This window comes from Scardinius erythrophthalmus, assembly GCF_964197995.2.
Source record: "Scardinius erythrophthalmus genome assembly, chromosome: 20".
In the NCBI taxonomy this organism is placed as follows: domain Eukaryota; kingdom Metazoa; phylum Chordata; class Actinopteri; order Cypriniformes; family Leuciscidae; genus Scardinius; species Scardinius erythrophthalmus.
In genome coordinates this window covers 31,519,984-31,759,796 of record NC_138240.1, presented here as the reverse complement: position 1 = coordinate 31,759,796, position 239,813 = coordinate 31,519,984, and the positions used below count along the sequence as shown (strand labels likewise).

General features: G+C 38.4%; 10 protein-coding genes across 18 annotated transcripts in view; 5 read left to right on the top strand and 5 right to left on the bottom strand.

Moving 5' to 3' along the window:
• Nucleotides 1-36,948: 36,948 nt before the first annotated feature.
• nfu1 (NFU1 iron-sulfur cluster scaffold homolog) lies at nt 36,949-49,215 on the bottom strand. The gene is made up of 8 exons (XM_081348276.1): nt 49,079-49,215; nt 48,253-48,350; nt 48,034-48,169; nt 40,963-41,029; nt 40,768-40,885; nt 40,605-40,668; nt 39,299-39,473; nt 36,949-38,070 (listed from the first exon to the last, which is right to left on the bottom strand). The coding sequence occupies exons 1-8, from the start codon at nt 49,135-49,137 to the stop codon at nt 38,029-38,031; spliced, it is 759 nt and encodes a 252-aa protein (XP_081204402.1). The 5' UTR covers nt 49,138-49,215; the 3' UTR covers nt 36,949-38,028.
• A 6,138-nt stretch (nt 49,216-55,353) lies between these two features.
• sypb (synaptophysin b) lies at nt 55,354-77,935 on the top strand. Its single transcript, XM_081348287.1, has 8 exons — nt 55,354-55,520; nt 58,624-58,689; nt 65,244-65,368; nt 67,986-68,184; nt 69,892-70,083; nt 71,366-71,504; nt 71,951-72,130; nt 76,800-77,935. The coding sequence occupies exons 1-7, from the start codon at nt 55,503-55,505 to the stop codon at nt 72,097-72,099; spliced, it is 888 nt and encodes a 295-aa protein (XP_081204413.1). The 5' UTR covers nt 55,354-55,502; the 3' UTR covers nt 72,100-72,130; nt 76,800-77,935.
• Nucleotides 77,936-82,536: 4,601 nt separating this feature from the next.
• plp2b (proteolipid protein 2b) lies at nt 82,537-101,524 on the top strand. Of its 2 annotated transcripts, none has more exons than XM_081349848.1 (5): nt 82,537-83,008; nt 95,461-95,616; nt 95,725-95,823; nt 95,932-96,028; nt 99,424-101,524. In XM_081349848.1, the coding sequence occupies exons 1-5, from the start codon at nt 82,913-82,915 to the stop codon at nt 99,435-99,437; spliced, it is 462 nt and encodes a 153-aa protein (XP_081205974.1). In that variant the 5' UTR covers nt 82,537-82,912; the 3' UTR covers nt 99,438-101,524. The 2 variants fall into 2 exon arrangements, with proteins under 2 accessions (XP_081205974.1, XP_081205975.1); XM_081349849.1 differs by having other exon boundaries at nt 82,552-83,008; nt 99,217-101,524.
• Nucleotides 101,525-102,563: 1,039 nt separating this feature from the next.
• prickle3 (prickle homolog 3) lies at nt 102,564-147,015 on the top strand. Of its 3 annotated transcripts, XM_081348435.1 has the most exons (11): nt 102,564-102,818; nt 109,101-109,183; nt 129,779-129,962; nt 131,529-131,642; nt 131,742-131,879; nt 133,487-133,690; nt 133,948-134,134; nt 136,869-137,222; nt 138,316-138,627; nt 138,717-139,094; nt 144,910-147,015. In XM_081348435.1, exons 1-11 carry the CDS (start codon nt 102,777-102,779, stop codon nt 145,305-145,307), a joined length of 2,394 nt encoding a protein of 797 aa, XP_081204561.1. In that variant the 5' UTR covers nt 102,564-102,776; the 3' UTR covers nt 145,308-147,015. The 3 variants fall into 3 exon arrangements, with proteins under 3 accessions (XP_081204561.1, XP_081204563.1, XP_081204562.1); XM_081348437.1 differs by lacking the exons at nt 102,564-102,818; nt 109,101-109,183 and adding an exon at nt 120,216-120,390; XM_081348436.1 differs by lacking the exons at nt 102,564-102,818; nt 109,101-109,183 and adding an exon at nt 124,876-125,159.
• Nucleotides 147,016-147,368: 353 nt separating this feature from the next.
• On the top strand, nt 147,369-154,196 carry fam110a (family with sequence similarity 110 member A). Of its 2 annotated transcripts, none has more exons than XM_081348773.1 (3): nt 147,369-147,549; nt 147,890-147,939; nt 151,185-154,196. In XM_081348773.1, the coding sequence occupies exon 3, from the start codon at nt 151,304-151,306 to the stop codon at nt 152,609-152,611; it is 1,308 nt and encodes a 435-aa protein (XP_081204899.1). In that variant the 5' UTR covers nt 147,369-147,549; nt 147,890-147,939; nt 151,185-151,303; the 3' UTR covers nt 152,612-154,196. The 2 variants fall into 2 exon arrangements, with proteins under 2 accessions (XP_081204899.1, XP_081204898.1); XM_081348772.1 differs by having other exon boundaries at nt 147,502-147,741.
• Nucleotides 154,197-173,083: 18,887 nt separating this feature from the next.
• On the top strand, nt 173,084-175,348 carry fkbp1aa (FKBP prolyl isomerase 1Aa). 2 transcript variants are annotated; one of them, XM_081349708.1, is made up of 5 exons: nt 173,084-173,293; nt 173,494-173,541; nt 174,209-174,321; nt 174,522-174,696; nt 175,006-175,348. In XM_081349708.1, exons 1-4 carry the CDS (start codon nt 173,257-173,259, stop codon nt 174,648-174,650), a joined length of 327 nt encoding a protein of 108 aa, XP_081205834.1. In that variant the 5' UTR covers nt 173,084-173,256; the 3' UTR covers nt 174,651-174,696; nt 175,006-175,348. The 2 variants fall into 2 exon arrangements, with proteins under 2 accessions (XP_081205834.1, XP_081205835.1); XM_081349709.1 differs by having other exon boundaries at nt 173,177-173,293; nt 174,522-174,671.
• Nucleotides 175,349-175,645: 297 nt separating this feature from the next.
• On the bottom strand, nt 175,646-187,900 carry snpha (syntaphilin a). Of its 3 annotated transcripts, XM_081349706.1 has the most exons (7): nt 187,774-187,900; nt 183,327-183,416; nt 182,262-182,313; nt 182,022-182,124; nt 181,669-181,797; nt 179,616-179,765; nt 175,646-178,612 (listed from the first exon to the last, which is right to left on the bottom strand). In XM_081349706.1, the coding sequence occupies exons 4-7, from the start codon at nt 182,063-182,065 to the stop codon at nt 177,325-177,327; spliced, it is 1,611 nt and encodes a 536-aa protein (XP_081205832.1). In that variant the 5' UTR covers nt 182,066-182,124; nt 182,262-182,313; nt 183,327-183,416; nt 187,774-187,900; the 3' UTR covers nt 175,646-177,324. The 3 variants fall into 3 exon arrangements, with proteins under 3 accessions (XP_081205832.1, XP_081205833.1, XP_081205831.1); XM_081349707.1 differs by lacking the exons at nt 183,327-183,416; nt 187,774-187,900 and having other exon boundaries at nt 181,669-181,794; nt 182,262-182,570; XM_081349705.1 differs by lacking the exons at nt 183,327-183,416; nt 187,774-187,900 and having other exon boundaries at nt 182,262-182,382.
• A 1,283-nt stretch (nt 187,901-189,183) lies between these two features.
• On the bottom strand, nt 189,184-205,862 carry rad21l1 (RAD21 cohesin complex component like 1). Of its 2 annotated transcripts, XM_081348618.1 has the most exons (14): nt 205,804-205,862; nt 205,094-205,254; nt 204,827-204,956; nt 204,639-204,738; nt 204,433-204,536; nt 204,252-204,350; nt 202,964-203,062; nt 199,307-199,429; nt 198,266-198,495; nt 198,044-198,140; nt 197,305-197,453; nt 197,002-197,106; nt 191,540-191,614; nt 189,184-189,978 (listed from the first exon to the last, which is right to left on the bottom strand). In XM_081348618.1, the coding sequence occupies exons 2-14, from the start codon at nt 205,235-205,237 to the stop codon at nt 189,790-189,792; spliced, it is 1,644 nt and encodes a 547-aa protein (XP_081204744.1). In that variant the 5' UTR covers nt 205,238-205,254; nt 205,804-205,862; the 3' UTR covers nt 189,184-189,789. The 2 variants fall into 2 exon arrangements, with proteins under 2 accessions (XP_081204744.1, XP_081204745.1); XM_081348619.1 differs by lacking the exons at nt 198,044-198,140; nt 198,266-198,495 and having other exon boundaries at nt 189,266-189,978.
• Nucleotides 205,863-215,553: 9,691 nt separating this feature from the next.
• On the bottom strand, nt 215,554-227,870 carry LOC308681030 (neurotensin receptor type 1-like; the record flags this gene model as incomplete). The annotated part of the gene is made up of 6 exons (XM_081349551.1): nt 215,554-215,836; nt 215,937-216,021; nt 220,920-221,119; nt 221,214-221,301; nt 221,934-222,108; nt 227,223-227,870. The coding sequence occupies 6 exons, from the start codon at nt 227,868-227,870 to the stop codon at nt 215,554-215,556; spliced, it is 1,479 nt and encodes a 492-aa protein (XP_081205677.1).
• Nucleotides 227,871-238,332: 10,462 nt separating this feature from the next.
• LOC308680748 (taste receptor type 1 member 1-like) overlaps nt 238,333-239,813 on the bottom strand; it is a gene marked incomplete at both ends in the record, with an annotated part of 8,207 nt that continues 6,726 nt past the window's right edge. Inside the window, one exon of the mRNA XM_081349044.1 lies at nt 238,333-239,267. Within this exon, the coding sequence (XP_081205170.1) occupies nt 238,333-239,267 (935 nt within the window). The remainder of the gene's footprint in view (nt 239,268-239,813) is intronic.

The following is a 239,813-nucleotide window of genomic DNA, read 5'->3' as shown; positions in this document are numbered from 1 at the left end:
TATTAATTATTCAGTCAGTGACAAACATCAGAAGGACCCAATAAAACTGTAAGTCCCACCCCAGCTCGGGAACAGAAGTAATCAGAGTTGAGGCAGCAGTGCCTGAAGTTAATGATGAAGACTGACTGACTGACTGACTGACTGACAAAATGTAGGGGGAAAGAAAACATAAATCAGGGTACCAGAAATGCCATGAAAAGAAGGAGATGGAGGCCAGGAGAGTTGTTGTATCCCAGTCGATCAAGACGTTCTTAAAGACAGGCTATATTGTTATTTCGCTGGGAATAAGAAAACACAAATACAACACACTGCATTTGGATGAATGAATTATAGCGTTATTTAATAATATTACCAGTTCCATATTATCTTTATTAAAAAAATAAGACAATCAATTATTTTATTTTTTAAATTTGATTGCATTCTTGTCAATTTCTAAATGTTTACTTTTTGATTTATGAAATATAACAGACTAATGGGAAAAACATTATTTTGCTGTTACTTTTTTTAAATTTGATTTATTATTATTTAAGTTCTTGCTTTTTGTTTGTTTTGATTAGTTGTAATTTTTATATAAACATTTAACTTTTAAAATAAAGATTTTACAACAACATTTTTATGTTATATGTGGGCCTCCATGCATCTATTGTACAGTATATGATATTGGTGGAGGGTGGTGGGGGCCCACATCAATATTTTTTTCAGTGGGCCCCGAATCCTCTATCTACGGCCCTGCCCGTTAGCTTTGACATCTGCACTGATCCTCAACAAACCCGTCTCCATCCCGGTGTGATGACTCTGATCTAAAACCAGATGGAACCGGATAATATTCTGATTGTTCCAAACCAATCTGACTTCTGACCTATAATGCTGACCTATCTGACCTATAAGGTTTTTTTCTCCATTCTGTCACTAATAGAGTTTTGGTTCCTTGCCACTGTCGTCTTTTTTCACCTTTGTTGCCATTGGCTTGGCTTGCTTAGTTGGGGACATTAAATTTAACATTTAATTTAATATTGAATTATTTTCGTTTTAGGTTAAAATGCCTTGTGAATGGAAGTGCATGGGGCACTACTATGATAGCATAGAAAATCGCTATTTTTAAAACACTAAGAAGGCTCGACACAACATGAAACTTGGCCTGAAGTATCACGAGGGGCTCTACACATGAACTCGAGCATTGTTTGTGTACACAGTTTACTAAAAAGAAAGATTTTGAATAACTCACTGTGTTTCCGTCCGCCGGCATTTGGTCAGTCAAAAATAGTCGATCTCCGTAACAGGGAGGAGAGTAGGGTTGCCACCTTTGATTTGTGAAAAACCGGGACATTTTTTTCTGTTGGTGGGGGTGGGGGTGGGGGGGGGTTGTTTTTGCATGATTTTCCAGCGCTGTTTTTCCTTTATATTTAACTGAAATTTTTAACTCTAAAAAAAATAATCATGCAAATAAGTGTATTGTGATTGTCAAAACATTTTAGTAACTAAACTGAATTGTATTAGGTTTAGTGACAACATGTTACAATGTTTATATGGTACAATTTCTGGTAAGATACGTTTTTTATTATTGCTTGAAACAAATTTCAGGATTTCAATTCAGTTCAATTCTTGTGATTTGATTTAATTGACTGATTTGGATAAATATTAGAAGATAGGCATTCATTTTTCTCAAGAAAAAAATCTAACCTAATGCTGTAAACATACAGAGAGCCTTATCAGCTGGTAAAATTATTTAAGGTTAAAAATAACTTTATTTAACAAATTAAATAGCTTATAATGCATTTTTTTATTATAATAACAATTTAATGATAAGTAAATATAATAAATATGTAATATAGTAGCCTATGTTTAGCAAAATACTCTCTTTTTTTCTAGCCAACTAACGTGCTATAGCCTTTTATGGTCATCAAATGGCTTTCCTGAGGTAATGTTATGTGACAATTGTTATCCAGCTGTTTTATTGACCCTTTCCGCGGTTGAAAAACACTGATTGATCGATATTATATATGATGAATATACATTTCGGTAAGTTGTACGTTTTATTTTAACATTGTTCATTCGTGTTTATTTACTATTAGCTAGAGGTGATCAGTTCACGTGCCGCTACGCTAGGGATCTTTCACGTCACATTTACAAACGCCAAAACGGTGTTTATTGTTTGAATTTCGTAATAAAATTGACAGAATCTGAGAGCTGAGATTTTTTTTTATATCATAAGTAACCTGCTCTGTCTAGTCTGTCGGTCTCCGTGTCCTCTTTGCTTCGCAATTTTTCTGTGCGTGAGAAGGGTTAATTGCGCGTGGCAGCTCTGTAACAGTAGAAGGAAACGGTTTGAAACCAGGAAATTCTACTTTAGAAGTACATTTTAACAAAAAACCGGGACAATTCGTGTCCCAGGAAAGAATATTAATTTTCCGGGACTGTCGCTCAAAAAAGAGAACAATCCCTGGAAAACCGGGACGGGTGGCAACCCTAGAGGAGAGTAAAGATGGAAAGCTCCTCAAGCTTAGATCCATATAAATTCACGGATAATTTGTTGTTTTGTCATTAGTGAAAATCAATATTGACCTTGTATTTGAAAAAAGATCCTCATATAAGAAGCAATACTAAAATTCAGAGTCAGTTCATTCACATTCGGAGATCGACTATTTTTGACTGTCAAAATGCCGGCGGACACAGCTACAGTGAGTTGTTCAAAATCTTTCTTTTTAGTAAACTCTGTGTACACAATGTTCTCAATGCTCAAGTGCAGAGCCCCTGGTGGTACTTCGAGCAAAGTTTCATGTTGTGTTGAGCCTTCTTAGTGTTTTAAAAATAGCGATTTTCTATGCTATGATAGAAGTGCCCCATGCACTTCCATTCACAAGGCATTTTAACCTAAAACGAAAATACGGTCAAACTTAAAAGTGGCCTTTCCATTCTAGTCATGCTTTTAAACGAAAGTTTGCCTCGGGTAGATTAACAAAAAGAGCCTAGGTTGCATTTTGGCGAGAGTTATGCTTTAAGGTATCTACCACGGTCCCACAGTGGCTAAACACCCTCTGGCTCCGCCTACTACAGTAGCCACGCCCCAAACTCTCGCTATAGCGGAAAGAAAATTATGAATCTGAGTAGCCTGGGAAAACCCAGACAACTTCCGGCAAATTTAGATTTGCTCTGCAAGTAGTCTGGCAAAGAGCTCATTCAAGCCCATTTCTAATCCGTCGAAATCGCGGCACCAATCAGAAACGTTGGGGCGGGCTTTACACAATGACGATCGCTCTGATTGGTTTTAGGTCTATCCAATTGCGTCCAGAGGCATTTGAGCGACGTCCACTCCGACGTCCGTTGGTGAAGCGCACCAACTTTTAAGTGCATTATTATATTCAAATTGCAAACACATGAGGACAGTCTCCATGAAAGACCCACTGGCAGATGAACGTGCTACTATATTTCTCTCCGAAACGGTAGGAAATTAAATTAGATTTAATAGAGGATTTTAACTGTGACAAGATGATTGACAGGGCAGTTTACGTGACAGGATGCACGCGACAGATCCGTCCGATAAAGATGACGAAGTAGTATGTACCAAAGCTTGGCTACTGGTTTGCTACACATTCAAAAGTAAATACCTTTTCTTCACAAAAAGAGTACATACTAGGCGAATTGGGACGCAGCATATGGCTTTACGAGATGACGATCGCTCTGATTGGTTTTAGGTCTATCCAATTGCGCCCAGAGGCATTTGAGCGACGTCCGTTGGTGACGCCCCTTTGGAAATGAGTTATTAATGAAGCTTTGCCAGACCATAACTCAGTTACTACTGAGAATGGTCTGGTTTTAACCAGGCTAGAATCTGAGCAGACCACTCTTGGTCTCACTCATTTTGATGGTGCATAGGAGACCAATTAATTTGGTGCCACGTGTGAGAAGCACTAACAGCATATATCGTTGACAAATTTTTTGCAAGCAACATTGTACGTTTAATAGAGTTATAGTAATTTTTTTTACCAGTGCCTGCTTTTTTTATTTTTCATTTTTTTCTTTTTTTTTTTAATAACTTCAAGTACTTAATAACTTGAAAGCAAGAGTAACATAAGGGGCGGAGCTTAGTGAAGGGTCAATTCAGGAGATTCTGAAGTTCATAAGAGTATTTCAAGGTTCATAGGTCCACTGGTGGTGGTTGAGGAGATTCCCCCCTTCCATATGTGAAAAGCGCTATATAAATGTAATGAATTATTATTATTATGATTATTTATTATTATTTTCAGAGAAGTAGCCCACGGGAACTGGAAAATCTGTGAAATCAACTACTCCATTTTACTATTCACTGAAAACCATCATAGATCGTAAAATGTTGTGTGAAAATCTCTCCTTAGCTCATTGTGGTGAACCATGGCTTTTCCACAATCACCAACCTAACAAGAAACAGTGAGTGACTTTGTTTAACTAGCAGAGCTGTTGCCTGATCAGATCTTGTGACATTAGAGGAAGGTGAATCATTCATCTTTCAATGAAGCAGTGACAAAGAAGAAGAGGAGATTCTTGTTTGCTATTACTTTATAACATTTTACAGAACACCAACTTCTCTATGGAGAAAGAAAGAGCGGATGAAAGCAAGACAAAGGTCAGCTAGAGGAGTAAAGCCCTGGGGAGGACATGGGTTTCAGCAACCCGTCTATATGCTGTACTGATGAAATGGTTTTTGCATTCTACAAAAGTATCTGTGAGTTCCCAAATTCACAATTTTTTATATATATATACTCTATGTATATTGTTGTTAAACACCGTTATGCAAAAAAAACATTATTTAAAACTTGCATGCAGTACTATTTTTTTATTTTTTTAAAGCAGCTGCAATTTAAAAACAAAACAAAAAATCATATGATCATTACATGAACTAAAAGACATTTCTGGATGTGGGAATATGATATCACATGACATTCTGTAACAATGCAGCATTTATCACTGTTTTCATCAGTAAACCACAGTGAACTTTGATAGACTACAGTGAGACAACTGACTGATTCTAATCTTCCATTAGTTTTGAAAAAAGAACAAGTAAAATTAATCGGAGATGATCAATAGAATGCTCTTATGAATTTCTATTTCATTTTGTTTTCTCTTTATTTTATAAAAAAAATTATATTAGATTACTACTCACTTCCCATAAAACACTGTGTCCTTAGAGCATTACTCAATATAGTTAACGTTATGCAGATTAATATACTGTGTGTATACTATATACATATATATATATATATATATATATATATATATATATATATATATATATATATATATATATATATATATATATATATATTCATCTGCATAACAAATAACATTATCTATGTTGAGGAATGCTCTAAGGATGCGCGGCACACACACACACACACACATATATATTAGATAACAACAAACATAGGTTAAATATATATCTTTAGAAAAAAAAAATGACATGTTCTGACAAACTGGAGAGGTTCATTTCCACAAATTGTAAAAAAAATTCTCTCATTTTGAGAATGTCCTATTAGTAATAAGCTACATCAAATAAATTGATTTTTTTAATGAAATGCAAAATATGTGATTCATTTGTCAACATTATCAGATTTTTTTCATTAGGTGGAGCTGACAGCGTTTGAAAAGCATTTCAAATTTTATTCTTAAAGTTGAATGCTTGGTTTGTTATTTATATCTGAGATTTGTAAATATTTGACATTATATATCTGATGGTGTTGTGAAAAACACATTTATTGAGAAAATGGAAGAAGCATGAGGTTGCACTAAAACCTAAGATAATCCAAGTCCCATTCTTTGCATATATACAGTTAATGCCCAGTATAGTATACATATTATACAGTAATCATGTATTCCTTCTTATTTACTGAAAGATTGTGTGACAATAAGACAATCATATGATAAAATGAATTTTGACATGAAGAAAATGAAGCTAAATTTAGGAGCCTGTGACATTAGTTTCATAACAGATTCTTCCCACTTTCTTCCCCTACCTTGTCATTACTTTAGAGTTTGCAATTGATTTTGCAATGGTGATTGCATGAATTTAGGTGATTAGATACTAAAATTATATATAAATCCTTTTTTTTTTTCTTGCAGTACAGGGTTTAAATTTATAGTTTTACTGTTCATTGTAAATGGCAATGGCAAACAAACAACTTTAATGATAAATTTAACATAAACTCGCTCCGTACCCACAGCTCTCGGCCCCGCCCTGCTTGTCACATTCATTTTTTTTCTTTTAAACAAAATATAATCGATTCATTATTTCACTTGATTTTTGGGTGAAACGTGACTTGGAAACGTGACCGATTTCATGAGATTTCATCCATGTGATTCCCTCAAGCTTGGAGGGTATCTGGGAAAATGAGAGTGACCTTGCCGTGTATCTGAAATGACTCCTTGTTTATTTCAGTATGGACTAATCCTTAGCCTGAGTTCCGGTTTAAAACAGCTACGGCCCGCGGGATCTGTGAATATCCTCCTTCAGCAGTTGCACTGAATTTTGCCCCTTGATTTTAAAACCTGTATATTTTCAGGCTGTGAGCTTTCATTTCTGACTAATGTCACACTGGCACTATGTGTGGAGTCATCTTTACTCAGAGGGCAGATTTACAAAAGACTAAGCCTGTCCCTGAACCTAGCCTTAACCCATCACTCATTCCATCTGGATGGCTAATCTGCTCCTAAAATCATTTATCTCTTACAGTATTGATCAACCGTTTCTGGGACAAGAGTGGTATATTTCTCACCTCTAAATGTCTCCACTGCTGTAATGATATCATGTTTAAACAAAAATGTTTCATGGTCAGGTTTAGCTTTTCTTGTTTCCTGTTAGGTCTTTCTGTTAAAGGGACAGTTCACCCAAATTTTAGAGTTCTGTCATCATTTACTCACGCTTATAGACATTATTCAATGAAAGTCTTCTCCTGTGCCGCAACAAGACATTGTGCCAATTTAATGTTGATGATTGTATACACAAGAAAAACTGAAAGACAGTCATACTTTTTGGAACGACGTGAAAGGGAGTAAATGTTGACTATTTTCATTTTGGGGTGAACTATCTCTTTAATTTCTGTGATGCATTGTGTGTATTCTGTAAATATGATTGCAAAAAAGATCATAATACTGGCTATTATCATGATTAAGCTTTGGAATGCACTGTGCAAAGAAATGTTTACACATTATGCAATAGTCAATTTGTAAATAAAAGTTCATTATACCTAAGTATAGCTGTATCTTGCATTTCCTGAAACATCTAGAAACCATTTTTTTTATAAAATTTTATTTATAGATTTAGTTTTAGTTATTTTAGTACATCGAGTTAAATTGAATGAAAATAAGAATTTTTTTTTTTTTTACTAAAATCCTGGTACACAATACAAACAATGTCAATGTCCTTCATGCATCAAATCAAACTGTTAATGACAAATTTCAAACTGACCCACTAAAAAATACTGCACATGCAAGACTTGAACTTGATAGCATTTATACATAATCTAAAGAATTATGAACTATTCTCTTTCCAGGGTTCATTCAAGTTGTTTCCACTTGAGTTTTCTGAGAAACGCACTTGCTTGGACTCCAGCAGCATCTGCTCGTGAAAATAAATTGGAATTGAATGGACTTTCTGTAAAGCTCTTATAAAGAGGTATTTCTCTACATGCAATACATTCAATTATCAGCAGGCTATTTATTTATAAATCCATATCTTTGTAAGAATTGATAAATTAGGAAATTCCAGACGGTCTGTTTTGGGGGTGACCAGGCCCTGAGAGAACAAAAGGACCTCTCTGGAGATTAGCATTTGAACTGGCTCTCATGCACCATCGAGACGAAAGTCTCACCCCCGAGTCATCTAATCTACATCTCTTTCCCTCTCCCTTCACCCCCTCTCTCTCATGCTCAGGTGACTACCTGATTTCACCCAAGAAAATGTACAGTTTAATGTGAATGATTATCACAGAGTATATTCATGTTTGGTATCGTTTAAAATGTCACAGTGCGACTGGTACAATTCTCTCATCTCAGAATAAGTAAAACACAAGGTAATAAGGTTTTTGAAGGTTTATGGATAACTAGCATACAAGGAGGGGTTGATCTCTCAAGCAAATGGTCACACCCCCCCAAGAGGTGCTACAGTGTACCTCAGAATGCAAATTTACTATTGTTAGCACATGTTTACATGTGAAAGAGGTCTGGCTATTTAATGGAGTACAGCAGGGAAATCGGGGCCTTTTCTGTATTTCAGATGGGTCCGTTAGGCTGAGAGATATAGATCTCTCAGCCTAATGTATTTCTTAAATGTTGGGTATGCATCTCTTTTCTTTATTCCAGAGAATTTGATGTTTTGTATCGATTATCTTTGAATTGATTATGAAATTGGCATGATACATTTACCTGACATAATAAATTGTTACATTTGATTATTCTAACTGACTTTGATATTATTTCCATTGAAGAGATAAACGGAATAGTCAAATGTTCACTCACTTTTAGTGAGGCACAGATATTATTAAAACCCTTTCATTTATGGAGTCAGATGAATTAACGAGAGAATACATAACTAAATGTATTGTAAATTTAACCAACCAATATTTTGCACGAGTAAGGACAGAACACGTGATACCTTCCCCGTGTATTGGCGAACCGGCAGATTGGACCAATATATCGGGCCTTACATCTTAATGCTTCTTGTATAAGGTAATAAATCTAATCCAAAAGTTCATAATAACAAAGTACCCTTTGAAGTGTAAGATATGAACTCTATTTAGAGAAAGATGAGAAACAGAACCTATGACTAGAGAAAATATGCTCTTCTAAAAGCAATGCAGTGAGAAACTCATAACTCACCTGTTAGTTAAGGCTGGTCGGAATTGCCTTTTTTACAGTATAATTACAGGTTTAACATTATTTACAAGTTTTTTGTTCAGCGAAGGGCACTAAGGTCTCACACTTTTAAAACATACACACTTTAACTTTTTTAACATGGACATGCATCACTGGTGGATTGTCATTTTTATTATTTAATTGCCGTTTTTAATTGTTTTCGTGGATAACGTTGTCATTTGTATGTGAAAAACGCAAAGGAAAATGTTTCCATTTTGTGTGCATCATTGTCAGGTAAACGTACATTAAAAGTAATGAAAATTACAATCCTAGTGTTATTTCCACAATATCAAATGATGTATTGTGTTTAATAGGATTTGTTTTGGAATACATATGTTCGCTATCGTTCAGTTTTGAGGTGATTACGCTTTGTTTGTTTTACAAAATGGATACTTTTATTTCAGCAGGGATGCATTTAATTAATCAAAAGTGTCATTAAAGACATTTATAATGTTGCAAAATATTTATATTTCAAATAAATTCAGTTCCCTGTTGAAGGAACTTGCTCTGCGTTGATGACGCTTTGGGAACGCCCCTGCGTGATTGCGACTGAAGCACGTATGTCAACCAGTCCAATGGCGAGAGTGAGCGTCACGGGCGGGTGATGTCATGACCAGAAAAAGGATAAAAGCACATCCGGTCTGCCCAGCGTCAGCTTCTGTGCCTCTATGTCAAAACTGTCTGTCTATTTATTTTGTCTTGTCACAAGCATTTCTATCTATATCATGGCAAAAGAATTATACAAGTTGTGTGCTTCTCCCTGCCCGCGCTATTTAACGGTATGCGGATACACATGATCTATGTTTAATGTGTTTGGGAGCGGAGCATGCTCTGTCAGCCTTCGAGGGGGTTAGGGTTAGGATTTGGATAAGAGCGAGGGGATAGGACCTGACCAAGTTCGGGAACTGCGTCGGGCCACAGATCTGTCTCTCAGGGCCACCAAGGAGACCGCCAGAGCAATAGGGCAGTCTATGGCAGGCCTGGGGGTCACTGAGAGCCACCTTTGGCTAAACATGGCCAAAATAAAGGACAAAGACAGATCATTTTTATTCTGCGTTTTTTTTATTCTTTTATTTTATTTATTTTTATTATAATTTTTTATTCTGTGAATACAGTCGTTGAGAGGATTCAGGAGGCCAAAAGACAATCTGAGGCATTTAAAAAATATCTCCCCCAAAGAATACCAATATCGGGTTCTTCCATTCAGTCTATAGCTCTATCACCCCGCACGTTCACGAAGTGCGTATGCAGCTCTCCCGCTCAGGCTGCATGGCATTCGGATTCTGAACTATATCGAGGACTGGCTGATTCTAGCGGAGTCTGAGCAGTTGGCGGTTCGGCATCGAGATGTCGTCCTCGCACACATGCAAAAGTTGGGCAACCCTAATTCCCTGAGAAGGGAACGAGACGCTGCGTCGGCCTGCCATACTTCCTGCATTCCTGTGATCGACTTGCTTCGGGTAAATCGAAGCTAACGCCAGTCAGACCTTTTATCCTTTCCTGGTCGTGACGTCACCCGCTTCAGACGCAATCACGCAGGGGCGTTCCCAAAGCGCCATCGACGCAGTGTCTCGTTCCCTTCTCAGGGAACTAGGGTTAAAGTTGTAACCTGAGACGTTCTTTTGAGCTTTCTATACCAAAGAATCCAAAAAAAAATTTGTTTCCACAAAAATATGAAGCAGCACAATTGTTTTCAACATTGATAATAATCATAAATGTTTCTTAAAGGGTACATAACATGCACAGTTTCACCTAATCTCATGTTAATCTTGAGTACCTATAGAGTAGTAGTGCATCCTTAATATCTCCAAAAAGTGTTTAGTTTTATTATAATTTTAAAAGAAAAAAACAGCTTTCCGATTCTCTCCGGGAAAAGCGAGGTCCTGGAGGCGGAGCTATAGAGTCAAGCGGTAGTGCTTGATTTACAGCAAAAGACAGAAATCTGATCCAGTTGTACTTACATGACTGGGGTCTTTTATCACTGGGACCGCTCCACGTTTTAATAGCAAACGATTTGCAAATCCAGCGTCGAGGCCTTGTTAATAAAACATTCGTCACTGAAATGACCAGAACACACAACCGCACTTCCTACACTCCGTTGCTGCCCCGGAAAAACAAACTGCATCCACTGTTCCTGTAACACTGGGTTCTTTGAAAAGCTGAACACGGTAAGCTTTCCCTCACATCCAAATACACACTTTTTTGGAGACATTCTTGAACAAATCTTATGCAGCGCGGGCGCCGATGATTTCCTGTTGAAGCGCGTTGATGTGCGCGGTCTCGTTCTCCTTTGGGCGACGTGTGCGCGGGCGAGCTTTTCCGAGAGAAATGCTCATATAAGGAGTTCCACTCTGATCTACGTCATTAGATCCACGATCGAAAAAAAAACAGCCGAAACTTGCACCAACCCGGAAGTAAGATTTTCGGCACAGAAATTCTCCGTTATTCGTCCAAAATATTATTTTTAAACTTTGCCCATGTTTAGCATGAGAATCCATCTCTTTAACAGTGTAAACAACTCTGAATACATGAAACACCATTGTACCCCCCCCCCCCCTTTAAGCAGCAAATAATCATATTAGAATGATTTCTGAAGGATCATGTGACACTGAAGACTGGAGTAATAATTTGCTTGATCACAGGAAAAAATTACATTTTAAAATATATTTCAATAGAAAACAGGTATGCAGGTTTGAGGCGATTACGCTTTGTTTGTTTTACAAAATGGATACTTTTATTTCAGCAGGGATGCATTTAATTAATCAAAAGTGTCATTAAAGACATTTATAATGGTATAACAGGTATAACAGAACTGCCGTTTAAGCAGAAAGCTTTACTGTTTGACCTGAAATACAAGATAATTTAGCACTGAGAGGTTAATGCAGTACACAGATCTGCTAACAGAATAGAGCGGGAAACAAACACAGACACAAAAGCAAGAGAACAACAGAGAGACAGAAAGCAAGTGTTTGAGGGGGTTGTGTGAGTATGCCTTTTGCAGCCTTCAGTGATGCAGATGTCTTAAGGGCCACACACAATACACACACAATGACTTTATGTGGCTTGACAGGCTAGCTAAATAAGCGGGCAGCACTTTGTGCCTAGTCATCTAAATTAGGTTACATAACCAAACAGATGTAGCAATTTTGCATGCTTTGCTGCTCCGACATCGACTGACCCTGCCATCCTAAAAGCCGACAGAACACCTCGTCTGAGATTCTGATAATTACCTACAGATGAGGTCTTCCTCTCTCTTATTACATGCTTTATTGTGGTAAGGCGTTGCAAATGGTTGCTAAGCTGTTTTAGTGTGTTGCTATGTGGGTATTTTACTGGTTGCTAGGGCATTGTTAGGGTGTTCTAGCTTGTTTCTTATTGGGCCCAAATCAGGGTTATAGAAAGAAAGAAAGAAAGAAAGAAAGAAAGAAAGAAAGAAAGAAAGAAAGAAAGAAAGAAAGAAAGAAAGAAAGAAAGAAAGAAAGAAAGAAAGAAAGACAGAAAGAAAGAAAGAAAGAAAGAAAGAAAGAAAGAAAGAAAGAAAGAAAGAAAGAAAGAAAGAAAGAAAGAAAGAAAGAAAGAAAGAAAGAACCACTTATGTTACTTATAAAAATTGTAACAATTATTTCACATTTAAAAAAACAACAACTTAAACTTATTGTCTTTCAGCTAGATACCAAAGCAACATATCTCATTTTTATTTAGTTTAACTTGATGTACTAAACTACCGGACACTTAAAATAATACAAAATGGCAAAAACGTACAACAAAATGACTAAATTACTAAAACACAGGTGCATCATACAGTAGTCGTGTGTGTTGAACCACCTGATATACTTACACGACTTTTCAAACAATGATGCATCTACCTTATTATTTCTTATTTGTGTTTGATTTACTGTTACTGGCTGCAATAAAATACATTAATTTTGTTATGGAATTAAGTTGTGTTTGAATAAAGCATCCATTTTTCTATATTCTTAAAAAATGCATCTTGCTTTAGTAATGTTTATTAGACATTTCCTTATTAAAGTTCTAATATTTAACAGATTTCTTGAAGTGCAAGAGACATGTCATAATGTCATATTTATACATATAGCCCACGTATGCATGTAGGCTATATATTGCATGTTGCATGCATATATTGCAAATATTACTCAATGCTTGCAGAGCACCTTGCCTTCTTTCCTTTAGTGAAGGCAGATGAGGTTGGACAATAAAAAATGAGAAGCACCCTCCTGATATTGGTGACATTGATACATTGAGTTGTAGACAACAGCATAATAACCTGACCTGGGACTTGATGCTATCCTGTGCCTTATCTTCTGCTCCCTGATTACTATTCGTCAGGTAATCATTCATATTCCTGAATCACTATTAAATGTGATGAATGTAACTGATCTCCATTCAGTTCAGCATGTCCCTACTGAAACACAAATACTACATCTTGTGTTAAGAAAGTGACTGGCGTGGCTATTGTGACAATGAGATTAAGGTCGACATACGGTGAATTTGCCGCTTTAAAGAAATTATCATTGGAAAAACCAAAGCTCTTTTAATCTGATAAACTTGTCACTTGAATGCTGTATAATTTCATGGAACTACATATAGTTTATAGTAATGGCCATAGCTCAGAGGTGTTTATTCCTCTTCATGTTTAGCCCCAACAACCCTGCCTGGAAGTTTTCATTGATCCAAATGATCTTGATTAGCTGCTTCCGGTGTGTTTAATTAGGGCTGGAAAGATTGGACACCTGATGTACATCCAGATTTAAAATTCAAAGAGTCAAGATAGTCTACGTGACTTTCACGTTTCCATGGGAATCAGTCACTCGTGCATCACGACACGCCCATGCTCGCACCGCACCCGCTTTATCCAGGCGGCGATATTTTTTTCCCCAGGATGGTAGGGGAAGACTCATGAATATTCATTAGGGACTCATGAATATTCATTAGTTTACCATATATAATTCGGTAACACTGTGCAATTAGATAAAAAAAAGTTTGTAGACAAACTTTAAGTTGTCTTGAAAAAGCCTAACCAGAAAGTTTGATGTAGTTTTAAAAGCTTGAAGTTTGACGTAGCCTACACAAAAAAACAATTTGAAATATGTATTTGAAATATTCCTAACTGAGCATGCAACACAACTTCTCATCCAGGCCCTGGTCATCTCTAGGCTTGATTACTGCAATGCTCTTCTAGCTGGACTTCCATCATGTGCAACTAAACCTCTACAAATGATTCATAACGCTGCAGCTCGTCTTGTCTTCAACGAGCCCAAAAGGGCCCACGTCACTCCTCACCACTGGCTACCTCTCGCATCAAGTTCAAGGCATTGACGCTTGCTTACAGATCTATCACAGGCTCAGCTCCCTCCTACCTTCACTCACTCCTACGAGTCTACATCCCTACCAGAAGCCTACGATCGGTCAACTAGCGACGTCTCGTGGTTCCATCACAGAGAGCCACAAAATCACTTTCCAGAACATTCTCATTCACGGTTCCATGATCTCCCCACCCTCATCCGGACTGCAGAATCCCTGACAACATTCAAAAGACAGCTGAAAACCTATCTCTACCTCATAAAAATAATAATAATAATAATAATAATAATCTTTCCTTTTCCTTTAATCCTCCCTTATCGGGCTTATGCTACTCTGAACAATGCCTGAACTTCATATTTTGAGCACTTCTTGCATTGTTTCTGCCTCTTCACGATGACTCGCTTAATTTAGTCCTAAATTGTAAGTCGCTTTGGACAATAGCGTCTGCTAAATGACTAAATGTAAATGTAAAATGTAAACAATATAGTACAATATACAATACTATGTGCAATATAAAGTACAAAACATCTTTCTTTCTTTTTCTTTCTTTCTTTCTTTCTTTCTTTCTTTCTTTCTTTCTTTCTTTCTTTCTTTCTTTCTTTCTTTCTTTCTTTCTTTCTTTCTTTCTTTCTTTCTTTCTTTCTTTCTTTCTTTCTTTCTGTTTTATTGCTTTAAACATAAATAGAAGCCATTAAGCAAAAACCTGTCAACAAAGATCTGCAAAAAAATACAAAAAAACTTTTACATAACGCTTGACGTTCTGTCCCCCTCACTTTTGAAATGATGGCTACGGCCCCGGTTCCTATATATAGTTGAATTTGTTCAAATAATGCTAAGCAGCCGGAGTGTATTTGCGATATGATTTAAAGCTCATGATTTGAAACAGCATGGGCTAGTTGTTGTTCTAGTTGTTGTTGAAGCCCTGAGGGCCGCTGTAGTGAGTGAGTTTGGGGCGTCTGCAGAGATTTGTCACACCAGCTGTTGTGGAGCTTCCCAGTGACTTCCAGCGACACTTTTGCACGATTTGCAAATCCATGTTGGCGTGTGTATCGTGTGCTCAGCCGTCTTCGCTTCAGCACACACGCTTAGGCTCTTGAGCATGTATGTGTTTGTGAGCTTTGTGGGAATGTATGTCCTTAATTTGTGTGAGAATGCAAGATTTTCTCTTTGCACAAGGGGCGGGGAGAGAAAGAGAGGAGAACATATCATTTGTCCTCATCATCATCATCTCGTTACATCATAAATTTAAAAGGACAGTTGTTTCGCATGATGAAGCGTGCCTCATGAGAATGCATGGGCTCATTTTGCCAACTGCTAACAAATTACTGACAAGCTGTAACCTTGGTTTAACCTAGGGTTATATATACACAGTAAAATCCCATTGTTCATCATATTGTCAAATGATTGCAATTTTAAGAACATTTTCAATATAATCACAAAAAAGTAATGTGTGTTAATCTAATATCCTTAACAAAAAACTTAGCTTAAAGTTGCACGCATTATTTTGGTTACTTTGTTTCTATGGTCCACTTTAGACATTTGACTAAATATAACTGTCTTTGAAACTTGTAACTACATGTCAAATAATTCTCAGAGTATTAGTACTCTGTAATAGACTGTTAGTAGACTGTTAGGTTAGGGTTATGGTTAGTAAAGTCTCATATATTCAAACTCCCTGAGCAATAGTAAAACAGATGGTTGCCTTAGCAAGCATCACTAATTACCCACAGTACACTTAGGCTACTTGGAACACATTATTTCATGTTTAAAGCTTTAATTTGAAAATCCATCCTAAAAGTTAGTCATCCCTTTTCTGCGATAACCGTCAGCTAGCAGAATGCCTACACACTTCTTAAAGCAGCAGTTAAGGTGATTAAGTAGCTACTTACTCTGATCTACGTTCCACATTCCATCCACTCAAAGCGCATTAAGAATCATGTGAAGGCAATGTTGCATTAGATGAAGTATGACATGAGCTGAACATTTTGACGACGAAAGTATTCCCTGTTTAACGTCTGGTGAATTAAAGAGTGATGAAGCAGCCAGAACATGAAATAGGGATTTAAGATTGAATTTGCTGAATTATAGTGACATAGAACCATGAGTGTTTCATTGGCTATAGGTCAGACTGCTGTCATCTTCCCACATATCTAAAACTGAGGTGAATGAGTCAGACAGGCTTCATATTCCTCTCACGTTCACGTGTGAGGCATTGATTTATGGCCAGGGTATTGGTGTGTGTGTGTGTGTGTGTGTGTGTGTGTGAGAGAGAGAGAGACATATGATTGTGTGTGTGTGTGTGTGTGTGTGTGTGTGTGTGTGTGTGTGTGTGTGTGTGTGTGTGTGTGTGTGTATGTGTGTGTGTGTGTGTGTGTGTGTGTGCGCCCTGCTTGTTTGAGTGACAGTCTCTATTAGCTGGCTGTAGAGAGATATTGGACTCAGGAGATTTTCAGTGTGTAGTGAAGTCAGTCAGCTATGACCATCAGCACCCTGAAACTACATCTGAAGACATCACCCACAGGTCTGCTTATCTCTCCTTTTTGGCCTTCTTTCTCTGCCTCTATAATTCTCTCCTTCATTCATCCTTATTTTTCACTTTCTCATGTCTTTCAGTCTGTTGTACTCTCTTGTAATGTAATGTTTATAATGTTATACTAGACCCAAAAATAATATAATTATATATTATTGATATAATATATATATATATATCGTCTCAGGTTATGACTGTAACCATAGTTCCCTGAGTAGGGAATGAGACGATGCGTCAATGACACTTTGGGAACGTCTCTGCATGATTGCATCTGAAGCACATGTGTCAACTAGTCCAATGGCGAGAATGAACGTCACGGGCGGGTGATGTCATGACCAGGAAAAGATAAAAGCACATCCGGTTAGAACTAGGGCTGGGTATTGTTAGGAATTCCACAATTCGATTCGATTTCGATTCTTGAGGCTTCGATTCGATTTCGATTCGATTCGATATTGATTTATTAGCTTCGATATCGATTCAATAATAAGTAAATACACAAGTAATTAAGTACCTGAGTATATTTTTAAATAATGTGTGCAGTATTACCAATGTTTAAGAACAAATTGACCCCAGTATGTTTCCTGTCATGGTTTATTTAGCAGAACAAACTGTACAATATTGTACAGGTGTTGAATACAAAACACAACTGTAACAAACAGGTTATTAACATCTCTAAAGTGCATGTAACTGTAAGTAGTAGAAAGTATATTTCTTTCTTCCTATACATTCAAGTTATAAAATAAATGTAAACAGAAGCACAAAATGTGCATACTCATAAAAAGAGTCCAACCATATATTATAACATTACAAAGTGCTATTTTGTCAACACAATAAATAACACTGCCAATTAAAAGTTCCTATTTTTGCCCTTCGAAATATTATGATAATTAAAAGACATGGCTACAAGTGAGACTGTGTATCGTGATTCTGTAGGCTACTATTCTGCTAGTTGAAAATGTATTAACGTTATGCAGTAACTTAAAATTACTCTGAGAGAGAGTGTGTGTGGTGATTTATGTGCATACATGTCAGCGCGGCATCGCTCGTCAAGTTCGTAAAGAGCTTATTCAGTCCATTTTAAATTCTGATTTTGGCCGCCTCTCAAATGGGTTAAACCATAGATATATTGCCTATGAAGTTATGCGCTAGAAAATCCGCGCTCATTCGTGGAGGTGCATTTTTAGCATGAACGGAGAAAGCGCCGACGCCTGCATGTTCTCTTACGAGAGGTTCTCTCGTATTGCGTAAGTAGCTTACGCATCGGGGAAAGCCTTCTTTCTTCGAGATCTGAAGCCAAAAAATTATCCTTAATTTTGTATTCATTGTCAACGCAGTGCAGCAGCCGACAGACCTAGGCAGGCTGTATAAGCGTGCTCATTGGCTGCTCGGCTGCAACTGCTTAAGCCTATCGGTGAGCGCTCTGAACGCGGCAACCAATGAGGGCGCTTCGCGCCCTCCACACCCTTCTAACCGTCAGAATGGGCGTGGCCAGCGTGTATATATTCAGCGCTCACAGGCTAAAATTCCGATTTTCTTGTCTTCAGCGAAGCTCTTCGCATCGCTGGATCTGGAGAAGCCGCCGCCGTTGAAACCAGCGACCAGCAAGCCTAGGACAGCGCCTGAAGAAGCCGGCCGCCTTCGCCGCCTTCAGCCTTCCGTGCCTGCTACGCTATCCGGCGTCATATCCTTTTTCACTGCTGTGTGTTCGCCTACTGCAACACACCCTCTTCTCTAAAAGAGCACGGGGCGTTTTTCTAAAAATGCCCCGTTTTTCTTGCGGCTCGTGCCACGCCCCGCTCAGCGACGGAGACCGCCATCTCATCTGCGCTCTCTGCCTGGGCCGCGATCACGCCGCCACCGCACTCTCCACGGGCGGCTGCCCCGAGTGCGAGGAACTTTCAATGTCGACCCTGCGGGCTCGGCTTGAAGTTTTCGACCAACATGTCTCCCCGCCCGTCCCTGCTGGGCCGCGCAAGAAGAAGCGCCGCTCACAGCGACCGCCGGAGACCAACCAGGCGCACAGAAGCTCGCCGGAGTCTCTCCCTCGAGCTTCTCCTTCGCCTTCCCCGCCCCCCCTCACGGCCGCGCAGCCGCCGGCTCTCGCCCGCGCCTCCGCCGCTTCAGGGGATGAGGCGGATGAGTTTGGTGAACGCGCCGCGGACAGCTGTTCTCTCCTGGCCTCTGACAGCGAGGAATGGTCCACTGCCTCCTCGTCAGTCCAGGATTCAGGCCGATCTCGAGCGGGCGAGGACGCGGAACTTTTACGCCTCCTCACGCTAGCTGTCGAACAGCTGGGCCTTGACTGGTCTTCCCCGGAAGAGCCAGCCCCGAACAGACTCGACGGCTGCTTCCTTCACCAACGCCGCCGACAGCCGGCGTCCAGAAAAGCACCTTTCCTGCCTGAGCTTCACAGCGAGCTCTCGAAATCGTGGAATGCTCCATTCTCCGCGAGAGTGTCTTCACATGCCTCATCGACGCTCTCACAGGTTGACGGCGCCGCTGAGAAGGGGTATAATTCCATCCCCCCTGTGGAGGAGGCGGTCGCAGCGCACCTTTGCCCGCCCTCTCGTTGGCGCTCAAAGGCTGCCCTCCCGTCCAAAGCATGCAGGACCACTTCAGCCCTCGTCGGCCGCGCTTTCGCCGCCGCGGGGCAGGCCGCATCAGCACTCCACTCTATGGCAGTACTGCAGATCCTCCAGGCTAACCTCCTCCGTGATCTGGACGAGAAGCGCTCGGAGCCTGCTTCCCTTACGGATTTGAGGAGCGCGACGGACCTTTCCCTTCGCGCCACGAAATCCGCTGCCCAGGCCATTGGAAGGTGCATGGCCTCTCTGTCAGTTACAGAGAGGCATCTCTGGCTCACGCTCGCGGACATGAGGGAGTCTGAGCGCGCGGTGTTTCTCAACGCCCCCCTCTCCCCCACCGGCCTGTTCGGCCCAGCGGTTAGCGGGATCGTCGACCGTTTTTCGGAGGTGAAAAAGACTTCTGAGGCAATGAATTTGTTTCTGCCTCGACGCTCCAGACCCGCTGCACGCCGTCCTTCGGACCAGCCTGCACAAAGCTCTGCCCAGCGTCCAGCTCGACCTCCGTCCTCGCAGCGACGACAGGGCGGCCGCCCTCGCTCTCGCTTGACCAGCCGCGCTAGACCGCCGCCTCCCCGGGGACCCCGGCAGAGGATCGCGGTGAAGCCTGAGCCTCCAAAATCCTCCTAGCCCGAGGAGAGAAGCGACGATTGGGTCCCGCCGCGGCCGGACCGTCGTCAAAGCTTCAAGCTCTGTCAGTCCCCGTTGCCACGGTTACTGCAGACACTCATTTCGCAGCCAACGAGCCGGTGAACTCACCCTCTCGCCTGCACACAACCGCCGTTTTCACGGCGACCCAGAGAAATCTCAAAGAGAGTATTATGCCTGGTCGCGCGCCTCGCGCTGTAAGTGTTTCAAATGCAGTAAATGTGCCCACTTATCTGTGTTCACCCCTGCACACAAGCACTGTAAACCCCGTGTCTCTCACAGAGCCCACTCGCATAAAGCTGGCACAAGCCGCTCGAGTGTTAAAAGTAGGTCATGTGTCCACCCCGCTGTGCCCACACCTACCCACTGCCCGCTCTGTTACACAACCCCTCTGTACCGGTCAGGTTATAAACACGGATGCTGTGCCCGCTTCCACGCGCTCACACATCCGCTCTCTTACTTCGCCCCCGACGCCGCCTTCGAGCGTCGTGCTTCACACTGTATGTTCCCCGTCAAAAGCCACCGGGACGCTGTGTGTAAAACGGCCGGTCACCGCTGTGAGCGACCCGCCGTATCTAAGCACCAAGACCGCGCGCGTCACGCCCGCCCCTCCGTTTCGAGCTCTCGAGCCCGCGATCAGCGGCGATCTGAGCCCGGAGGCTATTCTGCCCCTGGCCGCACACGCGAAAGCGTGGGAAGCTATTCCAGGCGCGTCAGAATGGGTGCTGAGCACAGTAAAACGAGGCTATACTCTGCAGTTCGCTCGCCGCCCTCCGCGCTTTCAAGCGCGTGTCGAGACCAGAGTGAATGGGGAAGTAGCACATCTACTTCGAGCAGAAATAGCTACACTTCTGTGCAAAAGGGCAATAGAACCGGTTTCCCCTTCCATGAGCGAGTCGGGCTTTTACAGCCGTTATTTCCTCGTTCCCAAGAAGGACGGAGCTCTCAGACCAATTCTAGATCTGAGACGTTTGAACAAGGCTCTTATGAAAAGACCGTTCAAAATGCTCACAACCAGACAAATCCTCGCGCAAATTCGCCCGAGGGACTGGTTTATATCTCTCGATCTAAAAGACGCATACTTTCAGATCCAGATAATACCCCGTCACAGGCCATTCTTGAGATTCGCCTTCGACGGTCAGGTATATCAGTACACCGTCCTGCCGTTCGGCCTGTCTTTGGCACCCCGCACATTCACGAAGTGCATGGACACGGCTCTCGCTCCCCTGAGGGGTCGGGGAATGCGAATTTTGAACTACCTGGACGATTGGCTGATCCTAGCACAGTCAGAGGCCGAACTCATCGCCCACAGAACAGTGCTTTTAAGCCATCTGGACAGCCTGGGGCTTACGGTCAACTGGACCAAGAGCTCGCTCGTGCCCAGTCAATCAACCTCTTTTCTGGGTTTGGATCTGGACACTGTAGCGATGACGGCCCGCCTGTCGACACAGCGCGCGCGCTGCATTCGACGCCTGGCCGCGTCCCTCCGGCCGGGCAGCACCGTACCTCTCAAAACATTTCAGAGGCTACTGGGTTGTATGGCCTCAGCCGCAGCAGTGCTTCGGCTGGGTCTTTTACGAATGCGCCCGCTACAATGCTGGCTGAATGCCCGAGTGCCTCACAGAGCATGGGCTTCCGGCGGTATTCGCATCAGAGTGACTCAGAGCTGCGTTTCAGCTCTGAAGCCCTGGTTAGCGGCCGACTGGTACCAGCGGGGAGTGACAATGGGAGCCATCTCACACCGCAAAGTTATCTCGACGGACGCTTCCACCTCAGGCTGGGGCGCTCTGTTCGAGGGCAAACCGGCTTTTGGCCTATGGTCAGACCGGGAAAAATGCCTCCACATAAACTGTTTGGAGATGATAGCGGTCGAGAACGCGCTCAGGCGCTTCCTCCCATTCATACGGGATCACCATGTGCTAGTCTGCTCGGACAACATGTCCGTGGTATCCTATGTGAACCGACAGGGCGGTGTCAGATCCAGGAACCTGTGCAGGCTGACAGAACGCCTCCTCGTGTGGGCTTACCGCTCGCTGCGCTCGCTGAGAGCCGCGCACGTGCCGGGCCACCTGAATGTCGGTCCAGACAGACTGTCCAGGGACAACATTCCCCCGGGAGAATGGTCTCTGCACCCCCAGACAGTCCAGTTTCTCTGGCGCCTATTCGGCAGAGCGGAAATCGACCTCTTTGCGTCGAAAGACAATGCTCAATGCCCGAAGTTTTATTCGAAGAGCGAGGACGCGCTGTCCCAGACATGGCCCAGCCTCCCGCTGTATGCTTTTCCTCCGATCTCCCTGTTGCCACAGGTCATTTCGAGGATCAGAGAAACGCACCACTCAGTGCTGCTTATAGCCCCGCGATGGGAAAACCAAACTTGGTACCCAGAGCTAGTGAGGCTGTCGCACTCACCCCCATGGCCGATCCCGGTGAGAAAGGATCTCCTCTCCCAAGCCGCTGGATCGATCTGGCATCCCCATCCAGAGCGCTGGTCGCTGCATGCATGGGTGATCAACGGATACCCGTTGACCTGTCAGAAGGGGTCGTGAACACGATCACGCAGTCTAGAGCCCCCTCCACGAGACGGCTCTACGCGTCTAAATGGTCGGTGTTTTCTAAATGGTGCGCTACTCAAAACCTGGATCCGCGCGCATGCGGGGTCCCGCGGGTGCTCTCCTTCCTGCAAGAGCTGTTGGAAAAGGGCAGATCCCCTTCCACGCTCAAAGTATATGTGGCCGCTATTACAGCGTTCGCTGAGACGACGCTCGGCCGGGCAATGGGAAGGAATGAGCTCATTATCCGCTTCCTCAGAGGAGCTAGACGGATGAACCCCCCGCGGCCCCCCTCGGTTCCCTCGTGGGATCTGTCCTTGGTCCTGGCGGCCCTAAAGGCTTTTCCCTTCGAACCGCTTGAATCCGCGGATCTAAAGTATCTGTCGCTTAAAACCGTTTTTCTGATAGCTCTGTCTTCAGTCAAACGAGTGGGTGATTTGCACGCGCTATCTGTTAGCCCTGCATGTCTCGAGTTCGGGCCGAATGACTCGAAAGTCATTCTCAGACCGAGGCACGGTTACATCCCCAAAGCGATTGGAACCCCGTTTAGGGCACAAGTTATTTCCCTCTCGGCTCTGCCAGCATCCGATAGTGGGGACAGTGATAACCTCCTATGCCCTGTCCGGGCGCTGAGAGTTTACATCACGCGCTCCGCCGCTTTCAGGCGTTCAGAGCAGCTCTTTGTTTCCTTCGGCGGACGCACCAAAGGTCTTGCCGCCTCGAAGCAGAGCTTGTCCAGGTGGATAGTGGACGCGATAGCAGCAGCTTATGCCTCCAAACACCTGCAGTGCCCTCTGGGCATCAGAGCCCATTCCACTAGAGGCATGGCCTCGTCGTGGGCCTGGTCCAGCGGAATTTCTATCCACGACATTTGTATGGCGGCGGGCTGGGCCTCCCCATCAACATTCGTGAGGTTTTATAACCTGGAAGTTCCTGCCCTACAGGCAAAAATATTGTCGGTATAAGTGACATGTATGCTCTGCCCAGCTCCCGTGTGCAGACTACGTTCATATGCTGGCGCTATTCTGGTAACTACTCAGGGTGAAGTGTTTGACTCAGACCGGCTGTTCCGTTCTGTTTCCTATTTCCCGTTACGCGCTGTTATCGGTGCTGGCCCGCGCTGCTGGCCGCCCGCATTTATTTCTGCCGCACGGGAATTTTTCTCTTCATGTGAGACCGACTATGTCGTTTTCTCCTACCCTTATGAGTGCTTATGTACTGTATGGGCTCGCTCCGCCGGCCCTACTGTTTGTACTGCTATGTTTATAGACCGGCCGCGCCGCTCTATTTCATATGCTGCATGAAGTGCATGTACTACGCTAGCCCGTCTCTCCGACCGGCCACATTCCCCAGCACAGTGTTTTCCCCGGTTCCCCTGGGATTCATGGGCTGGATGCTCGGCGCATACGGCGTTGACAAAGGGTTCCCGATGCGTAAGCTACTTACGCAATACGAGAGAACCTCTCGTAAGAGAACGTACTCGGTTACTAACGTAACCTCGGTTCTCTCTAGAAGAGGGAACGAGTATTGCGTAAACCTGCCGTGTCGCGCCACAAGCTTTTGCGCTTCAGACTGCGAAAACCAGAATTTTAGCCTGTGAGCGCTGAATATATACACGCTGGCCACGCCCATTCTGACGGTTAGAAGGGTGTGGAGGGCGCGAAGCGCCCTCATTGGTTGCCGCGTTCAGAGCGCTCACCGATAGGCTTAAGCAGTTGCAGCCGAGCAGCCAATGAGCACGCTTATACAGCCTGCCTAGGTCTGTCGGCTGCTGCACTGCGTTGACAATGAATACAAAATTAAGGATAATTTTTTGGCTTCAGATCTCGAAGAAAGAAGACTTTCCCCGATGCGTAAGCTACTTACGCAATACTCGTTCCCTCTTCTAGAGAGAACCGAGGTTACGTTAGTAACCGAGTACGATTTCACCTGACGGTATAACTTAAACATATTATAATCCATCTGTTCCGTGAGAGCAGAACGAATGAGCCTTTAATGACGTTTTTTTAAATCTGAAAACTCCAAAAAGCAACGAAATTGTCAGACATCCATTAGTGCATGTTCACAGAGGAAAACAACTGAAATACAGCGCTGGTTGTTCTCTCGAACAATACTCGACAACAACGACGGAATCCTAAGCGAAGTAACTTAATGGGTGTATTAAATTGTATGAAATAATCCCGGAAAAAAAAGCACAAACACTGCAGAGATGGCAAGTTCGGCAGCAACATTTGCTGAGGTGAAGTGACGGCTAGTAACAGCAGACAAACGGCTAGCATTGACATCAGCGGGAATCCATCTGTCACTCAAGTGGCCACCCTTAATTATGCAGAACTTTAAATATTAATCAACTAACGTTAAACGGATGAGTTATAAAAAAATTCACCCTCTCACAGTTGTTATGAAGGGCAAAATTAGCTGTATAGACCAAAGCCACATAGAGATCCAGGCTGTAAACATGTTTTTTTCTGCTGTAAGAGACGGGGAGGTTGCCGCTTGCTTACAACCAGAGAATGTCGGGGAGAAGTGCCACTCAATAAACTTCCGGTTGCAGTTCCACTCTTGTTCCATATGAGGGCGCTCACAGGACGAGTGCAGAATGAATGGAGGTCTATGGAGCTATACCGCTCAAAATCCACTTTTCTTAGGATATAATTTTTTATCTAGTAATTTGAATGTTGTTTTCGAAAGGGGATGCAAAGAAATTACACATTGCTTGGTGTTAGATTTTTTAGAGTCACTTATTTGCTTTAAATAGTCTTTAAAATGTCAATGACGTCAGAATGCTGACGTCATTAGCAGAATGCTAGCGTGTTATGGGCAACAACAACTCAACCTGTAAGAAATCGAAAATCAATAAGTACTCGTTCATTCAACCCATGTTGAACTTGCAAAACCTACAATCAAATCTGAGATTTCTCAACGGCAATCGGGTGAAAGAGACACATTTAGCCGTCTAGCCCCATTGACTCCCATTCACTTTGCACTCATGGCGAGCGCCCCCAGTGGAACTCTGATTGGAACTACAACCAATAGGACTTAATAGGGCGTTGGAGTGAACAGGCTTTCCGTAGACGGGCTTTGGTACAACGCTAAACGCTCTCACTAGTGTGTTGCCCACAGCGCCGCCACTGGCCGGCGGGCTGAATCAATACATAGGATTTGATGAATCGATATTGAATTGAGAAACAAATAATTGCAATGCATTGATGAATCAATATTTTTACCCAGCCCTAGTTAGAACCACGCTAGCTTCGAAAAAGGCCGAAGCAAGTCGATCACAGGGATGTAGGAAGTATGGCAAAGTGACGCATCGTCTCATTGCTCAGGGAATTATGGTTACAGTCGTAACCTGAGACATTCCCTTTCGAGGGAACTTGTGATGCGTCAATGACGCTTTGGGAACGAGAATGCCCGAACGCCATACGGCCAAGAACCTGTTGTGAAAACTGCAATGGCATAAGAACTCTAGACCCAGGTGTATCCATGTCTAAGTCATAAAATCTGACAAACGTAAGCGGCGAAGACCAACCAGCTGCATTACCAACTTCTTGAAGGGACACCCCAGAAATTAGGGCCTTGGAGGCCGCCATACCCCTAGTAAAATGGGCTCTAGTGGCCAAAGGTGAAGGCTGGCCCATAATCTCATATGCAAGAGAGATAGCCTCGACTTTCCACTTGCTAAACATCTGCTTGGATGCCGAAAGGCCTTTTTTAGGAGGCCCAAAGCATACCAGTAACTGATCAGATTTCCTAAACTGGCCAGCTCTGTGGACGTAAGTGTCCAGTGCTCTGACTGGACAAATGAGGTTCAGTTTCTCCTGGTCTACATCATGAAATGGAGGAGGACAGAATGCCTGCAGTACAATAGGCCGTGGTACATTTGTTGGAACTTTAGGTATGTATCCTAGTTACGAATAAAGGAAAGCTTTGACCATCCTAGGTGCAAACTCAAGGCACGAAGGTGATACTGAAAGGGACTGAAGATCTCCAACTCTTTTTAGTAAGGAAATGGCTAGAAGGAACACAGTTTTGAGGGTCAGAAATTTTTCTGAAACAGTATCAAGAGGCTCAAAGGGAGCGATAGATAAACCTTCTAATACAAGAGCCAGATCTCAAGCTGGAACTCTGGTACGCACAGCAGGCCTCAGCCGCAGGGTTCCACGAAGAAAATGTAAAATAAGAGGATCTCTTCCAATAGACAAACCCCCAGAAGGGGCATGGTAGGCAGCAATAGCCACAACATAGACCTTCAGTGTGGAAGGAGATAACCCTGAAGCTAAAACGATCTTGCAGGAACTCAAGTATTGAACCGATATTGCAATTAACTGGATCCCATTGTCATGAATTACACCAAGTAGTAAAAACTTTCCATTTCAGGGCATATAGCTTCCTCATGGATGGAGCTCTGGAACTAAGTATGGTCTCTACAACCTCGGTTGAGAGACCAGAATCTATGAGTCAGGCCCCCTCAGAGGCCAGATCCAAAGGTTTAATGTATCTGGACGGGGATGGAGGATAGCTCCCCCCCGCCAAAGATAAAAGGTCCCTCCTGACCGGCAGCTCCAGAGGAGGGCCGTTGAGAAGGGGCATTAGGTTCGAAAACCACACTCGGCTTGGCCAGTACGGAGCTACTATAGACCGCCTCACTCCGTCCAGGCGGACCTTCTCCAGAACTCCTGGGAGCAGAGCAATCGGGGGAAAAGCGTACAGACGTAGCCTCAACCACGTCTGCACCATTGCGTCCAGACCCAATGGGGCTGGTTGCGTGAGAGAGAACCAAAGTGGACAGTGTGTCGTATCTTGAGAAGTGAACAGATCCACCTGTGCCTGGCCAAAAACTCTCCAAATGTGCTCCACCACCTCGGTGTTGAGCCTCCATTCCCCAGGCCTCAGCCCCTGTCTCACCAGGATGTCTGCTCCTATATTCTGATGTCCCGGAATATAAACTGCTCTCAGGGCGAGTAACTTCCCCAGGGACCACAAGAGAATCTGATGCGCCAGTTTGTATAGTGGACGTGAACGCAGACCCCCTTGATGATTTATATATGAGACCACCAACGTGCTGTCAGAACGAACAAGCACATGGTGGCCCCTCAGGTCTGGAAGGAAATGTCTCAACGCATTGAAGACCGCCATAATCTGCAGGCAGTTTATGTGCCACGAAAGATGATGACTCCCCCAAAGACCTTGAGCTGAGCGGCCTTCCCATTACCGCTCCCCAGCCTATGAGAGAAGCATCTGTCGAGAGCGAGACTTGACGGCAAAGAGCTCCTAACACTGGGCCCTGGGATAGAAACCAAGGAGGGAGAAGAACACTTGAATGATTGTTTGGACGCCATTTAAATATAATATTGAGCTGTATTTGTGTACACTGTACACTGGTTTTGTGACAGACAACAATAAACATGACAGACAGTTTTGACAGGAACGTCTCATATTTCATGAATACTGTTCATTTGTTTTTGCTCTATTGACCGGTGATGTCTTCCCTATACAGCACTCACATAAGTCCTGATGTCCCTTAAGCCTGGAACACACCAAGCCGACGCCGATGAACTAGGGGCGACGAAAGCAGACTGCAGGGTCGGCTCACGTCGGCAGCGTCTGGATCCAAAGTTGCCATGACACACCAAGCCGACGCCGACGCCGACACCGACAGCCAAGTAGCACGTCCGTTCTGTGCCTGCGTAAGAGGAAATGCCTTTCCATATCAGCAGGTGGCAGTAGTCTGTTTTAGTTACTCAAAGCGGGAAACCGGAAGAGCTACAGGGATACAAAACATACGCAGTCAACATTCAACATGTCGAAACGGCCTTTCAAAGTCGACGAGGACCAAATTCAGCTGACGGTGCGGAACACACTGAGAAAACTTAGTCGGCCAACGGCTTGGTGTGTTCCAGGCTTTACAGAGGACATAAACAAATCTGGGATCTCAAATTAATGTCCTCTGTAGAGGACAAAGGTGCATATGATCAGCGAAACAGTTCATTTCTAGTTTCCTTGCTCTTCATGGCCATTCCTTATTCCTCTTGAACCTAAAAATAGGTAAGCACATTGCATCCCTCCCCTACAAAGATCATATGCCAAAATTATATTAGATTAAAGATTATATTCTGATGCAATCAACCAGTGATGTAATGTATGTGATTTATGTGTTGTGCAATAGTCTGGCAATCCTGTTCTTTACTTTGAAGTCAGTATGCATTCCCTTATTCACCTAAAAGTGTTCCAGCTCCTTTTGGCAGTGGTGAATTAATCACATAAATTATTTACTTGAAATAACACGCATACGGTTAGTACTGCACTACATTATAATATATTAACAATATTGTTAAAAGCGCTATATAAATGAAGGTCACTAAAAGTTTATGTTTTGCAGTATTTACTCTTAAGCTCAATCAAAAATATGCCCAAAGAGATCAATTCGATTTGCATTTGCTCTATTGCTTTCATCCTCAATTAAAGTTTTAGCTTCCTATGTAATGCAGTTTACATCTATGTTCTTTAACCTGTTGAAGTGAGTAGTTAAAAGCTTAAAACTGGAGCATTGTTCTTGATTTTCCATTTCCTTCAAGTTTGTCATCAAATATAACAAGTGTGATAAATCTGTAAAATCTTCCCAATGTTCAGCTGTAGCCAATGCAGACATGCGAGTATGTGTGTGTTCACACACATTTTTATGTGAACCAGTCTGGCCACCAGCTCCACAGAACAACTATTACTAACTGGGAAAGCAAAGCACAATTTAGTACAAGTCTACATCACAGGTTCTCAACTGGCTTTGCTTCAGGATCCAAGCCAATACAGAAATTGATATAATAAAAAAGTAAACGAAAATGTTATTAAACTGCATGTACCCAACAATATGCAACCTAACTAATTTGACTGGGACTGAATGAGAAAATGAACAGAATTTTGGAAATGCAAATAACAGCATCAGCCACACTCTCACACCAGCCAATCACAGCGCACTCCCTCACCTGAGTTCTAATCACACACACCTGCACCTCTTCATCCCTATCATCACCAGCTCTAAAGACACACTCTTCACCTCTGTTCACTGTCTGGTCTTGTTTAATCGAAGAGGACAACTTACCTTGCTGTTACGAACCTTGATTCTCCAGTATCTTGTCTTTCCTGTGTGTCTCCATTCCTGTAAGAAGACTTATTCCAATCATCACTTGCATTCCACTCTCCAAAGTATAAGTCTCCGCTCAGTGTTATCAATAAACTCCTGTTATTTATTCCTCCATTAACCATCTCTTGAGTCTGCTTCCACAATAACAGTAGAAAGACAATTTTGCCAGCCTTTATGAAATATTGGTCATATTATCAAGTGACAGGTAAGGCCTTTGTTGTCAATAAAACTTCCTTTTTAAACATTAAGCCTTAGTTTTTTGCTATTATAACTATGAATGATTGTTTATTTATTTGCATTTTATTATTTGTATTTAGAATCGTTTTTTCTCTGCTGTGTGCAACCCTATCAGGACAGACCTGTAACCCACCTTTTGCCCTCCTTGAGGTAGATACAGCGCTCATCTTCCTGCTGTTTCTCCTCATCCTCCACTGGTTCCGTTCAGTTCATAGGACATTCCTGGCTCCATCCAGTCCCCTGGTCCTTCCTCCTCTACCAGCTCGGCCAGATTTCCCCCTGACTTCCCCAATCCTCCTCCTTCACTAAGGGAGGAGGGTTATTTTAGTCCAATTAAAATGAAGTGACCAATTTTAATTGGACCTCCTATTCCAAAATGAATAGGAGGTCATTATAACGGAGGTCTATCATATATATTTATCATCCTCTCCTCGGGTAATTTTGTTCATTGGAGTGGTATAAGATTTTGTGACTTTTGCCACACTTGAACTTGGTATATACAATGAAAACGAGCCAATCCAGCGCAGTAAACAACATTAAAAACTTGATTTTCTCCACAGGGGGTCTTTAAGTTGAAAGAATGTGAAGAATGTGATTAAATTATATTATTAAATTAAAATAGTAATATAATAAAATTTAAAGAAAATAAAAATAAATCGCAAAAAAATAGAAAAAACATTATCAAAATAGAATGATTTAAGTTTTCTGGACAAAATAAATAAATATATTTTTTGTGTGAGGGAAGGATTTGGGATGAGAGGATGAGGGTTAAATTTAATGTATAAATTAGGGTTATGTTAAAGTAGGGACCCAGGAATAGACTTTTGTCCACTGTTACATTTTAGTGAATTTCTCTGACATCATACATGTCACATGTCACAACCTGGGTTTCCTGTAAAGAGCACATTCGGGGCTTTCAGAGACACCAAATGTTTGGAGGTTTCACCATGAAAACAACTTCTCCTTGTTCTTTAAAAATGTCTGACATTAATTTAGTGATCAAATGTAGGAAATATGACAATATATTGTAATTATAATTTAACCCTTTCACGCATAGTGGTCACTACAGTGGACAGCTATTAAAAATGCATTTTCTTGAATTTGCACGGGTTTTATGGCAAAGTTGCACATCAATATCTTCATTGGACCCTTGTGCATTATCCTATAAATTGCAACCAAGTGGCAAGCCTTTGAATTTCGTTTTTTCCCCCTCCAAACTAACATGGCCAAGGGTCAGTCAGACATGCCAAGTTGCTCCAGAATATCCACCCATTCCTTCTATCCTAGGAGACTCTTGTAGTTAAAAAAGAATATTGCAGCATCAAGCAATATCTAATGAGTCATATCACAGTAAAATTTTCCAAGTTTTGATTTTAGATTGAGAGAAAACTCTGATTAATCACATGTCCACTGTAGTGGACGTCATGCATCAACTGCTATATTTTAGCTACAATTCATTATTATAATGTGAATATTGTTTTTGAAATTTAAAACTTAAAAACTTAATCTGCAGTGACTTTTTTTACTGTAAATAAATGTATTTGTATTATTAGAAAGTAATTTTCATTGACATCGAAAAAAGTCATGTGATTACATAATGTATGACACTTGTAATGCATTACTTTATTTGTTAGATCAAAAAGTAATCTGATTTTGTAATGCACGTTATTGTAATGCGTTTTTTTACTCATACCATCAAAACGTAATCTGATTACGTAATGCATGTTACTTGTAATGCGTTTCTTTACTCATAACATCAAAAAGTAATCTGATAATGTAATATGCGTTATTGTAATGCGTTTCTTTACTCATAACATCACAAAGTAATCTGATTACATAATGCATGTTACTTGTAATGCGTTTCTTTACTCGTTACATCAAAAAGTAATCTGATTAGGTAATGCACATTACTTGTAGTTAATTACTTGTTAGATCAAAAAGTAATCTGATTAGGTAATTCATGTTACTTGTAACACATTACTTTACTTGTAACATCAAAAAAGTAATCTGAATGGGTTATGCATGTTAGTTGTAATGCGTTACCCCCAACACTGATCATTTCAGATGAGATTGAAAAAACGTATCGCTAGGTTTTCTCAGAGGAGGGCTATGATAGAAATGTGCATGTCCATCTTGAACATAATCATAATTATCAGCTAATAAGGGTAAATCTCCATACTCTGGTGCACTGGAGGGAACATCTGAGTGGTTTCCACAGTTGTACATTGACAGGCTGTAGAAAATTCTGATGGAATCACGTCCTCATGTTCTGATATCAAAGATACGCGAAGTGCAACTTGTATGAAGTTGTATGAAGCCTTTGCAATATTTTGCATTTATATTTTTTGTATATATTTTATAGTTTTCACATGATTTGATATAATTGTATTGATTAGTTCGTTAAATTCACATACTTTATCTTTTTTATTATTGTCTTATTTAATACAGTATATCTTCAGTTTAAACCATAAACGCATGCTGTCCACTCAAGTGGACATCTGAAGATCTCTTTGAAAAATTTGTAAAAAAAATAAAATAAAAATCAATTCTTGTTTTTCATGCCCTAAGAGCAATAAAAACACATAGGAAAAAAATCCTGACTGAGGATATCATAATTCATGCATGAAAGGGTTAAATCGGACTACTTTTCAAATTGTATTTCATAAACCAACATCTCAGGAAAATGTTATGGGGTTTCAAATAAAAAAATCACTTTCTGTTACAAAACAGGGCATTGATTTCATACATGTAGAGGACATCAGGACTTAAATCATATCAGGCATTTGGGGAGACACAACAAGTGAATATGGAAAAATTATACATCAATATTCCTATGAAATATTAGATATTATTATTAAAATGTTGCCAATTATTACTCCAATTATTACACTTCTTTTTTCATTAAATGTTGCTCCAAGAACACATTAATGTGCAAATTAGATTACAGTGTATAGAGACATTGCATTGAATGGGAATATTAATTTATGACCATTTTACCCACATATTGCATAAAGTAAAATGGTGTATCAATTCATTCCATTATATCTTTCATAACATAGTTGAGAATCATCTTTATACAAATTTTGGTTAAAAAAATCCTGAAACCTCAACATTTATTGGTGATTGAAAAAAAAAATCCCATTGTTTTTGCATATATATATAATTTTATGTCATTTAATTTTTTAAACAACTTAGTGCTGGTGTCCACTACAGAGGACATATCATAACGTATTAATAAAATATTATTTTTCAAAAATGTTTTTTTTTTTTTACCATTTGTTTCTTATGCTCTCAAACTGGGTCCTGGAGGGCCACTGTCCTGCACAGTTTAGCTCCAACCCTGATCAAACACACCTGGCTGTGAGTTTAAGTACACTGTAAGCCAAGTACACGTGTAAGAAGGGGCACCTTTAACCATAAGTAGACAAAATAGACACTAATTGCAAACGAGATTTACAACAGATGTGTTCTGGTTCTTGCTGAGTGGTATTGCTAGTTCAGTCCAAAATTTTCAAAATCACTTATCTACATCTCCAGCTGACAAAACTCCTTACCAAGAAAGGCAATAAATCAGTAATGTTGAAAGAAAGCCCAGAAGCCTTCATCAGTTTCCAAATTTTCTTTCTAATGTGGAACAGAAAAAAAGAAATTTTGAAGAAAAACGATTTTTTCTTCAGGCAAAGAAGCTAGTGTGTTGAGGCAAGCTGGAGATAAACTCTGCAGGACAGTGGCCCTCCATGACCGAGTTTGGACAAGTGTTGTCAAAAAATAATGATATTTCAATCTTTATCAATAGCCTACTAAAATATCTGAAATGGTTCCAATACTCTTTTCTGCAGTATCGATACGCCAAAACCAGCTGCGCGTTCACTCTTTCTTCTCTCCAACGGCGAATTGACACACACCCGCCTCTAGTCACTTTACGGTGCTTGTTTAATGGCGCGGAGCGAGCGTTTTCAGTTCATTCCTAGACGAATCCGACGAGCGTTCTGTGTAGGCTGCCATCTTGTGGCGACGCCATTACTGAGCTGTTACTAGTATGTAAACAAACCTCCGTGATAACGCAAACGCACCCTCGATGACAGCTGCAGGCAGTATGACTTGTTAGGTTGATGATGTTAGACAGTGGCCTCCAGTCACAGATGAAGGTACAAACGATCTTACAGATTATTTATGAAAATAGCTTGGCAATAACTATGCTAGCTAGGCAAGCTAACGAGGAAACTATTAAAAGATCTGTCCATTTGGCAACAATAAATAAATTAATGATATCAAATAAACGAATTCATGTTTTTATTTTGTGACCATTATTTATCTCATTTTCACATTTCAAAAGGAAAGGGTAAGGTACAGCTAACTGCTAGCGTTGTTGGTTCTCAGAGTGAGAGTCACAGTCAAGCAAATACAGTATTCAAGAGTATTTTCTCCTTCGCCTGGCATCCGATGATCAACAAAATGCCAACTACAGGTCACTGATAGAGGGTCAAAAAATTATCTGAGCTCCGTATGGGTTGGTCAAATAATGCACACTCTACCAGATGATAAATACATAGTTCTTAAAGGACCTGTCCGATCTTCACAGACCATTAACAACACTTATACTGTTCAAATAACTCTGCAGAGGAAGAATAGTAAAGTTGTAGATGTAACGTTAGTGACAGTCGTAAATTGCGGGCTGTTTATTCCAGTGGACGCAACCAAACCAATAGGAGGCAATGGCGCAACGCTACCCAGCAACAGCTCAGTAATGGCGCCCGCTTACTTCCGGTAGTTTCGCCGGATTCGTCTATAAGTTGAGCTTCATGCTCACGCAACTTCCAGGGGAACGAATTGTAAACACTCGCTCTGCGCCAGTGGACACGCACCGTCACTTGTTTCATTGGCTCTGACTTGAATCATTCCCGCAGGTTTCGCGCGCGCCACACTGATCTATATAAGTGCCGTTCACATACAACGCCCCTCAAACAGCTCACAAGAGTAGGCCTAATGAAGTACTTTTTCTTGTCGACTGCTTAAACGGTCAAATGCATTCAAAATTGTCAAAATAACGTTTCGCTGAGTATTTAGGTAAATAGAGCTATTGTTTGTGAAAGAAAACGCATGTCGTGTGTAACATTATCTTGGAACCGTGCTTAAGCTCTTAAAGTGACAGCAGCCTTATAATCTTGCTGCTGTCTGTCCTGTTAATCAGAACAAAAGACAAAGAGAAAGTCTTTATTTTTTTACAGTGACAACCATCCAGTTATTTTACATTTGTAAAAGTTAATTCATCATTTCTGTAGTATTTCTTACATTAATATTCTGTTAGACCCACTTGAAAAACTTAAAGCTGTTTATTTATTTTGTCTCTTTATTCTATAGTATTTATTTGTGCCAACATTTTCAATTTATTAATTTGTTCCTATTTTATTAATGTTTGTTTTCTTGTCTTTTTTTCTATAGTTAGTTTGATGATTCAAATAAAGCCTTCCTGTGCTGTGTGTAAGCTATTGCAACAAAATAACCCAAATAATCTAAACATTATGATATATATATATATATATATATATATATATATATATATATATATATATATATATATATATATATATATATATATATATATGGCTGTTTCCCCTGTGGTATCGAAAATGATATAATATCGATATTTTTCAAGGTATTGTATCGAAGCTGGAAATTCCAGTATCGTGACAACACTAGTTTGGACACCCAACTTTGGGGAGATTTTGTATGTTTTAATACTTTTTTTTTTTTTAGAATAATAATAATAAATGTTTCTTGAACAGCAAATCATCATATTAGAATCATTTTTGAAGGATCATGTGACACTGAAGACTGGAGTAATGATGCTGAAAATTCAGCTTTGCATTACAGGAATAAAGTACCCTACAATTTATTATAAATTACAAGCTATTGAACATTTCCCCTGTTTTAGGGCATGCACAACCAGATAAAGTTAATTTAGCACATATTGGCATGTAGTGAGGCAAGTTGCCATTAAACTGCCATTAAACAGCCGTTTAAACATTAAAACAATCATCAAACTCAATTTATGAAACATCAAAAATGTAAAAAAATCGAACAATTTTGAATTAAGAAATTTGGATAATTTAATAGCATTAATTATTAAGCATGTATATATTGTATCCCTGTTGTATTGTACATGCGCAGAACAAGAAGTGTCATCTGGACAGTGAACGAGTCAGTAAAGCTGCCATGTGAAAATGCTCGTGTCAGTGAATCAGCACTCAAGCAGAGCACGATCATCATACGATGTAGCATACACAAATAATAAAATACTCTAAAATAAAAAAAAGAGAAGTTTTTCCTTTTCATTAAAATCTACTTTCATTAGATAGTTGTCTCTCTTGTCTGAATGTAGGCATGTGCCAGTGTTGTTTTATTGTGTTCACAGTACAGCCATACCAAAAATATGATAACGTTGTAATTTTATATTAGAGGACAGAATTGACAAAAATTGGGCTATTTGAATGTATGTGGGGTGAAAAAACATGAAATTAAATTCAAAACCTGATTATAGACCTTCCCCATGTGATTTGCTTATGGGTGCCATAGACATGATATCTATGATGGGTGCAGTACAAGGATACAAATGTCAATAACCCCGATGGTGATTGGACTCTCAGTCAATCCCTGAATGGGCAGAGGATTATTTCAGCAGTTTGTGTAGTTCTCTAGCGCCCCCTGCAGGTGAGGACTGCAAGAACAACATACCCGTCCTAATGTATTCATCTTCTGGTCATCTCGGTTCATAATCCAAATATATAATTGGACCTGTAGTATTATATAAAATTGGAAACTCTAGCAATTATTGCAGTGAACTTTTATAATAAATGTTTTTTATTAGTATTTTATATGGGTTTGGATTCGATGGCTTTTTTTTTCTTTTTTTTTAAATGTCAAATCTACTCTTTTTCAGGCAAAGGAAAACAAATAAGGAAATAAATAAAAATCGATTATTCTAGACTATCATGTTTCATAGTTATTGGCCTCCTCAAGAAGATTTGGGGTTTAAAAAAAAGATAAAACGCCTGTGTACTACAAGATAATGTCTATTTTCTTTTTTCTACATACATTATGCTACAAATACAATTAAGGCAAATGCTATGCTAAATAATACAAATATCAAGTACACACACATTTCTGTTCAAGCATTCTTTTAATAAGCAAATTCATTAAGTGTCCCCCAGGATATAGTCTCTTGACATATCAGAATGTTGCTATGCAACAGAAATAACAATCCCCTATGGGAGCAGCAGTCATGTGGGTTTCACATCATAGTGACTGGAACACTGTTTCGACCAATCAGAAGCCAAAACCAGAACTTGACTCAACATGTATTTATCATTCTTTATTTCTTTATTTTTTAATATTTACAAATTTGATCCTCTATAACAGGGTAGCCACAGACCAAATACTTTCTACATGTAACATTTTATCTATGAATATATTAAAATGTTTGAGGGCGGTTTTAATAGACCGTAATCAAAATGCCTTTGGAAATGTAGTTTTTTAATATGAACATAATTTACATTTATATTTATCAGATGCTTTTATCTGAATGACAAATAAGAAATACAAGCAATTAATCTTTAATCGTGGTTCGACACCACTGACAAAAGAGCACAAGAGCTAACGGTGAATGAAATGCATTTCTTATTTTTTTATTCATAGCGTATTATTCTATGAAACTGAATCTCTATTAAATAATGAAACCATGATAAAATCCATATAGAATCCATTTAGCATGAAACCAGTAGACTTCTTATAACAATATCTACACGTTTGTTATATTATATGCATGTAATTTGTTCAAATATACACAAAATTCTAATTTTTATTTTAACCAGTGCATTGAGAGACAATCTATAAAATATTATGGGCGCCCAATCCAAAACCTGTAACAACGCCGACCAAACACTGTCCAAACATGTAGGGTAAAAACCTTAATATGTCTGTAGCTAATATACTGAATGTGTTTGAAGGAGTGTGAGGACACACAGATTTGTCCTTACAGCGGTGTAACTGTCTCTAGTAAACTCAAAGCTCCTTCTACATGATTGGACACTGAAGGGAAAGGGTGCTGGGTAATTTATTATGGAGAAAGGAATGACATCAGAGGACACCCTTTTCAACATCCACATCTTCTTCTTTCACCTGAAGAGTAAAGGGACAGCAGATTAGCTGAGAAACACTGGAACATATTGCTGGGTGAATTTTCTCACTTGGTGTGAAGGAATTCATAGGGCGTGTCTTTTTGTTTTAAAGTGCCCCTATTATGCTTTTTCAGAAATAGCCTTTCATGCAGTGTAACATAGCTGTTTGAGAATGGAAAAGGTCTGCAAAGTGCACGATAAATGGAGTTATTGTCTCCCAAAAGAAAGAATCGATTCTGAACTGCCTGAAACGAGTCGTCAGTAATTCCAGTCTCACTTCCTGCATGAATGCACGTAGGTTTGTAACAAATTTGCATAACGCCAGCCTATGGTCTTCATTGGCTGCTCGTGAACAACGACACCATTGTTACGGTTTGTATATACCAGCGCTGAGGAAGATCTGGAGCTGAAATGGGTGTTACGTTTCCAACATGTGCTGTAAACGGTAGACCAATCACAACAGACTGGGCCGTCTGACCAATCAGAGCAGAGCAGCTCTCGGAAAGAAGGGGTTCAGAGAGACTGAACCCTTTATCAAACCATTTCAGACACTGTGAGAAAGGAGCTGATGCAGCAGTGTATATTATTAGCCTGGGTTTCCCCATACTGCCTTGCTCGCAGCGCGATTTTATTCACACTGCTAGGCAGTCTGGACACCATGGACAAGATTTTCCCCTGAAAAAGGGAACCAATCACAGAACGGGGAGGGAGCAGCAAGACGATGACGACACCGAAGCAGTTTGTTTATATCTATGGATCCAACATGGCATCAGACTCGACGTTACCTTCTACCCTCATGTTTATCTTTCACAAACGGTAATATTCGCTAAACGCCATCGTGTACAAATAAATCTTTGACCCATCGTCTTTTTCCTCGTCGAATTTCTGCCGCTTTACATACGTCATCTGGTATAATTGAAGCGATTGGCTATGAGCTACGTACAGGCGCATTTGATAGACATTCATAGCGCCCAATAAACGGCTCTGGGCATTCGTAAACCACGCCTCAAATACGAGAAAATGAACACGTGGTTCCCAGACCACGTCTCAAATGAGACTTGGTCTGACGTTAGCCAGGCTAGTATATTATGAGAAAATCAAGTGTTTTTTTGACCTTTGATGCATGTAAACCTATGGTAGGAGACCTCCAAAACAACATTAGAAACTTTAAAACAGCATAATAGGGGCACTTTAAGAAAACGTGTTGAGAATGGTCCGTAACTCCTCACCTGCTCAACTCCCTCCACCTCGGGGACATAGAACTGCAGCATGTTCTGGATGCCACTCTTCAGCGTGATGATGGAGCTGGGACAGCTAGTGCAGGAACCCTGCAGCTTCAGCTTCACTATACCGTCCTCAAAACCATGATACAACACGTCACCGCCGTCCTCCTGCACTGTGGGCCTGAGGAACGACATGCAGACAGAGGAAAGAAAGTTTCTGAATTAAGAACAACATTATTATTCTTACGACTTCTGTGATTAAACATAGGTGTTGATCACAGCAATACATTTAGTTTATTCCTGTAGAGTCTAAATGTACTATTAGGATTATTACACTGACATTCAAAAGTTTGGGGTTTGTATGATTTCTTGGTCACACTTTAAATTAAGGCTCAATTCTCACTAGTACTAATAAACTAAAAGTACCAATATCCTAGTAATATGCATGCTAATCAGCAACTAGCTAATATTATGATATTGGACCCTAAACTAAAGTGTTACTTTCTTAACAATGTTTTTGTTTTTGTCTGTTATGCTCACCAAAGCTGCATTTAGTTAAAAAAATACAGTACAAAAACTTGTGAAATATGAGTACAATTTAAAATGTTAAAAAAATATAGCATGTCAAAATTAAAAACTCCTGATGGAAATAAATGTTGTGATGTTATTTCCATCAAGAGACGCATCAGTTTTTGCTCAAGATCTTGTATTGTCAATGCAAGAGTCCAGCTCTCTGTAAAGTCTCCTCCAGCACATCCCAAACACTTTCAATGAGTTTAAGCTCTGGACTCAGAGGAGCCGATTCATGTGTGAAAATGATTCTTCATGATCCTCACAACCATTCTTTCACAATCTGAGCCTGATGAATCTGCACATTATCATCCTGGAATATGGCCATGATGTGTCTTCCTACATGAATGTTTAAGAAATGAAAAGCTACACACTCCATCAATTAGGATTAGAAGAACTGTTGAAAACATATAACATGGTAGAAACACAATAATCACTGCAATAATGATCCAATCATAGACTCTTAAGCATTTGCCTATTTAAACCCAAATAGTGTCTTTTTTTTTTTTTTTTGGTCTGGCAGTGTATTTTAGCTGTATAATGGTGCCATATGGACATAACTTTGACACACTCATCTCTGGCTGATGACTGAATACTTTCTAAACTCTAAAAAGCATTTTCTGTAAAGCTGCTTTGAAACAATATGTATTGAGAATTGCTCTATAAAAATAAACTTGACCTGAATTGAATTTGAAAGCTGCATTGAATCTAATATCAAAAGTACAGAAATGTACTGTAGTACCTTATGCGTGTGTCCAGTAGTTCTTTAATCATGGCCACCACCTCGTCATCATCCTCCGAAGGAGCTGCAGGAGTACGACGTGTACAACATGTGGAAAGATCTCGAATTCAGAGATGATGTCAAGATAAGCATGAGAAGAAAAGAAGAGAACGTAATGTTCAACCTGTGTCGGCATGTGGAGCATCGGCTTCATTGACAACAGGAAGTCCAGAGGTGAAGAAGTCCATGATGGTAGCGAAGACGTCTGGTTTGAGCACCTTCCACTGCGTTTCGCCATCAGCCTGAATGAAAAGAGAGATGTCATGCTCAATGCTTAAAAGTTCAATTAAAATAGTGTTTAACAGGGCTGGTGGTTTACCTTAGTAATGGTTATGAAGTCAGGGCCGAAGAAGACACTCTTGACTCCTTCAATTCTGAACAACTGTCTGAGGAATGAAAACAGCATCAGTACAGGCAGGATTCCTTCAGGTTCTGATAGAAATAGTTCAGCAAAATGCACAGGAACATTCTCACAAAAACATTTCTGGATTTGTAAGCATTTTTTGTGAATACCACACATAAAATAAAGCCAACAGATCACTCAAATAGGCGGTCATTAATGGTGTTTGCAAAGTCAAGCATCAATATTACTATTGTTCATGTGTCACTCAATATAATTATATCATGACCATTGATGATAATTATATTTATTATAACTTTTTTTCAGAAGCATCATATTTTCTCCATTAAAGGATAATTCCGGTATTTAGCACTTTGAGTCTTTTTTCTGGTTTGTTTTGGATGAGCTACAGTGGTGGACACAGAAATGATGTCGATGGGTCCTGTCTCGACTTTTTGACTCGTTTTGGATCGCCTTTGACCGCTTCAGAGTGGCTGTCTACGGGCATGCACGAACATGACCTTAAAACAACCCTTAACATTCGTTTTCAAAGCTGTGCAACTCACCGAGAGGTTAGTGGTGTTCGTTGATGATTAAAAACAAATATATCGGCGCAATATATGATTTCAATCCGTGTTATTTGCTATAGTGGAACTATTTTTTCAGATACCTCACAACCACGTATAAACTTCCGCTCGATATTTGAGTCTGAAGTGCAGTAATATCAACGAGCAATGAGTCCTCCAACAGAAATCAATGGGATTTTACAAAATGCCAAATAAAAACACGACAGAAACTGTATTTCGCTACGCTACTTGTTTTTAATCATCAACGAACACCACTAACCACTCGGTGAGTTGCACAGTTTTGAAAACGAACGTTAAGGGTTGTTTTAAGGTCATGTTCGTGCATGCCGGTAGCCAGCCACTCTGAAGCGGTCAAAGGCGATTCTAAACGAGTCAAAAAGTCGAGACAGGACCCATCGACAAAATTTCTGTGTCCACCACTCTAGTTCATCCAAAACAAACCAGAAAATAGACTCAAAGTGCTAAATTCCGGAATTATCCTTTAAGGAAAAGCACATTATAATCTCACACAAATATTTTATGCACCCTGTGTTTCTGGATCACTGTGATTTTGTCAAGTAAGACATGTTTTCTGGATCAACTTATTTTGTTGATCCTGAAACAACATTTCTGTCTGAATATTTAGTCCTAACCCTATCCCTAAACCTAACCTTACTCATATCTTACCCCTAAAATCAGAGGGAAATGATAGGTGAATAACACTGACGTAGAAGCACCTAACCCTAACTGTAAGCCTAAACTTGACATAAACCGTAAACATGTCCCTCAAATCTGATTGGTTGATTGGAATGTTGTTTCAGGATCAGAAAAGATGTTGATCCTGGAACATGTTGCACTTAGTGAAATCACGTTCACCTATGTTTCTGTTCACTTGACATTGCCTTGATGTCCCATGCATTACAGTTTTTGGAGTGTCTTTTCATCGATTTTAATTTAATTGAGTCTCGATTTCAAATTAATGAATTTATTTCACTTCAGAAAATGTATATTTTTTAAGGGGTTTAAAGTCAGCATGAAAGTTGCGTTCTTCTTTTCTGCCCTACTGTGACATAGATCGGAGTGAACTGGTTTCTTGAACAAGAACAAATGCAGGGCGGGACATTGTCTTGAGTTTTTGGGGATTTTGTTCACGGGGAATTGATTGGATGGTTGAGGTTTGCTATTGGTGGATCTCATGTGAGTGACAGGTTGCCCCGCCCTCACACCAGTAAACGCATCATCATGCGATGTTGCTGCAAGAGTGTGGGGGAAGTTATTTTGATAAGAGATTAATTTAATTTTTAAAAAGTACATATTAGTACATATTAAAGTACATATTAATATATGGGTACATTCTTATGGTTTGCAATATTTTTGTGATTTAAATTCAATTTTATTTTTAGATTTGAGGTTAACCTGATCAGGAAAAGAATATGTGTTTGGCCAGACAAGGCGTTTCAACAGTCAATTAATGGTCAATTTGTGAACTGTTACCTGCCAACTAAGTTACTCTGTAGAGCCAATAAGACCAGGGCTGCGTTTCCCGAAACCTTCTTAATGCTACGTCGTTCTTAAGTTACACCTTAAGCTGTACCTTATCGTTAATATGTGTTTCCCGAAACGTTCTTAGTTAGGTATACCTTCTGTAAGTCAAACGTTCGGAAGGTTGGTCTGGACCACTCTTAGCTTTACATAATCACTGTTGCAGGTCTATATGAATATAACTCTGAAGTTTTTATACACCCAGACAGTGTTCAATTAGGCTAATTCAAGTGTTTTCATGCAAAGAATAAAACTGTCATTACACTGATTGTTGTTAGATTTTTTTATTATATTATTATATATATTAAAGAGCGCTTTCAAAGGACAGTGAAAGCACAGGCTACTGTCAGTTAAGTCCTATTCGGACGCTAATTGTTTCTCATGGGCTCGTACAGTATTTTAAACATTTACAGGGGTAAGTCGGTGATTTTAGTGCCGTTTGAATCCATAATATCAGTGTTTTTCTCACCCAACCCGCGTAAAAATCCCCGGCCAAATTAGTACCAACTGTTTTTTGACAAACAGGTCGTGTGGTAATTTAATTGCGTCTGAATCCACATCTCTGATAGCCTAGAAATCTAGACGCACCCTAGCGGCAGCAACATTTATTTTGCTTCCAGGGCAGTCTAGCAACTCTCCGTTGACTTTCGGAGCTGTAAAAACCTAAATTAGGTCAGGCCAGAGCCATAGAGAGAAAGAGTTGCGACACTCCCATAGATCTCCGTTGTAAATAATAGCGGCGCTTTTAACCGCCCACTTCCGGGATTTGAAGAGCGGAATAGTTCCAAACACTGTCATTTGGGCGTAGGACCCCATTCACTTACATTGCTGCGCGTCGAGTTGTTCCAGAGTTAAGTTGTTGAAATATCGACCTCTTTTGAATTGTCAACTGTTTGTATCAGAGGCCCTTTGCGATGCTTATACTGGTCTTCATTTGTACATGCACAGCGTAATTATTAATATTTTATGTTAGTTGTTTCAACCAATTTTCAAGCACTGCCTGCTAACTTAGCTAGTTAGCTAGCGCGACTTCGTCAGTTAAGAGTTCGGTAATGAATCGCTACCACCTTTATAGCAACTTTTATTTAATTTAATTTTTTGGGATATACTAACTTTTCATTATGTTTTATTGTCTTGAGTGAAGCGGCTTGTGAGAACAATGCTGGACCTCTAGGATTGTTATGGCCATCATCAGTCCTGTCTGTTTCATGGATCACCTGCCCCTGATTTTTGCTTTTCTTGTTCACACAAGCACACATTTTTGTTGTCTGTCATTGTTTAATAAAAACAGTTTATTTGAAAACCTTCATTTGTATCAGCAATGCTTAAATTCGTTTTTAATCTGTTATAGTTTTGATAATGTGTGGCTTAATATTAAAATAATATTCTTAGTCTTAACATGATAATGTTTCACGTTGTGGTCCTGGTGGCCACTTTCATCAGAAGAAGTGAGCTAGCTTAAGCGAACTCTGAACGGACCGCCACGGCAGACCTCTTTGCGTGATCACGAAGGTAGGCTAATGGCTGAATCAAAATTTATAAGCAAAATCACGGGAATCAATAGCCCTAATACAGCCCAGTTGTGCTAAAATAAATATCATGAGACGTCCATCATCAGATGAATGATATGGAAAAGTTAAGTTAGAGCCGCTAAAGCCAGTGCTACTACCCATGCGAACATAAACACTAAGCTTTTCCCTCCAAAAATATAGCCTAAAACTTGTCTCCAAATGCAAAACTGACATTAACAAAATGCAATAACAGCTGAAAAAGTACTTGGGGTGTGTTTAATTTTATATTTACCGTTCAATAATGCAATCGCTGCTGTCTGTCCCATAGAAGAGCATGACAGCCAGCGTATGTTTAAGAACTATTGGGGCTTACATGAACCACGTGACAGCCATAGCGGCGACATCAAAGAGTGTCGCAACTCTTTCTCTCTATGGCTCTGGGTCAGGCCAATCACGTCGTTTATAGAGTAGGCGGGGCGGGCTTAACATAATGATGACAGAGTTGCGACGGTTGCTGCTACTTGAAAACAAAGAAGAGCTGCTGCTGCTGGAGAACAGTCTTTCGAATCGGCTTTGGCCGAGACTCTGGAGGACTTGGAGCATAGAACGGCACTTATTCTTATATACTATTCACTATTCTAAGAATAACGGCAAGTTATTCTTAAAAAAGGAAGATGTGTTCGTAGTTTTGCCGGCCAGATTCAAAAGTTGAATCTATCAACTAGCTCCGCTGTTGGGAAAACGCTCTGGTTGGTTGAAGCGCTGTCCTATTGCGTGCAGAGGGAATTTGAAAGACAGCCGTTTATCCCGCCCCTCGGACTGAGCAGTGTCTATGGTGAGTTGCCAAACCCAACATCTTGATGTAGGTCTGGCTTGCCAGGCTACATCTCTGAGTTTACAAGAGATTTAAAATCCACTGTTTAAATCCTTTTTGATCACTGCCGAGCACCGTTCGTAAGACGTACACTTTTATTACTGAAATGCTGGAAAGTATTTACAAGAACAATATTACATCGCAGCTCCACCTCAGCGAACAAAAATGGGAAAGAGAAGAAAGCACGTAAAAATTTGAAAAATATGTAGGCTAGGCTATTATAGTTTGGATTATTTTTTATAATATCCCAATAGTCCTAATAAATGCAATTTCAACTATTTCTAAAGTGCTTCTTTTATAAAGAACACCGCTTTCTCACATAAACAGCCCCTGCACGAGAGAATAATTGATTCTCGAGCCATCGATATCAACCAATTCAGCAGCATCGCCACGGACAGCACCGGATAACGTCGCACGTAAGAAGGTACATCTTAAGCAGCTTCCTAAGGTATGGTTTATCTTTAGTTAAGTTACACCTTAAGAGTCTTCATAGCGCCCTAAGAGACAACATTATCGGGAAAATAAATTATTTGGATTTGGTCCACTAAACCACAACATACACAGGGCTTGACATTAACTTTTTGAGGCACTTGTCCTTCGGACAAGTAAATTTATGTTTTACTTGTCCATGCACAAAAGTCACTTGTCCGGGTAAAGATTTATAATTTTATCATTTTTTTTTTTGTGTGTGTTTTGCTAATGCAGAATTCGAACAAACCATTGAAAGCATCCAAACACTATCAATATTAATAAAATTCAGTTGAAACAGTAGAAAGGAACGTGCCCCAAGAACAGAGTTCCCCTTCAACAAGAAATAAGGATCTCCAGACTCCAGACTCCATAATACAAAGTAATACTTTGCATGCTGGTGTGCAGTGTATCACCAGAGGAAGTGGTGACTCTTGTAGGTATCCTCAGAATTTGCAAGCTAGCTATACAAGCTGAAGCTAGCTAGACTTACTGTATACTATATCTAAAATAATTTTGTAGACATAGAGATGCACCGATTTAAATTTTCTAGGCCGATTCCGGTTTTTCATTGAGTTTGACCTGCCGATTCCGATTTTTTTCTTCTAACCACTTTACAGCACACACATATATTTATTTTTGATCATTTCTTTAACCCTTTCATGCGTAAGTTTAAAATATTCTAACTGACCCCCCCACCCCCAGAGGGAGTTTTTTCAAGGCGAACGTTCCCTTTAATGTTTCCATGGCGACGCGTCACGCGACACCGCAGCCACAATAATACTGTATGACAGATGTCGCTTTTATTTCGCTTTTCCTTTATTCAAAATATTCACAAACTTGCTTACCATGTCATCAATCAACCTATCTGATATTCCGATTCTCAAATAAGTGTAAGTGAGTGTGTTTGGTTGTTTAAAAACCTTTATAAATAATCTTGATCATGAGATGAGCGCCACAATGTTGTCCTGTCAGTCGGATTTACAGCACATGAATTCATCAGTTTCTCCCGAAATAAATGCAAGAAAGTGGCCGGTGAACTGAGAAGAATAGAGTAAACTTTATAGTTACTTCCACTATGTTTGTCTGATATGAATAACACACGTCGGCCAATTATATTTGAATAGATTGTTATTGCTGCTTCCACAGACATCAGTGTGTTTTACATACTCCAAATGTATTGTTTTACTCGTGCTTATGTGTATTTAAATATCTGAAACCTAAAATAAACATTATGAGGTTAAAACACTGCTTAGTTGTGATATATGACAGCGCTGAACGCGTCCGACTCTGGCTCAGCGCCAGGCAACGCGCGAGAGCAGTCTGAATCTGGCAGTTATGCGACGTCTCAAATCGGTAAAATTAAATCAGTAAAATTATAGACGTAATGAGTGGCACATAACGTTAAGTAACATGGCATTTTATTTTGTTTGAAATTTAACTTGTCCAGTGGGACAACTAATTTTCTCTTCCACTTGTCCTACAAAAAAATCCACTTGTCCCGGACAAGCGGACAAGCCTTAATGTCGAGCCCTGATACAATATCCTAGCATCATGGCACAAAATCGAACTAATGTCATAATAAAGGCCAATAAAATAGGCCCATATGATGGATAACTTTATTGCTATGGAAATTAATAATATTTGCATAATTAATTATTTATAATATAATATAATATAAACAGTGTTCATAACATAGTTCCCTATATTCTATACTCTTTACTCTTTGTCTACCAAACTGGAAAAGGAGACAAAATGTTGTACATTTTGATAGAAATTATTGCGGTTATCTCAAACAATGGCATTTAGAACGAATAACCACGACCAGGTGATTTTTCAATAATCATGACAGGCCTACCGCTGACATATTATTTAGAAAATTTATTTTAAAAAATGCAATTTTGCAATGCCATAACTGGTGAAATCACTTACATTGACTTTAGCTTGTTTACTATAAAACATAATAACTTCTCCTATAGATTACTATGAATCATGATTGATAGTGCATTTCATAAGCAATTAGCTTAGTCTCCAGAAAATAAAATACAGTGCAAAAAGTGTTTAGACTGGGTAAAAATACAAACTCCACCTTGCCAAGGGTGAACAATAAGCCTCTCTGGGTCCAGCGAAATCCATAGTCCCTGACTCCATCACCATGCGACCAGGGAGAAACTTCAGGCTGTTTGGGTTTGGAGTGTCTTGGGTCTGAATAAACATGTTTCTGACTGATGAGATGAAAGAAGCGTTAGATCCATTCCAAACAAACACTTTAATATAACATGCAAACCTGAATATTGGTAATACTTACTAAACATAGTGGTTGTTTGCGGTGGAATCTGCTTTCTGCCCACTTTGTGAAGAGAGGGTCTGTTGAGCCCTGCTCCATGGTGACTGCACACATGATGCCTTTGAGCAAAGCAAATCATCGGATTATTATACTTCAACAGCAACTCTACAGATTTCTACATCTCCCTTACTAACATCAACAATAACATATAAAGTGCCCTCTCAAAAATTATTATTGTAACGTTATATTAGCATAACATTATTATATAATATTAGTATTGTGCAATATTAGTATCGTGTGATACCATATTAATATAATAGAATATATTATTGTTGTTTTGTTTTTAATGGTAGACAGTTTCTGACAAATTACTGCAGTTATTGTTAGTAGAATAATGGTAACTTTGCATGAGAGCAAGGTTCTACGTTTGAATAAGATCTCGTTATTACTGTGTTTTTTTATGGTTTCAGCAATTGCTGTGGTAAATATATATTTTGATGACGGTTATAATTGTTATCATCGTGGTAATTTTTTGTAACGAGAGACTAGCTTTTGCACAAACTATGCCATAAAGTATAGAAAATGACATGTATATATAACCAAAAGTGAATAACAGTGGTGATAACAATATGTTAACTTATGAATAGTCATGCCATTATTACTCCAATAAGTACTCTGCATCTGCGTCACTCAAGACCTTGTCAGTGACACTGAAAAATATTATGAAACTCTTAAAAACTCAAACGCTTCGCCCGACTCTAAACAATCTGAAAGACATCACTTATAACTCCTCACTGACATAGAAACGCATAGTAAAAAGTGTAGTATGAGTGCATGAACGACTCACGATCTCGTCAAAAGAACAGCTAAACTCCTTCCAATCCCGAATCTCCTGTAAGCAGCCATGCTCGTGAGGCGCGGGCACGAAGACTCTGTTACGTCACTTCCTGGATTTAATGCGGGGCGGAAATCAGACGGGGTTTCTGTCCGCTTATAATAAAATATAAAAAATATATAAACTACTATTTAAATCGATATATATATATATATATATATATATATATATATATATATATATATATATATATATATATATATTGAGAATGAGGACATGCGTCACGGTAGCTTGCTGTCACGTGACGAATTGAGCCCACCCACCATTTTGGGAGGATACGCTATCGGTTGATAGGGGCAACAGTGTAAGAGCGATACAGAGACGGATACAAATTGTAACGGATATACGGATAGAAATTACGAGAAAATTAAGAAGGAATGGATAAGAATGTGGCAAAAGAAAAGGGTCCTTACAGGGAGAAACTTACTACCAATGTCAAACAGAGGTATTTAGATAAGCTGGCTGATATTAAAAACGTCGACTCATACGAGCTGCCTGCAGCTGAATGGAACAGAGACCTAGACTCTTTACCACTTTGCACTTATATGGAAATAGCTAATTACTTGGTTTTTGGCATCAGCTATAACGAAAAAACTGTAACAAATGGTTCCTACGGTTTCCACGACAATCGTGTGAGACACTGGAGTAGATTTTTTACACAGCAGTGTTTTCCAGGCATTCTAAAATAGTGCGACAACTCTACTACCAATACAAACAATGCACGGTGCTGCCGCGGGTATCCTCCCAAAATGTCGGAAAGGGGAGGAGACGCGGTCTCTGGGGGCGGGGCGCTGTGTCGTGACGACATCTCCTCATTATATATATATATATATATATATATATATACACTACCGTTCAAAAATTTGGGGTCAGTAAGATTTTTTTATGTTTTTTAAATAAAGTATCTTCTGCTCACCAAGGCTGCATTTATTTGATTAAAAACAAAAACAGTAATATTGTGAAATATTATTCCAATTTAAAACAACTGTTTCTGTCCGCTTATAATAACATATAAAACATATATAAAATACTATTTAAATCTATATACTGTATATATTACACATTAACATGTCCGTTAAATCTTGTAAAAAATGTAGTTAAAAACTCTGAAAATTCGTTGAGATATCCATGTTGGTTTTATATATTTTTGGCATTGAAAATAAATTGGCTACAATTTTCAACAACAAAAATATGCCTTAGGCCGTTAAGTTTTCTGTCTCAGCTGTCCCAAAGATTCTTGCCACAGGAACCTGTTATTTAATTTAAAAAACATTCATGTTTGGGTACTGGGTCAAATAAATACTTTTTAAGGGTGTTAAAATTGCTCTGGATCAATCAAGCCATCAAGGAGCCCGTGCAGAGAAAACTACTCAACTTTTTCATCAAATGTAGCCATTTAGAAATAAATAAATAAATAATTTGTAAAAAAAAAAAAAAATCATGTAATTGTGCATACGATTAAAATGCTGTACATTTTTAAATAAAAATAATATTTGCAAAAAGTTCAAATGGACACCTTTACAATAAATTAAATAAATTCTAGTTATTTTTTGTTTTATTCACTTAAATCCCTTATTATTATTATTATTATTTTATTTATATGTATTTATTATTTTTAAATGTATTTATATGGGTCAATGACATGGCGTGTCAATTCTGGTGTCCAAAGCATATTTATAATATTAAAAATGTAAACATTTTAAAATGCATTTCATTAAGTGACTCAACTTCCCCCTCTTTAATTACTCATGTGAGAATTCAATATAAATAATTAATCTTTAAGGAACTATTGAGCTCAAAAGTCCTTAAAATCCGAATACAAAAATCCGACAAAAATTAAAAAAATATAAATAAAAGTATTTAAAACCTATTTGGGCATAATTGTATTGATGTTTTCAAATATAGTGATAATACTAAGCTTATTTACATTTTTATGACGGAAAGATTTTTCAAATTCCTGGATAATCAATGACCATTTTGGACCATAATGCATTTTGGTATGTCATGTAATATTGTGTCAAAAAGAAGACCCTTGAAGGAGCACCAGAAACTTTTCGGTCACTGGTGCACTTTGTAGCAATGTGTCCTTTTGGGTAACACTAATAAAACATTTATAATGTTTTTATAAATACATTCATTCATCTTGATTTCATATGATTCATTGAGTCACATGGGTCATTACCATTGAATTGAATTTTATAATGTTAATGGTCAAATCTGTAATCATTTTTATTAATATATCAACATTTTATTAAAGCTTTAGTATAGCTTCGGGTGTTTTAAGGTCAATTCTGTCCTTCCAGATGCCTCTGTCTAATAAAGAGAGGCAGAGACGGCTCAGAGCCAGGATAAACGCTGATGCAGAAGCTAGGGCTGAGTATCTTGGACAAAAGAGAGCAAGGTATTATAGTGATGACTCAGTGGAGTGATAATGTATCAGTAACAAGCAACCTTAAAATATTAATCGAAATAGGTTCACACTCATTTGCAATAAGCCCAAGTGTTTTAGCTGTATGTGTTGGACTTTACCCTTGGCCATTGTTTTTGAAGCATTAGAATTTTACAGATTTACTGTAAATTTGATAGATATTTAAATAATTAAAAACTTGTCAGTGACTCTTACTTGGTTTCGAGTTTGAGTGTCAGAAAGAAAAATGATACTGAGGATGGTTTTTACGGTAATCCTGAAAAATACTGCAGAATGTCCTTCCGTCTAACAGTATCATTCCGGCTAACAATGACACCGGCGATTCATTTAACCCATATTTGTGTGTTAGATTACATAATTCAGTTTTTTTTGTTGAGTTAAGGATAAAACAAGTCTTATTTATTTTATTGGAAAACATTTTCCAGCCTTTTTTTTTTTTTTGGTTCTGAATTTTGAGTTATCAGCAGCCAAAAATGAGCCCATGTCAATATGAAATCCCAAATTGATTATATTAATTGTGATTAAAATGTAATGTAAAAAATTATGTAAAATTCTTCACCAACAAAACAACAACTATCAGCAGTCAGTTCTCAGCTCCACACACACACACACACACACACACACACACACACACAAGAACCCAGACCAACCTCTCCCAGGCCCAATAACCTTCTCTCCTCCTTCTCTCCGCTAACCGATGAAGAAGTATCTAAACTTCTCCTCTCCAGTCATCCTACCAGCTGTCCTCTAGACCCCATCCCCTCACACCTTCTACAAGCCATCTCTCCCACACTTCTACCAGCACTCACACACATCATCAACTCATCCCTCCATTCTGGCACTTTCCCTATTGCATTCAAGCAGGCTCGGGTTACTCCACTGCTTAAAAAACCAACGCTAAACACATAATTTGTAGAGAATTACAGACCTATCTTTCTCCTACCATTCATTGTGAAAACACCTGAAAGAGCTGTTTCCAACCAAGTAACATCCTTCTTGTCTCTGAACAACCAGCTGGATGTCAACCAATCTGGCTTCAAGAAAGGGCATTCAACTGAGACTGCATTACTGTCGGTCACAGAAGCCCTACGGTTCGCAAAAGCTGCTTCCAAATCTTCAGTCCTCATTCTCCTGGATCTGTCCGCTGCCTTCGACACTGTGAATCATCGGATCCTTATGTCCAGCCTCTCATCACTGGGCATCACAGGAACTTCCCTCCACTGGTTTGAGTCCTATCTCACAGGTCCTTCAGGGTCGCATGGAGAGGCGAGGTATCCAGAGCACATAAACTGACCACAGGGGTTTCTCAGGGCTCAGTTCTTGGACCCCTCCTCTTCTTTATTTACACCACATCACTGGGACACATCTTACAGACACATGGTTTCTCTTATGCTGATGACACACAGCTCTTCCTCTCATTTGAACCAGATGTGAACCAGATGATCCCACAGTAGCTGCATGGTTCTCAAGCTGTCTGGCGGATATCTCGGCATTGAAGAAGGAACATCACCTGCAGCTCAACCTGGCAAAGACTGAGCTTCTCGTCCTCCCTGCCAATCCGTCTCTACAGCACGACTTCACTATCCAGCTTGATTCAGCATCAATCACCCCATCGAGGTCGGTCAGAAATCTTGGAGTAACATTGGATGACCAGCTGACCTTCACAGACCACATTTCTAAGACAGCTCGATCATGCAGGTTTGCACTGCACAACATCAGGAAGATCAGGCCTTTCCTTACTGAGCATGCAACACAACTTCTCGTCCAGGCCCTGGTCATCTCTAGGCTTGATTACTGCAATGCTCTTCTGGCTGGACTTCCATCATGTGCAACTAAACCTCTACAAATGATTAATAACGCTGCAGCTCGTCTTGTCTTCAACGAGCCCAAGAGGGCACACGTCACTCCTCACCACTGGCTACCTCTCGCATCAAGTTCAAGGCATTGACGCTTGCTTACAGATCTATCACAGGCTCAGCTCCCTCCTACCTTCACTCACTCCTACGAGTCTACATCCCTACCAGAAGCCTACGATCGGTCGACAGGCCTATATCACGAAAAAATTGAAGACCGGAAGTACGTCTTTTAGTAGGGATGCGGATCTTCCGGTTAGCTCTTTACAGTGGCGGAGTCCGATAGATACCGCTGGAGCAAATCTCTCCGCAACCTGCCTGAAGTCACATATGACGATGTGGTTCGGATGGTAAATGAAAACTCTCAAGTGGAAAAGCGTGAAAGCTGAGTTATGGCTGTCTACGTCCTGACGCAGAGCAAACCGGTACACTACAACAACAGCGGCGGGCCGTTCGCCAGTTAGGTAAACGTTTCTATGGTAACAGCGAGTTGGACCAATCAGCAGACGTTGCTGCTATGCTTAGGATTGTGGGTAGTGTAGTTTTTTTCATAAGATCGCGAATAAAACATATTTTTCTTAAAACAAAGTTGATTTCATACGAACTTATAGCTTCTACAGGAGCAAAAACCTTCGTTTCACAACCTCATAGCTCCTGGTCAGTCTACCTCGGATGGTTTAGACATTATGGCTGATAATCTAAATCCTTATGGAGAAATGCTGTTGACCGGAAGTTCTGAATCCCTACTCCACGTTCCGGAAGCAGGAAGTGTGACATAGGCCTACTAGCGACGGCTCGTGGTTCCATCACAGAGAGCCACAAAATCACTTTCCATTTCCACTTTCACTTTACATTCTCATTCACGGTTCCATGATCTCCCCACCCTCATCCGGACTGCAGAATCCCTGACAACATTCAAAAGACAGCTGAAAACCTATCTCTACCTCATAAAAATAATAATAATAATCTTTCCTTTTCCTTTAATCCTCCCTTATCGGGCTTATGCTACTCTGAACAATGGCTGAACTTAGTATTTTAAGCACTTCTTGCCTCTTCACCATGACTCGTTAATTTAGTCCTAATTTGTAAGTCGCTTTGGACAAAAGCGTCTGCTAAATGACTAAATGTAAAAATGTAAATGTAGTTTTCCGAGCACTACCTGTAATTGTTTGTTGAGCTCCAATTATGGATATCAGTACATTTGTGTATGCCAACAATGGTAGAAATTTCATTAATTTAAAAATTCATTACGTTACCCAGGAATGACATTTTCATGGGGGGAAAGATCTGGTTCAACAAAAAAATGGTTAATTACATTCTTGAAATGTGAACAAAAGTGGGAAACAGTTCAAACAAACAGAAACATACAAATTAACTTATACTTCCTACCAAGTGGTTTGTTACAACGCAGTGCGTTTTCCTTTGCCTATCAGCGTGTAATACAAGAATACTACACACCCCTGCATCATCACAACAACGAAACTACATCAAACAAATCATTAAGGTTGTAAGCTGGCTGTTCGGCTCGAGTCTCGACTGGTGACACAGGTGTTGAGTGATGCTGATCCATCACTGCTCATTCATGGTGAACAGCGCCTTTTAATCTGCCGGCGCGCCAGCGGATTGGTCGCGCCGATCATGACGTCGAGCGTCCTGACGTCACAGGTATGATGGACAGCCAGATGATCCTAACAAAAGACTTTACAAATACAGGAGAGAAAGAACAAAACACACGTGGAACGTAACAAAAGAAATAACGTTTATTGATTTGCACAAGATCACTGTGTGTCTGAAAAACGATATATTTAATTTATTATAATAAATTATTAATAATTATTGTTGTTATTTATTTTGTTTGATTTATTTATTATTCATAATAATGAATTAATTAATTAGTTATTGCATTATAACCCATTATATGAAAGCAGTACAGTGTGATAAGGAGTGCAGCTGTGAAAGAAGCGCATTCCCTCAGACAGGCTGGACCGAGAGATGTATTATCCCGAGCGAGCGAGCGAGCGAGCGGGTGTCATCAGTGCTGTGACCCGGATGTCTCCACTCGTCTGATCCTCTTATCAGCGACAAGGGGACCGAGATGGATGTTGTCAACCAGGTAAGGCATTCAATCACAGCTATTCGCCTAATAATTACTCATGCACTGCAAAGTCCTCACGCTCATTCGCGTATAGGCCTAAAGGCAAAATGTTATTTGACTGACTAACATTGATTTTAACTGGACGGAATAAACGGAGTTTAAATTAATGACTTACCAGGACAAGAAAATACCTAGAGACGACGTCTCGTTGACTTTCAGGGAATCTCTGTTGGATGCAACCAAATAAAACACTACAGAAAAACCGTTAGCAATTCAAGACAATTCGCGTAAAACCGATTAATAACAATAGGGTACAATCAGTTCATTGCGATTGTGGTATTTTATACTATGGGTCGGGATATATATTACTTAGTATAAATGACTGAACTGCGCAACTATTTTCAAACAGGGAGCTATGATTCAAACTGCCTGATTAAATAATTAAAGTATTTATATTCATGGTCCCTCTTTGAGATTAGACATAAAAAGGACATGAGCTGTCCACTGGTTATTTATCTGTATTTACGTTGATGTCCAATTCGAACGAATCGTCTTTTAAACCTGTTCTTTTTAATTATTTGAACGAACCGATTCATATAACGGTCGTAAATTATTCGACTCTCTAAGGGACAACTCTGGTAGTAAAAATGTGAGTGGGTGACATCTTGGAACCGTAAACAATTTATATAACCCAAACTACGTTTTATAACCCAAATCTAACCCAAAACGTATTAAATAAAACAGTCCGAGAGAACCGATTCGCTCAAATGAATCGGACTTCAAAATACTGTTTATTCAGACAGTGTCTGTCACGTATTACATTATAACAAAACAGGGATATCACAATCTGGATTAACTGTTACTATAGATGGCAAATGGTTTGCATGGACACTAAAGAGTAAAGTGAGAGAGAAACGATTGTGCGATTGTCTGCAGTGTGCTGCATTCACTCGCGTGCTCTCTGGCCTTATGCCCGCTGCGCGAGTCAAATAAATCGGCCGGTAGCCTGTAAATGCTCGCCAGTTGCACTTTCATAAAGGAAACGTTGAGATAAGCAGCTTTGACTAATTCTAATGCTTGCAAAGTCTCCCTCTCCTCGCACGTGCGCTCTATTGGTCGCTGCTCTGTCGTCATCACTGACGTAGGTAGGGACAGTCAGGTTATTAGAGTGTATTGAGAGAGAGAAAAAATGTATTCAGAGAAAGTAGACACATGCAGCATACCTGTATGTGACTCTGTGCTCAGAAGTAATAAGCTGAAAATACTCTACATTCTACAGAAAGGCAGACAGACAGATATATACTGTAGTGTAGATACAAAGATAGATACTCTTGTGAAAAAGCAGTGTGCATAATTGTGCTGAATGTGCACTTGTAGTGTACTTCAAATCAGCTGTGAAATCAAGGAAATATACCTTATGAATTAAGTAATTGAGAATTGAGTAGTAGACCCAACAAGTTAACTCAAATATTTAAGTAAGCCAATTTAAAAAACAATATTTATGAGTTATGTGAACTTACTGTATTTCATTTTGTGTTCACTAATATAATGCTTTTAATATAAAGCAGCAAGCAGTTAGACAGTATTTAAGTCTTACTGGCTCTTGGCCCGTCCTCAACCTAACCATATTGTTAAAGAAATTAAACAAAAATAACGAGAATCTTAAAATAAAATTTGTTAATCAAATACTAATTTCTTTTTGTGAAGAAAACTTAAACAATAGATGTACCTTTTAGACCAAATATACTGTCCAACTCAAACCATCACATTTTTTTACTAAAGGGATAAGTTCACACAAAAATGAAATTTCTGTCATCATTTACTCACCCTCATGTTGTTCCAAACACGTAAGACATTCGTTCCTCTTCAGAACACTAATGCAGATCTTTTTAATGAAATCTAAGAGATTTCTGTCCCCCCATTGACAGTCTACGCAACTACTAGAATGTAGTTTTTATGACTAGATATTAACACACTTAAATACACTTAAGTACAAAGGCAGAGGAGAAGCAGGTGTGGTGGATATAATCTCAGCCATATTAACTTTATTATCCAAAACCAAATGAAAATCCAGGATAACAAGAACAAAAGCAACAGCTTTTTAAACAGTGGCTAAACTGGACAAGGATGGACAAAAACTAAAACCAAACTGAGAATTTAAATACAAAGGATATAATGAGGAGGGGCAGGTAAACATAATTGGTTACCATGGCAACACTTGAGTGGTAGGAAACATAGGAAACAAAGGAAAAAAGAACAAAAACAGAGGAAACTAGGAAAACTCCATGAAAACCAACATAAACCTAACAAAATGATTGCATTTAATATTACTTTAAACTATAATACATTTAGATTTAATTGCATTTAAATGTCCGAAAACATTACATACAGGTCCTGTTTACATCCGGTATTAAGATGGGTTTTGGCCAGTCGTATCACAAGTAGACGAGGGAGACACATTCTCGTTTACACCTGGTGTTTTAATCCGTCCACTTTCAACCAGAGGCTCTATGGGCGGGTAAATGAAAATGTATGGGTTTATTCAGATCTTTCGGTCTAATGGACAAAATAAGCTTGAGCAACATATGAACGCGTCTGGAGACGACGGAAAAACATGCGGAGAGCAGCAGTTATCGTTTCTGCAGGATCACACCGTGAGTGTGTGTTAGAAAACAGGAATGGTGAGAGAACATTGTGCTTGGTATGTTTTTCATCCTAAACTTAGGTCTTCAGCCGAGAAAGTTTAAATCCCGTCTGGCTAGAGCGCTTCCTGTAATGAATGCATTAGGTCAGTAGGAGGAGAGAAGACGGTCTTTTGTGTCTGTTCGAATGTTTACATTACAAAAGTAATCCTGTCGAATATGTTTTCGACTACTTCTGGAAGTGGTGGAAAGTGGACAAGCTCAAAACGTTTTAGAAACCGTTTACACCTGTATTTAGGTTCGTCCGCTCGTGATCCGATTGACCAAAACTCTGTGTAAACTGGGTCTCAGTTTGCTATTATATCCATAATAGGTTCTCTTAAAAGTATGCTAAGTTGTACTTCTTTTTCACATATAGATATATCAGGTTTGATGGTCTTTATAGCAGTATTGACATTATCTGTGTATTTGTTTTTCAGTTGGTCGCCACAGGGCAGTTCACAGTCATCAAGCAGCCATTAGGATTCATTAAAATCTTACAATGGGTGAGTTCATGCAGTGTGTTTTTATCTTGCTATTTTTAATCCATAACTCCTTTTCTTTTCTCTTTCCTTCATATTATTTCCTTCTAAAAACTGTAATCTCTTTAAATATGTGGGGTTGCAACTAAAACTGTAATTTTACCAAAAGCACTGGTATTAACTACAGTGAATCTAGTTTAGTTTCTCTTAATTATAGCTGGCAGTAAATACAACACACACACAAACACACACACACACACACACACACACACACACACACACAACACACACACACACACACACACACACACACACACACACACACACACACACACACACACACACACACACACACACACACACACACATGGCATTGTGCACAGCTTGTGTGGGAGGCTGTGAACAGTCACTGCTGTTGCTTACGTAATGAGAGGAGCCTGACGGTAGTTTACAAGACAAGTGATGGTAAAGACTGTTATTTACAAATCTTTAGATTCTAAGAGTTCAATTATCTTTAGAAAATGTATTTGCAAATATGTGTGTTTTTGTGCATGTTTAAAGTTGTAAAATAGGTTTGTTGGTAGATATGTGTAAGCAGGGCTTAACATTAACTTTTTTGCTCAGTGGTTTTCCAAAGTTACTAGCCACTCAGCATTTTCACTGGCCACAATTCTGACATCGATGCCATGGGGAAAAACTGGCATATAGATATTTTTAATATCATCTCATAATTTGGCAGCAGGTTTACTTTGGCTGCTGTCACTTTAAGACCTGCAGATCTTTTATACATGCGTTTTCTTTCTCAACTGTTTACATTCACTTAATACATAACTGACTGTGTTTACGTGAATACTCCCCAAGACCGGCATTTTGACATTATTTTGTGTGTATTTATCTGTTTATACCCAATAAGCAGCGAAAAAGAACTAAATTTAGTGCTGAGAGGCGGCTTTATGTGCGCGCACTTTGGGTGTGAGAACAAAATCTGTGGGAATGAGTAAAATTATGCGCAATCCCATGCTGAAATTCAAGCCCTGTTACATCAATGATATTCATCCGGTGCAAATGAAAGGAGTGAGTGAGGGGAGACGGGTTTGTGTGTCACTCGCTGTCGGAGAAATGAGAGAGCGAGAAAGCGCAGCTGGTATCGTGTTCTGCGGAAATGAGTATTGAAAGAGTTTCAGATATTTCAGTATTGATATGTATCGAAAAATCTGTATTTTTAACTACACCACATTGTGCTTAGTTTATTATTTCAGATGCCTTTTTAAAAGACTACAATTGAAAAATTTATATATTCTATATAAAATTCAACCCTCCAAAGTGGCTTGTAGTGTCCGCGTTACACGCCACTGCTGAAACACACCCACATTTCGAGGTTTGACGGTTGTTAATGTATTGAGATATTGTTTTCCTTAAAGATTTAATTCTGAGATTAAAATCTTAGATTTTACTGAGAGAAGATTTTTATAATATGTAGTATATGAAATTGTGATAGTATGTTCTAAGTTATTTAGCTTCAGTGCAACGGTAAATTTCTTCTGAAATGTTTCCATTTAGGATATAAAACTTTTGAAAAAGAAGAGACATTGATATCTAATCTGGCACATCTGTAAAGTTAACAGCCTGGGCTTTGGTTTAATGTGATATGTCATGAATTTGTGCCCATTTCTGTCTAATTTTCTCTTTAAAGCTTGCTCTAATTAATTGCTCAGAATTGGAGAGAAGTTTATAGTCACTGGACCGGAGCTGGCATGCATCCTCAGTTAACATATGGTCTCAGTTCTTCTCCAGCTAAAAAATGGCCCAATATTTAGTGGATGTTATGATGCCTTTATTGCATAAATACATTCACTTGCTATTAAACACTTAACTCCCATTTGTCAGGCGCTGTGTAGGCTGTAGTGCATGATCACAAAGGATAGCAAAAGGAGTCTTCCACTAGGAACACTAGGAACATTTTGTCCCATTGCCAAAGAGGAATCCAGGTTTGGAACAATAGAGAAAAATTATCTTGTTGTCACATAATTCCTTATTACTTTCTTTCACCATTTTTCATTCATTCCGTTATTGTTGAAAATCCTTAAAGGAACACGCCGACTTTTTGGGACTTATTCACCGTATCCCCCAGAGTTAGGTAAGTCAACACATACCCTTTTCATCACCGTGTGGGCCGTAACTCTGTCTGACGCACCCACCGCTAGTCTAGCTTAGCACAAAGACTGGAGGTAAATGGCTCCAGCTAGCATACTGCTCCCAATAAGTGACGAAATAACGCCAACATTTTCCTATTTACATGTTGTGATTTGTATAGTCACAGTGTGTACAAATAACAAGGTCACATGAGACACAGCCATCTTCTAACCGTATACATACTGGGAGCTGTATTCTCAGAAGACGAAGCACTGCTACTTCTGCGGAGTGATTTACTCCAACTCTGAGCGAACTCTCTGCTCCTCACCACGGGGCTTCTCAGGCGCTGCGAGCAAATCACTCCGCCCAAGTAGCAGTGCTTCGCCTTCTGAGTATATAGTTCCCAGTATGTATACGGTTAGAAGATGGCTGTCTCATGTGACCTTGTTATTTGACCTGCACTTATTGGGAGCATTATGCTAGCTGGAGCCGTTTACCTCCAGTCTTTGTGCTAAGCTAGGCTAGCGGTGGGTGCGTCAGACAGAGAAAAGACGAAGAAAAGGGAATGTGTGGACTTATCTAACTCTGGGGGATACGGTGGATAAGCTGAAGTCCCAAAAAGTCGGCGTGTTCCTTTAAGGAATGCTTACAAGACTCCTGCCATAATTTGAAACCCATCCTAAATGGCAATTATCTTACAGCAAATAATTCAATTCAATTCACATTTATTGTATAGCGCTTTTCACTATACACATCGTTTTAAAGCAGCTTTACAGAAAATGCACACGCCTACATTACAATTTAGAGTGATCTGTTATCAGAGGTGACTGTGTCCAAGTTATATATCTCAGAAATGTACATATACAAATCACACAGTTAGCTAACAATGTCTTAATTTAAGGCAGAAACAATGAGCTTGTTAAAGTAAAGAATACATGTTGTTAACAAATGATTAGGATATATATAACATTTTAAAACTACAGCATCACAAAGCAAAAGCCTAGATGGGAACACATAATTCCCAACTGGACCAGCAGGATAAAATGCTGCCGTTTCAAAAAGAATTGAAAGAAAATGTGTGGGGATTTTAAAAGTCTTAAAACTCCCTCTGGGATTTCCTTGAACAAATCTGCAAGACATTATTCCAATACAACTCGAGCAGCTTTCTGTTAAAGATTACACAATATCCAGTAGGATTCTAGGAATCAAATTATGATCTTAAATTCCTATCGGATGTTTTGATTCGTTTGATTTTTGGAATTTACTAATTATTTTCAACATCCGTCAAGCTAAAGTAGCCCCGACTTTATTAAAGCAAAAGTGTTTTTTACTTTCTGTTGTATTTATGTATTATGTATTTATATTATCTGCCCTTTTGCCTTCTCACAAATATAATCACTCAGTGTAAGTAATAACCCATTTCGTTTCCTGAGACACTCAGTCAGCCCAGAATAATGAAGTGTTGTGTTTATTTTATCTGGTGCTTGTCTCATAATACATAATCAGTTACTATTTTTTGTGCTGAGCTTCACAAGTTGCATAGAAGTTGTCCATTTGAGTCTGTCTGTGCACATGTGCTGTATGACTGTACTTAAATTCGAGTGAGCTGCCTAGAAAATTTAGGAGCATTATGGGAGCATTTATGCTGTGTTGCAATTAAAAATGCACAGGGTCAATACTAAAAAATATTGTTAAAATTTGTTCAATGTAACAAATACTGTTCAATGTAATAAAAAATTGAGCAAGTGACCAAATGTATGATTGTGATTGAAATAAAAACAGTTGTTGTTTCCACGAGGAATGGTTTAGGTTAAAAAATAAAAGGTTAACAAAATACTAATAAATCAATGGTAACATTTTAACTCTCCTATGTTGAAAGTAAAATGTTGAAACAGCATTGCGATATCAATGTTGATTTGAAATGTTTTTTTTTGTTGTTTTTGGTTTTTTTTGAAAAGTAAAAATGGCCATTCGATCTTTATCCATGTTGCTGATAAATTTTGTATATATTCAATGGATATTTCACCTAAGAATTCTGTCATTACTCGCCCTCATGTCGTTCCAAACTTGTATGAATTTCTTGATTCTGCAAAACACAGAAGAAGATATTAAAAAATTGTCTTTGTGTTTTTTTTGTCCATACAGTAGGCCTACAGGTCAATGGAGACCAATGTTGTGCTCTTTAATTCTTATGAGAGTGTCACGCCATTAGCTTAGCAACATGCTAATGCCAAACTCTACTGAAATAAACTGTGCGCTGAGGGCTATTTGTGGCACGCCTTTGGAGAGCGTTCCTAATCGTCACTTATTCAGTGGTGGCTAGGAGGCAGATACCAACGGAGGCCGCTCACTTTGTTTTGGAACAGAGCTTATTTGTGTGTGCGTGTGTAAATGTGCGTGTGTAGAGTGATGTGTAGTAGATCAGCACAGTGTGTGTAGTGACAGATGGTAAAGCACCTCAGTGAGATTAATAGCCGGATTTTCTATTCAATCGGATCTTGCTGCAGTGAAGGGAGGGTGTGGTAAAAATACTCCGACTAATCTGTGTGTGTTTGTGTGTGTGTTTGTCTGCATCATTGAGACACCAGTGCTAGTAGGTGTTATTGTGTTAATTGTGATAATTCGTTAACGCCTCTTGTTTGTCACCTCATCTCATTTATATCTCAGTTTCCATGACAACAGGTACAACAGTGACCTGGATGCAGTGGCTGTATATCTTTGAACCGTGCAGATTAGCAGATATTGTATTATATATTTTATATGTGGGGTGATATACAAAACAGATGGTGAATTAAGACAGAAACATGAACCATTCTCATTTCTGCATTTTCTCTTCATTTTATATTTGATATGAAACTCCCTTCTTTTTATTGACATTATTAAATTAGAGTTTTACAAGTGAAATGTCTGTTTTTTTGTTTAAATGTTTTTACCTTCATGTGATGGTTAACACTATTCAAAAATTGGGTTCTGTAAGAAATTAATACTTTTATTCAGCAAGGATGCATTAATTAATGCATTCATTCATGCATTCATTAATTTCTATTTCAAATAAATGCTGTTCATTTGAACTTTCTATTCATGAAAGAATCCTGAACAAAATGCATCACAGGCTTCCACAAAAATATTAAGCAGCACAACTGGTTTCAACACTGACAATAATCAGAAATGTTTCTTGAGCAGCAAATCAGCACATTAGAATGATTTCTGAAGGATCATGTGACACTTTTAAAATATATTCAAACAGTAAACAAGTCTTTTAATTTGTAGTAATATTTTGTGGTCTACATATTTGCATATTACTGTGATGTCTTGTTTAATATAATCAAAAAAGCTTTTCCTAACCAGTGCTATAGGCTAGTAACCAGTAACTATATTGCATGACACTAGCATAATAGTTAAAAGCTCGTATCCGGCCTGGAAGAGAGTTTGGTTTATGGTTAGGGTTAGGGTTTGGAGACACCATTTTGGAAATAAATGTAGTAGCCTTGATCTGCTAGTCGGGGGTCTTTCATGCAGAGACTCGCCTCATGTGTTTGCAATTTGCATAATGATGCATTTAAAAGTTAATGACCAAACGTATCTTTACAAAAGTTCACAATCCTGTTGCAGATTAAATATAATGTGGATAACACTGAATAAATATCTTTTTGTCAGGTTAGATTGTGATTATTAATCACTCAAATCACCTCTTTATCTAAACCTCTTAACCGTGGGACTCGCACATCCGCCATGTTTGTAGTTTTTAATACTTTTATGTGTTTGTAGTTCTAATTAAATCCTCGTCCAACACGCAATGGGTTTGTGGGCAATATTAGCTGTTAGAGTTTGCACGGATCTGCTATTCATTCGGATTGTAACCGGAAAAATTAGACCATCCGGGTATCTTTGGAATACCCAGTTCAACATTCTACGATTTGGGACACACTAATTCTATTTTTGAATACTATTTAGGATGGACAGTATGCAAATTGATTTATGAGAGAGTCATTAAATCATTCATTCAAACAAATTTTTATTTTATTTTTTATAATTCATTCAGATTCATTGAACAATTTAAATAGACTGCACCAATTACCAGTTTGACAAAACCTCTAGTAAATGACATGTTATTTTGTTTAGTTGTCTGCTCAGAATCATGGGAGAAATTATGATCTCTGTTTGAAACCAAAAAAATTGTTATTCTCAATTTATCCAGAATTGTGCACCTCTAGCTGACAGGAAAAAAAAAGGTATATTTATGCTGTTAATTTTTTTTTTTTTACGATTTATTTGTTGCTTGCAAAAACACAGTGAAAACAATAGGATATTTATTATATAGATTGTACGTTGTATATGGGCGTTTTCAGTACACACATTTCATGCTAATTGCCATTCTTTATTGCACACTTATTTACTAATAGTAAATACTATAACAACTGACTCTCTTTCTTTCTCCTTCTCAGTTCTTCGCCATCTTTGCGTTCTCCACCTGTGGCGGTTACTCTGGAGTGTTTCGTCTGAGTGTGGAGTGCAAGAACCGCACAGAAAGTGACCTGAACATTGAGGTTGAGTTTGAATACCCGTTCAGGTCAGTGTTCCACTGCCATTCCTGTCATATCAGGTCACAGGGCAGCAGACACAAGTCCTCAATAAATATCAACAGTCTTCCATTCTTTAATTGATGTGTTTGATTCACCTAGTTGTAAAGAAAGATTATATCATTTCATTTTTATAGATTTTCTTCTCTATTTTTTAATGCAATGTTTTTGGAGATATTTTTATTTATTTATTTATTTACCTGTAAATTACTAGATTTTATCATTAATTTAATTTAATAATATAATTTAAGCACATTCTTCACATTCTTTCACTTAAATACAAAATAACGCTTCATTACACGCTAAAACAGCTCAAAAAGTCTCATATTGGGTGTCTTTGCTGACCTCTTGTTCAAAGAAATATAATTATTGCCACTAGATGGCCTTATTGCTCTCTTTGGAGCAAATGAACTGTTCCCCTGGGTCCTAAAGTCAGTTTCTCTTATAATATTAAAATTATTACCATTTATTTTGCATTTGTGTGCGTGTTCTGCATTGTAAATGTGTTCAAATCTAACCACGAGACTGTGCCATAATTTTGTTTTTGATAAATAATAAAAAAAAAAATCCCCATTTCCCATTCATTCCTATAGGGGTCAAATTGACCCACGAGGGAAGGATTTGTTACTGTTTTTAATACAAGCACATAAACTCCTCGAATCCAGTGATTTTTTTGTGTGTTCCAAGTCCAAGTGCGACAAAAGTCCTAATGTCTTGGACCACTCCAATGAACGCTCAATTTTTATTACAACCTGCCATACTAGTCATTAGTTTTATTTTGTGTGAAACGTGTCGAGATCCACCAATAGCAAACCTCAACCATACAACTGATTCATGATGGACAAAATCAAGTCCCGCCCTACATTTTTTCTTCTTCAAGAAACCGTTTCACTCGGATATACAATAGGAAAGAAAAGACTATTCCAACCTTCGTTTTACACCGACTTTAAAGGGTAACTCGCGTCAAAATGCAACCTAGGGTCTTTTTGTTAATCTACCCGAGGCAAACTTTCGTTTAAAAGCATAATTAGAATGGACGCCACTTTTAAGTTTGACCGTATTTTCTTTTTCGCCAAATTGCCTTTTGAATGGGAGTGCTTGGGGCACTTCTATGATAGCATCAAAATCGCTATTTTTAAAACACTAAGAAGGCTCGACACAACATGAAACTTTGCTCGAAGTATCACCAGGGGCTCTACACATGAACTCGAGCATTGAGAACATTGTTTGTGTACACAGAGTTTACTAACAAGAAAGATTTTGTCCACCGGCATTTTGTCAGTCAAAAATAGTCGATCTCCCAATGCACCGTAACAGGGAGGAGAGTAAAGATGGAAAGCTCCTAAAGCTTAGTTCCATATAAATTCACGGATAATTTGTTGTTTTGTCGTTAGTGAAAATCAATTTTGACCTTGTATTTGAAAAAGGATCCTCATATAAGAAACAATACTAAAATTCAGAGTCAGTTCATTTGCATTCGGAAATCGACTATTTTTGACTGACAAAGTGCCGGTGGACAAAATCTTTCTTTTTAGTAAACTCTGTGTACACAAACAATGTTCTCAGTGCGCGAGTTCATGTGTAGAGCCCCTGGTGATACTTCGAGCAAAGTTTCATGTTGTGTCGAGCCTTCTTAGTGTTTTAAAATCATCAGTGCCCCATGCACTCCCATTCAAAAGGCAATTTGACCGAAAACAAAAATACAGTCAAACTCAAAAGTGGCGTTTCCATCCTAATTATGCTTTTAAACGAAAGTTTGCCTCGGGTAGATTAACAAAAAGACCCTAGGTTGTATTTTGGTGAGAGTTATGCTTTAAAGTGTCTATAGGGGCTTTCGCACCGGAGAAACCTTTTCATATTCGCGTTTTCGCACTGCAGGAACTGGGAATGATTTTAGTTCTAGGAACGCCTTTTGGGGGAACTAATTTAGCTCCTACTTCAGAGTAGGGACTAAACCAGCACTATAGGAACTACCAGTGACGTTAATTTACGCTGATTGGCCGAATGTGTGCGAAACACCAGCACCTGCCATTTTAAAAAAAGCTGTGTAAACACACAGATTATAGCCTATATATTTACTCCAGAAACTAACTCTACGAACATGGAAAACAGTGATGGACCTCTTAACCTTTCGCGCTAAGGAGAAAATTCAACGCAACTTTGAGGGGACCAAGCGAAACATGAATGTATTTCTCCTCAGATAGCGACATGGGGCATTAACCACACGGCAAACGCTAATACTTAGATAGGACTTTTAAACAGATCGTAAACTAATGAAGACGGAGAATGGGAACACTGTGTGCTCGGGCTCTGGCGTTCTCAGCGCCGTCAAAATAAAAGTCACAACAACAAGCGTGGCTTACGTCACTTCAGAGTTTCTACTGCCGATGTGAATGCAACCAGGAAAATGGCCCTAGGGGAACATTTATTTCTCAGGGAACCACCCTAGTTCCTACAACTAAGTTCCTAGAACTGCCCAGTGCGAAAGGGGCTCATGATTCCATAGGAGAACCTTTTAAATTGATTCACCTGAATGCGCACACTCTCACACATTGGTCAAGCGATTTAAACTTCTGACAGACATTTACCATGTGTCTTTCTCCACAGACTGCACCAGGTATGGTTTGATGCTCCTTCATGTAAAGGGCCGGAACCTGAACGTCTCTTTCTGGTGGGAGACAACTCTTCGTCTGCTGAGTTCTTTGTCACCATTGGTGTCTTTTCCTTCCTTTATACAATGGCAGCCATGTCCGTGTACATCTTCCTCCTGGAGAAGTACCATGAGGGAAACAAAGGAGCTCAGGCTGTGAGTCTTCTTGCAGTCTCTTTCCTGTGAGGCAGATAGCCTTATGTGCCATTTTGAAATCATGAGATTAAAATGTTAAATTCAGCTGATATACATTTTCCTTGAGCATAATCAGCATAAAACTGAATGACTTAAATGAGAGAAGAAAAAAAACCCTGCAAATCAGGTTTATTGGCAACATTTACAGACTTTCAGCTGTTTGCAATGAACAAATCGAACAAAAGTAATTGAAATAGCTCAGCACAACAAATCAGCATACATGGGTATGCTTGGGATCATTGTCCTGATGGAACTTCCTCACTGATGGCATGACGTTTTCTCTTAGGATTTCCTGATACTTCAATGAATCCATCTTGCCTTCCACACGCTGCAGGTTTCGAGTGCCAGAGGATGCAAAGCAGCTCCAGAGCATCACCGAGCCACAACATGCTTAACTGTAGACAGAGTGTATATTTCAGCATATGCTGCAATATATATTCTTCTTCCTGCAGACATACCACTGATCCATATAGGGCTGAAAAATTCTGTGGCTTTTTTAAATGATTTTGAGCACTTTTCTTGTTCTTTTGGGTCAGTTGTGGTGTACGTTCAGATATTTCATGTGTTCTAGCTCAAGCACACCTGGTGCAAGTAATGAAGCCCTTGATTAGTTGCTGAGTTGTTGAGACAACACCTGCTTTGCAGAGTTGTGCTGTTGTGAGGGATTCTATTCAGGGGGTTGAATAATTTTGAGACTGCAGAAGTCATTAAAAGTTGCATGTTAAGTTGAAAGTTCAATTACTTTTGTTTGATTTGTTCATTGCAAACAGCTGAAAGTCTGCACATTTTGTCAGTAAACCTGATTTGCAATGGGGGTTGAATAATTTTGATTACAACTGTATATTTTTCTTAATGTTAGTTTATAAAAATACAACTGTTCTTTGTTAATGTTAACAGAGACAACTTTTGATTTTAATAGTGTATCAGTAAATGTTGATTTTAACATTAACTAAGATTAGCTGACTAATGCTAACATTAGAATGAGATTAAGAATAAATTCATGCGTGTACGCATATGTTGGGAACTAGGCACAGATTTTTTCGTGAGAAGTTCCCCTGTGTTTATAATCCATGCAATTAATAGCAAATGAGACCCATTGTTTTGAAAATTGTTCTAAATGTAAAAATATCAGTATCAGCCACTCAGAATCTATCCTGCTTTAAAGAGCATGTGCATTTAAGGCGAAAGATGATAAAACTTCAGCACACTTATAATAAACAGAACGTTAACATGCGTGGGCGTGGGCGTGGACGCTAATCTAGTTATAGTAATAGTATTTGTAATTTTTTTTTGGTTCACGTAATTATAGTAAACTAATGTTAACAAATTTAACCTTATTGTAAAGTGTTACCAAAAATTTTAATAACCTATGATATTTTGTTAACCCATGTTACATGTTTTGTAACATTGTTGCATGTTACATTCAAAATATAATGTTGCAACACTGAAGATCAGTGGAAAATGTCTAACATGCCTTAACTAACAAATCTGTTTGAACCGTAAAGTCTATCCCTTTAAATATTATAGATTTTAAAGGGGGAAATGTCACTGCATTATAGTGTGGCAGTAAACACATATAATTTTTTTTAATATCATATAACCTATTAAAATGTAATGGTGATTAGTATTCCAATGAAAAAAAAATAATAATTTGGTTTTGTTCTACAGGATTTTGTGGTGACAGCTATTTTTACCTTCATGTGGTTGGTAAGTTCAGCAGCGTGGGCTAAAGGTCTCTCGGATGTTAAGAGGGCAACTGACCCCGATGAGGTCATCAATCTCATCACTGCATGTGATCATGAGGATAACCGCTGCAAAGAAATCCATGAGCCTGTGGTTTCCGGCCTGAACACATCTGTGGTGGGTACAGTCACTATAAATAATGCTATTATGCATATGTATTAAATGTATTTCTAGAATTTGATAATGACACGTGGGCAGTTGAGAAAGGTTGGACATTATGTTTATGAGCAATGACGAAATTATGTTACTCCTGTAAAATACTGTAGTCATGCATTGATAATCAATCATTATGCTCCATTATACTCTGTTATATACAAACTCAGCCAGCAAGTGACCAACCTTCAATGTTGAAATGTGGTTAAAATAATGTTATAAATGTTTCAACATTTAAATGAAGTTTTATGTAACAAAGTTCGGGAGGAGCATGTTCAGGTAATCATCCAATCAGCACAAGAAGAAGCCAGTATAAATAAAGCCTTCCCTTACCTCCTGTCTCATGACTAATTTCTCAGCATCCCGCCACCACCCCATCACCTCACATTCGGCTGGGTCTGCTCATAGATACCTATGATCTATACATTTATAGGGGGGAGTACTCTGGGGTCGGGCTGAATTCTGAGCTCGGAGCCCTCCCCCCGGACAGCAAGCCAAAAGAAAGAACTGATTTTGAACTGCCTCAAACTAGTCGTCAGTAATGCCAGTCTTACTTTCTGCAAGTGCAGAGGAAGCCTCCGAAGCTTAAATTAATATATGGTAATGGGTGTTTTGTTTCCGAAGTGCTAAAAGTGGTAGACCAATCACAACAGACTGGGCCATCTGACCAATCAGAGTAGAGCAGGCTCTCGGAAAGGAGGGGTTTAGAGAAACCGAATCCTTTATCGAACTGTGAGAAAAAAGGTAATTCTGCAATGTATATTTATAAATAAAAGTGTTTTTTGTTTTGTTTTTTACCGTAGATGCATGTAAATCTATTGGAGGATACCTCCAAAACAAAATTAGGAAACTTTAGGAAGCTCTTTAATGCTAAATAAAGGCAAAATATTTACCTGTATAAATCAACAATATTTTAATTCACCTATGTTAAAAAAATCAACGTTGATCCATGTTTTGAACAATCATCCATATTGTTTTCGTTAATTGAAGAAAAAAAAAACTGAAATAAAATATAAATACTGTAAAAAAAAAAAAAAACTTAATGCAGATTTCGCCTAGGCTACTAACTGAAAATAAACCAAGATTAGTTGCAGCGTCCAGTGATAAAATCAGTATGTATTCTTATTCTAATGAAACTGGCAGTATTTTCATCAGGTAAAACAAGGTGTAGATGTTTTTGGGCATACAAATGAATGCACACAGTATGTGCAAGTAACCATTTGGCTTGTTTCTCTTATACCTGCAGGCGTTTGGGTTCTGTAATGTTGTGCTATGGGCAGGGAACCTGTGGTTCGTCTTTAAGGAAACCGGTTGGCTTACAGCCTTTGCTGGCACTTACGCAGCCTCTGGAGAGAAGCAGCCAGCACCGGACTCCTTCGGCCAGGGTGGGCACAACTAAAAGACTGAAAATTAAAGCATGGAATTCACATAAATTATTATGCTCTCAGTGCATAAGTTCATATAAGCTTATGTATTATTACTACCAAGATTTTTGTTGCTGTTATTCATGTTAGTGTGAATCTCAAGAAGAAATGAAGTCAGTATTACAGTAATGAGGATAAAATAATATGATTTGAATAATATGCTTAATTGTCATTATAATAATGTCAGTGCAAAAATGACATTTGAATGATCCTACAAATAGGCTTATCTTCTGTATCCAAAGTATAATTTTAATTTTTAATTTCTGATACATAATCTTGACAAGGTTTATAAGATTCACCCTAATAGAACTTTCAGGATAATTGTCATTTGAAATTTTTGACATTTTAAGGCTTGAAAAGGTCATCATCCTATTTAATTATATTCTCTTTTAAATGTATTTTTCTAGGCTATGGACAAGAAGGTTATGGACAGGACCCTTACGCTGGCTCTCAGGGCGGTTACCAGCCCGAATACGGCCAACAGGGCGAAGGTGGCGGTTACAACCAAGGAGTGTATGGTCAGGGTGAGCCCACCTCCTTCTCCAATGAGATGTGAGCCCGGCTCCGCTGGCTGAAGCTCTGCACTGGTGAGTGAACAAGCTGTAAGTGTACAAGACGTTTCCTTTCAAAGTGGAACTTCGACGCTGCGTCATGGAGTTGACACTATAGGGAACATCTCGGTTAATATTGTAACGTACGTTCCCTGATGGAGGAAATGAGACGTGGTGTCGATGACTGACACTAGGGGTTGCACTAGGGGTAGACATGCATTTTGAGCATAAACTGCCTTGGCAGTTTAAATATGCTATTATGAGTCTGTAGCCAATGCTTAAGCGAGTTCAGCATTGTGAGACGTGAAGTCTAACTCCATCCCGAGAAAAGAGATGCTTTGCACTGGGGAGAGCTTGCTCTTTTCCCAGTTTACCTGAAACCCCAAACTGCTAAGGTGTATGAGCACCAACCCTAATCCTGTGTGCACACAACAAATCTTGAGAGTGAGCTAGGATCAGCCAGTCGTCGAAATAGCCAAGGGCCACTTCCCTTAACGGGGTAAGGGCAGCCTCTGCGATTTTGGTGAAGACTCGAGGTGACAGGGACAGCCCGAAAGGGAGGACCTTGTACTGGTATGCCCAACCCTCGAAAGCGAACCGAAGATGTTAGGATGTGCTTGTGTGATAACATCTTGAATGAGAGCTTGTGCAGCACCTGATTCAAAAGTCGGAGGTCTAAGATTGGTGGTAACCCACCGCCTTTCTTTGGTATGTTGAAGTAAGGGAAACTCTTCTTCATCTCGGATGGAGGGACAGGCTCTATTGCTTCCTTCGCCAATAGGACTGCAGTTTCTGCACGCAGGACAGGGCATATTTGCCTGCCACTGAGGTGAAGAGAACTCTAAACCTGGATGGGGGCCTGGCGAACTGAATCACATAGCCAATTCTGAGCCAGTACAACCAATTGGTAAGTGCTAACTAGGCCTCCGAACTCTGTGGCTGTGGGTGTACTGGAATACCTACCTTTCTCCGTAAGCTTCAACTAGAACCGGCATGTTCTCGCAATGATAATATGAGCCATCCATGAAAGCTGTCTCAGCGTGTTTTTGACCCAGACACGTGAGACAAAGATTGTTGCCGTCTGAGGACAAGAGATATTGGCCGCACTGAGAAACACTCAGGCGGAAAGGTGACTTTACAAAGATGCTCTTCATCTGTGCTTGCTCTTTTAGCGTAAAAACTCTTTTAGAGGAAACTGCTCATTCATGCTTGCTGAAGCGCCCAGGATAACTTTCTCTGCACTTATTCATGCCTTTTTCCACAAGAAAGTCTGCTGCAATGCGCCGTAACACCAGCAATTTGCTTCCTTTTCAGAGGATGAATGGATTGAGTTTGTGTATAGATGACACCCACTCGGCTCCAAAAAACAAATCTGAACGAGTGCTGTGAATATGCATAAAGGGCATAGCATAAACTGACTCCATGGATAACTTATCCGGAGTCAGAGTACATCAACCCCAAGGGATCATTCAAAATATAGACTGTATAGTGGCGGCATTCCCTAAGCCAATATCTTCCAATAGTAAGAGAAGATACCCAAGCTTCTATTCTCTATAGCAGGGGTGTCCAAACTCAGTCCTGGAGGGCCACTGTCCTGCAGAGTTTAGCTCCAACCCCAATTAAACACACCTGAACCAGATAATCAAGGTCTGATTATCTGGTTCAGGTGTGTTTAATTGGGGTTGGAGCTAAACTCTGCTGGACAGTGGCCCTCCAGGACTGAGTTTGGACACCCCTGCTCTATAGCAAGGTAGTCAAGTCAAGTCTAATAAAGGGAGTATGTCAACTTCAACCTTTGATATTACCACTACTTCCAAGGGGAGAATGCAAACTTCATGAGAAGGTATGCTGCGACAATGCTCAAGATCAGGGAAGAAGGAGGTGGTAACGAGTGAACATTCAACGTAAAACTTTAATCACAAAATAAACAAACAACAAAACAAAACGACTGTCGGCCTCATGGACAACTGTCGCATATAAACGCAATAAAACACAACATAAAGTCCAGGTCTGGTCCTCTCTCACCCTTCACTGTTGTTACTCCTCTGTTTTTCCTTCCGGAGCTCCTCCGTGGGACTCGAGACGTTCAACATAAAACTTACACATAATATAATTGCCAAAGACTCTTGCCACCAAATCCCAACCCTTACGGAAACTGCAGGGGAGCTTCAGCTCTACTTAATTACAGTAGAGGAATTAGGGGAGATCGCTCACGCCCTGCCTGAGCACAGATAATTTTTCAGGATCCAAAAAAGACTCCATTCAGTTATAGAGTGCTACAATAACAAGGAGGCTACCAGACAAACTACCTCTACTTGTCAGGGTCTTAGAACATTAATCATACTAGAGAGAATTTACTCTAAAGGGAAGCAAAAACACTACTTTAAGACCCAACAACGGTTGGGGAGGGAGGTAATACGTTAGTTTACCCAACTCAACCCTAAGGGGTATCCTAAAAAGCAGCTTATCAAAGGGAGCATGCAAGGCACTAAAACCTCAGGCTACAACTTTCAATGTTGTCGCTCCTCTAAGGGGAAGCTTACATCTCTACTTGTACTCATCAGGAAAGGGAGGGAAATGTAATAAAGAAAATGAAAATAACTCTCATCACTTAGACTCTAAACCCCAAGGAAGCCCAGGGGAGCTTAGGCTCTACTTAAAGACTTTACTTTTAGTGCTTCGTCTTTTTCTATTAGCACTAGCATTAGACCATAAGTATGCGAGATAACAAGGAGGGATGCCCCACAGGAAAACTTTTTCTACTTTGTCTACTATAAGCATTGTCAAACCAGGTCCATAGAAGATCACCCACCCAAAGTCGAGCTATATCCCTGCTTCAAGACCAAACAATAGTTGGAGAGGGAGGCAAACAAAAATAAAAGGAACTATACTACCCGCCTAATTTCGTTCACTTTGCATCAAGCTTTAGGGCCATCCAAAGAGGAGATATGATCCAACCACTATTCAGACAGGGAAGCAAACAAGAGAAAGGCAGGCTGGCCAATAACTCTCATCCACCATACTCCAAACCAAGGAGGCTGCAAGGGAGCTTATGCCCTTTTCAAAAACCCCAGTACACACGAGAGCAGCTCGGCCCTGACTTAAGTAAAGGCACTTCTCCAGGACCTGCTATAGCTAGCTCTTTACTCCAGCACTAACTATAGTATCCAATAGATAACCAGGAGAGATCTACCTCTACTTTTCAGGTTCTTGAACCTGGGTCTTACTAGAGAGGCCTATAAAGCACCCATCCAAAGAGGAGAATATATGCCTGCTTCATGACATAATAGTAGTTAGGGAGGGAGGTAAATGAAGTAGAGGGTATCTATACTGCCCTACATAACTCCATTCCCCCTGGCTCAAACCTTAGGGGGTATCTGCAATGCAACCATCCACAGAGACGTGTACAATTCTACTTTAGACCTTAACATAGGGGAGAATATAGCTCAAACCTGGAAAAGATACTTCAGGACATCAGAGTGGAGCAAGAGAGATGCCAGTGACAATCAACCTCTGCCTACAACCACTGACAAATGCCACTCTCACCTTGGGGGGTATGTGAAGCTGAAGTATCTTTGCCGAAAACATGCCGGCATACATAAGCAATCAAGCACTGCTCAGCAATATGAAATAAGTGACAGAAAGAGTGGATTCAGATTCCTGATTTTTCTAACCAAAAACGCAAACGAACAAGCGGCTCCTGAAGACAAAAAAGCTGATGGCGTGTATTACAGGTACCCTTTAATACTCACAGGCGCTGCGCTCCACATTATGACGTCATGGACGGCCGTATGCCAATGATTATTGGCTTTTGTTTACACATGCTTCAGACACGGGTAATACTAATGGTGTCAACCATAGTGTCAACTCCATGACGCAGCGCCGAACTTCCACTTCAAAAGGGAACAAAATATGAAACAAGTAACATTTTGGTATTTGATCTACTTTCAACATTTTTACTGCATACATACATCCATACCATACAGGGTGGTCCAAACATCTGTGTCCAATAGGCCTACAAAAGATGCATGCAACATTTTTTTAAATATAATTTAATAAAATGTATTACATTTATAAATTATATTATCAGCATGCATATTTGAGTAAAAAGTATAATTGAAAAATCAACATGTATTTGTTATTTTACCTTTTTTAATGATGGCGGCTCTTGAGCTGCCTGTTTTCTATTTGAATATATTTTAAAATGTAGTTAATTCCTGTAATGGCAAAGCAAAACTTTCAGCATCATTACTGCAGTCTTCAGTGTCACATGATCCCTTAGAAATCATTCTAATTGATGCTCAATAAACATTTCTTATCCTAATCAATGTTGAAATCATATTTTTGTAGACATCATAATTTTTTCAGGATTCTTTGATGATTAGAAAGGTCAAAAGAACAGCGTTTAATTGAAACTTAATTTAATTGAAAATTTTGTAACATTATAAATGCCTTTACTGTCACTTTTGATCAATTTTATGTGTCCTTGCTGAATAAAGGTTTTGTTTTGCCATTATAACTTTTAAGAAAATGCCCAGTATGCTGAACCTCCTGTATATTGTACACTACACTGTGCACAGTACACAAAAAATATAGATTATACATAGTCATATATTTTTAAATTGAATACAATAATGATGTTTTTATTTTGTTGTTTTAACATTTATACACATTTTCATTGATAAAAATGTTCAATTCTTTGCAGATCACAGCAAGAGGACGTCGTGTGATCAGCCAGCATGGAAACTACTAGCTATGTTTCCACTGTCTTCAGTTGGTTTAAAGGGAAGGGGGTGGGTGGTATTAAAGCACATATAAGAAATCTTTTCAGGGTTGATATTAACATCATAACCAAGAGGAAACAATTGGGAGCCAGGAGGAAGTGAGACCCTAATTTCAACATACTATCTATTACATGGAATCCAGCAGGAGATTATCCATCCGATTATAATGAGGAAAAACTTGAATATGCTACCAAAAAAATTACGGAAACCTATGATGTATATGTTATGTTCGGGGAGCCGTTTGAATGAATTATAGTAACTGAATGTGTTTTTCTGTGGTGTAAATATGAATGAATTAGATACACTGTATTGTGAATTTAACTTATTGTTGCTTTTTTTGTGATTCCATTTGTAGTCCCCACATTTGTTTTTATTTCCCCTATATCTTACCACTTCACCACCTCAATCATTCAACCCATGGTGAGAGATCTGACCTTCAACCTCCCACTGAATGTTTTTTTTCTTTCTTTTTTATTTGTGTGAAACATTTGAAAGGTTCGTAAGAACACAACGATTAAGTAGTATACAAGTTCTGTATTTGTCAAGTGTTAACAAAGGTCAGTAGTCTTAGATAAAACTGGTAGGGAGAGAAACCAAGTAACAGAAAAGTTTAAGAACAAAGTGAAACAGAAAAGTATGTGAACAAATTATGCACATGCACAAGATATATTTCCTTTTATGTTTTGGTTATATGTCCAAACTTTTATAATTCAAAGCACAAATATATTTTTGGTGCTATAAAAACGGCTTGTAGGAGAACACAGTGAACGCTTCACTTCAGTCATGGGTGCTTCAGTACTTGATTGTTTAGTTTTTCTAGTTCTGTGAAACGCCACTGATGCTCTTATTCAGACATGAGTGTGAATGACCCCTTTATATTCTTTCTGAAAAGATTTCCATGTGTTTTGGCTTTTCGTTCACACTGATATGTGTATGTTTTTATGCTGTCTCTGTCTCTCTGCCTTTACATGAAGGTCCATATTGCTTTCTTTCTCTCCCTCATTATAACATCTGATAATGCAAAATAAAATAATGTTAGAGAATGACGAGTGATGACATTAATGCTCCAGTGTGTTTATTTTAGTAGCGCTTTTATGAATTCCAATGTCTTACATATTTGTAGGACCAGTGCATATATAATAGTCCAGTCATTTTATGAAAAAGATTTGCAAGACAAATTGCAACAGAAGCAAACTCAACTGATTTTGTATCCTCAATATGTCCTGAGTAAGGGGGAAAAAAAGCCCCGAAGAATCCCATTAGGGGAAAGTTTCGAAAAAGACCCAAATATAGCCTACTCATTATTTTTCTCACGTGAATAGAGTAAAAATATTAACCTTTAGATATCACCATGAAAATTACTGAGTTGATTACTTACATCAAGACAAACAAAAAATGTATTACACGTTTTTTTAACTTGTTTGTTAACATGGACAAACGGTGCATAATCTAATTATGCGCTGATTTGCATAAATACCACAACAGATCTAAACATTGGGTATAGCCAGGTGAAAATGTACATAACAGTAAAATACTTAATGTTAAGGTCTGAATGGAACCCATTTAGGCTGCCCATGAGCATTAATACATAGAGGCAGGAAGAAGTACTTCAGAAAGCCTTTATTAATTATTATTGCAGAGATGGGGTTTGGGGCTGGGTCCGTGGGACTGTTTCTGGGGATTCACTTTTTATTTTGCTTACCTTTGGTCTTCTGCATTCTCCTTACCCTTGTCTCCTGCTCTTCCCTCAGACTCGTCCCCTAGAAACAGTCCCACGGACCCATCCCCAAACTTAATCTCTTAAAAATGAATAAAGGCTGGTTTAAAGTACTTCTTCCTGCCTCTATGTATTAATGCTCATGGGTAGCCGTAATGGGTTCCATTCAGACCTTAACATCAAGTATTTTACTGTTATGTGTCAACAAGATTCAACAAGACATTTTCACCCAGTGAGACCCAGTGTTTAGATCTGTTGTGGTATTTATGCAAATTAGCACATACGTAATTAGATTATGCACCGTTTGTCCATGTTAACAAACAAGTTAAAAAAACTTGTAATACATTTTTTGTTTGTCTTGATGTAATTAATCAACACAGTAATTTTCATGGTGATATCTAAAGGGTAAAATTTTTACCCTATTCAAGAAAAAGAATGAATAGGATATATTTTGGTCTTTTTCGAAACTTTCCCCTAATGGGATTCTTCGGGGCTTTTTTCCCCTTACATATTGAGGATACAAAATCAGTTGAGTTTGTTTCTGTTGCAATTTGTTCAAGGTTGACCCCCATTTTGGCTTAAAATGACTGGACTATAAAGCTATTCTCATTTCACTATGGAGTTAGAGAGAAGTGACAAGAATAAGGATAACTTTTGGTTAAAATTATTATCTTAAAGTTGAAACATTTTGAGTTCTTGAATGCAAGATATATCATTCTGTATTATATTCCTGATCTTACTACAGACATTGTTGATGCCTTTTATGACCAGAAGAGGGAGACGTTCAGTAAATGACATGACCTTGATGGAAATTTGGCTGTTGAAACTAACAAAATAAAATAAAACAAAATAAAAAGATTACATGTTAGAAATTAAATATAGAAAGTGAGTAAATAAGCCTACTTTATCAATGCTGTTATTGTGCTTTTCTTATAAAGTACACTGCATACAGTACGAATTTTTTATTAATTTTAATTAATACTTTTATTCAGCTTGAACTAATTAAATTGGCCAAAAATTGCAGTAAAGACATGTATAATGTTACAAGACTTTCTATTTATCAAAGAAAGTGTATTATGGCTCCAACAAAAAAATATAAAGCAGCACAACTTTTCCCATATTGATAATAAGAAATGTTTCTTGAGCAGCAAATCATCATATTAGAATGATTTCTGACGGATCATGTGACACTGAAGACTGGAGTAATGATGATGAAAAATCAGCTTTTATCACAGGAATAAATTATATTTTAAATATATTCAAATTGAAAACATTTCTGTTAAATTGTAATAATGTTTCACAATATTACGGTTTTCCTGTATTTTTTATCAAATAAATGCGGTAGTGTGTGTACCATCAGTTTTGCTATTATTTGACTGTTTATATTTTCACTGTAAACCTGAATGAGTGTTTCTTTTAGATTAGTGTATTTAATTGGCATCTTAAAGGGAAAGTTTATCTAAAAATAGCTTGCATGAATGTTACAATTGCTACAGTATAGTATTTTTTATCCATTCAGTGAGGGAACAATGATTAATGTCTTGATGGTTTCTTCTTATATTTGCAATGAAGGTGTAATAAATAATATATTTATTATTTTTGAAATAGGCCTTAAACCAGAAAAGTGTGGTTTCCTGCGGCCTCCCCTCCCTGCATGCGCAACACATTTGTTGTGATCACTCACTTGTGTTGCCAAAACAAGGCCCTCTGTGTATGTGTGCCTGTGTGTGTGTGTGTGTGTGTGTGTGTGTGTGTGTGTGTGTGTGTGTGTGTGTGTGTGTGTGTGTGTGTGTGTGCCCACATGGTGATCTGCTAGGGAGAGCCGTCAAAAGCGACCCAAAGTTCTTATGGAACAGAATATTTCCACAGTGTCACTTAAAATCAAATTGTTACCTATAAACTATAGTTTCCATGAGTTTCTGAGTCTCTCTCTCTCTCTCTCTCTCTCTCTCTCTCTCTCTCTCTCTCTCTCTCTCTCTCTCTCTCTCTCTCCACTCCCTGTAAATCATGAGACAGAAACACATTCCAGATGTGAAGCATTTACAATTTATTTCCCCATTCAAAGCCATTTGTCATAACTCTTCACTGCTCCTTCTCCTTCTGCTCTTAGACTGTAAACAAATTAGCAAAAACTGAAGTGTCAGTACTTGTGGCAGTACCGTGGTAAAATGATTTGTATAATCTCATGAAATCTGTCAAGAACATGTCTGGGTCATATTTAAAGAAAAATATTTTATTTTGCCTAAAGAATTTATTTTAGGTATTTCATTATTGTTTTTATTGATTTTTATTTTTGCATCACAATTTAAATGTTTCCCTAATTCTCAATTGTGTAATAGAAAAAAAAAAAAATCATATTTGCATTGAAAAAATATTCTAAAGATTTTATTTTCACTCTATATATATATATATATATATATATATATATATATATATATATATATATATATATATATATATTATTACATTATATTATGTTATGTACATGATATGCATACATGATACCATGACCAAATAACCATAGTATTGCCACTGTACAAATAGCCATGGTAATCAAACCATTTAGAAAAAGATAAACCAAACTTCACATAGTATATAATACATCATAATATAATATAATATAATATATTATTACATGGCTTGGCTGAATTCCAATGTAGAATGCGGTCTGTTATTTCTTTATAACAGACCGCTGCGAAGTATAACAGACCGTTGCCATGAAAAACAGCGCGTTGCTATGGACGCGGAACGGACTATTTTCTTTAGCGGAAGCAATACAATCGTTTTTAAATCAATAACCCCTTTTTAAATCAATAATTCGCGGCAAATTATTTATTTATTTTGTAGGTAGCCATGTAATAAGCGGGATAATGTATAGTGAGCCGGTTGTTATAGTGAATAACAACCCCTTCAGGCTGATTCAAGATCCCTCCGCTTCGCGTCGGGATCCCGTTCAGCCTGTCGGGGTTGTTATTCACTATAACAACCGGCTCACTATACATTATCCCTTACATATAATATAATATAATATAATATAATATAATATAATATAATATAATATAATATAATATAATATATATATATATATTTACAAAGGGGCAAATGTGGTTTCCTCTTTGAAAACATACTAGTTATTATTAATGTAAAACTGTCTTTCAAAGAAAGCTCAGCAGAAAGCTCTCTGAATGATATTGTCCACAGCTCACAGAATATTCCGGCTGTGTGTCAAAACCTAGCGCACTTTCTACTTAGGCAGCGTTTGTAGGCAGTTCTAAGCCGAAATAGAGCTGGTAAGTCCCGCCCATCCGTAAAACCCCAAGTGGACCTCTAGGTTGAAAAATCGTCAATGCAAGTGAATGTGAGAAAATAATTATTTTCTGGTCCCGTTTGAATTGTGCCATGAATGTGAACATATGTTGTCTGTGATTTTTTTATATATTTTTTCATGTTACGAGTTTGACAGTATATGGTATGATTCTTCAGCTAGCAGTTGTGGAAAAGACATAACGAGAAAGACTACATGTCGCCTTTGTGACGTCACCCCATAAAGTTGACTTACCCGTGGTTTTCACCAACCTCAACGATTTTGTCCTCTCCCTGAAAGAAGGCGGTGAAGTGCACCAAAGACACAGCCATGTTTAGCGGGATCCGTGAGCTAGTGTCCGTGTGCGAGTGGTGCTGACGTTTCAAACGCGTCGAAAGCAGCGAAGAGTTGTAGTCCACAGCTCTCACACTAACCGTATCAAACTTCTACCCGCTGAATTGTATCATTCTTTACACGAAAAATTCTATAAAAAATTCACAGACAACATATGTTCACATTCATGGCACAATTCAAACGGGACCAGAAAATAATTATTTTCTCCCATTCACTTGCATTGACGATTTTTCAACCTAGAGGTCCAGTGGGGTTAGTGGAAGGGGCGGGACTTACCAGCTCTGTCAAACTGCTGTTTAGGTAGGAAGCTGAGGCTCACTAGGTTTTAAAACAAGGTTATAAAAACTCTCCCTCTAGTGGTTTTATTTTCCTTCTCCGTGATTTACCCTCAAGAGAGTCCTAGTATACTAAAGCCTTAGCCAACGCCCCGCACACTCACTCTTTCCTCTCGCAGTGACAGACCGAGTCGCACACTCGCAGTCGAAGTTCATGAAGAAGCTGAAAGCTGCGTCAGAGTTCACGGACTGATCAATAACTAAGTTACGCTTTCACTTTCACGCTTTCAACGTTCACTGAATCTTCCTTGTGAACGTTTGCTGATACGGACACTAGGCTTCCTAAGAAGGCGTTATTTCATAGGAATAACTTACATCTGCAGAATGGCAGAAACTGAGGGGAATGCGTTCGGAGGCTGTTTGGAGAAACTGAAGAATTATGTGCGAACTCGGAAAGGAACGATACTGGCTGCTGAAATAGTAAGTTATTAGCATGGCTGTGGCTTTAATTGCTCTACAATTTCATTTTGTAAGACGCTAGCATAACATTGAGAGATATGACGTCTGTTATTCATTTGCTTCATCGAAAGTGTGATAAGCAAAATGCTGGGTATGAAATAAATGAACTGTTGCCATTGCCATGGAGACACTCCCACTGGTTAAATAAAAATAATTCACCTGTTGATTCACACACTTGAGTCAGAGAAAGTGAGAGAATTTTTTTTTTGGATAGACAACACTTATTGTATGAACATTTACTTCATTTGTTTTTATTTCGTACCTCCAGTCTCTGAGTCTGAGACCCACAAACAGGAGTAACGTTACGTTAGAATTGTTACGGAGCACTTTTGAAACATGCTAACTTATAGAAATAAACTCATGTTTATATTCAGTTCTCATAAGGTCATAAGTTACCAACGCGTTAGTCATATGCTAAGTATGTTTTTGAGCTATTAAAATGAGACCCCAGACAGAACATATATGGTGTAAACATTGTTTAATATTGTTTAAAATATCTAAAATGTTCACTTGAAAATGAAAAATGTGTCATCATTTACTCACTTTGTTCCAAACCTGTGTGAGTTTCTTTCTTCTGTTGAACACAAAATAAGATAATTTAAAGAATGTTTGTAACCAGACAGCTGACGGCACCCATTGACTTTCATAGTATTTTTTTCCTACTAAGTGCTATCTGCTGTTTAGTCACCAACATTCTTTAAAATATCTTATTTTGTGTTCAACAGAAGAAAGAAACTCATACAGGTTTGGAATAACATGAGGGTGAGTAGGCTAAATGATGACAATTTTCACTTTTAAGTGAACTGTCCCTTTAACTCTTTAACTCTTAACTTTTGACCATAAACCACATACTTTCCATGTTGAAAGCTAAAAACATATGTGAAGAAAGTGTCATATTTGTCATCGAAACACTCAAGCAGCTGTGTCCAGTATAACAAAAAGTGACTAAGATGAAGTATAGTTGTAAATACAGTTATACAACTGCAGCAATTCGGTACATCGACCTCAAAACATATTCAAGTATTTCTTATTGTGAGAATATATGGCTACAAGTAAGGGAAGTGGGTGAAAAGAGTATTAATAGTGCTGTTGAATGAAATACCTCCCACCACAGAGCCATTTGAAACTTCACACTGACACACAAGTGTGTGCTTTTGGGAGGAGGTGGCATGGAATGCAGACCATGTGCTTGATGGTGTGAGGTCAGAGGGCATGAGGTTTCACCCATCTGCTGGAAACATGACAGGCTGGTGTGTCATTTATCTTGCGTCAGTTCTCTGAAAGGAGAAGTTGCGGATGAAATGGCTAAAGATACAAAGATTTTGGAACTTGGCTGACAGAATTCTTAAGGGCTGTAACAGGCCTTTGATACCAAATAACTAAATTGAAAACAAGCTCTATCTATCTATCTATCTGTATATCTATCTATCTATCTATCTATCTATCTATCTATCTATCTATCTATCTATCTATCTATCTATCTATCTATCTATCTGTTCTTTTTGGAGCTTGACAGAACTTGGTCACTCTTTGCTTCCACTGAAATCTGCGAAACTTCCGTAGAATTATGAATGAAAGAACGCAAATCAAACAGGTTTGAAACGACAAAAAGATGAATAAATGTTGACACAATTTTAATTTTGGTTTGAACTAAACCTATAGCAGGACACTTGATGTGCTTTTTCATTGCCTCATTGCCCTCACATATCACATATTTTAGTAATAATCATAAATTAGCCTAGGTATCATTCGAAAGCTTAAACACTCAAAAATGAATTCTGTGAAAACCATTTTGTTAAACCAAAATTGGACAATAAGTTACCATGCATGTGAACAGTACTTTAAATTCTTTTAGCTGGCTAGACATATGGCTTTGATTTTTTTTGCCATTTTACAGTATTTTGTATGATATAAATATAATATAAATTGCTTAACAGTAAACTTAAACTTCTATTGCTAACTTTTTTACGCTTTTACATATTTGAAGTGCTTTCACTTCTGCAATAATCTGCTGACTTGTCTTCTTTAAAAAGCCAGACCAACCTTATGTCTGTATTTCAAAGCATTCATGAATTACAACCGTTGAAGTTCAGATCTGCTCAAATAGGGGGTGACATTTAACAGGTTAAACTAAAACATGCACTTCTGTAATAGGTCTCAGTATTGTAAAAACCCAAATTGTAAAATACAGCAACATGGCTATAAAAAATTCTTAATAGCAAATTTGTTCTGGGTGAATGATTCAAACAGGAGCTTTTAGAGACATAAACTCACCATGTCTTTGCATACAATACATAAACTATTACAGAAAACAGTAATAAAGGCCTGAATGATGAACCTATAATTTATTATTAGGCCTATACATAATGAATCTTTCCTAGTTCACCACATATCACATGCCCAACTTCCTGTCATCCTGTCGCCTTCCTTGAGAAGTCATTGACTGTTAACCAACACAGAATACTGTGGTACCAGGAGCAATAATAGCATGTTATATAACTAATTGCTGGTTAAGGTCGTGGACGTTGGACGCTCTGATACACTCATTTAGGAGAGTTCAGTTTTATCATGCAGACACACCCACAGCTAAACGTGTAGAGTCACGGTCAAGTGAAATCACACGCCTAGCGTCTTACAGTGAGAAAGCATGCATGCTGGGACTTTTACTGAGGCTTAGATGGAGTGATAGATGTACTGTATAGCTCTATTATATTTTGCTGTTTTGGACCGAAACAAACACATTGCTCTAGTGTGAACAAGCTGTAGGCGCCTTGCCATCACTAAGTGTGTCTTTGTGCGCCTTTGCCAAATGATCAGTGTTTGGGTGTTGAACATTCTTCATTGGAGAGTGGTTTGTATATTTCACTGGTGTTTACATGCTGTATTGTCAGAGTGCTAGTTAATGTTTTTCGTGTTCGTGCTTTTAGGTGTTTTGTATTTCTGGTGTTTCCTCATTATCTGTTCCCCCTCGTGACCCTGTTCAGCTCGGAGCCCTCAGTAGTGGGTGTTCTTTAAGGGGCAGCGCTGCATCCTTGAATAGAGCTTCATTGTGCGCTGGCTGGAGTTCAGTCTGCTTGTGTGAGGCTCATAGAGGCAGTTTGTGCCAGTCCCCACAACTCATAAAGCTCTGATACATATGTGCGTGAAGGAGGAGTGTCTGATGACATCATGCTGCCCGCTCCACTCCTCCTCGCCACCCACAGGCATGAGCCCGGCGTAAAGACTCGCCTCTAGTTCAGTCAAGGAGATTTAATGATTAGTACATTAGTGCTCTAGAAAAACGTTTCAGCATAAGATAATAAAAAAAAAACCAGCTATTCAAATGACACAATATAATGAAGTTTGTAAAGCTACAGTGAGCTTTTCTCTAGGCAGGTTTATGCATAATTTATATATAAAATAGTGTTTATAAAAATGGTGTTTGACTTATGTAAAATTCACTTTTACATGGTGTTTGAACATAAGTGTGTCTGCTGCGATGTGTACACAATCACCCTATAATTGTAAAAAAGTGTCTCAAAACGAGTCATTCAGGTTTTCTATACATTGTGACATCACAGTGTAACAGTGACCCCGCCCATGACTGATGACAGACTCTGGCCTATTTAGCTTAGCTCCTCCCCTGAGTTAGCTGTACACAGTCCGTCATGTTGTGGTGGAAACACAAGAATGTCTCTGCTACGTGATAAACAATATATGGGCCCTATCTTGCACCCAGCGCAATTGACTTTGTACACCGACGCATGTATCATTCCTATTTTGCACCCGCGCTCAGCGGACTTTTCCCTCCACAGACGCACGTCGGTAAACTAGGAAATGCATTTGCGCTCCCGGGGGCGGTGCAGCGCAAAGAGGAGGCGTGTTCCGGCGCAAACGTTCCCTGGTGCTATTTTGCAGGTTTAGAAAACAATTCCGCCACTGACCAAGAAAAACCTAGTCTAAAGTCAGTGGCGCGTTGCACATGTTATTCATATGCTATTTAAAAGGTATAGCGGAGGATCTTTCCGAATTTTAGATAAGACCCGCCCTCTCCACTTTTTGAAAAGTTTGATTGATTCACCAGAATAATTGACAATTAGGAGGACCAATAGTATAGGTGATCCACTCGGACGTAAAAAATCCTCCGCTATACCTTTAAGGGCGCATGCTTGGCCATAATCAATGTAGCGTGTGTACAACGCGCATACACTTTGCTTATCTCATCTACACACAGACGCAGCAGTTCTCATTTTTAAAAACCCATACATTATTATGTATGAAAAATATTAACACATGAGGGAAATCATTGCTGTGTCCATGAAGATGTGAAAAAATAGGCATAAATCTAGCTTACACATTTACGCAAATTTTTATTTGCGTATATTTTTTATTTAACGCCTGTTTAACCGAAGCTAATTTGGGTGGGTTTCTCCATCCCCAATGTCACTTCTCTGTGTTTTACGGCCCTGACGAGAATGTCGGTCTCCTCGGCTGTGAACCGCTCCTGGCGTGCGCCTGGCAATCCGCCGTTATAATAGCAATCCGCCATGGAACAAGCGCGCCTGCTCTAAAAGGGAATGTTAGATGTCGCTCTGATTGGTTTATTTCACGTTACGCCCAAACCACACCTGTGAATAATGAAGCTACTTCAGACCAATCCATTTTAGATTTGCGTCGGGCGCAAGAGCCATTTATCCCGCCGGTATAATAGCAACAGCGCCCAAGACCCGCCCACAAAGTTACTTGCGTTTCGCGCTTGATACTTGCGTTTCAGATCGTTAAAATAGGGCCCTAAGGGTGTGTTCACACTTGCCATCTTTTTTTGACAAGAAAAAGTTGACAAGTGCGCTTTTTTAGTAAAAAAAAAATTTTTTTGGTTCCAAATAGCAGCCAAGGCCGCCTTTTGTTGCTTTAACAACACATTAACATATAAATAACCAGCTGGTTACGGTATAGATAACTGTTGCTAACGTTAATAGGTAAGATAGTTTTGTTAACGATAAGTAGTAGATGATACACTTACCAAGGATCCGTCCAATCGGTGCCCACACAGCCTCTTTATGGTGTATATTATGGTAGAGTTTTGTGCTCATGTCATATACTGTAACTCCTTGTGCCCTGACACGAGTACAATAAGTCCATCTACCGGCACCTTCGCCATTTTTTCTTGTTGTTATGAAAACAACAGGTCTCGCTACTCACTTGTCATTGGTCAGCTGTCAAAATGGCGCTTGACGTATGGCGTTTTTTTCCAGAAAACTTTAACTTTATTCAACTTGAAAAGACACTCTAAGCTGCAGAAAAAGACGTCAACAGTGGCGTTTAAAAAAGCGCTCAGGACTGTAAAACGTAAGGAACCGTAAACACGGTTTACTCCATAGGATTATAATGTAAAACAAACGCTGGCAGCTTAAAAAAAGACGGCAAGTGTGAACACACCCTAAATGTTCTTTTGTTTGCTGTATTAACACAGAAAGTTATTTTTCCATTGCGCTAGATTGACGTGTTTGATCGTTGTGCTCACGTCAAGTATCGTTTACAGCGTCTCGCACAGGAAACGGCGTTCTAAAAACACAGCTCTCAAGTTAAAAGTAGTTTCTACTTCTAAAGTCCATTTCTATGCCTTGTGTTTTCCACTGCCCACGTCTCACATTTTTAGACACAAAGAAGCGTTGTGTGAGTGAATGTCCTTGAATTGGAGAAAGAAACACAAGGTCCGTATTGCACGTTTACATGCATAATGGAAAATCAGTGCAGTGGAATGCAAGAACACGTTCTGTGGAAACGGCCCCATACTGTTACTCCTGTTTTGTTATTGCTTGAGTATCCGAGGAACTAAAGGCTCCGCCTTCTTCTGGAAAGGGGCGGGGAGCAGCAACTTATTTGCATTTAAAGATATACACACAAAAACAACGTGTGTATTTGCTTCCACCCAAAAAGGGGCATTTTGGGCATAGGCCTATTTAATAAATGATCTGTGGGGTATTTTGAGCTGATACTTCACAGACACATTCTGGGGACACCTAAGGCCCCATATTACATCTTGTAAAAATGTTGAACATCTTGAACAAAGTTCATCTATAACTCATTTATAATGCTATATAAATGTATAGCATTTCATACTGCATGTACATAATGCATGAAATCGTGATTTAAATTGTGTGTGTGTGTGTGTGTGTGTGTGTGTGTGTGTGTGTGTGTGTGTGTGTGTGTGTGTGTGTGTGTGTGTAAATTAACTATAATTATCTGATATGAATTGCAATCTTGGATCGATTAATTAGCAGAAGTTATTACTCCACCAACTGCATGTGATGTTATAAAAAATATATTGTTGTAACACTGTGGTTTAAGTGAAGGAGGTTCGCCATGTTACTATGGTTTTGGGAAACTAGCTAGCCAATTTCTCCAACAATGCATTGCACTATGGTAGTAAAACAGTGATTTACGTTGTTGTACAGGAAACACACCCCAGATTAGTGATCAACTAATATGAATTTTCCATTGAATGATTCTTAAACTATCACTGGCAAATGTAAATATGTGGTTACTAATCCAACAATGAACCCTAAAAAGCTGCATTATTTCAAGGTCACCTAACGAAGGTATCATTTTAAATGGATAACTGGCCACTTAGTTTATGTGTGTCTTGTAATAAATAATTCATTTTAACTGGAAAAAATAAATAACCTATGTTTCAAACCTATGTTGTGTGCCATACCTCTTCAACCCTGTTACATTCAAAATGTTTTGAGGTCATTAAAATGGGATAGTAACATGCAAATTTGCTGATATTCTGAGGAAGCCCAAACATGTAAAAAATAAAATGAATGTACATAAATCTTTAAAACTTAAAGTTTGGGACGGTTAATACTGCAGAGCAGGTTGTAGTCATGTAGCATGGGCACATCTGTGTGAAGAACTGTGGATGTAGAGTTACACGCTTGTCAAACTAAGTCCAGTATGTTGAAGCCAAACAGCAGTCATTCTGCTGGGAGTAATATATTTATGTGCCCCATGCTGGCTTCTTTTCAAAGGCATGGAGAGATAAGATTGTGCATGTTTTCAACTGGCTTCCCTAATGGAAAAAATGCCTTTCTCTGCACTTTCTCTGGTATTTTGAGCTTATCTGAAAATGAAAAGTGTGTTAAAAATGGTTTAAATTTATGGTGTTCTGGGTAGCATTAGGCCAGAACTAAACTTTTGCTCTGTTGACTGGATCTGATATGCAATATGTAAACGCACTGGTAGTTGTTTTCTCTTTTGTATATAAAATAAGGCCAGTAAGGGACGGGTCACCTCAGCAACATCACCTCAGGGTTCATTTCATGCCCCAGAAAGTGGTTTCAAGGGGAAGTGGAGGATAGGGGATTTTTTTTTATTTTTTTTATGAATATGAACAGTTGAGCATATTCATTTTGAAAAAACACAATGAAGTGCATGGATGAATTATTTATAATAAGCACTGCAAAATAAAATTTAAAGCACAGTAGTGTCAAATTAGTCTGATCTGCCGGCGGTTTGATTTTGCCCTGCAGCTCAGGCTGGAAACCTGTCCATTTATCTCTGCTGCTTCCTTTACAAATTTGCGGGAACCAATCACAAACTGGCTTATCCACCTGGCATGCTATTGGTGGGTTTAATCCAATCCAATTCCAGAGCTGTTACGGCTCTTAACCTCTCGACGATGTCCGATGTCCAATTCCTTTTAACCTCTCGACGATGCTCAATGGCTTCTTTTTAGCAAACAAATCGCTCGAGTGGGTGTAAAAACCACTAACTTTCATGGTTTTTTTTTTTTTGCATAACCTGCAAAAATCGCTCGATGCCATTGTTGCTTCTGCAAACCACCGATCAACACGTTTGGTTACACATTTCCTGTCTGGAGTTTTCGCGTCGCTCTGCAAAGTACATCGCCTGGATCGTTGGTCTGATTGGTTGAAGGACTATCCAATTGCGTACAGAGTCATTTGAGCTATGCCCGTTGATCACGCCTCTTGTGCAGTAGAAAATACAGAGCAGAATCCCCAGCCTAATGTTCAATCTTAAAAGATTGAGCTTGGTCTGGTGATAGCCAGACTAGTGTCTAATGTGAGATGAGAGCCCAAGTAACCATCATCAGTGTAACACAATTGTGTCGTCTTAGCGGCCCCTAATTTAATAACAAATGATTGTTGCGACGGAAGCGAATCAATCATAACTAACCTTAGCTGGAAAATAACTTTACTAAAGAACCGCTATAAAGCCAAAACAATCTCTGTTACCATAAATTATACGTTTATCTCTGTAAAGCTGCTTTGAAACAATCTACATTGTTAAAAGCGCTATATAAATGAAGATGACTTGACTTGACTTGACTTAATGGTAAGACTAATTAAAAAGTAAATAAACAACTCACCCACTTGATATCACCGCTTTGTCACGTCACATTCAAACTCGAAACGTCTTGAAAACGTGATCTGTCAGGGGTTTTTAGTGAGCGATCAGTTGATATTGAAGGTACGTGTCTGTGACCATCATGACACCTGCTATTTTGATGACTGATTATTCCAAAATAGGCTAACTGTTAAAAGAACAGCTTAACAAATAAAATACAGCCTACATGAAATATTAAATGTGTTACGGCATTCTTGTAGTTATTATTGTGGAATAAATGTAAAAATTATGAGAATACTTCATGAGAAAAATAGTTCATCTTAATCAGAACAATAATTATAATGCAAAAATGCACAATACAAAAAAAAGTAATTTCTGGTGAAATGCCTAATTTCTTTATAGCAGCCATCAAAATCATGGAACTTGAAGTGCTAAAATGTTAATGATGATTTTGCCTTGACTTTAAAATCACAATGAAACGCAAGTAGTGACAGACCTTTTCTTCCATATTGTTACGTACATCTGAGTGAAACAAATTATCGTAAAAAAAAATCAAATGTTTATCAAATCAAACTTAGATTTATGCATCGGCTGGTGATTTGATGGATGCAAATCAGCTGAATACGAGTTTGCAAGGGGCGGGGCTTAAGCAGACCTAATGGTTGGATAAGCCCTGCATACACCACTAGATTAGCCCGGTTAAAACCAGACCATTCTCAGTAGTAACTGAGTTATGGTCTGGCAAAGCTTCATTAATAATTCATTTCCAAAGGGGCGTCACCAACGGACATCGCTCAAATGCCTCTGGGCTAGACCTAAAACCAATCAGAGCGATCGTCATCGTATAAAGCCATATGCTGCGTCCCAATTCGCCCAAGTTACACTATGCCATAAAAGTAAGTACTCTTTTTGTGAAGAAAAGATATTTACTTTTGAATGTGTAGCAAAAAAAGTATAGGCAAGCTTTGAGACACACTACTTCATCATCTTTATCGGACGGATCTGTCGCGATTTTTTTCTTTGCGCAAACAAATTTTTTTTGCGATTTGTTAATTTCTGTTCAAAATATAATGTAATGTGCTTGCAAAATATAGTTCTCTGTGCTCAAAACTTACAATTACTCGCTCAGGATTGAGGCACACATATAACGCCATATTAATGGAGACTGTCCTCATGTGTTTGCAATTTGAATAATGCATTTAAAAGTTGAACGGACGTTGCTCAAATGCCTCTGGGCGCAATTGGATAGACCCAGAGCCATAGAGAGAAAATTCTCTCTATGGCTCTGGATAGACCTAAAACCAATCAGAGCGATCGTCATCATGTAAAGCCCGCCTCAACGTTTCTGATTGGTGCCGCGATTTGGACGGATTAGAAATGGGCTTGAATGGGCTCTTTGCCAGACTACTTGCAGAGCAAATCTAAATTTGCCGGAAGTTTGTCTGGGTTTTCCCAGGCTACCACTTGATAGAAGTCTGTCGTTTCACCGGATGTTTGAGTTATGAGTAATTACATAGGGTGAATTTTTAATGTTTATGCTTGATATTGCCATGGTATCATAACTTTGTTTGCCCAAGTGATGATAAACAGGAAACTTGCCTCCTAACACATTGATAATCTTCCTGTTTGAGAAGATAGTTTTCACACTTGCGTGTATTTGAGCCGTTGTTACTGTGGAAGCAGCCGCACATTACAAACAGAAGGCACAGGTGTTTCACGGTGGCATGTGTACAAATCATTAGTACCACGACAAACCATGGCAACATAAATAACACTTGAAGAGGAACTGCATCCTGTAAGAACATTAAATAACACCTGTTCTGTCCTTGATACAAGTATTATGGAAATATAAGCATTAGTTGTGTTTGATGAGGCATACGTTTTTAGGCAATCAGACATTTAAATAAAATAGAAACATCTATTTAGAAGAAATGACGAGATCCATATCAAGCACACAGAAGTGCAGTTTTGGATTATTGTAAAAAATTATTTTTGTTAGCAACCGCCTCTTTTAAGACAAGTTAAAGCTTTTAAAAAAATCACAAGGGGGTATTACTGATGTATTTTATGTCATTAAAATAAAATGTGAAAATATCTTGAGCTTGTGTTAACCACAGACCTTATTTCAGACATTTAAAACCCATTCAAAAATACCCATTGACTTCAGGACGATGTTTTGTAGGTCTTTACCTGGAAATGAGTTGGCATTTGAGCACTTCCGAACTGGAAGTGCTAACATGCTAACTCATTTCCAGGGTAAGGCCTACAAAAATATGCCATCCCTTATGACGGTGTGCACATATGACAGCCAAGTAACTACCTAGCAACCACTCAGAACACCTTAACAACTGCATAAAAATGTCCTGTCAGCAGCCTAGACATTCCTATCATTGTGTCAGTGAGTATTGCACCACTCACATTTTCTAAATATCTTGCCATCAAAATGAAGTCTGGTTACTTTTTCTTTTCCTTCTTTTAAATTATTTGAATGTTTTGTTAGGCTTGTCAGTAGATTTAACATTTTGAGCATGTTGAAATCTTAAGGTCAGATTTTTTTGTCAAACTGCATACTTGCATACATGCTTTTCTTTTCATCGTTCTTTAAAAACAAAGCATAGTCAAATAGATTATCTACCACAGTTATTGAGGTCTGACTTGTGTCCACAGCAGGAACAAGCCTCTCCTAGTAGTAGTTGTGTTATTTGGATATTTTTGTTTCATGGCAGGTAGCAGGATCAGCATGTTTGACTTTAAAGGGCTGATTTGATATTTCTGTACTCCCAAAGGTATTCTTATAATAGTTCTGTTTATAACCATATAAGGACCTCGTCTACTGCTCTCTGCCTGAATTGTGCTGTGTTTACACCCATGCCCTATTCCTCTCTTTTAGTCCTCACCACATGTTTTAGTAATCAAAGTTCAAAAAGCTTCACAAACACTGGAGGGATGTGAGAACTTTAGAGCTCCACTGTTAACTGACACCTAGAGCAGATGGTATGTTCAGATGAATTGTGGGTAGTAGTGAACAGTAGTTGAAAGCTTTGGTGATTTGGCAGCAAACGTGGGTGACGTACTTGAGAGGGGAAATTGCCACACTAAAAAGCCAAGACATTTGGGAAAATAGGAAAGAAAACCATACACACTGACTCTAAAGTTATGAAGTTTTAAGTTATGGATAGTTTTCAGTCTATCATTGTTATATATTTTTTTCATAGTCTCACTTCATAAAGTTTTTATTGTAGTTTTAGAATTTTAGGGCTACCAAAGTTAACTGGTTTAATTCTTAGCACAGTCTGTTATTTCTCTCTAGTGGTATTTTCATGTTTAATGTAGGCCATTTGTAATGGATTCAAGTTTTATAATGTATCAAATTACCATGCATCAAAAAGTTGATTTAATTTGTGGCCATTTTTAATGAATTTATTATTAGTTTCAGTTTAAAATACATCTGGAAGATGCACTTTCATTTCAGTTTTTCAGTTTTTTTTTTTTTTAAGTAAATAAAACTTTACATGTAGTTTTATTTTAAATTCATCATCTATTTTTGTATCTGTTTTGTATATACATGTTATAAATCTAGTTATTGTGAACAATTCATCCATGTATGTTTTTCATGCTTGTAACGTTTTTTTTTTTTTTTTTTTTTTTTTTTACACCATAATGTTTAACTGTTCTTCCGGTGAAATTGTCACTTCTCTCTGGTGAATGCTGAACTTCTTCAATCAATCAAACCCTTAATCCACAGTTGACTGCAAAACTCTCAAAATTCAATCAATAACTGATTGATAGACCCAAGTCAACCCTAAATTTTTTTCTTCTCGATAATCTGATTCACTCGGATGCATGCCACAATATGGAAGAATAGATTTGTCACTAGTTCAGCTTCATCGCGACTTTAACAATAGCAACCCTGCAATAGAAAAACAGGCTTTTTGTCTGCAGAAGGGGCTAACTGCTAACTCTTGACTTCTGCTCAAAACCATGTTCACGTCCTTGCACTACACATTCTACTCTGATGCGATCAAGTTTTTGAAACTTTCTGTCTGTCTGTTTTCTTGTAGCTCATCAGTTTCATCATCCTTATCTGTTACGCCGCATCAATGTATGGAGGGTATTCGGCTATCGCCATCTGCGAGATGGTCTTTGCCATCATCTTCTTCATTATCTTCATGATGGAGCTGGACAAACAGTTCCTGGTGGTGAACTGGCTCTGGAGCGTAAGTATGAATTCACACACACTTGCATCACGGTCCACCCTATAGCACTGTGATGGTGAGGTTTCCACGATTAAGTGCCACTCATATTTTCTCTGTTTGCCCCGTCAGGATCTGTTCCGCGCGGCAATCGGTGCAGCTCTTTATCTCATCACCTCTCTCATCTGTGTGATCGGTGGAGCTGGGGATGGGGCTCGCATCGCTGGTGGGGTGAGACATCCAACGCTCAGCATCAAAACATGCCATTCTTTCTGAACAAATCTGATTTATTAGGGCTATATATCCATCACATAACAAAGCTCACCTTCTCTCTCATAGGTGTTCGGTCTGCTGGCTGGGATCTTGTTTGCGTATGATTCCTACACAATCTTCTTGGAAATCAAGAGCAGCAGACAGCATACAGCCGCTCCCACAGGTGCATGAACACACTCGTTCATTTATTTAACATGTTAGAAAGTACATTGGCTTCAAAAGGTATTTGGACACTTAAACCACATTTAAAGGGGTCATGACATGGATTTTTTAATTATTTAGTATGTTCCTTGAGGTTCACTTATACTTTTGCACACACACACACAAAAAAAAAAAAAAAAAAAAAAAAAATATATATATATATATATATATATACAGTACAGGTCAAAAGTTTGGAAACATTACTATTTTTAATGTTTTTGAAAGAAGTTTCTTCTGCTTATCAAGCCTGCATTTATTTGATAAAAAATACAGAAAAAAAATTAATATTGTGATATATTATTACAATTTAAAATAATTGGTTTTCAATTTATTATACTTTAAATTATCATTTATTTCTGTGATGCAAAGCTGAATTTTCAGGATCATTACTCCAGTCTATCACATGATCCTTTAGAAATCATTCTAATATGATGATTCATTATCAAAGTTGGAAACACTTCTGCTGCTTAATATTTTTTCATAACCTGTGATACTTTGATTAAAAAGTAAAAAAAAAAAAAAAAAAAAGCAAATGTTTTAAAAATAGAAATCTTTTGTAGCAACAATATACACTACTGGTCAGTAATTTGGGGTCAGTCATTTTTTCTTTCTTTTTTTGAAATAAATCAATACTTTTATTCAGCAAGAATGTGTTAAATTGATAAAAAGTGATAGTAAAGAAGATTTATATTATTAGAAAATATTTTTTTATTTTGAATAAATGCAGTTCTTTTTAACCTTTTATTCGTCAAATATATTAGGCAGCAGAACTGTTTCCAACACTCATAATAAATCAGAATATTATGATTTCTAAAGGATCATGTGATAGACTGGATGTCACATGTCACACTGAAGACTGGAGTAATGATGCTGAAAATTCAGCTTTGCATCACAGGAATAAATTATTTTTTAAAGTATATTCAAATAGAAAACTATTATTTTAAGTTGTAATAATATCTCAATATTACTGTTTTTTTTCTGTATTTTTGATCAAATAAACACAGCCTTGATAAGCATTAGAGACTTCTTTCAAAAATATAAAAAAAACGTAATGTTTCCAAACTTTTGACCTGTACTGTATATGCAAAAAAAGGGGCAGCTCCTTTAAGGCTTGTCAGTAAATGGCCATGATTGTTATGTTTGGCTAACGGCATTGCATAGGAAACAGTATCAACGCCCACTCGCTGTTGCATGTAAGTACTTTGAAAACAACCACTTAATACCGTCATTTACAGACAAAGCATCAATCATTTACATATGGTTTGTGATGCAGCTGCTGTCAGATCAGTCGGCTGCTTCGTCTGTCAACAAAAGACTCTCCATTACACTGTTCCTCGTATTACCTTTCGCTGGGATCCTTCTGAAGTCTGCACAGAGACACAAACCAGCTGTTTAAACTGGACGTGTCAAGGGAATGTTCTTTCACTCTTCCATTTGTCCTGTTGTTGACAGACTAAAGTGCGTTAAACATGTCAGAAACTGAACACGCATCTGTATACTGTAGTGTAGACAGCGTCAGTGATTATAATGGATTCTTTTGCTTTTGACGCGACGCTCACATCCAGTGTAGGAAAATGTTAAGCAACTGAATGCCAGTGGGCGGGGCCTATGCTGCGATGATGTGTAACTATTCGTCGAAGTCTTGCTCTGGAGGCAGTCATATGCAAATGTATTTGCCTGTGAGACATTACAGATCCCTCAATCTCAAAACGAGCTGTTTTTGACGCTTGATTAATAAATGCTTTGTTTATAATGAGTAGGATGTTTTAAGCTATGAAACTTGCTGGATGTTTTAATGGTACAAAGACCTCTTATGTGTCAAAAGATCAAGGCAAATTTGATTTCTCATGTCATGACCTCTTCAAAAGTCATTGAATTAGACAAAATATCAAACTAAGGCCCAATCCCAATTCTATTTTATAGCCCTTCGCCTACCCCTAGCCCTTCGCCTACCCCTTACCTTTGCCCCTTGAAACAGAGTGTCAAGGTGTAGGGGTGAAAATATTCCCCTAAGAAATGGGACACCACTACTACACGTTACATGTCATTATCGTCGCTAGCGCCTACGTCACAGGAGATGCGCCAATGTTTATCACAAACTTCCAAGATGCCGTCGTCAGCTGCGTGAGTCACGAATTCCCCTCATTCGCGCGTCCACTTCGCTTCAAACTTTTGCTTTTTACACGCGTCATATTGTTAATGAACTTTAACGATTTTTTTGCAACCGTTTCTTTAAAGAACATGACCGTAAATATGAGATTGAATGTGACAAAGAAAATGATTATTGGCAGTCATGTTGCCTCTGTAGCCGGTGTATGCAGGTACATTTCTCATACCCCTTCGTTTGAAGTGTGGTCCCGAAAAATCTTCGTTTCAAGGGCTATCTAGCCCTTCCCCTTACCCCTACCCCTACAACCAAAAGAGAATTGAGACAGCCCTACCCCTTCACGGGAACGCGCAAAACGGAGGGGTAGGGCCAAGGGGTGAATTGGGATTGAGCCTAAGTGTCACCAAATTTTGCTGTAGTTGCTCAGTGACTTTAGTGGATGCTCTAGGCCTATGTTTTTGAAAGAAGTCTCTTATGCTCACTAAGGCTGGATTTATTTAATCAAAAATACAGTAAAAACGTTAATATTGTGAAATGTTATTACAATTTAAAATAATTGTTTTCTATTGTAATAAATGTAAAGTCCCCCTGTAGTCAATAATTGTATCCCTTAAAACTCATCTTTGATCACCAAAATGACATATTTAAACGTTTTTTCCTTGAAAAAAATGTTCTTCGTGCCTTAAAATAGTTTGAATGTAACTCTACACCCTTGCCTCATTTAGTATACACGGTTCTATTAATGTGCAAATGAGCCCCGCCTCCACTCACTCACTCACTCAGACCAGCTTAGAGATCCACTCGTTGACGATCACACGTTGACCTGATTGGACCTAATTGGATTAAACTGCCCGATTCATATGGATTACTTTTACAGTGTCTTTATGAACTTTTTGAAGCATTTTCCTTTTTGTTTGAACTGTCCCTTTAAATCTGTTCACCCTGCAGCATTTATTCCAGTTGTTTGACGATGAAGGCCGAGGTTTGAGCCTCTCCCTAGATTTGAACTAAAGGTGACGCATGTTGTAACTCTCTTTGAACAGGTCGCTGAAGGCTTCTGTGGGAACTGACATTTGGCATTTGAGCCGAACAGTTATTCTGGTAGAGACGCCAGTGGCAACACTGGTTTCTAACCGAAAGCTATGCCCCTTTACATGTCCGCTCTTCCTTTCGTGTAACTATAACAACTTAACCTAACTAACTATTCCCCAGTTATTTATTTTGCGTCTCCCTTTTTGTTTTCTTAACAGATGACACAGTTTGAAAGCTACTTTCCTCACTACAACATTAACAGCAACCAAAACATGGAGACCGATTCTAAAAATGGCAAAAGGAGGGAATTCCTGAGAGTTATCGCAAAGTTACCATGACAGATGAAGACCAGAGGAATGCAAAAGGGTTGAAACCATTGCACAGAATAGAAGTGCAAGCACAAAAGGGATTGAAAAGTGAACTGTAAGATTAATGAACAGCTGTTAAAAAAGCAACAGAACGCTGTTGGCATCCAAAGATTCATTACCGTCATTTTGGTCAGGTGGCTTTTGTTACCACAAATGTTTTGTCAGATTGGTTGGTTACTATTACAAAAGCACTATCACAATATTTATTAGAAGATGGGGCTAATAAACATATCAGATAAAACTGACAGCTGCAAAACTAGTATCAAAAGAGTTGAGTTCCCATTCATTACTAGAGAAAGACCCAGTGATTTTAAATGAAGTCTATTACGTTGAGTTGGAAAACTGAATCTAATTCAGTCTGGTGCTGTTTTTTTATTATTTATCTGAAGAAACATAAAAGCTTAAGCTTTTTATGGTGTAAAACTTCACCATATCTTGTAACTGTAACTAAATTCTAATTACGATTGATTGTTCTTGTGTTTTGTGTCTAAAATAAGTTAATTGTACCAGTTTTTAGTGATTTCAAACAGGATTTGTGTCAGTCTAACCATATTCAACTCAGGTGCGTGCGGTCTAGAAAAAATAGTCACTTTTCAGTCAATTTAAAGGGCAACAATATTTATCGTGGATAGTGACAGTATGTATTGTGTGTAGTTCACCCAAAATAAAAGTAACTGCGTGAAAAAATTCAAGTTTACAGAATTTTAGTGTCAGTACTACATTAGACTACTATACATCATTTGGAATATAATGTATAGTAATGCAATGAGGGAATATTTGTGGGTCCTGATAATGCCAAAGGTCTTATGTTACCACATCTAGTCAGTGAAAGAGCTTCAGAATCATGAATATTGTTATTCTGGTGTCTCTATTGTCCTGTGCACTGGGTTATCAGTCCAAGCCTATTCATTTCCACCCACAATGTAATATCAAATTTAGCATTTTAATCAACAGTTCATTTTTTTGTTAACCTTTTACCATATGTCTTGGAGTATCGCAATAATATCATATTGTGAGTTCATTATTAATCTTTCTTACATTTTGCCATTTAACTGGTTACCTCAAAGGTTGTTCACTATCTCAATGCCATAATTGTGCTCTTTTTTTATTCTAATAATAGATTGATTCATATATTAGACGTGCCTTCATTTGCAGCGTCTATTCCATTCAACCCTACTGAGTAATGCAGAGTAAGAAATACTAAAACAGCTCTCACAGTTTGTCATCATTTTCAGGAAATATCATGCATTAAAACTGTTCACTCAACTGTGTAATAAGAAATGATTGTTTTGACGTGCCTTGAAAGAGATCATTGAAGAGTATTTGGACTGCCAGCTACTCCAGTTATTCTGATATGCAGTTGGTCGTCTTCACGCTTAAATAAGCAGAACTTCTCAGCAGCTTCTGGAACAGGAAACTGTCATTCTCACCTAACACTTGATTGTTGTAATGCCGTATGTACAACAGTTGTAATTTTACTGTAAGCCATGGGGAGCTTGTCTAAGTCAGAGATTCATAAATCTTCAATTTTTGTAAAACCATAATCTAGAGTAAACAAGTGTTTTTTTCTTTCTTTACCATTTATAGCATGTATCAATTGTTGTAACAATTTATAAATTAGAATTTTTTGTGAAGACTGTTTGCCTGTTTCCTGTCATGTCTATTTGTTTTTGCAGCCTCAGCTCTGACTACCTGACAGCATTTATTTGTGAGATGGTCAGAAATGCCATCAGTTCTGTAAAAAAATGATTAACTCAGGATGTTCTGCTCTTTTAAAACGGACGTATTTTCAGACAAACACTTTTTTTTTGCATGTTTCTTGTTCCCGGAAGTACAGCATGTGGAAATAATTCTGCAGGATTTAAGTCTCTGTCTAAATTGGTGTTGCTGTTATTTTTGGAGTTCTTTCGATAACATTCAATAAAAGGCTGTTATAACGTATTCAACTTTTAAAAATGTGTGTGTGTGGACCCTTTCATCTGTGTGAAGAATACTGTGTGCACAGCGCCACCTGCTGGAGTGTATTGATTTCGACTGCCAATAATATGACGTTTTAGAGCTACACAAATTTACTTTATATATAAAAATGAGAAAGAATGATTTAAGAGAAAAGAATAATTCACTATATTCAATGATAGACAGCTATTGGAGAAAATGTGACAAATATTTGTCACTAGATGGCAGCATTTACATTCATTGAAATACTGAGGAGTTTACTGTACAGGCTTTTCTGCAAGGGTACAATGTGAAAATGCTATTCATGTATTTTTTGGGGGAAAGGTAATTAAATGGCCTACCTTTACAACTTTTTAAAGAGATAGCTTAAAAAATATTGGCTATTCCAAATCCATTCAGAAGTTAAGAATCGTATTTATTTATTTGTTAGTTCGTGAAGCAATAGCCTACATTTGATTCCAGGATCATGTAACAATAGACTTAATTGCTGATAAAAAAAAGAGAGTATATATTTTAAATATACAAAATAGAATACAAATAGATATAATACAAATATAGAACATTCTTTTAAAGAATAATACAAATATACATAGTCTTTAAACTATTTTTGATAAATGCTACATTTAACTGAAGCATCAATTAAAAAACAGTCTTAGTAATTACTCAAGAGATAGATAGATAGATAGATGGATGGATGGATAGATAGATAGATAGATAGATAGATAGATAGATAGATAGATAGATAGATAGATAGATAGATAGATAGATAGATAGATAGATAGATAGATAGATAGATAGATAGATAGATAGATAGATAGATAGATAGATAGATAACAGCAGATGCAGTATGAATAAAACTGAATAACAAACCGTAATCACAATACACTTATGCTATAACCTATACGTATTTTTAATACCTAAATCTAATCAAAAACCAATGTGCAGCAGGCCTACGCTAGGGGGTTTCATAGAGAAACAGAGTGTTTTTGAGATGGGAGTATGAGGTACAGTAGGGGGTGGTCCTGACTCCTGATACACTACAGTTAAACACTTGTCCTGTAGGTGTAGCCCGTCTGGTTACACGCTCTTACGGGCAACTTCTGGTGGAGTTGTTGCCAGCACAGAGATCTACAGGCCAAAAACCAGACCCTCAGACCCTCGAGACGAGCGGGAAGAAGTCACTTTGGGTTCAAGGAAACTTCAGCGGACACATGAGAGTCTTCGCGTGAATCGTTGCGGCCGCCGACATGTTCACGCGCGGATCAAAGAAGCGACGCTCCAATCGCTCGGTAAGAGTTTCTCATGTCGTGGCATCCCGCTTTTAACATTATCTAAAGGTATTTGATAATTTTCTACAGTTTTTCTCAGGTATTTTGAACGAACCCAGTGTGGTTTGCTGTTTTAAAGGTCATTTTAAACCTATCGTGCTGCTTTGATGGTCGAAAGTTACTTTTGTGTCACGCACTTATTTTACCTGAGGAGACTGTTTTCATCGCAAGGCACGGAGAATAGGCTTCATATTATAACTTGCACTGCTCCTATATTTACTTTTAATTGTATCAGCTGTAAGTTTTGCATGTAGCCTATAGTTATCAGTCATCATTTTGCCCCTAACCATTAATGTGGCTTTTTTTTTTTTTTACTAATGCATTGTGGAGGCGTGGCTTGTTTGTGCCTACGTCACCGTTACCTGTGCAGGTTACGACATCGGTTGAGGATAGCCTAATAATGAATGTTTTAGTATGTCAATTTATTACACTGAATTTACACAAATAATGTGTTTAATTTATGTCTAAAATAACAAATAAGGTCTAATGCAAAATTATTCTTGAAATGTTATTTTTTAAAAGTCTACAAGAACAGAACAAATTATAGCACGGATTAATTTTACAATTTTGGATTTTTATGTGTCATATTCTACAGTTTTAAGAATACTACAAAAATGTTAGCTTTGAGATTCATAGATCTGCATTAGTTAGCATCCTAACGGAATGCTTCATCCTGTCTGAAGGAAGTGCTTTCCATTGAGGAAACGTCTGGAAAGGGAAAAAGTAAACACAACCTACAAACATCAGGACATGCTTAGGCCAATGTTCATTGAAGATGCTAATTGGATTAGAATATTGAATAGATTAGAACAGGAAACTCTTTGTTTCCTGAAGCTGCTCTCTGTAATGTTTTGAATCAGACCTGTGCCAGATGGTCTTAATGGTGAAATAAATCTTGTAGTTTTGTATCTTAAAATGAAATGAATGGAGATCAACTGATATTGTCCTTTTACATTTGACCAGGATTCACCAGCCAGTGTTTTCTTTTCTCAAACACCCCCTTGTAAGTGTCATGCTAGTTATTATTAAGAATGTCCTACTCAGGACAGAACACTGATCTGAGGAAACAGTGATGGTGGGCCTTTAAAAAAGTGTCTTTTAAAAGCTTTTGACCTCTTGCAACTGTTGTCATGGTCACAATCGAGAGGAAGTTTCCCTGAGGGTGTGGACAGGAAGACACCCGGAGAGCTTCCTGTCTCACCGTAAGAGACGGGACATAAAACCGTCCGGTCATCGTATGTTTCTCCGCACACTCTGTAACACGTCAGAGTTTGTTTTGATTTATGCTTTTTCATGTTATCTTTTCTCTGCAAATGTCTACCCAGTAATCTGCACAATAACCTTTGAGAGATAACTCTGCTAAACTGGCTATTGAGTCATTGTTTTGTCTTTATAAAAGTATTGGGTTTTTTTGTACGTTCGTTGCTCTCCTTGCATGCTTTACTGTTTTTACATTTGTTACATTCTGTACTTCCTTTACTTGCATTTTTATTTACATTGCGCGCTGCACTTTTGTTGCTTTTTGTTATTTACCTCACTTACGTCACCCGTCATTACCTGTTTCACTTCTATTCTTTCTCTGGTTACTTATGTTCATTTTTGTACTTTTGCTACTTTCGTTACTTTACATACTTGTGTTATTTCTTAGCACTTTTATTACTTAGATTACTTTCCTTTCATTACTTTACATACTTGCTTTAGGGGCTGTTCACACACAACGCATTTTTCCGCTGCTCTACTTTCTCACTGTTTTTCAATGTAAACATTCACTAGAACATCTTTTGCAGCATCTTGGCATTCTAAAAAGGCAAATTTTAAAGTTAAAATAAGTTTATTTTTATTAGCCCTTGTGTTACTAGCACTTTCAATACTTGCATTACTTTCATTTCATTGCATTCATCACTTTCCTTACTTAATTGCGTTACTTTTAGCACTTTTATTACTTGCATTACTTATACTTTCATTCATTACTTTCCTTACTTTACATACTTGCGCTACCTTTAGCACTTTTGTAAATTACATTACTTTGGTTACATTACTACTGTTACTTTCCTTACTTTCTTTTCTAATTCTGCATTTCTTTTGTTACTTTTTGTACTTGCATTACTTTTGTAACTTATGTTCTATGTGTTACTTTTTTGTACTTGTCCTTTGTTTGTTTTTGTGTTTGTCTGAGTACTATTCTTGCTAGGGTTGGGAACTGAAAATTGATTTCTATTCTGGAATCGAATACTTGAGGTCTGGAATCGGATACTTGTTATAAAATAAAAATTTCGATTCCTCTTATCGATTCCTTTGTGAGCATTCCAGTGTGATTTTAAACCATTTAAACAGAAGACTATCTTTTTATTACTGAGTGTTTACTTGTCTTTCATAATGATTGAAATTTATATTAGTTAGGCTAGTTGTTTTTCTATGGTATTTTTGAACCACAGGCAAACGTTCCTTGCATAAGTGTTCTTTAGCCTGTTGATTTTTGTTCATGATTTCAGCTACAATTAAATGTTTTGCAATAAGGCTAAATTTTAATGATATCGAAGGTTTTAAGTTTTTTTTTTTTTTTACCTTATTGGAATCGGAATTGTTCAAATTAAAACGATAGGCTACCCAACCCTAGTTCTTGCTTTAGGCATAATAGAACAAATTACCTTCTTTAATAACCATAGTTTTTTTCCTTCTGTTACTTTTAGTATGTTTGTTACTTTCCTTATTTGCATTACTTTGAGAATTTTGGTTATTTTCAGTTCTCGAGTTACTTTAGGGCTTTTCCTTGGGTCATTCCAAACCGCAGGTAAACTGAATCCTGGGTTATCTTGCTTTACGTTTCACACTGCTCATAAAATACCCGGGTTAACAATTAATCCTGGGTATTCATAAACTGAAATTTCACATTCTACATTCCTAAACCCCAGGTTAACGTTCTTATTTGCATATTTGCTAGGTCAGATTGGATGAACGCAGCACGCGACCTGTTTACATAACTCTAGCATTGCGCATCCTCTTATTGCCGACTGTACTATCGAGTTTATATTGAATGGATACTTACTTTGGACTATAAAGGTAAGATTAAATGAAACGGTCTCTTCTTTTATCAAATCGACGCATTTTCTGTCAGTATTTGACATTTTTCCTCTCAAACGCTGAATTTACTGTTTATATAAAATGCACAATGTTTCCATGACTGTACAAAGCATGCAGATATGTAGGCGATTGGTTATCTGTTGGTAAGCCTCTATCTTTAACGTTCTAACATCGCATCGTTTCACACTGTACAAGTTTGGCACCGCATTGCGGGGTTAACACTGCAAAAGTGGCACTAACTCTGCTCTTAAATATGCCCTTGTATCCGAGCTGCACCAATCACATCGGGCTATCTGATATAGGCGGGCCAGAGGCGAGCTAAACAGAAGACGACAGCGCTGTGGCGTCGAAGTCATTAGTAAACACTGCAAGATGGCTATGGATGAACACCAGTTGTTTGAAACGGCTTTGGCCTCAATGAACGAGTTAGACTTGGCTTTTTATCTAAAAGAGGAACAGAAGACGGCGCTCGAATCGTTCCTTTGCAAGAAGGGTGTTTTTGCTGTTTTGCCGACCGGATACGGCAAGAGTCTAATCTACCAGTTAGCTCCGCTGGTAGCTAAGCGTATGGGGCTTGTTGTGATTGGTCGTAGTGTTATCCAATTGTGTGCAGTGAGATTTTCAAACGCATGCTTGGTGCCGCCCCTCGAGCTGGGCGATTTCCATTAGTCGATGCCAGACCATTAATCTTTCAGATTTAGGTCTGGATTTCCAGGCTAGAACATTACCAGCTTTGGACCTGAATGGCAGGTTTTTCTTTTTATAACCCTACTAGTTTGATGCCAGATCCTAATTTGTGAACGTGGCAATTTTTTTTTTCTCAGAACTCTTGGACTATCTACAGTTTTGTCTGTACAAGGCGACAGAAAAAACGCTTGTTTTTTTTTTCTCATACCTCCCCCTTCCTACTCTCTTATTCATTCTTTTAAACAGGCTAATGCAATTAACTATTCAGAGAAGAAAAAACACTCAAAGATCCCTCTCTCTCTCTCTCTCTCTCTCTCTCTCTCTCTCTCTCTCTCTCTCTCTCTCTCTCTCTCTCTCTCAGCACTGAATAGCAATGCTCTGGTCTCGGTTCAGTGAAGTGTTAGAGTTCACTGATCTTACAGGCAGTGTTTGTTTTAGCACGCGTGTTTCCATAGATCTCTCGTTCCTGGCGACAAGAGGCCGCCGTCCGGCTGCAGTCCGGCTCTCCCTCACACTCGCTCGTCCTGACTGGGCTTTCAGCTCACACAGCTTATTAGTGTTCCTCGTCTGCATTAATCTTGACTAAGAACTTCAAATTATGTTTAACAAAAGTTTATTCTTGCCTTTCATTGTCATGACAAATGCTAAAACTTGTTTTGTCAAATTTAGTGCATAGTATATTTTTGTACTAACCCACATGTGTAACAGGTTTTCGTTTCTTGCTTATACTTTGTTCTCAACAAATTTTACCATGGTACAGTAAGGGTATACTATATACTATGGTATAACTTGTAATACATAACATCTTTAAAAGTCCTAATCTGAAGAAAAGAAAGCATCTAGCATGTTAAGACTCTGGGTTCGCCCTCAGTGTGTGTGAGAGAGCAAACCAGGTGTTTAAGTTTTTATGGCTGTTGTCTTGTCGTATATAGGCACGTCAAAGATTTCAAACAGCCTAATCATGTCACTTGGAGGTTTTGAAGAACAAGTTCTCAGTTTTATTGCTTTATTTGTTCCCACAAACAAGCAGAAGACCTTGAGGCTAAACACCGCCTGAAGTGGAGTTGTACAGTAGATAAATCTGCTTCTGCTGCATTTCACCTTTGGTACTGTGTGTTTTGTTGGAGAAATTAGTGTTGGATTTCAGGCCTGGAGTAAGAACACACAGTGGTCTATAGCAAACACAAGGGCCCTCTTCATAGTAGCCTATCTTGGTGCCACAACGCTTTCTACCACAGGAAAAAATAGTATTTAAAAACAAATCAAATCTCCAACATACAGAGATACATAGAGAATGCACACCAATTATTCTACTGTAGATTTAGTCAACTAAATCTTAAAACAATTCAGATGACTAAAATATTACTAAAACTAAATAGCATTTTAGTCCAAATTTGCTGTTAAAATGAACACTGCAGTTTACATGGCCGTAGCTATTCAATCTGGTTTCTGCTTAGTTTACCACATAGCCTTTAAGGTTCACATGAGTTCAAATGGGTCGAGTGACTGGCGCTGGTTATCACTTCAACAGAGAGGCAAAAGCACCGACACCAGTCCAGCTGTTCTCGCGCTGCATCTGCTGCATACGTGTGCGGTTTGATCAGGTAGCGCCGATTCATCACTTGGCTTTTGGTGTTTGTTTCTCATGCGCTCCAGTAAATAAAAGCACTTAATATCCAGTTCTGGTGCTCCTGATGGCGAGTTAGGCTTCAACCCCGCCTAGCGCTCATGCTAATCCGACTCGCAGACCTAGAAAAACAAATAATCTTATTTGGGATATTATATGAGTCACCAGCACTTGAAATTTGAAAAAATTGTACAAGCAACGTGTCTGCAACACCAATTAAAATAACCAAGTACTAAAAAATACTACTATAATACTAAAAAGTCATTGTCAGATAACATTTTTTAAAAAAGTAAGCCGCTAAACCTTGATCCATGCAACACTTTACAAATAAAGTCACCATAATTACCAAGAAAGTTCAATTGTGGTTACAATGTATTTGTTTTAAAGGGATAGTTCACCCAAAAATGAAAATGTATTTTGAATTACTTTATTTTAAGATATTCTTTATATGTGTTATGATACAATGGATGTCAATGGTCACCAAAGAAATATTCTTCAAAAGATCTTCTTTTGTGTTTCACAGAATGTTTGAAACAACATAAATGAGGAAATGATGACAAAGTTTTGACTTTTTGAGTGAACTCTCCCTTTGACGACATCTGAGTGAATTATGTACCTGGTTGCTTTAAGTATGTTTTAATCAATTTTATTTTTATATTATTTTAGTTTAATCTTTTAACAAGTTTTTGTTATGACATCATCAGCAGAGAGAGATTGACAAAAAGCATCCTCCACCATTTTCCATGGTGGGACATCATTGTTTGTTTCAGTTTCCTTGACTTAGCAAATCTGGCCCTATAAATCATGAAGTAAATAATATTGAAAATGCCTGTAATTCTCTCTCGCAGAGCGAGGATGAGGATCCGGACAGGGGGCAGCCGTGTATGCGCTGTGGAGAACAGTGTCCTGGCTTCCGCATGCACGGATGGAGGTAAGACTGGAGCGCTAAAACTGTTCCATACTAGACTGTCCCTTTTATTCACATGAAAATGAGCACATTTGGTATGAGCACCACAGCTCAATGTGTACTAGCCGCTAGGCCACGGATCCCACCCTTGACTTACTTTTGAAGGACATTCGTCCCAGGCCTGACAATCTGCAGACGGAAACACAACATCCTCAGACATAACATCTCGAATTATTGTTTTAGTTATGCGTTTGTTTTGAAATGAAGTTCCTAGAGGAACAGGAAAGCATGGGAGACAGTGCTGATTAACTGCAGTCAGTCAGGAAAAGATTCGTGTGCGCGTTGTGTGAGACCTGGGATTCTTGTGTGTAACGCAAGACGTCTAATCATATTTCCAGAGCAGGTAATGAGAGCCGCACAGTGTTTACGCTAACCTCTCTTCACTGTACGCCATTACACAGCCATCAGCTGAAGAATGAGGAGCTGGAGTGTGTGTTTGCGTTCTCCTCTCTCATGTGCTATTGTCATCTGCAGGATCTTTGAGTTTTACTTCTGCCAATAAGTTTATGAGGCAGCCAACGTTATCCACACTTAAAAATATCCAGATAAGTCACATAATATGGAGTCCCATTGACCAGTAAATACAATATTTCTGAAGTCATGGCCACTAGCACACTAAAATGTAGATTTGGAAATATTGATATATTTCAGAGCCAGTTCAGAGCTGTAGATTATGTTTCCATCAGATTAATTTTAGATGTCAGAAATAAGAATCCAAAGGGCGGTTTGTGACGTTAATACATGCCAGCTGTTGATCTTTTTTTCTGCGTTTTCTTAACAAAAAAACCCATCACAAATAGACCATGTGACTGCTGTAGTTTAGCTGTGTTTGATGTCTCTTTTTTCAGAAAGCAGATGAATTGATAGTTTGATTAGTCACATGGCAATTACTTCTTGTTGTGCACCGATTTACCACTGTAAAAATCCCTAAAGAATTGCCCAAATAGCACTTTATCTTGTCATGGAGTCTAGAAAAGCTGTTTTGTTCTCTTCTTATTGGTCACATGACCAACCGAATACCAGATGCTTTGTCTCAGTAACCCCCCTGTTATAAAACAGTTTTGAATGAGGCATAAATAAGTGGAAATTCACACGTGAATAGGGCTTCAGAAAATGCTTTTGCTTTTGTGTGATGCTACATTCACATCAGTATGCAGTCCCAAGACTGTATCGGCCCGCAAAACATAAAATATGTACAGTATAAAAAAAGTTATAAAGTACAGTAGTCAACATTTGAAGTGGATCAAAAAAGTTGATCAAAGTTGTCCTAAGACAAGAACGGGTATTATTCAAAATTGATCCACTTCAAATGTTGACTACTGTACAAACAATTGTCCTCACAGTCAGGTCAGATTTGGACCATGTTTTAAAACACACACACACACACACACACACACACACACACACACACACACACACACACACACACACACACACACACACACACACACACACACACACACACACACACACACACACACACACACATATACTCGTATGCCTCAGAAACACTTACCTTCAACTGCCAGCGGGTGTGTGAAGAAGCCAGACAATGACCTGGAACGAATGCAAAAGGACATGAGGCATTCCAGTGAGTTCAAAGGTGTGTGTGTGTGTGTGTGTGTGTGTGTGTGTGTGTGTGTGTGTGTGTGTGTGTGTGTGTGTGTGTGTGTGTGTGTGTGTGTGTGTGTGTGTGTGTGTGTGTGTGTGAGTGAGTCACATAGCTGTATGTTGGGGGGAAATTGTCTTTAGAAGTTAGATAAAATCTTCAAAGTTAAATGATTAATGAATTAAGTAAAACTATTTAAAATAGTTTTTGGCACTTGAAATAAATCTGGTGTATTAAAATAAACTTAAAAATGTTGCCTTGGCAACTTACTGAAATTAATATCTTTAAGTTGAAGTATAATAAATACTAAAACTAGAACTGAAATAAAAATTAAATTAAAGCGAAAGAAATATTTAAATAAAAAATGACAAAGGTAAATTAAAAAAGAATTAAACTATAATTAAAATGAAACCTAAAATATATAAAAATAAAAGATCATTAAAAACCCATGAAAGCTTGATATAACGTGCAAAAATACAGACAGATCTAGTAATAGCCTTGGAGATTGAATCTTTCAGATGCACAAAATAGATTTTTGCAGGATTGCCTAATGAATAAATAATTTCTGATGTAATTTGGTTGTGCATCACTGAACTACTAAAGTAATTTGGGGTTTGAAAATCAGATTGATTTTTTTAATCAAACTGTGAGGCATTGTCTTTAATATGGTAATGATCATTCTTTTTACTGAAGTCATACTGCAGTTTCATGTATCACACACACACACATTTTTTTGCTGTATTTATAATTGTAATATTTTTTCATATAGGCAAAAATATAAAATCAAATGAATACATCAGATAAAATGGTATTTATAGGGAGCAGCGTACCGCATGCAAAAGCCTCTTTTTAAGGGATGTATCATCTACTGTAAATGAATGTGTGCGCATGACTTCTGTTCTCATCTTAAATTAGTGGGACAGCACTAGCTTTTGGCATTGTTGGTCTATTTAACTCCCCAGTGTGTGTGTGTGTGTAAATGAACAGAGCAGAAAGTACCCATAAATCTTCTTACTGCGCTCTTCACTCTCATGCCTGCGCTTCTGTCCAGAGTCATACATCAACATCAGTCCAAATCTAATCTGTTGCCCATTCTTCAAGTGAATCACTATTCATATGCTACAATCTAATCCAGAGCACAGAAACAATCACATCTAGATCTTCACTACATCATTTTAATCTGACAATGTGTTGCTTTAATCCAGTGTTTCCCAACTTTTTTTTTTTTGGCCACAGCACAGTTTTGATATGTAAAAAATCCCACTGCACACCACTAACCACTAAAGTAAGAAAATTGCACAAACATGCATTGATACAAATGTCATATTAAAAGTATTACTCACATTTAATGTGAAACTTGATCTTAAATCAGATACGAACACAATAAGGTCATACAGGTAGTTGATAAAACAATAAATTTATAAATCGTCACTGTCGGGGTGGAAACCTCATGTTTTTTAAATAATTAAACACAGTGTCATCAAAGTTGGTATTGTGGCTTTATAATTGGTCAGACATGCATGTGTCATTATAATAATAACATTTGATGAGAATCAAGCTCGGATGGAGTTACGAGGTTTTTGACCAGTGAATTACAGAAGTTTGCGTTTTGTCCATCACTGGAACTGGTCAGTGCACATTAAGTTTTCATCAACTTACAGGTTATATATAAAGTTTATTCTAGCTATGTGTGCGCTTTTAAATCTCATGATATAAAAGATGAAGCGCTAGCCGATAAGGAAAGCGCTATATGCACAGGATATTTAAAACAGTATATTGGCTACAACTAGACTCTTCTCCTCTCTTCAAAAAAAAAAACATTAGCTTTTATAGATACAGGGCCCTATTTTAACGATCTAGGCGCATGGTCTAAAGCGCACAGCGCAAGTTCACTTAGTCTGAATCCACTTTTACTAGTTTAACGACGGGAAAAATGGTCTGCGCACCCATCACATGGTCTAAAAGGGTTGTCCCAATTCTCTTAATGATTAATGGGTGTGTTTTGGGCGTAACGTGCAATAAACCAATCAGAGTCTCATCTCCCATTCCCTTTAAAAGCCAGTGTTGCTCGCGCCATGGCGGATTCGCTATTTACATGACGGAATTTGCAAGCGGAAAAACTGAACGCTTCTCTAGCGAGAAAACGGATCTGCTCTTGTGCGGTGTGCAAGCAGACCATCTACGCGTTGTGGACCTGCCTATAGGCGCATATTACGTTAGTGCGTTAGTGCGTTAGCGCTCTAGCCTGACAAGCCAGACCCACATCAAGATAGTTGTCTTTCTAATTCCCTCTGCACGCAATAGAATAGCGCTACAACCAACCAGAGCGTTTTCCCACCAGCAGAGCTAGTTAATAGATGGCCGTATCCGGTCGGCAAATCTCCGAACACATCTTCCTTTTTTAAGAATAACTTCAGTGCCGTTCTTTGTTCTTTTCTCAAAGAAAAACTTAACTCCAAGTCCTCCAGAGTCGCGGCCAAAGCCGATTCGAAAGATCGCTGTTCGCCAGAAGCAGCCGGCATTCTTTGTTGTCAAGTAGCAGGGAATTCACGTGGAACCGTCACAACTCTGTCGTCATTATGTTAAGCCCGCCCACCGACTCTATACACGATGTGATTGGCCTGACTAGAGTTTGGTTTTTCCAGATCGCAAGCCGACGGAGAGTTGCTAGACGACACTGGCTGCAAAATAAAATTTGCTGCCGCTAGGGTGCGTCTAGATTTCTAGGCTAAACGCACTTTTTAAATAACAAAAAAAATATTTCAGTCTATTTCAGTTGCCTCAAAATAGCAACGTGCCAACAATATGCCAGAACACACCTCGTTTTCAGACCAGCAGCCCATGGGTGCACAAATGGGCACAAATGCATTTACTATTTAAACAACGTGGCACAGGACGTGAAAATGATAACTGCGTCAGGCTGAAACCAGCAACAAACACTCGGGTGTATACACTGGGTGTATGATAGGGCCCATAGTGTTTATTGAGTAAAGAAAAATCAGTACTTTGGTTCTTTATTTACATTTGCATTGCAAACAAGCAGAGATCTCTCTCCAAACTGCGTGCAGCACGAGGTTACGAATCATTTTCATTGGTTAAATATTTGTAAAACTCACATACAGGCGTAAAGGATGACCAATAGCATTGATTTTTAAAAATAAAAAATGTACGATATATAGAGATACGATACGAGATATAGGCCTAACAGCGATGGTATATTGTTAGTTGTAGCATTTATTTTATTTAAAAAAAAAATTGCCATTTGATCCTTTTCCACGGCACACCTGACAACACAGTGGTTGGGAAACACTGCTTTAATCCATGTAAAGTAGCCTATTCAGATTCTGCTCAACAAGTGTTGTGTAAAAAATTCAACGTTCGTTGCACTGACGTTATTGTCCATTGCGGTAACATTTCTTTTCTTCCGATTCGACCCATTCTGCTTCGGCTCTTTTCTTCACAGACTCTTTCCCCCATGTCCACCCGTCTGGCCCCCTATTTTGTGTCCTAATTCCTCCTGTCCGACTAATAAGATTAGTCCTTTCAGGTCCTTCTGCTGCCAAGACTGCAGGAATAGAGCCATCAGACTCCCACACTTACCCTCCTCTCTGCATTTCCCTCTTCTGTCTCAGTGCTTCTTAATTTAATCATTGTCTTGCTCTCTTTTACTCATTCTCATTCCCTTTCATTATGTCACACTCTTTTCATCTTTCTTTAGGTTCAGAATCAGATCAGTGTTGTTGGGGAGTAACTAAAAGTAGCAATGCTACTTACTGTATTAGCAACATTTACCAGTAGTGTGTTTCCAGTAACTACTTTATGAGCTTTATTTAAATTTGAATTCCAACGTGTTTTTATTTATATACACTACCGTTTAAAAGTCTGGGGGCAGTAAGGTTTGTTAATGTTTTTGTAATGTTAATGTTAACATCTCTTATGTTCACTGAATTTATTCAGTTAAAACAGTAATATTGTGAAATGTTCTTACAATTTAAAATAACTGTTTTCTTTTAAAATATATTTTAAAATTTAATTTATTTCTGTGATGGCGAAGCTGAATTTTCAGCATCATTACTCCAGTCTTCAGTGTCACATGATCCTTCAGAAATCATTCTAATATGCTGATCTGTTGCTCAAAATGCATTATTATGAATGATAGCTTTAAAAAAGTTTGTGCTGAATATTTTTTTGTGGAAACCATGATAATATATTTTTTTCAGTATTCTTTAATGAATAGAAAGTATAAAAGAACAGCATTACTTAACAGATAGAGAAATATGTTGAAATAAACTGCTGCTGTTCATTGTTTTTGATCTAGTTATAAAAATTAGGGTGTATTTTGTAATTTGTTAAATGTATGTATTTTGTTATATTATGTGTTTATGTGATAAGCACCTGAATGGAAACAGACTGTTGAATAATTTAAATAACTATTTTTATTAGGCCACTAACTAGCACTAGCACTAAAGGGTGTCTTGACTGTAGTTGAACTATTTTAAATGGTCAATTGTAACTCAGCAAAGTACAGTTTCACAGGTATTCATGTATAAAATCTGATGTTTTCTTTAAAAACATTAATTATATCTAACCAGGTTTCATATATAAGTTTCTTCTTATCGTAAATGCGAACGCCGCTAAGATCGGAAGAGTATGAGCGGAAATAAACATGCACACACTCGCATTGCCGAAGCTCACAGGTGCCATCTTGTGCACCTATTAAGCCATAACTCGCTGAGATCACTCAAATGCATGGCAGACTTTTCTTATTCATTTCATGTTTTAAAAATGTTAGTTAAATGTTATGTTACATTTTACATTGTTTATGATTGTAACATGTCAGCTACCTAAAGGTGCGGTCACATTTATGGTTGTTTTGGAAATTTTCACCAGCGAAATCTAGAAATTTCAATAGTAAATTGCACAATCGGGAATTTCACGTGAGGGCAAACGATTCCCTCATTCTTGGAAATGGTTCTGCAGTCGTGGCCTAATGGTTAGAGAGTCTGACCTGGTCAGACTGGTCAGACTGAGACTGGTAACCCAAGGTTGCGGGTTCGATTCTCAATACTGGTAGAAAATGATTGAGCGACTAGACCTCCAGTCGCTCCCGGACGCCATAGCAAAAATGGCTGCCCACTGCTCCGGGTGTGTGTTCACTGCTCACTACTCCTAATGTGTGCACTAACTTGGATGGCTTAAATGCAGAGGACAAATTCTGAGTATGATTACCATACTTGGCCTTCACATTTTACTCTCACGCACTCACTCATTCTAATTTCACAATTGGTTCAAGTTGGTCACTGGTACTCTGTTATCTGGTAAGTCTCAACGCTGTCAAAATAAAAGTCCCATTCCCACACACATCAGCCAAACATAAACATTTAACAGCTGATACTAATAATCAAAAAATAGCAAATATCGGCCAAAGTTGATAATATATCTGTCTTATACTAATACAAATAATATATTTCTGTATATTATGTATATAGTATATTTTAAATCAGGGGTGCCCAATCCTGCTCCTGCCGATCGACCGTCCTGCACAGTTCATCTGCAACCCTAATCAAACACACCTGCCTTTAATTTTCAAGTGATCCTGAAGACCTTAATTGGTTGCTTCAGGTGTGTTTGATTAGGGTTGGAGATGAACTGTGCAGGACGGTCGATCGGCAGGAGCAGGATTGGGCTTCCCTGTTTTAAATGTATTAGGCTATAGTCAGTAAGGCAGAGGGCAGCAACCTATGTCACGTGTGCCAACAGGTGTATGCATTTCATTCAGTATTTTGCTAAAGTATAAATTGTTTTATTAAGTTAAGAGTTATAAATGGCCTACTATTAAAGTTTGAGAATTAAACTGCGCAAGTCAATGAAAGCTTGTTTGAACATTAATGCTATACATTAATATGATATTCAACCAAGAATATAGAGTCATATTAAACATTCCACACACATAAAAATGACTGTAATGAAAGTGGAAACTCTGTTCATGTGCAGCTGGTCACTTTGTGTTTTCTCTGATCGGATAGCTGTCCAATTGTGGAAAGAAAACAAGGGGTAAATGCCCTCTGAAAGAGAGGGAATTTTTTCGCATTCCAGATGACACTGGTTGTTGAAGCCACTTTTGTAAATTTAACACTTCCTAAAATGGTGAAATATAAAGATGCAAGAGCGTGTAATAACGGCTCCCGTTTGCCAGATATGACAGCGCTACTGCAACACGCGGTGCAGAAAGGATAGAAACGCATGAATGACCAGGTGTAAACAGACCCATTGGAAATTCAATTCAATTTCAACTCAACAAAAATTTACTTCGGCCCTGACAGACAATTTTCCATAGTAAAGAAAAAATATACATGATAACCGAAAAAGGTCTAGGCTGAAGCCTTTGCTTATTATGCCTACCCTTTATACATATTTATCTAATGAGCATCACTTTTCTCATTGGATTTGATTCATACAAGATAAGCAAACAGTTACAAAATTGTTAAAAAATGTATATACATGATTACAAAGGTACACATTTCAGATATTGTTACAATAGTTTAAATATTACAAACTATTCAAATTGAGTTATATAATTATTACGTTGTTTTTAAAAAATTTCTTGAATTTACAGAGTGAAATACACAATTTTAATTTCTTATCACAACTATTACATAGATTTACCCCTTATGACAGATATACATCTATTTTTTGTATTAGTTCTTGCCCTTATTATTTTTGAACATAAAATCTTTTCTTCAAAGTGTAATTTAAACCTGAAAACAAACAAACTAAAGGAAAAATGTCACTTGTCACAAGGTTGCCGACCTCTGCAGTTTGGGACCATCAAAAAATGAAATGTAGGTGCCACAATCTGTGATTCATCAGCAACTGTGGATGGAGGACGAAACGTTCATTTCCATCCAGGATTTATTAGCATGAACTGAAATGACCTTAAAGTCTTAATTGCATTATTTACTGGGCCAAATTTCATTTTAAAACACACCAAAACCATTTTTGTGACTTAATTAGGTCTGATTTAGCTTGAAGGTGATTTTTGCATGCCAGGATGATGAAAAGCCTGTGAATGATAGATTGGTCCCAGAATCTGTGCCAGCTGAGCACAAGCACCGGAGAGAACGTCCATCTTGTCATGCGTGTCTGATGTTGTCCAAGGCAGTTGTCCTGGAGGTTGTCAAGCTCTTGTGAGAATTTGATTGAGTTACCAGAGAGCTCCTGGCCATGATAAGAGAGTCTGGCAGGATGGTAGTGGTTGAATTACCAGTGAAGAGCCAGCCAGGCAGTTATTACTCAAACGCTCATTGCTGCCACCATGAAACCCGCACCAGAACGTGTCCATCTGTTCTTTAAACCGGATCCCTTGATTACTCACTTTTACGTTTGCAACTCTTCAGCACAGCACTATGGAAGCTTGTTTCCGCCACGGAGTAAAACAAACAACTGCGACTTTTTAACTCACAATTCTGACTTTTTTTCTCGCAATTGCGAGTTTATATTTCACAATTGACCCTTTGCAGGGAATTTGATTGACAGGCGATCTGACCAATCATAATCCACCATCCGCCGAATCGCCATTTTTGTCCGACAAAGCAGTCAGGAGAGTTAGTAGATTAACGTTGGATGATTTGAACTTGAAAAACGAGTGTACTGACGTCTTTCCGCGGTTGAAACAACATTCCTTCTGATGTTCATTCATGTTTATTTGATGCTATAAATTAACTAGACGGAAGAGATGATCGGTTCACGAGCAGCTTTAACTGAGGCGCCACAGCGATCTGTCAGACACATTAAAGAGCCACAAAACGGTATTTGTTATTTAAATTTTAGGGCTGTCAAAAGATTAATCGCGATTAATCGCATCCAAAATAAAAGTTTGTGTTTAAATAATATATGTGTGTGTACTGTGTATAATTAAATTTGTATAAATACACACACATGCTTGTATATATTTAAGAAAAATGTGTAATTTATATATAAAAAAATTATATTTATATATAATATAAATTATATATAAATATATACAGTATATGTATGCAAATATTTCTTAAATATATACATGCATGTGTGTGTATTTATATATATACAAAATAATTATACACAGTACACACTCATATATTATGTAAACACAAACTTTTATTTTGGATGCGATTAATCGCGATTAATCTTTTGACAGCCCTATTAAATTTCTTTAAAAAATGACTATATTTGAAAGTTGAGACTTTGTTTCATATTAAAAGCAACCTGGTCTGTCCTGTCTGTCAGCACGTTGTCAGTGTCCTCTTTGCTCCGAGATGTATTTTTCTCTGCATGAGAACATGATGTGTGGCGTGAGAGCGGTGTGGCTTGTCGGACATAGCAACAGTAACTAAAGGGGGCGGGTCTTTGCGAACAGTCAATTCTGAGGAAAAAAGTTCGAATTGTGAGATAAAAAGTCGCAGTTATCTTTTTTATTTTTTATTCTGTGGCGGAAACAAGCTTCCATAAATATTCGAGCTCAAACCTGTTTAAATAATCATTAGGGATGCACAATATATCGGCCACCATTTCGGTATCGGCCGATATATGTTCATTTTTAATCATCATTATCGATAAGAAAATTTGGTCGATATATATTATAGCCGATAAATAATGGATTATTTCCTTCAGCTGAGACACTTCAGATGCGCATTGCTCGCCATGATGGTGTTGAATTGCTTGAAATATGATTGAAATCCCTTCAAAAAAGGTGCAACATATGCAGTGCAAGTCTGTCATATTATAGGCTACATAAAATTATAATGTGAACATTATAATTGTGTGCTTGGAATATGGATTTTAATGGTGAGACTTTAGTTTTTGTAATCAGGCTCTCAAAATGATATAAAAATTTGGATTTAGATTTATCAGCCAATATATCGGTTATCGGCTTTCAAAAATAAAGAATTATCGGTTATCGGTATCGGCCTAAATTTTTAATTTTTACCGTAATTTTAGGGTTTATAGCATTGTGTTGTCATGGCAATAGAGGTGTAAAATTGGATGTAACTTTACACAGAAAAGGTTAAGTGAATTATTCACATGAAAATTATATAGTTTGAAGTTTATGCATACAGTTTACATCTAGTGGCTCTACTCAACTAAGTGGAAATTAGTTTGTGTGGTAATCCCCGTTACACCATAAATGATGTCCAGTGAGTTTAACTTGTATTAAACCCAGAATATTCTTTTAAGATTAAAGCGTAAAAAGAGATGCAGCTTCTACATCCTTCCTATCCCATGAGCTGTTATAGAGAGCATGTTTGAAAAGGGAAATCTGAAACATGTTGTTGGTGAGGGAGGAGACCGAGGGGAGGGCTTGTGAAGGGAGAATCTATTGTTTGGGATCAGTGTTGGCTTCAGCGGCCTGAGGGGGAAGAATCAAGCAATAGAGACCACTGTCATCTGACTCGGCTCAAGCGGGATGACGTTTTGTTCACTACCAGGTCATTGAAGAATGGCTAACTTGCTTAAATCACCTTAGGTCTGAACAATTCAACATATTACAGCTCTTAAAAGGGATTTTGCAGTGTCAGGACTACAGGTAATATACTCAGTACTGAACGCTTAGTGTTCAGTTACCTATGATCTTGTGAAGTGTTTCAATTTAGTTTTGTGTTTGAACTAGTCTGACAGGAAGTTTGTTCAGAATGACAATCATAATGGCAATAGCAGTGATTGATGATGATGTGTTTTGGTGTTAGTTTGGCAAAAGTGTGTTTATGTTCTTGTAGGAACTTTCTTTGCAGTGTTTATTCAGTTTTAAAGAATGTCTTAAATTTTGGAAATATGCGCCCTCAGATTTTGCAGACAAGCTTTTTAATACAGCTTATATGAACAGAAATATGTAGCTTTTTTAATAAGTTACGTGACTATTGTACTGTGGTGATATAAGTGTCTGAAGTCATTCACATTAAAATGTTCTCTTTCCAATATCTTTCTTTGACAGTTAAGTTGCATGATTATTGTACTTTGGGGGAAAGTGTCTAAAAGTGGCAGATCATCATGATTCTGTCAAACTGAATGAGGTAAAAGATACAAATGTCAGCGTTTAATTATAGTCAGAAAGATGCCAGCGTTTCTGTACATGATTTGTAATCTTAATAAACAGCATTATTAGTGTGCAAGCATTGGTTCTGGTACAATACAATTGTTTTATTCCTTGACCTTGATTCCTTAATAGTCTTGTATAATACTCTTAAATCTAATTCTAAAAAGTTTTATGGTTAGGGTTTTAGGATTTTTTATTTATAACAGCTGTTGTACCCTATATTCAAATTGTTTAATGCACTCAATAAAATAATAATGTTTTTGAAAAATTAAGGTATGTTTTCACAGTTTGTCGCTAAATTAACACAGAGAGGAATTGTTTGTAATAATTTTTATTTAAATGCCACAATATAAACATTTTAAAGTCTGTAAAATGCTTCAAAAAATAGCAATGACTAACAACAATAGTTTTTTTTTTTTAATAATTAATTTAAAAAAGTTTGAAATAACTAATATGCGTAGATAAATACTGTAGCAATTTTGCTACAGACAGACATTAATGCAACTTATTTGTCGATGAGACACAGATGGGACATGAAAGCATACTTCCTACTGGAAAGATTAACTTGCCAAATAGAAATATGATTAAAATCATCAAAATATGTTGGATAATCCAGCATTGAATGTATTGCAAGTATTCAAATATTGATCTGTGCCAATGCGCTGATAAAGACATCATTCAGCCATTAGAGCATTGGAAAAATTGGACTTCATTGAGACATTGCATACCCATTGTCTTTGATTTATCATAGACTGTATAGCACAATATTACAAATGTTTTCTGTGTAAATATGTGTGCATAGGATAAATGAATGGCTTGGCAGATGTGTGTGACATCATCATGTGCAGTCATGCCATCTGCACATGCAGCGCGTCTTCAGGACACATCTGGAAACAGATTGCATGTTGATCTTGGGTCAGGATGGCTTTTACCAGCATGGGTGAACTTGTTGACCAGTGCTAATGCCTGAGCCGTAACGTTTCCACACTGTTTTTGTAGTGTGCTAATCTTTGTTTGTCCCTTCTGGGAACAATAGGACAAAATATGCCATTTATGTAAACTTTCCTGTTAGCTCTCATTCAGAGATTGTGTGGAGTTGTATGAATATTAATTATTATTTGTATATTATTATTATTATTCAAGATTTGTGTGACGTACTTAGTGGTTTTCAACATGAATGCACATTTTTTACAAACTTTTGACAAAAAAAAAAGTTAGAATTAGATTTAACATTCTTCAATTCAAAATTGCTTGATATTACAGTTTGACAAGGTTCTTGAGATTATTATTATTTTTTTAACTACTTTTACGTTTAGATTTTTTTGACACTTGATTGCATGTTAAAGCATGACACTCATGGGCATAAAAACAGTCTATTATGTCTATTGACAAACTTTATTGCTTAAAATGTGTTTGCAAAGTATCAATTTGTTATAAAAACAGAAGTGTATATACTATAACAAATTGACATTTAACTGTAAAATATTGTTAAAATGCTAGTAAAAAAAAACAGTAAGTTCCTGCACTATATACAAGGGGGAGAATTTTCTGCTCAAGGATTACATGTATTGTTTCGAATTAAAAAAGGCAAAACAAATTAGAATTTACAGTGAAAAACTGTAAACTGACATTCCCAGAATTCCCTGTGAGACTTCACATTTTGAAAGTATTTCATTTAAATAATAACGTTTCTTAATAGTTTTTGTTATCAGTTATGCACATTTGGTTGTTTAATGTATGTTTATTTGGATTATTTTAGTGTCGTGCGTGTTACCATGACAGTGTTTTGTGTTTGTGTGAATGTGCACCTTCTGTATACTAGTATAATTCAGCCTGTGGAAAGACTACTTTTGACAAACTTCTTCATGATTCTTCATGTGACTCTTTCTCTGTTACCACCGGCATTATTATGGTGGTAATCATCAGGGCTTGACATTCACTTTTTTGCTCACCAGCCACTGTGGCTTGTGGTTTTCCATGAGGGAAAAACTGACATATAGATATTTTTAATATTATCTCATCATTTGGCAGCAGGTACAGGATATGACGCTGCTGTCACTTTAAAGGAACACTCCATTTTTTCATATTAAACTATGTTATTCCCTTAACTAAGACGAGTTGATACATACCTCTCTCTTCTCAGTGCGTGCACTCAATCGCTCTGGCGCGCAGCGACACTTTGATAGCACTTAGCTTAGCCCAGTTCATTCATTAGGATCCAAACAGAGATGAAGCTAGAAGCGACCAAACACCTCCACGTTTTCCCTATTTAAATACAGTTACACGAGTAGTTACACTACCAAGTATGGTGACACAAAATAAAACGTGCGCCGAGTCAAAGTGCTCCCAAGTGCGATTCCGCCATACATTATAGTTATCCTTTTTACCCGCTTAAAAAAGGGCCACGTTTTATTTTGTGTCACCATACTTGGTCGTGTAACTACTCGTGTAACTGTATTTAAATAGGGAAAACGTGGAGGTGTTTGGTCGCTTCTAGCTTCATCTCTGTTTGGATCCTAATGAATGAACAGAGCTAAGCTAAGTGCTATCAAAGTGTCGCCGCGCGCCAGAGCGATTGAGTGCACGCACTGAGACGAGAGAGGTATATATCAATTCGTCTTAGTTAAGGGAATAACATAGTTTAATATGAAAAAACGGTGGAATGTTCCTTTAAGACCTGCCGCACAGATTGTTAAACTATTATACTGGTTTCTTTCTCAGTTCTTGCGCATGCGTCGTGGCGCTCTCGTGAACTCACTCAGAGGCCCACACTGTAAATGAATAGTGGAATAAAGTCGTTATTTTTGTTTTGTTTTTGCGCACAAAAAGTATTCTCGTCGCTTGATAAACTTAAGGTTGAGCCACTGTAGTCACTTGGACTATATTAACAATGTCTTTACTAACTTTTCTGGCCCGGCAGAATTTAATTACATAAGCCTATGAGGGAGTGAGCCAGCTCTCAGATTTCATCAAAAATATCTTAATTTGTGTTTCGAAGATGAATGAAAGTCTTACGGGGTCGGAACAACATGAGGGTGAGTAATTACTGACAGAATTTTCATTTTTGGGTGAACTATCAATAAAGTTGTTTTATGCGAAACCATAAACCTTTCTCTACAGATCAGGTATAATAATAGTAACTTTGAATCATCTTTGAGAGAGTTTTATCGTGTTGACTGTCATAACCGAACGCGACGGAGCTGACAGCCGCAGCGGAGGGAAGAGTTTACGTGAACTTGAATATAACGACTTAAATATTAATCTCTACCTCACTTTATACTATAGAACGGCTTTAGAACACTTATAATATAGTGCACTACAGAAATTTATGGTGCTTTATAATGTTTTTATGTCTTTTGTGGGGCTTAACAGTAACACATCAATAGTAAACACACAATATCGGATTTGGATCGGTCTGAAGACTGGAAGACTGGAGTAATGATGCTGAAAATTCAGCTTTGATCACAGGAATAAATTACATTTGAAAATATTTTTAAATATAAAACTGATATTTTAAATTGTAATAAGATTTCACCATATTATTGTTTTTACTGAATTTTTGATCAAATAAATGCAGCCCTGGTGAGCAGAAGAGACTTTATATACAAGCAAGTTGGGCTGGGGACATGGAGTGGCAGCTTATCCAGAGAAGAAGGGATTGGTAGAACGGAGTGGTGGATAGGTGGAGTGGAGGAAGAGAGTAAAATCAGTGAAAAGCAGCTTTTGTCTTCCATCTGTGCTTGTGCCCCGCCACCAAAACCCATCTGAGGTGTTATACAATAGACACACTGATACAGTCACGTTGTTTTGTTCAGTATGCACTCATCTGCTTTCTTCTTCTCTGTTTGACATTGTGGCTGTAGCTGTCCATTAAAATGAACTGATGTCTGACTTTAAGAGAACAGTAGCGCTTATCCCATAACTGTACCGAGAAGGATTAAACCCCCACCCCTTCCACACACACACACATGAACCGCCACAACATTCCCGTTTCACCTCCGTGTGGACTTGAAGACCGGGCTTTGACCTCATTTTCAGCATGAGATAGAGAGAAAACTGATCACACAAGTGGTGTGATATCATCAGTGCCGCCCAATGAGCGGGCCTTCAGACTGTGACACGCGCGTCCGCCGCTCATCAGTCTCTGGCAGCGCTCAGTCCCGAGGACGGGGTTTGTTGTGTTGTGTTGTGGGACAGGATTAGGATTAGAGAAAAGTGTGTCGCACCTGGACATTTTCTGGCTGATTCTTGAACTGTATTCAGTACGTATTTGTTCATTCTCTTTTAATCTGATGTTTTAGAGATTATTGTTAATTTATTCAAGCAGTAAGGTAGGAGAGACGTGCTATATTTTATACTGCTATGGCTTTATAAAACTCTTACTGCAAAGTTAAAATAATAAAATATTACAGAAAATAATTAGAACTTTATTAAACAAATTCATATTATTTCATCAAGCAAATTCAAGTTATATTAAAAATCTGTATAGGCAAGTCAACGTGAGAATAACTTGTGTCATTATAATAATTCAATATTACATTATATATTTTGTATTATGTTTATTATATTTTAATATAAACATTTACTGGACTGAAGCAACTTAGGTTTACTTGATTATCCGTACATCATTTATTTTTTAGAAAAATGTTAAAATGTGAACTAAATATGATGATCTCTCAATCATTATTGTATTGCATTGCATTATATGTTTTGCCCCTCAGAATGAAAACTACATAGCTTTGATCATAAAACTAAGCATTTACTCATATTATTGGGAATTTAATAATTTCTTCTTACTTTTTGACCATATAAATAGCAGCAACTCAGTTTGAGCATCTGAATTTTTTTATTTATGAGCTTCATTTTCTCGCTATATATCATACTACATGAGCCATAAAATCCTGATATATCAAATATGGTGCAAACTTTTTGTAGATTTAGTGTTCCATTTCAAAATATTATTTCATGTGTCATGCATTACAGGGATAAGGATTCGTTCACCCCAAAAAAAAAAATCATTGATCATTATTTACTCTTCCTTTTGTTCCAAATGTAAGAATTTTTTTATAAAAGATATTTTTGAAGAATGTGTTTCATGTTTGTCCTTACAATGAAAGTCAATGGGGTCCAAAAAACAATGGCCCATACTGACTTTCATTTTTCAAGGTTTCACAGGTTAGAGTAAATGATGACTGAATATACATCTTTTCTTCATATCTTGGTTCTATACAAAATAAAGTGAAGGTTGGTTATGATTTAAGTCATTTGGTGTATGTTTGTGGTTTAAAGGGCTTTTGTTGGCATGTGTTTGGCTGTGTTGTGAAGTGTAAGATCCGTGACTCTAGCGATTGTTCCAGTAGTTGCCATGAATGAACCTGCTGTGCTGGTCTTCATCAGGAACATTAGATCATTCGTCATTAATAGATGCCATTAATTAAAGTGCTGTGGCAACAGCAGGTTAAGTAATTCAGGGTGAGGTGTGAAACCAATGCAGTGGGACAGGCCTGTCTGCATGCACAACATTGTTTTTCTCTCTTTCAAATAGTATTAAACTTGTGTGCATATTTTTGCATATTTTTTTGTGAAATGTGTGAATAACTATAATTGTGATTTAATGTGTGATTAGATGTATTGTTATATGTGTGATTAGGTCTTATTCTTGTTTATTTTGTGGATGTTTAGGATACCAACATGTAGAAACCAACATGAAACGCCATTTGCAACCCAGATTTCTTCTGTAATGATGTACTTCTGAGTTAAACAAGGACATCGCTTGATTTTATCAATCAGGAATTGAATAGAATATTCTCTGTAACATCAGCCGGAAAAAAAGAGTCTTAGAAAACCGTAGTAAAAAATAAATATACTAAAATGTATTTGAAATACGTTTATTTCATATCTTGCATTTAAAGATTACTATTATTAAAAGTTCATACAATCTTTATTAATATTGACATTAAAACACATGTTAGGCTTAATATTAAGAAATGTGCATTGTGCATAAGTAGTACTCCAAATAAAAAGTTTCATTATAACTTTTATATCAGTAAGTCTCAAGCGATATGTCAGTAAATATGTTAATATATTTGAACTATACTTAGTATGAAATAATGAAGGCGGCCCAAGTTATAACATTTTGATTTGACTTTGATAAAGACTAACGTTTTCTTTGGCATGCTGTGCTGAATGATAGTTCACAAGACCAGTAACATGTAGAATGTAAAGATGGTAATTTTGATTGCAGGGTCGGTTTCTACATTTGATTGTAGCGTAAAGTCGGCATGAGTTGATGTAACATCTTTTAGGCATGAATCACCTGCCTGAAATTATTGTCTGTTTTGAGAAGTAATAATAGGTATCATGAACATCGGTTGTGTCAGCTAGTGCTCAGAAATGTTGGTGACAGGGTTTGACCAAAGTCAGAAATTAAGATTTGGATTATTTTTAATTCATGAGTAGTGTTCGACCGATATTATTTTTTTTTTTTTATTTCCAGTGCCGACATCTTAGAAAGCAGGGTGGCTGATATAAAGCAGATAAATCAATGTAAATTATATATATTGGATATATTGGAGCTTAGTCTACATTCACTATGGAAATGAGGAGTCTGGACATCTCCTTAGAAAAAAAGAATAGTTATTTTGCAGCATGACAGAAGTTTTATTTTTGAATGAACTGTCCTTTTAAGCAAATGCTTAAGGATTCAGCATATCTAAAAAAATTCTGCATTTTTGAGACTGAGCAGAACGCAGATATTCAATGTACACGTGGGCTTCGGATACACGCCTAAACGGTCAAATAGCCAACACGCAAAGTCAAAGTGCCGTTTTGGCAAGTATTCTCATCTTAAGTGAACATACCCGGTAAGAAAGAAAGCACTTGTGTAACAAACACGTGCATCCGTGCATTCGGTCTTAAAGTGACAGCAGCCTGATTTTGTTTGCCTCAACAATTTAAATAACCATTTTATGAAAATTTGTTGTATCCATTCTTGGGCTGCATGATATTTTGAAATAAAATCGATGTTGTGATATGGCTTAGTGTGATTGTCATATCATGCAGGATGCGATTTAGTAAAGTAAATATATGTGCTAGCGGTTTCAGAGTGAAGTGCGTTATTTACATATGTGTTGTTCACATAGGCGTAATTTGCGAGTGGGACGGCTGGGACATGTCCCCACCACTTTTTGCCAGGGTCGAAATTGTCCCCACCACTTTTGAAATAAATACAAATAACCAATACAAATAAATAAAACATCTCCAGTTAACTAGCAGAGCATTCATTTAGTTCGTTTGTTAAATAAGAGGTGATCTAGCGCTGAAATGAGTTGTTTTTGAAATCAAGTGATCAAAGTGCTCATTGCCACTGCGATCAGTGGTACGTACAGTACAGTGTTCGGTCTTCACTCGGACGCGCACTTCAATCCGTTGCGGAGACTCTTCATTCGTTCCGGTGAAATCACAAAACAAAATGCACACAAACGTGTCCCTGCTTGATATATAACCACTGATACACATAATTGGTTTTGATGAGAAAAACTATACGTGCGGATTAGAACCCAGAACCTCTGACACGCTTGGCAAAAGTTCTGCCTCTGGGCCATTAAAGTACATACGTAAAATAGTCGGATCTATGTATTTATTCACATAAAAATTCTCGGCACTAACAACATATATTAGCTCTCATTAAACGACAAATGAATCCAATGTACTATTTAAATCGATTGCTGGACATTGTAATGTTGCATTGATTTAGCATTGTATTAGCAACCCCCCCCCCCATACATACACACACACACACACACACCTGTCCCACCCACTTTTTAAAACAAAGTTACACCACTGGTGGTTCATGATAGTGTTTCAGAGACTCAGAACAGCTTGAATCATTTACTGTGAATCAAGCCGTTCTGAGACCCTGTGAGCTGCACACGTGTGAATGAACATACAGTGCCTTCACTCTGAAACTGGCAGCACGTCTATTTATTTGTCTGCAACTCGTCAACATAAAAGCTTGATGGTAAACCATTTGAAAATGAAGAAATATAGGGCCAGATTTACTAAACTGAGCAAATTAGCCTTAGAGCGCAATCCCATAAAAGTCCCATGGGAATGTAAAGTTCAGCTCGTGATTTACTGACGACGAGCAAATTAAAGAACACAGATGCAGCCGAATCATTTCCATAATCACCAACACAATCTACCAAGAGCAGTGCAAATTAGCATCTGGTTTAAGACATGCCTTTTGGGGCGGTAATTATTGACGGAAATACCAATAACTTGACTAGAGCAAACCTTAGTGAATCACCTTGGATGATTCATTTAAATACTCTCCGCCCATAAATTCTGCGTCTGAAAGGGAAACTCCTACAAATGCATATGCATTAAGGTCAGCCGCAAACATAACTGTTTCCATGCTTTTCAGCGCTATTTTCTCACTTTAGTAAATCCTGACAGTAGTTTTTTGACGCCAAAAGAGGGTTTGCGCAAGCTGTTAGTGAATCTGGCCATAAGACGTAAATATTAGTATTGTATTTTTAAAGTAAAATAAAATGTAAAATGTATTATTACATTATATTTCTTATTTTGTTCATATATTTAATAATAATCACAATAAAATCATAATTATTATTTTTATTATTTTATAAGTAGTCAAAAACGGTGTGAATGTGGCCTATATAAACCCAAATGGAATGAGTTTTTTTTTTAAATAAACTAAAAAAAGTATGAACACCCAATTTTTTTTATGTTTTTCAAATTCATTCCCTTATTTTCCCCCCAAATCCTAAACAGTTGTGTTGAAAGTGTCATTTTCAGTTGTGTTGGATTGGCAGTGTCCAGTCTGTCCACTCAACACCCCTCTGCTGACCTGTTTCCACAGGAAGATCTGTGTGCACTGTAAGTGTGTGCGGGAAGAGCATGTGGTGCGCTCGGTGCCCGGCCAGCTGGAGAGAATGATGATGAAGCTGGTGTCAGACTTCCAGAGGCACTCCATATCCGACGACGACTCGGGCTGCGCCTCGGAAGAATACGCCTGGGTGCCGCCCGGAATCAAGCCTGAACAGGTGAGGACACCGCTTTCAGGAGAATCTATAGATACAATGACGTCAAAGTAAAGTGTTAAGTGAGCGGTTGGTCTGAATCAGCCAATCACAGCCTCTCTTAAATCCACTAAAGCTGCTCTTTTCATACAATGACACAAGGCTGTCAAGCTTCAAGAAGGACAAAAAACATCACTTCAGTCCTGTGTATCTTCAGTGTTGATGTTCAGTTCTGCATTTCATTTTATCCTGGCCAATAGCTGCCCATTTAGACCATTAGAGACTGTACCAACATGTAAAAGCAACTAATCAGTTTTTTGGCAAATGATTCTTGTGATGAGGAAAATGCTGATGGAATTGCGAAATCCAGTCATAAAAATTGACAGTATAACATAGAACGTCATGAAATTTGGCAAATTTTGGATCGATAAGTCAAAACTAGGGCTGTATACTTAGTGCCTGTAAGTATTAAACCTCAAAAGACTGTTAATCAAATATAAAGTGTGTATGTTCTGCACATAGGCGGAGCGTGTGTAAGGCTGGGCTCTGGCCATTTGAGATTAGCCTGGAATATTCTCACTGAAACCACTGACTGCTGCTGCATCTGATTGCTTTTAAGGCCAGTTCACACCATACAGACAACACGGTGTGTTTGTCGGGTTTGTTTTCACCCTACTGAACATGTTCGGTTAGCATTTGTCGGTGTCTGTTGAACAGGACAGTTATTTTTTATAAAATTCTAACTCCAACTGCCAACTTGTTAGTTGGCGTTCGTCTGTACGGTGTGAATTGGCCTTTAGAGGTAAAAGCTGACCTTAACTGCTGGTTTAGGCTCAGTTTTCTCCTAATAACAGCATATTGGAGAAACAAATTGGGTGTTTGCGCTCTTGAGAGTTTCTATTTACAATTTGTTTTCGAAGCGTTGAGCAGTGTAGCCAATCACAAACATATCTGTTGATCTCTTGAACGCAATAGCCAATCAGAGGTGTTCAAGTTAGAATCCACTCACCACTCAAAACGTCAAGTTTTTGTCCACTTTCCAGTGCTGACTTCTGAACTCGCGCAAATCTTCTCGTCACAAGTTAACTTATAACAAACGAAGTGTAGACATTGTGTAGGCTAAATAAGAGATTCATTACGCAGTCAGCTTCATTGATTATAGTTTTGGAACTTTGTGAGATTGCGATAAATAGAGATGAGCGACAGCTTTTAAGTGATTTAGCTGATTTAGAATTTGAATAAAACATTTGTTTTGCTGCATTAGGTAAGGCAATGGTTATTTATTATGCAAATTAGCTGCCATGCCAAATCACGCATGCTTGCTTTTCTGTTCAAATTAAACTGGTTTGCGAACTGGTTTAACTTTAGGAAAAATATTACCATTGTACAGTAGAATGTATTTCTCAAAGTAATAATAATAAAACTATGAAAACATAAAAAAAGGAATTGATACATTTTAATTTGATGAAAAAAAAATTTATTTGGGGAAAAAAATACAGAATTTGGGGAAAAATGAAAAGGATTTCATAAGGCCCTAGACATAATCTGTCACACTATTAAATGTGTGTATTTGTGTTCTTGTATGTACAGGTTTATCAATACTTCAGCTGTATTCCAGAGGACAAGGTTCCGTACGTGAACAGTCCAGGAGAACGGTATCGTATTAAACAGCTCTTGCACCAGCTGCCCGCCCATGACAGCGAGGTAAAACCCCTCACATACTTAGCATGTTTTCATGAATTCATCATTCATATGTTGGTCTTGCGTGAGCTGTAACAGTATTGTAAATGTTTGTGTGCATAGCCTCAGTACTGTAACTCTCTGGATGAAGAAGAGAAGAAAGAATTGAAGTTATTCAGCCAGCAAAGGAAGAGAGAGAATCTGGGCCGGGGCATCGTACGACTTTTCCCAGTCACCATGACCGGAGCCATCTGTCAACAGGTAGAGAAAGAGAGAGACAAACATGGCACAGTCTGCTGATGACATCAGTCCGGATGCAACTTTTCAACTGTAAAATCACCTTGACATGTGAACTTACTGCTTCCTTCTCCCAGAAATAGTGCATACTTAGCGGAGTACCACTTCAGCTCATGTATAGAGTGTGCACAGAACTACTTGAGCTGAAGAGGCATTCGTGTGGCATGCGGCTTCTGGAAACTTTTTGATATGCTGTGATAAATTCAGACTCCGGTCTGACCAGTGCCAAGACAGATACCATATGTACTAGATAAAACCGCATACTTTCCATACACCCCCTGCAATATTTCATGTGTTTTGCCACATTTCAACACCTATAATGCACTCCAGATGATGAGTAGCTGCCAAGAGGGTGTGACTGTGTTGAGAAGAGGCAGATTATTACAAGTCTTGATTTGTGTGGAAACCCAGTTTTTTATGTCATCAAACACAGAATATAGTTAGTATGTAATCTTTCTTTCATATTTCTACTTGTGAGATTTATAATTTTGACTTTATTATAGCTTTTTATTATAGAGTTGTCACCCTGCTAAAGAACAGGGATGTGCTGTTAAAGCAACGTTAAAGGGTACTAGACATGTACTGAAGCAGAATTAACCCTTTTACTCTCGGTAAAATCACTGTAACAACCTTGAGTGGGTTTTTTTTTATGTTCACATTAATAATTTGAATCATTGATGATAAAAATCAGGATAAACTATTATTTAGTCTAGGAATGTCCACCTAGTTTAACTAAATTCTGTTTTATATAAACATTTGAAATGTACAGTCATTTTCATTTAAAGAAATTGACAAAAATATAGATTTTTTGGGGGGACAGGGGGCATAAAATAATAATAATTATTATTATTTGAATGCTTTTTATTTTATTAAATTATAAAAGTATTATTTAATCATTAAAGAAAACTCTATAGTAATAACACTATTGTACTATAAAATATATATTTAATATGTAATAATCAATTTGTTACAGTACAATTAATAATATTATTTAAATTAATTTTATTTATTAAATTAAGTACATAAAGAAATATTAATTTACTATAGTAATAATTTTATTGTATTGTAAAATAAGATATGTTATTATGTAAAATATTTTATAGTACAACTGTAAAATGACAATACTAATATGTATGATATTTATCTTAATTTCTTTGCTTTCAAACATTAAATCATAGAGCTTTATTTTGTTGTTATATTATTTTCACTGAAAGGTGATCATTTTTTATCTCTGAAGCAGAAAACCATGAATCGTCGTTATGATAAAAACTAAAGGCTAATGGCTAATAAAAAAGGGGAGTTTTTTCGATGTGTCCTGCACAGACTTCCTGTTTCAAGAGGAAATAAGTCAATACAGGGAAGAAAACTGCACTGATCAAGAGATTTCATGGGATCTTTAACTGTTACTGCTATCTTGGTTGTTATATGACATCACAGCGGTCATGTGGGAGCGGTCACGGCTTCCATAAAATGCTGAGTTTCCAACTTGTAATTATGACTTTCTAAACCTCTCTTCCCATCCCTCTCTTTTCTCTTTTTCCCCTTCCCTCTCCTCTACGGCTGTTGTTCAGTGTGGAAGGCAGATTTGTGGCGGTGACATAGCGGTGTTTGCGTCACGTGCGGGTCACGGCTCCTGCTGGCATCCTCAGTGTTTCCAGTGCGCTTCCTGTAACGAGCTGCTGGTGGATCTCATCTACTTCTACCAGGAAGGACACATCTACTGTGGGCGGCACCACGCTGAACACATCAAACCCCGATGCCAGGCCTGCGACGAGGTGAACACCTCAGCTCTTAGCCCTCTATTGTTCACCCAGTTTCTATTTTCATTCATTTGGTGACAGAATTTGTTGTGTAGTGCTTATCACACATGTGCCTTGGTGCTCAGCAGGAGACACAGGTTCAATCCTGGCCTACAACGATCCCATTTTATTATATTAACTCAAATTGAATTTGATCCCAGCCCTGCATCACTTACTTGAATGGAACAGAAGCAGAGGTGGTGCCACATGACCTTAGACTATATCTCCCTCAGATCATCTTTGCGGACGAGTGCACGGAGGCCGAGGGGCGGCACTGGCACATGAAGCACTTCTGCTGTTTCGAGTGTGAGGCGGCGCTGGGGGGTCAGAGGTACATCATGAGAGAGAGTCGGCCCTACTGCTGCCGCTGCTACGAGTCACTGTACGCCGAATACTGCGACACCTGCGGAGAACACATCGGTGAGGACTGACAAACAACCCTCTATATCTATACACTCTTAAATATAACTAAAGTCTAAACCATTTTGGCAGCATCAGTCATGCATCAGCTATCCAGGGGGTTTAAGAGCTGAATCTGTTTAAATGTATTTATCTCAACAACAACAAAATCACCTAAAAAAAAAAAAAAAGAAGAAGAAGTAGTATTTTGCATTTAAAATAAAGCTTTTTAATGACATTAAGGTTTTGTTGCATTGTGACATTATAGTCATTACAATTAGGCATATTTTATCTTCCACTTCTCATTAACATAATATCACATCACTATAAAGAATAAGAAATGTAAAGTAAAAAACAATGTAAATTAAAGGCAATGCAACAATACTACTATGATGTATAGAAGTGATTTAATTAATATACTGGTTTGCATTACATTATTGAGAATGGGGGATTATATTGTCATCATATTAAAGGGTTAGTTCACCCAAAAATGAAAATTCTGTCAGTAATTACTCACCCTCATGTTGTTCCAACCCCGTAAGACTTTCGTTCATTTTCGGAACACAAATTAAGATATTTTTGATGAAATCTGAGAGCTGGATCACTCCTCCACAGGCTTATGGACACTATAACTTGCTGGCCCAGAAAATGTATTAAAGACATTGTTAATATAGTCCAAGTAACTCCAGTGGCTCAATCTTAAGTTTATCAAGCGACAAGAATACTTTTTGTGCGCAAAAACAAACAAAAATAACGACTTTATTACACTTTTCATTTCCTTCTCTCTGGACCTCGAGTCTTTTTACGTAGTGTAATAGCGTAGCGCGTCTGTGTTGCACATCACCACGTATCACACATGACCAGAGTCGCCCAATAGTGAGCCTACGTGGTGACGTGAAACACAGACGCGCTACGCTTAAACACTACGTAAAAAGACTCGAGGTCCAGAGAGAAGGAAATGAAAAGTGGAATACAGTCGTTATTTTTGTTTGTTTTTGCGCACAAAAAGTATTCTCGTCGCTTTATAAACTTAAGATTGAGCCACTGGAGTCACTTGGACTATATTAACAATGTACAAATAGAGGCACATTTTGTCTAAATCTTACAAAAATAGGCTCAGATGATCTTTGGACTGAGCTGCACAGAAATGACTGAACAGATTTTTTTTTTTTTTTTTTTCATCTTTGTTCAAAAGTTATGATGTCGCGAACGAGGTCGACCCGAAATGGTTCAGATGCTGTATCTCGGCCAAACTGGGTTTCGTGGGTTCGAATCCTGTTTGGCACATTACCCAAAACGTGTTTTTCTGAAATTATTAAATATACCATGCGGTAAATATACAATGTGATACATTATAGAAATCTTCATTTTGAGTTGATTCTCAGCTGAATTATGGGACTTCGGCATCTATGTGAAAACATGTCTTCCCAGTGACGCAACGAGAGGAGCAACAGGCAACTGTCCCGCAGAATGTTGGTTCGAGTCCCATGTGGGGCAACGTTATAAAATTGTGTAATGTTGTGTCATTTAGAGCCGATAGCTGTGGTTCTGCCTTCAAAATGTCTCTGTAAAATAAAATAAAAACTGTTGTATGTGTGACAGACTGTTTAAAGCAACAGGCCATAGCTTTGAAGATTGTTTGATCAAATTCAGTATGTAGTAGGTGTTTAACCAATAAAATCCGATGTCCACACATGTGCATTTGGTTGCGCCTGTGCCCGTTTGCCTGTGTTTAATTAGTCTCCATGGTTGTTAACCCCTTAAACCCGAAGTGTACCGCTAAGCTTTTCAATGCATCTAACCATTTTGATCAAGTCTTAACGAGTGCTGAGTAGTCCCTCTAAAACAGTGTAAATGAGAAATGTTTCTTGAGCAGCAGATCATCATATCAGAATGATTTCTGAAGGATCATGTGACACTGAAGACTGGAGTAATGATGCTGAAAATTCAGCTTTGATCACATAGGAATAAATTACATTTTAAGATGTAAATCATTTATTTTAAATTATAATAATGTTTCCTATAATTACTGCTTTTACTGTATTTCGGATCAAATAAATGCAGACTTGGTGAACATAAAGAGACTTCTTCAAAAACATTTAAAAAGTCTGACAAAACAAAGCTAGTTTATGCCTTAAATGTTATATACTTAATAAAAAAGTAACAAAAGTATATAACAGGAGAACTGCCTGTTTTCGCCTTTGGCTTTTGACTTGCTTAGTTGGGGACATTTAATTTAATATTCAACAATCATACTGCTCTGCCTGCATTGACACTATTATACAAGAACTAAACTGAGCTGGACGATGACATCACAGTTTACTCCAGAGAGGCTATACTGTATATAAATGAACTAAAATAACTTTTTACAACAAAATTGAACCATCACTGAACTTACTTTAGCTGGACTGAGATGCTATTTTCCTGTAGAAACAAACTTTGTTGCATTATTTTCCTGTTATCACTGTAAAGCAGCTTTGTATTGTAAAAAGCGCTATATAAATAAATGTGACGTGACTTGACTTGACAAAAGAATGACCTAGATGCATTTATAAAACATTTATTCACTTAGCTGCTAGACCTTTGTAGGTGTGTTAACATGAACACATTTCTGAAGTCATTTGATTTAATTGCTAGAGATACAGTACATTCCTTGTTAATTATGGCAGTAAAAAGCTGAGCAATTACAGAAAAATGCCGTGGTTCCTGATTGAGACGTTACATGATTGAAGGACTTTCCTCTGTCTGTCTGCAGGTATAGATCAGGGCCAGATGACGTACGAGGGCCAGCACTGGCACGCCTCTGAAGCGTGTTTCAGCTGTGCCTGCTGTCGGCTCCCCCTGCTGGGCAGACCCTTCCTGCCCCGCGGCGGACTCATCTTCTGCTCGCGCTCCTGCTCGCTGGGGGAAGACCCAGACAACTCCGACTCCTGCGATTCTGCCCTACAGAGCAAATCAGTGTCGCATAAACTAATTCAGAATCCGCAGCATAGTTCCACACCACGGCCACAGGGGGGAACCAGTGTCCCTGCCGCCACCTCTAGCACAAAGAAGAATGCAGTCAAAGCAACTACAGATAATGGGGGTCATTTAGCACTGGAGAGCAAAGGTACAGATGTTATTGTTAAAAAAATGTTTTTACTTTTTTTTTTTTTTACTCTGCTTTTTTATGATGTTTCACACATATACGTTACTTTTTCATTTTAGCACAACATGGAAATACAAAATGTAGCTAAATCTTTTAAAAAATTGTAAGAAATGTCATATTTTACTACAAAATCAATAGAAAAATAAATAAATATTATTTTATGAGAATGGAGGCTATTTTTAGGTTTTTTTTTTTTTTTTTTTGCATTGTGGCTGTTTGACAAAAAAAGCACATTTTATTATTTTTTAACATTTTTATTTATTCTCAGTGGTGATTGAGACTTTTTCTCCCTGAATTCTTATACTTTAATTAAAAAAAACTATTTTAGTAATTCTCTTTTCATCTCAATGGTGATTTAAACACAATTAAGCACATTCGTATTATTGTAATCCATTTTTAAACTAATTTTCTAAATTGTAAAGTACATTTGTAAGTATACTTTATTTATTATCTTTAATATCTGCTAATTTAAAAAAAGTTTCCAGACAAGATGATTAGTGTTTGGTTCAACAGCAAAAAATGACATCTGCATGTTGACTTCAATATGCGACACTTGAAGACTGGAGTAACGGCTGCTGAAAATTCAGGTGTAAATTACATTTTAAAATATACAACAGTTATTTTAAATTGTAATCATATTTCATAAGTTTTTCATTGTTTCAAAGCAGCTTTACAGAAAATGCATGAGTCCACATTACAATTTATAGAGATCTGTTATCAGAGGTAACTGTCTTAGTTATGTATTTCAGAAATGTACATATGCAAATCACAGTTAGCTAAAAATGTACTAATTTAAACAATGTAATAATTTAAGGCAGAAACAATGAGCTCATTGAAGTAATGAATACTTTTTGTCAGTAAGACAATACTGATTGTCGCATTGGTGCATGTTGATTCAGAGTTTTTAAAGAGAAATTCAGAGAAATGTTCAAATTTTGTCTTTTGGTTTTGTGGTGAACTATAACTTGTACATTGGAAAAGCGCCCTCAGAACATATTATTGACAGGGTTTGTAGTCAGAAGCATCTCTAATTATGCCGTTGATCATTTTGCAGGTGTTCACACATCATTCCCTCCTATACCGAATGGTGAACCTCCACCTTATGGACAAACTCACACAAAACAGTCACATGTTTCCTCTCAGCTCTGTCTGGTAGCCAATGACAGGGCAGCATTACATTGCAAGGACCAATTGAGCATCAGCACACACCAAATGAATCGCCGGTCAGACAGTCCTTACAGCGCTCTGGAGTTTACAGTGGAGCTGAACGGATATGCAGAATTTGGTCCTTTCCCTCCAAACTGCACATCTAGGGGGACTTCCACTGCAAAGGATTGTGGGAACATCGCCGAGAGCGGTCGTACAGGTTTGCTTGATGTCACAGAGTCAAATTAATTAAAGCAATAAATCATTTATCATGTCTGAAGCTGTATTTCTTACTTTGCTTCCTCATAGGAATTTCCTCTCAACTTGAGTCTTCAGATGCGTGTGATGATCTAAACGACTCCGACTCCTTTCCGCCTCCTCCGCCCCCTGTTTTCTTCGATCCGTCTGATTCGCAGACGCCTTCGCATTCCCTTCCCGTCGTCACAGAAGATGAAGACCTCCCCACAACACCTGTCCGCAGCAGCACCGCCAGGGTCAGCTTCAGAGAGCCAATCAGCTGCAGTTATTCAGTGGAAGAGGAAGAGTGGGAGGAAGAGGAAGGGGTGGAGATGGAGAGAAGAGAGGGAGAGGATGAGGAGCAGGAGGAAGATGGAGAAGAAGCTGAGGGAAGTTTGGGACACAGGTTGCGCTTTTGCACTGAAGAACCGTCTCAAATGGACCTGCTGGGTGAGATCATAATGCTTTCAGCTTTTGTCCTAAGATCCTAATAGCAATAAAACAAAATACAGTCTAGTGCACGTTAGATGCTACACAAAAGAACATTTGTTGTAAAGCTACATGCAAAACCACTGCTAGAGAAAACAATCATTTGTTTAATTGGACTTTTAAAACAAAACCAAAATGTAGATTTGTTTTTAGCTTAATCATTTAACAAAGTTACTCAAGTTATTGTAAGAAATAAATATCTAAGAAATAGAGAAAATATAGAAATGCTGGTAATCTCAAACCAACATTTGGTTCCAAACTAGCCAGAGTGACAAATTAAGGACTTATGGGAAAATCAAAGGAAACACTAACTACAAACTGACATTTTGTCCCAGTCTGACATTTCTCAAGTTTAAGCATCTTTTCTAATTTGTTAGAAAATAACAAAAATGGGTTTTAAAGGTTATGTGGGAAATGCTTAAAAACCAGAGGTTCATGAGGGAACTGCAAGGCATATATAAAGCTAATTAATTAAATCCAATGTAATATTAAAATAAACCCATGGGGATGCACTGGTAATCAAAATAAAACTGAAGTAGCGATATACATTGCCTTGCGAAAGTATTCATACCCCTTCATTTTGTTTTGTTGCTGCCTGATGCTAAGCGGCTTTCGCTTTTACTTTAAGTACTTTTTTCCCCATCAATCTACACTCCTCATCCCATAATAGCAAGGCAAAAAACAGATGTGTGACAACTTTGCAAATTTATTAAAAAGGAAAAACTGAAATGATTACATTGCATAAGTATTCATGCCCTTAACGCAGTACTTCGTTAAAGCACCTTTAGAGCCTCAAGTTGTTTTGGGTGTGATGCCACAAGCTTTGCACATTAGGGGATTTTCTGCCATTCTTCTCCTCAGATCCTCTCAAGCTCTGTCAGGTTGGATGGGGCCTGCCGTTGGACAGATATTTTCAGGTTTCTCCAGAGATGTTTGATTGGGTTCAAGCACAGGCTCTGGCTGGGCCACTCAAGGACATTCACAGAGGTGTCCATAAGCCACTCTTGCATCGTCTTAGCTGTGTTGAGAGTCATTTTCCTGTTGGAAGGTGAACCTTCTGCCCAGTCCGAGGTTCTGAATGCTCTGGACTAGGTTTTCATTAAGGCTAACTCCATATTTTGCTGCGTTGAGCTTTCCTTCTACCCTGACGAGTCCCCCAGTCCCTGCCGCTGAATAACACCCCCATCATGATGCTGCTCCACCACACTTTCCTGTTGGGATGGTATTGTGCCGGTGATGAGCAGTGCCTGGTTTCCTCCAGACATGGATCTGAGGTTCATGAGACCAGAGTATATTGTTTCTCAAAGTCTGAGAGTCCGTTAGGTGCTTTTTTTGCAAATTCCAAGTGGGTTTTCATTAGCGCTGGGTAAAAAATATTGATTTATCGATTTTAATGGATTCTCATTTTTACGAACCGATATCGATTCTAAAATCCCAAGAATCGATTAGTCATCCTGCTTTCTGTTGATGAATGAATGGAACATTGTAACGCGCATCCCATCCAATAAATCGCAATAATCTTTGTGCTTTGTTACTATTGATATTGAAACAAAGTCTCAGATTTCAAATTACGTCCATTTTCTTACGAACTTCAAAAACATAAATACAGTTCTTGCGCTGTGGCGTGAGATCGCACATGATCTTCTCTTCCGCCTTAATAAATAAACATGAATGAGTGAAAACATCTGAAAGTGTGTTAAAAGATAGAGTACAACTTATCGAAATCCGTATCGTCACATGGAATCGCTTAATCAGTGTTTCAACCGTGGAAAGACGTCAGTAAAACAGCTTGTAAACAATGTCATGTAACGTCACATTTACCTCAGAAAAACCATATCCAGTGACCATAAACTCGTTAGTCAATTAGAAAAATTAACTCTAGAGAGGAGCATTTTGCTAAATATATGCACCATATTACTTCAATATTTATTACTGTTCTTCAATATTTAAAGCTTTATTATTATAAAAATAAATAAAAGTGTAAGAGTGTTTGTATACAAATCAGTTCATTTTTACCTTCAATATTATAGTAGGCTAATGAAGCCTATAGGCTACAACTGACTCCCATAGTTTACAGCATTAGTTATAGTCCAGGCAAAGTAACTCATTTTGGAGCCAAAAATAGAACTAATTGTAATAGAATTTTTTTCAACATAGATCATTTCTATAAGGTGTCCAGAATAAAATACTAAAAGTCCTAAGAAATCCTAGTTGAGGAAATATGTTAAATTCTCATCAATCCGAGATGTGTGCCAATAAGGCCAGGCAACAATACACCCCAATGGGGCTATTTTTTTCCTTTACTCCTATCAAAATGAAACTTTGCACAATGAAAGTATCCATGAAAAGTAAAAATCTTTGTATTACAAGTTTCTTTGAAAATGAATCTGAATATCCAAATGAGCTACACTAATCGAATATACCGGTAGGCTACCCAAAATACACCCGCATAGGCTTAATTTTTTCATTTACTCCTACCACAATAAAACTTTACACAATGAAAGTCTACAAGAAAAGTAAAACATTTTGTATTAGAAGTTTCTTTGAAAATGAATTTGAATATGCAAATGAGCAATATACTAATCAAATATGCCCAAAATACACCCTAATGGACTTATTTTTTCCTTTACTCCAATCACAATCAAACCTCGCACAGTGAAAGTATACATGAAAAGTAACATTTTTGTTTTACAAGATTCCTTGAAAAATCTATTTTAAATATGCAAATGAGCTCAACACTAGGCCTAATTAACTTATGGCCAAGAAACCATAAAGTCACAAGTAGAAAAAACAGGGGCCAAATAACTAACACATTCATGTCCATTCAGTAAGTTAACCTATGCATAAACACGATAAATTTGAAGTCACTTGCCACACTTTCCTGGGTCACTTGCCACAAAAAGACTTATATTGACCTTAAGAATTGATTGCACAATCTTGCCTCCAGTTGCTTTCTGAATACTTTTTTTTTTTTTTTACGAACAAGCCTTACCTAATGGCATTCCCCCACAGATAACATCAGAAGGAAGTCAGAATAGCCATTTTAGTCATTAGTAACGTGGTGAGATTAAAGTTTGAGCTGGTAGATTTACAAATGATTGGTATTGTTGGTAAGAGATTACAGGCAGAAGTCATTCTTTCCAACTAAACGATTCACTCTCACACAGAAGACAGATGAAAAACCAGATAGACACACTTTCCAGACATTCCAGCTCTTTAAAATAATTTTGCCAGACACCAAAACTGCTTCTCTTTTTGTAGTTAGCAAGTATTTCAGACCAGGCGGGCCACACATCAGACTTCCACCGTTTGTAAAGTAGCTTTGTAGTGTTATGAGAAGCTAGCAATAGCAATATCTAGGTTAGTTAAAGAAAAACAAAAAAAAAAACTAAAATAAAATAAAAAACACCAAAAAGAAACCTCCCCTGTTGTTGCTACATTGTCGCGGTGGTGAGGCTTGTGTGCCTCCGTGACCCTGAAGACTACACCGGCGGGGGTTATAGTGTACCCCTGGCAGGTACTACCAAGCCAGGCAGTTTTCAGGTTAGAGGCCAGTCTAAAAGCAGCATTGCCATCACCCATTGGCAGTAGGATGATTAGATGAAGATTGGGCCGATGTATTTGTCATACATATGAATGGTGTTTCTGCCTATGCAAATTAGGACAAGTGTGGCGCTCATGTGCATATTCAGATTCATTTCAAAAGAAACTTGTAATACAAAAAAAGTTACTTTTCATGTATACTTTTACTATGTAAAGTTTTATTGTGGTAGGAGTAAAGGAAAAAATTAAGCCTATTTGGGTGTATTTTGGGCATATTCGATTAGTGTATAGCTCATTTGCATATTCAAATTCATTTTCAAAGAAACTTGTAATACAAAACATTTTACTTTTCATGGGTACTTTCATTGTGTAAAGTTTCATTTTGATAGGAGTAAAGGGAAAAAATAGCCCCATTGGGGTGTATTGTTGCCTGGCCTTTTTGGCACACATCTCGGATTGATGAGAATTTAACATATTTCCTCAACTAGGATTTCTTAGGACTTTTTTTAGTATGTTATTCTGGACACCTCATAGAAATGATCTAAGCTGCAAAAAATTCTTTTACAATTAGTCTGTCGTAAAACGCTATTTTGCCTGGACTATTAAGAGATTTGTTTTCCTTGAGAAAATTTGCCATGTATTGTACCTGATATCCCAAATAATCAAATCGAATCGAAATCGAAATCAAATGGCAAGCTTGTGAATCGAAATCGAATCGAATTGTGAAATTTGTGTCAGTACCCAGCCCTAGTTTCCATGTGTCTTCACTGAGGAGAGGCTTGAGTCTGGCCACTCTGCCAGAGTGCCCAGATCGGTGGAGTGTTGCAGTGATGTTTGTCCCTCTGTAAGTTTCTCCCATCTCCATATATGATCATGGAGCTCAACCAGAGTGACCATCAGCCTCTTGATCACCACTCTTCTCTAACCAAGACTCTTCTCCATTGATTGCTCAGTTTGGATCTAGGAAGAGTCCTGATTGTTCCAATCTTCTGTCATTAAGGAAATGGAGGCTATGCTTCTGCGAACGTTCAGTACAGCAGAATATTTGTTATAATCTTCCCCAGATCTGTCTCGACTCAATCCCGTCTCTGAGCTTTACCTGCAGTTCTTTTGACCTCATGCTTGGCTTTTGCTCTGATATGCATTTTCAGCTGTTAGACCTTTTATTGAGAGGTGTGTGCCTTCCCAAATCATACCCATTCAATGGAATTTGCACAGGTTAACGCCACTCGAGGTGTAGTAACATCTACAAGCACAAGTGGAAAGCTCCTGAGCTACAATTCAAGTGTCCCAGAAAAGGGTACAAATACTTATGCATTGTTATTAATCCAGTTTTTTATTTTTTATAAAATAAAGTTATCACAAATCTGTTTTTGCTTTGTAATTATGGTGTATGGAGTTTTTTTTTTTTTTTTTTTTAAACAGTTTAGCATAAGACTACAACACAGCAAAATGTGAAAAAAATGAAGGGGTACCAAAACTTTCGCAAGACACTGTATCTTATCAAACTGTGATTATCAAATCAAAGAATGCAATTTAACACATTTAGTCAGTTAATTTAATAAGTATAGTCAGTTGTTGCGTGTTTCAGAGTGAAACATTGTCAGTAAGTAGTGATTCAGTAAAGACACTTTTGTCAAATATTATTACAAAGAAACTGTTGGCATTTCAAGTCTTTAGCCCTTTTCAAGAAACTGCTGAAAACACATCTTTTTCATCATCATCACTTGACCGATTAATTCTATAATCTAAAATAAATCAATAAAACCTTGCTGCATGTACTATGCTGGGCTAACTGGGACTGGTCACAGCACTTGCGTATTGTTGCCCTATTGTTGGTTTGATTTGCTTCTATTGTTCTCCTCAAGTCGCTTTGGATAAAAGCATCTGCTAAAAGATTAAATGTAAATGTAAAAGTCATTTTTAGTGTTTCCTGTTGTTTCATCCAATTTCTTTTAAGTCGTCATTCACTGACAATCTGATGAACCAGCAAACTACAGAACTGGATCAGCCTGTTTCATGATCACTCCTACTGGTTTTTCTGAACTGGATTAGCATATTCACTAAAACGATTTGACTCGAATGAATGATTTGCTCATGAATCAAACCTCTATTATGAAAGAAAAATGTGAGGAATGATGACAAACGTTCATTTTTGGGTGAGCTATTCACATTAAGTTACAGTGAAGTGTTGTTACGGCTGTACGATCTCACTCAAGCATCTTCCCTTCAGATGGGTCGTACCACCACAGTTTCCGTCGGGGAAGCGGTGGCCAGCCTCCCATGGAGAAGCACCTCAGACGATCCCGAGGTTCACGAAGCGACAGACCTCGCCTGGAAACCCTGGAATGGCGGGAAGGGGACCGCAGGCGAAGTCGAAACGGCAGCCTGACCCTGCACTCCACTCGCTCCAGACACGAAGACTCCTGCTCCACCTGCTCCTCTTCCTCAGACTCAGAGGAGGAAGGCTTCTTTCTGGGCCAGCGCATTCCTCTGCCGCCACAGCTGACGGGTGGAGCGAGAGCGGAGGGACAGAAAGAGGACGAGGACAAGAGCCGGAGAGGAAGTTTCAGGAGAAGGACACAGAGTCTCAGTAGAAAAGACAAGGACAAGAACTGCATACTGTCCTGAGACAGCCATGAAAAATCATATCACGTTACAACTCTCTCAACCAACAAAGCTGCTCAGTCAAGAACAAAGTTTATGAGTCACGTTTCGTATGATGTGTGATAAAAATAGAATATATATCTTCCAGTCTGTGCATCAGTGTACCAGTATTTCTAAATCTACATTTGTTCATTGTAGGTAAGGTAGGACTACAGTTTATAAATCTATGCAAAAGAAATAGATTTATCTAGAAATATCTAATTATAATTTCATTTTACATTTCTTTACAGCTAAATGTCTGTTCACACCAACACGATTTTTCGGCATGTGAATTGGGTCTGATTTTGGCATGCGATTTAAGATTAGGGCTGGGTATCGTTCAAAAATATTCGATATCGATAGCAATACCGGTACCTTGACTTCGATAACGGTTCCTAAACCCAAACTTTTTCGCAAACAATTTTAATAAATCCATTTTAACAAGATTACATTACATATTATCTAAAAATGATCATTTAGGCCACTGGCTGGTGGAATATATCCCACCAAGTCACAGTTTTACGTAACGGCAGCGGCTCTGGGCATTTGACTAAAAGTGCAAAAGTGTGAATCGTATTGGTTGGCCAGCTTAATTCGCAGTGTAATGGAAAAGAGATTCAAATATCTCTTTGTTAAACAATTCCATTGAACTGACCGGCCGAACAGACGCATTCACAGCCATCCATTTAAAATGAAATTGTTAATTGCACCACACAGCATATTTGCCTTGAATCAGAGCCAAAGTAACTATGTTCGGCATGGAATATGAGCGTACTGCGTGTCCTGCCTACTATATTTAAATAATAGGATGCAAAACAGTATTTGTTATGTTACAATAAACATTTGCAACAGTAATATGCCTCGCATTACCTCATAAATAAATCTAATTTTGTGGTCAAATATCATTTGCCGATCAAACCATGAAGAAACACAATCGCAGCAGATGTGACTTGCAGTTCATTTCTCACACTGAACATGTGAGGTCAAGCACACCGCACATTTTGACAAATGTAGTACATCATTCAGGTATGCCATGCATTTGGAAAATATTCATTTCTATGCACAGTATACAATGGTAGTGCGCTATTCCAAACACTGCCTGTGTGTGGGTGAAATATATTTTTTAAGTCATTCAGCAAAAGCATTATAAAATCACAGAAATAAATGATGTTTTAGTCCTAAAGCCCCACATCTGCTAAAGCCAAAGTACAAGTTAACATCTGAAGTGCTAAATCTAAAACCAACTGCTTGACCAGGTCAATGGTTGTTGCTTGTTTGACAGGTTTTGAAAGGGCTGTGTAGTTCGCACTTGCTTAAGGTTTAACCAAGTGAAACTTATTGAAATGCAAACACAAAGTTGTCGAGTTATTGCATTTGAGCATACTGTATAACAAAGAGAAGTCAAACAGAATGTGGGAAAATACCATTTTTGTCTCTTCATCAACTGTATTATATGTAAATATTGACATTTCAAACCTCTCCGTGTGTAAATGAGAGTTTAAATAAAGACACGTGACTTTCACTTTGTGTACTGCAAAATAGAGATCGAAGGATTGTATGCTAACATTTTATTTTTATAAACAACATGGTGATGGTTTTATATTCTTTTCAAGATGCTTTCTGGCTGAATAAGTTTTTGAAGCTTTTCAAAAGTTATGTTTTTGAATGAGAAAAAATAAAACACTTGAACCTGAACAATATGTTCTTTTTTAAAGTATGTTTTTAGGGTTAATGTTGAGCAAAAATGACTATACGTTCAAATCCTATTTTTTATCATGTAAATTTTGCTACAGTGTCCATAAATAGCACTCAGAAATATAGTAGCCTACCAGCATTGTTTTTCTCATTATCCTAGTTCTGCTTTTTATAATAAATAAATAGGAAAATAAATATGTATGGTAAAATATACTGTTTGTTTTAAATAGGAATCCCTAAATATACAAAAATAATGTTGTATATCAAAGAGGATTGACTAGCATGTAAATTTGCTGTCACACAGCCTCGAACTTTCTCTTCTTTATTAATAGAACAACGCTTGGAGATCACAGACAAAAGGTGGCATGAGGTTTTTTTCCAAGGAAAAGGTTGGTCCTTCCTTTAGTGATCAGGTGACCCTAAGGGCAATATGGCACATACTTCCTGGTGTGGGAATGAGTTTCTGATTGGATAGGACAAGAAAGAGGGCAGGAGGGACCGTAACGTCTGGGGAGAGAATCAAACCGGTCTGGCAAGTTTTACTTTCTCCTTAACTCAAACACATGCGTGCACTATCTGCCCTGTTTGCTTTCTGCTCTCTGACACACACACACACACACACACACACACTGAAGACACTGCTGACTGCATTCTCACTGTCCTGACTCAAACTTTACAATTAAAGAGGAAGCCATTGCTGTTGAGTTTAGTGAGGCAACCACAGGTATGTGTTTGGGTGTGTGCGTGTGTATTGTCTATGTATGCGCGCTATCTATATCTTTAAACAATGAGGCTAACATACACTTTACCGCCTCACTCTGTTCTACTTGTGTCTTTCTAATTTCCTGTAACTGTTGATTTGACTTGTTTAGACATAATCCTGGATCATGTAGAGACATGCCGTATCCTGTCCCTGGAATCCGTAAGTGAAATCCATTTATTCTTGTTGACCTTGTTTTTTCTTGCCTTAAGGGATTGTTTTCATATTTACTTTATCTTGAATTATTACCAGTTGTTGTGTGTAAAACTGGTAGAAATACAGGGAGAGTGGGGTCAGAAAGATTGATGGAGACTGTGGGAGAGCAGAGAGGATGGGAATAATATACAGATTGTAAAAGACGGGAAAGGATAGAGCAATGCAGTGCACTTTAACCTTAGGCGCAGCACGGGCTGTTACGTTGAAGGAATGATAAACGTTTAGTCAATGAGCTAGCGAAAGTGTCTTCAGCTCATTGATAAAAGCTGCTGTCTGTCACAAACTGCTGTCATTTATTAACATAATTTAGGGGAAAAACAAAACAAAAAGTCCCTTGAGTTAACCAGTGACTTCAGTGTCACATTTCTCCCTGAGGTCACATTCCTTATGTAGGTATCACAGTCTTGGATGTATGTTTTCATATCAGTCATGATGGTTTGCTAAATGGAGTCACACTGAAATAGGTCTTTAGCATGATTTACAGTTATTTAAGGAAGTATTCAATTAAAAAATCAATTAAGTGAATGTTAGTTTCATCAATATTCTAGAAGAAAGTGAAAGCCTTTTAGCTACTGCTAATGGAGTCTGTCTGAGAATGGCTTCATAATGGTTTCAACTCATACTGGAATATACATCAGCAACCTAAAGAGCTCATTAGTTTGATTGCTAAAGCTAGTATCACCATTACTATTGCTTCATATACTTTGGGTTAGGGATTTGATCAAACCCCAAGTATTTAATTTTAGAAGCATAACTCACCCTGCACTGTTTGTTCTTCGACCATGAATGACAACTGTAATAGTGCTAGGTATTTTACTAAGCAATTAAACTCATTATGCATGTGATAAAACTGGTGGGGGAAAAATCCCATAGACTTGTTTAAAGGAGAACTCCGGTCAATTTTAACATTGAGTTCATTTTTTTGTACATTTGGAGTGCTGTCAGTACAGAGAACAACGGCAAAAATCGGTGTTGCTTACACCGTGTTATCCTCTTTTTAAAATTTGCACCCTGTTGACTTCAATGGGGCAAGTTTTAAACCTGCTTTTAGCCTCTTAACATCCTTTATGAGTCATTACAAGTGCACAGGTCATGTGAGTGATTCCGTCAGAGTGAACACGGGTGAATCTGACTGCAGTAGATGTGAAAGATATGAATAAAAATTATGTTTATTCAGCCAGCGCACATACCTGTATTTTCTTCCTGTTTTTGGTCGAAGGCCACAGTAATCGATTGTCGAGTTCACGCGCGTGATCATAGGTACTAAACCTATGCGCGTGAACTCGACAATCGATTACTGTGGACTTCGACCGAAAACAGTATGTAAATACAGGTTTGTGCACTGGCTGAAATAACATCATTTTTATTAATATCTTTCACATCTACTGCGGTCAGATTCACCCGTGATCACTCTGAAGGAATCACTCAACATGGCTGTGCACTTGTAATGACACAACATGACACATGTTAAGAGGCTAAAAGCAGGTTTAAAACTTGCCCCATTGAAGTCAACAGGGTGCAAATTTTAAAAACAGGATAATACGGTGTAGGCAACACCGATTTTTGCCGTTGTTCTCTGTACTGACAGCACTCCAAATTTACAAAAAAATGAGCTCAATGTTAAAATTGACCGGAGTTCTCCTTTAAGGAAGGACTGGAGCCATATGTAGAGACCAGAATTTCATATATCACTTTTCCAACACATTGGGCAAACGGTTACTGCCACTGAGTCGTGGCGTCTATTCTGATCTGGGCTTGTTGACACTGTTAGGTTTTTTCGATTGTTGTGCTGCAAAATCAGGATTTGATCACAAGTTACTAATGCCTGGTACACATTGTATGATTTTGGGCTGTCACTCCCAGACGAAAGATGACGACCCGTGGCGATTTCAGTGGTCGCGGCTCCTAAACGGTCCTACGTCGTACGTTGAGAGAGGTTTAAAGACGGCCATTGTCACGGTCTTGCCAAAGTTAGCCTGTGATAATTTTCTGACAGTGTCAGAAATTCAGCATGATCATCTCACAGTGTGTTTGCTGCTATGACCCACGTCTACTGACTAGCCGATAAAAATGCAACATGAAATGGCGTATTGATCAACGCTAAAACTTGAAACTACTTACCTCAAGCTCCATTTGCAAAATTGACATGCCAAGTTGGCCTCTTTTCCCTAGCCATGACCGCATCCATATTCTTCTCTTTCGCTTCATCCTCTTTTTTTCAGCACACATAAAAACCACAATTGCCAAAGTACGATTCATCTTGCTCTATTTGTTTTCCACGAGCGCATGCCGATGACGTTTTATTCTTCTATACTAATTTGTGTCGTAGCCTACGATTCAATAGTTGTCATCATCGAACAGTCTACATACATGTTGTACAGTGTGATTTGTAATGATCTTATAGGACTGCCGAAATCGCACAGTCTGTATAGCAGGTATAAAACGGTTCAACTTGTTCTCTTATCCTAAGGTTAACAATCCATGCTTAGAAATCTGTGGGAGAGTTTATATCATACTATACTGAATCAAGTTCTAATGGAAATGCTACTGGTATCGTTACTCATCAGAACCGTTCGGCCTGATGGTGGAAAAGCACTTGCGTATTGTGAGGTATCGAATTAGGGCTGCTTGCTTCGGAGAAAATATATAATTTCTATTGTTTATAGAAAATGTTCGCTGTGCTTTGTTTGTAGGGGCTTCACAATTTGGCCAAAATTTTATGATCTGTATATGATACTGTATATGATTTATGATACTGTATACACTACCTTCTCTGGGCTTACAGCAAGTGAGTGTATATTACTGTGTGTGTATATTAGTAGTGTTAATTGTTTGCTATTGGGCTCTGAGGAAACAGTGCTGCATGATGTCAGACTTAACAACTGAATGGAGACTTGGGGGTGGGTTTGGGCCAGTAAGAAACCACCCAAAACGCTTAGCAACTATCTTGCCACTCTTTAGCAACCGCATAGCAATGCCCTGGTAACCAACCCACAATGCCCTAGAATTGTGGTTTGTTGACTTCTGCAGTCAAGCACCACTCCCATTATCCTCGGCAAATGTACTTCTACTTTATGAAACCATTACAATGTTGTTAAAAGTGTGTGTGCATAGAACTCTAGGCTGTCTAGTATGATTTCTAGCCAGACTTTGCAGTTGTCTGTTTGTCATAATCATTTCTGTTCCCCCAGGTTATCCAAAGTGTTAATGTGGAAGTATACTGGCAATAAGTCAATTCATCTACTTCAAAGCAAACCAGTGCAGAAAAAAAGAAACCATATAAAACAGCTGAAGTTTTTCATTTCAAAGGATGTCAACTGACGCCGTACAGCCCTCTCCACGGAGAATAATAAAGCTGGCTGTAACTTCTGGCACACCAAGTCGCAACCCAGAGCTCAGTTGTCCAGTCAAATCATCTCCAGGGATACGCAAACCAAGTGCGGTGGAACGTTTGGAAGCAGACAAGGCCAAGTACGTCAAGACTCAACAGGTGGCTTTAAAAAAGCAGCAGCCAGTCACTTGTTCCTCCAACAACAGCCAGAGTGGACAAGCTGCTCAACAGCCATCGAGGAAGATCCCTCTAAAACCCACCAAACCTGAAACGCCACCCCTTAACCTGGAACATCTTTGCAAACTGATCGATGGAGTCGGCGATACCCCCGTTCCAGTCCTTTCTACACAAACCAACAGCACTGGGAAAGATCAAGATGCTACAGACCCATGCAAGGCCATCTCTTCAACAAAAAGTCCGTTGGAAGAACCTTCTGTCGGGTCAACTTCAAGTCAAGGAAAAGCTGCAGTAGAAGCCTCAGGGGTTAACGGTTGTCCTACCATGACGGTGCGGAGAGTCGATGTCAGACCGCAGTTACCTCAAATGAGGATGGCCGGTAGACCACAGCTACAGAACCGCTCACAGGTCCAACTGTCCACGTCGCAGATCCCAATAAAACTTCTGCGCTTGCTTAGACCATACACACAGACAAATCAGCAACCAATTGATTTCAAAAGGCTCTACAATGTCACAAACGTCAACCGAGGACCTATTAAACCACCAAACGGTGCTGTACAAACCTCACCTTCTAAATCCCCATCTAGTCCTCTCCCCATAAAACCAAGCACAGAACCATTATCGTGTACCTCCCCGACCCAAAATACTCCGACCCAAAATACTCCGACCCAAAATACTCCAACCTCCGTTGCTTTGTTCCTAGCCAAAAATGACATCCAGTCCCCACCATCTCCAGCCATCACTCGGCAGTCCTCAACAAGCTCCAGGAAGCGTCCTTCACTGACGCGCTCAAAATCTGATGTCAGCGACTGCTTTTCACGCGCCGGGGTAGAGCTTGAGCGCTTCTTTAATTACTGTGGCCTTGACCCATTGGATTTAGAGGAGCTGGGAACACCAGGTTCTGACATTGTGTCCGTTTCACGTCTTCGTAGCGCCAGTGCCCCAGCATCCGAGCATACAGCTGAGGGTGAAGAAGAAGAGGAAGAAGAAGCAGCAAAAGATGAACGTCCTGTTTATGGCGTTTCCGTCATTGAGAGAAATGCTCGAGTGATCAAGTGGCTTTATGGAATGCGCCAGGCCAAAGAGAGTCCTAAAGTGGCCAATATGTAACAGACAACAAGGGACTAACAACCACAATTAAGACTGAAACCAATGATGTACAAAGTGCTTACTCTGCTTTTCCCATTCAGTATTTTGTCTGTTATCAATATACTTTTGAGTTGTCTATCTGAATCTACTGTGTTTGTGTGTCATTTATATTCAATTAAGCTTGGTGGTCATTAGCATGACTGTAGCCACCTGTGTTCTCAAACACTGACCATTCTTTCATAGGGTAAACAGCAATTAACCTTTAAGCACAATGTGTTTTTTGCGTTGTCGTCTATTTCAACAATGGTAGACTGTACTTGACAGGCTGAATCAAATGATGGCAGGGGTTTTGGCAGAGATATCCAAAACTGATGCATGCAAAAGGTATTCGTGTGATCCAAAAATATTTTCAAAGTGGACCAATTCTTTTTTTATATATTTTAATAACTTGTATTTTGTGTCATTTGATGATAAAAAAGTGATTTTTTTAATTGTTTGTCACTGTATTAAAACTCATTGGTTTACTCCGTCACCTCAGATCTTTATTATAAGATAGGAGGAAAACTTTGCTTTGATACACAACATTTTGTACACTAAGGGCCAGATTTACTAACAGCTTGCGCCAGCGCAAACTCTCTTTTGGTGTTAAAAAACTACTGTCAGGATTTACTAAAGACACATAGTGAGAAATTAGCGCTGAAAGGCATGAACAGGGTTATTTTTGCAGATGACCTTATTGCATATGCATTTGTAGGAGTTTCAGACGCAAAATTTATGGGTGGAGAGTATTTAAATGTGCAAGGTGATTCACTAAGGTCTGTGCTAGTCAATTTGCTGGTATTTTCGCCATTATTTAATGCCCAAAAAAGCAAGTCTTAACCCATCTTGCACCTGTGTTGTCAGTAGATCACCCACACCTTATAATCAGCGGCTCTGCTAATTTGCGACCCTATGCTAATTTGCGCTACTCTTAGGGTCTGTTTACACGACGCAGTTTTCAACTAAAAACGTAAAACTTTTTATGCGTTTTGGCCGTTCATTTACACGATAACAGTCCACGACAGTTTGGGTGCCCTTAAAACTTATGAAAATGGGTTTCAAAGAGCGAGTTTTTGAAAACGGTCTGTGTAAACAACAAAAACACGAATCTCTGAAAACGATGACATCATGCCCACGTATTACGTGTTGAATCTGTTTCATCGCCATCTAATGGCCGGCAGCAGAATACAGCGTTTTTAGTCGTTTTCACAGATCCAAATTTTTACAAAGGTGTTCAAAACGTTTTAAGCATATCGCTGTCATGTAAACATATCCTTAGGAGATTGCGGTGGTCGTTATGGTAATGATCCGGCTGAGTCTGTGTTCTTTAATTGCAAATTGCTCTCATGCTAATTTTCCCTGTTTAGTAAATCTGGCCCTAAATGCAATGGTACACAACATATTCCAAATATGGAATCCTGCACAAGTGAGCAGATTTGATCTGTTAAGGGGTTTGTCATCAAATGGCAGTCTAAAAACCAGTGTCGTATTGTATCAAATAGACTGTTTTAGCAAACTTATCTTAAAGATTGAGATCTGTATGACTAAAAAGAATAAAAATGAATTTACCCTGAGCAGTTCTGTATTGTCATTGTATCTTATGTAACAGTTTGGGCTGTAAAAAACAAATGCAGATGTTTAAACTTGGGTGGTGTCAAAACTGGTGTTTCCTCTGGTATACAAATAGCATTTAAAAGTATTTGAAGGTCACAACATTTTTCTATTATATTTTCACTTGATCATCACTTCCTGTTATTATAGCCAGGAAAACTAGGGGTGGGGTGTAGTTACTTTTTTAGACCATAGTTTTGACTTTACTATATTTCCATCAAAGTTCAAGAAAAACATTAACCTTTTCTTGTGCCCAATCTGTGTACCTCTTAATAGTTTGGCAAAAGCATCGTTGAGGACAGTCCACCTGTAACGACAACGTGATGAAAACGGATCTCTGTAACTCTCCAGTTCATGGGTCACTCTTTCTTACGAATGAAACTGGGAAGCTTTGGTTTGCAAGGCCAGATTCACAACCTGTGGACCTGACTGTAGCTGAATTACTTTATAGCTTGACAAACTACAGTTTCAAATTAACTTCTCCAACATTGAATAAAACTAATTCACAGTAGTCGGTCCAACCTAAATCTCTCCATGTGATGCATATAATAATGTGTGCCAGCCATTTTGCATTGTTGCTCAAATTCTAAACAATTTCATACCCTGTATAGTGCACTCTTTTATACCCGTAATAAATGGTGTACAACTGACATGAAATTATAATTTAGTTAAATTATATTTGGTTGTAGTCATAACTGTTCATTTTTATCGCCGGTTTTTATGATTAAACATTACAAACTATTAAACTGACAGTATGTAGTTACAACATATTTTCAAACTTTATTATTTGACAAAGAAATTTGAGTTGTTTCTGTTCGGTTTCTCCTATTTACATCATCATTTGAATTTGTTTGCAGGGTTATTATAGTTAATGGAAAATAAAACCATAAAACAAATGTGTTACTTGAAATAAAATTAACTTTACTGAAAAATTACTTTATGTACTACATGTTTAGTTTAAATAAAAATTAACTATATAGACATTAAATATATTTAAAATGATAAAAACAAATTTATTATTAATATAAGATTTAATAAATAGGATGAGATCCATTTTTATATATTTAAAAGTTCTTGCTTTAGACTGAAACAATTTATGATTTCATTTAATAAAATTTACCAATAATATCTAACACTAACCTTTTTTTTTTTACTCTCCACAGATAATGTTCCTAAGAAATGAAAGTTGATCATTAAAATTGGACTGAAAATATCTTTTTCACACACTTCGATGTTCAACAACTTTGTAAAAGTAGTCCTTATGTGCCTGACAGCGTCTCTTATTACAGTGTGCTGTTCCTGTGGGAGGATCGGTGAAGACCTTCCACTTCAGGATTCAGATGGACTAGTTTCACTTGTTTCACTCTTCTTAGGAATAGGCACTAGTGAAACTAGCTGAGTATAAAATTAGTTATGATTTAAGACTAAAAACAACTCACCACCAAAAATCAGGCTGAAAGCAGAGGAAGACAAAGAACACAACTTCCTTACTTGAGTGAAAGTACAGATACTACTGGTCAAATATTACACCGTTACAAATAAAAGTTGTAAAGACTGATTCTTACTTAAGTAAACCAGTACTTGTTTTTAAAAGTACTTAAATATCAAAAGTAAAAGTCAATTAACTGTTTTGTTATTGTTCCGTTGTAATACTTACAGTACCTTATACCTCTGAAGTAACCTAGTGAATACGCCTACCAGTTAGTAGTATCTGTGGAATTAAGAGCTTTTAGAATGTTATAAAACCTGTACAAATTAAACAACTGAACTGACAAAAAAAGACAGCCATAATCATCTTAATTTTTTTTTTTATTTAACACTCCTACCACCCCAACAGAAGAAGTAGGCTACACATCTATGTGCATCCCTTCATGCACATTTGAATCAAGTGGTCTGTAAAAATCCAACCTGTTTTAAACCCCAGCTACACAACCCCAGCTGTATAACTGCTCAACAGCAATACTGCTTTAAGTCAAGTCACATTTATTTATAAAGCGCTTTTTACAATACAGATTGTTTCAAAGCAGCTTTACAGAGATAACAGGAAAATAATGCAACAAAGTTTGTTTCCAGAAGAAAATAGCGTCACAGTCCATCTTAAGTAAGTTCAGTGATGTTTAATTTTTGTTGTAAAAAAGTTTTTAATTTAGTTAATTTATATAGGGAAGGGGGGGGGGCAGTTCTCCTCTGGCCAATGAACGAACAGTGTATGATTATGATTCGGGCAGCATTATAGGTCAGAAGTCAGATTGGTTTGGAACAATCAGAATATTATCCGGTTCCATCTGGTTGAAGATCGGAGTCACGCCGGCATGGGAAGAGTTTGTTGAGGATCAGTGTGGATGGCTTTCGTGTCGATGAGGCCTTCACAGGGGAGAGTCTAGTCTAGTCAATCTCAGCTGACACTTCAGGGATGCGTTGTGGTCGTGTCTAGGTGCAGGTCCTCCATCTGGTCTGGATACGGCCCGGATCCGGCTGATTACATCATGTGTTGTCGTGTCTAGGCGCAGGTCCTCCATCTGGTCTGTATACGGCCTGGATCCAGCTGATTACTGTAAACCTCGGAATAAGCAGAAAGACTAACATCAGTGTAGATGCCATTCTTCTTATGATGTAACGAGTACATTGGGTGTTATAGGAAGTGTTCCCGGTTCCGGCTGACCTAATTTATGCAGCCTAATAATCATTTAACTGATTTGAATAATAGGAATGTATAATTTTCTGTGTGTAAGCCAGGTCAAAGAGATGCGTTTTTAGTCTAAAGAAGGACTATATTACGTTAAGAGCTCGCTCAAGTACTGCGGAGCTAAACCATTTAGTGCTTTGTAAGTAATCAGCAATATTTTAAAATTTATGCGATGTGTAATAGGGAGCCAATGCAGTGTTGACAGAACAGGGCTAATATGGTCATACGTCCTGGTGTAAGAACTCGAGCTGCTGCGTTTTGAACCAGCTGTAGTTTGTTTATTAAGCGTGCAGGGCAACCACCCAGTAGAGCATTACAATAATCTAACCTTGAGGTCATGAACGCATGAACTAATTGTTCCGCATTTTTTATTGAAAGCATATGCTGTAATTTAGAAATAATTTTAAGATGGAAAAATGCGGTTTTACAGATACTAGACACGTGACTTTCAAATGAAAGATTGGTATCAAAGAGCACACCCAGGTTCCTAACCAAGGACGAAGACTTAACAGAGCAGCCATCAAGTGTTAGACAGTATTCTAGATTAGTATGTGTGGAGGGTTTTGGTCCATCATTAGAAACTCTGTTTTTTCAGAATTAAGTAGCAGGAAATTACTAGTCATCCAATTTTTAGCGCAATTTTCCGACAAATTGCGCTTGTTAACTCATGAATTCTGTTCTGTGCGTCTGTGCGCACCAATCTTGCACTTCTATCTACTCCTCAACCAGACCACCTAGAGACTTCGGGTTTTCGGCACTATGTTAAGGAAGGTCTAATCTCGGGAACGCACAAAAAAAATCCAGGAAAAGATTTACTATCTCTTAGTGTTGTGATCCCATGAGGTGAGAAAATTGCGCTAAAACACTCACCGAGTTTTTATTACTTGTTTATATCAGCTATGCATTCCATTAATTTCTTGAATTGGCAAGTTTCGTCAGGTGCATAGAGATATAGAGCTGAGTATCATCGGCATAACAGTGAAAATTATCAAAAATCCCATGCTTCCTAATGATATCTCCCAAGAGTAGCATGTACACAGAGTGAACAGCAACGGTCCTAGTGCTGAGCCTTGTGGTACGCCATACTGAACTTGTGATCGACAAGACATCTCTTCATTTACTGCTACAAACTGATAACGGTCAGATAACAGCAAAACAGAAATACATATAGTATTTGCCATGGATGCGCGCACTGCGATCTGTCTTCATCTATTTTGCCACCAGTTGATTAGTGTTCAAAGAAAGTGATGGAAAATCGACGAACATCACGACACGTGACCCTACAAGAGTGAGGAAAAAAGGCGACAGTGGCTAATTACTAATAGGCTAATTACTAATAGGCTGTCTGTCACCAATCATGTTTTTGAGATGAAAAAAAATCATCCCCAGACTGATATTACTACTTTCTACTCAAGGACCTTGACAGAAATGTAGTGGAATAAAAAGTACGATATTTGTCTTTCAAATGTAGTAAACTTAAAGTAAAAAGTTTCCAGAAAAAAATAATACTCAAGTAAAGTACAGATACTCAAAAAGTATACTTAAGTACAGTACTCAAGTAAATGTACTTTGTTACTGTCCACCTTGGGCCGAAAGAACAAGAAGAGTGTTTTAACGTGTATCACTGATGAACATGGTAACCGAAAAAGATAAGAGTTAAGAGACCCCTGCAAGTTCTTTTTAACAAGGTATTTTGTAACACATTCATATGTTGTGGATACAGAGAATACCTCTAAACATTTGTATGCTTTTTCATTTTTAAGAGGCCAATGTCTCTCTCTTCGTTGCTCTTTCTGTGCCTTCACAATAAGGTGAGGCGTCCCCTCTCCAGAAAGCAGTGTTATGCAGTAGGTGGTGTCCCATATCAGATGACCAACATTGCTATGGGTCTTTCTCTACATATCTTTCTGTTGGATGTAGTGCAAGTAAGAATGACATCTGCATTTTCTCACCTTTGGCTAAATTATAGTCCAAAGATTAATGATTTATATTGTCAAATTAATCTTTATTGCACTATCTCCTTCATTTTCATTTGCATTTACTTAATAACACTAAATCCTTCTGTTAAAGCCCTCCCATTGATTTCAGTTTAAAGTCACCATGAAACCAAAATTTACAGTCCTTGTTTTTATGGAATATTGCCGTATTTATTATAAATGATTTATCTGTTTACATGATTTTTTTTATTTATTTTTTTTTATTAATTTGTCCTTTTAATCTTTATCCAAAATAACTTCCCCACCCTCTTGCAGCGACATCTCTTCTCTGATGATGCGTTTAGTGGCGCCAGGGCGGGACAAGCTGTCACTCACATGAGATTCACCAATAGCAAACCACAAGCATCCGATCAATTCCTATTGGAAAAATCCAGTCTCGTCCTACATTTTTTTCCTGTTCGAGAAGTTTCAGTTGGATTTACTACACAATAGGACAGAAAAGACTATCTGAATTTCCGTTTCATGCCGACTGTAGAGTCAACATGAAACAGCATTCACAACCAATTTAATTTAATTTCTATTTGAAAAAGGATATTCAATGAAAAAAAAAAGTGTAGGGCATTACTTGTTTTATTAATCCGTAATTGATTGGATTGTGTAAGTGGCCAATACCAGAATGGCTAAAACAATACCTAAAAAGCTAGTTTGTTATTCGTTCCACTTATTGAAAAAAGCCAATGCAGCCAAAGCAGCAACATCAGCCGGAAAGAGAGATCATTTCAGAGTCAGTACATTCTGATGAAAGATTACAAAAACAAACTTTTTTTTTTCTTTGGAATAATAAAGGAGATTTATTATACATAAAGAAATTTATAAGAAAACGGAAAAGTATAGGTCCATTTCACACTTCTATGAACCTCCAAAAAAGAATATAATATCTGTTATAACATAATGAATTTGTTGCTTTCAAAAAACAAATAGTCAGACAACTATTGCTACTTTTGAATGCCAAAAATGGAGAAAAACACTTTCTGGGTCCAGAATGTATGGCACCTTATAGTCTTGACCTACAGTAAGCACAATAAGAGACCAGGAAAGAGCTCTATGCAAATAAATCCATTTTCATATCGGTTAACTTTAACTGCTTTGTCAACTAAAGTTATGTCTACGTTTTCTGAATAGAGTCATTTAATCTCAACAATCTTATCTCTGACATGGAAAATATGCAATCCCCATATTTACCCTCATTTCTCTCTGTTTTGCTCTTGTGTGGTGTTCAGATGGAGGTGTTTTCTGTATCTGAATCTGTTCATCATAGATCCCCTCGTCGACTATCTAGTGAGCACGAGTAGGTGGACCCAAATCGGCAAGCTCCTCCCATGGTGGGTGGTAAGACAAGAGGCGGAGTTTGTGACATGAGTGGTACTGTATATTTTCATTAAATATGACCTAGTTTTATATTAAGAAATATTATTTTTAGCGGATTCAGTAATGTACTTGCTAGGGCTGTCAACGAATATTCTAAATTCGAATATATATTCGAATAGTTTTAAAAAACAGAAATTCGAAAGTGAAAATTAATATTCGAATGTGAATTTCGAATATGGAAAAACACGCCCGCGGAAGCAGAGGCGCGGCTGTCTGCTTTGCGAGTGGGCGCGCGCGCTGTCTCGTCAGGGTCGCCCTGTCTAGCACAGCGTCACTGCTGAAAGTTGACTTGCATGGAAGATGGCAGAAAGTGCAGAGCCCAAGTTCAACTCGACCGCAGCAGAGAAAGTGATTTTAAGCCATGTCTGGAAGTAATTTGGATTTTGGTCGGTAGAACGTAAAATTGTGGAGCCACGACTCCCGCGAGATAAAGTAGTATGCAAGCTATCTATGTAAGATACAGATAGCATACCATTCGACCACTAGCAACATGAGGTCACATCTCGAAAATTGTGTGCCTCATTTTATTTAACGTTAAACAGAAAAGTTCCACGTTTACCACAGCACAGCTCGCTCGGAGCGTTCAATGTCGGTTCTATACTGTAAAACTTCAATTAATGTTAATAAATTTGTTTCAATCACTGAATGAAGCCTGCTATATTTGGGACAAGAGTCGCAACCTTAAATTGCTTGCACAAAACTCTTGATCAGCACTCAACATGTGCTTATTGTTGTTGTTCATTTTTAAACCGTTATGCGCAGAGAGCGCGAGGGCGAGGGAGGGAGAGAGTGCCTGCGAGTGAGCGAGAGTGAGGTCTGCGGTCTTGGCCATTAGTTTATTTACTTGATTTTGTGTTGGTAATACATTGTCAAATATGTTTAAACTTAAATTAACTACCTATACAAGTAGTTATGTCTCTTTGTATTAATTTGTCCTGTTATTGACGTAATGCGCGTCATTGACAAAATGCGCAACCAGATGTTCGAATAGTTCGAATATTCGTATGTGTTTTAGAGGGAATATTCGAACGTCATTTTTGAACAATTTTGACAGCCCTAGTACTTGCAGAGGAGAGTTGATTTAACACTCTGGTGCTGCTCGTGTGGCCGGTGACAAATTACAGATTTTCTTTTCTCCATTAAATGAATGTCAAATATTTTAGTTTGATAATTTTTTATTTAATATTTTGTATTTTTAGGGGATTTTACGGTACTAAATTATATTTATGGAATAGTTATGATCCATTTATTAGCTGTTAGGCACTTTTTGAGCATAGACCTGAAAATGAAATTTCCATCTTACACTGTTGTAAATCTTGAATGCTTTGGAGACATGAGACTTAAGTTTGGTCTCTTTTTAAAGAAGACACTAGGCAGATTATTGCTGAAGTGAAAAAAAAAAAAAACGGAAAAAAAAAGTTATAGAAGTTTAAGTTTGTCATTTTGAAAATGCATTAAAATACTATTTTAAATTTTTTATATGAAATATATATTTTAAAACATGTTTTAATCTAAATCTGTGAGAAAATCAAAGCCATACATCTAAATAAGTTGTGTTCCAAATTTAAGGTTGATATCTCAAAAAATAGCTTTCAGTAAGATTTTGTTTGGGCGAGTATTCCAAACGTTTCCACTTGATGAAATTCGCTTCCCATTAGTTTTCAGTAGTTTCCAATGTGGTCAAGTGTAACCATATCTTTTCAGGACTATTTAACCTTTTAGAATCATGTCCCTAATTTTTTTTTTTAGCACATAGCAAATGCCAAAACCTTTACCAAGTTTCGTATCATTCCGATGAAGTAAAAATTAATTTTTCTTTCTTTTAATTCATAATTTTTTAACAGTCGCAAAGTAAATTCAAATATAGTAGGCCTACCTACTCAGACAGTATGCGATTTCGGACGCCACTACAGTTTCAGCAGATCATTCATCATCAATAATTGCACGATTTAGTACAACAGCGTTCACTTCAGCATCGACCCGTTCCAGAGTTCACATGAACCATATGGACCACCCTTTTTATGTGGACTCGAGTACGGTTCACACCAGAGTACGGAAAACAGCGTTCACATCATCCAAACGAACCCGAAAAGTACTAGTGTGAAAGCAAACCTAGTCACCATATAGAGGTTTACCCTGCTATAGTTTACTTCTTTGTTCCAAATGTGAAAAAAGTCCTTTTAGAACTTTACAATAAATACATTACTGAATCATTCATGTAAATGCATTAGCAAAAATAGCTTGACATTTATGCTTTTAAACCCTCTGGCCTGCTTGACTGCTAAGCTTCCAGTGTAAGTGCACTACTGTATGCGCATTTCCTGTTTGTTTTTACACTGAAGTATGAGTCATAATTACGGTCTATGATAATGAACATTATACAGTACAGATGTTGTTCAGAGACTCATAGACAATTCGAGTGTTGAGAATGGAATGGTTGTAAAGTGCATAACATGTTGTAAGTTTCCTGCACATGCAAGAAATGAGAAAAATGGTTTATAAGGCTTCTCGATATGACTCATCTGTGTCTTCCTGTGTCAGAGATGTGCTGTCATTGCGTCTGGTCATTCTTCCTGTGGTTTATACCCCAGTAACCCCAGCGTTCAGAGTGCCCTGGTACCTAACCATCATCTTTCATGAGTGTATGACTTCCTTTCTTCGAACATATGCCTTGTCCTTTCCCCATGTGATGATTACTGGCTCAGCAAAAGCTTTTTATGTAATAGGCAAATTAGCCAACCTCCATTAGCACCACTCTTGTGCTCATTATTGAGGTCAAATGGCTGTTACATCACACAGCTACCCCCGCATGTCTTTCATGTGCTGTGTGCTTTCTTGACTCCTTCAAAGTGAACGTTAGCTTCCTGCAGTGCTGCAGTGTTCCATATACATCCCTCAACATGTTTCTGGGAGGAGATCAACAAGAGAACATTTCAAACACTCATACTGAACGTCAGCGTTACAAAATCGAATTGTGTCATCATTTACTCACCGTCATGTTGTTTCAAACTTGATGTTTTTTCCATGCAACACAAAAGGAGAAATTCTGAAGAAATATTATGGAAAGTGGGCATTCTTCACAAATTCATATTTTGCGTTCCATGGAAGAATCAAAGAAATTCATACGGGTTGAAACATGAGGGTGCACTTTCCTTTTTTTTTTCTGTTTTATCATGTTTGTTTGTGCTATGCACTTTTACACATCTTATAATATTGTGCTATTAGCTTAGCAACATTCTAATGTTAAACTAATGTTAAAAACAAAAACTAAAAACTAATTACTAAAACAAGTAGATATATTAAAATATTAAAATAAAAGCTAATTCAGAATATTAATAAATACTATATAATTGTATATATAAATACTATGAAAGCAACACTGCAACGTTTTTTTTAAAAAGAAAAAAAGTTTTTTATTTTATGTATAAAGGATGCATCAAAAGTAAAGACAGTAAAGACATTTACAATGTTTCAAAAGATTTCAAATAAATGCGATTCTTTTATACTTTCATTGATCAAATATTAAGGAGCACCACTGTTTTCAACATTGATAATAATCAGAAATGTTTCTTGAGCAGCAAATCCTCATATTAGAATGATTTCTGAAGGGTCATGTGACACTGAAGACTGGAGTAATGATGCTTTGATCACAGGAATAAATTACTTTTTAAATATGTATTTAAATAGAAAACAGTTGTTTTAAATTGTAAAAATATTTCACAATATTACAGTTTTAATGTATTTTAAATCAAATCAATGCAACCTAGTTGAGCATAAGACACTTCTTCCGAATGCAATAACTAACACTGTTGAGAACTGATGCCGTACATGCTACAATTACAAATAGCACCAGATTTGGGGCACAGAGTTGCGACCTACATAGATTATTCCAAATCAGCCACTTCCAATGTTCCATTTTGGCTAGAACCCTGCCTCATAAGGCAGCTGCCCATTTAGGCAGTAAATTTCACCATTATAATCTATTATTAAACTGCCAAGACTGAAAAAACAGACCTAATCTTATCGCAGGATCTGTGCGATAGAGTTTCACAGAGCAATAGTTTGTATTGTCGGTTGTTGTAATGTTGTGTGCACATCTGTGTCACCCTATTTCTGTCTCTCCATCAGGGCTGAGTGTGGAGGCGTTAGCTATGCTGATGCCGACCGTGATTCAGGGTCAGGTGCTGTGGGTGTTTAACAAAGACAGAGATGAAGCCTGTCTGAACGAGGACCAAGAACCGGACCTCCCACACAGCACAGCGCAGCGCTGCACAAAACCGTACCACAATAACACCTACACACCACACTGTGAAATACTGTGCAGGGCAACTGTTCAGACGTTACTCAGGTGTTTTACCATTTATAATTAGTGGCATTTGCTAAGGAAAGCTTAGCTTGTAATACTAAGGGATTTGAACAAAGCCATAAAGTATTTAACTTTGGGGTGTAATTTTTGGGTCGGTTTAGTGTGTGCAATTACACAATTACTTTCAATCTTTTTAACAGAATTTCTATAGGTATAGTTTGCAGCCTCAGGGACAGTTAGTCTATGAGACCATGTGAAAATACACACTCTGACTAACATGTAATCCAACTTTCAACTGTTGTAATCTTAGCTAAAACATTGTTTGAAAACACAGTTGAAAAGTTCCTTATATGAGTACAGTTTAGTGCCACACTTTCATTGGGGAGGTCTTATTAATGCCCCTGTAATTTGCACCCTGAGTCTGTTTGCACATACAGTACACTTACATATATATCTGTGTTTCCCAACAGAGAAATGCCTTCATGATATCAGCACTAGTCATGAGAGCACTCTTCTTTGTTTGTTGTATTCTGCTGTTCCTGGGGGTCAAAGAACAAAAAGGTGTGCAGTACATTTGTGTCGAAATTATTGAATTTTTTAAAGCTGTGATCACGCTAGACTTTGAGCACGCACAATTTCTACATACACTGAAATGGTCGCAAAATGACGTCAGATTCTGCAGCGAAATCTTTAAATAAATTATTCGCCATATATTGCCTATAGAAAGTAAAAATATGTAATCCACTCCACTTTACTGATTTCAAGTTTGCGTTCTTTAAAAGGCACAATATGTACAATTAAAATATCCAATAACCACTAAAACAATGTTGTATATGTTGTTGACTTGTGTACTTATATTATCCCAAATGTTTCCAAGAGAAATCAGCTATTTTAACCAGTCTAAAAGAGTAGCGTTATGTAAGGAATAATTGACAATGGGCTGTTGAATTATTAGAAAAATAATGCGGTATATAATGAGAAAGGTAATGCGGCCACGACACAAAGCGGAGTGTGCATTCATTTTCAATAATTCAACATCTCAGGGTCAGTTATTCTGTATATAAACTACAGTTACTACACCTCAAAACATTGTTCAGATGATGTATTTCAAGACATTATTCAGGTTTTTGTAACACTCTTGTGTGTAGGAGTTCATTTCATACACATCTAATCCCAAGCATTGCTAATTCCAAAAGGGAATTTTAGAGCTAGAAATGGAGGCTTGCGCCACTAATAGCAGACTAATGCAGTTATTAATGCAGTTATGAGAGAGAGAGAGAGAGAGAGAGAGAGAGAGAGAGAGAGAGTTATCAGGCGTGTGTGAATTACCTGAGTCTGTGCGTCTCACAACAGTGTTCAGCAGCAGTGTCTCTACTAATAGCAAAACTGTACGTTTATCTGCTCCAAGAACAGCGCCGTTATTACCTCGCTAATGAGAAATGTCATGTAGCTTTTAAGTTGTTAAACTATTTTACTGATAAAATCATCAGAGCAGCGCTGACAACACACATTTCTGTGCGAGTGGAAATCATTTGGCGTGGCGATATGGAACTGGAACTAGTAATTCAGCACTTACGGCTATTTCATTAGAATGAGATCAAATAATGTGAATGCAAGTGATCAAATGTAACTGTAACAAAGTTCAAGTTCAGGGAAGGAGGAGGTGGACATTAAGCGTAACTTTAATCGTAAAATAAACATAAGCAACAAAACGAAAGGAGCGGCAGTGGCCGACTGCGGCGTATAAGCATAATAAAAACACCAAGGTAAAATGTTCCAGGCTCTCGACCCTTCACCCCACAGTAATGTTAATAAAACTTTAATACTTTAGCTCATCCGTGAACACGACTCTCGTCGGATTGCTTTCCATCGGCTGTCGAGGTGAAGACGACAACTCCCATGATTCCACGCTCATTCACGGCACCGTCAAGATACGCCTTTGATATTGTTTTAAATAAGTGACCTCTAGTGGCGAAACTTACATACTGTGCCTTTAATTCATCTAAAGGTCACACCAATCTTTGGTCACACTTTAGATCAAGGTCCAATTCTCACTATTAACTAACTATTAACTACGACTTTTGCCTCAATAAACTCCTAATTACTGCTTATAATTATTTTGTGAGGTAGTTGTTAAGTTTAGGTATTGGATTAGGAATGTAGAATAAGGTCATGCAGATTAAGGCATTAATATGTGCTTTAGAAGTACTAATAAACAGCCAATATCCTAGTAATATGCATGATAAGCAACTAGTTAATAGTGAGAACTGGATTATGTGTTACCCAATCTTCTATTGGTTTTCAAATTCGCAGGTCAGAATTCAACACTCTTGAACTTTGGAACGCAGTGAAGAGTATAAAGAGCAGCTTGAGCTTGTGTTTCCTGTCTCTCACATTCGTATACATAATGCAAGTCAAAGTGTAGTGTGACCACACCTTAATTTCAAAGAATTTTTTGTTATGTTTCGCATGATTCCTTGATCATATATTTGAGCCTGAGGGTTCGATGAGCAACATTTAATAATTGTAACTTTATGGCAGACTACATTTTAAACATGTTTGTGAGCCAAACCATATGTGTTTGAACAGTAGGGAATTTATTGTTTACGAATAAAATCCCACCAAACTAGCTCTTAACTCTATACCAGTTCGGTGTTGAATTTCATTGCTGATGTAACGATGCATTGTTGTATCTCACTCTGGCTCCTGTAGGGCCTCACAGTGTTCACATGCACACTACACACCTGAATGCTTTGAAGAAGCTCACTGGCCATCTGTCATTCCAGTGTCTGGTCTGCTTCCTCTGCTCCACTTTAGCTTTTCAGGTTGGATCTCTAATTAACCTATAAAGTACATGGAAAATCAGAACTAGAACAAAAATATCATATCAAGAGTATTTGATTGAAATTGTATTGTATAAATCGATTCTTATGTATGGCCGCAACCATATCAGTGCCAATGTGGCAGATGAGCAAGAAAACTGCACTTTTTATAGGTCTACCTGTAAGTTCCCTCTGATAGTGATGGTGAGGAGACCATTCACAATGATTCTGGTGATGTTCTGGTGACATATAGTGATCTATCTATATGTTCTTTGCCTGTGTTTCTCCGTAGCTCCTCATACCAGCTCTGGTGGTCTTAGTTGCCATGCCAGAGAACTTTCCGGTGTACATGGTCATGTGTGTTTTGGTTGGAGCTAGTTTAGCTGCACAGTTCTTCTTACCATGGCGAGTAACAATAAGACCTTCATGCTGTTCATCTCTGCTAATCAGGCAGGCATCCTCCACCATGGAGAGTTTAGCACTTGCCGATTTATCAGCAAATCTTACTTTAAAGGGTTAATGTCAATGTCATTAATGTCAATGGGTGAGCTAATCCTTGAGGGTGACCAATTAATGTCACCCTCATGTCAATCCAAACCCGTAAGACCTTCGTTCATCTTCTGAACACAAATTAAAATATTTTTGATGAAATCAGAACCAGGATTTCATCAACCAGCCATAGGCAGCAACGTCATTGCAACTTTTCAAAGTAGTAAAGACAATGTTAAAATGGTCCATGAGACTACAGTGGTTCAACCTTCATGTTATGTTTTTTAAGGTTGAACCACTGTAGACACATGGACTATTTTAACGATGTCTTTACTACCTTTCTGGGCCTTGAAAGTGGTAATGATATCAGATTTTTTCAAAAATATTTTAATCTGTGTTCCGAAGATGAACAAAGGTCCCTACGGGTTTGGAACAACATGAGGGCGAGTAATTAATGACAGAAATAAAAAAAATTTGGGTGAACTAACCCTTTAATATTATTCTGGACATTGCCATCACTTTTGCTAATATCAATATTTTTAAGGGAAAAATGTGCACTTGTTTTGATATGTTTGTCAAATATCAGTTAAATGACTTTCAGTCAATCACTGAACCCAACTGAGAGGTCATATAATTGGTGGTGTTTGCTAAGGCAAGCATCTGTTACTATTGCTCACAGTTAAGGAGTAGTAACTATAAGGATAAGGGTCGATAAAACTATGCTAATTTTTGCCTGAATCTATACATTTATAAAAAATCTATTAGAATGCAATTAATACAAAGAAATTCTTGAATACACCTTTATGATGAGTATGTTTTAATGCAATATTTTTTGGGGGAAAGTCTGAACTGTCAAGGTGATACAACGTTCCTCCATAATGGAGCCTCAAAAAGTCTCATTAAAATTAGATAATTGAAAGTAAAATATTTTATTATTTTTAATCTCTTATAATTATAAAAAAAAAAAAAAAACTGCTCCAATGCTTATGTCACAAACTGCTCTAAAACATGAAGGTTGAGGATTCAAATGCAGTATTTATTGAACAGGGTAATCCAAAGACGTAATCCAAAGTACAGGCAAGGTCAAACACAGGCAGGCAGTCCATACAAGCAAACACAACAAGGCAGAGAACACGGTCAAAAGAGTAATCCACAGAAAAGGCAAGAAATCCAAAAACCAAGAGACATGAAACCAGGAAGAATACTCGGAATTGCAGTGTAACACTAAACAAGACTTTGCAGATAATGAATGAGAAAACCAGGCTTGTATGGGGTGAGCTAAACAAGATAATGAGACACAGGTGAACATGATAATGGATGAAGAGTCCGGGCAGTGAGTTATGGGAAATGTAGTTTGTGAGGGAATGACAATATTCTGATGTGGAGTGCTCTCTGGTGGCTCTCATGGGCACTCCAGCTGCTGACCGTTACAGCTTATACATTTTTTTATTTTTTATTATTATAACTATGTCCATCAAATAAAAGTATACAAACAGTCATGTGGTCTAACCAATTTTAATGGCATGCTTAGTTCAGGTTGTATCACATCATGCAGTGCAGCCTACCAACAACTTCGTATTTGTGAAATAATAATTAATGATTTGTGACCCTGGACCACAAAACCAGTCATAAGTTTCAAGGGTATTTGTGTATAGGGTATATCAACAAAACATTGTATGGGTCAAAATTATCGATTTTCCTTTTATGCCAAAAATCATTAGGATATTAAGTAAAGATCATGATCCATGAGGATATTTAGTCACAACATGACATTTTAGAGAATTTTGTAACATTTTAACAAAATTGTTTCACTGTCAAAAATTGCTGGCAAAAAGCAAACTAATGTGGTGTAACCAACAGTCATGTAAAACCAACATGAATTCAAATTTCTAAGAACTTGGCACACTTATTTTAAACTAGATTTTTAAGATTTTACCTTTTTCTTTATCTTGAACACTTTCATTTGTCATCGGTCCAGATCGGCACTGCTTGTGCTATAGGATAAATCAATGATAACTCAAATCTTGTTGTGGAGAGGTGTGCTATTACTTTTATAAGCAAACAGACATATAATCCTACCTGCCGAGTGATAAAATGGATGACAAAATCTCATATATTTACACACAAGTAGAGATCAGAATATTATATAGACTGGAAGGTCTGAACCTGGGCCAGTAAACAAAAGCAACACCCTAGAAACCACCAAAAACCACTACTAAAAATCAGGACACCCTAACAACCACATAGCCTAAACACTTTTGGTGGTTGTGAGTTTTGCACAGGGAAGCACCATCTAGTTTGGTCAGGTAATTGCTGCCAGATGTAGTGGATGAGATTGCTGTTCAGACCCCCTCCTGCAGGGGCCCGGGGCCTGAAGCCCCAGTTTGCAACAAGCTCGGAGGAGGTCTGTCTGCTGGCATCTCCACTGTGACACTGCAGTGAGTCAGCACACGCTCTCTCCGAGCTAATGTAAAGCCTGATTTAATGTGGCAGTCTGTCAGTTTTTAAAAACATTGTGGACTCTGGGTCTACATTCAAGTACAATTGTTCACGCTCTATGTCCTGCAAGTTTTTAAATACTGTCAGGCAAGAATGTTTGAGCAAAACAAAATCATGCTTCTGTTTGCAGTAGTTCAGCCCTATTTATGGAAGTCCAAAATGCTCATATTGAAATGTTTACTCAGAGCAATGTGTTTTGTTGAAGCTTTACAGGATATAAAACAGGTGCATGTAGTCATGCGGATGGATACCAATCATACCAATCACCTTTTGCTGGTGGGTTTAGTGTTTTTCTTTCTGAAGCACATCAGTAGAAGATTCAACAAGATCTCGGACACACAAGGTAAGATGGACCCAGAACGTTTTGCTAACGTTCCCATTAAGTTATGAAAACATTATTTCTTATTCTTATTTATGAATGTTCTCTGAACGTTTCAAACTTCCACGTGTCGGAAACGAAACGCGTTACGAATCTGAATTTCCGCTCCGAATCTTCCTCAGCACTTGATGCACTGTGATGCGAAGAGGAACAATGGCGTTGGTTTTTCCGTATCAATTCCAGCGGGAGTCCTCATCCTTTTGAAGTGCAGAAGAGTGGATTTGCAGTGCTGGAAATAGTGTCTTCTCAACATGTCGACAACACGAACAAAACTCTACCAGGCTTCAGCTGCAACTAAAGTGTTTGAGGGCGGGTCAAATATGCAAATTTGTTACATTGTTACATAGGTATGTAACAGGAAGTGAGACTGGAATTGCTGACGACTTGTTTCGGCAGTTCAGAATCGATTCTTTCTTTTAGGAGACAATAACTTTAATCGCCGTACCATACACTTTCATTTTTAAAACTTTGCCGAGCTTTTACATTTACAAACAGCTATAACACACTGCATGAAAATGTCATTTAAAATGTCAGACGAATGTCCAGCTAAAACATGCTCCATGAACGACGTATAAATAATGTTTTTGTGGGAACATTTGAAGAACATTATTAAAGACCAGGTAACTGGAAGAATGTTGGTTTATAACTTTCAGTGAACCTTACGTTCCTGCGTTACCTGTTAGCGGAGTAAATCTGATAAGATTTATTTACGTTTTATTTACTTTTTTAGGTCTAACAGTGCCACACTTCCACAAAGTGCCACAAGTCAACAAATCTATAGGTCCAGTGACAGTCAGTTTCACCTTCAAATCAAAGCCTAGAATAACATCACATCTTTATGCAAACAAATCTGTCTCTCAAGCAAAAAATTCTTTAGAATCATCTCCTCAAAAACACTACAACACAAGTGCTGAGTGATTTACATGTCAGGATGTCGAGTTTCAAGTCATCAAACCAATTTCATAAATCTAGAGCTTACCCAACATCATCACAACAACATAATTCAAGTGTGAATTGAAACGTCATTAATCAAGGTTGAGTGAAACTCAAGCCACACATAAACTTGCACTAAAGTTTCAAGACATTCCAGGTAATGATAGGTCAAAGTTACATGGGTGAATATGTTTAAAAATGGAGCGTTTGCATGCAATGCATAAATATACTTTAAAAGCAAACATGCCTGTATGATTCTCCCTATATAAACATATATGTCTGTTTGTCTCCCTCCTTTTTTGAATTTGTTGATGAATTTGTTCTGTCTTAAAATTTTGTTATTAAAAAATGAAAGTTCTAAAGTAATATCACACATACAAGAGTGCTGTTGTTCTGAATAGCAGCACTGTGATTCGCTTAGGCATGATGGCGTCGATAATCACAGCAGTTATGATTTTCAGTATAGCCAATAAGTAAACGAGTAGGCCTAATTTACATTGTAGACAAAAATATTGCCACTTATTTTGTCTGCTGCAAACAAAGGCAAAGCAGAACCAAGTTGCTTACCGAGAAACACAGTGGCGTTCCTGAATGAATCAGTGTTTTGAACGATTCGGTTGAGTAAATTGATTAATATGTACAGTCAACGTTAACCTGCAAAAAGAGTAACTGAAAATGCCTCACCACTAATGCAGGCTTGTCTGGAACACGCAAACTCATGGCATAGTTTCATAATTAAAACATATTTTAAAAGCTAAGGGGAAACTAAATTAATTCTGCCGTCTGTGATCTTCTTCTCACTAGGTAGTGATAAAGAAGCGACAAAAAGCGATGAAATTATGTTACCTGTTGTAACGGGTGTGGTTTGGTATACTGTGGGCGGAGTTGGATAAGCTATTAAAAATATATTATAAATATCAGCACTCGTCTAGTGTACACTGTTGTGTAATGAAAAAAATAGATGTATAAATTAAAATACACATACAGCTGTAAATATATTTGAATTTGGAACCTTTTCCAAATTAATTCTGAGGAGAACACACAACTACCAAATTAATATCAAAGTCCCTTTTAACTTATTCTATAGTCTTTGTTAATATTGTTATGCTCCTGATGTAGACTAAATCAAGGATGGTTTCGTATGATGCCATAGGGTAGTTAAATGGGTAGGCCTATAGGCTACTTATGATGTCAGGTAGGGTAATGATTTTAAAATATGACATTACATGTTTATATCAGTTACGTCGTGTCACTACTTTTGTTAAATAATCACTACGTTTTAAATACCTTATTTGTGTTGGCTAATACCAAGTAAGCATTTTTCATTTTAATGGTATTATTATGGTTGGAACACTGTGGTGAGCGCGGTGAGGTTGATGGACGTACAGATGTAGAGCGCTGTTCGCTGTCCGGCCGCTGGGGGCGCTAATGCTCGAGTGTGGCGCAGACCGGGGGTTTTCTGCCCTCAATCACAATTACTGAATTACTGAAGCGCATTTTGTGTGCAGAGCTTCAGGAGTCAAAACAAGCAGTCAGGATGGGAGTCGAGGTTGAAACCATTACTCCTGGAGACGGTAAAATGCATCACATACGGGGTCACATCGACCATTCAAAAACCACAATGCTTAAATATATCAAATGAATCAAATTTTAAATCGATATTCTGCCTGCTTTTGGCATCACGGGCGTTAGCCTGCTAGCTAACCACTAACCTCTTCCCACAGGATTTGACGGGCACATCTAATCGTTTTCTCTTCTTGTTTTGGATTTTTAGGAAGTACTTTCCCTAAAAAAGGACAGACCTGTGTCGTGCACTACGTGGGTAAGTTGACAAGTGATCGTGTTGATGAATCTCTGAAGGGTGTTAGCCAGCATTAGCTTTTAGCCGCATTGACAATAGATACTTTCGCATCCGCGATCCGCTCAAGGCTTTACATTTTTACTATTTTTATGGGCCCTAATATTTACCACGTCTTTGATCGGTCCTTATACTGAAAACTCTTAAATGCGACTTTTTAACAGTGCTGGATTTGGAAACCGTGGCCTGTTTTTTTGGATATACGGTGGCTTTATTGCCGTCATTTACGATGAGATGGGCTGTGTTAAAAATAGCGGGCAGTCCAGTCAAGAAACCCGTTTTAGGAGATTCCGTCTGAACATCACATTCGAGCGTTTTTAACGGTTTTCATTTTCTCCAGCGATGGTGCTAAAAAAATGCTGCAATTCGAATCGGTTCGATATGCTTTTCAAAACGCTTCGATTCGAACGCGCCCGTAAATGTCATAAATATTTAGATTCGAACGAACTGTGGGCGCTCATTGGGTTGTTTTGTTGAATGCTAATTGTTGCGAATAAATAACAGCCATAAAAAGCTTTTAATTCTAGACGTTTACATTCTAAATTAATCATGATTTGGGGTGTTGAACGTATGTTTTCTTTGCATGATTCATACGTTTAAAATATTCCATTTTTTTCTCTCTCTCTCTCAGGCTCCCTGACAGATGGACGCAAGTTCGACTCTTCCCGGGACCGGGGAAAGCCTTTCAAATTCAAAATCGGCAAACAGGAAGTGATCCGTGGTTGGGATGAGGGAGTAGCCCAGGTAAATGCTCCTCCTTCCTGAAATCAAAATGGATTTGATTTGCTATATAAATCTGCCAGACCTATATTAAGTGTGTTCATAAAGTAGGTCTCTGTCCCTTTTTCTTCATCAGACAAATACACACAAACCTTATTGAACCTCCATTCATTGTTTCGTACTGGACCTAATTTGGCCAAATGACCTTTTCCCCCTTGTAACAGATGAGTGTCGGGCAGCGTGCCAAGCTGACTTGCACTCCGGACTTTGCTTATGGGAGCAAGGGGCACCCGGGCATCATTCCTCCCAACGCCACCCTCGTATTCGATGTGGAGCTGATTGGCTTGGAATAAAGCCCCCACAATTGGACTCAGGTTATTCCCTATTCATTCTTTCAGGGTATGTGCAAAGTTTTCCACATTTTTTTCTTTTGAGTTAATTTGTTATTGTTGCTCAGTTTTAAAAAACACTTAATGAATGCATAGTAAATGAAAAACATCTTGTAGTCAGTTCATCCAGTTGCATCAGGCATGGATGACTTTAATAGCTAACAGATAATCTTTAAAGGAGATTATTCTAGTCTTGGTCTTAACTGTCCTGTAGAGTTTATTTAACGGGCTCTTCGATTAAACCCTTGTAATCGTATTTATGGCCTTTGAGGAACACGGTTCAGTTGTTTAATAAACCTCTCTCTTTGTTTTCTTCCAGGTCAACCTTTTTAAGGAACATTGCTCCATGCATGTGATCCTCAAAAGGGGTAGTGTTAATAGCGATACCACTTAGCTTAGCTCTGTTTTGCATTTGTATATTTTGTTGCCTTTTTATTTCTTTTTTTCTGCTTGACATAATCACTGGTATACTCTCAATCATTGGAAGTTCACTAAGACATCAGTTTTTTTTTTTCCTTCTCTCTTTTTATATTTGATTTCTGTGTTGTAAACGCGATCACAGCAACAGGGTTTTGGCTGAGCTGGTAATAAGTACTCTGGTGGGGAAATCTGGTTAAGTATAAAACAAACTACTTGAAAATAAATTGTTTATAAAACATTAAGCTGGTCTCTGATGTGTTGATTGGGAAACTGGAATGGTGTGTTTGCAGGTGCATCATGATCATGTCAAATATGACGATAATTGGCAGAACATTTTGTAAGTCATTTGGTTCCCATCTCTGATATTATGTATTTTGTGCTGGGTAGCCCCACTCACAGCAAAATCTCATTTGTCTAAATCCCAATCCACATAACTGATAAATGTTAATTATTTTGTCACAGCATTCTACTTTGTTTGAGGAAAGACTAGGACACTGAAAAGAAAAAAGTAATTAGCACAACAGAAGCCATGTCATTTTAATGAAACACTTTTATTGTCAAGGTGCAATTGAACCAAACAATCCAAATTTACAATTAGGCTCGAGTGTTGATGGGCTCTGTCTAAATACGCAATCACACTTTGCAACGTTGCTGTTCAAATCAGCACGAGTTGTTTATTCAAACGTCTACTTGAAATATAATCTATAAGTTTATTGATAGTTAACTATGAGGAATTCTTGTGCTAACATGCGTTCTAAGCCCTTACAATAATCTACTGGAATGCCATGATTACTCTGTTCTGTTCTTTTGTTTTACTTCAAATAAACCGAAGACTTTGTTTTACAAATGCATGAATTAGTTACATAATTGCATTACTGAAATCTGGATGCATGCAATAGTTAGACTCATTGGTTTTGAAGCGATGCGTTAATCAAAAAATCTAAAAACAAGACATTTTATGACAGTAAATGTACATGTTCTCAACTATTGTTATTTATAAACCTTTGTGTTTCTAATGAATGAATGTTTTGGCATGGGTTTTGACTAATTTTGCATCCTCTCTAGTACTGTTCACCTGAGTTCCACCTGAGACTGAGTTTAAAAGAACTGAAAATCTTCCACCCAACAACAGATTAATAAAGTCATCTTAGGTCATCACCGTCCATTGCTTTATCAATACAATTTGGCATTTTTAGCAAAAAAGCTGTGATACAATTCAAATAATTCCATAAATATTATGCAAATGCACTGACAAGCAGTTTCAAAATTCCTTTTGCTCATATATGAAGAAACTGATAAAACATATCTTGAGTAGAAAAGTCAAGAATGACATCAGAGTAGTGATCCACAAAACACCACATTAGTTTAGGCATTTTTATGTGAATGAGTGAAGCATGTTTTTTAGAGATCCAAACAGTTTCTGGATGCATCTTGCTTTATGTGTTCATATTTTATGAAATAAGATGGATTGGCACAATGGTTGCTTAGCAACAGGTGTGTAAAGGTTTCAAATTTGAAAGCCTAGCCCTGCTAATTTATTTGAGCTATAAGCTTGAAATGTTCTCTTCACGAAGAACAAATTGCATATGACCTACCTAAAGTTACAAGATTTCCTGTAAATGGGCCTCACTCATGAAACATGAGCAGAATGAATTCAGTTCACATAAGAATATTTCAAATTATTTACACTAATGTCAGTGAGTTAATATCATATCACTAAAATCCCATAGGAGGGATGTTACAAATTTTCTGAAACTGACAGTGATGATGGACCAAGGTCAATATTTCAGTAGTACAATTTTCATTGGATGAACAGAATAAAAATAACTCTTAAGGCATTTAATCATTATTATTATTTTTAAATCTGTGCTTAAAAGGCCTAAACTTCTGTACATTGTGTATCTTGGACTCTGGTCATTGCTGTTTGCAGCTACTTTTGACTGTGTACTGCCTGTTGAGTTTCAGCCAGGAAAGGGAGGAAATAAAGCAGATAAGAGAACCAGAAGGAAAAGGAAAACAAATGGTGGAAATGAGCCTTGAAACTTCTGAGTGTCCGTGCAAATTAGGGCCACATTCCCTCGATCTTTGTCTCAAAAACGCATTTGAACCAAGAACAGATTTACTTGGTTCAAAGATATTACCAACTGGGAGGTCAAGGACAAAGAGTTCACACAAGGTCCAGCTAAAAGTTTTTGATGGTACTGTGATGTTAAAGTTATCAGATAGGTGTCGCGTTTCCTGTTCCAGAGGGCCCGCGACCACAGCCACTGCCAACCCGTCTGAGAGAGTGTAGCGCGACGGCACAGCATCCGCGCAACAGGGAGCTCATGTTGTACATCGGCATGCCTTCACTCCGTGGCCCTCGGCAAAGCCACGCCAGTGTCGGAACTACGGGGACGGCCACCGCCAAGAGGTCGATCAGGAAATAGCGGCTCCAGTGGCTCCTCTGAGGGGGGGTTGATTCTTCATCCTCCCCCTCTCCATCTTCATCATTGACTTTTACCACCGTTGTTTCCAGTGGCGGCAGCTCGAGAGGTGGTAACGCTCTGGGACACGGTTGCTGAACCTGTGGCTTGGTCAGCACTGTTGGTGTCGCTGTTGATGATGTAAATTCAACTGTGCTGTCTAGCGGTAAAGTTTCTGTGATGTAAGACATCTGAGCAGGTGAAGTAGTGGCCGAGGATGGCGAAAACACCAGCGGCTCAGCTAAAGTGACGTCTGGTGCGCACGTTGCTGAAGTGATGACGCTCAACTCCTCTCCTCTGCCCTCTTCGGAGATCCAGGTTATGGTGGGGCTACAGGCCTGCGACCGGTACCCTGGCCTGTCACTCGCTTCGGATGCACTAGGGGGTGCTGTTGGAGGAGGAGGAGGAGGAGGTGCTTCCTCCTGTGGGAGGTGCAGAAACAGATGGTGGTGTGGGAGGTAGGCATGTGGACCACAGCTACAGTTGTTATTAACAGCATGACAGGACCGGCTAACAGGCAACACCGTCTCTCCGCTACACAATCTCTCGCAGGTTGATGATCGCGACAAAGTGGAGCATAGCGTTGCGTGAGGGACTTGTTCAGACAGTAAAGCTGCTTCCAGAAGTAGATGAGTACGTCCGTCACCTCTCGGTAACGTCATTGCTCCTCTGTTGGCGGGAATGTAGCGATCAGAACATACATTTCCATTGCGGTCTGTAGCGGCAGGTGACGCATCACTGCTCAGCCTGGTGAAGGTGGCGCTGCGACTCATGGTGTGGGACGGAGAGCAGCCACAAGACCTTGATGCCCCAAACCGTTGGCTTATCCTACCGACACCTAGACCTTCAGACTTGCAGTCCTGTTGATCTGCCTCTGTCCCCAGGTTGGACCTAACCGTGTCAACAGCCTCCTGAAGCTGCCGAATCTCCTTCCGGGCCTTTTTTAGGGCCAGCTGAGCCTCTACGCGATGACATTCCTCCTCGATCCAGTCCTCCTGCATCCTAGTCAGCTGAATCCGTAACTCCTCGACCTCAGAGTCTCTGCCGTGGTACAGAAAACAAGGGCATAGTAATAAATCTATTGCTGCATTCGAAATTGCAGGTGGTTTAGTAGGTACTACATTTGGTACTTTGAAACTTACTTCGTGTCCATTAAAAAAGTATGTTCTATATAGTATGAGTTTGGGTAGTATGAATACAATCAGGATGTACTACAGCTGTCATGTGACCACTGTCATGTTGCGCTGCTTCACTGTCATTCACAACTGCTCTTCTATGGCCTTGTGGGGTAATAAAGTCTTCATCAGGTTTAAACTTCAGAATCTCGCCAGAAGTATTTGGTTATTCAGGTACTTTTCGTCAACTGTTTTCTAAATACCATATAGTAGGGAAGTAGGCATATTCTGACAGTGGGTAGGTTCTTAGTCAAGTCAAGTCACCTTCATTTATATAGCGCCTTTAACAATATATATTGTTTCAAAGCAGCTTTACAGTGATAATAGGAAATTAAAGTAACAGAGATTGTTTAGGCTTTACAGCAGCTCTAGAATAGTTATCGTCCAGCTCAAGTTAGATTTGATTGATTCACTTCCGTCGCAAAGATCATTAGTTTATTAACTTAGGGTCCGCTAACATGACACCGTTCTAACAGAAAACCCTTAATGCGATCCGGCCGCTCATTTGAGCGTGTGTGTGTGTGTGTACTTATTTAACCTACAGTGTGAGGACCAAATTTCCCCACAAGAGAAATGGATTAGTAAACATACTAAATGAAGGTTATTTGAAAATGTAAAAATTAAGAACATTTTCTGTGATGGGTAGGTTTAGGGTTAGGGTTAGTTTATGGGGATTGAATATACGGTTTGTAAAGTATAAAAAAAACATTATGCCTATGGAGAGTCCCCACAAAGATAGCGAAAACGTTTGTGTGTGCGTGTGTGTTTGTGTGCGCATTAATGATTAACAGGACATGATCTTGTGCTGCTAGAATGGCAGGAAGCTGTAAAACTCCACTGACACGTTGACAGATAAAAGCCCTACTAACCGGTCCTGAAGCCTCTCCACATTTTCCTTCAGCCGAGCTCGTAAGTGACGAATACACACTTCCTTCTGCTGCAGTGGGGTGAGATACTGCTCAGGAGCTGGTGGACGGATCCCGTGATTCTCACTACAGGTCGCATACTTCGCCTGCCGTCTGGTTTAGAAAGCAAGGCATAAATAATATTTAATAGTGATTAATTAAATAATTTAAAAATATTTAACATGTTAACGGTACAAATAAAACAAAATAGCAGGTCCAAGTGTAATTATTAGGCTCTGTAAATGGTGTGACAGTGTACATTTAGGCAACAATTTTTTTTTTTTTTTTACCTGTCTCACTTGCCCAAAAAGCAACAGATTCTATATTTCTCTATTTCTGCTGAAGAGAAAATTAAGGAAGCTCTAAGAGGTCATGCATTGTACTTTTTTCTTTCTTGTGATCTCAAAATAAAATAGCTATTTTCTCAAAGTATCGACATAACAAAAGTTGTTTTCTTTTGATCACACCTTTTTACCATGTACTCAACATAATAGCATGCTGTTTTTTATTGCACTATGAGCAGCAAAAGCTTGGCGCAATCCTTAAGCATCATCTGTGAACAAATCATTTTTTTTCACTTTGATCAGGGATTCACTCGAGCTGAAATAGCTCTACATCTTCGAGTGACTGCCAACTTCCACATTCATGTTGTACATCTGAGAAGCTCTCTGGTCTACAGTTTTATTGTCGAAGACAATATAGTGACCCTAAATATGTGGTCAGTTTTATTGCCAGCAGCCAGTCCATCTGTACAACGTGCAATTTGTAATGGCAATGGGGAAGACATAATGTACATGGCAAAACCAGTCCCACTCACAAGGAAATTTAATTAAAGATAAAATTACATTGCGAGTCAATTGCAAATGAGACCTACAGAAGAAGAGATTTTCAGAGAATAACAGCTATGTCTTGACTTCAGAAGACTTGGAATATACACTGCCCGGCAAAAATAAAACTTGATTGGATCATTAATGCTTGACAAAAAAAATGATGCACCTCTTGATGGAAATAAATGTTGTGATGTTACTTCCAACAAGAGGCGCATCAGTTTATGGTCAAGATCTTGTATTGTCTCCTGAGACTCTGTAAGGTCTCCTCCAGCACATCCCAAAGACTTTCAATGAATTTAAGCTCTGGACTCGATTCATGTGTGAAAATGATTCTTCATGATCCTCACAACCATTCTTTCACAATCTGAGCCTGATGAATCTGCACATTGTCATCCTGGAATATGGCCATGATGTGTCTTCCTACATGGTTGTTTAAGAATTGAAAAGCTACACACTCCATCAATTAGGATTAGAAGAACTGACAAACAAACAGCAGCTTTCTTTTGGCCGGGCAGTGTAGCGTGCGAGAAGTATGAATTACCTTTCATGGGCAGTTGTGCCCTAATGGTTAGAGAGTCAGACTGGTAACCTGAAGGTTGCAGGTTTGATCCTCAGTACGGGCAGGAAATGACTGAGATGCCCTTGAGCAAGTCACCGAACCCCCAATCGCTCTCTGGGCGCCGCAGCAAAAATGGCTGCCCACTGCTGCCAGCTCTCGTGTGTGTGTCCACGGTTTGCAGAGTGTGTGTTCGCTGCTGAGTACTCCTAATGTGTGCACTTACTGCACTTACTGGGTTAAATGCAGAGGACAAATTCTGAGTATGGGTACCATACAGGTGCTTTTTTGTCCTTTTTTGTAGCATAAAAGCCCCAGTCCCCATTCACTTTCACATAGAAAAGAGCAGCTTGTACATTCTACAAAATATCTCCTTCTGTGTTCTACAGAGGAAATGTAGAAGTCATGAGGGAAAGTAAATTAAGAATTTCAATTTTTTGTGTGAACTATTCCAACATGCACAATCACATCAGTATTTCTGTATTTCAGAAGTAACCAGACTTGGATAAAGAGTCATGTCTGTTTCATTAATTCTATTTTTGTACTGTACATTTTGCCACCATACAAAATCTGGAACACGACCCTAATGGAAGACTAATCTAATCTGCCTTCGAGTGTGTGCGCCGCTCACCGTGGTGTGGCTGGGTTGGATCGTGGTACAGTATTGCTCTCTGTGCACTTGCAGGATGCTGCTGAGTAACTGCTGCGGACAGTCGAGTCCCCGAGCGAGTGTCGAGTGCTGCTTGGGGCAGCAGGCCTTCTATGACACACACACACACACACACACACACACACACACACACACACACACAGAGACAGTGACAGCTGAGCTCTGACGTCCATTTCAAATGCTGTCACAGTGAAACTGGATGTGTTTTTGAAGGAATTCACACTACTGGTGCTTAATGAATTTATCACATCATAATAATCCGAAAACTATCGATATGTTTGATTATGCATGATGAAGAAGGCGGATAGCATTACCTGCGGGAACCAGCAGATGGTCTTCGGTTCACGGGGACGGACATGGGTAAGGACGGGCACCTTGTAACGGCACAATTACAAGGATTCTTCAGGACAGATCTCTCTAAAACACACACACACCACAGAATATGAAATACAGTCAGTACCAAACAGATGAGACAGGACACTGGTCTCTTGGACAGGGATCTTTTTAGTGGAATACAAAATGTTCAGATTCTATTTTTTAAAAGAGTTACTGACCTTGACATACACGAGGGGCTCCTCATGCATTTCTTCTTATTATTTCAGGAATCTTTGACGAATAGAAAGTTCAATGAACAGCATTTATTAAAGCATTTAATAAATAGAACTCTTTTGTAATAATATAAACATCTTTACTGTCACTTTGGAACAAAAAGTCTTCAAAACAATTAAAGATTATGCTAAACTATATGAGTTAAGTTTTCGTATTTTTCGTATTAGCAAGAATTTTGTTGTTTTAATGAGGCTTTTTTCTGCATTATGATATTAGGACAGCTGTATCACCCAGACTATTTTGACTTTATTCCCCCATAACAATACTATAATTCATTTTAATTAATAGATACATAATCATTAATAAAAAATATGTACATCATAGAAAAGCCGTATTTAGGTCGCTGTATGTATGAATTACATTATGTATTTTTCATTGACCCAAAAGCTAAATGTTCATGCTGTTATTTTCCAAAAAACACGTGATATGACATTCTGAAGCCGCACCCTTTCTGTGCTCCACGGTAGAAAGCTAGTTTAGAATAACACAAAAGGTGAGTAAATGACATAATTTGGACATTTTTGGCTGAACTATAAGTTGCCGTGGCCATTTGATAGCCACAAACACAAGTGTTTATTAGGAGACTGTAACCTGGCATCGCACTACAATACCAAATCCACAAAGACACATGCCAGACAATATTAGATTCTCAAGATGCTGAACACAATCCAACAGAGAGCATTTCATTCTGGATGCCACATGACTCACAAGACAATCAATGCTTATGTAAACCAAACATTCAGAACAATACACAAAATGAACTAGACAAAGGCACTCACACATATATACAGCGGACAGATTCTTTCACACTTTGCACTGAGCTATTCACACACTGACAGAAATGTTGATTGTGGTTATATGGCATGATATGGTGACATGAGTGACAAGTGTGTGTGTGGGTGTGGACATAACACTGGATGTCATGATTGAAAAGCTAGTGTGAACAATGAGATTCATGTGCTTCTAGATTTTTGTATGCATATTTGATGAATGTTCTCAGAATACTCAACTGTCCAAGAATCTTCTCAGTCATCCATAAATGTGATGATAGTAGTGGACCCTTTGTAAGCAGTTTTGCAAGATGTTTGGATTCTGCATCTCTGAAAAAATGGGTTTTTTTTCAGTCCACAATGTGCAATGACAAATAAATTGATTCGCTGAGAAGTTTGCACTGTCATCAGCAAAGAAGGGGGGTTTTCTCTATGCTAACATTTCCGGACACTGTTTTTAAAAATAAAACCCTTCACAATAAATAAGTAGAATGTGTATGATATAGCAGTATATTTAGCCCTTGAGCATCTGTCAGACAACAGGGTTCAGTTCAGGACAGTGTGCAACATAAGGTCTGCACTATGATTAACATTGACACAGACACAATATCTGGAAACTATGAATACTAATGTTCCAAAACCAGCCTGAACCGTCAAATCCATCTTTACCATCCTAAACAAACCCCCTCAAACTACTTCCTGTTGCTCACTTTCATTTCTGCTCTAGTTTGTTTTGCAGCATTTCTTATGTTACTGTGTTTGTGTTGCATTCATCATTCTAAATCTAAATATACTGTATACTGGAGTCTGAGACTACATTGTAAATCAGGGACTTTCTTTATTTAAACAGAATTTTGAAAACATTACAAGAAATGATATAATGTATAATTAATATAAAATATTTCTGCACTATTAATAGATGACTAAACAAAGTAAATCTGTGGGTTTATTGAATGAGACATTTAACGTGATGCTAAAACCACCAGCATCGACACTGTTATTGAACTGAACTGAATCAACATTGAACTGAATTGAGCTGAATAATGACACTATTGTCTTTGGTAGAGCTGCTCTACAGCAGAATTTGAATTCTCTTATATTTGATCGTTTTCCATATTGACTGTTATATTCTTGTTAATACTGTAAAGCTTCTTTGAAACAATCTGTATTGTATAAAGCCCTATAGAAATAAAAGGGACTTGGCGTTGATTGTACACATTCAACGTCTTAAATCTAAATTCATGGCCAAATGTTTTGCTGACAATAAAAATACAAATGAGCATTTTCACTAGTGGTACTATTAGTGTGAGAAATTAACATTTTAACCCTTAATCGCTGTTTGGGGTCATTATGACCCCACTGGACTTTTCTTTCATTTTTTAAAAATGTTACCTTCATATTAGAGGCATGAAACTCTGGGACTTTTCCTAAATAACCTATCTAAACATGCACAAAAAAACTGGGCTTGATTTGGTTGTTCTAAAGGTGTGTAAAAAAAAATTTACCGTTTAAGCTGTTTGGGGTCAAAATGACCCCACATTGAAAATGAATGGGAAAATTAAAAAAATGACTTTTTTTTATTTTGTTTGTCAAAAAAATAAAATTAAATCCATTATAAATCTGAAAATTTATACATATAAACCAAGGTCTGGTCCTAGAGCATAAATAAAAAGTAGAACGAACTTTCTATCTCATACACACACACACACAGACACACACAAACACATAAACAAACACACAAATGTATGTGTTTGCAACAGAGAGCATTTTTACAGAAATTGGTAAATAAAATAAACAAAACTGGCATAAATCTAAAAAAATGTACATTTAAATCAAGGTCTGGTCCTAGAGCATAAACCCAAAGTGGAACAAACTTTCTATCTCATACACACACACACACACACAAACACACACAAACACACACAAACACACACATGTATGTCACTGCAACAGAGAGCATTTTTATAGAAATTGGCAAATAAAATAAATAAAACTGGCATAAATCTAAAAAAAAATTACATTTAAATCAAGGTCTGGTCCTAGAGCATAAACCCAAAGTGGAACAAACTTTCTATCTCATACACACACACACACAAACACACACAAACACACACGTGTATGTCCCTGCAACAGAGAGCATTTTTATAGAAATTGGCAAATAAAATAAACAAAACTGGCATAAATCTAAAAAAAAATTACATTTAAATCAAGGTCTGGTCCTAGAGCATAAACCCAAAGTGGAACGAACTTTCTATCTCATACACACACACACACAAACACACACATCTATGTCACTGCAACAGAGAGCATTTTTATAGAAATTGGCAAATAAAATCAACTAAACTGGCATAAATCTGAAAAATGTCACATATGCAACATGGAACAAGCTTGTTTACGCACACACACACACACACACACACACACACACACACACACACACACACACACACACACACACACACACACACACACACACACACACCACAGTCATGTCATAGTGGTGACTTGTAATGGTTCTGCAAATGTATGTATAATAATTTGCAAAAGCAGATAATTCAAAATATATCAGAAAACAACAACAAATTCTAACTCTGACAAAAATACAGATTTTTTATGTATTTCAAAATGTTTAAAGAAATATTCACAAAATATATATATCAAAGTTGTGAGGAGAAGTTGAAGCATCACAAACAATAAAGTGAAAATGAATGAGTCTCTATGGCCCTCTATTGGATATATGTGGTCATTGCACTTTCTTTCTTTAATTATAATTTCTAAAGTTTTTCCACAAACCAGCAGATGTCAGTATTCTATCTCTAACACATAGAGCAATGTCCAAAAACTATTTAGATTTAATTAAGATCATCATTTAAGTGATTTTTTCTTTAAAAAATCATTTTTCATGAGCCAATTTATGGCCTAGTTATGTAATTGTGCAGTAAATAGGTAAAAAACTTCAAAATTTCCACAAAAACACAGCATAAATGTATAGTTGAGAAGTAAATAAAAAAAATGATATATAGTTTTCCATATAAAAAATGTATATTTCCTTATGCAATTGCTCTTTAAAAGTTTGGGGTCAAAATGACCCCAAACAGCCTAAATGTTGTCCTTTTTTAACAGCGATTAAGGGTTAAGGGGAAATATTTGCTCATTTTAATTCATTTTCAGCATTTTTTCATATATATCTATATATCTATATATATATATGAAGAGTACAGATGCAAAAGCCTCTAAGTGCCATCTGAAATTTTCTTCTAGAATGATCATTTTTATCAAGCTCGTATATTTAAGTTAAGTAATTTCACTTAATTGGCAATGAAAATTATCTATTAATTGTCATTTAAGTGAAATTACTAAACTTAAATATACGAGCTTGATAAAAATGATCATTCTAGAAGAAAATTTCAGATGGCACTTAGAGGCTTTTGCATCTGAACTCTTCATATATACATATATATATATATATATATATATATATATATATATAATATATAATATAATGGAGATCTTTTAAATTCACACATATATATAAATACATATGTGTGAATTTAAAAGATCTCCATTATATTGGAGAGCCCAATCCCTAACAATAATCAAAAAATGACTCAAAAAAAAACTTCTATTCTTTCATTATTTCTCAATCCCTCCATGTTCCAGCTTGTACTATTCTGAATATCTGAAACTTTGTATTGCGAGCACTTGTGTTACTGCCTCAAGATGAATTGGCAAATCACTTTGGATAAAAGTGTCTGCTAAATGAATAAATGTAAAATGAAATGTCATATACTTCAATTGAATCAATCCATTGAAATAAATGTTCAATTCAAACAACTATGTCTGTTGCCAAATCAACATTAAATACAAAAGTCCCTGTAAATAATGCCCAAGATCAATGACACAGTAAACGCACAACTAAAATACAGCTTAAACAACTGTCTCGTCTTTCTGTTTGATCACAGTAATATTTTAATGCTGTCAGTCAAGTTTTGGAGCTCCATCCAATGTTTTTAGGGCTGATTTAACTTTCATCTGACATTACTACACATTCAACAACACAATATCTGACCGCCACAGGTCACCCTGGTGTCTGCAGAGTCTGACTCTAAGCCTATGGCCACATAGGACTACAATACAAATAATATCAATATAAATAAAAGTTCAAAAAAGGCACTACAGGGGCATTTTTTTCTACCACATTTTAAATATCTGAGACATATCCTGCATTGTACTGCAATATATAGTAACAAAAGCCAAGATTTAAACATAAAAAAAAAAAAAATTAGAAATTTTCATTGATGCACAACTTCCATGGTTTCAGGACCCGCGGTGGGGGCGGGGCATGATGACGTCACCAGCCTCCGTATGTTGCAGGTAAATCGTCCCTAAGTAAAGGGCACAAGCGGTCTTACGTAACAGTATGTGATATCAGCAGAATACTATCCGCCTGTCTGAGACTGAAACGCGGCGCTGCAACAGTGCGTCGTTGGTTTCGCAGGGCACAAAACTATATTAGGCTGGAGAACAAGCTTAGTCTAAACTGTTTTATGCTGAGAAACGCACTTACATATGATACACAAATCATTATGATGATGAACAAGCCTCCATCATAACACTACAGACGAGTTTATGAAAGTCGAGAGAATTAGTGACACAGAAGAGTAAGACCGGGCTGAACGTGACTTACATCCTCTGCTGTTCCGTCTCCCATTCCCAGTGAAGTTTGTTCATGGATGTTGTTGTCTGTCATTTCGCCCGGGTCGGTTGATGATGGACTGATGGATGCTGCTGATGAGAGCGCGCGCACGAGACCTGCGCAAGCAGAAACGACGCATTTGCGTGACGCTGCGACGGCGTTTCTTAAAGGGGCAGGAAACGAAAGTTAAAAAAGGATAAAAATGATCTGGTTGCAGAGAATTAGGGTATCTTCCGATCTGGACTTCAAGCTTTTTTGTACAGTTATTGTGCGCACATATCTATCTTTAGTCGTTTCGAACCTTTAAAACATTAGTTAACCCCAGTGGTGATTGCTTTAAGACAGCGGCTTAAAATGTAATTAAACTCTTCATGATTAAATGTAGCGTATTGCCGTTCGTCAGTGGGAGTCTATGGCAAAGGCTTGTACCACTGATTTTGTTGGATAAAGTTCAAAACACCAACACATCAAAACAGAAGATACACATGCCTGTGTGTTTTTGAGGATCCTCTTTGAAACACCAGGCGTTCACGGCTCGTATATAGAATTGGGGGAAGAAAAATATTCAGAGGCCCAAACTGAGCAAAATAATTGTATTGGTGCTGATATTTATAAGGCCAAAAAGTAAGATGAAATTCTTATAGCTTGTAATGTAAATCAATGAGATCTTTATAACAGTATAGCAGAGTGCTATACAATTATCAGTTATAAATGCATATCAAATTATTATATATAAAATTATTATAAGTGCATATAAATAGTTGTCACTACAGTATATCTTCCATTAAACTGTGTTAAGATTATATTTGTTTGTTTTTTTATTGTAGGGGTTAAAACGTGCAATGCGATACAATGATTATTGAGAGATGAACAAATAAACGTTCCTCATAAGACTAATGTATCATATATTTAATAATTTCTCTATAAAAAAATAACGTATGGATAATCGAGTAAACCAAAGTTTCTTCAGTCCAGGAAATGTTCATCTTCGAATATTACTAACAATCTAAAATATATTCCTACATTTGCTTTATAAAAATCAGTAAGATTCCACAGCAAAAAGACACATGAACCACGACCTCAAGTGGGACGTTGTTAGCATAATTGTAAAAGGCCTTTTACTTGAAGGCATGTAGTAGATTGCGTCCAACAGATTTTCAGCAAATTTTTGATCATGTTGATAATTTAGAGGCCTTAAATTAATTTATTAAATATGATACAGTAGGCTTTATAGGGTTAAGTGCGCATGCAGTGAACACTACTATCCAGTAATGCTAAGGGAGCTGCAGAGACAGATAAGATTAGAGTCGTATCTACTTTTATATGATGCTATTTTTCTCAGCACTCAATATAGCATCAGTCCCCATTCACTGCCATTTTAAAAGAGCAATCTGCTAAACTCCTCCTTAGTGTTTGTGAAAGCATGTCATAGTTTGTAACAACATGAGAAAGCGTAAAAGATTTTGTTTTTCCTTTTAGTTTTGCAATATTTATTTGATTTATACATTTAATGGTTTATAAGGATTCGGTGAAAAGAAAATAACCAACACAGAGCAGAACTGTTTTTAAAACATAACTATTACTACATTAAACTGTAGGAAGAAAAGCCTAATAACTATTCATGCTCGACTTTCAAGCCATTGCAACTCACTTTTCAGTAATGAACAAATATTGGTCAATTTACTCAGATCATTAAATTGGTTAAACTGAAACAATCAAATTAACGATCATTTGATGCAGACAATTCACTGTGCTGCTTTACGGTACGATTTAGCCAGCTCATATAGATCTGAGAACAATATATTACATATTACAAACAGTATAACACTATGCAGATGAATTTCATTGTTTTTAGCACAGGGATTCATAACACTGTTTACATTTTTTTTTAAAAACAGAAATTCATCAAGTTTGTTTCCATCCAAGAACATGAACGACACAAAAACAAAGCCCTTAAACGAGTCAAAGCCTCATGTTTTCCCCTCCATTGCTTCATGGCTATCTGTTCTAGGGGGAGTGAAAGAGAGGCCCAGGTGTGGCGATGATGTCACTGTAGGGGGCGCTCTGGTGCAGGTCGAGAAGTTGTTGTTTCTTTAACACCAGCAAGCAGAAAAACATGGCTGCCACGTATGAACGACTGCTGCTCTCACATAAAGCATGAAGACTGTACACGGCATTGGGAGAAGAGTCTTGTCTCTGAAGAGAAAGGAGAAGTTAGTGCAAGTTCAAACCTAAAACATGCATATATCCACTATATATACATTATCAAGTATGCAAATTATATAGTGACTTTCAGAAGGGTCAGCCATTTTGAAAGGAATCTTTATAAAAAAAATTTTTTGGAGAGCAATCAAATATGGGGTTAGAATTGTTGCATTATTCCAAATAAATAGATTAAGATCCACAAATAAATGTAAAGAGTTTCACAAAAAATTATATAATTCACAAATAAATAAAATGAGCATTAACGGCCACATTGGTTGTAGTGAGAACGTGTTATACGATTGGTCAGCTCAATGTGGCCGTTATCTGATTGGCTTGAGTAAACGCTGGGTGGAGTCCACTTATTTGTGGATTTGTCTGCACGTCGACGCTAGAAGTGTTTAAAGAGCCACAGATGCGTGAGGCAATTTACAAATGCACAGAAAGCGGTTCACAAAAAAAATGCCAGGCAGAGTTGTGTTTGTAACAAAACACATTTGTAAAAAAAAAAAAAAAAAAAAAAAAAAAAAATTAAATAATTATATATATATATATATATATATATATATATATATATATATATATATATATATATATATATATATATATATATATATATATATATATATATATATATATATATGCAAATCTCATTTTATTCATTTGTGAATTTTATAATTTTTTTGTGGATTTGTGGATCTTAATCTATTTATTTGTGAATCTCTTTACATTTGTTTGTGAATCTCAATCTATTTATTTGGAATAATGCAACAATTTTAACCCCATAATCAAATGATGTTTAACTTGCACAACCCAAGGGGTGCCCAGTTTTCCAAACATCAGCTACCTTAAACCTTTTTATACAGAGATTTAAACCTAATGGTATTCAATACACTAGAAATATTCAAGTCCAAAAAAATTATAAATTATGATTAAATAAATATTATTATTATATTTTCAATGTACAATCCAAAAAAACATAAAAAACCATCTACTTAAATATAAAAAAAACATAAATGTTTTTAGGGAACAAAACATAACATAATATACAATTCTACAAATCCAGTGATTGGTTGTTCTTTCACCACAGATGTCACTGTATCAACCAAGTATCTTGATCTAACGATTTTATAGGCTAGCTGGTTCACCCAGTACCCACAAGCTGCTGGAACTAGTGCTTTCAGACAAACCCTGCCATGTTTGTGTGTTACATACATCCGACAGTCAGTGAACAGTGACATACAGTCACATACTGTGAAATTAATCACTATGTCTCTTGGACCACACAAGATCTTTAAGTCATACAAACTACACAGTCCTACACAGATTATATTTCATATTATCCTATTCAGAACATATTTCATATATGACAGAAGTGCTTCAACGCGGCCTGGCGTTTCTACTGTGAACAGAGTGTCATATTAATGTCTGTGTGTGTGTGATTGAGTTTATGCCCTTAAGCCTACTGTTCTCATCAGCACCCATACATTTAATTTCTCATTCTCTTAATTCTTCACCCCAAAATCCTCATCTACAGCTTTTGATAGTTTCTTACTTTGAGGGCCTGGAGGAGGTCATGTGCCCGACTGGTCAGTCTCTTATCCTCCACATCCTGGCTGTTCAGAGCTGACTGAAGACAAAAAGTAAGAGGTCAAAAGTTCTACATGCATGCACACACACACACACGCACGCACGCACGCACGCACGCACGCACGCACGCACGCACGCACGCACGCACGCACGCACGCACGCACGCACACACACACACACACACACACACCTATGAACACAGCAACTCTCTACTGATAAAGTGTTATCCTTTCATGTGTTTTTTCAATAACATTACTGATGATATAAAATTGTTATATTACATTCATATACATCATTTCATGGGGGAAAAAAATCTCTAATGGCTGCTTTAATTTAATCAAAAATACAGTAAAAGACTAATATTTTAAAATATTGCATTAATCCAGTCTTCAGTGTCACGTGATTCTTCAGAAATCCCTCTAATATGATGATTTGGTGCTCAAGAAACATTTGAAATGTTATTATCAGTGCTGAAAACAGCTGCTTAAAGGGGTGGTTCGGGATTTTTGACATCGGACCTCATTTTTAAGTCAGCCTGGTTGTTATTCATCAGTGGAGACCTTTTTTTAAAAAAATTATCCAGTCCTTATATTTGGATAGTTAGCCGATGCTAGGCTAGCGCGAGTCAAGGGTAGATGTTAGCCAGCCATTAAAAAACGTTTTACCCACTCCCCAGTGCACCAAACACAAATCAATTATAACACTAGACTATCGATGCAAATGTCCGTTGAGAGAATAATGTTAGAAATCAAACATTACCTTTCATCACATTGCATTAGTTATAATTTGCTCCCTGTAATCATAAGCCTTGTCTACAGCAGCAGCGGAGTGATATTGATTACCTTGGCAACCGAGTGAGCCGGTACACACATGTACTGCACACACTGTAGTGCGCTTCTTTTCTGTGTTTACTTTTTGCCGCATTACTAACTGGAGCAAAGTAAAATTCCGCAGCTGCTGAGAAACTAGTTCCTTTGGGATCATTGAGATGAAAGGTAATGTTTGATTTCTAACATTATTCTCTCAACGGACATTTGCATCGATAGTCTAGTGTTATAATTGATTTGCGTTTGGTGCACTGTGGAGTGGGTAAAACGGTTTTTAATGGCTGGCTAACATCTACCCTTGACTCGCGCTAGCCTAGCATCGGCTAACTATCCAAATATAAGGACTGGATAATTTTTTTTAAAAAATGTCTCCACTGATGAATAACAACCAGGCTGACTTAAAAATGAGGTCCGATGTCAAAAATCCCGAACCACCCCTTTAATATTTCTGTGGAAACCACACTTTTTTCAGGATTCTTTGATAAATAGAAAGTTCAAAAGAACTTGGTTTTAGAAATAGAAATCTTTAGTAACATTATAAAAGTCTTTACTGTCATGTTTGATTTAATGCATCCTTGCTGAATAAAAGTATTATTTTCTTTAAAAATATATATTTTTTATTGGCATTCCTACATACGTTCTATGAAATATTTGAAGTTACAACATTTTAACAACAACCACAGTAAAAGTTTAATCGCTTGCCGGGAGGATAGACTTACAAAAATGGAAATGCTTGCATTTTATTGCTATAATATAATAGTGTCCTGGAATAAACCATCTCAGCTGCACTGAGTAACATAATAAGAGCCATAAAGGATCGCTCAGATCGTTTGACAGGTCATCTTTATGATCGATTTTAAAGTTTTTTTCGGTTTTAAAAGAACCTAATCGATCTAAAATTAAGTGCAAATTCAGATGTAACGAAAGCTCAGATTCTCATTGGTTAATTTTTCACAGGAAAGGCTGTAAGTAGAGGTCTGCATTCACAGGACCCTGCGCAACGGAGTACGGCACGGGACAAGTTTTGTTTGCTGTGTGTAGCAGGGAAGATGCCCATACTTTGTAGCTATTTAAATTCACCTGAAGCGTGCTTTGCCTTGTTTTATGTTTTGCTGTCCTTGTTTTAATGTACTTTATGTATTCTTATGAAATGTAGTCTACTGTATGTGTAAGTATTGTTGATTTGTTTTAATGTATTTTATCTGACATTACACCTGCCCAGGGACTACAGCTGAAAATTAGCCAAGTTGACTAAACTGGCACATTGACACATAGACTTTCTTTTCCTTTATTTATATAGCACAAGTAAACACAACAGAAGTTGACCACTGTGCTTCACATAACATAAATCCAAGAAGACTGAAGAATAAAAATATCATTCAGACTGCAAAAAAATAAATGCACGCTCCGAAAGATACACCTTTAATTTGAGTTTAAACTCATAAAGAGGATAGCGATCTCAAGGAGACAGGGAGGCTATTCCACAGCCTAGGACCGACAACAGCGAAAGCACGGTCCCCTCTTGACTTTAAGCGCGAGCGTGGCTGGGACAGATTATAGTTACTCGTGGACCTTAGACACCTCCCAGGTACATTAACATTTACAAGTTCGGACAAGTATGAAGGTGCAAGACCGTTTAAAGATTTAAAAACAAACATCAGTATTTTCATGTGAACCCTGTAATGCACCGGCAGCCAGTTAAGAGACAATAAAATCAGAGTGATATGTCCATGTTTGCAAGTCCCAGTCAGGAATCTGGCAGCTGCATTTTGGACCATTTGAAGCCTTGTAATTGAGAACTGGCTGGGGTAGTTCTATATATAAGGAATTCCAATAATCCAGACGGGATAGAACGAAAGCATGTATAACTTTTTCAAGCTCTATCGGTGATAGGAAATGCTTTACTCTAGATAATAGCTTCAAGTGAAAGAAACTTGATTTGACCACTGTGTTTATGTGTTTCTCTAGCTTTAAGGAGGAATCCAAAACCACTCCCAGACTCCTGACCGTAGGTTTAATATCACAGTACAGGTCTGCAGTATTAAAACTATTTTTTCCATCTCCTAAAGAGGGGCCAAACACAATAGCCTCTGTTTTACTTGCGTTTAAATGTAAAAAATTTAAGGACATCCAGGATTTTATGTCATTTAGGCACGCAGATAGGGTTTCAAGGCCCTTTGTGTCAGTGCGCTTAAAAGGCAGATAGATTTGAGTATCATCTGCATATAAGTGGAAAGACACTCCATGTTTCCTAAAAATTGATCCCAACGGCAGCATATACAATGAAAACAAAGTAGGAGCCAGAATGGAGCCTTGTGGTACGCCATAGGTAAGAGGAGCTACGGACGAAACAGAATCTCCAATACCGACTGAAAAGGTTCTGTTTGTAAGATAGGACTTAAACCAGCTAAGAGCATTTCCTCGGATGCCCACAGACTTTTCAAGGAGTGACATTAAAATTCCGTGGTCAACAGTGTCAAATGCTGCCCTCAGATCCAAGAGAATTAAAATGACGGAGTCCCCAAAATCAAGAGACAACAAAATATAATTTAAAACTCTCAATAAAGCAGATTCAGTACTGTGATTAGTCCTAAAACCAGACTGAAATTTCTCTATGATACTATTCTCATCAAGGAAGCTCTGTAGTTGCAATAACACAGTTTTCTCAAGGATCTTAGATAGAAAAGATAAATTTGAGATAGGTCTAAAATTTGACAAATCAGTAATGTCCGCGTTTGGCTTTTTTAATATGGGTTTCACCAAGGCATGTTTGCAAAGAGCAGGGACAAAACCTGAGAGAAGGCATCTGTTTATAATAGACAAAATTAGTGCTGTCAACGTTAACGCGTTAACGCATGCGATTAATTTTTGTCTGGTTTAACGTGTTAAAATATTTAACGCAATTAACGCAGCATCCGTCTTTTCTGCCATCCGTTGGCTAGCTTTACATTATATGATCACGCTCTTATTCATTTAAATGCTTTTAAACATTTCAAGCGCGGCAAGACAAAAGAGAATGCGCTGTCTGTGAATGTCCTTATGTGACACACACACACACACACAATGCATAGACAAGGCGCCAGAATCCAGTTCTCTTTCGCGCTTGAACTAACAATTACAATAACAATCCCAAAATGTCAGTTTTGTCGATTATCCTCATAAGAGCAGTCTTAAATGATTTATATAAAGTCTAAAATGAACAAAAAGAGTTGTGAGAGAACGAGGCGCGTGTGAGATAGACAGTATATAAACGGTGAGATCCGCGTGTCTGTCTGCTCTTAAAGGGACAGCAGCCAATAAAGCTTCCTGTCAGTAAAGTTAAAGAACAAAGGGAACAGAGAAAATGACTCACTGCTCTTGACTAAATAACTTTTGTAGCTTTAATAAGGATTAACTATTTAATTTATAGTTTATGCAGTGCAGACTGCATATAACTTTGATAACTTTATTAAATTTATGTATATTTCCTAACTGTTAAGACAGGAAGGGCACAAGTAAATATGACATTTATTATGGGTTTATGTTAGCATTGTTTTAAGTTCACTGAAATTAAAAACTGTTATATTTTTGAAGCCTAATAAATGTGAAAAAAAAAAAAAATCAGTAGCTGTATATCAGTAATACTGGCCTTCATTCATAAAAAGATGCCATTAAACAAGTATTTAAAATATTTTGTTGTCATGATGTTGTTTCTACATTAATTTGATTAACTGTGAAATTATTACATAATAAAATATATTAAAAACGTACAAAAACATTTCTTTTTTATTGTGATTAATTGCGATTAATCACAGAAAAAATGTGTGATTAATCTAGTTAAAGTTTTTAATCGATTGACAGCACTAGACAAAATCCAATGCCCCACATTATAAAAAATCTGTTTGAAGAACCATGTAGGAACAGTATCAAGAGATAAGACAGTAGGCTTCAACTTAGCGACTATATCTGTTAGACCAGCCATGGTAATTGGGTCAAAAGAGTTTAAAAACCTGATGGCCGAGGGAGTGTCTACAGGGTCAGTAGTCGAAGGCACTATGGACTGTCTAATTATTGCCAATTTCTCAACAAAAAAATTGCGAAAATTCTCACATGTAGAAGCAGATTCAGTGAGATGGTTGTTACTTACAGGATATATATGTTACATAACATATAAATGTTTATTAATGTGCACTGTCCCTGTAACACTAAACTGTATAAAAAAAAGCAGGAGGAAGATGGTGAGGTCAGAAGCGTCATTTGTGTAAGATAATTGGAAAAACATTTTTAAAAATATATTTACTTGGTTTTTAAAAGCAAATTTATTATATTTGGTCAAATTTCGAAAGAAAATTATGACGTGGCCTAATGACCATGGGACTGACCGGTCTGAATGGGCCAATAGAAAAAAATGCCCTAATATATTAGAGGGCACAGGTATATGTGACATGTATTATAATGGGTTTATGTGAAAATTGTTTTAAGTTAACCTAATTTAAAAGATGTTTTTTTTTTAAGCCTAATAAATGTTAAAATTGACAGCTTTCATTTATACTGTAATGCTGAATGATTATAATTAATGGCTAAAATTGTGTTTTGGGTGTGGTTGAGTGTTTAGCACTACCTGTGTCCGTGTCACCAGTGGGGTTTCCCTCGTCTCTACAGATGAATGACCAAACATGGAGATCTCAGAGACAGGCTCTGGATACGACACCTCCAACCTACTCTCCTGTGACCAAAAGGGTGAAAGAATGGTCAAACGTTGTTTTCAGAGGTGGAGCTCTATTCTGATGAAAGATTATGAACTTACATCAATGAATCATTCAAAATAAGACCAATAACTTGAATAAAAAAAAATAAACAGGGTCTATGACTTCGTGAATTTTGACTTCTTGAAGTCAGTGCTCATCAAGTGTGTAGTTCTTACACTGGTGGTGTTCCAGGAAGGACGAGGTTCTGGATGAATGACAGAAGTTTCTACAGTAATGTTTGCATTATCTGCTTGATCCTGTCCAACAGACTCTTGCAGCAAACTCCAGTCTTCCAGCACCGGCTCAGCAGTGTTGTCCCAGACCGCTACAGGTATACACACAGTAATAAGGGTTAGCTGAGATTTCACCTTCATGCCATTCTAAACGTACTTTCTTCCATGGAGCACAACAACATTTTGCACAGTGTGCAGACTTACAATACAAGTCATTATTCCCTGAATATCTTGCTCTCCTTGTGTGTTCGCAACACACAAGAAAGGCTTTGAGAAGGCAGTGCTAGGATGCAGTCATATGACTTCTGAAGACTTGGGATAAAATTAATTTCAATATTCAAGTCAATTTCACTGAGAGACTTTCTGCTACCATGACACAGCAATGGCATTAGCTGTTAAGGGATAGTTTGGCCAAAAATGAAAGTTTTGTGATCATTTACCCACATTCATGTCATTCCAAACCTGTAAGACTTTTTTTTCTTGACTAGTCAATCGAAGTCGATAGTCACAAAAACTGTGAACATTCTTCAAAATATCTTCTTTTATGTTTCACAGAAGAAAGAAAGTCATGTTTGGAACGACATGAGGGTGAGTAAATTATTGGCAAACTATTTATTATTCATTGGCAAACTAAGTCAAACTCATCAACTCTGTTTCTGTCTGAAGCATTGTGATTTCCTACCCTCTCTAGTTTGCTCTCTCATCTCCTCGGGGTCAGCCTGCTGTCTCGCTCCTCCCTTCAAGCCCTGTCTCCTAGGTGATGTGTCACAAGGGAACAGCTAGAGGAAACAGAGGGAGAGGAAGCTTTCCTATAATGCACTGCCTTCATGCTACACTGAGAGTATAATGACAGCTGTGCACTTCAGCTGAGCTTTGCTGCCATTTCTGAATGGGTGTGCAATACCTGCTTTAAGTCAGGGTGTAAGATTGGAAGGCAAAAACTCGAGAAGAGCTGCTTCACCCCTCCATTCGCCCTCCACTCCATGAGCTGCCGAGTGGGCGGGGCTATCTCCAACGGGGTTAAAAGGTCAGAGGAGTCAGCCAGTTGAACTCTGATGGCATCGTCAGTTAGTTCCTTTGACCGGTCAATGACCAGCTTCCTCTTCCTCGTCATTCTTTTCCTTGTTGGAGATGCTGAACACATGTTTGAACTTTCCATTAGTCTGATGTGAATTGCAATTATTAGCAAATTTGTGACCATGCCTAGATTCTGAATGAAATACTAGCGTTCTCATCATTGAGCAGTATGTAGTATATAATGCTAAAATTAGCCAGTGGAAACATTTAAAACTCACTAAGTTACATGCTTAATGCAGTGAGTGGTTTTTAGTTGCCATCACAAATTTTGTATTTTTTAATATTATGCAAAACTGTGGTTTATATTACTCTGGTTGCATACTACACCTTTTGGAAAACATAGCAGGTCATCATGATATTCCTTGAACACAGAAAATCTACATGTTGTGCACTGTGTACACACTGCAGCAGCTGATTCATTGCCATGATCTGGCCTACAAAACCTACGATGGATATTTTTATTCTTGGTTGTCAACAGCACCCTCAAGTGGCTTCATGAGACCAGTTAAAACCCCAACAATAAAGGGATTATTCACCCAAAGATGAAAATCATTTACTCACTCCTGTGCCATTTCACACCTGTGTGACTTTCAATCTTCTGCAGAACACAAAAAAATATATATTTCTAAATAATGTTGGTAACCAAATAGTTTTGGTGACCATTGACTTCCATTGTATGGACACAAAATATCTTCCTTTATGTTCCACAAAATAAAGCAAGTCATATAGTTTAGGAAGGACATGAGGTTGAGTAAATGATGACTGGTGAACTATCTCTTTAACAGTTCAAAAGTGAACAAGGTCAACCAATTTGAAGCGAAGAAAAATACTACTGCTCATAATATTCTCCAGAGGAGTTAACACTCACGTGTGACAGCAACAGGTGCAAGAGCGAAACCTTCCTCTGCGTTTACCAAGAAAGTGGTCTCAGTCAAGGCTGGACTGCTCCTACCCTTTAAACAGGAAAGTCCTGGTTTCACAGACTCCGGCTCTTTAAGAGAATGACACAGTGGTAAATGTTCATTAGGGTGGTCCTTATTTTTAAAGTCTCCAGTTGTCATGCTCTTAACCCTTCAAATTGTTCCTTTATATAAGAAAATACAGCATGCCATTTTTTATGGCAGTAACATAATAATTACTGGTAGCTCAATAGCTTTAAACTTTCTGAGATTTTGATGATTTTCGTAAAAACATTTGAATTGGTATTGTACCTGGGTAGTAAAATTCCCAAAAAATCTCCATAAAAGCATCTATTGCACCATATATTCCTAAATATGTATTTTAGATACATATCTCAGTTTTCTTATTGTAGAAACTAAATCCAAATTAATCCATCCATGACCCGGTTTAGCAGATTTACCTTTCCTGGTGGAATTAATACATATTTCTATTGATGATCACCTTGGTTATTGTTTGGGTTTAGAGCAAATTTTTTGGTTAAAAAAATTACATTACGTTCCTTGAAATTGACCTGGAACTTTGGCCGTATCAAGCAGATTATCAGGAGGCACAGGCAACCATACATGCAATGAAAGTAGTCAATGATCACGCCGAGAGAGGAGTGGCTCTGATTCAAGAATACAGTGGCTATCTCACACACTCTGAAGAACAATTGTAGTTTCTCCTTCACGTGGTGGAAGATCACCGACGGATCTATCCAGACTGCAAAAAGTCAACACTGGCTGCGGAGCATCAGAAATCAGGGATTGTTGAAAACTTTGTGCTTTTTTTGAGATTGTTGTCATTGTTGTCATGTCAGTGTTGCTCTGATTTCAATAAAATGTAGTTCATTTGCAGCATCTTTTAATATTACTTGCATATCACAATAACGCCGCACATCTTAACATAGGCAATCTTCCACATGATTGAGCTACCTCTAAATATAATTTTTTTGTCAACATTTTTGCATATTTCTAATTTTGAAGTTAAGAGGAACAATTTAAGAGGTTAAGACACTAACATTTTGCAAAAAAAAAAAAAAATTGTGGACTTGATAAGGACCACCCTAATGTTCATGTTGGAAAAGAAGGAAAATTGCTTGATTAATCAATGTTAAGATTGTTACTGTACACCCAAATAACCAATCAGATATTATATTATAATCAGGTCAGGTATTAAAGGGCCCCTATTATGGATTTTTGAAAATTACCTTTCATGTAGTGTGTAACATAGCTCTAAGTGAATGAAAACATCCTGCAAAGTTTTAAATCTGAAAGTGCTACGTACATAAAGTTATTTGGTTTTAAAAGTAAGAGTTGACTCTGAGTCAATGAAATTAATCGTTTTTCAAACGAGTCATAAGCCGTTTCGTTGTGACGTCTAGACGAAACATTAGCATATTGCCTGCCCACTTGTTGCACGTGCAGACACCAGGGAAAACTTGAACCCCCTCAAACCTGCAGCTGATTCCTGTGGATACTGGATAGCATCATGTCGAGAAGACGGCGCTGTGCTCTATAATGTGAAGGTTTTTTTCACTGCCCAAGGCCAAGCATGTGAAGAAAGCAAGAAGACGCTGTGAAGCATGTGAAGAATCAGTGGTTAAAGTTCATCTTTACCACAATACCACAGCAGTATAATCCTAAACTTATGCCGTGTTCCCTTTATTTTACTGATGATGATTTCTCAAATCTCAGAGTTCAATGCAGGATTCGCAAACCGCTTGCTCTTGAAAGATGGTGTTCAAAATACTTAGTTTTGAGTTTTATATTGTGTAGGTCTCCTGCTAACTGGTTAACTCACATTATTACTGTCTTACTGAAATACGTTACATCTGCTAATCAGCTGTGGGCCACTATTACCTAAAACTGTGTCTATTAAAGGAACACGCCGACTTTTTGGGACTTATTGGGGCTTATTCAGCGTATCCCCCAGAGTTAGATAAGTCAACACATACCCTTTTCATCACCGTGTGGGCCGTAACTCTGTCTGACGCACCCACCGCTAGTCTAGCTTAGCACAAAGACTGGAGGTAAATGGCTCCAGCTAGCATACTGCTCCCAATAAGTGACAAAATGACGCCAAAATTGTCCCATTTACATGTTGTGATTTGTATAGTCACAGCGTGCACAAATAACAAGGTCACATGAGACACAGCCATCTTCTAACCGTATACATACTGGGAACTATATTCCCAGAAGGCGAAGCACTGCTACTTCTGCGGAGTGATTTACTCCAACTCTGAGTGAAATCTCTGCTCCTCACCACACTCCGCCCAAGTGAATAAGCTAAAGTCCCAAAAAGTTGGCTTGTTCCTTTAATGCATATTGTCTGTCGTTCTCACTTCTTTGAGTAAAGATTAAGCATGGAGCAAGATTTGTTTTACCAACCTTTATGTTACATCAGTCATTCACGTTAGAGCTTATGTATGCTGACTGTTATTGATACAGTTTCCACGTGTTCACCGCAAAAAAATTGAAAAATACTCAGTAAATAAATAAGTACAAGTAAAATAATTGGTTTGTTGATGGACATGCACTTGTTAATGCTGATGGTGAGGAGTTACAGTTGCAACATCTCATAATGTACCTCAAAATGAGTTGCGTATCACTGAGAATCGTCCTGCTCGAGTCGTCCTTGCGATGGAGATTCGGGTTGAATAACTAGTTCTTCCAGTGTTTCATCATTAGACTCGTGTTCGGATTGATATCAACGCCATTGTTCTTTACTGTGTTTAGTTTACGGCGTAGGAAGCCTCAGGACAAGCAGAGCTGACGTTGTTATGGCAATGGCCGGTTTTGTTTTCGACACACAGTAGGCCAATCACAACAGACTGAGCTGTCTGCCAATCAGAGCAGAGCAGCTCACAGAAAGGAGGGATTTAGAGAGATTGATTCATCTGACGAGTCGTTTGAGAATCATTGAAAATGTGGTGATGTGCAAATGTATATTGTGAGAAAATTAAACAGTTTTTTTTTTTACCTTTGATGCATATAAACCTGTTGTAGGAGACTCCAAAACAACATTAGAAATAGCATAATAGGGGCCCTTTAAACGAGTAAAGCACATACTATACACCTAAATGTGTTAGTTATTAAATTTCGTTTTAAATATTTTTATTTAAATGCATGACAATTTAGCCTCATTTTGAAAAAAAAAAAAACAACTTTGATTTATATTCACTTCACATTGTAAACTGGCTATGTCAGATTTATTCTCCATGACAGCAATATGCATGAATGCAAATCAAACATGTCTAATTATTACAATCTTATTAGAGGATCTTATAAGGATGCCAGCAAGACATATAATACACTTAGATGACAAAACATTTTTTAAATTGTGTTTGAATGTGTATTTCTGTATTTTAAGTTTATTAATACTTCGGCAATGTAAAGACTTTTTACCAAGCCAATAAATATGATTTTTATTCATATTTGAGTAAAACATTTACTTATTCCTAACAGCTAATGAGAATGAAATATTAAAATAAGCCATGAACAACAACATGGCTGCTGGCTCATCTCTTTCAAAGGGTAACATATAATGTAATGCAAATACTTAAAACAAAAAGTAACATCATTACCTGCACTGACAGCAGTTGGAGGAGGTGTAGCTGGTAATTCAAAAGTGTCCTCACACAAATCCGGCATCAGAGCATCCTCAGTATTACTCGCTATAAAATCTTGACAGACCACAAACAAAGAGAAGGAAACAAATATTGAACTCAGAGAAGTGGGAAGGTGATGAGGTTATATTAAGGTTTTTAATAAAGACAAAAATTAGGCAAATGTGTTTGTACAAAATCAAATGTACCCAAATGCACAAAAACGCAAGGGACTCGAATCCATGCTCAACACATAATGCCCACACTGAGCCATATGAGATTAGCCTGGAAATCCAGACCTAAATCTGAAAGATTAATGGTCTGGTGTCGACTAATGAAAAACGCCCAGCTCGAGGGGCGGCACCAAGCATGCGTTTGAAAATCTCCCTGAACGCAATTGGATAACACTACGACCAATCACAACAAGCCCCATACGCTCAGCTACCAGCGGAGCTAACTGGTAGATTAGACTCTTGCCGTATCCGGTCGGCAAAACAGCAAAAACGCCCTTCTTGCAAAGGAACGTTTCGAGCGCCGTCTTCTGTTCCTCTTTTAGATAAAAAGCCAAGTCGAACTCGTTCATTGTAGCGGCCAAAGCCGTTTCAAACAACTGGTGTTCATCCATAGCCATCTTGCAATGTTTACTAATGACTTTGACGTCACAGTGCTGTCGTCATCGGTTTAGCTCGCCTCTGGCCCGCCTATATCAGATAACCTGATGTGATTGGTGCAGCTCAGATACAAGGGCAAATTTAATGAGCATCATTACTCGACGCCAGAGTAAACTCGCTGAGCAAATTCAACTTGTGCTCTCGCGAGAACTCTGGATTACCAGGGTAATATGAGATAGCCACGTTTCCCAAACATGTTTAAAAATTAAAATAGTCAGTAGTCAATAGTATAAAAATAGCCACATCTCAAAAGTAACTTCTGGTGGTGAAAAAATCATACAATTCACCTTTACTTGAAACCCCTTTTTTTGTAATGTAACAAAAAGGCATTTCAATATATCCCATTTAAAAAAAAAACATTTAATTATTTGCTATTATTGCAGTTGCTATTACATTAATACAAATTAATACATTAATGGTAACTCTTGTCATACAGTATACTGTGTACGAAAAATTTCATTTGAATAATTGCTGCATTACACACAAAAAAAAAAGATTAATTTCTGATTTCGTGTTACCTTTAAAAAAAAAAACTCTTTAATCTACTGACATTTCATTAGCATGTAAAGCATGAATATTAAGTGTGATGAACTCACCGATGAGGTCAACAGCCATTTCCTCGTCACCAAAGCAGTCGCCATGGACACTGAAACTCTGATCAAACAATCCTTGATAAGACTGGATTTCCTCCCCTTCTGAATAAATACAGAGACATGAATGGTTTTGCATAAACTATGTAAAAACTACTTTTTTTTATTGATAATTCAGAGTTGATACCTATTCCCTCAATGTTGAGAAAGTGGTTCCCAAAGTTCTCTTTGAGAGTAATATCTTCAGTGCGGCATTGATTCAAAGAGAAGTGATCTGCCACATCAATGGTCCTGGGTGAGACATAGAATGCCAAATAGGTCATAAAAACACTAGTACATCAGAATAAATGTGTCTGAAGAGCTGTGATCGAGTGCTGTAGATAAACACAATACTTGAGATCAGGCAGCTGAGTTTCAAAGTCAGTGAAGTCTTCCGGTAGAGTGATAGTTTTTAAGGTGGCCTCCATCGCATCATTGGGCAGGTCTGTCTGTCCTATGGACAAAAAAGAAATATCATTAGAGTTGCAGTGCTCATCCAGTGCAGTGTTTACTCATTCACAGATCCGAAAGGCTGCATTTACCTGGCCGGAAAGCCACTTTAATTTTGACCAACGCATCACTGCAGTCTGTCAGAAGGTATCTGGTCTTCTTCGAGTATATCCGGACGACTCCTAAAAGAAGGTGACCTGATGTTCGCAGACCAATTTTAATCTGGTAATGAATCACAGAGTTAGATCACACACACAAAATTCTTATTTTACTTTTTCTAGTTTAGCTTTACACTTAATTCTAGCTTCATTAGTTAGCTGGTTTTGTGTCAATATTTGGATTAACTAGGTGAATCTTGCCTGGGGGGATATGATTTCCTTGATGGTGGCCTCCAGGTCACATTCAAACACATGTGCTTTGGTTATTTTCTTCTCCCAGTGGGCTGCAAGCCAGATCTTGGCTAGTGTGCCTCGTTTAGAGACGAAGAGTTGGGAATAAAACATCGTGATGTGTGCCGTGTCTGAGAAAATACACGTCGTCATGGGAGACCGTGAGTTGAAACTTATTTGAGCTTATTTGCGTTTATGCCATACATAACGTTATAACGTTACATGATGTAGTCATTCGTCAAACAGTGACATAAGAAATTCCCACATGTTGTAACGTTACTTGAGTACAGGTTATCAAAGTACAAAGGCCTAATGCTAGATTTGCTTATTTATTAGGCTCTGAGTTTGTCTCAAAACATACAGTAAGCTGTCGACCTAGACAGCCTTAATAGGCACCGGTCAGATGTTTTTATTGTCTTCCAAAATGCTGACTAGATAGGCACCAAACAGTTTGTGCTTTCGGAACGCGCCAATGACACCCGGATATATTAGCACTACCTGGGTAACGAGAGAGATCGCTAGTTTTTGAGACACCATCTTGTGTACGACTAACCAATTCAATAAACCTGAATATTTGCCGTCTTTAGCAGCGGTTTCACCTCAGTATCCCGTAAAATTAGCTGTATTATTTTAAAAATAAATAATTGTAAAAGTTTAGACATCTGCTACTGTAGGCTTACCTTTTGCCGCTCAATGTTCATCAACACTGAATCTATTTTTTCCCGCCCACTTCACGTGCGCTTTATTTACGTTACTTGTGCTTTACATACACTACACACATGCCGGCTGACCATAACATTGGTGCCTTAATTAACGTGTGTATTTTATAGATTACGCTTACGCTTTTATATATTTTTTTAATTTAGTTTCGATTCTTACCTATTTATTTGATTTTAAATAGCCTAATATTAAACGTAATGAAAGAAAACATTCCAAAATAATGTCCCCACTATTTCTTAAGCGAAAGACACCTTACATTAATATCAATGCAAGGAGATGTGTAATTTTGAGGCAGTAATTGTGTCCGTTTTATATCAAAGGGACATGTTAGTCTGCTGAGAAAATGATTAACCCTGTATGGGACATTGTAATTTATAAATGACGCGAAGAAAATTGCATTTAAAATACAATAATAATGTTCAACACACACAAAAAAAAAATATATATATACTAATATCATATGACATACCCTTCAGCCAATACAATAAAAAATCTATTTGCCATGTGCTTGACATTTTTGGCAAGTAAAGGAGACATTATGGTTGCATCCAAAATCAATAATTACTCCATGACCACGAAGTAAATTCTACATAGTATGCGAGTGTAGTATGAATGTAATCTGGACGACGTACTACATTCGCCATCTTGTCATTATCACGTGACCTACTACCAGCAGCAGTTATGTCGCTTTACTGCCGAGAAGTGCAAAACAAATCACAATTCCGAAAACAAAATAACAAATCCAAAAACAAAACAACAAATTATAAATGCAATGGAAAGACTACAAATAAATAAACAAGTTAGACAACACAACAACAATTCCGAAAAACAAATCAGAAAACACAATAACAAATCTCAAAACAAAATATATTACCGTAAATGTAGTTGCAATAAACTCTGTAATAATTCATTCAACTGTATCAGGTTACTATTATTCTGTTGTGCGGAGCTGATGACCAATCAGCGGAAAGGGGCGTTTCATTCCCGCCCATGTAGGGATTGAATATTCAAGCTGTACATTTTGTTTCCATTTGGCGGATGTAGAAAATCCTGCTGTGATCTGATTGGCTGACTGAGTCTTGATAAAGAGCACCTGTGGCCCCTTACTAATTATGTTTCAGTCTCCTCTTGTTTGAACCAAAAAAGCTGTTGTTCAGACATGGCTTGTGTGGAATTGTTGCGTTGTTGACCATGTAAGTTTCCTTTTGATTGTTTGTTTAGTTTAAAGGATTATGTGTTTGATATATTGAGTTCTAGTTGTTTAGTAGTTCTTTAATGTTATACTCATTTGATTGTTAAAGCTGATTTGAGATGTATGATTTAAGATTTGCAATTGTGTTTGTATTAATTAATGGTTTTGTTTATGGGGTTTAGAAACCAACAATTACCATCACTGCCATCTGTGAAATGTCTACTCCTATGTCATCACAAATAAACTGGGAAAATTACTTGATGACTGAATGAGTTTTAATGGACCCACCATTCCAGTAGCAACAGCCAAATCAGCCTAGAACTTTCTGCTAAATTTCTACATGGTCCTTCGAGCCGGAGAGGCAACTGGAATGGAGACTGAGGATGACTGTGTGAAACCTAAACGTTCATCAAGGATTGTAAAACCTCCAAGATGGCACAAAGATTATATGATGACTCAGTTAAATCCTTCAATGCATCCAGCTGGACAATTGTCACACCAGCCAGAAGATTTGAGCCATTTGGTTGCATCACAAGGAGCTTCCATTACTGCTACTCAGAATGAGGTGAAGTCTTTGTCTGAGGAGATTAAACAAATGAAAGGAATGTTGTTGGATGTGGGACACATGATGAAGGATATGCAAAGGAAAAGAAGTTCTTCATTTTCTACTGGTTCTGAATGCAGTTCTATTCAAGAATCCCCTGTTCATATCCCCATACAAGCAAACCAGCAAGATGAGATGAATGCCAGAGATTCTATTGTGGATGAGTTGAGTGAATGTATGCGACGACATCAAACCAAGCAGGATAATGTGCTTTCTACACCACCAAAAGTTCAGAGACAAAATACTTTGCCCTCATCTCAGAATGTGCCACCTACCTCTTCAATGCCTACTTCCTCAGCAGCCACGACTAGAGGGCCATCAGAGAGACAACACCAGCAGCCTTCTGATCCATGTCCGCCTATTAGGCTCTCAGTTCCTCTCCCAGATAACCTCAGGTCACAACCTTTAATGCATCCCAATGTAATGGGTGAAGGCTTAACTCAGCAACAACATAATGGTCTTTCATCTTCAGTCAGTCATCATCAAATGAATCCCAGTTTTTATCCTAGTGATCTAGTAGGAAGGGATCAAAGCATATGGCCGCCTGATCAAATGCAGGGAAATGCATTTTGTATGCCTGGTCTTCCGTGGATGCCTCCAAGTTGGCCAGCCTTCCCTCCAAATGGAGGATTGTTGAGGCCTCCATATCTACCTGATTTTCCTTATCCAGTATTATATCCAGCTCATATCCAGAATGTTCCGCCAGTTCCTTCAAGGGTTGCAACATTGCCTCCTAGAGATTTATCAGCTGGATTGACTTATGCTTCTCTTGGTCATTCACATCAAACTTCTTTAGAATAGCAGACAACTAGAACTGTACCGCAGCAAGATAATCCTTCCATTATGTCTTGTCAGAATCCTTTGATACCCAGAGTTATAACCACTGTATCAGCACCTCAGGGGCAGCAAAGAGATGTGAATCAAATAACTGCACTTTCCCCAATTGGAATGCAAATGATGGTACCTAACCAGCATATGTCTATTCATTCACCAGTGAATGTGTCTCACACAAGTATGCCAGCTCTACATCCTTCTAGGTCAGCCCGTATTGAAAGACTTTCATTTCCATATTTGAAGAGTGATGACCCCCAAGAGTTTGCCATGCTGAATATGGCTTTAAAGAATTTGTTACCCTCAGAGGAAACTGAGCAATACAAGTATCATATTCTTCTTGATCATTTGAAGTTGGAGGCAGCTCGTCTTCTGGCCTTGGCCTATGCCCATCATTCCCAGCCTTATACTACTGCCTTAAAAGCTCTTCAGAAAAGATATGGGCAACCCCACCAGTTGGTGCTGCGAGAGATTGCTACAATTAAGAACTTACCTGCTGTACGTTCAGGAGATTCTGTTGGATTCGGTGACTTTGCTGTACGGGTACAAGCTCTTGTGGGAATGCTTCAATCCTGGGATCATGAAGAAGGAGCAAAGGAATTATCTTGTGCATCACATGTCCATCAGTTACTCAGTAAACTTCCACCACATCAGGTTGCTAGTTTTGCAAGATATGCCAAAACCACCAGACCAGACCAGTCCTATAACTTGGTGAATTTTTCAGTTTGGTTGGAAGAGGAAGCAGATTGTCAGAATCTAGCTACCCAAGTGTTTGAACAATCTAGAAGTATGAAGAAGTACCAAGTAAGAGAAGCAAGGCCTACCAAGTCCCAATATCACACAGCTACCTTTCTTCATGGCATAAGTCAGAAAGTTAATTCCACTCAAAGAAAGAACACTGAAACTGCAAACCACGAAATTCAGCGACACGGTAAGGAAGGCCTTAAACCGTCATGTGCAAGCTGTGGCAGTACTGATCATCATCTCAGTCATTGTCCTGAATTTCAGAGCTTCGATACGGCAGCCAAACGGAAGTGGATTGTTGACAATAATCGTTGTTGGAGATGTGGTTGGGCCCATAGATCATCTAAGTGTGACTTAAGAGGAAAATGTCCATTGTGTCAAGATCGTCACTTAGGAGTACTGCATGAAGTAAATGTTCGCAAACCAGATTCGAGGATATTTTATTTGAGCCGATCAAGTGGTCCGAACTCTGTTCTTCTGAAAATTGTGAAGGTAGTTCTGAGCCACAACGGAAAGACTCTGGAGACGTATGCCATCCTAGATGACGGTTCTGAGAGAACTATGCTCATGTCTTCTGCAGCAGAGAGTTTAGGTCTTCATGGGCCGGCAGAATCATTGGTTCTTCGAACCATTCAGCAAGACACAGAGAAAATTGAAGGTGCAACGGTTTCCTTCACTATATCTCCAGCTTCTCACAAGCAAAGTAAATACCAGATACAAGGTGCCTTTACTGCTCAAATGATTGACTTACCTGAACAGACTTATCCTGTGCAAGTCCTACAGAGACGCTACCAACATCTAAGAGGCCTCCCTCTGGAGGAGTTTCAGAGAGTTAAACCTTTGTTACTAGTGGGAGCTGATCATCCTCACCTTCTTTGCTCCAAAGAGCGAGTACGTTTTGGTCCTCCTGGAAGTCCAGCTGCTTTGCATACTCGACTGGGATGGGCATTACATGGACCTACTTTCTTGGGTGAGAAGACTAATTCCACGGCTCAGTGTTTCTTCCAGGCATCTCTCTCCATGGATCAGTTGCATAAAGATGTGGAGAAGTTATGGCAAGTTGACGTAGTTCCTTTCTCTCAGACTCCAAAGCATGCTCTGCGGTTTAAACAAGATAAGAAAGCTCTCAAGTGTCTAGACGAGAAAACAAAGCTTGAAGAAATGAACGGAATCAAAAGATATGCGACTCCTTTACTTCGAGTTGAGAATGCACCAGTCCTTAAAGCACCTCAAGAGGCAGTAATGCCGGCTTTGCGTCGAATGGAGAGACAGCTAGCTAAGGATCCTGAACAAGCAGCTATTTATGAGAAAGAAATTCAGAAACTCATTGAAGCTGGATGTGTTAAGAAACTGAAGTTAAATGAGATTAATCTCAGTGACGAATCTTGGTATATTCCCCACCATCTTGTGGAACATAATGGCAAGCATCGTGTGGTATTTAACTGTTCCTATCAGTATCACGGAGAGAGTTTGAATGCCTATTTGTTACCTGGACCGGTTCTAGGCCCTACCTTGATTGGAGTTTTACTTCGGTTTAGAGAACATCAAGTTGCGATAAGTGGAGACATTAGATCAATGTTCCATCAAGTTTGTCTCCTGGCTTCTGATTCTCCTTTGCTACGCTTCTTGTGGCGAAATATGAGAAGAAATGATCCAGTCGATGTCTATGAATGGCAGGTCTTGCCTTTTGGTGCTACATGTAGCCCTTGTTGTGCCATATATGCTCTCCAGAAATGTGTTCAAAACCTTCCTGTTGAATTTCAAGATGTGCAGTCTTCTGTCTTGCATTCCTTTTATGTGGATAATTGCCTACAAAGTTTTCCAACTACTAAAGAGGCCAAGGAGATGCTTATGAAATTGCGTTCTTCCTTGGCTGAAGGAGGTTTTGAGATTCGACAGTGGGCCAGTAACCATGTCTCTGTGACTGACCACTTACCAGCCGAAGCTCGTTCAGTAGATACTGACCTGTGGTTAAGTCATGACTGCACAGATCCATGCGAGGGAACTCTTGGATTAAGTTGGCATTGCTCGCAGGATACTTTGAGCTACAAGCACCGTCTAGTGGAGTATACTGTCCTAACTTTGCGAGTTGTATATCGTATACTTGCTCGTCAATATGACCCTCTGGGTTTTATCATTCCATTCACGACACGTGCTAAAGTTCTTCTGCAACAATTATGGATGAAACCTAACAGAGGATGGGATAATCCAGATATCCCGGAGGGGATCAAGGCAGCTTGGAAGGCATGGGAAGGAGAGTTGCCAGATTTGGTCAAGCTCCAAGTACCTCGATGGTATGGTCCAAGAACGAACTGGGAAGATCCAGTCATCAGAGAGCTTCACATATTCTGCGACACATCCGAAAAGGCCTATGGTTCAGTTGCCTATTTGCGTCTGGTAAACGGAAATGGTGAGATTTCTATATCTCTGGTTATGGCTCGTTCAAGGGTAGCACCGAAGAAGACCATTTCTATTCCTCGTTTGGAACTGTGTGCTGCTCTGACCGGGGCTCAACTGGCAAACCTGTTGCAAAAGGAACTTACCTTGGATGTTGAAAGGGTGACACTTTGGTCTGATTCCACAACTGTGTTGACCTGGATTCAATCCGAATCCTACCGGTACAAGATCTTCGTGGCAAACCGTATTACAGAGATTCTTGAGTATACTAGTCCGGATCAGTGGAGATATGTTGACACTGTAAGTAATCCAGCAGATGACATCACTCGGGGCAAGAGACTTGATCAATTGTCCGCAACCAGTTCCTGGTTTCAAGGACCTCCCTTTCTATATTTGCCCCATCAGCAATGGCCAAAATCTCCAGCCTTAAGAACAGAAGAGGATGGGACAGAGCTGAGAAAACCTTTGTTTTGTGGACTTAATCAAGCATCAGTAAACTCTCTAAAGTATGATGCATCTCAATTCAATACCTGGTCAGAGTTGATTGCAGCAACTGTTGAGCACCTCTCTATGGAATTAAGAGCTGAGACTAAACCTTCTCAAACACAAGCAGAATTATGTCTTTTGCGTCAAGCCCAGATGGAAGATTTCCCTGAGGAATATAAACTGCTTAAAGATGGTCATGGAGCTCCCTCACACAGCCGTTTAGTTGGTTTGGCACCAGAGTATGATCCCGTTACAGAGCTGATAAGAGTGGGTGGACGACTTCGTCAGAGTGAGGATTTGGATCTTGAAGCTATTAATCCAATTGTTTTAGATCCTGAGAATCATGTTACCAAACTTTTGGTTGCTGATTATGACTCCACTCTGTGCCATCCAGGACCACAAAGAGTGTTCGCTCAGCTTCGTCGGAAATACTGGGTTCTGAGAGGGCGACAGTTAATAAAGAAGATTCAGAGATCATGTCTTGAATGTAGGAAGTGGAAAGGTGTGCCTTCAGTTCCTAGAATGGCCGATCTACCAGTTTCCAGACTTCGCCTGTATAAGCCCCCCTTTTGGTCGACAGGTATGGATTGTTTTGGGCCTTTAACCATCAAAGTAGGTCGCCGACATGAGAAGAGGTGGGGCATTATATTCAAATGCCAGACGACACGGTGTCTTCATTTAGAACTCCTCTCTGGTATGGATACTGACAGTTTCCTCTTGGCCCTTCGAAGATTTGCAGCCCGTAGAGGTAGGCCCTATGAAATATTATCTGATCAAGGAACTAATTTCAAGGGAGGAGAAAGAGAACTCCGGGAGGCATTTTCGCAGCTTAGGCCCTCTTTCCAAGAGATACTTGCCCAACAGCAAATTAAATTCTCATTCAATCCGCCATATTCTCCCCATTTTGGAGGTACTTGGGAGAGAGAGATACGGTCTGTTAAGACGGCATTACGAGTAGTTTTGGGAATACAAGTAGTCTCAGAGGAAGTTTTGTATACAGTGCTCGTTGAAATTGAGGAGTTGTTAAACTCGAAGCCTCTCGGCTATGTATCTTCAAATCTTTCAGACCCTGATCCAATCACACCAAATATCCTACTGATGGGGCGGCGAGATGCATCTCTTCCTCAAGTGGTGTATGCAGATTCAGAAATACTTACCCGTAGAAAGTGGAGACACAGCCAAGTTCTTGCGGATCGTTTCTGGGTCAGTTTTGTTCGAGATTATCTTCCAAGTCTTCAGACTCGTCAAAAGTGGGAACTTGATGGTAATCCTATTGCTCCTTCTGCCATCGTCATGATTGTGGAACCTCAGCTTCCTCGGGGACACTGGCCTATAGGAACTGTCAGTAAGATTTTGCCAAGTTCTGATGGAAGAGTGAGAGTTGCTGAGATTTTCAGCAAAGGGAAATATTTAATTCGTCCAGTCAGCCGTCTGACTGTTCTTCCTGAATTGACTGATTCTGATAATTCAATCACATGAACTCTGTAAATGCAAATATGTTAACATATTTGGGGGCGGCTGTAGAAAATCCTGCTGTGATCTGATTGGCTGACTGAGTCTTGATAAAGAGCACCTGTGGCCCCTTACTAATTATGTTGCAGTCTCCTCTTGTTTGAACCAAAAAGCTGTTGTTCAGACATGGCTTGTGTGGAATTGTTGCGTTGTTGACCATGTAAGTTTCCTTTTTGATTGTTTAGTTTAAAGGATTATGTGTTTGATATATTGAGTTTTAGTTGTTTAGTAGTTCTTTAATGTTATACTCATTTGATTGTTAAAGCTGATTTCAGATGTATGATTTAAGATTTGCAATTGTGTTTGTATTAATTAATGGTTTTGTTTATGGGTTTTAGAAACCAACAATTACCATCACTGCCATCTGTGAAATGTCTACTCCTATATGTCACCACAAATAAACTGGGAAAAGTACTTGATGACTGAATGAGTTTTAATGGACCCACCATTCCAGTAGCAACAGCCAAATCAGCCTAGAACTTTCTGCTAAATTTCTACAGCGGATTAGATGAAAGTGTGATGAAAAAACAACAACAACAACAACAACAAAACGATGCATTTATTTATGTTCATGAAAAGGGTCGAATATGTGAGAAATGAACGGTTTCTTTGTTTTTCCGTTTAGAAAACAAAAGCGAGAAAACAAATTGGACATCCAAATGTGTTTTCATAGGTTTTGGTAATTATTAATGCACATTAAGTAAAAACAATCATTTAAAGACCAAAAACAAAATCTGTGCGTCATGCATAAATGACAAAGTCCATTTCGGTGATTCATATTTCCTGTGTAGCTGGTACAGTGTTCAGTACTGACAGGCAGTATATTAGCCTTTTTTTCCTGTGTTTTAGGTTGATGTTATTAAGTTTTACAGAAGACAGAGAGAAATTAGCTTCTTTAGAAAGTATTGATGATTGTAAGAAAGGATAAAGTTGAGGATCAAGGAGGATAGAAGCAGAGAGGGTGATGGTAGAGATGAAGAATATAAGTCATATATTGTTGTGGAAGTCAGGCATTTGCAGAATTTATTATAAAGTTCATACAGTACACGGTTGATAGCGCATCAGTACAGTGTGTCATTTAGGACAATGCCAACTTAAGACCATTTTCACTACTTTTCAGACTTCAAAATGCATTCATTGACAGACCAACAGTAAAATCCAGTCAAATCTCTTGCAATCAATATCCCATATAAAGAAACATGTGTAACTTTGTACTATTGAAATACGCCATATACTGTAGGAAAAGTGTAGCCTTGTGCATTTTCAATCATTGTCATCAAAACCAAAGCCACAGTTTACATCAGAAAAATACTGACAGAGTACACAGTTTGTGAACAATGACAGATATTCTTATGGCACTGATATATGGTCATTGACATAAATATTTACTTTTGAGAGATGAATGTTGTTTGTACAAATTGTTTTAAAAAAATGCACTCACTGGAAGTGTCACTGGGCCTTTAAATATCTTTGTGGCCATAGGGGGGCTTGGAGTCAAAAGGTTGAGAACCACTGCTCTGTGGTTTTGATTGGAAAACCGTAATCAACTCAGCAAAAACTGAAATACAATGAAATGATAAATTAGCGATTTACACACATAACTTTTTAAATACAATTGAAAAGGGAATATTATGTTTTTTTGTGTGTGTTGCAGTATAACAAAATAGTGTTGTCCTCTTGTGCCATGAAAACATGACATATTTCTGCAGTAAACTATGCAAACATGCACTTGAAACAGCACTTTTGCACCTTTTAGAGCACACTGACAGTATAGTGTACAATGTTCCATATTATTCAGAAAGACAAAACGTTTGTCAAAAACTTGACAATTCTGCACGCCCTTTGTTCTGAAATTATGCAAAATTGTCCCTCAACACTGATGGAACAAAACAGCAACACATACATTTGTATTCAACAAGTCTAAAAGTCCAGACAGAATTAACATCAGTAAATAGTCTCCATGACCACCATGGGATAAAGGGTCTGTTGGCTGTTACGGGTTGTGACCAGAGATGAACGAAGGTGCTGTGATAGTTGTAAGCTCCTTTTGCTCTTGTTAGTCCTCTGGCTTTTAGAGTACGTCTTGCAAAAGTAAGTGGCAGTGGAAAAAAAAATTTGCCGGTATTTGGACGAGACCAGATTGTAAAGGATGGGATTGATCACAGAACTCACATAGAAAAGTACATTTGTCACCATGTAAAAGTAGTGGTAGAAATCATAGAGTGCACTGTGGGGGGAAACAAAACCAAGGTTACAAAATCGGTAAATTATTTTAAAAGCAAATCTTTTTTTGCAATTATATAGTTACATGCAAATGCAAAACTCACTTTGTCCACTCCGTTACATAGCAGTACATCAGTCGGCGACTGTGATATGGAAACCAACATAAAACAAAAGCAAAAACAACCCCACCTGATAACAGAGAAAAAACATATGGCAATGAACTATTGAAACCAAGAAATTAAAGGTTTTACCCCTGATTAAAATGTGTACTCGCATGAAATGAAAATGACAATTGGGTACTAGTAAAACATATACTATAATGAATTATACACCAGTTCTGTCCCTGAAATCTAGATAGAGGCGCTCTAAAGAGTGTTGATATCCACTTTATTTTCCGACGTGGAGGTAAGCTATTTTTTTGTGAATAGGCCTATGTGAGATTTCCAATTCATTAGCCGCTATAGGTGACTAGAAGAATAACAAAGTGCACTAAATGGTAAAGCTATTTGCGCTACAAAACCAATATGTTTATAATTATCATTCAAATATATAAGAAATACCAGTTTGCAATATCAAGCTGTTTGTAAAGCTAAAATAACTGGGAGTAGATGACACCAGAACTCTCGCACGCTGAAGTTACAAATGGCCGCTCTTCGTGGACAGAGTGCAACAGTGTCTGCCTACTTTTTCAGCAGCCTTGGTTACAAAAGTATTTTTTCCCCATAAATGTTTCCCTTTGGGACTTTAGAATCACAACATTACAAACTCTGATGTGAAGAAAAAAGTATTTGAAAATCAGACATAAAGACAAAGGTAAAAGACAATCCCATGAAGCACTGCAAATTAAAAAGGACAGATCATTATATAAAATTATTGATTTAATGATTGTGTATATAGAAAAATGATGAACAGATTTAATTTAGGCTTTTATTCACATAATGATGTTTTATTAACAAAGTTCGAGAGGAGCATGTTCAAATAATTAACCTAATTAACATGAGAGGAGCTCACTCAGTTTATCAACTCAATTAGCATCTGTAGGTATATATACAGCAGACTCTGTTCTAAGACATCTTTCCAGCATTCCTCCACCACCCCATCTCCTCACTTCTAACTATTCCTATCCCAATCTGGGATGGGGGAGTACTCTGGGGTCGGGCCAGATTCCGAGCTCGGAACCCTCCCCTCGGATAGCACGCCAAATACACATAACCTTTATTTAATTATATGTAAGTGTGAACTCGTGAAACAGTAAACAGAAGCTCAAGCATGTTCGCTTGATGCAAGAATCAATGAGGTTCATTCTTGTGTGTTACACAGCACATTTGAATTTCTGCAAGAAGTTGTTCTTGCGAGTCAAGCAGGTTCGGTTGAGCTTATTTTTACGTTCGCTGATCATTTATATGTGTGGATTATATGTTAATAAATGCCTAAATTCAATCTGTTCATCATAAAAAGCGATCGGCAAAGTATTTTTTGATTAAATGCAATACATTTGAATATGTATTCTATTCTCTCGTTATGTCATCTGACTCCATAAATGAAAAGGTTTTAATGATATCTGTGCATCATTAAATGTGAGCGAATGTTTGACTATTCCTTTGACTATAACTCTTTAACAAAAATAATGCCATAGTCGGTTAGAATAATCAAATGTAACAATTTATTATGTCAGGTAAATGTATCATGCCAATTTCATAATCAATTCAAAGATAATCGATACAAAACATCAAATGCTCTGGAATAGAGAGAAGATGCAACCCAACATTAAGAAATACATGAAATACATCCCCTGCTGCATTTCATTATATAGTCAGGACCTCTTTCACTTGGAAACATCTTTTAACAATGTTAATTTGCATTCAGAAGTTACACCTTTTGGGGGGGGGGGGGGGGTAGGAGACCATTTGTCTAGAGATCACCTTTCTTCACACAGTGCTTTGAACCCGGGAAATTGCCGGCAAATTGCCAGAGCGCCTTCTGTGTGAACGCAAACACGACCCGGGATTGATGCCGGGATCGATGCCATGTTGGGGACAGTAACATTGCCGTGTTCAGTCCCGGAACGCGCGCTGTGTGAACAAAAGCCGTAATAATGCCGTGTCATAGTGATGATGCTGAAGCCGGGATCGTTCGCCAGCTGTGAAATGGTACGTAATGCGCAAGTTTATGATCAAATCAGAGAAAAAAATGCACAAGCGTGATTTCTCGAGAGAGAAATCGCAGCTCATAAGCAAACTTAAGACACTGCTGAGACATTAAAGTCACATCGATGTCACGTGTCTTTACGGGATTTTTACGGGTTGTGTGTGAACGCACTCTCTGATTCCGCAAAATCACTGGCAGTGTGAATGAATCAAAATCAAACGAACCCGGGTCAAATCCCGTGTCACTTTATCCGTGTATTTTCCAGAATCTCTGTGTGAAAGGGGCTGTGTGTCAGTTATCCCTAAACTCTTAAAAATCGAATTACCTTTTGTTTTACATATTTGGAAATGAGACATTTGTACCAGTCGCACTGTGACATTTTAAATGATACCAAACATGAAAAATACTCTGTGATAATCATTCACCTATACATTTTCTTGGGTGAATTCAGGTGATCTGAGTATGAGAGAGAGGGGGTGAGGGAAGAGGGAAAGAGATGTAGATTAGGATGACTCGGAGGTGAGACTTTTGTCTCGATAGTGCACGAGGGCTAGTTCAAATGTTAATTTACAGAGAGGTCCGGCATTTTGTAATTTCTCAATTCTTACAGGGGTCTATGGTGGGATAAAAAGCTCTCAGATTTCATCAAAAAGATCTTCATTTGTGTTCCAAAGATGAACGAAAGCACACTTCAAAACAAGCATAAAAGGTATTGAGAGCATCAGGAAGAGATTGATTGGGCATTCAGTGTCTCGACTGCTGTAGTCTGTGATGGCCTTGATGCCCACCCACATGCTCTGGCTTGTCAGGCTTTTTTTTAATGCCTGCAGTCAATTTACCGCTCTGAGCATGACTGCATCACCAGACCTGAACGCTGAGTCCCGGGCTCTAAGAAGAGGTCATTACTTAGAAATATAGCTGGTGACAGATGATGCATATTCATCCAAATACATGTCCCAGAATTCATTGTTGCTTCCTTAAAAATCTGCCAGTCAGTATAAGCAAAGCAATCCTGGAATACAGACGCAGCATCATGTGGCCACACAGTAATTGTCTTTTGTGTTGGTTTCATTGTCTTCAGCACAGGGCTTTAGGAAGGGACTAGCACAATGACAATATGATCAGAGAGTCTGAGGTGGGGGAGGGGGGCGGTTGGGGGGCAGCTCTGTATAGCTCCGCATCTGTTTGTGTACACCTGGTGTGTTATCTCCTTGGGTCATGACGGTGACATGCTGGTAAAACCCAGGTGTGGTATCCATCAAATTGACGTTATAAAATTCTCCTGCGATCACGAAAAATGCCTCAGGGTGTTTATTTTGGAGAGAGCAGATGTTATCATGTTGCTGAACGCCTCTCTAGCTTTAGCATTCAGAGGAATGTAGACAGCTACAATATACACCGCAGTGTACCTCTGTTTTAAATAGTGTGGTTGGTATTTGATAAATGTTCAACTGCTTCAGAGCAGTGGCTGCTAATGATAGATCAATTTATACACCAACCTTTGTTGATATATACACAGAGTCTTCCTCCCTGAGTTTTTTCCCGATAGATAATTCTGATCGGCTCTGAAAAGTAGCATGCCCTTAATCTGAAAGGCTGAGTCCGGTATGTTGCTGTTCAGCCACGTTTCATCCAGTAAAAGTACACAGCAGTTCCTCATCTTCTGGTGTACACTCATACACATCCGCAATAAGTCAGTTTTAATGTCCAGTGCATGAACATTGGCTAGAAAGAGTGATGGAATCGCTGGTCTGTTGCAGTTAGCTTTTAGCTTAGCTAGTAGGCCAGCTCAATTGCCCCTCTTTTGCTTCCGTGTGCATCGCTTCCTTTTGCCTCTCAGCCGCTGTGTGTTGCTCCACCATTCAGCTTACCTCAGTAGCCTCATCCTGCCTAGTTTCAGTTTGAGATTCATTGGTAATATAACTTCTGGCCTGTAATTGATTTCACCAAGTTCAGATCAACTATAACATACAAACTTAACTGTCACACTCACTGTACAAAAAAAAAAAAAAAAACGGGAGCTTGAGAAGCCGCTGCTCTCCTGCATAACGCCATATTTTGGATTTTTATTCAAGACTTTTTGTGTACACTATCTCCTTTGTCGTGTGCTGATTGCAGCAGCAAAAAAAAAAAAAGTGACATAACCCAGAACGGATTTAAAGGGGTCATGGACTGGATTATTTTATTATTTTATAATGTTTCCTGAGGTGCCCTTATAATGTTAAGTAGGATTTTTCAAGCCTGATTTTAGCCTCTGATTTGAACGATCTGTTTTAAGGGACGTGTCTGCTGTGAGACTTCAGTGTAAACGCCCACTGCTGTGATTGGCTGACATGTTTGCATATGAAATAGCTAGTATTACATGTGGAACTCTCTCTAAAACTTTTACTACGTTTTTACTATTATAGCTATCGAGATTAAGGAATCGTGAAATGTATTGATCATAATGATCTATTCCCATCACATGAAAGGTTGCAGTGATGAGCATTGAGCAGATGACAGACAGTCTGTTCATCGCGTATGAAAAGATCTTATCATTGCAACGCAATTTCAGCACTCTCACGAATGCTTTCACCAGAGTGAAACCTGAAACCTTTCACCTGTCGTTTGCTGGCCTTGGTTTCAATTAAAGCAGTTTTTGGAATAACAAGAAAGTTTTGAGTTTTGAAACTTACAGGGTATTTTTATAGTATAACGACCTCTTAACTGTCAAAGGATCAAGGAACATTTGAATTCTCAGTCTATGACCCCTTTAAACATAAAATGGACTTACTTGTCCACCTGCTCTGCTTGGAGCAGAATCATCGTAACTTTTCAGAACTTTTCAGACCTGATGTGCCTCACCACCTTCTCCGACCTCTCCCTGCGTGTGTGTGTTTTTGAACTAGCTTAAATGAGGGGTGTAAGGCATGCCTTAAGAGTGGAGTGGGGGCTGTTGCATTGTGTATCTGCGTTCACCATCAGCTCCGCTGAGAAGGACATCACCAGCTCCACTCCGGACCCAGACCCGCCTCCCACACCCTGCATGGAGCCTATGCCAGAGCCAAGACAGAGCGTAGACATGGAGTCGGAGCCTGAGCCTGCCACGATGCCTGTGCCCCAGCTGATGCCAAAGCATATCATTACCTCGGAATCGAGCCTAACGAAAAATATGATCAGGTTTTTGAACCGGCAACAACATCTGTGCCAGTGGGTGTGCTCGTGGAGTACGAGGGGATGGAAGGAAGCCCTACCCACACTCCCGCTGCTGAGAGTCAGCTACATCCAAGTCTCCTGTGTCAATGATGGTCCCACCCAGCTTCCCTCTCCTGCCTCCTCTACCTACAGTAAGCCAGACAGTCCTTCAGCCCTACCTCCTTTGACTCCCTTCAGTCCCTTGGCAGCTCCTCTGTTGGCCCCACCCTGCAACTTGGATCTACCTCGGGTCTTCCGGTCTCCGTCTCAGTCCACCAGCACCCTGGTTCCACCTTGGCCACTTGTCACTGCGGCTCCAGCTTGGCCACCAGGACCTACGGTGTTGCCCGGTCTCTGTGTCTCCTCGGCTCCACCTGAGTCTCCAAATCTCCTGGCTTCACCACTGGTGTTCGGATCGCTGACTTCACCCTTCATTGGTTCCACCTTGGGCCTTCGTCTTGGCTGTACTCTGAGGCATCATTTGGATCCTCCCTCCATCTCCTCCCTGGCTCCTCCCTCCATCATCTCCACCATGCTGTTCCCCTATGCAAGCTCCTCCCATCTTCTGTCTGTTTCTGACTCTGCGCCCTCCTCCAGTGCCCCCACCCTCCCTCCGCTGGACTATGTTATTAGTTATGGCTCAAGGAAGCACCTTCTTGTGGAGCAGGCAGCAGGAGATACCAGGGCCACCAAATATCAGACACTTTCAGTTGTAGAGTAGTTAAATAAATCTATAATTACTAAACATTTTGGTAAAATCATGCATTTCTTTTACTTACGTAGGACTTTGACGCTATGGCTTAGGGAACGCTCACGGTTTGTCTCTGTTGTGACATCTGAAGGCATTGAACAGTGTAAGTCATGATGGGTCATTCTCTGGAGCTTATGTCCAATCAGGGCATTCATCACAGCGATCACCAGCATTGGCACAACAAAAGAGAGAAGGGCATTGACCTGTAAGGAAAAACACTTATACTGAAATAGGAACTATTCAAAACTTGGGGACCAAAACATTAAGGTTAAGGTGTAATGATTATTTCCCAAGAGCCAAGGGAGAGAAATCCATTCCCTGGCCCTAATAGTTTCTACACACCTGAACCAAAGTAAAAAAAAAAATCTCTATGGTTTGGTCAATTAGTGCAGGGTCTCATTTTGCTCTATTTCGTCTGCTTTGCTCTTTACTGTGTTATTCTGATTGATTGATTGATTGATTGATTGATTGATTGATTTGCTCTGAAGTTTATTTAAGGTTTCCTCTTATTCTTCCTCCCTCCCTATTCACCTTATTCCGCCCCGCCCACTTTTACTTCTGTCCAGTACTTCCGTTGTAAACCAACTTCCGGTTTAGCGGACCCTCATTCAATTTCGAGGAGAACTGCAGAGAAGTCTCACTGATAAAATGTCACATAAGATAAGCTAATTTGTACCAAATGTGCTATGTACGTGTGTACCAACAGCACAGCAATGCACTGTTTCTCGGGGTAATTTTTAAACGACTTTTAGGTGTTTATATGACCCGTCTGCCTGTCTGATTGTAGTCTCGCGTAGCCAGACCTTCAGACTGACGGCTGAAGGTCTGGAATTCATAGCAGCTTTCTTTGGACAAGGCCCGCCCATAAGGCCGTTTGACCGACATGTCAAACAACCAATTACAGTTCGTTTCGTTCAGCGTCACGTTTCGGGGCGTGGAAATGTCCCCACAACAACAGACCTGTGTGCAACAAGTCAGTCAGCATAGAAAATCAAAGAAGGAGAAGAAAACAAGCAGTAAGTCATTGATCTGTTCGTGCACGTATACTTTTGAGAATCCTACGTTTAGCTGATCTTAATAAATGCTCATTGTCACTCATGTAAACACAACAGTTTTTCTTCCGCACACGTCTGCGCTTTGTTTCCCGGCTGACCGAAAATAAACGCGACACTCGCGCCCCCCGGAAATCCGATAAAATTCAACCAATCAGATGTCGACTTCGACATTCCTGAAGTGTTTCCAGTTAAGTGTACCATATGCATCAGACGTTTAGCCAACGTTCCGTGGGCGTGACGTCTGAGGCTGAGACTAGTCTGATTGCAGCCCGGCCGATGTGTAGTGTTTAGCCTACATTAGCCACAAACATCTAATGTTGTAATGGTCTCACTACAGGACACATACACATGCTATACCTTGTTTGAAAGCTATGGTCCTCTAGAATTCAGTCGCTGGATTTATTTTACAGCCATTACTTGTGTTAGAGATCAAACCATAAGAAATTGCAGAAAGCAGTTAGCTAAGCTAACGTTACCCTCTTGTTCATCTAGTTGAGGCTCTACTTTCTTTCTACACCAGTTCGTGGCTATTTTTTTCTCATCTGTTGGCTATACACTGCAAATGTATCTGGTGATTAAAGGAGAACTCCGGTCAATTTTAACATTGAGCTCATTTTATTGTACATTTGGAGTGCTGTCAATACAGAGAACAACGACAAAAATCGGTGTTGCCTACACCGAGTTATTCTATTTTTAAAATTTGCACCCTGTTGACTTCAATGGGGCAATGTTTAAACCTGCTTTTAGCCTCTTAACATCCTTGATGTGTCATTACAAGTGCACAGAAAATGTGAGTGATTCCTTCTGAGTGAACACGAGTGGATCTGACTGCAGTAGATGTGAAAGATATGTATAAAAATTATGTTATTTAAGCCAGCGCAAATACCTGTTTACATCCTGTTTTTCGGTTGAACTCCAAAGTAGTCGATTGCCGAGTTCACGCGCATAGGTTTCGTTACCAATGATCATGCGCGTGAACTCGGCAATCGACTACTTTGGACTTCAACCGAAAAACAGGATGTAAACAGGTATTTGCGCTGGCTTAAATAACATAATTTTTATACATATCTTTCACATCTACTGCAGTCAGATCCACTCGTGTTCACTCAGAATGAATCACTCACATTTTCTGTGCACTTGTAATGACACATCAAGGATGTTAAGAGGCTAAAAGCAGGTTTAAACATTGCCCCATTGAAGTCAACAGGGTGCAAATTTAAAAATAGAATAACACTGTGTAGGCAACACCGATTTTTGTCGTTGTTCTCTGTATTGACAGCACTCCAAATGTACAAAAAAATTAGCTCAATGTTAAAATTGACCGGAGTTCTCCTTTAAGCAAACAAACTGTGGTGTAATAATGTTTCAAACTTTACATATAGTAGTGTTTGTGCACATCTTCATAACTAAGTAATAGCTATTAGAAAGACACAGCTATTAAATAATTTGATTGTGGCATTGTTTCAACTTTAAGCTTCAAGTGAAATGTACTTTAGTACGTTGCAGCAGTTGTTAATAACCATAGGCCAACGCATTTGGCTATAATATTATAGTCTATCTAGTATGAAGGTAAATCAGTAGCAAAACTCGAGAGCACGTAGATGTGAACTTGAGAACTTGTACAATAAATATTCGTACTTGTACATGAACATTTACACTCACAGCTCAAATGTGAAAACCTGTAAAATAAAAATCTGAAGTTGAATGTTGTAATTTGCACTCGCAGACAATAGTCACAAACCTGTATTCTGAATCTGAAGCTGCAGACAAGTAGACACAAATGTGTAAAATGCCATTCACAGAAATACAACGACAGACACAAACTTGTAATATATATTTTGCGTTTAATCTTACATTCACATTCGCGGTACAACCTCAATTAGGCACTTGCAACTTCTCAAATCTGTCACTGCAAATTCAAATTTCGCGCCTTGACTTTTGCTACTCTTTTCGCGATATATCAGGTGCAAAACTAACTTGTGCACTTGAAACTCAGAGGCGGTGAGAGAGAAAGGGGGCGGGAGGAGGGGGGGGGGGGGTCAAAGGAGCCATTTTATTGGTTGGCACCTAGCCAATGAAATGGGACTTCGATGATGTCACGAAACCCACGTGCACTGAAACGCTATTAGACTGATATTAAAAGAAATAAACAATATTATCAAACTCAGTAAACACCATGCTAATAATGCATACTACAGAAAAGCAGATGAGCACAGAATATGACGAAAGAAAGCAAATGTGTGTTCAGTTCAAATAAACTTGCTGCCTGTGTTTTATTAATAATGCAACGAATTATGTTTTTTGTTATTGTTTTTTTTTTTAATATATATAACTGTTGATCCATTAAGCCTCATTAAGCGTTTTCTTGGTTTTCTATGGGAAGAAAATGTACAATTGTTGCGTTCATATTCTGTGCTTTTCTGTGTGCTTTGTTTGTATGGTGTTTCCTGAGTTTGGTCTTTTAATACCACTGTCTCAATTAAACGCGTTGTGTTCATATTCTGTGCTCATCTGCTTTTCTGTAGTATGCATTATTAGCATGGTGTTTACTGAGTTTGATAATATTGTTTATTTCTTTTAATATCAGTCTAACAGCGTTTCACTGCACGTGGGTTTCGTGACATCATCGAAGTCCCATTTCATTGGCTAGGTGCCAACCAATAAAACGGCTCCTTTGACCCCCCCCTCCTCCCGCCCCCCTTTCTCTCTCACCGCCTCTGAGTTTCAAGTGCACAAGTTAGTTTTGCACCTGATATATCGCGAAAAGAGTAGCAAAAGTCAAGGCGCGAAATTTGAATTTGCAGTGACAGATTTGAGAAGTTGCAAGTGCCTAATTGAGGTTGTACCGCGAATGTGAATGTAAGATTAAACGCAAAATATATATTACAAGTTTGTGTCTGTCGTTGTATTTCTGTGAATGGCATTTTACACATTTGTGTCTACTTGTCTGCAGCTTCAGATTCAGAATACAGGTTTGTGACTATTGTATGCGAGTGCAAATTTCAACATTCAACTTCAGATTTTTATTTTACAGGTTTTCACATTTGAGCTGTGAGTGTAAATGTTCATGTACAAGTACGAATATTTATTGTACAAGTTCTCAAGTTCATATCTACGTGCTCTCGAGTTTTGCTACTGATTTACCTTCATAATCTAGCTACTTATATCAAGACAGATAACAGATTGGACCAGGGCAAACAAAGCGCTAAGTAGCTAAACCAGGAAGTGAGATTACGCGGATGGCGCCACCCAGTGCTACTTCCGGAATAAGGTTAATACAAATACAGGGTGATTTACTTCAGAGTATTTTTACCAGCTAGTATTCTGAAATGAGCTTGTCAACGTGAAAAATATATATGTTCAGTATACACATTCAGTATGTGTTGTTATATCTAAAGAGACATTTTAATAGAGCTGCTTTTTTTTTTTTTTTTTTTGCTCAGCAGATTCAATTCAAGCTGTTTAAGGTAAATCACATGTGACATTTTTGAGGGCTCGTGGTACTGTCTTTGGCATGCCATGCAGCAGCCTTCTTTGTATCACTAACTCTCTCAGACATGTTAACTACTTTATACTTGGGGCTTTACTGGATCATCATAAAGCAAACCTGACATATAGACAAATGGCAAATAGCTAAATTGAAATGTATTATGTTTACTGTAAATAAATAATAACATAGATATCTGCCTCCAAGTAAAAAGCTAAACTGTAATTAAAAAAAATCTTTCTTATTATTTATGTTGCCATTATTTGTTATGACAGCAGCACTCAAGCTGACATAACTCAACAAAACCTCATGATCTCCTGCATGATTTGAGAGAGCCTCTTGTGCTTCAGTAGAATCAAGAACATTTGACCATCTGTACAAAAGAGTTCGCATGATCAGTGTCACACATTTGTTTAATTGCAAATAATGCAAAATCCTAAATATTTATTCTTTGTTGTAGATTGCAACATTTTTACACTCTGAAAACTGTTAACTGTTCTGTTTATTTCCAGGTTTAAATGAAAAATAAATTCCATATTTTATCATTGTACTGAATGACCATATGGCATTTAGCCTACATGGCACTCCAGGTACCAAGATGTTAGCTATACAATGCAGTGCATTAAGCTCCTTTAAAATAGACACCCATGAACGTAATTGTACATCAGACTGCTAATAATCTATCTACTGTATTGTTAGTGCCATGTAAAGTAGCACCGACACAAATATAATGAACTAATATGGGCCATTCAGGGTGAAATAGCTTCATGCCCACCTGTAGAACAGTTTTGGCGGTGTTGCTGGTGGCTACGGTGGTGCAGATGCTCTCTTCACCTACGTAAATTTGCCCCATTGTCAAAAGCATCGGTGAAGCGAGAATGAGCGACGCGCACCAGAGCGCGCAGATGAGTCTTCTTGTGCGCCCGCGGGACATCTGACTCTTGGCTTTGAACGGGTGGCAGAGCGCCATGTAGCGCTCCACGCTCAGACTCACGATGTTGAACGCCGTCGCGTACGAGCAGCCGTCCCGCAGAAAGTAATAGCCCCTGCAGACCACCTCACCGAAAGCCCAAGGATGGTGAACCCAGATGAAGTTGTACAGCTCCACCGGCATACACAGCACCAGAATGAGCAGGTCCGACACCGCGAGACTGGCGAGGTGATAATGGACGGTCCCTTGGAGATGTTTGATGGATCTCCTCTGGAGGGATATGTAGAGGGTCATGGCGTTGCCGATTAAACCGACTGCAAACAGCACAGCGTAAATCAACGACACGAGCACTTTGGAATAAATATCCGTGTTCACATCCAAATCATCCACCGGCTGAGAATCTGTGCTGTTGAGCGGGATCACCTGGGTCCGGTTGTCCAGAACACGATTAGTCCAAAGTATTGTCATCAGATTCGTTTCATTTGATGTCATTTCTCAAACCTCCAACTGCTTGGCTTAAAACACTGAATAATTGCGACCGTTTTGAATGTGAAGCTGTGATGAGCATCTGTGCATCACTGCTTTATATGGAAGGGCGCGCGGGACTCACTCGCGTGCTGACGTGTGAACTAAAAAAAACAAAAAAAAAAAACAAACAAAAAAAACGTTTATTAGTTATCTACCTATTATGACACACAACGACATAACACACATTTTAAGAAAAAGTTACTAATTTCAGTGCATGTAACTGCATAAATATTTAACCAAGTGGATTTTTAGTTAAAAATTTAGTTCAGTACAAAATACTTTGAAACAAGGGACAACAAGAACATATATTTTCAAATGATAAATCAATAGATAAACTGTTCAAAATGAGGAGGAAAAATATTGTGACCATGCAGGGATAAAAAAAATGGAGTGAAAAATGTGACAAAGATAATAATAATAAAAATTGTATAATTTAATACAATACTATTTAAATAGTAATAATTATTTTAATTGTTATTTTTTAAATAATCTGTTAAATTATAAAAATTAAACAAATCAGTAAAGGGTATTTTAATTTACGTAATGTATTGTTTTTTAGCTCATGGTTGAAAATTGTGCTACAGGACTCCCTTGTAAAAGAGACTGTGTCTCAATGGGACTTTTCCTGCTTAAATAAAGGTTATATATATAATATATTAACGTAGTAACAATAAAAAATGAGTATTTAATTATTAAAATAATTTCATTTTACAGAACAGTATAACAATATTTATGGATGTTGCATTCAGTGTTACACCATAAAGCTCTATAGAGCTTTTATAAGAAGACCTTAAAGCTTCTTTTTCTTTGATGACAGATATAAAAATCTCATTACCCTTAAAAAAATCTCATAACTTTCCCTTTATAGTGTGGCAACATACCTTGCTATAGGATAGGTCATCATGTTAAACCAACTGTATCTTTCTGAGCAATAATTATGGAAATGTTCTAAAAAATAAAATTGTAGACAAGATTTTATGGAATGTGGTGTACAGAATTAGCCATATAAGCAAAAATATTGCTCATAAAAGTGTGACAACTATAGCTCCTGCAGAAATGCTGACAATATAGGCATAACACATGTTCAGTGATTTCGTTACGCAGTTACCCTATGCATGTCTAGCTGCCTCCTCCTGTACGCATAGTATCATGTGATTCTTTTGCATAGGGATATTGTTACTGCCAATAGGACTGCACCTCTGGCACTAAACCCGTCTGAAACTGTACGCTTGACTAGACAAACCATGTGCTGATGGTGTAAAAGAGTTTCTTTGAGATTTGAATCCATGCCGCATTTTCACGTTCAAAACTGGGCTTAAATTATTTAACACCAGTGGTGTTGCTTTACTTCAGGGCTTGCCAAAGACAATTTCAGTTTCTCCTTTTCTACATTTAAACAACCACCCTATTCTGCTCTTTTTTCAGTTGCATTTCTACATTTATACTCGGCTGACAAATAAACATTGTTTTTTATGCACTGATGACTACAGGCTGCAGACTAAAGCATGCACGTCACACATAATAGTATTTTCAACTCAAATTTGAGTAATTTAGAGAAATATTCCAGGTACAATACAAGCTCAGCACTTGTGACATAATGTTGACTACCGTGCATTAAAAGAGTTAAAAGATATGGAACATCTCATAAAAGAAGATATTTTGAGAAATGTCTATAATGAAAGTCAATGGTCACCAAAACTGTTTGGTTACCAATGTTCTTCAAAATCTTTTTTGTGTTTCGCAGAAGAAAGTAAGTCATGTCAAGTCAAGTCAAGTCACCTTTCTATAGCGCTTTAAACAATACAGATTGTCTCAAAGCAGCTTTACAAGAATAAACAGGAAAATAATGATTTAATGATGCAAAGAGTTCAAAATTGCTGTAAAGCAGCCCTAAAAAGACAATAATGTCATTGTTCAGCTGAGGTCAGTTCAGTGTTGATTCAGCTCTGTTCAATAACTGTGTAAAGGTCTTTCATGGGTCCTCCCTCACGCTGACCCGCTCGCGCTCAGTTCACACTTTAAAGGACCTTCTCACCATTTCTCCATTGTCTGGCCTCGTGTTTGATTCCTGGACCGATCCCCTGCAGAAATACTCTCTTGTTAATCTTCATTTCTGGTTGGACTCTGTGGGGTTTTTTTTCGTTTAACTCATTCGAGTTAGCGATCTTTGTTACAGATCATTGTTTGAATGATCTGATGAAATACTATAAGTGTCTGAATCTTTATTTTATGCGTACCTGAGTCCATATCTCTCACTTTGTGTCATCTGTCTATCATCAATATGAAAAGAGTGCAATTCAGCTTTAAATCATTAAATCAGCTCTGTAGAAAAGTGATGTCATCAATTTAATTAATATTGATAAATCTAAATAAAATTAGATTAAAATAAACAAATAAATATATTTAACAGTACATTACTATAGTGAATATATGAAAATGTAACTTAATATAAACAAATTTTTGACTTTTTCAGTGTATCACTTGGGTGTTATAAAAGACAGATAACTTACACATCTTAGGATGAGGGTTCCCTGAGAGGAGGTGATCATATTTGGGAGTCTGTGGATTAAAAACCCCTGCATTAGGGCAAAGACTGTTTAAATCTAAAATTATTATTTTATGACTCATTGAGCTCTACACTGTGTATTCAGTTCATATCAGTGTTGCTGCATGAATTCAGACAAAGAAGCATGTGAGGACAGATTGTTAGTCTTCAATGTGCTCGGCTGCCTTCAGCGCAACCCTATTTAGCCTTGTGTAAAATGAATCTGGATTTCACACAGAAGAAACTCATTCGCAGCTGCAAAGATTCTTCTTTTGCTTAAAAACGTTATCTGTCTGGTAATTGCATGGCAGATTGCATAAGGGAAGTGGCTTTGTTGAGTGGAAAACCATCTTCAAAAAATCATAACCAATGTTTTGGTGACATTGTATGGAGGGAAAACCCCCTACTGAGACATTTCTCAAAATATATGTTATGTTCCATGGATGAAATTATAGTTTTTATGACAGAATTTAAATTTTTGGGTGAACTAGTTTATTGTGTGGCTAAATACAATTTAAGAAAGACATGAAGAGATAGCTAAGATACAGGAAAACATTTGAGCTTGTCATGAGGTAAAAAAAAAATGTCACAAGTACAGCTGTATGCAATGCATGCATCAATGATTTTGTAAAGGTTATTTAGCTGAAGTAAACGTGTTATGACAAATCTGTCAGAAATTGTCAAGTGTAACAGAGAGACATCATAATATATAATTGCATAATAAAGGATAAGAGATAAGATTTGATTGTGTCATTTTAATAAGATTTATCTTGATTTAGTTGTTTGTATTTCTGTTCTTTTCTTGAAACCACACATTATGAACTCCCTGCTCATCTGCTTTGTTCTATCTGCTTCAATGGATTAATAAAGTAGTCAAATGGAATTGTACTACTGAACTCTGTTCTTACAGACACCCCTGATGGAATCAAGCCAGACATTTCCTCCTTAAACCTTACATCCCTTTCACAGACAGATGGATAAATAGACACATTACTGATGTAAGGCTGAAAGAACCTCATATACTTTGATCTCCTGAGATATGGACAATAGAAACACACTCTCAAAAAAAGCTGTCACTGGGGCTGCACCCTTTCAAAAGGTACACATTTGTACCTAAAGAGCGCTACCATAAATGATCAGTGTAGTAGAGTCCAGTGTACCAAAAGTGTACATATAAGTATAGCCTGAGTACCTAAATGGTACATATTAGAAATTTTAATGGGTATTGTCCCAGTGACAGCTTTTGTACCATTTTTCTGAAAGTGCACATACAGGCATCTGTCTCAGCCACAGAGTGAAGATGAGGGAAAGCTTCTTTCACTTCTATCTTTCCTTCACGTTTGTTTCTTAGTTCTCCCCCACTTCCTTCCCTTTATTCTTCCCATCACTCCGTTCACTCAGAATGATTATGTAAAAATATAGTGTTCTGTGTCATGGCAATTGAATTAACAGTCATATTTGGTATTATGTGAAATGTCTCAGTGCTCACTGGTACCAGTCTCATGTCCAGAGAAATAGACCAAAGGTAATACAGGTTAGAGTTTAGAGATACTTTGCATACTGCAGAGGGTGTGCACTTTCCTAGGGTCTCCAGCCAAATTACCCCGTTCCTCGATGGGGTGCAAACTCTCCAGGTCTATGATCCTACTGAATGCAAGTTCCAGTTGTTATGTCCAGTGCTAGGTAGTAACTGATTACATGTAATCTGGATTATGTAATCAGACTCCAAAAATGAAGTACTTGTAATTAGATTATTACATTTTAAAATACTCGTAATCAGACTACTACAGACCACTACTAATTAACTTAATTAATTAATTACATAATTACATGTTCCCTTTCGATACGGCTCACTCGCATTGCATCAATTTCTAATGCTTATGGGAAAAACTCAGTTTTTCACAGAATACTGAAGCCTCATTGGTTCATGTCTGTGCACCTGCACCTGCCAAAACAGACGGGGATGTCTGCTTATTTAAGTCGCGCTGAAAGACATTTTCATCAGAATTTTCTCCTTCCAGTGCGAAGAGAAGAAAGAAGCCTTCTGCTCAGTGAGAACAAGCCTCAAGAAGCGGATTTACAGCGCCTTGACAGCTGCAGCTGATTCAGCACTTCTCCCCTGTGGCCATCTGGAATACTTAAGAGCAAATCTTTTACATCTAAGAGCAAATTCAAGCAACATTTGTTGTGAAATGTCACTAGTGTGGCTCATGCAGGGCTTGTGGGATGCACCCACCCCAAGGCTGCACCAGCCGCTCTCACTGCAAGAGTATGAGTCTCACACTGAAGTGCTCGCGGATCGCTTTCTTTAAAGATACTGATTCCGTCTCGGACACTCTCCCGTTTTCGAGCCGAGATGGAAGAAACAGCGGAGCCGCAGTGCAGAGCAACAGACTGTAGTGAGCTCACGTCGGCCCAGCGCCCACTTGCCTCGCTCTCCTCTCAACGTATTGAATCACCAGTGCTCTTCACCCACGAAGGCGAGCGGCATGGCTTCTTTTGGTGACTCCGAGGGGGACTTTGATGACAGTATGTCTCTGGCTGCTTCTGAGGCAGAGGACTGGCCAAACCTTGACGATCTCCGTGCTTCTCTGTGCCATGGATGAGAGTGGTCCTGACCCGGCAGCCTTCAGGTAGCTGCGCAGCACAACCGACCTCGTCCTGCATGCCACTAAGTATATGGCCCAAGCGATCGATCATGCCATGACCAAACTGGTGGTCCTCGAGTGGCACCTTTGGTTAAATTTGATGGAGATCAAGGACGCTGACAAGACGGCCCTCCTTGACTCCCCAGTCTCTCCCTCAGGCCTATTTGGTTCTGCAGTGGATGGCTGAGTGTTGTACAGCAGCCCAGAAGTCGTTGCAGGTGATGCGCTACTTCCTGCCGAAGCGGGTCAGTTCTTCCACCCCTCGGCGCCTGGAGCCAGGCTTGGGAAGCCATTCCCGGCTTGTCGGATTAGGTTTTAGAAATAATCAAACGAAGCCACTCCAGTTTGCTCACACATACCCCCAACCCCCCACCTCCACCCCTCTTACCCGCTTCAGGGATGTGATCCACACGTCGGTCTCGGACAAAGTACACTGTGGAGGAAGTTTCCATAGTGAGCCAGGCGTTTACAGCCGCTACTTTCTCGTTCCAAAGAAGGAGGCCTATCCTTGATTTGAGATGTCTGAACTGTGCTCTGATAAGATGGCCATTAAGAATTTTAAAAAATGTATCAGTGGATCAGAAAGATGTATACTTTCATATCCAGATAGCCCCTCATTACAGACCGTTCTTGAGATTCGCGTTCGAGTGGGTGGCTTACCAACCTGCAGTCCTACCATTCGGACTGTCCCTAGCTCTGTGCACTTTTACGAAATGTGTGGATGCGGCCCTTTTCCACCTGAGACAGATGGGAGTGCGCATCCTGAATTACCTAGACGATTGACTGCTCTTAGCCCAATCGAAGATCCTTGCTCCTCAGCCACTTGGAATGTCTGGGGTTCAGGATTAATCTAAGCAAGAGCTTACTGTCCCCAACTCAACGCATCTCGTTCCAGCCCCAATGCGGGCCAGGATTTTGCTGGAGCACTCTCTGAAAATTCAGAGACTAGCGGCATCTTTCAGATTTGGAGACAACCTCCCCCTAAAAATGTTTCAAAAGCTACTGGGCCTCATGGCAGCAGCCACCCCAGTTCCCTAGGGCCGGTTACATATGCAGCTACTTCAACACTTCCTTCTACCAGGCGCCTATATGCCCTATTTTCTTTCCAGTTTGTGTTTAGCCTGGGATGCAGACCCTGTATCTTACAAAATCACTGTAATACTGACCCCGTCCACGTTCAAGATATATGTGGCAGCTTTTGCAGCATACCACACTCCTATAGCTGGCCAGTTGATTGGGACAAATGACCTGGTGGTCAAGTTTCTCAGAGAGGCCAGGAGGCTGAACCCACCTCGCCCCAGCACGGTTCCATCCTGGGACCTGTCCACAGTCCTAAGGACACTCTGAGGCCCTCCAGTTGAGCCATTCCCAATGGCCGACCTTTGGCCTCTCTCGCTAAATACTGCCCTTCTGCTGGCTCTGGCTTGGTGATTTGCAAGCTCTTTCAGTGGAGGCATCCTGCCTCGAGTTTGGGCACAATGACAGCAAGGTCGTCCTTAGACCGAGACGAGGCTATGTGCCCAAGGTGCTTTCCACGTAGGGTTGGGTACCGAGACCCGGTTCCAATAGGGAACCGGTTCCGACGTAAACGGTAGTAACCAGACCGAATAAGAACGAAACTTTCGGTGCCTGATTTCGGTGCCTGACGTTTTTTACCGCCCCCTATAAAACATCTCGCGGCACGAATGATCCAATAATAAAACATCTCCAGTAAACCAGCAGAGCGAGCATTAATTTAGTTCGTTTGTTAAATAAGAGGCGATCTAGCGCTGAAATGCGTTTTTTAAATCAAGTGATCAAAGTGCTCGTTGCCGCTGCGATCAGTGGCGCGGATACAGTGTTTTCTCTTGTGGGACACCGCACTGTCACTCGGACGCGCGCTTCGTTGCGGAGATCGATCTATTTATGAGGCGCCGTCTATATGATTATGTGCGCGGAGAGTTTGTGTGTGTGTGTGTGTGTGTGTGTGTGTGCTCGCGTCTCAGATGAGTATGCGCGGAGAGTTCCGCGCGTCTCGTGTGTGTAGAGTTTGCGTGTTTGTGCGTGAGCGACTTTAGATGTGATGTTGAGCATTTCATATTAGTTTGAGCATTCAGCAGTATACATGTATGACTACTTAGTAGGCTTATGTGTATGCAAGGGTTTCATATGTGCGTGAATGAAGTTTGATTTAAAGGGATACTCCACTTTAAAATGAAAATTATGTCATCATATACTCACCCTCATGTTGTTTCAATTCTTTATGAATTTCTTTCTTCTGCTGAACAGAAAGGAAGATATTTAGAATAATATCAGTAACCAGACAGTTTCTTTTCTCATTTACTTCCATAGTATTTTTTTTCCTACTAGCCTATGGAAGTCAATGAGACCAGAAACTGTCTGGTTACTGATATTATTCTAAATATCTTCCTTCCTGTTCAGCAGAAGAAAGAAATTCATACAGGTTTGAAACAACATGAGGGTGAGTATATATATATATTGGTGAGTGGGATAGGTAGGTGGATGTAGGTGTATGTTAGGGAGAGAATCTGTGTATGAATGTGTTGTGTCTGAATGAATTTATGTGTTTTTGTAATGTTGTTATTTATTATTATTTTTTGTTTATGGTTTGTTTTGTATTCTGTATTTGTGTTTATAGGACCCTCTTGAAAATGAGATGTTGCATCTCAAGAGGCTATCCTTCAATAAATTCAAATTCAAATATGATGACAGAATTTTCATTTTAAAGTGGAGTATCCCTTTAAGCCCTAGACGACGCCTATCTATTCATTCTGGTGAAATCACAAAATATAATGGACACAAAGTGTCCCTGCTTGATATACAACCACTGATGAGCATAATCGTAAAATCGTCGCCTGACTAAAGTTCAAGTTCAGCTGCCAGTGTTCCTCTTCGGATAAGTCTAATATTTTAATGCCAACTGCAAATCTTGCATATCAAGTATGAAGTATATCAATATCAAGTATATTTATATGAGGCTATACTGTGTGTGTTAAATATTTCTGCTCAGTGTCAGATATTTCTCTGTTTTGTAAAAGTCATAATATGAGAAGACAAAATTTTGATGTTAACTCAAGTGTTTTCGGCTACATCAGTAGCCTTTTAAACGGCACAATTTTTCATTTAATCAGAAATCAGAAAATCTTTTTCAGAAAATCACACACACACACACACACACACACACACACACACACACACACACACACACACACACACACACACACACACAGAGGTATTATTTTTTTGATAAAGTGTGTGCGGTTTAGTTTTGTTAAGTACCGTTTCAAGAACCGTTTAAGCACCGGAACCGTTTGAAAAATACCGAGTAGGTACTGGTATCGGATAAAACCCAACCGATACCCAACCCTATTTCCACGCACTTTAGAGCACAGGTTATAACACTCACGGCTCTCCCCTCTACTGAGGATGAGCAGACGCCACACCCACTTGCCCGGTTCGGACCCTTAAGGTGTACATCGAGCACTCTACCCAGTTCCGACAGTTAGAGCAGCTATTTGTTGCTTCGGAGGCTGCTCAAAGGGGCTGCCAATCATGAAGCAGAGGTTATCACATTGGATACAAGTTTTACAAGTCTGACTTACAAGTCCTTGGACTTGCAGTACCCTGTTGGGGTGAGGGTCCACTCTACCAGGGGAATGTCTTATTCTTGGGCTTGGTTTAGCAGAATGTCCATTGCTGACATCTGTGCAGTGGCCAGCTGGTCCTCGCTGTCCGTCTTTGCTAGGTTCTACAAGATATTCCTGCTCCTCAGGCATGGATTTTGTATGCTTAACCAGGCCTTGCTTGAGCCCATCATGTTGGACAAACCTTTCAAGTCCCTATCTCTCATGTAGCCTCACATGGAGCCCAAGCGCCCCGGGCTATAGGCTCATAGGACGGCCTTCCGTTCTGTGCTATTGAATTGCGTTCCCCATAAGCGCCAGAAATTGACACAATGCGAGTAAACCATATTGAAAGGAAACGTTTCAGTTACTAGTGTAACCTTGCTTCCCTGATCACGAGAACGAGCATTGCATAGCTTGCTGTGCTACTACGCGACAGTAGTATTTGCAGCACTGATGAAGATGTTTTCTAAATCTGCTGGTGTTTTTTCTATTTGCATGTGTTTTCTTCAGTTGCTGCGTGTTGAGCTCTCTGTACATAAAGGACAAGAAGCTACTCAATGTTAAAGAGAGGCGGTAAAGGGAAATTCTTACCCCTAAATATACTTTATTCGATATCTTTGGATCATAGTTCCATACGTCTTTTAGAATTGACCCAGTTAATAAGAAAACTACCATGCATGTGTGGAGAAAAAAAGTAATGGTTCAGGGAGAGCACACACAAGTTGTTTAACATGTTTCAACTGTCCCTCTTTTCAAACTGTATTCAGTTTACTCCATAAGTTTTAACATTTTGAAAATCGTAGAAATTATGTAGAAAACAAATATGAAACATTTATTTGTTAATATTTGTAGGTCACTAATCAAATGTTTGAAAAATGTGTGATATATGCTAAGTCCTTTGTATGTTACGGTCAGATTTAATTCTGTCATTAAAGCAAAACTGGGACATGCCAAATACACACCAGGACATTCTAAAATGTACTTTTTTCACAGGTTCAAAAAATGTAATGCTGATCAAACAAATTTTAATGAAAAGTCTTGTTACTTGCATACTTAAATGTATTATACCATTACATACTGTTACACGTGTTAGTCTTCACAAATCTATGTATTACCTGGACACCAAGTTAAGGAAGTTTTGAAGGTGCTCTTTATTACAAGTTAAAAACAAGCATTTGTGTTTAAATTACATTATATTGTCAAAATTAACATAGTATCTTAATTCAGACTAGACCTCAAAATAGATCTCCATTCTCATCCATTTCCTACGTGTTTCTATAAGATTGTGGTAAAATAATAGTAAAGGCCACTAACACAGAGTTTAAGAGTTCACATCCGATCCACCTTATTTGCAACTCAAAAGTAAGCTATTTTCTGTGAATGTGCAAGACTTAATCAGGATAATCGATTAATCCGCTTCTAATAACTAAAACTATTTGCGCTTCAAATAATATGATAATATATAAAAGTTTGCAAAATCAAGCTTGTGTACAGCTAAAATAACTGGAAGCGGATGAGACCAGATGCCTCGCACATTAAAGCTATTAATGGCAGCACCTGCTCTTATGTTAAAGATAAAGTGGGTACACAAAGACTAAAGTCTAAGTTTAAGTCTTACTTATGGTTTGGGTGTAATTCTGAATAGATGTTTGAAAGTATGCGGGAGTGTTCTTTTGTGGTTGGAATATTATGATGTAAGATTTTGGTATAAAATAGCTAAAGAGAATTCCATTTATACTGGATATCTGGGCCAATGCATTCAAAAGGGTGGCATACTTGCTCTTGAAAGATTGGTATGCTGTAAAATAAACAATCCAGGTCAGATAGTACAAAATGAGACTGAAGGTTATTGATTTGGCTTCATTGTAATTTTTCGGCAAATCTCTTCCCATGTAGGAAAACAGGAGACACAGGAAACCAAGAAACCAACCTATAAACACAACTATGGTTAATGTTATCATGTCCCCCCTTTCACAGATGAGCAAAATTTGGTCATTATAAGTCCATGAGTCAGCGATGGGTTTGACAGGAGAGACGGTCATCCATATCACACAAGAAATTAAATGAATGGCAGAAGAAAATGCAATGAAGAGCCACTGTCCATTGTGCTTTACCCAAAGGCTGTGCACCTTTGGGAACTGAGCAGCCATTTTAAAAACACAAATAATTTGAAAGGAACGGACAGTCAAACAGGAAATACAGACAGTGAAGAAAAATGCAAATATGGCATTTCTCAGGAGGCAATGTGCAAATGTGGGTTCTCCAAAGAAAAAGAATGCACTTATGCTAGACATGATCAAACATATCAACATAAGAAGACACATGCTACCACCAGCAGACCTCACCACTGGTGTGTTGTAATTGTAGGAGAAAAGGCAAAATATGGCAATGAGTAAAATAATTATGCATATGGCAAACACCATGACAACGATTGAGGGGATTTCTGTGAACTGAAGATAGACAACAGAACGTGTTTTACAAGTTGTGCTGCCTTCATCAGACCATTCACTCTCTGCACATGGAAAACAGGTATAGGGGTCCCCTGAAAAAGAGTAAAATAATATAAATGTTTAAAATAGCATTTTGCCAAAAACCCATAAGCACGTGAAAAGAAATACAGTACGGCTTATACTTAAGCATAAAAAGAATAATTATCCTTTAGAAGAATGTTTGTACAGTTTTTTTATTCGCTTTAGTTCGCTTTAGTACTATTTTCACAAGGTGGAAATAAAAAATAAGTACAAAAATCCAAACTTTACACACTGCTAGTCATTCTTTCAAAACAGTTATTCGCCTTATTTCTGACGATCTTAATGCGTTTTAAATAGAGAGCCTAAGTCCCGCCCCTCCGCTTCCGGCTCATGGGACCTTACTTCGGAAAAAATATGTATGGAAGTCAATGGCGAGAGATAACTTATCTTTTTATTCCGTCTGAACTGTGCCCTGAACTACACATATGATGTTTGTCAATTTAAAAGGTAATTATGAAAGTCAAGAAAGTCGCAGTTTGTCATAAAACAGAAGAGTAACGTTTAGTTTTATGTGAAAATCGCTCAATGAACTACATCTCTCGTCTCGCACTATGTAC

Coding starts and splice junctions, on each gene's coding strand:
- fkbp1aa (XM_081349708.1), top strand. CDS start 173,257: ATGGGAGTCGAGGTTGAAACCATTACTCCTGGAGACG. Junction 173,294..173,493: donor AACCATTACTCCTGGAGACG/GTAAAATGCATC, acceptor TTGGATTTTTAG/GAAGTACTTTCCCTAAAAAA. Junction 173,542..174,208: donor CTGTGTCGTGCACTACGTGG/GTAAGTTGACAA, acceptor TCTCTCTCTCAG/GCTCCCTGACAGATGGACGC.
- rad21l1 (XM_081348618.1), bottom strand. CDS start 205,237: ATGTTTTATTCCCAACTCTTCGTCTCTAAACGAGGCACACTAGCCAAG. Junction 204,537..204,638: donor ACTCAGCTGCCTGATCTCAA/GTATTGTGTTTA, acceptor TGTCTCACCCAG/GACCATTGATGTGGCAGATC. Junction 197,107..197,304: donor CTTCCTGGAACACCACCAGT/GTAAGAACTACA, acceptor TTTTGGTCACAG/GAGAGTAGGTTGGAGGTGTC.
- sypb (XM_081348287.1), top strand. Junction 65,369..67,985: donor GAGTTTGAATACCCGTTCAG/GTCAGTGTTCCA, acceptor CTTTCTCCACAG/ACTGCACCAGGTATGGTTTG. Junction 70,084..71,365: donor CCGGCCTGAACACATCTGTG/GTGGGTACAGTC, acceptor TTATACCTGCAG/GCGTTTGGGTTCTGTAATGT.
- plp2b (XM_081349848.1), top strand. CDS start 82,913: ATGGCAGAAACTGAGGGGAATGCGTTCGGAGGCTGTTTGGAGAAACTG. Junction 95,617..95,724: donor TGGTGAACTGGCTCTGGAGC/GTAAGTATGAAT, acceptor TTGCCCCGTCAG/GATCTGTTCCGCGCGGCAAT. Junction 95,824..95,931: donor GGGCTCGCATCGCTGGTGGG/GTGAGACATCCA, acceptor TCTCTCTCATAG/GTGTTCGGTCTGCTGGCTGG.
- prickle3 (XM_081348435.1), top strand. CDS start 102,777: ATGTTCACGCGCGGATCAAAGAAGCGACGCTCCAATCGCTCG. Junction 102,819..109,100: donor AGCGACGCTCCAATCGCTCG/GTAAGAGTTTCT, acceptor TCTCTCTCGCAG/AGCGAGGATGAGGATCCGGA. Junction 137,223..138,315: donor TTTAGCACTGGAGAGCAAAG/GTACAGATGTTA, acceptor ATCATTTTGCAG/GTGTTCACACATCATTCCCT.
- snpha (XM_081349706.1), bottom strand. CDS start 182,065: ATGTCCGTCCCCGTGAACCGAAGACCATCTGCTGGTTCCCGCAG. Junction 181,798..182,021: donor CCATCTGCTGGTTCCCGCAG/GTAATGCTATCC, acceptor TGTGTGTCATAG/AAGGCCTGCTGCCCCAAGCA. Junction 179,766..181,668: donor TCCAACCCAGCCACACCACG/GTGAGCGGCGCA, acceptor TTTCTAAACCAG/ACGGCAGGCGAAGTATGCGA.
- nfu1 (XM_081348276.1), bottom strand. CDS start 49,137: ATGGCTGCTTACAGGAGATTCGGGATTGGAAGGAGTTTAGCTGTTCTT. Junction 41,030..48,033: donor TATTGTTCACCCTTGGCAAG/GTGGAGTTTGTA, acceptor TTCATTCCTCAG/ACAGTTGTTCAGAATTGAAG. Junction 40,886..40,962: donor ACTTCATAACCATTACTAAG/GTAAACCACCAG, acceptor CTTTTCATTCAG/GCTGATGGCGAAACGCAGTG.
- fam110a (XM_081348773.1), top strand. CDS start 151,304: ATGTCAACTGACGCCGTACAGCCCTCTCCACGGAGAATAATAAAGCTG.